This window comes from Sarcophilus harrisii, chromosome 2, assembly GCF_902635505.1.
Source record: "Sarcophilus harrisii chromosome 2, mSarHar1.11, whole genome shotgun sequence".
In the NCBI taxonomy this organism is placed as follows: Eukaryota; Metazoa; Chordata; class Mammalia; order Dasyuromorphia; family Dasyuridae; genus Sarcophilus; species Sarcophilus harrisii.
The window spans coordinates 587,411,940-587,631,540 of record NC_045427.1 but is presented as its reverse complement, the minus strand read 5'-3'; the positions used below and the strand labels follow the sequence as shown (position 1 = coordinate 587,631,540).

At 36.0% G+C, this 219,601-nt stretch overlaps 4 protein-coding genes and 1 long non-coding RNA gene across 5 annotated transcripts; 2 read left to right on the top strand and 3 right to left on the bottom strand.

Annotated features, from left to right (window-relative positions):
• Window positions 1–16,485: 16,485 nt before the first annotated feature.
• LOC100917538 (protein FRA10AC1) lies at window positions 16,486–70,671 on the top strand. Its single transcript, XM_031956086.1, has 14 exons — window positions 16,486–16,661; window positions 21,252–21,325; window positions 28,725–28,820; window positions 28,949–28,994; window positions 31,441–31,517; window positions 32,200–32,283; window positions 33,556–33,640; window positions 38,989–39,034; window positions 47,655–47,768; window positions 49,036–49,078; window positions 50,891–51,015; window positions 56,322–56,360; window positions 66,854–66,932; window positions 67,457–70,671. The coding sequence occupies exons 1-14, from the start codon at window positions 16,629–16,631 to the stop codon at window positions 67,497–67,499; spliced, it is 984 nt and encodes a 327-aa protein (XP_031811946.1). The 5' UTR covers window positions 16,486–16,628; the 3' UTR covers window positions 67,500–70,671.
• Window positions 50,236–65,785, bottom strand: LOC116421912. Its single transcript, XR_004232505.1, has 2 exons — window positions 65,697–65,785; window positions 50,236–50,363 (listed from the first exon to the last, which is right to left on the bottom strand). It is a non-coding gene; the product is annotated as an uncharacterized LOC116421912 (long non-coding RNA).
• Window positions 70,672–75,950: 5,279 nt separating the features above from the next.
• PDE6C (phosphodiesterase 6C) lies at window positions 75,951–154,126 on the bottom strand. The gene is made up of 22 exons (XM_003755263.2): window positions 153,622–154,126; window positions 145,745–145,897; window positions 144,288–144,377; window positions 142,255–142,395; window positions 140,993–141,067; window positions 140,057–140,121; window positions 139,864–139,930; window positions 136,931–136,978; window positions 134,844–134,993; window positions 133,116–133,259; window positions 130,332–130,400; window positions 124,990–125,136; window positions 124,379–124,486; window positions 122,738–122,847; window positions 115,448–115,535; window positions 100,397–100,497; window positions 98,255–98,362; window positions 98,102–98,165; window positions 93,029–93,103; window positions 92,515–92,598; window positions 91,096–91,252; window positions 75,951–76,021 (listed from the first exon to the last, which is right to left on the bottom strand). The coding sequence occupies exons 1-22, from the start codon at window positions 154,099–154,101 to the stop codon at window positions 75,951–75,953; spliced, it is 2,595 nt and encodes an 864-aa protein (XP_003755311.1). The 5' UTR covers window positions 154,102–154,126.
• An 11,664-nt stretch (window positions 154,127–165,790) lies between these two features.
• On the top strand, window positions 165,791–175,659 carry RBP4 (retinol binding protein 4). The gene is made up of 6 exons (XM_003755264.3): window positions 165,791–165,884; window positions 165,990–166,122; window positions 166,236–166,375; window positions 166,677–166,783; window positions 174,395–174,607; window positions 175,393–175,659. The coding sequence occupies exons 2-6, from the start codon at window positions 166,012–166,014 to the stop codon at window positions 175,404–175,406; spliced, it is 585 nt and encodes a 194-aa protein (XP_003755312.1). The 5' UTR covers window positions 165,791–165,884; window positions 165,990–166,011; the 3' UTR covers window positions 175,407–175,659.
• A 2,408-nt stretch (window positions 175,660–178,067) lies between these two features.
• FFAR4 (free fatty acid receptor 4) lies at window positions 178,068–203,809 on the bottom strand. Its single transcript, XM_031956085.1, has 3 exons — window positions 203,215–203,809; window positions 182,649–182,777; window positions 178,068–178,655 (listed from the first exon to the last, which is right to left on the bottom strand). Exons 1-3 carry the CDS (start codon window positions 203,806–203,808, stop codon window positions 178,263–178,265), a joined length of 1,116 nt encoding a protein of 371 aa, XP_031811945.1. The 5' UTR covers window position 203,809; the 3' UTR covers window positions 178,068–178,262.
• Between the last annotated feature and the right edge of the window lie 15,792 nt (window positions 203,810–219,601).

Genomic DNA, 219,601 nt, shown 5'->3' with positions numbered 1-219,601 from the left:
TTATTTAAAAAACTCTGAAATATTGATTATATAAGCCCCAGAACAATATCATCCTATCATCCATAAACAGGAGGATATGGAGAGATCCACTGCTTGTAGGAGATCCCTCTTCCATTTGGTCTCTCTTGAACAGTCTCCATGATGGCCACAAAAATCTTTGGCAAGCTTGCATCTTCCTGTCTTGTGCTTGCTTCATATTCATTGATTGGAAGGTTGTTGGACAAAGGCATCTCTTTTGTGACATCTCTTGAGGAATATCATAAAATTTTTGACATGCAGAGGAGGCATCTTGTTGGAGGACAGTCTATAAGATGGCATTATTCTGTTATATATATACATATATATAATATATATACAGTCTATAAGATGGCATTATTCTGTTATATATATATATATATATATATATATATATATATAGCCCCAAAAGTTATCAAACTGTGCATACCCTTTGACCCAGCAGTGCTACTCTGGGCTTATATCCCAAAGAAATACTAAAGAAGGAAAAGGGACCTGTATGTGCCAAAATGTTTGTGGCAGCCCTGTTTGTAGTGGCTAGAAACTGGAAAATGAATAGATGCCCATCAATTGGAGAATGGTTGGGTAAATTGTGGTATATGAATGTTATGGAATATTATTGTTCTGTAAGAAATGACCAGCAGGATGATTTCAGAAAAGCCTGGAGAGACTTACATGAACTGACGCTGAATGAAATGAGCAGAACCAGAGATCATTATATACTTCAACAATACTGTATGAGGACATATTCTGATGGAAGTAGATTTCTTCAATAAAGAGGTCTAATTCAGTTCCAATTGTTCAATGATGGACAGAATCAGCTACACCCAGAGAAGGAACTCCAGAAATGAGTGTAAACTGTTTGCATTTTTGTTTTTCTTCCCAGATTATTTTTACCTTCTGAATCCAATTCTTCGTCTGCAACAAGAGAACTGTTTGGTTCTGTACATCTATTTTGTATTTAGGATATACTATAACATATTTAACATGTATAAGATTGCCTGCCAGGGGGTGGAGGAAAGGAAGGGAAAAATTGGAACAGAAGTGAGTGCAAGGGATAATGTTGTAAAAAACTACCATGCATATATACTGTCAATAAAAAGTTATAATTTAAAAAATAAATAAATATAGCCTTAGTCCATATAAATATTGTTTAAATAAATTCTTTGTTCTGTTTAACACCATATAACTTTCCTTATCTCTTTACAGTCTTCATATTTGTTATTTTTAAACTAATAATATTGTATTATATTGATCCACCAAAACATAATCACTTATTTATTGGCTGTGTGTTGTTTCTAGGATTTAAAAAAATAAATACAATTATTTCTATATAGTTATGTCCACTTTTTTATTGTAATGATGTCCCTATTGTTTAATCTGATCATTGGGTTAAAGAGTATGAACAGTTTTGTGATTTTTGCCTATAGTTCTAAATTGTTCTCCAAAAAGTTGCTAATAATTTCCATTTCCGGTTAATATCCTTTACAATCTGGCTTCAACTTTTCTTTCTAGACTTATCTCTTATGTGTGAATATTGTGTGCATACTTTATTGTATCTATATACATTTATGTTTATGCATGTATATATAGATGTATGTATTTATATGTGTATATATGTGTGTGTATGTATTTCCCCTCTCTGTAGAATGCTTACGTTCTAGCCAAACTGGTTTTACTTGGTACTTCCTATATAAGCTATTCCATCTCCTTCTTCTATGTCTTTGTCCAGACTCCTTCATGCCTACAATGTACTGCCAACTGCCTCCTAGACAGTTTGAATTATATGTTCCATAGATACTTCAAATTCAACATGTCTAAAAAGAACTCATTATCCTTCCTGCTAAAATCATACTTCTCTGACTTTCCCATTTTTGTAGGGGACATCACTATCCTTCTGGTTATAAGGGATGACAACTTTGAATTCATTTGTGATTCTGTACTATCCCTCACTTCACATAAGTAATCAGGTGCCAATTCATGTCCTTTATATCTCTTATTCCACATGTGTCCCCTTCTTCATGGTTACCACTCTGAGTTTAGGCCCTCATTATCACATACCTGAACTATAGTAATAGCTTCCTAATTGATTCCCCTACCTCAAACTTTTCCCCTTTCCCATCCACTTTCCACACAGATGAAAAAGTGACTTTTTACCATACAGTTCTAGGTCTGACATTACTCTTCTGCACAATAAATGTCAATTGTTTTCTATTCTGATGGAGATCAAATATAGACCCTTCTGTCATTTAAAGTCCTTCACGACCATAATTAACCCTACTTTTCTAGCCTCATTATACATCATTGCCCTTTGTACACTCTACATTTTAGCCAAACTGGCCTTCTTGCTGGTCATCTCTAAACCTTTGCAAATAATATCCTTCATGTTTAGCATATACTCTTTATCTTATCTTTTCACTTTAACCTCACCAAATCATATCATGCATTTATATAATACTTTAATTAGAAACATCTCATTTTATTCTTTAACAATCCTGAGAGGTAGGTGCTATTATTATTTCCACTTAACAGTTGAGGAAACAGGTTAAGTAACTTGCCCAATGTTACACAGTTAGTTAGTGTCTGAGCCTGGATTTTGAACTCAGGTCTTCCTGATCTAGACTGGGAACTCTATCCAGCTGTCTCTGAATTCTTACTTTCTTTCAAAGCTCATTTCATGCTACATGAAGGTTTTCTGGATCTTTTAAGTTATAAATATCTTCCTTCCCATGTGATCCTAATATTACCTCGTATTTAGTTTGTATATATTATATATTTGAGATCATAATATACATACACACACATATACAAACATATATACTTACATGTCATACACCTCCACATACATAATGTTTTCTTACCCAATAGAATGTGAACTCTGTGAAAGTTATTTTGTTTCTGTCTTTCTATCTCCAAAGCAATTACACATTCTACAATTCTTATCCCAACTTCCTGTAGACTGGGTACATTTTCCCTTTAGTGTTTTAAAAATACTTCTAAAGAATCAGGAATGTATTTATAATGCTGTTGGGTTGGGTTACCATTCTGTTGTGCTATCTAATATCAATCACCAGTTAGAGTTAGTATCTCCTATATAACATGGGCTAACTCATTGATTAGTACCCCACTTTTAATTTAATCCATTATTAATTTTAACCTGATTTTTAACTACTATAAATTCAACTTAGAGAAGAAAATGGCAAACCACTCCAATATTTTAGCTATGAAAACTCTAAATGGGGTCATGAATTCAGATAACAGTTGATATGACTGAGAACATTAATTTAACTACTTAATTCAGTTTTTACAATGGGACATTTATTGGAGTACTAAGAGAAAAACAGAAGTATTTTTTAAAATAACTCACATTTTCCCAAAATAAAAGATGATCTCTTTCTCTCTTCCACCTCAGTCCCTGGGTGGTTGCTATATAGTATTCATTTTATCAAATTTACTTCTCAGTTCAGCCCAGAATTCTGTATGAGTTGCTCCTTGACTATAGGAAGATATTTCAGTGTAATGTTCGGACTAGCTTTTCGGAGGTCCTCCAGAAGGACCTTGTTCTCAGCAGAATAGACACCATGAGAATGGTCAAGAATAGAGTCTAGATTCTTTATTCTGGCCCAGTCTTAATCTTAGTGCAGGAGGCCTGAGAGTTACCATGAGGCTGGTCAAAGATAGAATGTCTCTCTTCCAGTCTTTCTTACTTCTTATATACCTTATTGTAATTACATCATTACAGATTATGTGTGAACTTAGAGAACCATTACATATATATTTGTATATATATATATATATATATATATCTTATATACTAAGTATATATGTGAATTAGAGAATCATTATCATCTCATCAATTCCACTGAGTTAACACCTTGTTTCAAATATACTTCTCCAGAGTTCCAGCCTTCTACATTTCAGCGTGAGAGGAAGGGGGAGGGAGGGAGAGAGAATTTAAATAGTGGATAGATGGACAAATAGACAGAAACAGCCAGAGAGACAGACAGACAGACAGATAGAGATGGATAGATACAGAGATAGATGGTAGAGACAAATAGATGATAAATAGAATAAAATACTCTGATATGTATATATTTATATGCCTAGAAGAAGCTCACCAAACACACACTTGGGAAGTTCCAGCAGGCAGTGCCCACTGTGCCCACTACTAAGGAATCTTCTCATTGGTCAGTTCCCCTTTATACTTAGATCTCCTACCTCCCTTTGGTTCTCAGCTCAAGTATCATTTCCTACAAAACGTCCCTTCCTGGTTTCCTAAATTGTTATTGTTCCATCCCTTCCTCCACTATTACTTTGCATTTATTTCACATGTTTTATTTATTTATCTATGTACATGATATTCCCCCGCAGTGGAATTTAAGTTCCTTGTGAACATGATTGTTTTGTTTTTCTCTTTGACAGTCGCTGACACATAACAGGTGCTTCATAAATATTTGTTGAGTTCAACTGAATTCCCAACGTCTTAAAATTCCAGCTTCCTCATTTCATCAACATTGAATTTTATTATATTTAGTTATTTACATATTTTTTATCCTGTGGAGAGTTTTCTCATTAATAAAATGTATTCCTTATTTTTCTCTCATAATGTAGTCCTTAAACCAATTTTTGCTCAGGGCACAGAGTCTTTGATCTGAGAAATTAAAACATATAATGTTCAAGTTGGTGACAAAGGATTTTTGAGGATTCGAGCCTCCTTATTGTCTGGGCTCTATGATTTTTCTGTTTTTTTTTTTTTTTCTCCTTTCCCCTCCTCGTCCTCTACTTTCCTTTCTTTTCCAGGACCCCCTGCGAGGAATCAGCTTTGCACCTACACAGATAGGACTTCTATCATGACTTACCTGAAGCCAGGATTGGAAAAACAGGCTGCAAACTGCAGCTGGGACTGGTGGCTGGGGATTTCTAGGCACGTTCAGGCAAACTCACAGCCACACCATTTTAGAACCATTGTCTTCACAGCATGGCAGCTATTCCCGGAAAGTGTTTTCCAGAGAAATAGCACATATTGACTGTGAGTCAAATCACTTAGCCTCCTAGGGTCCCAGGCACCTCTTAAAAATATAAATGGCAAAGATGGTAGTGGCAGAAATTGGCAAAGAGTATTTCTCCCAGGGGATGCCCTACACTCAAATTACCCAAATTCTCAGAAATATTCCTGAAATTTGGATAATGTTGCTATGTTTTTCTCTACTTTTATTTTGGATAGTATATATTATCCATGCTCACTTAATGCAGCATTTTATTACAAGTTTTAAAATGCTGTGGTTTTGCTTCAATTTTGCTTCAGTTTTCCATCTGATATCTTACATTTTTGTTGTGAGAGAATGATGAGTAATTTCACACAATTAGAATCCATAGCTGAGAAAAGACAGGGCAAATGTAAGGGGAAGGGAGGTGATGTGAAAAGGGCATCCCTCTTAAATACCAAATTACCTTGTAGGCAGTTAAGTGGTACATGGAGAAAGTGCTTAACCTGAAAATCTGAGAGTTCAAATCTGACCTTAGATACTCATTAGCTGTATACCTCAGGCAAATCATTTAGGTTCTGGTTATCTTAATTTCTTCCACTGCAAAATGGGGCTAATAACAGTATTTACTTGCAGAGTTGTTGTGAGGACCAAATAAGATATTATATGTAAAAAGCTCTTAAACAGTGCCTGACGCGTAGTAGGCACAATATAAATGCTTATTCCTGAAAATTGAAGAGATGTACATAAAATGGGGATTGACTCAACAAGTTGTGGTATGTAATTATGATGGAATATGATTGTGCTATAAGAAATGGTGAGCAGGATGCTCTCAGAAAAACCTGAAAGATATATACAAATTAATGCAAAGTGAAGGGAACAGAACTAGGAGAACATTGTACACAATAACTGTAATACCATATAATGATTCACTGTAAGTGATTTAGTTTTCTCAGCAATACAAGAATTTAACACAAAGGACTTATGATGAAAAAATGTTATCCTTTTCCAGAAAAACAAAATGACAGGGTGAATGCAGTTAGAACATATTATTTTTTCACATTTTTTTCTTTTAGTGTGTCTTTTTTTTTTTTTTACAACACAACTAATATGGAAATATGGTTAACTTTTATCAAATTTCTTATTGTCTGAGGAAATGAGAAAATTTAGAACCCAAAATTTAAGTAAAATGAATGGTAAAGGACAGCTAAGTGATACAGTGGATAGAGTACTAGCCCTGGAATCAGCAGGAACTGAGTTCAAAGCCAGTCTCAGACATTTGACACTAACTAACTATGTGATCCTGGGCAAGTCACTTAATGATACCTTGCCCCCCAAAAAGGGATAAAAGGTAAAAGGTGTAATTGGGAAATAAAATATAATGTTAAAAAATAAATGCTTGTTTCCTTCCACTTCTTGTAGAAAACTAGCAGTATGCATAATCCTGCTCTGAGTGGGTTTGATTTATTTTACATATAAAAGAGACACTAAACCCAAAGAGAAGGTAAACTAGCAAGGAAAAATTTATTAGCTGGTTTATACTGTACTTAGTAGTAAATGAAAATAAATCATCCAAGATATGTGGAGTTTGTCCTCATAAGACTAGCAGAAGTGACAGTGGAGGAAGTGTGGAATGTAGGCATAGGTTCAACAGTAGGAAGAACAATGTTCCTCTTTCCCTTCCTTTGTCTTCATTCCCATAGCCACCATCTATCCATATTTTTTAAATGATAACTTTATTATGTTCATAATGCAATAATAAGAATTACTTGATAAGAATAATACAATGATAAGAAACACTGAAAAAATCATTTAAATAGTCAACAAAGGGGAACTTCACAAGTAAGACACCATGTCAGGCTTTCACCACCTTGTACCTCCAAAGTAGGTCCTCTTCTGTCATTCTTAATTTGCTTTACTTGTCAGGAATCATTTCCTTCAAACACCATTTTCTTATCATATCACTTTCATACTTAAGCAGCTATCATGGGTCCTTATTACTTACCATATCCAGTCTAAACTCTTTAGTTGGGAATTTAAGTTACCTGCTAGTGAGGTAGCAAAGGGGAAAGGTCACTGTCCTCAGAGGAGGCATATGGTGTTTTTGCCCTTATCTTAACTATATAATCTTAGTAAAATCACTTTACATCTTTTAACTTCAGTTTCCTCATTTATAAATCCAGGAGATTGGGCTCCATGATTTTAAAAAAAATTTTATTAAAGCTTTTTAATTTTCAGAAAATATGCAAGGATAATTTTTTAACATTCATAATTTTCAAGGTCCTTTTCATTTCTAAAATTCTATGCTCTCCAGCATCTAGGTGGTGTAGTAAATAGAGCATCAGCCTTCAAATCAGGAGGACCTGAGTTCAAATGTGATCTCAGATACTTATCATTAAGTGTGACCCTGGGCAAGTCACAACCCCAATTGCCTCAGCAAAATAAATAAAATAAAATTCTATGCTCCATAAACTGATCCAGGTAGGTGATTTGTTATTTCAAACACAGATTCAGTTAGTAGCTTGTGGATCTTACTCCAGGCTGAAAGTCAAGGATATCTGAATTTAAAATCTAGCCTCAGATATTTATATACTTGTGTGACCTTGGATAAATCAGTTAACCTGTTTGCCTTGTTTTTCTCATCTATAAGATGGAGGTAATAGTACCCATCACCTAGAGCTATTGTAAGGGTAAAATGAGATAAGACTAGAAGTGCTTGGCACATAGGAGGTGCTAGACCCCATTATTGTTATTTGCCCCAGCCTAATCCCCTGTTTTCTTTTCCCCTTTAGTGGCATCCTCTATATTCCTTCCTATTTTCCTATATGCCTTTCAGGCATTTAAGTCTACTGGGTGAGCCATTCAACAGGCTCCTAGCTTCTGCCTCTATCTTGAGACCGTATCTAGTCTTCTCTGCTGTAAGGAGCTGAAGGAAGGGAAGGTCAGTCTTCTTGAAAATGTTCACTTCTTCAGGTGACTATCTCTGAATCTGTGGCCATCCTTGGATATATGTGCCTCAGGCTCCTGGCTGGAGATAGTTCTGATGATACAGCAGATGGGGCATCAGGAGGAGACCAAGTTTCCTTCTCTTCCCACCCTACTCCCAGCCCCCAGGGATCTATCTCCTACACAAAATGTTCCGGAGCCTGGATTCCTCAACTTTCAAAACTGGAACTCAAACTGGGAATTCATCCAAGCTATTTAAAGTTCCTAGAGTTGAGGCTAGTGCATTTTCTTAGCCAATCTTGCTCCTCTTTTATTTAATCAAAAGAATCACTAGAAGTAGATACATTTTATTTACATTACTGTTGCTGTTCAATCCAAGTGGATGTGACCCCATTTGGGGTTTTCTTGGCAGAGATAGTGCTTTTCCAGAGCTTTTCCAGCTCATTTTACAAATGAGGAACTGAGGCAAACAGGGTAAAGAGCCTTATTTACCTAAGGTCACACACCTAGTAAGTGTCTGAATTCAGATTTGAACTCAGGAAAATGAGTCTTTCTGACTCCAGATTCAGCACTTTATTCACCTTAATATGGTTGTCCTTGAATCAAACAACAAAAAAATTAGAAGAAATTTTACTTACAGGAGGCAAAATAGGCAGCCACTTGAACGGCATAATTTTAGAATCTCTAAGAATATTTTCCTAACTACTCAAAAATCTTTCCAACCTGTTCTCTTAGTCTGAAATTGTTTTAATGGTTGACAAAGCTTTTTGTTCCAAAATTAGAGTTTTAAAAAAAGAAAGACTGACAAATTCATTCACAATAAAGTACAAAAGCTGAAAAAGCTGGTTCTGATGACAGAAAGGGGATAAAAAATTGTGAGAGCATAAATAGCAGAAAATTTTTTTTTTTACTTTATAAACGTGCATAATGGACATTTTCACTTGAATCAATCCATCAATTTATTTATTATTATTTTTTACTGAGGCAATTGGGTTTAAGTGACTTGTCCAAGGTCACATAGCTAGGAAGTATTAAGTCTCTGAGATCAAATTTGAACTCAGGTTCTCCTGACTTCAGGGCTGGTAATCTATCCACTGTGCCACCTAGCTGCCCCTATTTATTTTATTTTTAAAATAAGTTTTATTTAAGTCTATTAAGCACTTATTATTTGCCAGACACTAGTGCAAAGCACTTGGTACATAAAGACAAAACAAAAACCACCTTTGTCCTCAAGTAGCTAAAATTCTAATGGGAGAGCTAACGTATATAAATCAATACATATAAGACAGATACAGAATATCCTTAAAGTCACTAGCAACTGAAACGTGCTAGCAAAAGTGTAAACTAGGAAAGGCCTGGAGGAGGGGTCTCAATGTCAAGTTAAATGCATGTCAGAAGGAAACTGACTTTCACATCAGTTTCTCTTCTCAATTATCCACTTTTCTTAGTGGTAGTACTATTCTTTCTGTCTCCCAGACCAGAATCTTCATGATCCTTTCCTATATAACCTAGAACTTTGAAGAATAAGTTACCAAATCATGTCAATTTCTTCACTGAAATAATTCTTGTAATTCATTCCTTTCCTCTCCGTGTCTAACACCTCACATTTGGATCACTGCCACAATCTTCTAGCTCCAGTGTTTCTCTACCCCCTTCACAACATCCTGCATTATTGATGTAAGAACAATCTTTCTAAATGATCACTTTGCAAGTCCTCCCCCTCCTCAAAACCTTTAATGGTATCCTACTATCTACAAAATAGTCTAAATCACTTCAGCTGGCATTCACCATCTGGCTCTCCTACCTAATGTATCTGCCTCTTCAACCTTATTTTTCTATTTCTCTCATTTAGCACTTAAGTGCCTACCAACTGCTAGACGAAGACACTTAATGTGCTTCCTACCATTGTATTTATCTTCTCAAACACGATTTCTTGGCTTCAGCCAAATTCAGTTACTTATTTTATTGTTGTTGTTTGATGTCCAACTCTCTATAACCCCACTTGGGGTTTTCTTGGCAAAGATACTAGACTGGCTTGCTATTTGCTTCTCAAACTCATTTTACAGATGAGGAAACTGAGGTAAACAGGGTAAGTGTCTTGATCAGTAAATGTCTGATTTTAGTAAATATCTCAGGTCAAATATGAACTCCGGAAGAGGAGTCTTGCAGGCCCAAAACTCACTACACTGTGACATCTAGTTGCATTTATTGTTTCCCAAATAAATCTTCCACAGATCTGCAACTCTTCTCACTACCTCCACTGCTTTCTCCTACCAAATGCTCTCATTTTCTCCAGAAAGCCTTCCTAGACCTTCTCAATCCTGGGTGTTCATTTTCTCCTTTGAATTCAGGAAATAATTCTTGGCTGTAACAGTTTTTTTGGCAAATGGATAACAATACAAGATAGCATAAATCATCTTTTTAAGCATATATATTGTCTATCAAATGAGATTTTAAGTCCCTAGGCAGAAATCATGTCTATTACTTCTTTGTATACTCAGGGTCCATCATAATTCTGCCTAAATGGTAGATAATAAATATTTGTGTGCATTTAAAATGACTAAATTTACAAAATATTCATTGTATAAAATATTTATATTTATTTATAAAATTTACAAAATATTTATTAATTTTAAAAGAAGGACTTAAAACTTTTAAGAATATCTTCTCACTTTCTCTTAGAAATAGTCAATACCCAATGACATCTTAGGTATTCTCCAGAGAGAACTTTAAAGGCTAAACTTTATAAGAAAAATTTCATAATCTATTTCAAAATGATATATATGTATATATGAATACACATATTTGTATATAGACATCTATCTCCACATATATGGGTATACATTTACATATTTTTCCATTTCATTGTATGTATCTAGGACATGGAGCCAGAATTTTAAAAAAATATTGCTATATCCTTTGAAAAAGACATAAGTTTTTGAAAAAGTAAAAATTTTCAAAATTTTATCTTTAGGCAAATCTCTGACCTTTAAAGTACATTCCAGAAAGCACCTAAGATTTTATTGGCATTTGGTTACTGCTTTTGTCCAAAGAGAAAAAGAGAGAATATCAGTGATTTGTCTTTCTTTTAAAGTTCATTATACAATACATGTGATAAGAATATGCATATTTAAAGAAAAAGGTATGAATTGAATTGAATATATGTACATACATACATATATATTTATAATATGTGTTTGCATACACACATATATGTAACACAAATATGTGTGATTCCTCTCTTCTAGGATATACTATAAAAGAGATAGTGTGGTGTATTATAAAAAAGTAGCAGAATCTCCATGTCAGAAGGGATTTCAGAAGTCCTTTCCAACTTCCCAACTATGTGCCCCTAACCACGTAAAACAATTCTGTTCCCATTTCTATATGAAAACCTGTTAGCTGTTAAATGCCCTCACTCTCTCTAAAACTTCTCTGGACTATATTCCCCAGCCACTTTAATCAATAAATCAATAAACAAACATATTAGATATTGCTATGTGCCAGGCACTGTGCTGAGCACTAGGGATACAACAGGAAAGACAACTGGTAAACAAATATATACAAAGCAAGCTAAATATAAGATAAGTAGGAAGTAATTATCAGAGGAAAGACAATAATATTAAGAGGGATTGGGAAGATCTTCCTTTAAAAGATGAAATTTTACTAATGTGGAGGGGAGCATTTATAAAATGCTACTGCAAGTCAGGCAGTTGACAAGTATTATCTTATTTGATCCTCATGACAACATTGGGAGGTGGGTATGATCATTATAATTATCTCCATTTTAAAGTTGAGGACCTGAGGCAAGGAGAGATTACCTGACTTGCCCAAGGTCACACAGCCTGCAAATGATTTCAGAAGCTCAGCTCTCCATCCACTGGGACACCTGGCTGCTTCAGATGAGACATTTGCTGAGCAATCTGTGCTTACATTGAGCTTCAACCCACTACTGTAACAAACGTAGTGCTCTTATTTCGGGCCTTTGAAGCCGAACAGAATAACTCAAGTCTTTGTTTAATATGATAATTCTTCAAATCTTTGAGGACAGAAATTACATTCTATCTCTACACCAAACTTCCCTCCCAGAATTTCTTCAAATGATCTTTAAAGGTCCTGGTTTTAATGTCCCTCCCAATCTTAGTTGCATAATTGAATGAAAATACATTTAAATGTTTAATTAGTACTGAGCTGCCGGCTGAGTGCTAGGATACAAATAAAAATGTCGATACTGTCCTTAGTGTCAAGGAGCTAATACTCTAGGGGGAAAATAATAAAGTTTAGCTTCAAGGCAGAAGTTCTGGGATAGAAAGGGATAGAAAGACCTTCCTCTGGCCTGTCAATGTACTTCCTATAATGTGGTACCTGGTGCACATAATTCTCATTCCAAATGGGGTTTGACCAGGGCAGAGTACAGCGGTATTCTGCCACCTGCTGTGTTCTGGACACCCATACTTAACGAACCCTGATCCTACATCACCTTTTTTTTTTTTTTCTCTTTTCCTTCTTTTTGGCTGCAATGTGGCATCCTGAGCTACTAAAATACTCAAATCTATTCCAGACAAACTGCTGTGCAGTCATGTCTCAATCATCTTCAATTTGTGAAGTTGATTTTTTGGATTGGATATATGTTTATATGTATAATACATATTTTCACAGTGCTTTAAGATTTTCAGGAAGTAAAGTTATGGCTCCACAACTAATATTAGAGACTAGATTAAACTTTCTCCAGTAATTCACCTAATGCTTTAAGGTTTGCAAAAGGCTTTCCTCACAACTTGTTTCATTATCTGAAGGATCTGTGATGTCATTGATGGGTGCAATCCTTCTGCTAGCCCTGAATTACAACTCCTTTATGAGCCATTTCCCCAAATTTAAAAAGACTGGTTGAATCAAGTGAAGAAGAATTTATTGACTACCTACTATGTGCTAGTCACTGTGCCTTACATAGGGATAAAACATACTCTTTCCTCAAGGAACTCTCAGTCTAATGGGGAAGACAACAACTATGCATAAATCATATCTATGAGTGTGTGTATATATATATATATATGTATACATTTTTATATATAGACACACAAATGTATAAATGTGTATATGTATACATATATACACATAGCATACATATACACATTTATTAAGGATTTGGTATGCAAAAGGAAGTAAAAGATAGTCCCTGCCCTCATAGAGCTTACAATCTGATGGGATCTGACATGCAAGCAAATATATATATAATATATGCAAAACAAACTATATGCAGAATAAATAGGAAATAATTATCAGAGGGAAGGCACTAGAATTACAGGGATTGGAGAAGGTTTCTTGTAAAAGATAAGATTCTACTTGGGACTTAAATGAAGCAGGGGAGGTCAGTAGGTAAAGATGAGGAGGGAAAGAGTTCAGATATGGGGAATAGCTAGAGAAAATGTTCAGAGATGGAGTATCTTGTTCATGAAACAGCCAGGGAGCCAATCACTGGATCAGAGTATGTTTTTCAGAGTAAAAAGACTAAAAAGGTTGGAGGGGATCAGTTATAAAGAACTTCAAATGCCAAACAGCTTTTTGTATTTGATCCTAGTAGTGATAGGAAGCTACTGGAATTTGAGTAGGAAGGTGACATGATCAGATCTTAATTTTAGGAAAATCATGTTGGTGGCTGAATAAAAGATGGTTTTTGAATCGGAGATACCTGAAGCAAGCAGAATCCGCAGCAGGCTATTACAATAGTCTAGATTACAAATAGTCCTATTTTACAATAGGGATGATGTCAGAGAGGAGAGAGCTTATTGAAGAGATGCTGCAAAGGTAAAATTGACAACTCTTGACAACAGCTTGGATGTGGCAGGTGAGAGAAGGTGAGGAATTGAGGCTCCATTTACTTTGTGACCCTGACAGATGGGAGGATGGTATTGCTCTCTACAGTATGTTAACATGGGTTCTGTAATGACTATACTATATATTAGAACTTCCCTTCTTCACAGGGGAGCAAGGCAATGGAGTTCCCCAGCAATCATTCAATTGTCATCCTGGTGATCTTTTGCAAGTGAACTCTAGCTGAATTTGATGATGGCTGTAGCTGCCAGAAGCAGGCTTGCTCAGGGAATTTCTAAACATGTTGTTCCCTGGCTTATGTCTATAGATGTCTTCTCCTTTAACCTTCTCCCTCCTGCACAAAAGCCTTTAGACACTGTAATATCCCCTTTTCCCACCACCCTTTGAGCAACTGAAGAATTCTTTCTCATTTGCTCCCTCATAGGATCTTCTCTAGCACAAGCCTTTTTTCAGGCAATAAATGGTTTTATGGTATATTGGACTCAGTTTAATTTCCTATTCCTTTATGGATCTGGGAGGTCATTTGTTAATAAATAATAGGGATGGTGGGAAGTGGGGTGATAGGATTAAATAACAATTTGACATCTGGAATCTTTGGTGGAAAGAATTCCAGACATTTGGGATACTCAGGGAAAATTAAAGATGGGAGACACAGTGTCTGTCCTCAGATAACAGCTATATACTCCATCCTATCAAAGCTTACATTTTACTGGCACAGCCTTTGAGAATCCAGGATTGACTCCACACCATTAAGACTTTAGTGCAATTTCTTCATAAGCATCTTATTAAATTTCATTGCCTAAGATTTGATCCATTGTTCTAACATGTCAAGATTGTTTTAGATCCTAATTCTGTCATCCACTATATTAACCAACTCTCCAAGCTTGTCATTTGTAAATTTGACATTTTCTTTTTTTAATTAACATTTTTTTTTAATTTTTAAAGTTTTTTATTTTCAAAACATATGCTCAGATATTTGGCAACATTGGCCCTTGCATAGCCTTGTGTTTCAGATTTTCTCCTCCTTTTCCCTCTCCCACTCCTAGATGGCAAGCAATCCAGTATACATTAAACATGTTAAAATATATGTTAAATCCAATATGTATAATCTATTTATACAAATCTCTTGCTGTACAAGAAAAATCAGATCAAAAAAGAAAGTAAATGAGTAAGGACTCAGATCTGTGTGTGAAGGAATTTGTGTCCAAAGAACTGGAACTCATAATTGAATACCAGATAGATAATTTTGATTATATTAAGTTAAAAAGGTTTTGTACAAACAAAACTAGTGCAGACAAGATCAGAAGGGAAGCAATAAACTGGGAAATCATTTCTAAAATATATAGAAAAGTGATACAAATTAATACGAATTCAAGCCATTCTCCAATTGATAGTCAAAGGATATGAACAATTTTCAGATGAAGAAATTAAAACCATTTCTAATCATGTGAGAAAGTGCTCTAAATCACTATTGATCAGAGAAATGCAAATTAAGAAAAATGATATACCACTGCATATTTCTCATCAGCTAAGACGACAAGAAAGGATAATGAGGAACGTTGGAGGGGATGTGGGAAAAGTTGTTGGTGGAATTGTGAACAGATTCAGCCATTCTGGAGAGCGATTTGGAACTATGCTCAAAAAGTTATCAAACTGTGCATACCCTTTGATCCAGCAGTGTTACTACTGGGATTATATCCCAAAGAGATCATAAAGAGGGGAAAGGGACCTGTATGTGCACGAATGTTTGTGGCAGCCCTTTTTGTAGTGGCTAGAAGCTGGAAACTGAGTGGATGCCCATCAGTTGGGGCATGGCTGAATAAGTTACGGGATATGAATGTGATGTTTTCAATGCAGTCTTTTTTACTAAGTGGTGGTGTCAGGAAAAGCTGCGTTCAAATCCCCTCTCAGATACAAGTTGCATGTCCCTAGGAAAGCCATTTAGTTTCCCTGTAGGTAAAATGGGCATGACAATAGCACCAACATATAACTGACATATGTACCATGTAATACAGACACTATATTTGTAATATAGCATTATATGGATGTAAATCACAAGTGAAAAATAGCCGTTAAATAGGATAGCTCACAGGCTCCCCTTGGAATGGCAATTTGACGAAACATTTGGTAACATTTGTTACAAGGTAACAAGCATTTATTAAGCATGCACTATGTGTCGGGGCTGTATTAAGGGCTTTATAAATCCCTCTCTTAGAAATGTTTTTTTATGGGTAGCACTTATGATTGTTTGCAAATAAATCGCCAAGGCAACAATTTCAGTTTGTTGCAACAAATTGCAGATGGTGGTGGTGGGAATGTCTGGCGGGGAGCGGGGAGGAGAAAGTGGGGAAAAGGAGGGGAGAAGGGAAAAAGAAAAGGGGAGGAGAGAAAGAGGGGGGAGGGGAAAGGAAGGGAAAAGAAAACGGGGGAGGGGAGAGGGAGGCCGAAGGGAGGGGGGGAGAAAAAGAAAAGAGAAAGTGGGAGAATAAGGCAATTTGTGTCTGTTTATGTAAGTCAGAGTTGTTCTATAACGGCTTCTCTAAGCCAAAGCATCCTATTAGGCTGTGGTTGCTGGGTGATGGACCACGTTTGTTTCTCCAGGTTCCGGCGTTCCCGATAGGCCCAGGCCGTCCCTTCCGGCACCCTGGTTTCCGACCGGTCCCTTTAGACGGCAGGACCCGGCGGCAGCCTTGTTTTGTTTTGTTTTGTTTTGTTGCGGGAGCCGGGCCGGCGCTTTTCCCTAGTGACACCAGTGGAGGAGAAGATAAGCGGAAGAAGCCCTCGAGATCCGGGGTCCGCAAGAGTGCGAGCGGAGGGGGCGATTCCCGTGAGGCTCTGCGGCTGCCGACCATGGAACCGGCCCAGCAGCGGCTCTCTCAGGCGGTGCGTGGTCGCTGCAGCATCGGGGGCGGGGCCGGGGGTGAATGAGCACAGAGGGCAGAGGGGAACCGGGGAACCTGGCCGCGCGCTGCGGACCGCGGCGGGGCCTGGGAGATCTTTTAACTTCCGGACAGCCGGGACAGGACGCCGGACCCGGCCGCGGGGTGGGGGCGGGGGGGAGGCACCTGAGGAGCAGGCCCGGGATTGGAGCCGCTTTCCGAAACCGGCACTCGTCGCGGTCCCGAGACCCTGGAAGTCCTGCCTGCTTTCCAGGAGCTTCCTCCGGATTGCGGAGGGGGGGGCGGGGGCGGGGAGTGTCGGTGGGGTGTAAGCAGAAGTGCGCACGCGCCAGAGGCAGTGACGTCATGGATGGAAAGCGGGCTGGATCCTGGCTGGGAGTGAGGGGCAGAGAACATCCCAAACTCTTGTTGGCAAGCCTTGTTGGCAGGAAAGTGCTGTTTTGGCCAAAAACCCTGAGGGTCTTCCATTCTGCCTCATTTTTTACCTACCCTTAATCATTGTTTGAGTTTTGCCTCAGTCAAACTGAGATCTATTAAAGACAGCTTAAAAAGGGCGAGATCTCCCGTTGCGTCCAGGACCTTCTCCAGTCGTTCTGAGTATATTTGGTCTTTGGGTCAGAGAGTTCTGGAGGAGAAAGTGAGGCAGGGGATTTATTATTATTGTTATTATTATTATAACTTTTTACTGACAGAACCCATGCCAGGGTAATTTTTTACAACATTATCCCTTGCACTCACTTCTGTTCCGACTTTTCCCCTCCCTCCCTCCCTCCACCCCCTCCCAGATGGCAAGCATCCTATACATATTAAATAGATTACAGTAGATCTTGGATACAATATACGTGTGCAGAACGGAACAGTTCTCTTGTTGCTCAGGGAGAATTGGATTCAGAAGGTAAAAATAACCCGGGAAGAAAAACCAAAATGCAAACAGTTTACATTCATTTCCTAGTGTTCTTTCTTTGGGTGTAGCTGCTTCTGTCCATCCTTGATCAATTGAAACTGAGTTAGATCTTCTCTTTTGTCAAAGAAATCCACTTCCATCAGAATACATCCTCATACAGTATCCTTGTTGAGGTATATAATGATCTCCTGGTTCTGCTCATTTCGCTCAGCATCAGTTCATGTAAGTCTCTCCAAGCCTCTCTGTATTCATCCTGCTGGTCATTTCTTACAGAACAATAATATTCCATAACATTCATATGCCACAATTTACCCAACCATTCTCCAATTGATGGGCATCCATTCATTTTCCAGTTTCTAGAGGCAGGCGACCTTGCACAGTCCTCCCTCACTTAATAACAATTCACTTGCATGTCATGGCATCCCCTCCCTGATTTCATGGGCCTCTTTGAACCCAAGGACAAACAACAACAATAGTTTCGTAAGCCTTAAGGTGCTATAGAAATATTAGCTATTATTAAGAATCTAAAAGATAATTTAAATTTTGAAAATGGAATCCTCCAGGAAAAAAGAGTTGATTTTTATACCTCAGTTATTTTTTTGTAACTTTTCCTTTTTACACTGCATTTTCCTTGAAATATAAAAACAAAAGAAAAAAAGTCCATTTCTTGAGTTCAGTTTGCCTCTTCCAACAATCACTCTTACTCATGTCTGTTACTAGGTCAAATGACTTAGGGCATGAGGGTAAGGACCAAATGTTTTAGGGTATAAATTGATCAGTAGTTATTCATTGAATTGAGATATGTGTATAATTAGAGCATTAACTATCATCACTGAAAGTTGGATTGAAAAAGAGCATGTCTTTGTTAAAACAACAATGCATTCATGTAGTGAAGTATCTAGTTGAAAGCTGCTTTGTCATTTTGACAAAATATTACACATTCATTTAATGTTAGCATCAGCAAGCATTTATTAAATGTCTACTGTGTGCCACTACCCTGGAGGTAGTTTAGTCTTATTTTTATGAGGAAAAAGAAGCAAATGACTAAAAAACAATTTCACATCTGAGGTAGTTTTTGTGAAAATAAGCAGTTCCTACATTGGTATTCATTCATCCACATATCCAATCCTATCTTCATAAAGATTCATAGTTCATAGATCTGTAGCTTGTTAGAACTGGAAAGGATCTTGTAGATAGATCATCATGATTATGAGTTTTGATTTAAAAAAATGATGTCCATTTTATTCAGGTAAGGTGGAAAGTTCCAGAAGAAGGGTTTAAATTTTTTTAAATGGTTGGTAAAAGATTAGCTAGCACTTTAATCTTGATCATATTGGATAATATAGAAATTATTACATAGGATGATAACTATTTCACTGACTACACAATTGAAAAAAAATAGACCAAATTGCAACTGTAGGAGTTTAAGGTAGATAATTTGGAAATTTTCTGATAGAGTTCAAAGTAAAGGGTTACTGAAAGAGTTTGTGAAAATCCCTTCTGGAGACGTTTAAAAGAACAGAATAGCTGGAGTAAAGCATCCTTGAATATAAGCCTTAGTTTCTAAAGTAATGCTAAGTTTTCTATTGTTTTTTGAAGTAAATGTCAATAAATCACCTTAATAACTCCTAGGGAAGATAGTAACAATAACTCTAAGTCCACCTAGCTTTGGGAGTGATGTAGTTAGAAATGATGTATTTCTTCCCTTAGGCTATTCTGCCCCAGTTTACTGTATATGACCAGGATACTAAGGCCACAAATAGTGCTGGCTGTTAGATAACAACCTGGTGGTCAGTGATAACAGGATTATTTCCGAAACAGATGAACAACAGTAATGAGGTGCTTGAAGATGACACAAGTACAGAACAAAATTGGGCTCTACCACTTAACCTATTGACATTTTTGGCCTAAAAACACACTTCCAGAAGGTTTCCCATGAGCTCTTCCCAGGAAAACAATGGATACTTCATCGGCATACAAAGTCAGAACCAGACCACTCCTCAACTCTACCTCTAAGCTGTAAAATTAGGATATTAGTAACATGAAGCACCTGATTTTCTCTAACTTTTCTTTATAAATTTTATCTTCTTGCTCCTGGTTCTTTGATAGATTGTTTTGGAATTCAGCCCGCTATAAGTAGTGTTACAATTATAATAAATTGCCCTTTAACTTGGAGATGGGGCTGAGTCTGCACATTTTTTTTTTTTTTTTTGTGATACCTAGCTATGCTGGTTTGGACCCTGAACATTTTTGGGGTTCCCCTGAACCCCAGCAGTCTGGGCTTCAATTTCCTCATCTAAAAAATAAGAGTTAGATGTCATTAACTAGTACATGAGATCTAACCTCATCCCCAGTTGCTAATGTTATTTTCAGGGAATTTGCCCCTTTTAAATTCCAAATTCCTATTATGATATCTGGTTGGTAGTAGATGCTAAATAAATGAATGAATGAAGACTAGCTGACCAGTGTGATCAGACCACTGATCCAGAGTTAGAGATTTAATTCCCAGCCCTGCCACTGAACATTTCACTTTGAGCAAGTTGATCCTAGACCTCATTTCCCTCTTCTATAATATGATATTAATGAGGTCTTCACTGTTAAATGTGATCAGCAGAGAAAAACTGAAGAATTGACAAAATTGTTACCCTGGGACAGGAGAGAAAAGGCACAGATAGAGATCTACTAAGGTCATGGTAACACCTTCTGGGGAGGTTGTTCAGTCAGAAATCCAAGTTATATCAAACCCCCAAAGTCCATTCATCTAAAGGGGTCTTGGGCAACCTCACTTTGCCATGTCCTGTCTCAGTCATGTCCCTGAGGTTAAATTTTCCCTATAAATCTACTTTTGGCCCACTGCTTTGCAGCTGCCCTCCTTTGGGTCAGTCTCCTACAGCACTGCCTCATGGTGTTTTTCTCCTTTGCCCTCCTCCAAGCCACTGGCCTCTCCTAACCCCACCATGCCTTATGGTGTCTCTCCTAACCCCACTTCTAATAGCTGAATAACTCCTTTGGGTCACTAAATGCCTCTCAGGATTTTGCCTGACAGCTTAAGGGTATGCCTCATTGTTAACATTTGTTGTCTCCATTCCCTCTTTTCTTTTCTCCTTTCTACCCTTATCTTATGGCTTCCAACTTCACCAATTAACTGAACCTATTCTTTCCACAATTACCAATGATTTCTTTCTAAATCTGATGATTTTTTTCTTAATCATTAACTTTCCTGATCTTTCTACAGCATTTGACATTGTTGACTCCTCTCTCCTGAATCCACATACTTCTTTGGGTTTTTGTGGTAGTGATCTCTCTTTGCTCTCCTAATTGATAGGATATTTCCTTTCTTCTAGTGAATGGTAAATTCCACTAGGGAACTTGCTGTTTCCATCATTAATTATTAAAACCCCTTTCTATGCTTTTCCATCCCTATTTCATATTTACCATTCCTGGTGTCTATTGCATCCCTTCATTTTATCTGTAACCTATTACCCTAAATCTACTTTTTGCCAAAGAGACTGGCTATTGTGAATTCTTCACAGTTCAAACTTATTCTGTATAAATTATCTAAAGCTAAATTTTACATAATTTCAGTTACTGTTTCAAATGTTAGTTCATGCTATTAAATAATTTGCAGTCAATTCTTTGTAGTCAATCAATTTCTCTATTTCTTTTCAGATACATGACCATGGAAGCTATGACTCTGATTTTAGTGATGATGAAAACTATGGAGAACCTAAGAAAAGAAAAAGGTACCTAATGCTTATCTTAAATTTTGTGCAGATTATTTGCATGCCCTCTGCAGATGATTGTATTTCTAATGAATAAAATTTCTTTAAAGTGAACTGTGATGCCTTTACTGAAATGCTAAGAAGTGTTTTGAAAAATTAGGAAAATAATGTTGGTGCTATAGGATGGATTTGTTGGCAGTGTATGTTTTTCAGAAAACAGAAGGAAAAAAGATCAAAGCTGTTAGGTCCATCTGTTGCATATATTATTCATTTATGAAATGTGCTTTGCTTAAAATTTTGTTAACTCTAAGAATTTGCCTGATCCATTTTCTTTCCTAATGCTTTGCTGAAAAATGAAAGCCAAGAGTATAAGGCCAAGTTCAAATAGCAACTTGGATGAACAGACTGAGACTTTAATTGTAATTAAGATGGGTAGAGACAATTTAGCTGATTAATTCAACTGGGCCTTTTGGGTGGCTGTACTTTGGCAAGATCACTATGTTCCAAGGTCCCTTAGCTTTTGTAGTTTGGGAAATTTGACTTTATAAGTTTTTCAGGGGGTGATCAAGCTTTAAAGTACTGATTCACATTAACCAAACTCAGAAGAATCTGATTTAGATCATTAATTTATTAATGCATAATGTAAAAATATGCTTGTTCTAGTAATTGGGATCTGTGTACTCTTTATCTGAGTGTGTATGTATACATATACATACGTATGTATATGTATACACACACACACACACACACACACACACACACACAGAGTACTCCTGATTTATATATTCACTAATAACATATTATAGCTAAAAATAGTTATTTATTGAGAAGGAATTAGGACAAAGGGAGTGTGATGTTCTTCAAGGAGCATTTCTGTCACTCTGTGGTAGCTTGGTGAATTGCTTTTCATCAGTCCAGGAATTTTCTATTTAATAAAATAGCATTTGTTGTCTAGAATCCTGGAGGTTTTTTTCCCTTTGGAATGTACTATGAAAACACTATAAACATTCTTTACTAGCCAACTATTGATGTTATTTCTGGTTTTACCTTAACTTATAGTTTGCCAGATTGCATCATAATGTAGTTGAAAGGGCACTAGTTTTAGATTCAGAAGACCTGGGCAGAGTTGTGGTTCTGACACATCTTTGTTATGTGACCATGAGTATGTCAAATTCTTTAAACCTCAGTTTTCTCATCTATAAAATGGGGACAGTGGTGTACACATTTATATTAGTGTTTGATATCTTTACTCTCTACCTTAAGGGGTCAATTAAAGTGCTCTGTAAATCTTAAAATACTGTTTCAAAGTGAATTACTGTTATGAATTACATTTCAGAATATTGTTTTCTTAGTAAGATTTCAGGTACATACCTTCTCAACCTTTTCTTACCTAATCAGAATTTCTTATGATATTTAATTTCTGGCAAGATTTTCACAGATAATATATCAATTTATTTAAATTATTCTTAATATAGTCAGTTTATTCCACAAAGAAATTATGTCATGCAATGTCAATTCACTCTCTCTTTAATATTCACTCTCTCTATGTCTTAGTTCCTATTCTGCTGTGTACAAACATGCCCATGTCTCCTTCATTCTCAGACAGCTCTCACTAGTCCCTTCCATCTCCCTAATCTATCGTTTTTTTAAACCTGTCTATCCTTTCATAGTCAACAGTCCAGAAAAAGCTGCTGACATTTGTTGTCTCCATTCCCTCTTTTATTTTCGTCCTTCTCCCCTTATCATATGGCTTCTACTTCTGACTTTCTCCTTAACCATTTTGAGCCCTTTTCTCATCTCCCAAAGGTCATCATTGACCTAATTATCAAATCTGATGGCCTTTTTTGGGTTCTTATCATCCTTTTTCCTATCAGCAGCTTCTGACATAGTTGATTATTCCTTCTGTTGGGAAGGATTACTTTCTAATCTTTTAACTTCATTGAACTTATAGTCTTTTCCTACTTTCTTTTTTCTAAAATTCTTTCTTTTCCTTTATTGGATCCTCATTGTCATTACAAATTATTTGTGTGAATATTAAATTCTCATATCTTGAGTAATGAAAAGAATAGTTAGATTTTAACGTTTCTTAACTTTCAGTTGAAGTACTATGCAATATATAATATTAATATATGAAAAATAGTAACTAGTAATTGAAAGTAGTACAACAAGCTCATGTCAGCAGCAAAATATGAAAATCAGAAGTGAAAAACATGCCAAAACTTTATTTTTAAAAAGCTTTTTGTTTTCAAAGTATATACATAGTTTTCAACATTCACCCTTGCAAAGCCTTGTGTTCCAATATTTTTTCCTTCCTCCCTCAGGTGGCAAGTAATCCAATAGATGTTAAACATGTGCAGTTCTTCTGTTTATATTTCCACAATTATCATGCTGCAGAAGAAAAACCAGATCAAAAAGGGAAAAAAAAAGAGAAAAAACAAAGAGCAAGAACAGCAACAAAACAGTGAAAACTTTCAAAGAATAGATGTTAGAATTACAACTAAATTGTTCACAATTTAAAAAATATTTTTGATACTGTTTAAGTACTGTTCATTCTAAATGCAGTGTATTGCATATAGTAATCAAATTTGCTGAATTGGTTTTAGTTTATATATCAATCAGTTAGTTTGTTTAAGGTGCTAATATAGAAGAAGAAAGGGACTAAATGAAGTGGAGGTATAGAATCTGATGATTGGAAGGGACTTGGTCATCTAGTCTAGCCTCAACAATATTCTCTTCTATAACATCCCTACCAATTGTCGATTCTGCCTTTGCTTGGAAATCTCTAACCCATTCTACTTATAGCATCTTTAGTTATTGGGAAGTCCTTCCTCACATCAAGCATGTCTATCTTTTTTTTACACATCCACTCACTACTTCCTAGTTCTGATTCTGGGGCCAAGCAAAATGAATGTCTTCCCTTTTTCTCTTCATAGTCTTTAGATAATCATAGAAAGCTACTTTGTTCTCTTTAAGTCTATTCTTTTCTAGATGAAAAAAAGTAGTAGTTTCTTTAACTGATTTATTTATGGCATGTTCTTTGATTCTCTTGCCATTTTTGATAAAAAACAAGGAAAACTTGTTTCTATTCTGAATCTGATTGTGACCCCCTTGTTAGGAGGAACTACTTTATTTATCTTTGAGGGCTCCTATGTCTTTTTGTGTCAACAATCAGTTCCTTATAGTTTGTCAAAATCAACTTGAGATTACCATCCTTCCTGATTTCTCTTTCCATCTTTGAACAATAAAAATATTAAGACAGGCCACAAATTTTTAGCTCCTCTGTTTTTGGTAGTGAGAAAGTTCCAGAAGATGATTGAATAGTTTAAGCCATATATCACACAATATCATGATTCTATGCTAATTTTGTGATGTTTTCCAAACTCTTCATTGGATTTTTCCTTCTATTCACATAATATACATAGTATATCTCTGCAACAGTATCACTTTTCATTTCCCCCCTTATTATTCCTAACCTAAATAGTTTCTACCATAAGTCTCTCCTCTGGCTAATTAATATACAATATTACTTTACCTCCTTTAATTTATTCTGTTCCTTTTAAATAATTCATATTCTTGTAAAGCCATTGTCCTGAGTTCCTTTCTATCAAGTGCCTATCAGGTCAGATTTTCCTCCTTGTATTAAGATTTTAAGTTGACCTTGTTTATTACCCCATACTTTGTGCATTTGTATTTAGACATCTGAGTCATGGATTTTCTTGCTCACCTTCTGTTTGAATATTGTCTTCTTGAATAGCTGATCTTTTCTTTTGGTATTCCCAGAATTACAGGTTTATAGAAGTTTTTTAGGAACCTCACTATCTTAAAAACCCATACCTGAAAAAGAAACACAGAAATAAACCTAACATGTGGTTACTTAGCCTTTCCTTGCCTTTAGCTAGTGGAGAGAACCCAGGTCCTCTAGAGGCAGCCCATTTTACTTTTGGATAGCTTAGCATGTTAGGAAGTTTTTCCTTATACCAAGTCTAAATTTACCTTGTTATAACTTCCACCCACTGGCCATCTGGGGCCAGACAGAATAAATCTAATCCCTTTTCCACATGACAATCTTTCAGGTTCTTGAAAATAGCGCTCATGTACCCCTTGAGTCTTTATTCGCCACATTAAACATCTTCAGTTCCTTCAGTGGATCCTGATGTGGAGTGGACTTTTCATCACTCTAGTCATCTTTTTCTGAATTCTCACCATCTTAAAATGTAGTAACCAGAATTAAACCAATACTACTGGACACTTTCCCTACCTTAATGCAATCCAATATTGCATTAGTTTTTTAAAAGGCTGACATATCATATTATTGAATGAATTATTAAATGAAGGAGTAAAAAAAAAAACACACATGTAACTACATGGTATGAGCCTGATCTAGGTGCTAAGGACAGATATATGAAAGTGAAATAATTCTTGCTCTCAAGGAGCTTACATCCTAATAGGGCAACAAACACATATCAGGAAGAAATGACCAAAGAAGGCAGGGAGAGGAAGCTCTTCTCTGTTGACATAGAAATTGGGATTAGGGCCAAAGGGTAGTCAATTGTCACTTCCTTTTTGGTAGCAGTGGTAACACTGATTTTTTTTTTTTTTTCTTTTTACTATTCTCAGAGGAAGAGATGGAAAGTGCATAAAATACACCTATTCTTTTTAACTCTTTAAACTCTACTTTCCCCAAATTTTTAGTGTATGTCAGATTATGGCTTCACTTCTGTTGGCATGAATTCTGTAAATGAGTGGTCAGTTCACAGCATTTCTAGTCTGCAAGTCTGTTCTTTTCTCTTGGTGAGAATCAGAACCAGAACTCTATTCTGGAATTCCCTTGTCATTTCTTTTCCTGTTTTATACCTGTTATTCTGCATGAAACTAGACTTTTCAGATCTCTGAACTATTTTCCCTTTTTCTCCCCCTTTTTAGTTTAAAGCTGGCTTTTAGAAAATTGGCTTATTTTAAGCCATGGTTTAGAAATGAAAATACTATTCTTGGACATTATTATTTTACTCTGTTCTTCACTTTTTCAGTTTTTCATGTTCCTTCTGAATCTTCTACCTTCAAGCATCAGAAGTGACTTAAAAAAACCTCTCAGAACAACAACTTCATATATACTCCCAGAGTCTTTAGTTTTATTGACTATGACTTAAAAATTCTTAGCTTTTAAAAAACGACAAAATGTGATAAGTATCATAAGGGAGATAAAACAGTGCTTCACAGGAAGAAGCAACAAATGATTAGGATATCAGGGAAGGCTTCATGAAACATGTGATATGATTTATCTTACAAGGTTAAACAGTCACATAAACAATTAAGAAATTCTGAACTTTTGAGAAATTCTTTATGACAAAAATGGAATGAATTATACCTTAGTGATCAGCTTTTTTATCATGATAGGCTTTTGCACAGTAGGCATCCTTTTGGTGGTTGATACAGCATGGCATTATTAACATTGAGCTGCCATACTGGAGATTTAAGCAATTATTATTTGTGTATATTAGGCCTACTCCTGCTTTGTACCTCTCATTCAGTTTCATCAGTATCCTCTCTCTACTAGACATAAATCACAATGAGTTCCTAGGATATAGCCAGTCTGTTGACATTGAAACAAAGTTTAGCCTAGCACATCTCCTTGCCCCATTGACTGTATACAGAAAATGTATGATATAATATCCAAGAGCAGTTGAATGGCAAATGAAATAGGGTATCCCACAAACAAGGAAGACAAAATGCTTTAAAATAATAAGACTGATATTAAAAATGTGTAGTATAATTCTACCATTTACAAATAGCATATGGACTTTCTTGGTGAACACAGCATTTGGATATGGGGAAGTTTTTTGTCTTAGTAATGATCAGTGATTTAATTGTGAATCTGTAACAAGCTTTTTAAATATAAATATAAAAATAGTCTTCATGTGTATAATATAAAGATTGCTGACAAAATTTTGTCTTCATTGTACCTGCAAATATAGTACACAGCAATCATTATCAATAAAATAATCTTTTAAAATGATGGTGGTATGTTTATAACTAACTACAAAAAATGGGCTTTTTTTCTCTGACTTCAGTAAAAATTATCTTATATTTAAAGAGGAAAAGGAAGGAAAAAGAAAAGGAAAAGAAAATGGGTTTGTCACTGAACAAAAAATTGGGGTGACACGAACAGCTAGAGTGTTGCACAGATAGCCTTGCAATGTCAGGAGAAAGTGAGGAAAACTTCCGGTGCTTAGATGGTCTACAGAACTTCTTAGAGAATTTAGGGAGGACATGCACAGGAGGCACTCTGGAGAAGTGGATAGAGACGGTTTTTAGTCTGTGCATGTAGAAGGATCAGAGGGATCACAGAGAGTACATGTAACTCACAAAGGAAGAAAAAAATGTCCTTAAAATCCTGATTATTATTACAACTGCTACTAATGAAGCCACTATCCTACTGGCTAGAAAGCCAATCCTAGGGCCAGGAAGACTTGAATTCAAGCCCTGCTTCTAAAGAGATTGAAGCTCCCCATGTCTAGGCCATTCTCTAATACTGTGATTTTCAGAAAAGGTGCTGGCCTGCGTTAGTAGGAGTTTTCTCATCTAGCAGTTCTCTTGTATATTAAGTGCTTCCAAGGTGCTAGGGACTGAGAAGATTTTTTTGAATATTTGAGGATACAAATAGAAGTGAAAAAGACAACCCTTGTTTTTAAGGTGTTTGTTTACATGCTAATGTGGAAAGACACACATAAAAGAGAGCTTAAAGTGGGAGTGTAGAAAAGGGGAATAACACAATTTGGAGAGCAAAAAAGCTGATCCAGAAGTAGAATGGTGGCACTTCTTCAAAATGGAAGTTTTCTGGGAGGAACACACCCATGGGAAAAGAAAACTGCCCAAGCAGAGGGATGCTCCAGGATAATAACAATACGTTCTGACAACTTCCAGGGTGGGAAGGCAGCTGAGATCTGGGCAGAGCTAGAAGGGAAAGCATAGCTGTACTTTTGTCTTTCCAAATACATTATTGAGAAAATTGAATCCTAGACTGAGACCAGTTAAATAATCTTGCCCTGATGTAATGCATCTCTATGAAAGAATTAAAAATGCCCAAAGGAAGCTCATTATCCTAGCACAATAGAATTTGAGAGCCAGAAGAACCTTCTAACCATCTTTATTTATCTATATGAACCCCTGTGAAGCAGGAATGTGGTAATTTTTTTTTCATTTTAGAGAGATGAAAATTCAAAATATAGAGATAGGAAATTATTATTTCAAGGTCAGTTGATTTCATTTTGGGGCCAAACATCGAACTCCTATCATATTTATTTGAAATTTAGTGCAGAATGTCCTAAAATGTTACCCAATTGAAAGGTATAAAATGCCATGAAAACTATTAACTAGAAACATTTATTCTTTTTTCTCTTTCTTTAATGAACTATCAATGAAGAACAATTAATGAAGACTCATTGCTCAAAAAGCCATTTCAGAAGGAAAAATATACAAAAGTGGCTCATAGGCATGTCGCAGCAGAAGAGCTGGATCGGTAAGATATCTTACTGCAAATTTTTGAGTTTATAAAATTTTTAAATGGTTTACATAATGTTTATGTAAATACAGGGGATGTTATGAAAATTTTAGAAATCTGAATGTTGTTAAAATTTCTTTTAACAGGGAAGAAGCAAGAAATAGGAGATTTCATCTAATAGCTATGAATGCTGTATCCTTTTCTTTAGTAAACAGTAGAACATTGAAAAATCTTTTAATTTCTTTGTGTCAATAAAATCTTCTCCAAACATTTGGAGGTTTATTTTTCATTATTGAATATATATAGAAGTCTTTTTTGAATAAAAATTTTTCCATTTAGTCTAATGGATAATCTGTTTTATCACTGTCTTAACCTAAACTTATGACAGTGACAAAAAAAAAAAAAAAAAAAAAAAAAAAAAAAAAAAGCATTTCTGATGACTTAGAAAGAGAAATTTAAGAAATTTACCAGCTTGAATAAATTTTTCTTTCCCTTTCCTACCTCATTTTGTATGATCTCTAATGAACTTCTTACTCTTGACCATTCACATTTAAGATCTCTGCAGAATCTCTGCCAGAAGGCTTTAGTTAGATCAGTTTCTGCTTTGTTCCTAGGCCTGCTGTGATTTTCAGACTCTAAATAACTTCTTAAAGTTTCCTGCTCCTTATAAACATCATACCTATAACAACTTAGCCTCAGTTCAGCTTCTACAGGGGACTGGCTTACTTATTCAATTTTTGCTGACTACTGGTCAATTCATATTACTGTTGAAAATCGTGGGAGATAAAAAGAAACTGATTGAAACATGATGTGGATCAGGCCATCTATTGTTCTAGTCAGGGATGGGAAAAGCCAATGTTATTTAGATGTTTTGTTTTCCCTCTCTTCTCTTTTATTACTTCCCCTAAGTCACTTCCCCCTTGCAGGAGGTGGAGGAATTCAGGAAGGGGGTGAACTGATACATAAACTAATGAATGAATGAATGAATGAATGACTGTCCATGCTTTGAGAAGTGATTCATCTATTAAAGATCTTTATTGATTTTTCCCACTGCATTATAGTGCTACTTAAATGTGAGTAACTATTATTTATGAATTTTATTTTAAAAGCCTCATGCAGAAGATATTTCCATTTATGAAAATGAATGGATGACCACTGTTAGGGAGGTGTGTAGGATTCATGTTTCAGGCAAATTGTATTGGATGTCTTCTGAGTTCCTCTCTACAGTAAAATTCTGTGACTCTAAGTTAAAGATTATAATCATATTTTAAAATTTTTAGTGAATGTTCCATCTTATTGATTTATAAGCTTTATGTATGATGTATCTTTTAAGTAAGCAGTTTTAATGACACTATTCTGAAAACAATTTTGCTTTTGTCTATTGTAAGTAGATTTTTTAATTTTACAAATTTAAGTGATTTTTTTTCTTTAATTCAGTTTATTTTATTGTCAGTTCCAAATCTTCTCTCCCATCCTCTTCCCCTCCCCCAATCATTGAGAAAGCAGGAAGAACAAAACTTACCACAAATTTGTTTAATTAAATTTCCATATTAGCTATATCTAAAAAAAAGTGTAAATCTGCATTCTAAGTCTATCTACCTTATATGTCTGGAGGTAGACAGCATGTTTCATCCTAAGTCCTCTGGAATTGGTTCCATTGTATTGATCAGAATTCTTAAATGTACGATTCAGTTTTTAAAACTATAGCTTATCCTCCCCAATCTTGAATTGTGCCAGGTTGGCTGAATCTTATTTTCAGTATTCTATTTCAGTAGAGTCTGAAATTCACAGTAGGCCTAGGAACATAACACAAACTGACCTAACTAAAGCCTTCTGGTACAGGTTCTACAGAAGTCTTAAATGTAAATGGTCATGAGTTGGAAGTTCATTACAAACCAGACAAAATGAGATATAAAAGGCAAGAAAAACTAAATAAGACAGCCTAACCATCTCAGACCTAAAATTGTATTATAAAGCAGGAAATTTAGTGGATGCCCTTCAGTTGGGGAATGGCCGAATAATTTAAGGGATATGAATGTAATAGAATATTATTATTGTATAAGAAATAATGAACAGATGGATTTCAGAAAGTCCTGGAGAGACATACATGAACTGATGCTCTGATGCAAATAAGCTTAACCAAGAGACCACTGTACTCAGTAGCAACAAGATTATGTGATGATTAACTCTGATGGACTTGACAATGAGGTGATTCAAGGCAATTCAAATAGACTTGGGTGGAAAGAGCCATTTACATCCAGAGAGAGAACTATGGAACCTGAGTGTAGATCAAAGCTGGTTTTTTTGGTTGTTCCTGTTTGTTTATTTGAGTTTTTGTATGCATCTTTTTCTCTTTTGACCTTATTTTCTTACACTGCTTTATAATATAGTTTTAGGTCTGCTCTAGCTAAGTCACTTTTATTGCAGAGGTGAATATTGAAAACTATCTTTGCATGTATTTGGAAAAATAAAATACCATTAAATTTTTTTTTAAAAAAGAAACACAAAATTGAAAAGAAATGAGAAACCAAATTTTATCATTTGGTTACTGGAATGAATGGCATTTATGAAGCAGTATATTCTTAATGAAGTAACAAGAACTTTTAAGGGTAAAAATTCCTTAATTTTCATATTTCAGTATGAAAGACATAAGAAACTGGTGAATGACTATATTTTATATTATGGTGGTAAAAAAGAAGATTTCAGGCGTTCAGGGTAAGTATCATAATGACACATTTATGTAAATTAGAAGTATATAACTTATGTCCGTGCTGAAGGTTATATGAATTAAAGGAATAGTGTTTCTTAGTTTCATTGCCTTGAGGATGTGTTTTTATTGGTATGTATCTTGGTTCTTCAGTTCTGATAGGTGAACTTTGCTTTATCTTACTGGAGCCCAGGCCTTTTTGTCATTTCCTTGTTTGTTCCCTTATCATGGCCCTACTCTTCTTCCATCTTCATCATACCAGAAATTTGGGTCTTTAGCACTAGATTCCTAGTTCTGATAGGTAAACTCTTTGCCTTATTTTGTTGAGATCCAAGTCTCCATGCTATTTTCAGCTGTCTTCCTATTTCCCACTTAGCACATTTATTTCTTTCTTGATCTATTAGTCATCATGAATGTAAAGTTTGGTATAGTGAAAGTTCTATATATGCATAAAGATCTATATAATACACTACAACTTCTATTCCAGGAACAACTTTTTGGACTCCTCTTTTTTTCTCTGACCAAGTAGCATTTCAGCAGAAAATATTTACAATTGACTGTACATATCTATGATTGTAATGTCTGCTGAATGGACTCCTTGGGATAAATTCAATGCTGATGAATCTGTGCATGTGCTTTTCTTTGAAATTACATTTAAATTAAATATTCATAAAACATTATCTTTTCTAGGGAAAATGACAAGACAGACTTGGATGTTATAAGAGAAAATCATAGATTCCTCTGGAATGAAGAAGATGAAATAGACATGACTTGGTAATTTTTATTGTACAGGGACACATTATGTTGAGATTATTTGATGGTTTATTTTTAGATTTATATTGTTCCCTTGTTTGGAAAAGTACTAAGGAAAATGCAAAGAAATAATTCAAACTCTTCAACAATTTGGTTTATAAAAACTTTACTAATTTGGAATATTGAGGAAGTAATGCCCAGGAGGTAAGGTATTATAGTAGAAAGAGGTAGGCTAGGAGTGAGGAGATATGTATTCAAGTCCTAGTTCTAATTAGTCCTGTAACTTTGAACAATTGTCCTCACTTGTCTTAATTATCCTCCCTGGTGAATTATTAATTATCCACCCATGAGGGGCATGGATAATAAATTAAAAGCAACAAATTACTATATAAATGGGCCAGTATTTTATTGAACCTCTTAAATGTTAAAAACACAGCCTTAAAAACTCAGTGAGAGCATTATTTGGGGCAAGAAAATGGTTAAAATAATGTAGTTACAAGAGATGATATATATGTAGCTTTTATAGGTCTGAGGATTTTTATCCCAAATCACGTTAATTTCTGATGGGGAAAGCCCAAGATCTCCAGAGCTTATAGCACTGTCTCAGAAAGTCCACAGCTTACAGCATTGTGTCTTTCATCAGAACAGCAGGCAGGTATGAAAGAACTACAGTAAGAGCTTTGCTTTGGCTTGTTAGGGCCTTTTGAACCTTCTTAACTCTACCCCAGATCTAGCTCCATAGATAATCAAAAAGATCTTTCTTTACCATCGCAGTGTGCCTGTACATGCTTTGATTTAGAAAGTTAGCTTCCTTGATGCCTTTTTGGAATCAGCATCCCATCTCTATTATATGGGGGACACTGCTTACCAATCCAAAGCTGAATGAATTGACCTGTTGAATGGAGTTAAATAGTTAAATAATTAAATAGTGATGAACATCTTTAAAATAACATTACTTTAGTTATGGTATAATTGCTATTGTGTTGCTCTAATAACTAGCCATCAGATCCAACTACTTCTTGAAACTTCTCCTAGACAAAGATTAGCATATTCCTGGGATAGGAGAGTGTTTCTTGATCATCCTGGCAATTTTATTTAAATTCTCATTTATTTGACTTGTATCTTTATGAAATAGATTTCTCAATAAGTTTCTTCTTCTGATACACTTCCATATATCTCTTTTAAATTCAATAATTGTATTTGCTGTTTATGTTGTTTTATTTGATCTTGCTTCCAAGTAATACCTGTGGTTGAATTTCTAAAATTGTAATATGTATATATTTCTGGCCCCAGGGAGAAGAGACTTGCAAAGAAGTACTATGATAAATTATTCAAAGAATACTGCATAGCGGATCTTAGTAGATACAAAGATAACAAGGTATAGCTCCAAAATTTACCATTATTATGAATCATTTTTCTAAAGTTGATTCTTATTTAAATAAAAGGTTAATTTTTATTTTATTAACTTTTAAAAATCCATTTTAAAATTAATCTTGGAAAATTCTGATTCTTCCTAAAGTGACTTTACATTTCTGAGGGTCTACATGGAACATGCAAATTACCGCAGTGAAATGTATAATGTATTTTCAAGATGGACTACTTTCTAGTGGGGTTGTATAGAAGCCTACAGCTGAATGGCTGCAGGCAGTAGTTTGTTCCTGTGATGTGATTTCTTTTTTTCTTTCCCCAGTGACATTGAGAAGTAGAAGTTATTTTACAAATTAAAGTCGTATGATTTCTTCTGTTGCACAGGAGCTTATTCAGATAGAATTAGCTCTTGATTCTTTGTGCTAAATAGCAATGATAGATTTTCTTCCTTATGTTACATTCTATAAACATTAATTTAAAAATTAGTTTATATTCTTTAAATTAACGTTTTACTGCCTAAGAAATTTGTTAAAAACCATGTCATTTTATTATTGTTTAATTTATTTCTCTCTAAATCTCCAGAAGAGTAGTATAAGATATTCTATCAAAAGCTTTCCTAATATCTAGGGAAACTATAAGAAACTAGAGAAACCTTTATTTGCCTCTATTAATTTTGGAATCTTATTTCATTTATTTATTTATTTATATTTCTTGATAAAGACTCAATTTGATACATTTTCTAGAAATTTGTGGAGAAGTTTTGGGGACGAACTTGCCTGATTTTTCTTATCATTCTATCATCTTCCCAAGCAATATTTTTGGAGCCTAGGTCTGATTGTGTTACTATCTTTTCATTCCCCCTCAATAACTCCAGGGGCTCTCTATTCCAGAAGCAAATATGAAATTTCCTGTTTTATCTAAAGCTTTTCATAACTTAACTCCTTCCTATCTTTCCAGTTTCCTTACATTATACTCCCCTTGACACATTCTGTGATCCAGCTCTACTGGCCTACCTGACTCTCCATCTCCTATCTCTGTGCCTTTTCTTGCTTATTCTCCTTGATTGGAATGCATTCTCTCCTGTCCTCTGGCTCTTAGTTTCCTTGGATTCCTTCAAGATTGAGCACAAATCTCACCTTCTGAAGAAGGTTTTCCTGGTCCCATCAGTTGTTGGTGCTTCCCTTAAGATTTTCTCTTTCTTTCTTTCTTTCTTTCTTTCTTTCTTTCTTTCTTTCTTTCTTTCTTTCTTTCTTTCTTTCTTTCTTTCTTTCTTTCTTCCCTCCCTCCTTCCTTCCTCTTCTTCCCTCCTTCCTCCTTCCTCCTTCCTCCCTCCTTCCTCCCTCCCTCCCTCCTTCCTTCCTCCCTCCCTTCCTCCCTCCCTTCCCTCTCCCTTCCCTCTCTCCCTCTCTCCCTCTTTCCTTCCTTCCTTCCTTCCTTCCTTCCTTCCTCTCTCACTTCCTTACTTCTTCCTTCCTTCCTTCTTTCCTTCCTTCCTTCCTTCTTTCCCTCTCTCTTTCCCTTCCCTCTCTTCCTCCCTCCTTCCCTTCCCTCTCTCCCTCTCTTCCCTCTCTCTCTCCCTCCCTCCCTCCCTTCCTCCTTCCCTTCCTTCCTTCCTTCCTTCCTTCCTTCCTTCCCTCCCTCCTTCCCTTCCCTCTCTCCCTCCCTCTTTCTCTCCCTTCCTCCCTTCCTTCCTTCCTTCCTTCCTTCCTTCCTTCCTTCCTTCCTTCCTTCCTTCCTTCCTTCCTTCTTTCTTTCTTTATCCTTCCTTCTTGCCTTTGATTTTTTATCTAGTTATTTACATATCGACTCCTCTATATGAATGGAAATTCGTTTTGGGCAAAGATCATTTTTTTCTTTTGATCCTCAATAAAAGCTTGTTGAAATTGGATATGGAGACCAGCCTCTATTCCCTGCTACCAAGCTAAGGCTAGTGGATCTCTGCACTTAGTTGGGTATTAATAAGGTGAGCTTGGTAGTAGTGGTGGTGAGGTGTCCTAAAAGATTGCCTAAGGAGTCATGAATTATAGTATATTGGGAATAAACTGTAGCTGTGTTGATCAGATCTTGTATAGCCTCACGCACTTCCAACTTGGGCAAGATTGGGAGACTTAGTGGGTTTTTTTAGAGAAATTCTTGTTGATTTTACTGACTGGCTAATGGAAATGGCCCAAGACCATGAATTAGTCGACAGTGGAGAATTATTTTAGGATTTAAAATTTGCTGTGGAAAATCTACATATACTTAATTTGAAATCAGTTATATTAGAAGGCAATCTGTTGACTGCCTGAGCTTTGCTTATTTTGAAACCATTTTTTATAGTGCCTAATTGGAATTTCCTTTCTGACAAGGAAAATGATCTTCAGTTTGGAAGGGACCAAATAAAAATAGTTAGGAACTTAGAAAAGTAGAGAAATGGTTTGAGAATACTTAGCTGCTTTCCCAAGTTCAAGTTACCAATCCCAAATATATTACATCACAAGTACTAAAAAAAAATTGTCCAGTGTGATCGCTAATTCACTGCTACTATCTCTAAAATATTGGGCAGAATAGTAGAGTTATAACCTCAGTGTATGACAAAAGTATTATATAATTGCCAAAAAGACTAACATAATATTACGTTTTATTAAGAGAGGTGGAATGTCAAGTCTAGTTCCATTGTGCTCTCTCTTGATCATGCCACATCTGGAATATTGTGTTTAGTTCCAGGCACTACATTTTTAAAAAGGACACTGATAATCTAGACAGTGTCTTGCAGAGAGCAAACTGGTGGTAAATATCTTTGCTCATGAATATTATTACATGAATTTCAGTTAAGAGAACCAACCAGTCTAAACTGAGCAACACTTCAGTAGCTTGCTTTATACTAAATCTCAGCATAAATGTAACACATCAGTAGCAGCTGAGCTCCTAAGTCCACTTATAATACATTCATTCTGTAAAGATGTTTGTTCTAAACATCTACAATGTGGTCTCATTCTGTCAGGCACTGCATAATATTACAAAGCTTATAATCTAGTTAAAAATATATGTTTTTGTAAGGGAGCAGACTGCCTTTCCTACAATGCCAAATATAAGGAGGCAGACAATCCTGAAAAATAAATCAATAAATAAATTTAGAAAAGTAAGCATACTCCAATTTTTTGCCAGGATGGATGCCTGTAATCCGTGGTGCAAAGTGGATTATTTTAAAGCAGATCATATTTTTTTCACAAGAAAAAGGGATAGTATTCTGAAGTAAGAATTCAATATCAATTTATGTTATAAGGTCAAAGATGATTACTTTGAAATTTTGAAGAATCTCTCATTTTTTCAACATATTAATTCTACTGATACAAATTGTAATCTTTTCTGGTTTTTTTTTTTAAATACAAATTGTAATCTTTTCATGACATCTTATCCTATGTGATTCTTGCATATGTCTTTATGATGATAGAAGTATTCTCCAAGTTGGAATAGAATTTTAAAGTTGAAGCGATTTTAGAGAATATCTTATCTAAACTAGCATTTTAATGTTGAGAGAACTGAGACACTGCACTGGGCCCTGAGGATGCAAAGATAAAAACAAAACTTTTTCCCCTCTAGGAGCTAATGCTTTCTGAAGGGAAATGATATGTATACTTAAGTAAATACAAGGTAATTTCAATGGAGGTGGGAAGAAGCACTAGCAGCTGGGAGGAATAAGTAAAGGCCTCATAGATCAGGTAGCCCTTGAGCTGAACTTTTGACAGAAGCAAGGATTCCAAAAGTTAGATGTAAGGACAGATATAGGGAATAGCTTTACAGAGAGAGAGAGAGAGAGAGAGAGAGAGAGAGAGAGAGAGAGAGAGAGAGAGAGAGAGAGAGAGAGAGAGAGAGAGAGAGAGAGAGGAAGAGGAAAAGGGAGGGAGGGAGGGAGGAAATAGAATGTTAAATTTGGGAAAGAGCTGAGCTATATGAAAAGAAGTGATAAATCATTCTGGAAAGATGGGTGAGAACTACTTTGGGGAATGCTTTAAGCAAGTCTGAAGAGTTTGCCTTTTATTCTAGTATTTGGCCTAGATTTTATTGATTTTATTTTTCTTGGGATTTAGTTTACACATTAATTTTGTTTTTTATTTTATTTTCTTCAGTAAATTTTAACACAAAAAGTAGATAGATTACTTACTATGTACTAGGCATTGTGCTAACCTATAGTAACACATATACGAGCAGAAAAATAGCCCCTATCCCCAGAAAACATATATTCAGATGGGGGAAGACCGCCATAAAACAGAGCTCAGGGAGAAAGGGGTTTAAATGAAGTTATCCATAATCGGGACAAGATACAGATAGTTCTGTGAAGAATTAGGAGTACATTCTGAAGAAGAATGATGATAGGATTAGCCTGGGCTGCCTCCTTAAAATTATGTTCTTGGAGGAATCAGCCAGAATTAGACAGTCAAAAGAAGGCTCAGGGATAGCAGGGTCCTTCTAATGTGAGAAGTAGTATAGGTTTGGTATGAGTTTCCAGGAGAAGAATTTTCTAAGGTACAAAAAGTCCTGTTGGGAAGCAGGAGTGAAGTGGAGAGAAAGCACTATTAGCATACAAATGAAACAAGATAGTCTCTGTCCTCAAGGAGCTAAGATTCTAATGCGGGAAGACAATATATAAGGGGGAGCTGGAAGAGGGAGGAGAGGTATAGTAGAAAGTTGGTGAGTGTTGTGGAGTTCCTGGCCAAGTTTATAGGATAGAAAAGTTCCAAGTAGGAAGATAGACCACTTGCTAAAGTTATAATCAAAATGCCATCTGAATGCGGTAGTTCTTGATTTGGAGAGGAAAATCTGATTAGCTTTTTTGGGGTTAGGATCTGGAATATCACTTTTTCACCAGGAGTCCAAGCATGCTTTACTTCTTAATCCTGACCATATTTAACCTAGCCTTATGTAATAGTAAGTAAGGTTGCTATTGCTTAGACCAGGAATTTAATCTGAACTTTTTAATTTTAAAAATACTCTCTTGGTAGAATGTCATTTGTTTATTTGTTTTTATTTGGTCACCTTGATATCATCAAAGTGCCAACATTTATTTCTGTATTAGAAACATTGAAAAATAAATATTCACCAAGTTAACTCCATAGATGGCATGAACTGGAACTTATAAACAGTTGTAAACCCTACTAGCTTCAATGTTGAGTTCAAATAAATAGAATAAATGAGAAATAATAAGTTGATAATTTATCCTCCTCATTTCACAAAAGAGGGAATATTGTAGCTTTTTTGATGAAAGCTGTTTTTAAAAATTAGATTGCAGTGTCTCATTCCAAATCCAGGTCTCAAGTTTGCTTTGATTTTAAAATATTAAAATGTATTTAACTTTTAATGGTATTTTTTTCTTGTTAGTTTGGATTTCGATGGCGAGTAGAAAAAGAAGTAGTTTCAGGAAAAGGTAATTTATTTTCGTTTTAACACACAGACTATTTGTTAGCCATATTAGTGAAGGTTATTTCTGGGCTTAGTATCTATATTAAAAGATCTATAAAAAGATGTGTTATTTTTAGTTCTTTCTGATTTTGGGACCTTTGTGGGGGGGAGTTTTGGCAAAGATGCTCAAGTGGTTTGCCATTTTTCTCTAGTCCATTTTTCAGATGAGGAAAATGAAGCAAACAGGGTTCAATAACTTGCTAGTTAATGAGCTCAGTCTTCCTGATTTCAGGCCTTGTGCTCTATCCACTGCGCCACCTAGCTGTCCCAGATAAAAAATATACATGCAACATGAGGAAATGAGTGTAAAATGATTTCACTTTCAGCAAAAATGTAATAAGTTTATTGGATAAGTTAGTAAAATGCTTACTTTAATAATTCCTTATCAGATAGCTTCTAAATATTTATCCAAATATAATTTCCAAATATTTAAATAACTGTTTATTCTAAATATTAAATTTAAACATTTATTAAATAGAATTTATTATAAAATTTTCTCTAAATATGACATTTTATAGCATTGGTATTATTCCTAGGTTCTTAACTAATTGATTTATCTAACTCCAAATGTCATTTTCTTGATCAAATGCATTTTGTATATTTGTTTTTTTCTAATCTTGGAAATTTTTGGAACCTGTAGTTAAGGGATTTAGACTCTACCTTAAGAAATATACTTCAGTTCTTCTATTGTATTCTTGTATATCTTCTAGGGACAAAGTTTGTTTTTTGTAGTTTAACAACTTCCATTTTCAGCAATTTTATGATTGCTCTTTCCATCTACATTGTTGTAATTGTACATTTTATTTTCCTGGCTTTTCTTATTTTACTTTGCATTAGTTCCTGGCTTTTCATTCTTCTCTATATTTATCATATTTGTCTTCTTAAAATCACAGTAATATTTAATTACATTCATGTACACAATGTATTTAGCCCGTCCCCAGTTGATTGGTATCTGCTAAAAGCCAGAATTTTCAGTTATTTTCCACAGAAAGTGTTCCTATAAGATTATTATCATTTCTTAAAGCGTTTTAACCAACCCCAGGATCTCAGTCTTGAAAGAGATCCAAGAGATCATCTTAATTCCACTTGTTCTTGAACTCAGAGCTAATATACTTAACAAATGGACATCCAGTCTTTGCTTGGAACTCTCCACTGAGACACAATCCATTTTCTCCCAACGTATCTCATTCTCCTTAAATAATCAAAATTCTTTTCTTTGAATCAGACTTCAGTAGAGGTTCCATCAATTAGTCCTAGTTCTGTGCTTCAATATTTGAAGGTAGTGATCATGTTTCCCTTTACTTTTCTCTTTTCACAAACTAAACATCCCTTATTATTTCAGTTCTCATGCACAATGAAATTGAAACCCTTTTGATTTTGCAAACTCCCATTGTTTTCCAGTGTTCTCAATATAACTGAGTAGAATACTCAAGATGTGTATCTAATCTAATCTAAACTGGACAATATTTTTCTTAATGCTATCTAAATTTGCATTAGTGTTTTTGGTTTCTTTTTCAAACAAACTACTGCATAGTTATTATCTCCCTAATCTTGTATTTATGAGTTGAGTTCTTTAATTTCAAGTAACTGTTAAACTTTACATTTATCATATTAATTTCATATTATTTGGTTTGGAACAGTGTTCTAGTCTCTCAAGATTTTTTGGATCCTATCATCCAGTGTGTTAGCTATCCCATCTAACTTTATGTCACAATGCCATTAATAACTTTCTTCAAGACTTCATTAAATATTTTATACAACAAAGTTAAGCATAAATCCCTAAGACACTGCCTTAGAGATCTTATTCCAAGTTGACATTGAATCATTTATGATCACCCTTTAGACCTGGTATGTCAACTGGTTTCTCTTATTTTAATTTAAATATTTTTATTGAGCTCTTATTTTTACATCTTAATTTTTGTGTACATTCCTTTCTCCTCTCTTCAGAGTGCCATGCCATATTAACAAAAACGTTAAAAGGAAAGCAGCTCACCTTGGCAAAAAGAGAAAATGGTATATTTTCTCATGTTTTTTGGAATGGAAGAGGGACAACCTTGCTCATTATAATTATGCTTATTATAATTCTATAGCATTCAGTTTGAGGTATTTTTAGTGTTGTTGCTCTTTATTCCATTTGCATTATTTGTATTTTCCAGTTTTGTTTATTTGATTCTGCATCAGTAAATTTGTCTCCCTAAACTTTTCTCTTTTCTTCATCTACCTTATTTCCAATTTTTTTGATCCTACAAAAATGTTGCCATAAATATTTCCTTTCTATATGGGACTTTTCTTTCTCTCTCTGATCTCTGTGGTATAATTGCCTAGCAATGATATCTCTGTGTTTGAGGATAGTATAGACAATTTTGTTACTTATATAGCATAATTAACAAAACAGTTGAACCAGGTCACAGCTTCACCAGCAATATATTAGTGTGCCTTTCTTTCCATAGTTCTTCTTAGCACTATCATTCAGTTCATATTTTCCTTCTCCCCACCCCCTCAAGAATATCAGGAAAGACTACCAAATAATTTTGCCAAAATCTAGGTAAATTTTCTCTAATAATCTACTAGTTTAATAATTCAGTTCAGTCCAATAACTCTGTCAAAAAAGGAATTAACATTATTCTGGTATGTTCTTGATAAAGCCAGAATTACTTGTTAATTAAGCATACTTTTTAATAATATGTTATAGAACTTTGTTAGGAATTGAAGTCAGATTGATTATCTAGTAGCTTGCTGAATTTGTTATTTTTCCTTTTTTTAAAGTCAGTATATTTGCTGTTTTCTAATTCTGTCATACCTCTTCCATTCTCCCCATTCTTTCAAAGATTGCTGCTAGAGATTTGACTGTCATATGAACTAGTTTTTTTTTCATTGCCCTAGATGTTGCTATTTGGGCCTAGTATCCTGAGGATGTATTGGTTCTTTCTTATTGTCTCCCTAAATATCATATATATATATATATATATATATATATATATATATATATATATATATAATTTATTTATATTTATTTGTTTTTTTCCCCCTGGTTTTTCTGTGAGCTATTTTCCCCCTGGTTTTTCTAGTTCATGGATCATTTTCCTTAGCAGAGAAAACAGAAACAAAATAATTGCACAAGCAAGATAACTGTATAAATATGTATACATATATTTTAACATATTTAACATGTATTGGACTACCTGCTATCTAGGGGAGAGGATGGGGGAAAAGAGGGGATAATTTGGAACAGAAGGCTTTGCAAGGGTCAATGTTGAAAAATTACCCATGCATATATTTTGTAAATAAAAAGCTTTAATTAATAAAAAAGAAATTAAAAATTTGAGAGCTGAGAAAAAATAATTGCATAGCTATTCTTTTGCACTACCTATCACTGCCATCCTATCCCTTCTTTGATCTACTTTTCCCTTCCCCCACCCTAATATAGCTAAAAAATAAAACACTTTGTTAGTCTAAGATATATATATTTTTTCCATTCTTAATTTTCTTTGATGGCCATAACACATTTTGAGCTTTAATTTTCCTACCACTCACTCTTTAGTGGTTACCATTTTTTAATCTGCCCTTCTATACCTTTATTTTATTGTTTTTTAAATTTAAGTTGTTTGATTAATTTACTTTGTATTCCTATTATTCTCTTTAGACAACTTCTTTTCCTTATTGGAATTGTTTCTCTTAATAAGTTCAGAATTTCCATCTTTTGTATTGCTAATCTTTAGTGCTGACTTCCCTTATAGAATTATAGTCCATAAGATCCTAGCCAAAAAAAAAAAAAAAAATCGCACCTTTATAATTTGCTCTTCTAAAGCCTAGGGTGTATATCAAACTATGCCTGGCATTCCTCTTGTTTTGTCAAATTTAAGATGGAGCAGTTACTCCTTTTATGGTTTCAATTACTTCCACTCTAGTAACCAGGGTTGTCATTGAGAATCAAATCCAGTGATTTCAGAAAGGCCTGGAGAGACTTACACGAACTGATGCTGAGTGAAATGAGCAGGACCAGGAGATCATTATATACTTCAACAACAATAGTATATGATGACCAGTCCTGATGGTCCTGGCCATCCTCAGCAACGAGATCAACCAAATCATTTCCAATGGAGCAGTAATGAACTGAACCAGCTACGCCCAGAGAAAGAACTCTGGGAGATGACTAAAAACCATTACATTGAATTCCCAATCCCTACATTTATGCCCACCTGCATTTTTGATTTCCTTCACAAGCTAATTATACAATATTTCAGAGTCTGGTTCTTTTTGTACAGCAAAATAACGGTTTGGTCATGTATACTTATTGTGTATCTAATTTATATTTTAATATATTTAATACCTACTGGTCATCCTGCCATCTGGGGGAGAGGGTGGGGGGTAAGAGGTGAAAAATTGGAACAAGAGGTTTGGCAATTGTTAATGCTGTAAAGTTACCCATGCATATAACCTGTAAATAAAAGGGTATTAAATAAAAAAAATAAAAAAAAAAAAGAGAGAATCAAATCCAGTACAGAAGTTCCCCTGGTTAATTCCTTACTTTTTGAAGGATGAAGTTATCATTAAAGCAAGTCAGGAAGATGTTAGCTGTTCCAATTTCAGCCATAAGTGCGAATGGTTGAGTAATTGGAAGTCTCCCATCATTTACTATTATCATGTCTCTGTGCTAGGCTTTTGATTTGTTCTCTAATCTTATCTATTTCATTTTTCTGCCCTGGAGGCCTATATAATTTACTGATGACAGTATTGGTTCTGTGCCTATTTCTACTGAGTTTCATTCAATATTTGCCCTCATAGTTCCCTTTTGTGGTTCTTGGATTTTTTCATATGAGTGTGTTCTCTTAGAGAATACTACTCTGCCATATCAGTACTTCCTATTAGCTATATTGTTATTTGTGAATAATATATAACCTAATAGAGCCATATTTTAGTAATTGTTTTCATTTTACCATGTTTTAATGTTACAGTTTCCTTTTATTTCATTATGAATGCTAAATAATCTTGCTTGTTAAGCGTTTGTTTATACAGTATGCATTTGTTTATATACATCCAAGACCTTGGTAAATTTTTTTTTTTTCATTTCGTTTTTTGTGAATTTCTTATCATCATCACTTCTTTTTTCTACATGGTCATTACTGCTTATGATATCCAGCTTGGTGGACCTGCCTAGACAGTTTTTGTCCTGTCTTCCTTTTTCATTTTAAATCCTTTGATATTTCAAGCTATGGTCTAGAAATCTAAATCCTGTTCTCAGATGCTTTGTTCTTCCTCTTTTTGATCTGGTGGCTTATCATATTTTATTGTTTATCTTATGTTATCTTTTTGTTTGTTTTTGCAAAACCTTTATTTTCAGATATAACCATGTTCTTACCCAATGAATCATCCATTATAAATGATTTTTAAAAGAGCAAAAATCATTTTTTTTGGCAGCATATGGAATAATCCATATCCATAGTCCCCAAGTTTAGCAAATGGGAAGGAAGTACACTCATCCACAAACTTGATCTTTATAATTATACACCATTCACTTTATTTGTTCTTTGCATTGTTTCAGTCATTGTGTATATTGTTTTCCTTAGTTCATTTAAGCCTTCTCATGCTAGTTTGAATTTTTCATATTCATTTTTTTTAAAGTTCAGTAATATTCCATTACAATTATGTGCCACAGTTTGGCTGTTACCCAAAACATCACTGGGAGAGTCCATCTCCTTAAATAACTGTTTTTTTCTCCTCTAAAACTCTCACCTTTGATCAGTGGCTGCAGTGAAAATACCATCTGTGTCCTTTGTTTTTTCTTTTTTTCCCTGAATGCTATCTTCTATTTAGAAGTGTTTTTGAGATTCTTTTTGGTGTCAAGTATAACCATGAGAATTGCTAGAGGTAAGTGAGTCGAAGTGATTTGGTTTGACAGTTCTTGGGAGAAGCTCTGTCTCATGTTGGATACATGCCCCAGGAAGATAGACAAACCTGCTTTCATTCCAGGAGACAGCTGCCTCTTAGTCTCTCTTAGCCTGGCATCATGGGCCACCACTCCTTATCTCTTCTTGTGATAAGGATGAGTTTTCTTCACCCTACACCTCAGCCAAGTCCTGCCAGCTTCTTCTTCAATCAGGGGTTTGTAGAGATCAAAGACGTTTTTCTTCTTTGTCTTCAATGCAGGATGTTCTCCTCCCAAGATAATGCAAGATTCCCTTTTGCTTCTTCATGCCTTTTCCTTTCTTAGACTCATGTGTGTTTTACTGAGCAGAGATAACACTAGCTGTGTCAGAAACACAAACATTACACCTTCTGTACAAGTCCAGTTTTGCCTCAACAGAAAGCTATGCCTTTCTCAGTAGTACTTTTACATTTCCTTAGAATCTTCTTATCCCCTTTATTTTCTCATGTCTTCTGGATGCACCTTGTTTTCCTGTCTGCTTCAGTGACCTGTTCTTGCCAGACTTTCACCCTGCTTCCCAGAGTCTTCTTCCTTCTTTCTGCTTCTCAGGTCCTTCTTTGCTTGCTCTCAAGTCTAAACCTTCCCTTTCCTTTGGCTTGAGCCCTTCTCTTTAAACTTCTCTAGGTTTCCCAACTTTGGTCTATAGTTCTCTTAAATCCAAAACTAAATCTCCTTTTCAAACTCTTCTCCCTTCCCTGTTCAATCTAGAGCCAGATCAAATGCAAACTTTACTATCTAGGATTTAAACACTCTACTTTTCTAACTTTGTTTCATATTATTGCTTTTCATGAACTCTACTTTCTAGCCATATTGGACTATTTGAAAAACCATACATTCTAGTCCATCTATATTTCATTACAGCAAAATTATTCAGAACCTGTTCTGTGCCTAGTTTCTTACTAAGTGTTGGATTATGAAGACAGAAGTTGAAACCATTCTTACCATACTTAAATTTTGTTGGGATTGGATACAATAACAGGTACGCATATTAATCACTACCTGCATTGACCCCTGCTTGGAGTGTGCTTCCTCTCCATTTTTGCCCTCAGAATACTTTTTCATTTCAGATCAGCTCAGGTGTCCCTGAGATTTCTCCACTTATGTCCCTCTCTCTTTGCATTATGTTCCCAGAGTAACTTATATTCCTAGGCAACTTGAGAGCAGCAAATCATTTCCATTTTATTTTTATATCTTTAGCTCATACAAGCTTTTGACAGAATAAGTAAAGTTTAATTGGTGTGAATAAATACTCAAACTCAGAGTGATGAATATCCTGGCACATTGGATGCTATTTTAGTTTGTAGTTTTTGCTATTTTCATAATGTGCTAATCCCCCCTCCTCTTTTTTCGAACATCCTGGTATGCACTACTATGCTACCTCTTTTCCCCTCTTAATAGTTTCTGTCAACAAAGTATGTTAATGGGTCCTGTTTACTCCACTAATAGAAGTATTGATAGCCAAGTATACATTGTGAAAACAAAAAGTAAATATTACTTTGATACTAATGGATCTTCTAGACTGACTCCCATTATTTAATTATTCTAAATATACTCCATCTATAGAGGAGCAATTAGACTCTTCATCACCAGTTGTTCACCTAAAGGTTATATCAGCATAGTGTTTCAAATAGTAAATAATTAGAAAAAATTATTTCTACTTTACAGTTATATCAAGATATTTTAACATCTCTAGTAATAACTTATATTTGCATAGTGGTTTTCATGATATCTCTATGTAAAAATATATAGAAACTTTTGTAATGTTTTGAAAGATTATTTTTGTTAGTTTAAATTTAAAATCCAGGTTAAAAATTTAAACAATTTGTTTTTATTTATCCTTTATGCCTTAGTGCCTGTTTACACTGTCCAAAGTTAAGTCTATGAAGTAAATGTATTACTTGTGTCAAATATGAAATTAACTGTGCAATTGAAAAGCAGGTAATCATTTAATATCAGTATTTGTCTTGCTAGGGGATTGAGGAATCTAACTGAATTTTTTTTGCTTTTTAGTTGGTAATTTTGATATTGTTGATGTTGCATTTTTTTTGTCTATGGGAGCAATCTGGACCTGTAATTTAATTGGGATAGAGAATTCCCAGAAAGAATCCCTTCCACTAGTGCAGTTTAGTATTTCTTCCCCAACTTTACCTTAGAAAATTGCCTAGGGAATTGAAAGGTTAAGTGACTTACTTTGCAGAGAATCCTACAGTCAGAATGTGTCAAGAGCAGAACTTAAATTCAGATTTCCTAACTTCAAGGCCAACACTTTATCCTAGACTGCCACAGCATTAAGAACTAGTTAGTAATATTTGACTTAACATAGTCGGTTTTCTATATATATATATATATATTTTTTTTTTTTTGGAAAATTGACTTTATGTTGCCTAGAATCTCTTTTCATTTCAAATTTAGATATATCTAAACTGTTTTTAGATCTGTATTTTAGATTTAGATAAGCTAATATTGCATCTTGCTAGAGGAAGGAAATGGCAAACCATTCCAGTATCTTTGCCAAGAAAAACCCAAAATGGGATCATGAAGAGTTGGACATGAACAAGTGAACAACAACAATGCTACATCATACAGATCAGAAATGAAATGTAGATTCAGTATTTTAACTAAAGACTTAAGGGTAATTTTTTTTGTGATTCTTCTTCAGGTCAGTTTTTCTGTGGAAATAAACGATGTGATGAAAAGGAAGGATTAAAGAGTTGGGAAGTGAATTTTGGCTACATTGAGCATGGTGAAAAGAGAAATGCGCTTGTGAAATTAAGTAAGTTGATTGGAAAGAATTGTTTTTAATTTAACATGATATTGATCTAGAACTACTTCTTAAAACAATTAATGTTCATTAGCAGATAAAGCAAAATTGGAAATCATATGTCAGTTGTAGAAAAATTAATTGTCTTAATTACACAAGTTAAAATTAAGCAGCTCTCTAAAAACTGCCCTTTTCCTCCTAATTCCCAATGGGACTTTTCTGTTCAAGAAGCTTTAGTGCTTTTCTTATTGCTGGCCCCCCATTGCTTTTAAGTTAAAACACAATTTTCTTGTGTTTAAAACTCTTCACAGTCTGGCTCTAACCTGTCTTTCCAGGTTTATTATCTTTTAATTCATATTTTTATGAACCCCACACTACAGCAAAATTGGTCTACTTGCTGTTCTGCATTCATAACATCTGTTGTTGAATCAAGAGCAAGCAGCCAAGATAATTAAGTACCTAAAAATGGAGCTTTAGCTATATTTGTAAGCTCATTGGTGTCTTAGTAAGATATAATATATATATATATATATATATATATATATATATATATATATATCTGCAACCTCTGTTAATTTGTTTATTGAATATACTGATCGCTCTTTTTCTTTTCTTCCCCTTCAAGTAATGATATATTTTTTAATTGACTGGATATGCTTATATGAATTTCTTCCCTGACCCCTTTTTGGTTATGCTTCTGAAAAAATTTACTACTTTCTTTTTAAAATTATAGCTTTTTATTTTCAAAATATATGCAAAGATAGTTTTCAACATTCACCCTTCCAAAATCTTGTGTTCCAAATTTTTCTCCCTTCCTTCCCTCCACTCTATACAGAAACTAATCCAATATATGTTAAACATGTGAAATTCTTCTATACATATTTCCACATTTATCATGCTGAACGGGAAAAAATCAAATCAAAAAAGAAAAATAATAAGAAAGAAAAAAATAGCAAGCGAACAACAAAAAAGGTGAAAATGCTATTTGGGATCCACATACAGTTCCCATAGTTCTCTCTGGATGGATGGCTCTTTCCATCACAAATCTATTGGATTGACCTGAATTACCTCACTGTTGAAAAGAGCCACATCCATCAGAGTTGATCACCATATAATCTTATTTCTGTGTTGTGTTCATTATTTCTACAACAGATTATTTCTATTAATACTACTTATGAAAGAACATTTGGGAAAAAAGGATAATTTGCAAAGTTGCAAATTGGATAATTTGTTTATATAAATTCACAGAAATAAATTTTACTATTTATATGTCTTTTAGGACTATGCCAAGAATGTTCCTTCCAATTAAATTTTCATCACAGGTAATGTAATCATTAAAATAAATTTCAAATCTCAAGTAACAAGTCTATTAATGGACCATTACTCTTGAAATAAATGTTTATTTGCTTACGTTAGGTGCTAAATATTGATTGGAGGGTTGTTTTATTTGACCAAATGGTTGGGATAGACATGGAGAATATCAGGACTCCTTTATATTCTCTTATGGACCAGGAGTGTGGTGCTTGCTCATCATCTATTCTTAATAGTCTTTCAGCAAACATTTATAAGTACCTATGAATACCAGGGACTGTGCTAAGAGTTTTAAGTATATATATAATCCTTTGGTTGACAATCTTTTTTCAGATACTACAATAGAGAGTTCCAATTTTTTGGTTCAGTGCATTTCAGCAAATTGTCATAAAATATCTCCTTATATAACAATCTACATTTTCCTGTAGAAACGATGTTACAGTGAGGTGTTGTGTTTTTGATCAAGGACTTAGTCTCAGATCACAGATAATAACCAATGGTATGTCCTAAAATAAAAGACAAAAACACTGTAAAACTCAATAGTCACTTAACATCTTAAAATTATGGACAGAGTCCTGTAAAATGGGTATAAATGTACTGTACACATTGATTAAATAATCTCAGCATATTATAAAGAATTCAGATTGCACATAAAAATAGTAGGATTCTTGGGGGCAGCTAGATGGCGTAGTAGATAGAGTACTGGCCCTGGAGTCAGGAGACCTGAGTTCACATTTGGCTTTAGACACTTAATACTTTCTAGTTGTGTGACTCTGGACAAATCTTTAATCCCAATTGCCTTGCCAAATATACATACATATATGTGTGTGTGTGTGTGTGTGTATTATTATGTCATAAATATATACATATATATTCTTGTATGGCATAAATATATACATATATTCTTGTATGTCATAAATTTGACTTATCTACAGTTTTCAAATGTGATAGAGGCCCATTTATAAACATCAACAGTGATTTTACTTGTTACTTTGAAGTTTATTAGTACCTTCGGTGAAATTTTAGATGGACTAGTCTCTTAAAAAGCCATCAGTGAAATTGTGAAGTAATTTTTCTTTCCCTTTTGACAAATTTGCCAGCAATAAGCTGTGACATTCAAAATAATTACATTGACATTGGAGATCAAAGCCATTGCACCATCAAAATATTTGGAGTCTTCATTAAATATTTTACTTGTCAATAGTTTGGGAAAAAAAGAATTTCTTCAATCTAGTCTTCTTATTTATTCTTCCCCACACCATCCCAATTGCTGTGTCTCCTGCTCTCAGGGACAGTCTAGAAAGAAAAAATAAAGAAGGGGGAAGAGGGTAACTCATGGTGTTTTTCACTCTCAACTCAACGGTGTTGCCCATTTCCAATAGCATAGTTTCTGTGGTAGAAATCTTTTAAATTAACATTAAAATATGACTATATTAATGATGTTCCATTATTTCATTTACATTTCTACAAAAAGCAACTATTCCTTGGTGGCATAAGGGATATATTCTGGATTTACAGTCAGAAAGACCTGAGTTCAGTTGTTGCTTCAGATACTTAACTATGAGTCTAGCACTTAGACTCTATGTTCTAGTTTTTTAGAAATGGAGGAGTGATAATATCTGTCTTATAGGATTGCTATGAATACTGAATGAAATAATATACATAAAGCATTTTGAAAACTCTAAAGCAATATATAAATGGTGTTGTTATTATTTCTATCATCATCATCAGTATTCATAATGCTTAATTGACTTTTTCATCTATTACTTTTTGTTTGAAAAATTAACATAAATTATCCTTTTTGTTTAATTTTTAACATAAAGAAGAAAAGAAGTCAAACCAAAAAAGACAAGGGATAAAACTGAAGGAGATTGTGAAGACTCATCACATAAAAAATCCAAATTATCTTCTTCAAAAATGCAGACTTCCAAGAAAAAGAAGAGAAAAGGTATGAAGATATCAACATGTAATTTATTAAAAAATTTTAAATGAATAAATATAAAATGTATAAAATTTATTTATAAATATAAAATTGAACCTGACTTCTGTTCTTCAGATATAAATGCAAAAGATGTAAGGGAAAATTCCAAATGTTTTTACTCTTTCAAAAGTTGGATTAACCTATCATTGGATAGAAAGCCAAGAGAATTGAATCCTGATATCTCACCTTTGCTACTTTCTGTATGACTGGGAAGAGTCACACATCAAATGAGAGAGTTAGACCATGTAATATCTGAGGTTATTCCCAAGTCTAAAAGTTGAAGTCTACCTTTGAAAATTTAGATGAGTTATATTTGTCTTACTCTGAAAATGACTTTTTTTTGTTCAATTGGCCCAATTGAGTTTAAGTTCACTAAATTTCCTATGATTGTAATGAACAATCAATAGAAGAAACAGACAACTTAGAAAGTAAATGTCTTATGAATTTGATCCAGTCCCATGCTAATGTAGAAATTTCTGTTTTTATTTTTATTGAAGTTTTTTTTTTTTTTTATTTTGAAAACATATGCAAGGATAATTTTTCACCACTGACCCTTGCAAAACCTTGTGTTCCAATTTCCTCCATTTTCCCCCCTCTCTCCCTTAGATGGCAAGTAATCCAATATATGTTAAACATGATAAAAATATATGTAAATCCACTATAGGCATACCTATTATATATATATATATACCCATATATATACCCATATATATACCCATATATATACCAAGATAATTATTATCTTGCTGCACAAGAAGAATCAGATCAAAAAGGGAGAAAAAATGAGAAAGAAAATAAAATTCAAGCAAACAACAACAAAAAGAGTGAGAATGCTATGGTATTTTTTTATTATTATTATAATAACTTTTTATTGACAGAACCCATGCCAGGGTAATTTTTTTTACAACATTATCCCTTGCACTCACTTCTGTTCCGATTTTTCCCTCCCACCCTCCACCCCCTCCTCTAGATGGCAAGTAGTCCTCTATATGTTGAATATATCGTAGTATATCGTAGATACAATGTATGTGTGCAGATCCAGTTTTCTTGTTGCACAGGGAGAATTGGATTCAGAAGGTAAAAATAACCCGGGAAGAAAAACAAAAATGCAAACAGTTTACATTCATTTCCCAGTGTTTTTTCTTTGGGTGTAGCTGCTTCTGTCCATCATTGATCCATTGAAACTGAATTAGGTCTCTTTGTCAAAGAAATCCACTTCCATCAGATTACATCTTCATACAGTATCATTGTTGACATATATAATGATCTCTTGGCTCATTTCACTTAGCATCAGTTCATGTAAGTCTCTCCAAGCCTCTCGAGAATGCTATGTTGTGATCCACATTCAGTTCCTACAGTCCTCTCTCTGGGTGTAGATGGCTCTCATCATCACAAGATCCTAATATGGAAATTTCAAAGCTGAAGCTAAATTATATCTTTCGACAGGAGAGGGCTGTCTTGTTCCACTTATGGAACTATGCATCCTGTATTTTTCCCCTTTTATTTCATGGTGAAGTGTAGTAGTCTGCAAGCCAGGTTTGAATTTAGGAAGTCCTGATGGTATGTTCTATCTCAGAGTCATAATAGTGAGATCACCTCACACAAATATCATTGATAACTCTCTCAGGCTCTCAGTTACAGAGATGTTACTTGTCTGCATCAGTAAAGGGAATTTCCCCATTGTGAATTCCCCACACTAGTGAAATCACAAATTTGGACCAAAAAAGCAAATAACCAAATTATTAATGCTGTTTCATATATTTGACTTAGGTTTAACTTTGACAGAGTCATTTAAATTGTAGAGAAAACATTCCTTTCACATTGGGATAAGAAATAGACCTTAGTGAGAATTAGAGAAATTTCTAGAGCAGAATTCTCACTTTGTCTCTTGTCTCAGCCTTTTCACTAATTTAAAAATAATAATAGGAATTATAAATATTTATTCATTCAATATGAATATTTACATTACAATTTTTAATAAAAATTTTAAGTGTTTTAATTTGAAGTAATCAGTTCTTTATTGTATTATTATAAAAGTTAAATTTTTATTAGTTTTGACCATTTTATTTTAGGGTTATTACTAGGCATTCATGTGCACATGTCCTCATTATTTTACATACTACATTTTTTTAGAGCCCCATCTGCCTTGTATTGTAAGATCATCTATGATACCTATAAGATGTTATTCAATATGATACAAACATTTTAGATCTTCCTAAGATCTAACATAAAGAAAGGTAGATTATTGTCCCCAGATGCCAGTCTAGTTCTGGAAATAAAAAACTAGGTGAGAATTTATCTGCGAAGTTTGTCCCAAACCTTGTCTGGGTTTGGGCAGGGGGAAAGAATGTAAGTAGAATGTATTCTAGCTTCATTTCTGGGATTCAGATTTATTTTGATCACTGAAGTAGTATGTGAAGTCAGTGATTTTTAAGACCCAAATATGTAATCAATGAGGTTGGACTTTGTGTTTTTTCCACATGAAATTACCTTGACCCAAACTTATAATATACTTATGTACTTGTTAAATGAATAAATCTCTTTAAGTTGTTGCCAAGTGTTTAGCTACTTTTTATTGTTTTCTTATTCATATAAGATGAATAGGAGAAAATGAATAGTAAAAGCATTTGTTTGGCTCTTGGCAGAGCAAGCCATACCTGCCTTACAATTTGGCATCTCTGCCTGCTAGTTCTTTCATTCAGCCTTAAAGAGGCCATGCCTGGTGAGTTTTGGCTTTTAGAGCATCCACTTGGATTAAAAGGTGATTGGGGAAAGCAGAACGTAGTATGGAGAGATCTGACTCTTTGCCTTTGATGCTAGTTTTGTTTGCTTAAGTAGCCTAGACATAGGGCTTCTTAAACTTTTTCTATTCATAACATCTTTTTGCCCAAGAAATTTTTATGTGACCCTGACTATATGGTTATATAATGCAGCCAAACATTTCAGACAAATCAAACCTTTACTGATAATAAATCATAATTTCATGGCTCCCACATTCATATATGAGACCCTTATGAGGTCAGGAACTACAATTTAAGAAGCTGGGCCTAGAGTAACATAGGATAGCTAGATAACTCATTGTATAGAGTGCTGACTCTGGAGTCAGGGAAGACTCCTCTTCCTGAGTTCAAATTTTACCTCAGACACTTAATAGCTGTGTGAACCCTAGGTAAGTTACTTTAACCTCTTTACCTCAAATTTTTATCTGTAAAATGAGCTGGGGAAGGAAATAACAAACCATTCCATTCTACTTTGAGTATTAATGGCTGTACACCTTCCTCATTCATCCATACTTCTGCTTCTGAGAATAGATACATTGATTCTTGAATAGTGTCAATTATGCTGATAATTTGGCAATTTCCTGATGTGGTTCCAGATTTTAAATATTACAATCTGATTTCACGCATATGTAGTAGATTAAACTATCTACTAATCTACTTTGGTTTAATTATTGGAGCTATAAATTCACTGCCCAATCTAATCAATAAGTGTTTGGGATATGCCTGACTAAATTCTGAGAGATGTATACAATACATTTCTCAAACAGTGGTTTATTTTTTTTTTATTATTTTTTTTTAACTTAATAGCGTTCTATTTACAGGTTATATGTATGGATAACTTTAAAGCATTGACAATTGCCAAACCTCTTGTTCCAATTTTTCCCCTCCTTCTCCCCACCCCCTCCCCCAGATGGCAGGATGACCAGTAGATGTTAAATATATTAAAATATAAATTAGATACACAATAAGTATACATGACCAAACCATTATTTTGCTGTATAGAAAGAATCGGACTCTGAAATATTGTACAATTAGCCTGTAAAGGAAATCCAAAATGTAGGTGGGCAAAAATATAGGGATTGGGAATTCAATGTAATGGTTTTTAGTCATTTCCCAGAATTCTTTTGCTGTTATAAAGAAGGGAAAGGGACCTGTATGTGCACGAATGTTTGTGGCAGCCCTTTTTGTAGTGGCTAGAAACTGGAAACTGAATGGATGTCCATCAGTTGGAGAATGGCTGAATAAATTGTGGTATATGAAAATTATGGAATATTACTGTTCTGTAAGAAATGACCAACAGGATGATTTCAGAAAGGCCTGGAGAGACTTACACGAACTGATGCTGAGTGAAATGAGCAGGACCAGGAGATCATTATATACTTCAACAACAATACTAGATGATGACCAGTTCTGATGGATCAGGCCATCCTCAACAGCGAGATCAACCAAATCATTTCTAATGGAGCAGTAATGAACTGAGCTAGCTATGCCCAGAAAAATAACTCTGGGAGATGACTAAAAACCATTACATTAAATTCCCAATCCCTATATTTATGCACACCTGCATTTTGATTTCCTTCACAAGCTAATTGTACAATAATTCAGAGTCTGATTCTTTTGTACAGCAAAATAATGTTTTGTCATGTATACTTATCTAAGTTATATTTTAATATATTTAACATCTACTGGTCATCCTGCCATCTGGGGAGGGTGGGGGGTAAGAGGTGAAAAATTGGAACAAGAGGTTTGGCAATTGTTAATGCTGTAAAGTTACCCATGTATAAATCCTGTAAATAAAAGGCTATTAAATTAAAAAAAAAAAAAAAAAAAAAAAAAGAATTCTTTTGCTGGGAATAGCTGGTTCAGTTCATTACTGCTCCATTGGAACTGATTTGGTTGATCTCGTTTGGTTGAGAATGGCCAGGTCCATCAGAATTGGTCATCATATAGTGTTGTTGTTGAAGTATATAATGATCTCCTGGCCCTGCTTGTTTCACTCAGCATCAGTTCATGTAAGTCTCTCCAGGCCTTTCTGAAATCATCCTGTTGGTCATTTCTTACAGAACAATAATATTCCATAATATTCATATACCACAATTTATTCAGCCATTCTCCAACTGATGGGCATCCATTCAGTTTCCAGTTTCTAGCGACTACAAAGAGGGTTGCCACAAACATTCATGCACATACAGATCCCTTTCCCTTTTTTAGTATCTCTTTGGGATATAAGCCCAGTAATAACACTGCTGAATCAAAGGGTATGTACAGTTTGATAACTTTTTGAGCATAGTTCCAAATTGCTCTCCAGAATGGTTAGATCAAACAGTGGTTTAAAGAGATTTATATTCTAGTAGGAAAGACACAACTGACAAATTTGAAACATTCAGAGAACAAAGAACCTAAACTTTGTGGCACTGCTTATCACTATCATAGTATGTTATTGTATAAGTGTTATATAGTAAAGCTTTAATAAATATGCAATTTTTTTTTCAGATCATTCACCCTCAGAAAAATCAGAAGGATCAGATAATGGTAAGTATTAGATTTGTACTTTTCCCATGGAATCCTGAGGATTTTAAATTTGTGAGTTAATAAGAGGCATCTTAGAATGCTAATTCAGAAGGCTCCACTTGCTGTAAGAAAGACTTCAGTTGAACTTCTTCCTTTGACATTTATTGGCTAGGTGACTAAATCTTGGTCATGTGACTAAATCTTTATATACCAGAAGTGGTATTCTTGATCTGATAGGTCATAATTGTGTCATCTCCCCCGTGTTTCTCACCTTCCATATCTCAGATATTGCCAACGCCTGTGGATTTTATCTTTTAATCTGTCTTTATAGCTCTCCATATTTGTATATTTGTTGAATATGCCTCCATTTCTCCTTTGATTCAGCCTCCATTCTGTTGCAGATCTTAAACACTTCATACCTTACTGATAGGTCTGCTTGCCTGAAATTTCTCTTCACTCCAATCCATCCTTCAATGAGCCCTCAAATTAATTTTCCTAAAATTCAGGTTTGACCATGTCACCTACCCTACTCAATAAACTCCAGTGCCTCTAGGAACAAATATAAAAAGCATTCATAACCTATCTACCTTCTACCTTTCTAGTCTTCTTATATCTTACTTCCCCAATAGGTATTCTTTGATGCACTGACACTGATCTCTTGACTATTCCAGGAACAAAATATTGCATCTCTTGGCTCTGGGCATTTTCTTTGGCTGTTTCTCATCCCTGAAATACTTTTTCTCCAAATCCTATCTTTTATAAGAAGCCTTCCTCAATTCCTCTTAATTCTAATACCCTTCCTTTTGTTTTTTATTTCCTATTTATCCTTCAGATAGCTTTCTTTGTATATGTCTTCTCCCATTAGATTGTGGGCCCCTTGCAGGTAGAGACATTTCATTTGCTTCTAGCCCTTAGCCCCTTTTTATTGATTGACTGTGTTACCCTACTAGAAAATATCTTTTTATCAACTAAGGTCATAAAAAGACTCCATAAAGGATAAAAACTAACTTTTGATATTAAGTATTAGAATAATAAAATCTAGCACTTGTGGCATATAATTTTAATACTGATAATCATCTTACTGCTGTGGAAATCTATTGCTAGTATTCTTGCTTCAATAGGTATCTCCCCACTCTTGACAAATTTTTGATCTCTCTTTTCCTAGTTGATTGTATTATTTCAGTTTGGTATTTGAATTCTCTTGAAATCTACATTGACCTCTAAATCACAAAAAATCAGATTGTTCTATATCTATATCCATTTATCTATCTATGCCATTTTCTAACAACAGAGGACATGATGATTTCTTCTAATGTGCTTAAATTTTAGCACATTATATAAAAACTTATACTTCTTCCAAACTTCTTTCAAAAAAATGTGGTCTCTAGGAATTCAGAGCTGAGTGACTTAGATCCTCCCAGGCATGTTCTCTGGAGGTCCACTATGGATGCTTGAATAGAACGACTGGCAGGGTGGGATGGAACCAATATCACTGGGTTTGATAATCATCTCTCCAATCTACACTTCATTATTTTTCACATATTATTAATGTGATTGTTGATTTGTTGATTTCCTTTATCCCTGAAAACTTCCTTATAGGTTGAACTATGTATATCTTGTCCTTTGGAACAGAATTATCAGCTTTTCTTCATACCAATAAACTTACCATGTAGTAATGAAAAAAAGTAACTATGTTATACTCAACTAAAACTGTATGGAGGTTCAGTGTTCCATTTTTCATAACTCTTTTTTGATGGGAACCAGATGGAAGTTTAGAGATCTTCTAGGCAAACCTTTTCATTTAAAAATAAAGAAAATAAGCCCTAGAGAGGCACGTCATCACCAAGATCACAGGTCATCACCATTAGAGCAGAGATTCAAACCCATTTTTTCTGATTCCAGAGCTAGTGCTATTTCTATGTCATATTTTCTTTTTGAGCCTTAAGAATTATAAGGAACCGTAGGAGATTCTCTGGTTCAGCTTCTTCCTTTCTATGTAACGTTACCCTCACTTTGCACAAAGTTATCAACTAAGATAGGACAAAAAAGAGGGGGCAGTTTTGTAAGGCCAAGCGGTTGGCAACTGGTGAGTCAGAGAGCCATCTCTCTGATGGCTCTCTGACTCACAGTAACCCTTCTTTACCATATTGAATCTCATTCAGTAGGAAAAAAAAAATATAATAAGGATGGTGATGATGATAATAATGCTGCAGTATCTTAATCCTATTGGAAACCAAAGAAATTCCTTTGAAAACTGAAATTTCACAGGCATATCGAATGAGTTTTTTAAGTAGAGAAAAATCCAATTTGAGTATTTTTTGGTGACTCCAGAATTTACAAATTGCAAAAATGTTAAGAGTAGCAATAGTATTAAAGAAAAATAGTTTAATGGTTGAAAACAATTTGGTTTTCTTGTGTAACAGACAACTACAACAACAGTTAACATTTATATAATACTGTGTGCCAAGCACTTTACAATTATTTTGTCATTTGATCTTCACAGCAACTCTGGGAAGTTGGTGCTATTATTATCCTATTTTGCATGAGAAACTAAGGCAATCAGATTAAATGACTTGCCATGGGTCATGTAGCTAGCAAGCATTTGGGGCCAGATTTGAACTCAAATCTTTTTGTATCTAGGCTTTGCTCTCTACCCAGTGTACCACCCGGTTTTATATTTATTGTATCTTTATATTCTCTCACTTGACTAAAAGTCATAGAGAATATAAAATCCTCTTTTACTTTTTTTTAACTATAAGAAAACATTTGATTTGTTCAGAGCAGGAGTTTGCCTTTAGAAACTCTTAACAAGATGTTACCTATGCATATGTCAAAATCATACACAATATTCCTTGAAAGATAATAAAGCAAAACTAATTTTGTTCACTAATCCTTTGATTTTTAAATCAAGTGAGGCACAGTATTGGGAGATGTATTTGTCATATATGTTTGCTATTAAATGCATAAAGGACATTCAGTGACTTCCCAAATGATAGTGAAGACCTCTAGATGTATGTTTGTGGAGTATAACTTTCTAGTGATTACATCAAGCCCTGCAACATTGCAGAGTCCTCTTAAATGAGGAGAGTTTTTTGGAAATTGCATTGAATTTTTAATGACCCTAAGCTTTTCTCTAAGCAAAACTCAATCTTTTTTTCTTTTTTTACATTAAAAATTTTTTTTAATGTTTATTTTATTTTGAGTTCCAAACCTTTTCCCTTCTTCTATCCCCTTCCCTACCCATTGAGAAGGCAAAACAATATGATGTCTATTTTTATGTGAAAAAATGCAAAGAATATTTCCTTTTTAAAGAGATGTATTATTTACTTAATTTTAGCATTCTTTAAAAAAAATTTTAATTTAAAAAAAATCTTTCCCTTTTGCCTCTCCCAACCCCATTGAGAAGGTGAAAAATGAATGTTATCATTTATGCATGTAAAATCATGGAATGTTTTCATATGAACCAAGTTGCCAAAAAAGCAAGAAAAATAAAGTGGAAAAATTATACTTCAAGTTACACTCCAGAATTTATCAGTTCTTTATCTGGAGGTTAGATAGCATTTTCATCATGAATTCCTTGGGGTTGTCTTGGCTTTCTTAGATTGTATTAATGAGATATCTAAATCTTTCACAGTTGATCATCATTACAATATTGCTATATTATGTACAGTGTTCTCTTGATTCTGCTCATTTCACTTGTGTCAGTTTATGTATGTCTTCCCAGGCCTTTCTGAACCTATCACCCTTTGTTATTTTGGATAGCCCTATAATATTTCATCATAATCATATACATAACTTTTTCAGCCACATCCCAAATAACCCAATTTTCAATTCTTTGCCATCACAAATAGAGTTGCTATAAATACTTTTGAACATATAGATTCTTTTACTTTTTTTGATATTTTTGAAATACAGTGTAGCAATATTTCTGGGTTAAAGATTATGCAAAATTTTATAGCCCTTTAGGTATAGTTCCAAATAGTTCTCCAGAATGGTTGAACCAGTTTGGAATTTTACCAATTGTACATCAGTGCCCCTATCTTTCTGTATCCCCTTCAGCATTTGTCATTTTCTTTTTCTGTCATATCAGCCAATCTGATGGGTATGAAGTAGTATCTCAGAGCTGATTTAATTTCAACTTCTCTAATTATAACTACTAATAGCTTTGATTTCTTTTTCTGACAACTCTCTGTTTATATCATTTGACCACTAATCAATTGGGGAATGGCTCTTATTTTTATATATATATATATATATATTAGGTCCAGTTCCCTATATATCTGAGAAGTGAAAACTTTATCAGAGAAAGTAATTATACATTTCCCCCCAGTTTCCTACTTTTTTTCTAATTTTGACTACATTGATTTTGTTTGTTCAAAACCTTTATAATCAAAATTACCCATTTAACCTCTTGTGATCCTGTCTGTCTCTTGTTTGATCAAAAATTCTTCCTTTATCCATAAACCTGACAGGTAAACTTTCCCATACTCTCTTAATTTATTTGTTTTATTAACTTTTATGCATTAAAATATATCTATTTTGGTCTTCTCTTGGTATATGATGTTTAGTTTCTGCCAATCTGCTTTCTAGTTTTCCCATCTTTTTTCCTGAATAATGAGTCCTTTCCCCAAAAGCTTATATTTTTAAATTTATCAAGCACTAGATTACTATGATTATTTACTTCTATGTATTTGTGTATCTAATATATGCCACCAATTAACTACTCTATTTCTTAGCCAGGATCAATACCAGATCAGACATCCTTGTATCATCCCTTACTTACTAGGAAGGGGGTGGTTTATTATTACTGTTTGTCCTTCATTCTTGAAGAAGACTAGTGACATCAGGAGTGACATCTTGACAGTTATGTGAATTAGATTTAAATGAGGCAGTGTTGTGAGTAGCTGTCAACCTCATTCTCTCTCCTAGAATCCTGAAAGTACAATGGCAGGACAAAAATCAAAAAGGCTGGCAGAGCTCTAAGCATTCCATAGAGCCAGCTTTAGCCACTTCTGTGGCCATTGGAGCAAACTGTGCTCATCTGCCCATCCTGCTGGGGGATATCTTCACATTTGGGATAGACGTTCCCCTCTAACTCACTGACCAGCCTATCGAGTATCTTCAACCTGGTTTACCTATCTACCAAGGTGGTTTACCAGAGAGTGGCCACTGTGTATACTACAGCTTCTTGGAGTCATAGGTGAGAATTGAGTGCCAAGTAGACACTAAAGGTGGACGAACAGCCTTCAAACCCTGTTGGCAGACCTTTTCACCAGAGGTAGTAGTCCTTGAATATCCTATACAAGCATTCAAGGTAATGCTTGCTCTTGGTTTTAGATAGATTTTGATGAATTTGTTGTTGTTTACTTGTTTCAATCATGTCCAACTCTTCCTGAGCCCATTTGGGGTTTTCTTGGCAAAGATACTGGAATAGTTTGCCATTTACTTCTCTAAAACATTTTACAAATAAAGAAACTGAGGCAAACAGGGCTAAGTAACTTGTCTAGCATCACACAACTAGTGTATGTCTTAGGTCAGATTTGAAGTCAGAAAGATGAATCTTCCTAACTTCAGACCCAGCATTCTGTGTATTATGGTACCTCCTAGCTGGCCCAATTCGATGGTACTGCTTTGCACTATAATTTGAAAACTGGTACTGCTAAGCCACTTTTCTTCACATTTAAAAAAAATTTGATTCTTTTGATAATTCCTGACCTTTTGTTCTTCTGGATCAGTTTTGTTAGGTTTTTCTAGCTCTATAAAATAATTCTTTAGTTGTTTGATTTATAAGAAGCTAAGTAAGTTAATTTAATAGAATTTTTTTTATTATGTTGGCATGGCTGACCTTCCTGGGTTTGTCTTGTCAGGTAGAGTTCCAAGTATTTCTCCAGTTGTTATTTGTGTAAAAACAGTTTTGTAATTGTGTTCACATAGTTCTTGGATTTGTCTTGGCAGGTAGAGTTCCAAGTATTTCTCCAGTTGTTTAGATCTATCTTTATTTATGTGAAAACAGTTTTGTAATCATGTTCACATGGTTCCTGGGTTTGTCTTGTCGGTTAGAATGAGGGTTAGAGTTAGGGTTGTCTGCAGTTATTTTAAATGGAATTTCTCTTTCTTCTCTTCCTGCTGAGTTTTGTTGGTAATATGTAGAAATGATGATGGTTTGTGTGAGTTTATTTTATATCTTGTAACTTTGCTAAAATTATTAATTGGTTCAATTAATTTTTGGTTAATTTCCTAGAGTTTTCTAGATATATCGCCATATTGTGGCCTATTTTTAGTCTTCACTTTCTTTTTCTTTTCTTATATTATAGTGGTGGGGATTATTATTATAATATGGTGGGGATAATAATAGTGGGGTTAAAATATATCCTTGTTTCACCTGTGATCTTATTGGAAAAGTTTTTCGTATTAGAAGGCTCTCATTACAGATAATACTTGTTCTTGGTTTTATATGAATACTGTTTATCATATTAAGGAAAGCTTTTTTATTTACTCCTTTGCTTTCTAGTATTTTGAATACAAATGGATATTGATTTTGTCAAAAGCCTTTTCTGCATCTATTGATATAATCATATGGTTTTTGTTGTTTATGCCAATTATGATTTTAGTTTTTCTGGTATCCCATCTGATTATAATGTATAATCTTTGTGAGTATACATTTTATATATATATATGCATACACACACACACACACACACACACACACACACACACACACATATATATATATATATATATATTGCTGCCCTCTCCCTGCTAGTATTTTATTTAAGATTTTTGTAACAATATTGGTGAAATTTCCCTGGATGAATTTTAGTGTGTGTAATTGAAGGAAGTACTTAAAACTGATGAAATCCTAGAAGTCATATGCTATTTATTTTGCTTGGTCTCCAAGAACAGAATTTGGAGCAATGGCTGGAAGTTACAAAAAAGTATTTTAGTTGATTTAGTTATAAAAATGAAAAACATTCTTACAGTTAAAGCCAGTCAAAAGTGTAATAGTTTGCCTTAGGAAAATTCCCCAACATTGAAAGTCTTTAGTGGAAGCCATAGGACCATTTGTTGGAAATGTTGCAGCAGGAATTTTTTTTGAGGTATGATGGCCCTTGAGGACTCTCTCTCACCAGTAAGGTTCTTTCTGCCCAAGATAGCGCAGCTAGGAAGCTGAAGAGCTCAGGCTCAAGCTTGGCTCTTCTGAACTAAGCGAGTCTTGGAGCTCTATCAGTCAGCCGAGGTGAGCCCTCCAGTTGTTTACCTCATCTAACATATTCCCTCTTTGGTCACACGTGCACGTGTTCAACTCATTTATGATTGTAGAAATGTTTGCTTAGTTGTAGTTGTTTCAGTAATTGTATAAAACCCGTCGTACCAGCATGCTGTAGCTGTCAGTCATAGAGACATCTTTTGCTCAAATTTTCATGAACAAATTTTGTTTTGTTTTGTTTTTTATCAGAGGTCACAAAGTGGTAGTAGTAGAAGGAGGAGGAGGAGAAGGTTCTCTTCAGCAAAAAAGAATTTATTAAGTCCTTACTATGTGCTAATATGTTGTAATTAGCACTGAACAAAAAAGGATACAAAACAAAACAGTCCTTGCCTTCTCGGAGCTTACAGTCTACAGGGGGTGTAATAACAAGGACAACCGGTTGGAATGGTAGTTTAAATGCCAAACTGGGAGCCAAGAAGAACTGAGTTTAAATCTTGTCTCAGACACTTAGCTATGAAACTTATACAGGTCACCTAACCTTTAGCCTCACTTAACCTTTAGTTTCCTTATTTATAAAATAGGGATAATATAATAGCAACTGCATCATAGGGCTGTACATTTACATTTGATTGTAAAAATCAAATAATATTATATCTATATAGGTGCATTGTGCATAGATGTGCATGAGCTATTCTTATTCTCCATGTCTCTCTTTTTTTCTGATATCTCATTCTGTTCAGAGAGCAGCACTATTCCATACTTTGGTCATGGAAGGAGTACTTGATCTCTCAAAGAGGATTGCCATTCTCAGATTACATCATTCTTTGTGGCAAATGACATAATTTTAATAGCTTACCCCCCAAAATCCTCACAAAATGATTTCAAATGCATCCATTTATCAGAGGTCAGACCTAGAACTCACTCATTGTTATTTGCTAATATATTTTTAACTGGATATTTTAGTAATTAGAATTAGAATTAAAACTTATAAAACTTAAAAATTAGAATAAAAACACTTAGAATTAAAACATTTTTATTTAGGCTTCATTTTAATATCTGAAACTGGCCAGGTAAGTGTCTGTATATTTATATTTACCAATAATTACTGAACAGTTTTGAAATTGGAACATGAATCCTGCTTTGAACTGAACATTCTCTGGCTTTTTTTTTTATAGTAGCATTATTCTCAACTTCAACAGGTAGCAGCAGGTATTATTGTGATTACTTAAAGCCATTATCATTTTTGAGTAAAAATATTTTTTTGCTAACTTGATTCTTTGAAGGTACTTAGCAATGTCTTGTGTTTATAACTTTTCACAAGAAAGAAATTGTCTTAAACTAAACTAACTTATGCTTAATTTCCTCTTTAACTCAGATTGTATGATTCCTCTCCTCCCCTAAGACAAACTGATACAGAGTCTGCATTTAGAGAGGTTGCCTGAAAAGGTTGTAGAGAGATGGAGCAGTTGGGTTATTATTAGCCCATTGAAAGTTGGTTCGACCACTTCATAGAATTCCCAATCCCTCTATTTTTGTCCACCTGCATTTTTGATTTCCTTCACAGGTTAATTGTACACTATTTCAAAGTCCGATTTTTTTTGTACAGCAAAATAACTGTATGGACATGCATACATATATTGTATTTAACTCATACTTTAACATATATAACATGTATTGGTCAATCTCCCATCTGGGGGAGGGGGTGGGGAGAAGGAGGGGAAAAATTGTAACAAAAGGTTTTGCTATTGTCAGTGCTGAAAAATTACCCATGCATATATCTTGTAAATAAAAAACTATAATAATAAAAAAAAAAGAAAGTTGGTTTGAGAACTTTTAGCATGGAAGCTTTCAAAAGTTTTGTAACTCTTACCCCAGTGGTCCTCAAAGTGTAGTTCAAAGAATTGTTGGGGTCTCTGAAACCCTTTCAGAGGGTCTACAAATTCAAAATTATTTTTTATTTCTAATATAGTAAATAGCTATAAATATAACCCATGTGAACAAAAACTCTTTGAACATATCCAAAATAGTTTTTTAACAACATGAAGATACTGAGAACAAAGGTTTGAGAACCACTGTCTTACCCTTCTTAGAATCAGCAGAATGCCTTTAGAGTGATTGTTTGACTAAAGAACAAATTCCTAAATAATTACCTTTTTCTTTGTTTCCTTCATTGCAGTGAGCTTTAGTAGAAGTGGAACAAGTGGCTTTTATGCTTTCTTTTCATGTAGTTCAAATTCCCATTTAAATGTTTGTTATTGCGCCTGAAGTTGATTATTTATTCTCAAACTTTTATTATACTGCTTTCTTTGCATTTATATCATCAGGATGTTCAGAGGCTCTTTTTCTTATCTTTTTTGTTGTTGTTGGCATTCTGTGCCAGAATAGACTAGGTTAGGCCAAAGTTCAGATACTCATGTTGATATAAGGATCGGAGTCCAACACATTTAGGGCCACTATGACAAATCAATACTACATTGTTTTCACAGTGTACTAAACTAAGTAACATTGTAATTAAAAATCAGAATTCTTGTTGATTCTTTTCTTTCCTTTTTTTTAAAAAAAACATAAATGGTTGTTATTGACAGGAAGTCATCTGCTAACTATTGCTTTGTGTAGACATAATTTTAATGCTAGGTGATATAGTACCTAACATTTTGTATTACTATTTAATATAGAAAAGAACATTTAAGATTAGTTGTAAAATACATTTTTCTTGGAAATATGTTTTTAATATTTAGAAAATATATTATCATAATAAACTATGGTAATTTTCTTTTAGAGCTAGAATTTTTCATTACAGCCAAGACAATTAAGTCCCTTAAATTTTAATCCTGCTCTAAACATGAAACCTAAAGAAATAATCATTTAGAACCTATATATATATATATAGAAAAAAACTAATAGAAGTAAAGACATAACTATAAAATGGAAGCATTTTTTGTGCATGGCAGATAGATTGCCATCCCCCAAAGTTCATTAGTAGGATCATTATAATAAGATGAAGTTACTTTAACTCAGTGAAACTTGAAGAACCATTTCATGAGCTATTAAATCTTTGATCTTTTTGCTGAGGATTTCAGTGAAGAACCAACTGGTATATACCTCTTGTTTTACTTAGTTTTTTTTAAAAGCTACTTAATGTTTATTGGCTAATGTAATTAAGTTTGCAAGATGCTACAATGTAGAAGTCAAGTTTCAGTTAATTCAAAGTTAATTTAATGTGTTGGTAATATGAATATTGAACTTATTAGTTGCTCAAAATGTGTGGGTTTTTTTAAAATAACTTTCAAATTTTTAATTTCCTTAGAAAACTGTGAGGAGGAAGAAGGTACTTCAGAAGCAGAATTGTGGAAAGGTCCCTTGCAGGAAACAGATGAAAAATCACAGTAAGTTTTGCTATTGATAGGCAATGCAACAAAGTTAAAAGACTGATCTGAAATTTGTCATCCTATCCTTCCTTTAGCAATCCAATGCCAAGGTGCAACATCAGAAATGATTGGTTTTTATGGTAGAGATCAAATGGGTTAAGAGAGATCAGAATCTATTCCACACTAGTTGTCAGTAGCCACAAAGAGGTAAAACAGAGAATGATGCCAGCTTCTGTTATAAAGGCATCACTTAGCTACAGAGGTTATGTATAGTAGTAGCTGTCACAAAAAATAGACAATCTGGAGTCTTAAAGCTAAAAAGACTTTAGCAGTAGCCATCCATCCACTTCTTAAATGTCTCTAGTATATGCTTAAATAGTGCATAAATAATATGTACTTTAAAACTTATAGGAGAACTTGTCCCATGTGGAAAGAAAGAGTAACGGTCACTTTCATTTTACATTCCATAGATTAAAAATCAGATTATCTTAAACCTTTCTAGGGAAATCTCTCATCTTTTTTTTTTTTTTTTTTTTTAACAGGGAAGAAGAGTTTGATGAATATTTTCAAGATTTATTTCTGTGAAACATCAAGGATAGAGCCTTTATTTCTTAATGTGAAAATCTTTCTTGAACCTTTTTTAAATTAGATTTCTATGTTTTCTCTACCAAGTCAAAATTTGAGTAGTTTCTCTTTAGAAATAACTAATCATCCAGCTACATCTGATAGTAATGTACTTTATATAGCACATGAACTCTTACAGAGTGCAGTTCTGCATAACTTGTAGAGCTAATTATTTCTGTAGAGGCTTAATTCACTTGGCCACAGAGTCAGTTTTATCACTGGTAAAATTTGGACAATTTTCAAGATGAGATGTGATTTATTTCATCTTTGCATGAAATAAATTTTTTTTGCAGAAAAATATGGGTTCACGTTACATACTGGCCTTCTGATAGGGACAAATCATTTAATCTCTCAGCACCCCTACATAAATTTCTTAAGACTCATGTTACGAGCAGATAGAAATCCGAATTAGTAGAGGGTTTCCCTATACTAATAAAATCACATATCTAGAATTTACTGTATTAGGAGACTCTGTATTATGAAACTATGGGGAAGGCCTATACTAAGTGTTTTTGCTGGTTTGGTTTATTGCCGACAAAAATATCTTATTACAAAAATACTTCCTTTTATTTCTCTTTCCATGAAATAGTCATTTTCTATAAAAGCTGATTTTATTCTGTTTATGGGGAAGAAGAAAAGAGAGGGAAGCAATTACTTTTAGTCCTTCTTTTCATTCCTACTTAAGTTCCCAAACCATTTACTTCAATAAAATGTAGCACAAAAAATTTTACAAGCTTGGAGGTGGGGTGAAGAAATTTGAATGGTTCTCTTCACTTAGTAATTTATTTTGGAGAATCAGAATCTATACCAAAACAATATTAATTCATGTTACATAATTCTGGTGTATTTACCAAGTATTTTGTCACAAAATCCCATTGATGAATGTTAGTACAACATGGTTCTACTATAACTACTAAAATATTATATATGCATATATATTTTACCAATTCAGACTGGTTTTCTCCTGTTGTAGTTACTCCAAATTATAAAAGTTTTATTGAAGCAAAATTAGGAAGTAAGTCAAGTCTGTCTTCTCCACACCCCACCTTATTTCATTTTTCATGATTCATACCCTCATAATTTTGGCATCCTCTTTTAGGCAACTACTTTTATCCAGTCAGAGGACAGGTCTAGCAATCTCCCACTTTAGGCTTACCTTTTCTTGCCTGACATTCTCACTGTGTCTTTCCAAACTAGTACTAAGTGGAATTTGTTGCAATAGAATTTAGTTTATAAAAGTCATAGGACACTGAGATCCTATGTACAAAATTATTGCAGTTATATATTTCAAACATTAGCTATAGTCTTGGCCTCCAAGTGCTTTCCAAAGTTCTTGCCTCTGAGAAGACCATTTATATATACTGAGAGAATTTAACTAAATAAGTTATATATAGACACATTTTTGGATATAGTAATACAAACAACCTGTAAAAAAAGAGTAAGTTAGTAAATAATTTATGGATAGTAATGGGGATATAGGTTAGAAGTAATCACAGAATTCAAATAGTTTTATTGAAATGTATATTGATACATTAACTTTTAAAGATAATTTTATAGAGTTGAGTAGTTATTATGATATTAAACCATGAAATATGTAATAGAATCTTTTTTTAAGGGTCACTATAGACATTTATTTAATCATCAAGATACTATGGAAGAGAATAACATGGATTATGCAATTTGTTCTATGCCATTCAGAAGAAGTAAATAATCCATTCTTGGGTTAATTACTATAGCATGTGGTCTATGTTATATTAAATGAATTCTCTATTTAAATTACTAATGAACATAATGATAAATATAATGATAAAAATGTGTTTTTTGAGAATGGAAAGGATGTGACAGATTTGTTAAATAACAGGAATAAGCTATAAATAGTTGAATATATACAATAAAAATATTTTCATAAGATTATTTTCATTCCTTGTATCTTCAGTACTGAAAAAGAGAACACAATTCCTATAGTAACTAATTGAAAAGCATAACGGAAAAGATGATTTTTAATAAATTGTGTGTCATAGATATAGTTTTTAAATGAAAAATATTTAGATTTGGAAATAAATTTAATGTTAATTGGATAAGAAGGTGGAGCCAAAGTGGCAGAGTAGGAAGAAGCAATACTGAGTTCCCATTCACAAAACTACTTAGAATAGATCTAGAAAATACACCAAATTGAATCCTGAGAAGGAAATTCCAAAAAAGGTAGCCCTTGAGTCCATCACAGGAAGAAAGACAAGTCTATGGATACAGTGGATGGATCAGTCAAAGAACTCAAAATGCAAGGAACTACAGCACTCAGAAAGAGGCTGTATACCATGGCAAGAAGAAATCCAAGACCCATTATCCATATACTCCCAGATCCAAATTAAGACATTAAAATGGAGACAGTGCCAACTGACACATTTGTCACCTACAAGCAAATCTGGGTCATAGATCCCTGCTCTGAGAGGGCATTCTTTGATGAATAGGCCCTGGGTGGTTTGTTGAGAAAGGAGAATATTTAGAAAGGAGCAGCAGCTATATAGCTCAGTCCATAGGATACAGCAGGATCTCAGGCCTGCATCTAACCCAGCCTTCAGAGATATAATTAGGGCAAGAATCCCAGGCCAATCCAGCATGCACTTCTACCACTTTGAACTAGCAGAACTTCTAATTAATGAGTCTGAGTCTTTCATTCTACTGTTATTCGGGAATTAAAACTCAGGCCAAGGAAGTAGCAGACTTTGTCCTGAATCAGAGCATCTTAGGAACATTGAAAGCTTGCAATTTCCCAGCATGTCCCTTAGGTTCTGGAATAACACAACCCTGCCAAAAACAAACAAACAAACAAACAAATATCAAAAAGAACAGACCAAACCTCTCCATAAGTGCTACAAAGCCCAGTCTTAACACCAAATCTAAAGTCAGAAAGTAGGCTGGAAGAATAGGCAAACAAACAAACAAAAGAATCCCACCATAAAAACTTATTGTGGTGGTAGGGATGCTTAAGACTCAAATGCAGAAAACTCCAAAACATCTACAATCCAAGCTTCAAAGAAAACAACTTGAGTACAAACTTAACTAAAATTAAGAAACATTTGGAAAAGGAATTTTTTTTTTAAATAATTATAACTTTTTATTGACAGAACCCATGCCAGGGTAATTTTTTACAACATTATCCCTTGCACTCACTTCTGTTCTGACTTTTCCCCTCCCTCCCTCCACCTCCTCCTCCAGATGGCAAGCAGTCCTATACATGTTAAATATGTCACAATATATCCTAGATACAATATATGTGTGCAGAACCAAACAGTTCTCTTGTTGTACAGGAAGAATTGAATTCAGAAGGTAAAAATAACCTGGGAAGAAAAACAAAAATGCAAACAGTTTACACTCATTTCCCAGTGTTTCTTCTTTGGATGTAGCTGTTTCTGTTAATCATTGATCAATTGGAACTGAATTAGATCTTCTCTTTGTTGAAGAAATCCACTTCCATCAGAATACATCCTCATACAGTATCATTGTTGAAGTATATAATGATCTCTTGGATTTCACTTAGCATCAGTTCATGTAAATCTCTCCAAACCTCTCTGTATTCCTCCTGCTGGTCATTTCTTATAGAACAATAATATTCCATAACATTCATATACCACAATTTACCCAACCATTCTCCAATTGATGGGCATCCATTCAGTTTCCAGTTTCTAGCCACTACAAAGAGGGCTGCCACAAACATTCTGGCACATACAGGTCCCTTTCCCTTCTTTAGTATCTCTTTGGGGTATAAGTCCAGTAGTAACACTGCTGGGTCAAAGGGTATGCACAGTTTGATAACTTTTAGGGCATAATTCCAGATTGCTCTCCAGAATGATTGGCTTCATTCACAACTCCACCAACAATGCATCAGTGTCCCAGTTTTCCTGCATCCCCTCCAACATTTATCATCTTAGCCAATCTGACAGGTGTGTAGTGGTATCTCAGAGTTGTCTTAATTTGCATTTCTCTGATCAGTAGTAATTTGGAACACTCTTTCAAGTGGAAATAGTTTCAATTTCATCATCTGAAAATTATACATATCCTTTGACCATTTATCAGTTGGAGAATGGCTTGATTTCTTATAAATTAGAGTCAATTCTCTATGGAAATGAGGCCTTTATCAGAATCTTTAACTGTGAAGATGTTTCCCTTCTAATATTGTTTGCATTAGTTTTTTTTTTTTTTTTTTTTTTTTTTTTTGTACAAAGGCTTTTTAATTTGATGTAATCAAAATTTTCTATTTTGTGATCAATAATGGTCTCTAGTTCATCTTTGGTCACAAATTTCTTCCTACTCCACAAGTCTGAGAGGTAAACTATCCTATGTTCTTCTAATTTATTTATAATCTCGTTCTTTATGCCTAAATCATGGACCCATTTTGATCTTATCTTGGTATACTGTGTTAAGTGTGGGTCCATGCGTAATTTCTGCCATACTACTTTTCAGTTATTCCAGCAATTTTTGTCAAATAATGAATTCTTATCCCAAAAGTTAGGATCTTTGGGTTTGTCAAACACTAGATTGCTATAGTTGACTATTTTGTCTTATGAACCTAACCTATTCCACTGATCAACTAATCTATTTCTTAGCCAATACCAAATGGTTTTGGTGACTGTTGCTTTATAATATAATTTTAGATCAGGTACAGCTAGGCCACCTTCATTTGATTTTTTTGGAAAAGGAATTTCTTTTTGAGCTACAGCCACCATCTTTTCAGGTTTATTTCACATTTCTTTCTTTTACATACTCTTTTTTTTCCCAAAAAATTTTAAAAATTTTTATTTTAAGTTTTGAGTTACAAATTCTCTCTTCTTCATTTCCTCTCCCCATTTCTGAAACAGTAAGCCATCAGATATAGGTTATACATGTGCAAATGTGTAAAACATTTCTATGTTATTCATTTTGTACAAAAAGACTGGAATAAAAGCAAAATAAAGTGAAAAATAGCATCCTTCAGTCTGTTTCAAACAATATCAGTTCTTTCTCTGGAGGTTGATAATATGTTTCATCATTAGTCCTTTGGTATTGTCTTGAATAATAATGTATTGCTGAGAATAGCTAAGTCATTCACAATTCTTCATCAAAGAATATTGCTGTTACTAGGTACAATGTTCCCCTAGCTTTGTTCACTATGCATCAGTTCATGTGAATCTTTCCAGGCTTTTCTGAAATCATTCTGCTTCATTTCTTATAGCATAATAATATTCCATTATAGTCATATACCAAAGCTTGTTTAGTCATTTCCCAATTGATGGGCAACCCTTTGAGTTCCAATTCTTAGCCACCACCAAAAAAAGCTTCTATAAGTGTTTTTGTACAAGTAGGTTCACTTTTTGGGGATGTCTTTGGGATATAGACCTATCAGTGGTATTGCGGGATCAAAGAGTATGCAGCTTTATAGCCCTTTGAGCAGAGTTCCAAATTATTTTCCAGATGATTGGTTCACTTCACAACTCATTGAGTGCATAAGTATCCCAGTTTTTTCACATCTCTTCCAACATCCAACATTTTCCTTACAGCCATTCTTACAGTCATGAAGTGGTACTTCAGAATTGTTTTAATTTACCTTTTTCTGATCTATAGTAATTTAGAGAATTTTTCAGATGACTCTAGGTGGCTTTAATTTCTTCATCTGAAAACCACCAGTTGATATCCTTTAACCATTTACCAGTTGGGGAATAACTTGTATTTTTATAAATTTACTCAGTTTGCTACATATTTGAGAAATGAGATCTGGTTGCAAATTTCCTTCCAGTTTTCTGCTTAGAAAGAGAATTAATAGCTTGGTACAAGGAGTACAAAAGTCTTGTCTAAATATCAAATTCCCTGAAAATCAGAATACCAAGAAGCCAATAACTATATTGGACAGGAAATTTAAAACAAAGACAAGAAGTCAAAAAATAAATAAAATGTAAGATCTCATAACTAAAACAACAGATTAAAGAGAAAATATTTTGAAAATATTTGGACCACCTGAAAGCTATGACCAAAAACTTGAGCCTAACCATCCTATTTCAAGAAGTTTTGAAAGTACCCAAATTTCTTAGAACCAAAGGGAAAAATGGAAACAATCCACAGGTCACTTCCTGAAAGACATCCCTAAATGAAAATTCTGAGGAATAGCATAGCCAAACTCCAGAGTTTCCAGGTCAAAGGGGAAAAAAATGCTTCAGGTAGCCAGAAAGAAAATTTAAGAACCAAGGAACTAGTTGGGATTGCATATGATTTAGCAGCCACAATTATAAAGGAGTATGGAATATCACATTCCAGGAAGCAAAGGATATAGGTCTACTGCCAAGAGAAAAAACCTAAATATAATTATATAAGGGGGAAATGGACATTTAATGAAATAGAGGATTGTACATATGTAGTTGATAGAGCAAGGAAATTTTTAAGTTACGTTTAAATAATAGAGAAAATATATTTAAAGAAGCCTCTTTAAAGTAAAGTAATAGATTTAAAGGTTAATTCTTTGTTATCACAGTTTTACTAGAGGTTAATCCAATTGCTAGAAGTCAGTTTATCAGTGACTTTATGAAGACTTTGGAATTTATTGCTATTTTTTGCTACAAAATATATAATCTGAATCCTTTGAGACAGAGAGTGAGGATAAAACCAGGAAACCTTTTATAGTACTGCTGCAAACTCAGTACTTCATTTCAAAATGGACATTTAAAAATATTTATTGAAGGCAATAGCAAAGTTATAATTTGGAATTGCCTTCAGAGAATGTCACATGATTTTCTGAATATCCCCAGTGGTAGCAAACTTTTGTACTTTGAAATTAAAGTCAGCATGGTGTTATAGAAAAAACTCTAGGCTTACACTACTTGATTTTGATTTCTGATGGTAATTTATTAGAAGTTTAATCTTAAGCCTGACACTACCATTTTCTATTCTTTATTTATAAAATGAAGTAGTTATATCAGAAGGCCTCTAAAGTGTCTTCCCGCTCAACATATAAGAGTGATTTGACTTCTGGAAACCATGAATAGGGTGGTGAATCAAGCTAGTCAACATTAATTTGGATCAAAATGAAATACAATTATAAATAGATTGAGTTTGTCATTAGCTGACTTTGAAAGCAATTCTGAAAAACCTTACAAATGAATACTTTACAGAAAACAATCCATATACATCCTGTTTGCATAAAAAAAGAAATCAGTTTTGTTACTTTATATTTATTTTATTCATTGATGTGCCATTGAGTAGAGGAAAGAAACATTTTAGATTATTAGTTTCTTATACTTCAGTAATTTAAGGGAGCCATGATATTATTAGTATGACTACACCCTATTATACCAGTACATTTTGCCACTCCTGTTCATCCTGTGCATTTTTTATATCCAAGGCTTTCAATAAATTCACTGTAGAGAATCTCCCCAGTTTGAAGAAGACTTTTAAAAAAATATTTTATGAATACAAGTTTACTGAATCTATTTCCTACTCTGTGCATGATCTTCTTTCCTATCCAGTCATACATGTATTTTAGGATTCCTATATCAAAGGATATTAGATGGAATTTGTCAATAAACTTTATTTTGTTGTTTAAAATGAAACAATTGGTGCAGAGTAGAATATATTTATATACATTTCTAAAAATAAAAGAAAGAGTCCTCCAAATGTCTTGAATTGTGATTAGTCTATCCTAATTTAGACATCTTTTGATACTTGTCTTTTTTTCTGTTTCACTCTAAAGTAGATTTTTTCTGTTTATTTTTGTTTTAACTTACTGTGGACTCAAAAATTTACCATATGTTCAAAATAATGTTTCCCCAGTTTTATTTGTCAAAATAATACTTTTTAAATGTCAAAAAATTCCAGAAATATTAAAAACTTTATATAAATGCACGTGTGTATGATGCTCAAGAAGTAATTTTTTTGGTGGTGATGTGAACTTTTTTTAGCTTAAAATATTGTCACAAAGGTTCAGGTAACAGCAAAGATATTGGCACAAGACTATGATTTATTATAAACTTCTGGGAAGTGATTAATCTAGACAAAGTATTAAGTGAGAAATATGGAGGAAAAAAAAGATGATTTTTTTTTCCAGATGGAGGAAATCTTGAGTAGCAAACTCTCTTCATCTTGTATTTCTTCTTTCTTATTCTCCAGCCTTTGTTGACTTGAAGGATTTTGACTCTGGAAGTTGGCTTCAGGTATTAAAAGGAAACTGATTTCTAACAGTTTATTAAAAGTTTTGTGGATAGTATATGGATTATACATGATTTAACTTTAAAACCGAAAAGTTGTACTCATTCTTTGTACTTTTGTTGTTTTGATGGTTCTTTTGCTTTATTGTTCTGTATCTAGTTAAAATCCATGGAAACTCTTTAGTCATTTTCAGTTTTTCTCCATCAGCAGAAAATCTTTGTGACTTGGTCCCACTGAATTGCATTACAAAATATCACACGTTTTGGACTTTTTGTCATCACCACTTTTCGCAGTATTTCCTACATCTTCTTCAGCTAGTAAAAAACAGAGCAAAAATGTTGTTAGTTTATATTTATCCTTTAAATGTCAATAACCTTTTAGTTTTTGCTTTCTAAGTATGAACTTTAATATCTTAATTAGTAATTTCATTTTGAGGAACCACAGTATCATTTGTGGTAATTAAAATTTGACCAAATTGAATTCAAGTTTACTCGTTATACATTTTTTAAAATGGATTAATTGGATAGAAGACTCCCATTAAAGGATGATGTATTAATTGAAATCTTCATTTTTCAAAAGATAAACACATACTGAACCATCCATATTGGAAGAGTAAAATAGGTAAAATGCTTAATTTGGCATTTCAAAAAAAAAAGGTGATAAGTAAATGTTTATTTTTTAAAATAATTATTCAAGAGTTTGTGTGTATTGTGTGTATATGTGTATAAATGTGGTGAAACTTGAGACGAGAATTAAATTAAAAGATACAGAGGCGTCACTCCCAAAAGACAAAAATGAACCAAGAAAACTTAAAACTAAAAAGAAAAAAGTAAATACTTGGCATAAAGTGATGTGACCTCCTTATTGACTAGAGAATTTTAAAAATTCATTTTTCTAAAAAATTATATATTGTGTTATTACTAAAAACACTATTCCCCATTTAAAAGTTTAGCAAATATACTTTTTCTAACTTAACATTTCCAGAATGATTCCACAGATTTGATTTTATTGGTCTTATTTATGTTCTTTTCAGTGGAAATTGATAATATCAGCTGCATTTATGTTAACATAGCAATATCAGAATTAAAACTTACATTTGAAAGCTGTGGATCACCATGTTAATAGGTTATTTTCGACCCTTTCCACCTGCATTAAAACATGTCACATGATCAGTCTCCTACTTTGGGAAATATTTGGCTATATGTCACAGAATGAATGAAACTTGTTAATTCTAATTTAGCTTTTCCATGTATGTTGAACTTTCCATTGAAGTGGTTCAGCCAAAAAGTAGACCAAGATAATCAAAGCTAAGTGAATGTTACCATTCATTTCCATGAGCTAATTTTTGTGTGTTTTAAACATTTAAAAAAATAAATATTCATTTAAAAATTAGGTCTCAATTATCTCAGTGGCTTTCAATCTTGGTCTTGTAACATCACAGAGTACCTTCAGTTACTGCAAGGGCCATTGTGAAATTTTCAAAAAAGAGTCTTTTATCATTTTAAAAAATGTTTTTGCTATTCTGTAGCATGTTGTGTATATGTATGTCTACATTTGTAGTGAGATTTGAAGAGTGCTAAAACAGAGAGGTATTACTATCAGGATTCTTACCACTCGTAATAGCTGCCATTATAAAACTGATTGTGTTTTCTTTTAAAATAGTTTTTTTAAACAACCTATTTATGTGCAATAAAACAGTATAGCACATGATGGAACAAGTACCATAAGAAGCCTGATTCTTATTATCCCATAATCAGTGGTGAGGGTAATAGAACAAATACTTCTTAAGCACCTGCTATGTGCCAGGAACTGTGCTAAGCCTTTAACAAATATCTCATTTGGTCTTCACAACAAGCCTGAGACATAGGTGCTATTATATTATCCTCATCTTACAGTTGAGGAAACCGAGGCAAACAGAATAAATTACTTTCCCAGGGTCACACAGCTAAAAAGTGTCTGAATTCAAATTTGGACATAGATCTTCCTTATTCCAGGACCATTGCTCTATCTGCTATACACCTAGCTACTTCAATGGATCTTGGCTAATTCAAATTCTTGCTTATTTTAATCTTTTAATTACATTAAATACTTAACCATGCAAGGCATTGTATTAAATGCTATAGGGGAGTATAAAAACCTATAAAACACAGTCTCTGTCTTCTGTATTTTGTAATTTAGTTGAAAAGATAAGATACAAAAAAACCTGTACAATATATGAAAAAGTATCATTTGAGCACTATAGAGATGTTTGAGGGAGAGAAAAATAGTTTCTGACTATGATAATCAGGAAAAGCTTCATGGAACAGAGTAGTGTATTTGGGCCTGACTCTGAAAGAGAGATAGGATGTTTATTTCAACAAAGAGTAGACGAGAGAGGGTCTGTGTATGTCTAGGATGTTTGTGTGTAGTAGCTGTAGTAGTAGTAGTAGTCGTCGTCGTAATAGTATCAGCAGCAGCAGTAGCAGCATGAACAATGGCATAGAATCATAAAAAGTAATAAATACAAATATGATTAGCTCATTCTGTCAATACAATTACCATGTAAGCATAATTTTTTAAAACTAAAATATTGGTTTATAAAGTGTCTAAAGAATGGCGAGTAGGCCAGTTTTGTATAAAGGTTCATTTAGGAAATGGGAGTAAAAATTGGTGAGTTTGGAGTCATTAAATGTTTTTTTAAATGTTTTTAATAAGAGGGGGGATGTGATCAGTGAATTTTTTGGAAAATTAATCTGGCAGCAGTGTTTAAAGTGAATTAACTAGAAGAGAGACTGGGTGTGGGGAAACCAGTTAAAAAGCTATTGGAATAATACAGGCCTAAGATATAAAAGTTTGAATTCCTGAGATGGTACTGGTCATGAAAAAGAAAAGATTGCAAGAAACATTGTTTTTTTGAAGAATCATCAGAAATTAAGAACTAATGTTTAAAAAAAAGATGTTAGACTATCATAGGAAGGAATTACACCTCCTCATTCCCCTCAAAAATAGCAATAGTAGTATTCAAATTAAGAAGAGTCCAAAAGCTGTCAAAAAATATAATAGAAGAAACATTTAGTAGAAGAAAAAAATTAGGTAAAAACACTAGAAGAGAGACATGCTGAAAATTATCATCAGAACCAAAGCAAGAGATTCCTCATGGTGCAATAAATTGGCTAGAATACACAGGGAGGGAATTAAAAGAATGAAAGACAACCAAAAGATGAGAGGGAAAAGAGAAGGACAATGTGCAGCTAAGAAATCTCAGAAATCTTCAATGAAAACTTTAGGAACTTAGAAATCAACACTAAAAATAGAAAATCCACAGCAGAAACAGTGAAAAAAATATGTTGGAAAGTAGATTGGTAAAAGATACTTTGGAAAGAGAAGTATGCCCAAAAATAACTGGCGAAAGACTGGAAAATATTACAGATGCAAGTGACTAAATGTGGAGAGAGATTAAGAAATAGGAAGTTTAGGATTGTTGAAGTTCTGTAAAATTTTGAAGAAAAATAATTTGACCACTATATTTTAGAAAATTGTAAAAGAAAACTTCCTGGAAATATTAAAAAACAAAACAATAGAATTATGATACTAAGAAAGAACTCCAGATTAATTTCAGTCAGGCATGTCATTGATAAATTTCAAAATTACACTGGCAAAGAAAAAAGAAATTTTAAAAATTACCAGTATAGTGACAACAGAATTGAGATTGTAAAATAAATGGTTGAATTTTTAAAAATAAGAGTAACTGAAATGCATCTGGAATATAACATGCACAGAATAGGAATTGTTCAGCTAAAAATCAAAAAGTTACCAAATTACCTATTAAATGAATGGAAGAAATTACTAGAGACAAAATAGATGTATTAGAATATAGTAACAGTTATTTTTGTACAACAAAACCAGTGATCTAAACTAAAAATAAAAACAAGATTTTGGAGAGAGAAATCTTTACAATAAATCTATCTGATAATAATCTGACATCCACTACACACTTAGCTATCTCAATGGATTTTGGCTAATTCAAATTCTTATTTTAATCAAAAGAAGAGGAACAAAGAAGTGTTTATTTTAAGAGTGTGTGTGTGTATGTGTGTGTATGTGCATGCATACATATATTCTTTCAATTTAGTAAATAGTTTGGAATTTATAATTTCATACATTATTTTTTAAATTTGCATATTTTGTTGACAATGTTTGGAAGTTTAAACTTTTTGTTTTGGACTGGACTTGTGATTTCATTGGTATTTAGGCAGCTAACTGACACAGTTCATAGAACTTGAATACCCTGAATTCAAATCCAGCCTCAGATGCTTATTAGCTGTGTGATTAATGTCCTCAGCTGCAAAAATGGGGATAATAATAGCACCTACCTTCCAGTGTTGTTGTGAGAATCGAATGATAAACTAATAAAGCATCTAGCATAGTATCTGGCACATGGTAAGCACTATATAAATGTAAGCTATTATGATGATTGAAAATCTTGGATGAGCAAACTCTTCCAGTGCAGATAGCTACCTGTTTTTATAACTTCTAGTCTTAACAAGTTGCCTGAGAGTTTAACCAACTTGTATGTGTCAACTTGGTTCTTTAGCTACACTGTTGCCCCTCAAAATTTATGCATGTGAATTGTAATCATAAAAATGGACACAGCTCAAGCAAATAGTCTCTAGTCTAGAATCAAAGGCCAAAATTTCATTTGTTAGCACCAGCCTTCTTGGGACACTGTCCTACTAGGACCCAGAGGGCAGGATAAAAACACCAGAAAGAAGTTGCAAAGGGACAAATTTAGCCTTAATCAGAGGATCACAGATTGAGAAAACTGGAAAGGACCTTAAAGGCCAAATCCAACCCTATTATTTAAGGAAACTGAGGTCCAAAGAGTTTAAGCAGATTTCCCAGGGATACAAATATCTGATACAGAATTTGAGCCCAGGGCTTTCTAATGCCCAGTCCACACTGCCTCTCAATATAAGGAAGAAGTTCTTATTTGGAGACTGGATTCCTCCTCATTGTAAAATCCTAATGATCACTTGTTAAGTATATTGTTGACAGAAGTGTATCAGTCATGGGCCAGGCATATTGGCACACCGTGGAGCTAGCGCTACCTTAAAAGAAGCCGAAGGAATATTTGAGAGAAATCAGAAAATCTTGAAATAGTAAAGCATCCCAGAACCATAGGGTAGCTAGGTGACAGGGTAGATAGAGCATTGGACTTGGAATGAGGAAGATTGATCTTCATGAGTTTGAATCTGATCTCTGACACTTATTACCTGTGTGACCCTGGACAAGTCCCTTAACCCTGTTTGCCTCAGTTTCCACATCTGTAAAATAAGCTGGAGAAGGAAATGGCAAACCACTACAATATCTCTGCCAAGAAAACCCCAAAACATGTTGGTCATGACAGAAAATGACTGAACAACAATAAAAATTGTGGGCTGGCCCATTTGACCTCTGCTAAATTACAGTTTAGGATTATAGAGGGGGACTCTTCTTCAGTTATGATTGGAACTAAATAGCCTCTGAGATTCCTTCCAAGGCTCAGATCCAATACTTGTTTTTCTATGACTTAATTTACTTTCCCAGATCCTGAACTCTGCTTTCCTTTTAGGATCCAGTCTATCTTTTCATTATTTCTTCCCTTGATATCCTAGGCTTTCTTTCCTGCTTACACCTATGGCATACCTTCAATGCATACATGAAAATCATTCCTCTGCTGTTAACTCTTCATATGCAGTCATATATGAAATGCTGAAGTTTGGCTTATCCTCCATATTGTAATGTCAGATGTTCTGCTTTGTTCTTTGCTATTCATCAAATGAATATTTTGGTACTCATTCATTCATTCACACTGGTGGAACCTTCCCCAACAACTTATGCCATTAGGTAGCTAGGTGATACAGTGGATCTAACTCTTAGGTTTCCTCAACTATAAAAAATGGAGATAATATAATAATTACCTCCTAGGATTGCCAAGAGGATCAAGTGAGCTAATATTTGTAAAGTGCTTAGTATAGTGTGGGACATGGTAGGTGCTATATAAATATTAGCTGTTATTAATCTTTTTGCCTCTTTTAGATGGCTTTCTAAGAGTTTAGTTAGAGGCATATAGGATGATAGTCAGTGAGGACTGATGAATAAAGTTAGTGTTTTTTAAATTTGTAGGCAGTAGGGAAGCAGCCAGTATATGGGGAAGGATTTAAAATTAGTAAGAGAATAGGAGTGATAGAACAAGCAATTTATTGGAAGAAAAGATGGGATGTCCATGTAGAAGGGGTTACTTTGGCAAAGAGAAGGGCCACTCCTCATGAGAACGAAGTAAGGAAGGTGATAATAGGAGAAGGCATCTATGTGATGTGAGATGAAGATGGGAGAAAAGCAAACTCTTGGTGAATGGCCTCCATTTTTTCAGCAAAATGAAAGACAAGGTTCTCAGGTGAGAAGGTAAGAAGGTATAGAGGAAAGATGAAAAGTTTGAGGAGAAATGAAAAGAGTAGGAAAAAGTATATGATCAGTGGGATAGAAATTTTCATATATATATATATATATATATATATATATATATATATATACATACATACATAGAGATTTCATTAATGCCTTGCTGCAGAAAGATCCCACTTAAGATTTTGATGGTCTGGACTTTTAGGAAATGAGAAAAGGTGATGTTGATTTAATTAAGCTGAAATTCCCTATAAGTAAGCAAATTAACATCTCAGAAATTTATCAGAAACTTCTAAGTGCCTTGACTTACAGATTTATGTACAATACCCAATTCAGCTAAATTCTGAACAAGTATCTCTTTTACTGCCAGGACACTGAAGCTCATATAAGTTGAAGAGACATTCAAAATTCTTTGCTAAAAAACCAAAATTAATCTTACAACACTGGACTAATATGTTTGTTTTGTCAGCAGTTAAACTTAGTACAGTCATCAACATCATCCTACTTCCTCATTGCCCTCATCACGTCAGCTCTTGACATAATGATCACGTGGGGAACATGATGACCTACTTGCTCTAAGGTCGGGTCACATCAAAATCCTATTTAGACTACTGGGCTAATGTCTAGCAGAAAAAAATAAAGAATATATTTACTACTTAATAGTCTATTTACCTTTCTGTTTTCAGCTCTAATCATTAGCTCAGCATAAGCTCTCTAGCCTTCACCTGGATTATTATTGCAAGGCAGTAAATCATAACCTTCAAATTCTACTAATAAGCATTCTACCCACTTTGTATTTCCTGTAGGTTCCTTCAATATTTTAAATGAGTGATACTTCTAAAGGAAGCATTAGATCTCTTCTAAAGGGAATAAATCTTTATCCATCAATGAATTATACACATAACTCCAATTCATGAATGAAATGAATGTGTCAGTTTTTACTTGTTAGACATTAGCCATATTTGTTTTTTTAATAATATTGTATAGGCTTCTGTATTCTGAATAATGCCTGCCATATAAATGATAATCTTAAAATTTCATTGTTTTGAATTGATATTGAAACATGGAATATGACTTAATTTTTTTTCAACGAATAAACATTTATTTTCTCTTTAGTCAATAATCAGTCAGTTTATATACATACCTACTATATGCCAAGCATGTGCTAACTATTGAAGATCTAAAAAGAACAAAAGACATTCTTTGCCCTCAGGTAACTCATAATCCAGTGATGGAGACAAGAAACAAATAAATCTGTACCAATAAGCTATGTGCAGGAAAAGTAGGAAATGATTAAAAGAGAGAAGGTACTAGAATTAAGAGAGATTGAGAAAAGCTTCCTGTAGAAGATGGGATTTTAATTGAGACTTAAAGAAGCCAGGGGAGTCAGAAGATGAAGATGAACAGGGAGAGCATTCTAGGAATGGGGAACAGCCAAAGGAAATAGCTGAAGCTGAGTTGGAGTATTTTGTTTGTAGAACAGAAAAATGGCAAGTATTATTGGATCAAAGAGAACAGAGTGGTATGTAGGGTATAAAGAGACTAGGAAGGGGAGTAGGTTATGACAAGCTTTGAACATTCAATCAAGAATTTCATATTTGATCCTAGAGGCAAAAGGGAACCATTGGAATATATTGGGAGAGGGGAGAAAAGGAGATGACATGGTCAAACCTGAATCTTAGGAAAATCACTTGGCAGAAATGAGGATAGATAGGGCAGGATCTGCCCTAAAATGAAGGAAAGGCTTGATTGCAGTAATCCTGAGGGCCTGCACTAGAATGATGGCAATCTCAGAGGAGAGATATTACACAAGTGAATTTGACAGTTCTTAGAAACAGATTTGTGGGGAGAGAGAGAGTGAGGGGTTGAAGATCATGCCTAAGTTTTGAGTGACAATAAGAGGGAAGTTAAGGGGTGGAGGGGATGGTTTTGGGGGAAAGATAATTTCAATTTTGGACATGTTGAGTTTAATGTGTCTATTGGACTTCCAGTTTAAGGTGTCTGAAAGGTACTTGGGAGATCAGAAACCAGAGGTCAGAAGAGAAGTTAGGGCAGGAAACTGTCAAGATACAAATTTATGTACAATAATACATTTATTGTACAGATACAAATAGAACATAAAAATAGTAAATTCATGGAAGCTGATGAAATCAAGTGACATAGTATAGAGGGAAAAGAGAAGAGGGACACTTCCGGCATGATTTGGAAGCAGATTCAGCAAAAGAGACAGAGGAATGGTCAGATTGGAAAGAGGAAAACTGGGAGAGAGTGGTATCCCAAAAGTTTAAAGAGAAGAGTATCAAGGAGTAAGAGGGTGATCAAGGATGTCAAAGGCTTCAAAGAGGTTAAGAAAAATGAGGATTGAGAAAAAGCCATCAGCTTTTACAATAAAGTGATCCTTGGCAACTTTGGAGAGAACAATATTAGTGGAATGAAGTCTGAAGACAGAATGTAAAGGGTTAAGAAAAGAGTGAGAGGAAAGAAAATGGAGTTAACTATTGTTAGAAGGCTTTTTGAGGGGCTTAGATACAGGTCAGAAGAGATATAGGAAAGTAATGGGGATCAAGGATCAAGTGAGGGTTTTCTTCTCAGGATAAGAGAGATGAGCATATTTGTAGGCAATAGGAAATGAACCACTAGAGGAGAGATTGAAAATAAATGAAATAGTGGAGATGATAGAGCAATTTGGAGGAGAAAGGGTGAAATTGGATCACTTGAAAAAGTAGAGGGGTTATTAGCCTCAGCAGCTAGGTAATTAGACTTGGAATTGGGAAGACTCATCTTCCTGAGTTCAAATATGTGACCCTGAACAAGTGATTTAAAAATGTTTGTCTCATATTTAAAATGAAATGGGAAAGGAAATGGAAAATCACTTCAGTATCTTTGCCAAGAGAAACTTAAATGGGGTCATGAAGAGTTGGGCACAACTGAAAAAAATGACTTAAACAACAAAAAAGGAATGAGACAAGAATGAAGAAGGGGAGAGTGGCAAAAGATATCTTAGTGATAGGAGATAAAAGATGAGAAAAGGGAGTTCACAGTGAATATCCTCAAATATTTTTCTGTAAAATATGAGTCAACTGAAAAAATAAGGGAAGAGGAAATCATGGAAGATTTGAAGAGTGATAAAAAGGTTGGAAGAATGACTGAGGAGAATAGGATAGAGAGTTGATAAGGGAATTATGGTAGGATTGCCTAGCCCAACTCCTCCAAGTTGGTCATTGACTGAGGAGAATGAGTGAAGGTACAGCTAATATTGGACTGGATAGTCAGAGCAGTGTCAGGTATCAGTAAGAACTAGTAGATTAAAGAAGTGAGAAAGGAATAGGTTTAAGATAAAGGGAAATTTATTGCCTATGGAACGGGCATTCCAGAAGGTACAGTGGAAGACCTGGGTAATGTTTGAGGGTGGGACAATTGAGGGGGATGGGAATGAGGAATTGGGTGGTGGTGAGGAATGTGCTTTGGATGAGGATCTATAGAAATTCAGAATTATTGTGATATGACATGACTAGGTGTGAAAATGTTCATTGTTGAGTAAAGGGAATTACTCCTTCAGAGGATAAATGCAGCAGAAGATAGGAAGCCAGTTGAAAGGAGGGCTGCTCTTTTTGTACAAAGAAGGTTATCTACATTCCAACTGGGAGACTGGGCTGATAGCAGAACGGGGCAGATGCCTTGTGCTGGCACAGCATTCTTTGGGGCATATGGAAAGTAGTTAGCCTGGCCCTAAGCAGCCTTTCTTAGCCTCTCAGAAAATGGAAGGCTCAGAGCACATGTACATGTGTGGTTTGAGATCTTCTCACCTGAGAAATCAGGGTGAATGAAATCGTTTGTGCAGATAAAAGCATTAGCCTAGGGGAGGTACCTCAGGAGTCAAGGGATTAGAGGCTATGGTATAAATAAAAACTAGGACTTGATAAGGGAAGTCAGAGAAATAGGTGGGAAACCAATAGACATGGTTTATGAATATGGAAGTGGTACATCTGTGGTGTGGAATTGAGGGTAGGTCATGGTAAATAAGCAGGTTGAAGAACTGAGTGGTTAAGGCATTTGAGGAAAAGTCAATGTGTATGTTGAAGTTCTCAAGTAGGAAGGCAACTGTTGGAAAAAAGAGACAAACTGGGAGCCAAACTTATTGAGGAAAGAAGGGGAGTGATCTGGATGTCTATAGTCAATAACTACAAGAATTTTGATTGATCGATAGATATAAAATACATGAACCTCAAAAGAGGAAAGTGATAGAGATAATGGGAAAACCTGAAAGTGGCAATTAGGAGCACACATTTTTCTAATCCTCCCTCCCTCCCTCTGCTCCCTATCTTTCACCAGTGAGCAATGGTGTAGCCAGTAGTGGAAATGGGGGCCAAGTAGGTGGAATCATCATAGAAGACAGATTGGGAAAGGAAATTAAAACAGAAGTTTGCTATCTATGGAATGGGTGTTCTACAAGGCACAGTGGGAGAGGTAAGTGACATTAAATTGCAACACTGGGATGAGAGGATTGAGAGGAATAAGGGATTGGGTGGAGGAAGATGGGGAATGGGATTTGGGTGGTGATGTTCAGGGGTTCAGAACTACACACAGTCAGATGTCACATTGGAGATACCATTTACTACTTCTTTTTCCTCCAAAGACTGGAAAGGAACCAGAAAATGGTCTAGTTGGAAGTCCTTGCTCCCCATTAGCTTCCCTTTTCCTCTACTCTCAAGGGTCTGCTACAGATAGAAATCACTCTGCTGGATTCTAGATCCTTCAAGGGATGTGCACACAAAAAATGGAAACCTTGGGGTCAAAGGAAGGTCTTGTTCCTCTTCTTACCCATGGCCGAATATGAGGCAGGTACAGCAGGAAGTAAAATTCTTCTGGTGCAGGGAAAGTCATTTGGGACAGATAGAAGTCACTTAGCTGGGCCCACTGCTGCCTTTCCTCAGTGGACATGCAGAGCAGCATCCTTCCCATCTTGGACAGTTTAATTGTGCTGGGAGTTTTTCCTATCATTTGGCACCACTTCATATTTCTTAGTCTATAGTTATTTTAAATGGAGTTTTTCTCTCTTGTTGATGGACTTTGTCAGTAATATATATATATATATATATATATATATATATATATATATATATATATAAATGCTGATAATTTGTGTGAGTTTATTTTGTATCCTGCAATTTTGCTAAAGCTGTGAATTGTTTCAAGTAGGTTTTAAATGATTTTCTAGGATTCTCTAAGTATATCATCATATCATCTGTAAAGAGAAGTAGTTTTATTTCCTCGTTGCCTATTCTAATTCATTTCTTTTGCTTTTTTTGTTGCTAAAGCCAACATTTCTAATTTGATGTTGAATAATAGTAGCCCTAATAATGGGCATCCTTGTTTTACCCCTGATCTCATTGGGAATGAGTACAGCTTCTCTCCATTACAAATAATACTTTCTGTTGGCTTTAGATAGATACTTCTTATTATTTTAAGGAAAGCTCCCTTTATTCCTATGCTCTCTAGTGTTTTAAATAGGAATGGGTGCTGTATTTTGTCAAAAGTTTTTTCTGCATCTTTGAGATTATTAAATGATTTCTGTTAGTTTTGTTATTGATTTGGTCAATTTTAGTAATAAATTTCCGAACCAGTTCTGCATTCCTGGTATAAATCCCACTTGATCATAGTTTATTATCCTTCTAAAAAGTTGCTATAATCTCTTTGCTAATATTTTATTTAAAATTTTTGCATCAATATTCATTAAGGAGATTGGTCCGTAATTTTCTTTCTCTATTTTGATGTTTCTGGTTTAGGTGTCAGTACCATATTTGTGTCTTAGAAGAAATTTGGCAGGACTCCTTTACCTGTTTTTTCAAATAGTTTGCATAGTTTTGGAATTACTCTCCATATTTTTAAAGTAATTTTTGTGTTTATTTATTTTTGCACCACATATACTTCCTGAAGAGGGGATATATCCCTTCTTGTACAGATTTTTTAATGGAAAGAAGAAAAAAACTTCTGCAAAACTAATCAACATATCAAACTAGTCTGATGTTATATGCATTATCCCACTCTTATGGTCTCCTACTCCTGCAAAGAAGAGATACCTTCTCATATTTGTAAGCCTGGGCTATTCAATCTTGTTAATTTTATTTCATATTACTTTCTTACACAGAGGACTAAACTGCTCTTTGCCTGAATATCCTCTCTTCCCCTTCTTCCCTGTTAACTTCCTAACAATCTGTTAAAGCCCACTTCATATGCATTTTCCATGAAAATTTCCCCTGATGATTCCCTTTGTTCATAATAACCTTTTTCCTCAGATCTCAGCCAGCAATGTAGTTTTTCAAGTCTTTAATAGTTAATTATTTGTGTTTTGTGTCTTATTCTCCCTTTATTTTACCACCACACCCCTTTTCTCACTGCCTTAGATTATAAACTAGATTATGTGTCTTATTGAAACTTTTTATTTTTCAGGCATCTGCAAACTTCTGTTAAGAAGCATTTAAAGATCAACAGACCAGTGTGCCACAATGTCCTTTTAAGCCATCTATCTAAAAAACCCAATAATTTTAGCTCTGATTGTTTAAGAGTTCAGTTAAAAATACTTCCATGTTGGATAGTAAATAATTGACCTTTTCTGGTATTGTTCCAGAATAGATACCAGTTGCATTTTTTCATGAAACTGTTGGCATGACTCCAGAAACATGGAGCAGAATACAAGGTAATATAGAAGGAATTGAATTAAATTAAATGTTACTCTTTCTGAAAGGCTTCCCAGATACAGGTTCATTGGGCAAGGGGAGCTGTAAATTCAGGAATCAAACAAAGTTGAAATTTTCTATGGTGCTTTTAAACTCTGTCCCCTTCAGATTCTATAATTCTTAATGAGTCTCTCTCCATTTCTGTCTCTTTCTTTGTTTCTCTGTCTCACTCTGTTTGTGTTTCTGTCTCTTCTCTCTCTGTCCTCTCTCTCCCTCTCTCCCCTCTTACTTTCCTTTTCCATATATATGAATGTATGTGTGTGTGTGTGTGTGTATACAAAGAGAGAAAGAGCAAAGTGCATCTTAATATAACTAATTTCCTTTATAAACCTATGTATTTTAATTTATTCCTTTGAAAGCATTATTTAGAAAGTGGTTCCATAGTTTTCATCAGATTGTCAACGTGATCTGTGACATTAAAATATTCAAGAAACTCCCCCACTCCCATAGTATTACAGAATTTTGACAAATGATTCTTAAGAAAAAAATTTCATTCTCTTTAGGTATTTGATTAAAAGACACACAAAGCCAGCCTTTAATAAAGGTGATTTATATCTAACCAGATTAGATGCTCTATGACATCCAGGGACAAATGTAAGGATTTTTCTAAAAAATTTTTTTTACGGTTTACAGATTTGCAATCTGGGCTTTGCCCAATTTGCAGACCTCTGCTCAATAGATAATTTGGGTCATTGCTTTACCCAAAAAAAAAAAAAAAAAAAGCTTTAGCACAGAATCAGTTCAATAGCCACTTTTTACATGATTTCAGTGCAGCCACCAATGGTTTGAGGAACAATGTTTTTTACTACCTTTCCATGTTATTTCCAGGAAATGTTTTTATGAAATAGAAACCTAACTTTTTAAATACTCAGCCCTTGTTGATCTATGGAATATTTATAACCCATTGTAAACAGTCTTTTTCTTCTCTCCACTCTGTATTATCCCTTTTAAAAATCATTAATATCAAAGGATTCATCTTCACAGTAGTCATGAATTGGGACAACAGCTTTTAGGGATCTACATCTGTCAAAAAACTTCTAGGATTTAAGAGAAGGGATTTTCTAAGAAGTAATTGAAGGAAAAACTCTAAACCAGAGAGTGCTTTTAATTCTTTCATTAAAGTAAAGTTTGGGGGCAAGTATGGATAGAAAAGACCTTTGCTTCACCCCTTGGTCATTACAGATTACTTCTGAAAAGGAACAAGAAATCTCTACTTTTCTTCTGATAGATGGTTCAATTCTATTTTTGCTAGTCTTTGCTAAATCTCTAACAGCACTTAGCCAGGGACTTCTAAGGAAATTTCTGTTTTTTCCCTTAAAACTTTTAAAATGCTATCATGAAGAATAATTTTAAATAACGTTATAGAAAGTTATTTTGATTACTATTCAATATGGGCCATATCTTCTTTCTGAAACTGAGAAATCTTCATCAGCCTTGAGTGCTGAATTTGTAAGCCCAAATATAAAGCAGCAAGGGTTGTCACACTTTCCATGGTGTCATTTGGCATGGATGATAAAACGAAACTCATTTTCCTCATAGCTACTTTTGACTTGTAATCTGACATATTGATTCTTCTGTTAAGAATTTATGGTCAGGTAAGCAGAAGATGGCACCATGATAAGCTAATGTAGGAGAAATATCTTAGTACTAATAGAACATGGCAAAAACCTTTCAATCACGCAGAATCACAAAATATTTTCCTTCCTTCCTTCCTTTCACCCATTCTTCCTTCCTTTCTTTTTTCTTTCTCTCTCTCTCTTCCTCCTTTCCTCCTCCTCATTCTCCTTTCCTCTTCTTCCTCTTTCTTCTCCTCTCTTCTTCTTCTTCTTTCTCACTCTTCTCTTTTTCACTCTTCCTCTTCCTTCTCATTCTCTTTTCCTTCTCTTCCTTCTCCTCCTTTTCTTCTTCTTTCTTCTTCTTCTTTTTTCTTTTTCTTTGTTCTTATTTCTTCTGCTTTCTTCTTTCTTCTTTCTTTTTTCTTCTCTTTTTCTCTCTTTCTCTCTAGCTCTCCCTTTTTTCTTTTTAACTTTCTATCTTGTCCAGAATAAGCACACTAGAAACCAAGTCCTGTTTGTTAATACAGGCTATCCCCCCAAATCTGATGCAATATTAAACTTTATTTACTTAAAGTTTTTTTAAAGCTTAAATCTGGATCTAAGCTTTGGGTACAGTTTATTCTAGTGATTAGAAAAGAGAAGTTTCATATGAATTTTTTTTGAAAGTCTCACCTTTTGGAGCTGTGTTGGCTTCTTCCTGTTTTTTCTTTTCTTCTTCTATCACCTTCATTTTTTCTTCATATTCATCAGCTCGGGATTTCCACTCTACTCTGTTGTTTTGAAGACCATTTAACATTGGTGTAATTTCTTTGTGAAACCGGGAGAATTCCTAAAGAAATAATTGTTAGTGGAAAATGTATGATTCAAATCTGAAGCTTTAGTTTTGCTTTAGAATGACAGGTATCCCTTGGGAGTTAATAAGCCAGAGTTCAGGGCTGACAGAAGTATGGCAAATTTTGCTTTTCTCTACAAAGGAAGGGTAATATATGGAATGAACAAGAACTAGGTTCAGATTCCTAACTTCTTTAGATCTTGGTGACTCTGAATAGTCTTTTAAGCTCTTGAGTATCAATTTTCTTATTTGTAAGGAGAGGATATTAATACTTGCATGTAAAACACAGTATTCCAAAAGTATTAGTGCAGTCTAAATCTTATTGTTGCTTAAAAGTGCACTAAGATGTTTGAGATAGTCTATAAAAAGGAAAGCTGTTCTTTTTTCTTTAAACATGGTAATAGAAGGCTAATCAAATTGTCAACTGGGCATCTAGGTGACTCAGTGGATAGAGTGCTGGGCCAGGAGGCAATTCAAATCTGGCCTCAGACATTTATTAGCTGTGTAGTCCTGGGCAAATTATTTCATTCTATTGTTTCCTCAAATGTAAAATATACTGGAGAAGAAAGTGGTAAACTACTTCAGTGTCTTTTCCAAGAAAACCCCAAATGGTGTCACAGAGGGCTAGACATAATTGAAACAAGTTAACAACAGCAACAAAATGTCAACAGGTTAAATATTGTATCTGTTCACCCTCCCTCTAGATAATAAGTTTTTTGGTTTTTTTTGGTTTGGCTTTTTGGTATTTTTTTTGGGGTTCTCTTTTAAAATGAAGGACAACAACAAGATAATGTATTAAGATGGAATAGCTAGTATTAATTATTGTCATCTATATAGTACCTTAAGGTTTATGCTATGACCTACAAATATTATATCAATTTATCCTCTCAACAATCCTGGGTATTTAGGTGCTATTATTATCTCCATTTTATACATGATGAAATTGAGGCAAACACAAGTTAAATCCTCCCCCAGGTTCATACAGAAAGTAAACATCTGAGACTGGATTTGAACTCAAGTCTTCCTGAATCCAGATCTAGTGCTTTATCCACTGTGCCACCAGCTGCTTCTGAATAATTTTAGAAGCTCTCTTAAAAGTAAGACAGTTGCCAAAATAGTCTAGGGCATTCGGTGCTCAAGTAATGTCTTCCTGGGTGTACCTTTGAAAGATCTCTTCATTTTAGCTGAAGCTTTGCATGAAGAAATTACCTTTCCAACAGTGATAATCTGAACAAAAGAATCAAATCAGGCTTTCTTACCTTGTATACAAAAGTACACACAAAATCGATGAAACCAACTTGGAGCTTGGGTAGTTCATCTCCTTTTTCTCTGTCCATCATAGGCTAGAAAGGAAGAAATTCCCATATTTGCTATTTCTAATTTTTTCATTCACAAAGAGACTGTTATTACAATCGTATTTTGAAGAATCTGATGCTGTAATACTTTATCTGTGATTCATTGTGGAGTTCCCTTTTCCACCTACTTCCTCTGTTCCTTAGCAGGAAGGTCCCTGGGAGTGATGTGGCTAAAAAGCCCATCTCTCTCTGATGCTGTGGACAGAGCGAGGCAGACATACTGTCCATCACTAAAGTGGTTCTCGCTCTCCAGCTAGCTAGGATCCAGCAGAGATAATGCTTTGCTGGCATTTTTGGAATGCCCAAGCTCTCCACCATACTGAGATAAGGCATCAGAGTAGGCTATTAGTGAAGACTTTCATACTGATTTTAGATTTTAATAGAATATCAATGCTGGTTAATATATCAAACCTCTTACAATTGGTTTTTGTTGCAATACTCTTCTCTCCAGATCTCCTTGTTCCCAAAATTCATTTGCAACCATAAGGGCTACCTGCAAATAAGAAAGAGTTTATTTACCAAAAATTGATTATTAACAAAAAAATATCAATAGTAAAGGCAGGGCTTGAACACAGATTTTTGAGACTCCAAGAAACTTCTATATTTTGTTCCTAGTTCTAAGTTCCAAGACTACTTAGGACAAATGTAATTTCTTTTCCACTCATGAGGAAAATAAGCTTCTTGAGGGCAGGAAAGACACTTGATTTATAGTTGCATCCTATCAGTAATTTGTAATGATTTGATATAACAATTTGTTAAATAATTATTAAATGCCTCATTTAAAGTGTTCACTTTAACATGTATATCAATGTGTCTATCTAGATATCTGGTGTTTATCTTGCTATTTATATGCTTTCCCCCTTCCTCATTAGAATGTAAGTTCCTTGAAGGCAGAAACTTGTTTTTGGCTCTTTTTGTACCCCTAGTGCTTTGCACAGTGCCTAGCACATAATTAGCACTTAAAATTTGTTGACTCCTTGAATCAGTTTGACTAGACTGCTCAGAAAATCTGCGTGGGGGTGGGGGTGGGAAACAAGCCGTCAAATTAAAATTTTGGTTCTTTTATAATTTTATTATTAAAATTTTTCCATTAGTTTTTATAATTCTCTTTATATAGGATTATATGGCCATATTTATTTAGAATTAAATACATATATTTTATTATGTTACATATAAATTAAATATCCCTCCTTTAACCCAATAACAACCATAATATTACTTAATAGTCATGTCTATCATAGATGAGTTCCCACGAATCCTACCCAGCTCTGGAACTCCTTGCCACCAGGGTTCTATGTGATTGTTTAGATAAACATATCTGTGCAAATATAGTTTTTTTAATGTTCATCTTCAGCTGTTCCTGACTCTTTGTGACCCCATTTGAAGTTTTCTTAGCAGAAATACTGGAGTGGTCTGCCATCTCCTTTCCCAGCTCATTTTAGAGTAAACTTGAGGTAAAAAGGAGTAAATGACATGCTGAGGATCACACAGCTAATAAGTATCTGAGTCCAGATTTGAACTTAGGAAGATGAGTGAGTCTGTCTGACTTCAAACCTGGCACTCTGTGCACTATGCACCACCCAGCTGCCCAAATTAGCAACTAAAATATAGGTACAGGTTCTGAATGCATATATGCATTGAAAAAAACATGTCCCTGTAAAGAAGATTTTAATTAAAAAAAATAATGTTTGAATTAGAACACACAATATTTTTTGTTTATTCACATTATTCATTTTATAAGAAACCTCACTATCTGGGTCTCTCATCCTAGCAGAGTTAAAATAATAGTGATCTAGAAGGTGAATAAATATGACTCATAATTGCCAACATTTATATGATGTTATAAGGTTTGCAAAGCACTTTACACATTTTACTTCATTTCATTCTGACAATTCCCTTTAGTGTAGGTGTGATTATTGACTCCACTTTAGAGATGAGGAAATTGAGCCAGAGGTTGTTTCTGAGATGGGATTGAAACTTCTGACTCCAAGTCCAGTGCTATTTCCACACCATCAAGCTACGTAGTAACAAGCCTTTGATATCATCTTGACTGGAAAGGTGGGTCTACTTCCCTTTTTTAGCCCCTTCAACCATCATATTCCTGAGACACCCCCACACAAAAACACTCCGAGGCATATTTTTTTTAAAAAGGCAAGAAGAAAACATCTTGTGCCCTAAAACACAGGAAAGTCCAAAGCAGAGATGATGGATGTTCTGAGAGAACCACATCCCCCTCCAAAAAAAAAAATAGACCTTTTTTATCCTTGATGAATTCAAGTGAAATGGCTGAGATGAACTGTTACCTAGGGCACTGAAGGAAGTAGCCTTTTGATTTTAATATCTGAAAGATTATAGAAAACAAGAGTAGGGACACAGAACTGTGGAAGAACAAATGTCTCATTTTCCAAAAAAAAAAAAAAAAAAAAAAAAAAGAGAGTGAGAAAATGGAGTTGGCCAATTATAAAGCAGTGAATTTGACCCTACTGACTGAGAACATTTTAGAAAGATCATTTAAAAAATAATGAACAGCTAGAAAAGGAAGTAGTGATTACAAGAAATGACCAGACTAACCTCATTTCCTTTTTTTTTTTTTTTGACTAGGTTGCTAAACACTCAGATTGAAAGAATGCTTTAAATATAGTTTATCAGGATTTTAGCAAAGCATTTGCCAGAGTATCTTACATTATCTTTGTAGGAAAGTTCAAATCTGATGTCAGTTATGTAGTAGCTGTGTGAACCCACATAAGCTACTTACTCCTGTTTCCCTCAGTTTCCTCATCTGTAAAGAGAACTAGAGAAGGAAATAGCAAACCACCTCAGTATTTTTGCCAAGAAAACCCCAAAATGGTATCACAGAGAGTTGGACACAACTGGAACAGCTGAATAACAACAACCACAAAGAAATAGGGGTAGTTTTCAGCACAATATATAGAACTATGGGCCTGGAATCTGTAAAACTTAGATGCTTACTAGTTGAGTGACCCTGGAAAAATCATTTAACTTCTATTTACCTCAGTTTCCGGATCCATAAAATGGGATACCTCTCAGTGTTGTGAAGATTAAACAAGATAATAACTAAAAAGTATCTGGTGCATAGTAAGCACTATATAGATCATCATTAGAAAATATAGAGCAATATGAGGAAATGTAATACATTGGGTGGACCTGTTATTGGCTAAATGGCAAAACTCAAAGATTAGTCATTAATGGTTCAATGCCAGTTGGGTATAAGCTCTCCAGTAGAGTACCTCAGGGATGCAAAGTGCCCCACATTGTTTAACTTCTTTATCAATGCCTTGGATAAAGGGACATAGATGGCTGCCATAGGTTTGATGATTCATTAGATTTGCAAATAGCACAAAGTTGGTAGGGTTGGTTAATGCATTGGAGGACAGAAAAGATCTGAAGTGTTCCAAAGCACTGAAGTGGATAAAATGAAATTCAATTGGGATAAAAGTAGTCATATGCTTTGGTTTTAAAAAATACCAATACCCAAAGTGAAAGCTGATGATTTAGGGATATCAGTAGATTGCAAGCTCAATATGAGGATGACATGAATGTGACATGGTGGTCAAAAATACGAACGTGATCTTTAACCACACTAATAGAGGCCCAACTTCCAGGAATAAGAAAGTGCTAGTTCCCCTATCCTCTGCCCTGGTGACCCCAGAGAGGTCACACTTGTCATCATGTCGAGTACTGCCTTCTATTCTGAGCTCCATGATTTAAGGAGCATATTGATAAATTCAAGAATGTTCAGAGTAGAACAAGTAGGATGGAGAAGGGTCTCAAGTCCAGTATCAGCTGAAGGAACTGGAGAGCTTTTTGTTTGTTTATTTTTTAAGAGAAAATTCAGAGAAAAGACATGATAGCTAGAATATGTTCAAAGTGAAGACCTACTCCCATACCAAGAACAGACTTCTGTCCTTCCCTTTCTTCTCTAACCTTGAAGCCCAGCTGGGCTGTCTGAGCGTTCACAAGGCTTGGATGAGATGGGAGTCACCAGTTCTATTCCTTCACATGAGACAGAAAGCCTCTAGGCTTTACTGAATACCCTGCTAAGGAACTTTCTTTTATATGTTGTCTTTCCCAATTAAAGCGTGAACTCCTTAATAGAAAAAAATTGTCTCAAATTTTCTATTTGTACCCCAAGTGATAATACTGTTCTTGGGATATAATAAGTGCTTAATCAATCAATCAATATACATTTATTATTAAGCACATATTATGTGCCAGGCACTGTACTAAATCTCTAGGATATAAAAAGAGGCAAAAGACAGTCTGCATTGCCCTCAAGGAGTGCACAATTTAATGGAGAAGATAAACAATATATATATGCAAGCAAGCTATATGCAAGATAAATAGGAAATAATTAATAGAGAGAAGCCACTAGAACTAAAAGGGGTTGGGAAAACCTTTCTGTAAAAAATGGAATTTTAGTTGGGACAGGTGGAATTGAGAAAGAGAGTGTTCCAAGGATAGGGGACAGCTAAAGAGAATGCTCAGAGTTGAGAGATGGAGTGTCTCATTGATGGAATAGCCAAGGAGGCCAGTGTCACTGGATTGAAAATATTATGTTGGGCAGTAAAATGTAAGAAGAATGAAAATGTAGGAGCAGGCTGTATATGAAGGGCTTTGAATGCCAAACTGAATGTTCAATAAATGTCTTTTCATTCATCATCATCATCATCATCATTCATCAGCATTATCAGCATTTATCAGGAGCAATAGCAGCATTCATCATCATCATCATTATCATTAGAGATGCAATGGAAAAAGGTTTCCTGGGAATCAGGAGACCAAAGTTCTTGACTTAACTCAGTTACTAAAACAGTAAGTGATCTTGGACTTTAGTTTTCTTGTTTTGTAGAATCAAGACTTGGACCTGGACGATCTCAGAGGTCCGTTTTGGCTCTGATTCTGAGAAGCAGCATGGAGGAAGGTACTGCTTTCCATCTCTGCCTATTCTTGGCCCAATGTAACTGCTCCTCCCAAACAACTCTGAAATTCCCTGAATGAAATTCAAATACATGTTTACAATCTGTTCCATCATTGGTAATGCTTTCAGATAAGCTTTTATGATTGTTATCTAGGTTACCCAGGGAACTAACTTCCCCTCCTATTTGTCTTGGCGAGGATCTGACCTGATGACCAATTGTCTCCTTGGTGCTTGAAACCATTTCAGTGTTCTTTCACATTTTGCACTCCCTGAGGCACGATAGGAAAAAAAATATGTATGTATGTATATGTGTGTGTGTATATATATATATATATCTTCTTTCAAACTATAACTTATTTATTTGTTTCCCTCTTCTTCCTCCTGGCTGAAGAGATAAATAGCCAGGTAAAGGGAAATTATCTCTATAGTATAGTGACATATAAGACAAATGTGATTAAAATGGTTTGGAATGGTCAGATCCCTTTAGATGAGGCTTGAGTGTAGCTGAATGTCCAGAAAAGATGATGTGACAAGAGGGAGAAATAGACTCACCTGGCTTTGGATCTCCCAAGGCTTGGTTATAGCAGAGAGGTCACACCCTGTCATCATCATTGCCCTTGTGAACAAAGCAAAGGAGGGCTAAGCAAAACCATAGAAAATATAGATTTGTATATAACAGTTTGGAATTAAAGGACAACCACCTACATGATAACCTCTTTTTTGGTTGGGTCAATGGATATATACTTAATGACCTCCTCTTCAGTTTCCATTTTTTCACAAGTGTCAATAATCTTTTGAAACATGGTTCTTTTCCTACAAAAGACACAAACATTTAGATATGATAACTAAGACAAACAAGAAGAATTATCTTGCATTCTTGAGCATCATTCTTCACAGTAATACACACACATAAAATAGTAATAACAAATAATAACTACCATTTATATAGTGTTTCATATGTGTTAAGCCTTCTGCTAAGCACTTTACAATTATCTTGTTTTTGTTACCACAATCCTGGAAGGAAGGTGCAATTATTATCCTCATTTCAGAGCTGAGGAAACTGAGACAAATAATGTTAAATGACTTGCCCAGAGTCACACAGCTAGTGAGTGCCAGTTTGGATTTGAACTTAAGTCTTCCTGATTCTAGAACTTTATCCACCTAGCTGCCTTACATGTAACTTTAGCACTGGCATATCCAAGGCTGGGAAGAGTTTCAAATCCTTAGGGGCTCCCAAAAGGAAAAGGGGATCTATGATGGAGATAAAATAGGAAAGTTGAAAGATGAGGAGTGGTTGGAGATTTGTGACATGAGCAGGGTAGCATTATAGGTATAGAAAAGTAGGAAAACGTACCATATCAATTTAGAGCAAAGTGTCAGGATTCAAAATATTATTGCAACTAACATTCCCATCAGATTCCACACTGCTTTGTTGTAACTCTCCTATTGTTATGTTATATATTGTAATGAATGTTTATATTTATGTCTTATTTTCCTATTAGGTTGAAAAACTTCACAAGGGCAAGATTAGTATCTTATGAAACTTTTAATCTTCCCTAGAACCTAGCATGATGCTCTGTTCACAGTAGACACTAAATAAGTGCTTGTTGAATGAATGGTCTTACTATTAGTTCATTGTATGTGTATCCAATCAGTACCAAAGTGTAAGGTGATTTTGCCATGTAACCTATTGGTCTACCAAACTGCTCCTAAAAAAGCCTACTTAAACTGGAAGGGAATTAAAGATTTCCACTGGCTAGTCCCCCTGAAGGGTGCTCCTAGCCAATTCCCTTCATTTAGCCAAGTGTTAAATGGAACAGGCACTAAGGGAAGAGCCAAGAAAATCTTTTTTTTTTAATCTGGTTTGGCTTAGGAAGGGATCAGTAAGTAACCTAATCAAAGAGTCAAGAGTTATTTGGTACCACCCTGGCCTATGTTGGGATTTTGAAATATTTACCATATTAAGTCATTCTTTTAGTGGATTGAAAGAGAAAATTAAGCTAATTCCTACTTAATGGAAAGTTTCATTCATTATTCTCAAAATGCAATCTTGTGTTATAGTTTAATGGTCTCAATCTGTTCTAGTATAGCTTTATTTTCATTGCCCCACTTACACAATTATTTTGCCTCTTCTGGTGAGGGTTTAGATGCAGCGTTCTTATTCTTTTGTGGATCATGGACAACTTTGGGAATCTGCTGAAAGCCTAGGAATTCCTTACAACAATATTTTTAAAAGCATAAAATAGAATAAACAGAATTAACAAGAAAACTAACTATATTGATATATGGTTATCAACATTTTCAAAGAACAAGTTCATGAACACTGGGTTAAATGTCCATTATTTTAGCTAATTTCAAATGGTACAAAAAAGAAAAAGGATCTTTTTTTGGTGGGGGTGTTAATATTGAGAAGTTGGACCTGTTCTTCTTTTTCAGGATAGAATATTCAGAAAATAGGAAACCCTATTTTTGGTACTCAGGGCCAAGCTGGATTTTTATACCTTTGTTTATTAGTTAAAATTTCTTTTAAAGGACATTATACTTTAGCAGGATTAAATGCAAATGAAAATTGTCTTTAATTATGTAAAGATTTGTCCAGTAGAAGAGAGATTAGGTCTGACAGCTCCAAAGGGCAGATTTTGGCAATAATTTAAGGCTATCAAAAGCAGAAAGAAATACTTTATAGAGAAGTCAAGAGGAAAATAAACAGGTCTCTTTGCTTCAGAATAATGACTTTGTAAACAGCAGCTCTACAAACCTCTCAGGGAAGAAAAAAAACTTTAAACTAAAAAACATGTCAGTCTCAGAGAGATGTGCAGGTAAACTTGGAGAGACCTAGAGACTTACTTGAAATATAAAGCCAGGTCAGTTGCTATTATTGCCACTTCAAATAGATGAATAACGGTTTCAAACTGGCGCTTATTGAGGTTCTGGAAGATGTTTAAACTCTGTAAGATGAAAGGTCACAACACAATGTGGTCAGTCATGTGTCTTCAGTTCTTCAAACCAAACCAATTAATGATAGTAGCTGATATTACCACAATGCTCTCAGGCTGGCAGAGTACTTTGCATATGTGATTTACATACATTCGTGTATGGAAGAGCCCTAACAGGTAGGCAGGATTGAGTGGATTTGGTTAACCCACTCAATAGTATCAGTATCTCTATTTTATGAGAAGTTGAATGACCTGTTACAAGCCAAATGGATGACAAGGGGCAATGATGGGATTCTGATTCAGGCCCACTTGGCATCCAAATCACTCTATGTTGTCAATTGATGATTAATCTGATCATCAATTTTTGTGGTTGTCGAGTCATTTTAGTCAAGTTCGATTCTTTGTGACCCCCTCTGGGGTTTTCTTGGCAGAGATACTAGAGTGGTTTTCTGTTTCCTTCTCCAGCTTATTTTACAGATGAGGAAACTGAGGCAGAGTTAAGTGACCTAGCCAGAGTCACACAGCTAGGAAGTGTCTAAAGTTAGATTTGAACTTAGACCTTCCTGACTCTAGGCCTGGCACTCTACTGCACCTCCTAGCTGCTCATAAATTATTCTATAAATTCTTAATAAAAGTTTATTAATTGGTCAATAATGGCAGTGAGGTGGCAATGCATAGAACACTGAGCCTGGAGTCACCCTCAAACACTAACCACCTATGTGACCCCAGGCAAGTCACTGTTGGCTTCAGTGGAGAAGGAAACACTCCAGTATCTCTGCCAAGAAAACCCCAAAGGGGGGGGGGGTCACAAAGAGTTGAACTTGACTGAAATGACTTGACAACCACAAAAATTGATTGACAAAATAGTTCTTGTTACAGTCTAGAGAAGAAAAATCTCACCTCTTTGGTGAAAATTGGAATTTCCTCTGAGGAATGAATTAGAATATCCCTATACTTCATCAGTGCCTTAATTTACACTTTCAAAGAATGAGGTTATGAAAGTCAAGTGAGCCAATAATCTGTGGATCCTAACTAAAAATAGGTTATTTCCTAGAATGAAGGTGTCTGTGCACGCAGTTAAATAACATTACCATTAATGGGGTGTAGAGCACAGCAAATCTGAAGCCAGAAAGGCCTGGATTCAAGTTCCACTGCTGACCCAGATTGACTGTGTGATGCTGGGCAAGTCTTTTGACCTCTAAGCGTCCCAGACAACTCTAAAACTTGTAAGTTGCTGAGCAGGTGTTGATCTGCTTGTGCAGGAGGCTAGTCTTCACCTGGAAATCATTTGTACCAGGGAAACCACAGATGCATTCTCTTACCCTATGCTAAAGTATCACCAGCCCTGGGACTATATTCACTGCCTTGGATGAGCAAATACTAATTGTTTACATATAGTACTTTAAGGTTTACAAGGTATTTCCCAGAAGTCTAATTTGAAGATGAGATAAGATGGTCTCCTAAGGGCCTCCCTGCCTCCTCTTTCCCCAGCCTCCAGAGTCCTGCCAGTGTAGATCAGGCACTCTCCTTCCCATTCAACAACTTTAGAATTTCTCAATTGCTTTAATGATAAAATATAAACTTTGGTTAAACCTCTTCACAGCCTGGTTCCAACCCATGTTTTCAATCTCACTGATCCTGCTCCCTCGACCTTTGATTTAGCAAAACCATCCTCCCTGATCATCATAACACAATGCTCTATCTCCCATCTCCCACCTCCGTGCCTTTGTACTGATCATCCATTTGGCATGTAATCTCCTCATCTCTGCCTCACAAAACCCTTCTCTTTCCTTCAAGACACAGCTCAAACACCACTTTCTATGTGAAATCTTTCCTGTTTCCCCCAACTGCTGGTGCTCTTACTCCTTGAGAACTTTGTAGTTAAACAATGTATAGTTTTTCTCTCTTCTCTTTATACTCTGTGTACACTTATATGTCCTTGTTGTCTTCCTTGTTAGAATGTGAGATTTTTTTTGGGGGGGAGAGGGATTATTATTTCTTAAAAATACCTTCATTAATTTTCAACATTTACCTTTATAATATTTTGATTTTCATTTTTTCCCTCTCTCCCCGCCTCCTCCCATTACTTTTTCTTCTCCAAGACAGCAATCAATCTGGTACAGGATAAATGTGTACAACATATTAAACATATTTCCATATTCATCAGGTAAAAGGTGAAATCTTTGAGAATGGTAATTTCTAGTCTTTGGAGAAAAGATTATGAAAAGCAGATGGGCAGCTAGGTGGAAATGGCAAACTACTGCAGTATCTCTGCCAAGAAAACTCCAAATGGGGTCATGAAGAATCAGACTGGATTGAAAAATGATTGAACCATGGAAGCCAGTAGGTTTCCCTGGGCCTTAAATCCTGGTTTTATTGAGTCTGAGATGAGCTATCTACTGTCCTAAATTGCCTTTCATATATATTTTGTGTAAGCAAAATATAAATACAGTAATTAGAAGAGGGAGGACACTTTCAGAGGAGGTAGTAATCCCAAGAGGTACATGAGAGGAAGAGATAGGAAGGGTGGTGGAGAGCCTGTGCAAAGGCCCCAGAAAGACTGGAGAAGGCTGACATATACAGAAAACAGCAAATAGATCAGTCTCTTAAAGCAGGCAGTTTGTGAGGGGGAATCGTGGGAAAAGACACAGGCAGCTTGGTCTAGTGAACAGGGGGCTTGCCTGGCAGTCCAAGGCCTGGGGTTTGAGTCCTGCTTTTGCCAAACACCAGACTGATGGTGGGAGGGTAAATAGACTCACCCTTGTGGGTTCCAAATTGCCCTGACAGATGAGAACATTGGACAAGATGATCTCTCACCCTGGATCAGAAATCATGACATGGTCGGCCACAGACCAGCTCCCCGGCTGGGCCCAGACACTCAGCTTACCTGCATGGGGGAGATCAGGTGAGACTGCTCCCTGACTGTGTCAGACCCTACTCAGATCTGTAAGTATGTAAGTCAATCCTTTCACAGCTTTCCATGCTGGATCACCTTTGTCAAATGACACAAGGCTCTCTCCATATGGATGTTTGTAAGTATGTGTGCATACCTGTATATATCTACTGGTATATGTAAATACAAAGGAGTGTGTATTTATATATTTATATATGTTAATACAAACACATTTCATGTTTGCATATTCCTATATGTGGATGCAAGTACGTGTACTTGTTTGCACTGCAATATATGTGTGTATGTGTGCAAGTAATTGTATGTGTGTATATAAATGTGTGTGTGTGTGTGTGTGTGTGTGTGTGCAGAGCCCAATTTCCCATCTTTGGGAAGATTGCCTAGAAGTAGAAAACTTGATGGGGAAGATGCAACAGAGCTGGTGTGGAGGTGGGTTTGCCTGGGCTTGGTACTTAATATGAAGAGAGATGCAAAGGGAGGAGTCCAGCATCATTCCAAACAGGGCACAATGAATCACCACTCTGTCCCTGACAGAAAGAAGGCATCTATTATAGTTAAAGAACACCCAAAGGCAAACCTAGGTTCACTGCTTTTAATTAAGAACTCTCTGGATCCACCAATTAGCTGTTTGTTTACTCAGTTAATGGAAGAATCACAAAGATCAAAGTCTTAAATTATAATCTTCCACTTCATGTGAGAACCCTGATTATACATTTATTTTTCTAATATAAGTACTTGCCACTTCAAGAAATCAGATTATAGTTATAAAACTTGGAAAACAAAATCCAGCTTTATAAAAATCTATCAAGTGGATTTATCTTCCTTATAAAAGTTTTATCCCTTTCTTTATATAAAAATTTGTCACTGGTTTCTTTTTTTAAAATGTTTTCAAAGCAAAAAAGAAAGCAGTTTCTCAGATGGGACAGATTTAGAAGTAGAAGACAATAGCAGTATAGAAAAATGAGATTACAGATCTTTTTGACTGTTTCATTTGAAAGTTTATTTTTATGTTTTATGTTGCTGTGTAATTTTTGTACTCTTGGTGGCTAGTTTTTTTTTTGTCTAAAAATCATTTTGGAATATTGCTTAATGTTTTGATTTTATAATAGTGAAGCTTATATTTAGTGAAAGTTTACATTTTTATGTTTTATGTTGTGTAATTTTTGTACTCTTGGTGGCTAGTTTTTTTTGTCTAAAAATCATTTTGGAATATTGCTTAATGTTTTGATTTTATAATAGTGAAGCTTATATTTAGTGTTTTATCAATTAATATTATAGCTTGTAATGAAAGCAAAAGAAAAAGCTCAAAAAAAGTTCCCAGAATCACAGAATATGAAAGTTGGAAAAGATCTCATCTTTACATCCAATCCATATATGAAAAAGAAACTTTTCCTTAACATTGGATCATAGAATCATTGATTTTAAAGATGGCCAAACAGTTAGGTGTGCAGCTTCTGCTTAAAGATCTCCATAGAAACTAATATGGCAGAAACTAGGCATTGATCCATACTTAACACCGTACACCAAGATAAGGTCAAAATGGGTTCATGACCTAGGCATAAAGAATGAAATTATTAATAAATTAGAGGAACACAGGATAGTTTACCTCTCAGACCTGTGGAAGGGGAAGGTCTTTATGACCAAAGCAGAACTAGAGATCATTACTGGTCACAAAATAGAAAATTTCGATTATACCAAACTGAAAACTTTTTGTACAAACAAAACTAATGCAGACAAGATTAGAAGGGAAGCAATAAACTGGGAAAATATTTTTACAGTCAAAGGTTCTGATAAAGGCCTCATTTCCAAAATATATAGAGAATTAACTCTAATTTATAAAAAATCAAGCCATTCTCCAATTGAAAAAATGGTCAAAGGATATGAACAGACAATTCTCAGATGAAGAAATTGAAACTATTTCTAGTCATATGAAAAGATGCTCCAAGTCATTATTAATCAGAGAAATGCAAATTAAGACAACTCTAAGATACCACTACACACCTGTCAGATTGGCTAAGATGACAGGAAAAAATAATGATGATTGTTGGAGGGGATGTGGGAAAACTGGGACATTGATTCATTGTTGGTGGAGTTGTGAACGAATCCAACCATTTTGGAGAGTAGTTTGGAACTATGCTCAAAAAGTTATCAAACTGTGCATACCCTTTGATCCAGCAGTGTTACTACTGGGATTATATCCCAAAGAGATTATAAAGAAGGGAAAGGGACCTGTATGTGCACGAATGTTTGTGGCAGCCCTTTTTGTAGTGGCTAGAAACTGGAAACTGAATGGATGTCCATCAGTTGGAGAATGGCTGAATAAATTGTGGTATATGAAAATTATGGAATATTACTGTTCTGTAAGAAATGACCAACAGGATGATTTCAGAAAGGCCTGGAGAGACTTACACGAACTGATGCTGAGTGAAATGAGCAGGACCAGGAGATCATTATATACTTCAGCAACAATACTATATGATGACCAGTTCTGATGGACCAGGCCATCCTCAGCAACGAGATCAACCAAATCATTTCTAATGGAGCAGTAATGAACTGAACTAGCTATGCCCAGAAAAAGAACTCTGGGAGATGACTAAAAACCATTACATTGAATTCCCAATCCCTATATTTATGCACACCTGCATTTTTGATTTCCTTCACAAGCCAATTGTACAATATTTCAGAGTCTGATTCTTTTTGTACAGCAAAATAACGTTTTGGTCATGTATACTTATTGTGTATCTAATTTATATTTTAATATATTTAACATCTACTGGTCATCCTGCCATCTAGGGGAGGGGGTGGGGGGGTAAGAGGTGAAAAATTGGAACAAGAGGTTTGGCAATTGTTAATGCTGTAAAGTTACCCATGTATATATCCTGTAAATAAAAGGCTATTAAATAAAGGAAAAAAAAAAAAAAAAAAAAAAAAGATCTCCATAGGAGAACCCAACATTTCTCAAAGTAACTGTTCCATTTTTTAAAAGTTTCACTTGTTAATAATAATGATATTAATAATAATAGTTATAATTCACATTTATATAGCACTTATTCTGGGCCAGATCCTGTGCTAAGCCCTTTACAATTACTATTTCATTTTATTCTTACAGCAACTCTAGGATATATTTTCCACATTTTGCGGATGAGGAAATAGAATCAGAAGTTGAGGTAGGTGTTCTCATTATCTCCATTTTACATGTTAGGAAACTGAAGCAAACAGGGGTTAAGTGACTTGCCCGGATTACACAATTGTTAAGTCTCTGAGGCTTGATTTGAGCTGTTCTAGCCTCTGGATTACCAGCTGCCCTCCAGTTTTCCATCACATCCAGGTTAAGCTGGTCTCTTTGTAACTTCCACCCATTGCTCCTGATTTTTCCCTCTGACTCCAAATAAAATGTCCTATCCTTTCAATACATTAGAACCCTTAACCAAACAATATAGCTTTCATGTCCCCTCTTCTTTGGGCTACAGAGGCCCAGTTTCATCAACTGATTCTCATAAGACACAGAATCAAGAGCCTGCTCTGGACATCCTCCAACTTATCAATGTCTTTCTTAATCTGTGGGCTCCAGAAAGGAACACAACTAGGGTCACACAACTGATAAGTGTCTGAGGCTGCATTTGAACTCATGACAATGAGTCTTCCTGATTCTAGGCCCAGCATTCTCTATTCTCCATCTAGCTGCCCCATTTTATCTTATTAGATTCAGCCTAATAAATCCTGATTAGGATTTTGGATCCTGACCCTGTTATCTAAGGATGTATTCTTCTTTGTTTCTGATATATAACACAATAGACATACCTTCCAAGCTTGAGTCCCCTGAAAATGTGATTCCCTTGCCATCTGTGCTTTTATCCAAGTCACTGGTAAGACTGTTAAATACTTTTGGCTTTCTGGACCAAGAACAAATCCCTGATGGACTCTGATGGACATCTCCTTCCATAATAACATAGAACCATTAACATTTTTCTCTTGAGTCTGGCTATCCAATCATTCTGAATCATATGATTTTATTATTCTCTGACCATTTCTCTCCATCTTCTCTATAACCACAGTATAAAATATTTTAGTAAAAACTTTGTTAAAATTTAGGTATGTCATATCCATAGGACATATCATATCATATCCATAGGATTCCCTTATCTACTGGCTTAGCTCTCTTGGAGGTTCAATCCACCAAAAAACAAAAAGTTATTATTTTTGGAGATTGCTTTATATATGACCAGAAGAGTTTCTGATTTCTTTTTTCTGCCAAAGTTCTTTTTCTGCCTATCTATAGCAAACAGACCCAAGTGTCTTTTTTTGTTTAATACTGGTTCCTCTTAGAGAAGATGAGACTGTCCTCTTAGCCTAAAAAATTTGAAACAATTTGGAGAGAAGGTAGCATTTTCCACATATACCCAGCGATGTTTGCATATACTCATATATACCACATGATGAATTTTTTCTGTTCCACTCAGTGATTTTCTCAATAATTTGGATGAAGGTACAGATCCATATATAGATGACATGACACCAGGAAGAAATGGTCTGTATAACAGGGGACCAAATTAGAATTCAAAACCCAAAATTCAGACTGGGATTTTGTGCTAGGTCAAAACCAACAAGTTGAAATTTCCTGGGGAGAAATACAAAGTTTTGCACTTGTATGTAACCCCCTGCTTTTCCAGCCTTCTTACACCATCTACACTTCAGTCCGGGGGCACTGGCCTCCTGGCTGTTCCCTGAATCAGATTCTCCATCTCTCAGTTCTGGGTATTTTTTTTTGGCAGGAATCTCATCCCTGGAATTCTCATCTTCCTCAAGACTTCCCTGGCATCCTTTAAGTTCCAACTAAAAATCACATCTTCTATAGGAAGCTTTTCCCAAACCCTTTTAATTCTAGTGCATTTCTCTGTTAACTATTTCCTGTCACCTGCATGTAACTTGTTTGCATATATTTGTATGTTGTTTCTCCCATTATTATAAGCTCTTTGAGGGCAGGAAATGTTGTCTTTTGCTTCTTTTTGTTTCCCTGTCACTTACCACACTGAATGGTAGACAGTAAGTGCTTAATAAACATTTATTGATTAATTGATTTGCTTAGGCTTAAAAGCTAATTATGCAAATACAAAACAGGAAGAGATCTATTTTGATAATAGTGTTATGTGAAAAAATACCTTGGGGTTTTAAGTTGACCAAAAGCTCAATATAATAACTCAGATAATACAGATACTTTAAAATCAAAATAATTTTGAGCTTCATTAATAAAACATCCATGTCAAGGAAGATTACAACTCTATTGGCCTTCAAAAGACCGGTCTTTTAGAAATGAGATTTGGTTTATAGTCAAACCACAGTTATAGAATAATCTTCAGTTCTAGGCATCATATATTTTGCACAGCAATCACAAACTGGAGGAAGTCCAGAAAAGGGTGGTGAAGAGTCATGTAAGTAGGTCACATAAAGAATAGTTGAAGGAATTGTAGATATTTTAACTGGAGAAAAAAATACTCTAATTGTTAACCCTAATTGCCCCAAAAGAAATGATAAATATTAGATCATCTCTTTAGCCCATTGGTTATGCAGTAGATAGAATAGCAAGCCTGGAATCCAGAATATCCAAGTTCAAATCTAGCTTCAGACACATACTATCTGTGTCACTTAATCCTGTATGCCTCAGTTTCCTTATCTGTAAAAGCTGGAGAAGGAAATAGTAAACTACTCCAGTATCTTTATCAAGAAAACTCCCAAAAGGCGTCATAGAGAGTTGGACATTGGGACAGCTAGGTGACTCAGTAGATAGAGCACCAGCTCTGAAGTCAGGAGGACCCGAGTTCAAATTTGATCTCAGACACTTAACATTTCCTAGCTGTGTGACCCAGGGTAAGTCACTTAACTCCAATTGCCTTAGAAGAAAAAAAAAAAAGTTGGACGTGACTGAAAAAAAAAGTCTGAACAACAATATAACCAATTTCTTCAAATACTTAAAAAAAATTATGACCAGAGACAAAAATTCATCAGCTATTGGTTAGTCTATAGCTGGTGATCTCCAAATTGGCACTTAGCTGGTTGGGCTGTATTTCAGAGAGGCTCTGCCAAAGTTATTATGGATTATTGATGGGAAATATTCCTTTTTAGGGAAGACAATTAAGTCATTATATGTCCATTGGAGCCAGTTCAGACGTCTTCAGCAGCAAACAGTCTGTCATTGTCCTTGGTAGGACCTCCTGCCAGACCTCCTGCCCTGGCCTTCATAACCACAAGGTGACCATGGTGGTGACCATGGTCATGCTACAGTGAGGCACTTGAGAAAACTCTGGTCAGGCTGTGGCCCATTATGTGACACAAAAGACCTATTTCCCTAACATTTCAGTGATCTAAGGGATACCAATGCAAAGAACTTGGAGACTTCTGATTGCAAATGTTAAGTATAAAAGCAAACAAACAAACAAAAATTACCCATGTAATTAAAGTACATTTCATCCATGACTGCATCCATCCTAAGAATTTACCTTTATTTTTGTTTGCTTTTTGAGAGGCAGTTTGGGTTAACTGACTTGCCTAGGGTGATACAGCTAGTAAGTGTTAAGTTTCTGACACCTGGCCATGCTCTATCCAACTGCACTATCTAGCTGCCTCAGTTTTCCTTTATTTTTAAAAAACAAAGCTTGATAAGCATAAACCAGATGCATTGGCTTTGTAATGTTAAAAAAAAAAAAAGTTGTTTACCAAACAATGTAGCAGGACTATTCAATAACTAAAAACTTCAAAGCAGTTCAGTATTCAAACCCACTCTATCCACGTCAATAAGCTTTGAATGAGCCCAGTGCCTGGCAACATTGTTGACAATGATCTCCAAATTGGCACTTAGCTGGTTGGGCTGTATTTCAGAGAGGCTCTGCCAAAGGTGTTATGGATTATTGATGGGCAATGTTCCTTTTTAGGGAACAATTAAGCCATTATGTGTCCATTGGGAGCCAGTTCAGATTCCTGAGTAAATAATCTGAACAAATGAAACACTTTTAAAACCTCCTTAATCCCATTATAAACTCTTAGACCCCAGAATGGGTACATGAAAGATGCTTGTTCTGCTGATTCCATCCTGCTATGTCAACCACTCAGTACTTGACTATTAAGCTGACTGTAGTTTTAATACAAAGCCAAACCCGTGTGGACTAAAAGAGAAATGATATCGATAATTTTTGTGATTCAAAATCAAAGGATTTTACAGGGGTCCTCAAACTACTACGGCCTGCGGACCAGATGCAGCAGCTGAGGACGTTTATTCCCTTCACCCAGGGCTATGAAGTTTCTTTATTTAAAGGCCTACAAAACAAAGTTTTTGTTTTTACTACAGTCCAGCCCTCCAACAGTCTGAGAGACAGTGAACTGGCCCCCTATTTAAAAAGTTTGAGGACCCCTTAAATCATCAAGGAATTGATTCTCCACAAAACATTAGGCAAGGCTTTATGTGACTAAGGGCAATATGCATGAGTGCCGTATTTTATACTTAAAAAGAACTTCCGTATGTATTCCCATCTTTAATGTTCCACAACCTGGCAAGGTAGGTAGAACAGGATTGATTATTATCATTTTACAGAAAAAAAAAACCCAAATGCTAGAAGAACCCAGATATCCTATGAATATTAAGTGATAAGAATGACTACACTAGGGCAAATTTTTGGTCCATTGACCATTATCCCATCTCCTTCCTTACCTTGACTCTATTTATCCATTAGTAACTAATTCTAGAGCTGCTATCTATGATTCAGTGGACAAAGAACTGTTCCCAAATCCAGATATTCTAGATTCAAAGGCTGTCTCTAATACAGACCGGCTATTTGACCCAAGGCAAGCCTCAGGTCCTTGGAGCATAAGGAAAGGAGGTTGGATAGGATGGGGTCTAGTACCTTCTGCTTTAAATGCATAATCCATGCTCCTATCACCTTTTTGAAAGTATAACATTTTCAAACAGCACCATTTCCGTAAAGCAATAATTTCCATGAGTTTTACTACCCATTATGTAAAATCATGCTTCCTTAAATTTGTCCCACATTTCCCTATTTCAAATTGCAGGAGGTAAATTTCCTCATTCTAGTGTTTCAAGGTCTGATAAACAAGTCCATATTCACCTTAACCACTCCCTTTGCAATTTTCTAGACTTGATCATACTTCCCCTGTGCCTTGATCTTTCCAGATGGAAGAATTCTCATCCCTTTTTCATCTGGCCTCCCATGTCCCTTTTCAGCATCCTTCCTATCATTTCAACTGCCGAATTTGGACCTTCACTAGCATTAAAAATAATAGCTAGAATTCATATAATATATTAAGGTTTATAAAGCATTTTACAAATACTTTATCAACACAACAACCCTGTGAGATAGGTGTTATTAATAGATCCATTTTATATTATGGGGAAACTGAGGCTTACAGAGGTTAAGTGATTTGCCAAAAATTTCACAGCTAATAAATGCATGAAGCAAGATTTGAACACAGAGGTTCCTGTCTTCAGGTCTAGTACTATATCTACTTTCTCAAGATCTGTGCATAGAATTCTAGGTTAATATGCAATGAAACATTGAAGGATAGATAGCAAGATATTATTTTCAGTTTTGTTCTCGCATCTTCTAATGATGTTTTGAGTGTTGCTGGCCTTTTGAAGCCACTCAGAAAAACAGTATGGTATCATGGAGAGTGTTTTGACTTGACTCCACCCATGTGATCCATAGGTAAGGCTCTCTCTGAGCCGCAGACAGTTCTCTAAAATTTACCTGCTAAGATTATAACTGGGCTCTGATTTTTCTTTAATAGAGAGAATTCACACTGGTGATTGCTTGGTATATGCTGATGGGAAGAAATACATTAAAAAATTGGGATAGAGATAAATACATAGTTAACAATCATAATCATGAATTTGAATGGGATGAACTCGCCCATAAAATGGAAGCAGATGGCAGAATGGATTAGAAACCAGAATCAAACAATATGTTGTTTACAAGAGACACACTTGAAACAGAAAGACACATACAGAGTTAAAATAAAGGACTGGAGCAGAATTTAATATAGTTCAATTGAAGTTAAAAAAAAAAAAGGCAGGAATAGTGATTTTGATCATAGACAAAGCAACCCCCCCAAAAAAAAGGATCAATAAAAGAGGTACTCAGAGAAATTACATTTGGCTTAAAAGTACCATAGACAATGAAACAAAATAAAAAATATATATATATAGCAAGTTTTTCTGAGTATAGAATTGAGTCAGTTTTATAAAAATAAGGGCCAATCCCCAATTGATGAATAGTTAAAGGATATAAATAGGAAGTTTGCCAAAGAAGAAATCAAAGCTATCTATAATCATAGGAAAAGAATGCCCTAAACTGTTACAGCAGTATTAGACTAGTGAAAGGCAAGTTAAAATAACTCTGAGGACTACCTCACACCTATCAGAATTGATAAAAACTGGAAGGGATGAGAGAAGATAGGCATGTTAATGAGTTGTTGGTAGAATAGTGAATTGGAAAACTATGGAAAACAATTTGCAACTAGACCCAAAGGATTGTAAAAGCCATAGATGCATTGACCCAGCAATACTACTTCTATTTCTGTATCCCAAAGAGATCAAAGAAAAAGGAAAAGGACTTATAAAAATATTTATAGTAACACTTTTTGAAATGGAAAAGAATTGGAAATTGAGTGGATGCTCCACCAATTGAGGAATGATTGAACAAGTTGTGGTATATGATCATGATGGAGTACTATTATACTATATGAAATGATGAGGGGAGGATTTCAGGAAAAAACATGGCAAGATCTATATGAACTGATGCAAAGTGAGGGGAGGAGAACTAGGAAATCATTGTGCACAGTAATAGCAATGTTGCAATGAGAATCAACTGTGAAAGACATGATTGCTCTGATCAATACAATGATCCAAGACAATTCCAAAGGAATATTGAAAAATATTGAAAAAATGCTATCACCTCCAGAGAGTTCTCTCTGATGAATTCTGAATGCAAATTGAAATATAATTTTCTTACTTTGTTTTTCTTGCTTTTTTTGCAAAATGGCTACTATGGAAATGTGATTTGTATCACATTTCATATGATATAATTGATAATATATTGCTTGCCTTTCCAATGGATGGGGGAGAGGTAGGAGGGAAAGAATCTGGAACTCAAAAGTTTTTAATGTTAAAAATAAATTATATGTTAAAATGTTAATTTTTTAATGTTCAGGAGACATTAGATGGATAGAAGGAGTACCAAGAGAAGGTTATATCAGAAAAACCCAGAACAGAAAGAGGATCCAAGAGAAGTTGCTGGTCAACAATGTATAGTGAAGAGAGTTTTAGATCAGGAACTGGAGGTTGTGAGTATGAACACCATATCCGTGACTTGGAGATAAGATGCACCCTCCCTCTGGTCTTCAGGATCCTCTTCTGTAAAAATTTGACTAGGTGACCCATTCATAAGAATGACTTATATTCTTATAAATTTGATTCAATTCTCTATTTTAGAAATGAGGCCTAAATTTGTCAAAAATACTAGTTATAGAAATTGTTTTCCAGCTTTCTGCTTTCCTTCTGATACTGGTTGCATTGGCTTTGTTTGTGCAAAGGTATGACTTATTCTTATAGAAACTATTGCATTTCCCATAGGAAATATGTCTCTATAATTATTCCTTAATTATTTCTCAATGATTTCTCTACTTTCATCCCAAATCCTCAAAACTAAGTGAAGATCTGAATCCAATTCTCCCTGTGCAACAAGAGAACTGTTTGGTTCTGCACACATATATTGTATCTAGGATATACTGTGACATATTTAATATGTATAGGACTGCTTGCCATCTGGGGGAGGGGGTGGAGGGAGGGAGGGGAAAAATCGGAACAAAAGTGAGTGCAAGGGATAATATTGTAAAAAATTACCCTGGCATGGGTTCTGTCAATAAAAAGTTATTAAAAAAAAAAAAAAAAAAAAAAACCTAAGTATAAGAGATACTTGTCTCTCTTGTATTTCATGAAGGAAGGCACTTTTCTTAAGTTTATATACAAAGTGATTCTAAGACAGAGAGATAGAATTGTTGCCTTTAAATTGTGGAACAACACAACTAATACAGAAATGTGTATTTACATGATTGAATATTCATATATATACATGCATAAATGATGAGGTATAGATCGTGTCAGGAATATGGGTTGGTATCCTAGTTCTCCAGAACACCAAGTTAGGGTGGGTTGGAAGCCAGAAATTCGCTACACAAAAGGCTGTGATAAGAAAAGACTTTTTATTAAAGACACCAAGATATTTTCTCAGTGGGCAACAGCAAAAGATTGCCCAGAGACATTTTCTAAGGGCTTACTTTATACCGGAACAAAACAATAGAAAGCCATTTAAGTTTTTTGCATCCAAAGAGGAGCATACTTTAGATAAACTTTCTTCCTGCTTCCAGAGGGTGTGGGAAAAGAGTCTTTCTCAGAGTTTTTTCCCAGAGAATGTAAATGCACTTAAGTTGTTCTGGGCGAGGCTGTCGGTATTGTCCTCATCATCTATCTATAAAACATATGAAATTGCTTACCAGCTTACGGAGGAATGGGAAGAAGGGAAAAAGAAAATTTGGAACTCAAAATATTACTTTTAAAATATTTTTAAATTGTCTTTATGTGTAATTGGAAAAAATAAAATATTACATAAAAGAAAAAAATTATTTAAAAATTTAAATTATGGAAGTGCAGAAAAGAGTGACTGCTGAATCTGAGTCCTACTAGAACTTTCTCCTAGACTGTGGGGTTTAATAAAAAATATGGTAGATTTGAAGTTAAAAGACTTAGTATTGAATCTCAGCTCCCTACTAACCACTTCCTTCTCTAAAGTCGCTTCCAGCTCAGATCTTACAACATTACTGGACATTAAAATTTCAGGCAAATAATTCATTAATTGATATGTTCACATTTTGATATTTACTTTATGGATTTGTTTTAAGTATATTCATTAACCTAAAGCCATCTCAGGAGAAAGATAAAAGATTTGCTCCAGAATCTCAGATTTTTCCACTAGAGCAGAATTTCCATACCTCATCATGTAGCAGAGTCTTACTGAACTCCAGGTGGTGTCTCTCCAAAATGGAAGATCCATGAAGTTTGGCTAAGGGCGATGCAGATCTAGGAAGAAAACAATGTGCCACAAATTACACTTGTGCAAAAATGTGCACAAAGGCAAATTTTACAGGAATATCAGATGCCCAAGACATTTCTCTAAGCATGTCTGAAACATTCTTAGTTACACTAGATAAAGTGGTAGAACCATAGAATAATTTTGGAGTTGGAAAGATACCTCAATGGCCATCTAGTCTAATACTACCTACCCCTCCCCTCAAAAATGATTTCCTCTGCAACATATCTAATAATAGTCAATCATTTGAAGATTGCTGGCTATCTTGAAGACTCTAAAATGAGGAGGAACTTAACAAAGCAGACCTTTTCACTTATGGATAGCTCTACTTAGTTTTCTAACTAGTTGACATTGATTTTAAATTCACATTTTTGCAAGGAGATAAAGAAGTTATTTGAAAACAACATAACCTAATAAGAACGCTGTATCGAGAGTCAGAAAACCTGCCTTCATATTCTGGTACTGTTACAAATTGCATGTGTAATCTTGAACAAATAAGTTCATTTACTCCTGTGCTCCAGAGTTTTAAGTGGAGCGTTGGATCAAGTGATGTCTAAGTTTCCTTCCAGTTCATTATCCTATGATCTTAATTCTTTTTGCTTCTTGTGGTTCCAAAAGAGACCAATCCCCGAAACAATGCTTTGCAGGTAATAGATGCACAATAAATATTTGTTAAATCATCAACAACAAATTAAGATGTCTGGTCCATTACTTTTTGCATTAGAAGTGTAGAGAATTTAAAACTGAAAGAGATCTCTCAGGTAATCTAGTCAAACCCCCTATTTTACAAATGAGAAAAGCAGGGCCAGAGAGATTAAAATCATTTGCCTGAAGTCAACCAGGAAATAGAGATAAAAGGTTTGAGATTGAAGTAAAAAAAAAATCAAATGAATGGCTGTGAAAAGCTGGACAAAATTTGTCACATTATAAATAGAGAGGACTGGTATAGGGATCTCCCAAGTAAAGAAACTTCCTCCATAGATGCAGAACACCTTCTCTGCAATTTATAGATTTGAGAGTAACCTAGAGTCACCTTCCTGGGAGCTCACAGCCAGTATGTGTTGGGGGGAGGGGAGGACAGGACTTGAAGCCAGGTCTTCCTGGCTTTCATCCTACTTCTCTATCCACTACCCTAGTTTGCCTCTCACTCTAGCCAGCATAGTCTACATGTCTCCCTTTGATGTCTCCTCATGACTTCACAGTAATATCTGGTCTTTCAAAGGCAGATAGATGCCAGTGAACTTGGAGTTAGGAAGACCTGAATTTGAATCCTCCCATGGATATTTAATCTGTACAACAAGGCAGAGCCAAGATGGCGGAGTAAAGGCAGGAACTATCTATGTAACACTGGACAAGTCACTTGGAGCTCAGCCTCAGTCTGCATCTATGAAATAAGAAGATTTGATTTGATCTAAGATCCCTTTTTGCTCTAACTTTATGATTCTTTTACCCTTAGGGCATATTCTATATCTATGCTCTAAGGATCAGTCTAGCTAAGCTCGAAAAGACTTAAGTATCTACAAAATAATATATATTTTTTAGTGGCTCCCAGAGGTCATCTACTACAAGCAGCTAAATGGCACAGAGGGAAAAGCTCTGGATATGGAATTAGGAAGAACTGAGTTCAAATCTAGCCTCAGATATTTACTAGCTATGTGAGTTTAAACTAATCACTTAATCGCTGTCTGCTTCAGTATCCTCAACTGCAAAATGAGGATAATAATAACATATAGATTTTCGTTCATTTTTTCTCTCAAGGGAATGGAATTTCTGGAAGTTTGAGAATTTCTTCTGGTGGGTAGATGTAGATTATTTCGATACTTATACTTTCCAATGTTATGATAATCAAGTGAAATCACATTTGTAAATTGTTCATGAAAGCGCCTGGGTAGGTAATGTGTAAATGTTTTCCCCCCTTTCTCCCTACTAAGATGTAAAGTGGCTACATTGTGTAGTGAGTAGCATCACACATTCTTGGAATATTGAAAATAACATCTAGTTTTGAAAAGAAATCAGGATTAAATTCCATTAAAGTAAATAACTTTACCATGAAAATATCTGAATGACAAAATGATTTTTCCGGACAGCAGCCTATTTATTGTAAGCAACATTCAATATAACTAAATTTCAGGTACAGCTCAATAATTAGGTGTTCCTTAAGTCCTCCAAATTTGTGTATAGGAGTAATAGGAAAGAAAAGCAGTGGGTGGGAGGAGTCCTGTCAGGTCCAATCTAGCTCCTCTCTTCTTCCCTATTTTCCTTTATGTCTAGTGAAAATAAAGATGAATGTTACAAGATCCCTATTCTCCAGGAGCTAATATTCAAATTCTGAGGAAGCCTTAGTTAGAGAAAGGAATCTTTGCTAAAGGGCAGCAACCTTGAATATCTTAAAGAACACTTGATTTGAAATAATGTTGAAGGGAAAAAAAGGAATTGGTATTTCAAAATGAAGGGGCTCTTGACTAAGCTAGGTTTTAACAATATGTTCCCAGAATTAGGAAGAAATCTCCAGATTGGTCTGCTAAGGACTGGTCAACTTGGGGGTGGAGGGCTGCTTTGTAACTAAGGGAATGACTAAATGTCTCTACTCATTTGTAAATGGTTTATATTTCCTGAAACCTCATTCCTTCTTTCATTCATTCAATTAACAAATATAAATTGAATACTTATTAGCATCACATCCTTGTGCTAGCTATTGTGGGAAATACAGAAAATGAAACAGGATTTCTGGACCTTATCATGGAATCAGGAGTGACAAAGTATATGCATCAAATACTGTGATGCTAGTATAATAAGAGAGGTAGACAATTCATTAGTATTAGATCTTTAAAGTAAACTATTGTGTTGGTTCTTTGTTTTCTTTGAAGTCTATTCTAAATGAAGGAAAAGGTGCCCAGGAATACAGAAGCCTGACAAAAAATGTTAGAAAGAAAAGAAAGATGAGAAAAGACTTCCTACTATAGATTTGGGTGTAGATCCTAGCTCTGACATGTTATATGGGAATTATCATTTAACTTCTCTGAGCCTCAGTTTCCCCATCTGTAAAATGGGAATAATAATAGCTGTCATATATATAAGTTTACATAGAACTCTGCATACATTATCCCATTTGATCCTCTTAATAGCTCTGAGAAGCAGGTGCTATTATTACCACCATTTTATAGATGAAGAAACTCCAATTTCAGCAGTCTCCTATAAGTCATCTTGCCTCTTATAAGATAATAATCCTATCACTACCTATACTGCTGTATTATTGTCAGGAAAGAGTTATATAAGTCTTAAACAACTCTAAAATTATAAGTCATAAGAAATTGTTGAACTGCATTGGTAGAGAGAGTTCCCTCATTGATTCTCTATACCAGTGGTGGGGTCACAAATCATAGGTCTGGTCTTTATTCATATACATTTGTGTTCGTATAGGGACAGTCTGGTTTAGTGGATAAACAGCTGAGCTTACACTCAGATCTGGATTCAGATTCCACCTACAGTGTGATCTTAGACAAGTCTCAACTTCTATGTTTCTCAGGAATTCCCTAGGACCTATTTCCTAAGTCATTTGAATCACAGATTTAGAATTGGAAGAGACCTCTGACTCCATTTTACAGGTGAGGAAAGTGAGAACCAGAGAAGTTAAATAATTTGCCCAAAGTTATCCAAGAGGTAGGTTTAGAAAGACTGAGGTTCAAGAAAGCAAAAGGTACGGATAGAGAATAGTAGATGACAAGACAAAATCAGGACCATGGAGAGCTAAGGGGTAGGTTCCTCTAGCTTTACCAGAAACTAGAATCATCCCTTCTTGTTTGGAATTCTAGCATGTGAGGAACCAACAGAGGCAGGTAGGTGCTTTGATGGGTAAAGCACAAGCCCTGGAGTCAGGACAATCTGAATTCAAATCCAACCTCAGATTCTTGACACTTTGGGCAAGTCACTTAACTCTAATTGCCTCTAATAATAAATAATAAGAAACCCTCATTTTAGTAGAAGACTTTTGTCAGGGCCAGTTCTGTATAGGTTTATCTGGTGATTCTGATTCAAAATATTTAGAATAAAAGTGAAAGCATCTCTGTACAAAGAACAATGAATCTAGAGCCCATAAAAACTGGTTTTGATTCCTAGCTCTGTAAGCCCTTATCTGTGTGACTTCGGAAGGATTATTTCTCTGAGCTTCATTTTCTTTTCTCTATCATCACCTTTACAATCCTACATTTTTGTAAAAACACGTCCCTCTTAAAAATTTTGCCAGGTAGATAGTTACAAGTAGTATTGTCCCCATTTTACAAATGAGGAAACTGAGAATCAAAGATCATGTGACTTATCCATCATCACATGACTAGTGTCAGAGCTGAGTTTCAACCCAGATTCCTTTTTATACCAGTACAAATGTTCTTTCCATTATACTACATTCTGCCTCTCAAAAAAAGATGCTGGTTCCAAAACCTTTTGATCCCATGTCTTAGATTACAAACCTTGAAGTATTTGTTGAGATCTTGCAGGACTTCTTCAAGGGCCACTGTTGGTACCTCCAGATCATCCTTTGGTTCTAGAGTCTCCCAACTGAGGTCCAGGACAATAATTTATTTTATCACTTAATCATGTGTCATCATGCATGATTACGTTAAAAGTATGGACAAAGAGTAACTATAAAATCATGATGCTGATTTTTAAAAAAATGAATAGACCAAAATTTAGATATCTTAATGAATACAATACCTTTCAAAGGAATCACCAATGGCTGCCATGTGTTTATTGCAGTAATGTTCCTATTTCTGTAACTCTTCTTTGTTTACCATTGACAGACAAAAGACAATCATCCTCATTTTGTAATAAGCATGCCTGGTTTTTTAAACCGCAAATGGTATTTTCCAAGCTCCTTTTCACCAGAATTGACTTTGAAATATTTTTAACTCCTCTGAAAATTCAAATCTTTATCTTTTGCTATGTTTTTAAAGGAGAGTTCTACACATGCTTTGAGAAGCAACAGAATTACAGGAATAAGCTTCACTAAAATACTATATTGAAAGAGACACTTTATGCTTTGAATTTCACCTATTAGATGATTCCTAAAACACCTATGCTTCATTTCTTCCCCATTTATCTCTTTGTTTATTCCATTTTTTGTCAGAAAGGATTAACTTCAGTTTGAAATCTAAATAAATTGTAAACAGATTAAATGATCTGATTTTTACTTACTGACTTTCTGCTCACTTTCTATAAATACACTGTTTGAAAATATGAAGAATGTTTGTGGAAAATCTAGTGTTTTTACTTGAATAGTCATGTCCCACAAATGAGAAATCGACATTGAGAATGTACATTCACTGAGAACATCTAGTGGTTCTGAGTGCATATTAAGATAGATGAATACATGAAAGATCTATGATTTCTCCTTCCACCTGTAGATCATAGCTCACGGGGGTAGAATGGAACAGAATATTAGATTTGGAATCAGAAGTTGTTGTTCAGTCATGCCCTACTCCTTGTGTCCCCATTTGGAATTTTCTTGGCAAAAATACTTTAATTTTTGCTCTTTTCTTCTCAAGAACATTTTACAAATGAGGAAACTGAGGTAAACAAGGTTGAGTGACTTGTCCAGGGTTACACAGCTACTAAGTGTCTTGAGATCAGATTTGAACTTAGGTCCTCCTGACTTCAGGGCTAGTGATCTATCCACAGCACCAACTAGTTGGCCCAAAATTGTTCTTTCTTAAGCACAGGTTTATGTCACGCCCAATGAACAAATTCCAGTGCTCCAAATCAAAAATAAACCCCTCTGTTTGGATTTTAGAATTCTTTATAACCTGATTCCTTTTATTTTCCAGTGTTCTTACACCTTACTCTACTCTATATACTCTGTAGTCTGGTGATACTTTGCTGCTCCTCACATAAGATACTCCATCTCCCTACCTTAGGCATTTTCACTGATTGGCCCTTCCTACCTGGAACTCTCCCTCTCCCTCTCTGCCTCCTGGCTTCCCCAGCTTTCTTTAGCTAAAGAGCAACTCTGCAAGAAGACTTTCCCAATACTCTTTAATCTTGGTGCTTTCCTTCTAAGATCATCTCCATTTTATCTTCTATATATCTATATATCTTTATCATATATATTTGTCTCTAATTGTTTATACGTATATATTTTTGTAACATAATTTTTGTCTTTTGTCACTGCCATTAGACTGTGAGTTCCTTGAGACCAGAAACTTTTTTTTTTGCCTTTCTTTGTATTTATGCTTAGCAAGTACCTGACACACAGTAGTCACTTAATAAATGCTTATTGGCCAACTAGTGCTGATACACAGCTCAGTGAGGGAGGGAGTATTTGACGGATAAGCAAAAGTCCCTGATTTGGTCCTGGATTCTAGCAGGATGTGTCAGCCTTATCCTGGTATGTTAACCTGTCATTGCAAAAGAATGGTTCTCAGAAAAGTCATAGCTCTGCTATCTGTGTGATTATGAATAAGCCAAAAAAAAACTATCTTTAAAAAATAAAAAATATCTATAAAATAAAATATAAAAAGTAATAATCTTTGCCTTTATGAGGATCAAATTACCCAATCTATAAATATATATAATGTCACTATGTTATTGAAGCAATTCCTTTTCATTCTAATGCCTTTCCTTTGTTAATTATTTCCTATTTATCTTGCATAGACTATATTTGTTTGTTTGTTAGATTGTGAGCTCCTTGAGGACAGGGACTGACTTTTGCCTCTTTTTGTATCCCACCACTTAGCACAGTGCCCTGGCGCATAGTAGGTGCTTAATACATATTGATCAATTAATTAAAGCAATGTGGTACAGTAGGAAGATTACTGGTTTAGGACTTAGTCCCAATGCTGCTAACTAACTAAATCCCGATAATAGGGTTACATTGAGAGGCAGCATGATGTTGAATTTAGTGTCTGGCTTCAAATCCTAGCCATGCAATTTACTACCTGTATAATCTCAGTCCAATCACTTAACCTCTGTGGTCCTCAGTTTTCTCCATCCATAGGGGGATTGTCTTAGATGACCTCTGAGATTCCTTCCAGCTCTCGTATTCATTAATTTTAAGACTCTACTAATAACAGTAATAATTATCAATAAGAGAAATAGATTGAAATCTTTTTGAAAAGAAAGGATTTCTTTTTTTCTTAGCACTGGTATATCTTGGTTTCAAGAGTACATCAACATAGGTCAACATATTATTTGCACTTACTTCATCTGAAACAAATTGTTGGTGCCTCTGTGATCAATATCATGGCAGAAAGCAGCTGCAATCATAGCAAAGGCTTCCAGATCGGTATAATATTTCTTCAGTTTTCCTGTCTGTTTAAGGAAACAGAGATGGATTAATGGAAATAGCCTGGTGTAGTAGAAAGAACACTGACCTAAAGAGTAAGGAGATTGAGATCTCCAGATCAGCTGTGATACCTGCTAGCTACACAATCTTAGACAAGTCACTTTATTGCTCTGAGACTTAGTTTTCCTATCTGTAAAAAGGGAATAAAAATGCTTTCATTACAGTACTTCTTCCACTTGCATAGTGGTTGTGAGTTTGTATGATTGTTGCTTTCACTACAGTACTTCTTCCACTTGCATGGTGGTTGTGAGTTTGTATGATTGTTGCTTTGTAAACCTTAAAAGACTATATAAATGTAAGTTATTATTATTATGCTCTACTTCTAGAGCCATAACTAGGATAGGACAATTGGAGTATTGTCCCATTGGGGATGCCAAAATTTAGAAGGTGCTGACAATATTACATTTGTTCAGTAGCACAGAAACAATTGATTCAACTTTATTTAGCAAGAATATTCAGCTAAAAGAGGAAACTACCAAATGGCAATGTCCAAATGAATCTCTTGCTTCCTCCCTCTCCATTAACTCATGGCAATAGTTTTCCAGATAACCTTTTTGAGTATGAGATCTTTTTTCTAGTATCAATAAAATTGTCATATCCTCTTACGTTAATATGTACAATTATTAGTTAGTACTGTTAGAATCTAATGATTCTGACTAATATGGAAATGTTTTGTACATATATAATCTATATCAAATTGCTTACCTTCTCAAGGATGGGAAAGAAAGAAGGGAATTTGGAACTCAAAATTTTTAAAAAGAATGTTAAAAATTTTTATGTCATGTAATTGAGAAAAATAATTAATAAAAATTAATGATTAAAATTGAATTTTCAATTATTTTGTGCTATTATTCATAATAGTGTTTATATCCATTTAAAAATAATAATTCATAAGATTATAGACTTAAAGTAGGAAAGAACCTAAGTTCAACTTAGTTATTTTAGAAATGAAAAAATTGAGGCCCAAAGAAGTTTTATCTTACCCAGGATCACACAGAATTTGAGACAGAATATAAACCTAAGTTTTCCTGACGTCAGTTCTAGTGCTGTATCCTCTACATCATACTGCTATGTGAATTATACTTATGAAGAGGCAGCCTAGCATGGTGAGTAGCATGTTACACTTGGAGACAAGAACTGGATTCAAATTCCTCCTTTGATATTTATTAGCTTTCTAAACTTGGGTAATGCATTACTCTTCTCTGGTCCTCAGTTCCTCTTTCAGTAAAAATAAAAGAACTGGACTAGAGAATCTTTAAGATTCCTCCCAGCTTGAAGTCTATAATCACTGTGGCTCCACTGATGATTTCTTCCATCAAGTTTTCCTTCATGCTGAAGTTCTGGCAGAGTCAGAAAGAAATTGGAAAGCCTTAAAATGCTGTAGAAATGTAGTGTTATAATTATTATTAATATATCATCATCATCAATGCCATCACCATCCCCACCATCATCATCTTCCTCATCTTTCACAATTATCTGTAAAGTTCCTGAACCCACCATTAGTAGGGTAAACATTGTCTGTCCCACATTGAATCCATGCCTCCAGTTGTGATAGGTGACAGATCGGTAACCTTTTCTCACTGTGTACATCCATCTTGTAAGGACCTGTAACCAAAAAAAAAGGGGGGGGGAGGAAAGGAAGAAAGAAGAAGGAAGAGAAAGAAAAGAAAGAAAGAGAGAGAAAAAAAGAAAGGGAGAGAGAAAGAGAGAAAGGGAGAGAAAGAGGGAGGGAGGAAGGAAGGAAGGAAGGAAGGAAGGAAGGAAGGAAGGAAGGAAGGAAGGAAGGAAGGAAGGAAGAAAAGAAAGAAGGAAGGAAGGAAGGAAGGAAAAAAAAAGAATTAGGAAGGGAGTAAAAGATTTTTCAGACTTTGGAACCTAATTCCCAAAGGCTAAGAAGGTCTGGGATGGTGTAATTGACAATCTATCTTATCTAAAGAAGGCCACTTGGTCTTGTTTAAGTAGTTTTCCACAGAAATATTTGCAAGTTAGTAATTTTTCTTCTTGGTCAAAACCCAAACAGAAAATTCACTATTTCTAAACACAGAAGACATTTAGTTTGAGAACTCTAAGAACTGCTATTCCTAATAATCAAGTAAATATCATCTGACCTCCACAGGCACTTTGAACTTTTCCACAGCTTTTATTTCAAAAAATAATTGGATCCCACATTTTATCAATCCATGCTCTGTAATGGGAAAGTCACTGAAGTGGAACTCATAAAGTTCTACATCCATTGGGTTCGGCAGCTCCTCTTTCTGTTTAAAAAAAAAAAAAAAAAAAAAAAAGAATAATATGGTCCAGATGAAATTGACCTTTCAGTACATTTTATATTCACAGATCTCAAACATTCACAGGGTGATGGAGGGCTGGTCAATGGGAGTCTCATCCAGGTATGGAGTGAAGAAGGGGCCCTCCGTTACAAATGTCTAGAACCTGGCTAAGTCTCCACATGGTACATGGCAGCAGGCCTAATACTGCATGGTCAGAGGATGGGGCTCCCTTGGCTAATCCTCTGTTAAAAACAGCAAATCAAGTTGCTTGGACAAAATATCTAAAGTTGTTAACAGCTAGTAAGTGCCAATTTTTCTTTCTCCAGTCCCCCACCTTTTCCTATAGTTCCATTGTTAATTAGAGAATAAACACTACTGAATTCAACTCAATTATTTATAATGTGCTTAGGATGGGTAAAGCACGGACCTGCTATAAAGAGTTAATATAAAGGACACAGATGAATAGTCCAAACCATCTAAGACAGTTCTTAATCTGGTGTGTGAAACTTATTTTTATCCATACATATACACACACATATACATATATGTGTATGTTATGTATTGTGTACATATACATAACACAAATTTATGTATTATATATACACATATGTAGTATTATATTTATTTTAATTTGATTTTTTGGTAATACTCTGGTTTATTTTATGCATTTAAAAGCCTTATTCTGAAAGGTTGCTCATAGATGATTGATGCCTGTTCCAATGATTTTGTGATGAAGAGAGCCATCTATACCCAGAGAGGATTATGGGAACTGAAGGTGGTTCACAACATAGCATTTTCGCTCTTTCTGTTATTGTTTGCTTGCATTCTTACTCATTTACTTTCTTTTTTTGGTCTGATTTTTCTTGTGCAGCAAAAGAATTGTATAAATATGTTTATACATATTGGATTTAATATATATGTTTAACATGTTTAACATATATTGGATTGCTTGCTATCTAGGGGAGAAGGTAGAGGGAAGGAGGAGAAAATCCGGAATACAAGGCTATGTAAGGGTCAATGTTGTCAAATTATCCATGCATATGTTTTGAAAATAAAAAAGCTTTATTTAAAAAAATTTTTAAAAAAAGAAAAGTTGCTCATAGACTTCATCAGATTGTCACAAAGGTCCATGATACACAAGAGGTGAGAAACCCCAGTTCTAGGAACTCACATTCTATTGGGTGAAAATAACTGATATCACAACATATTTATAAAGTAAGTAGGAAGCAATTTGAAGGCAAAAGAGCAAAAAGATTTTAGGTAGGTCATGCTTGATCTGAACTTTGAAAAGAGTTAGGGACAACAAAAAAGTGCTTACTATGTGAGTACAGTATTAGGCATTTCTATGATCCAACCCTCAGTCATATTTTTCTACTTGACAGCACATATCTCTTGTCTCCCCGTTAATTCTCCATAAGAAGTCTTCTCATCAATCTAGTGCCCCTTTTCTAGTTGTCTTGACATCATATGGACACCCCTGAAGGAGAAACACTTGGGGTTTTCATGGAGTATTCCTCATTCTTGCTAAGTGACTAGTTTATTTTTTTCAGTCATACACTTCCCTGATGACACCTTTTAAGTGATTTCTCTTGTGCAAATTCTTCATTTCTATTGTTTTGCTGCTGATTAATGCTGATGTACCTTTAAAAGACATTTTCCAATGAATGCTTGAAAGACATGTAAGCAAAACCAGATTTGAAATCTGTTAGATAAGTGGAGAAATAAGCTGGAGATTTTCAAGCAGAAATTACATGTGAAAAAAGCCAGAACAGAATGAGGAGGCGCTGGAATAAGAAAAGGGACATTGAGGCTGAGGTCACTATAAAGCTTAACCCTTTTCCCAAATAGATTTACATTTATTTATGTAATTTATGCTTAATTAGAATAACCATAGAGGGGTAGCATGGTCTAAAATGATAAAGAACTACCAGCCTGGGTGTCAAGAAGATCCAAATTCAAGTCCTGTCTATGACCCATACTAGTTATGTGAGCATGGGGAAAAGTCACTTAACCACTCAGGGTACCCAGACAACCAATCCAAGCTATTCAGTTATGGATGAGCTTCTGAGATGCATTAGAAAAGGGAATTCCTAAACCTGGAAGTTTCTTACATGAGAAAAAAATCAGTTTTGAATTAAAAAAAAAATCCTAACTAAATTGGGAATAAGGTTGTGGGACTTGAGATGAGGACCAGCACTGGCAAGATAGAGGAAGAAAAAACAGAGGAGGAAAATCCCTCAAGATAGGATAGAAATCCTCAGCCTATATTATTACATTGCCTCAAATATATCATTAGTGTCAAAGGACTAAGCCATTGGCAAATTGCAAAGTACCATGTTACTATGTATGTGACTTTGGAGCAAGTCATTTAACCTTCTCTCTACCCTTAAATTTTTTGTGTTAAAATAAGAAGAATGGATTAGATGGATTAGGAGATAACCTTCCATATCTAAATTTACTACTAAGTTTGAATTCCATGTCAGAAGAATATGGTCTGGATCCCATTTCCTGTAAAAACTGGAGTTAATTGCCACTGACAAATCTGTGCTTCTTTTCAGTGGGTCAGAAATGGCCAAAGACCTGGGAAAGGAAGGGTGTCTGCTTTCAGGTGCCATTAATCCTATTAGACAAATGGATCTCATGTTCTTTGACTCATCTGAAAAGCCATCTGGTTGAGATGTTACTTTTCTGAAGTCACAAAATCACCAAAGAAATTGAGATATTTCAGAGCTTTCAGGATTTTGTTGAGTTGATTCGATTTCCAAGTCCAGCCTAATAACATGGATTAGGAGTTATGTGTCAAAAGACAAAAAGTGTACTTGTTACGTAAGTATAATGGGAAATTCCTTAAACCACTGGGTATGGCAGTGTGTTGTTCATTCCTGAAAGGAAAACCTTAGAGTCATTATTTGCTAGTTTTCCTCGTTGCACGACAAAGCTAAAGAAATCAGCTGGGCTAAACTAGTTCCCTAAATGTGCTGGCTGGAGGAGTTAATCAGTAAGGAGTCATAATGTGGAAGCTTTTATCAGCATGTAGAAGATTTACTAGATTGTAGAGGGCAAAGCTTGGTAGCTCCATTCTTAATTCTCAGGGACAGAGTAAACATCTATAAGGAGAATCTTCACTGGAATGATTCCTTAAGAACATAGCTTGAGACACAATGGGGGTGGGGAGTAGGGGAGGACTGAGTTTGAGGATCCAGGAATCATTCTCCAATTCCCCCATGGAGTGAACTGAGTGGTAAAAATTTTCATAATGAGCAGTTGAACCACGCAAATCGTCAAACACTATAAATAAGAACCTAGTTTATTGTTTTGTTTATTGTACAGACATAAGAGAGAGAAAAAGAAAATATTTATAATACAAATTAAACTTCAAAGTGTGTATTGAATACATTTCCTGCTCCTTCTCTGATGAAGCCCATTGGTACCTTTGACTATTAGTGCACTTTGGAATAAGGTGGGACGTGCTAGAGAATTAAGGAAAGGTAGGTGGGCGATTTTTCTTTTCAGGAGGTTGTGATGTAAACCTACATGCAAAGACATATATTTATTATGTAGGAAAATTGGTGTGCTTCTAGCAGGTCTATTTGCCATGTGACATGAGATGGGCTAAGTGTTAGTAGAACTATAGATATTTTTGAGTACATATTCAGAGCATATGCATTTAACTTCCATTTGTTTTCACTTGGACCTCTTTTTTCTTCTAAAAAAAGAATGATTTGGAGTAGGCATATACAAAATATTAGTTGGTTGTTTGATGTTTTATAAACAGTATTTAGGTTCTTGATCATTCCTACAAAATTTGTCTTACTTATAATATATAATATAAAATAAATATAAAAATATTTAAATAATCTATAACATTATTTAGTGCCATAGAACCAAACTAGGAAAAATTATGGCAATTCTTAAATTATCAGCCACGAAGGACAAATCAAATACAAAAATAATGTATGTTTGCCAGTTTGTGAGAAGTAGTTGAACGTCATCGTTGTTGTTGTATAAAAAGTCATTGAAGTTTATTGACTTCAATACACATATTTTGGACAGATAGAGAATATGAACAATGTTCTGGAGCTAGAACTGAGTAGGAGCAAAGTAAGAATGCATTTGGGAAATTTTGCCGTGGGTGTTTTCCATGATCGCAAACTAGACCTTGCCACAAAAGCTAATCTCATAACACCAGTATTGCCTTAGGCATCTCAGTGCTCCTTTGTGGTATGCAGGTAAATACATTTTCTCAAAGGCTCTTCCAGCAAGCCACAAATTCAGGATAGTTCTATTTTGCTAAATAAATATATAATATGATATAATATAATATAAAAAATATTAAAAAGCTTTAAGTATGGTTCTGCTAAAATAGGGATAGATATGAACAGCCCCCATGGGAGCTGGTATTTCTACACATGAAGGTTTCTAGGAGAAATTCACTCTGGAGCAGGCAGACTTGTATTTATAATCCTGGCACTTAGCAAACTGTCTGACTCATAGTAAATCCTTAATAAATGCTTTATCTAATGCAATCTACTTGCTATTCTATTATATTCTATCTTTTGCCTCTTGTGCCAGGAATGTGCTTTTTTACCTATATTCTAGAGTCCATAACTTCTTTCAAGAAAGGTGAAAGTACCATCCATTTCTTATAGGATGGCTATTATTTGTTGGCCTTTCCTCCAAAGACATTATTTGATATATTTTGTGTTTACTTGTCTCTGTACATGTTTGCTCCATCTGTAAATTATAAGCTCTCTGAAGGCAGAGGCTGTTTTATTTTTGTCTTGTTCATGGGTTTTTTTGTTCATAGATTCATAGTATTTGTCTAATTCATAGTAGAGAATAAAATAGGTATTGAACTGAAGGAGTTAGTAACTGAGTGAGTCCTGGGCACAAACAATTAGTGTAAACTATATCAACATATTCCTAAACTGCAAATAGAGTTAGTTGGCTCAGTGGATAGAGGGTCTGGCTTGAAATCAGGATGACCTGTGGTCAAATCTAGCCCTAGACACTTACCAGCAGGTTCAGTTTTTGATTAATAAAGGTATTCTCACATTTTGGGTGATAGGTCATCTGAGGAACTAGCAAATGATAAGGGGAACTATTTCTTTTAACATACGACATATAAGAGTAGCCTTTTTGCCTCATGAAGCCACTAAACATAATTTGAGAGTACTTACCAAAATCTGGATGAGTTGCTTTTCTTCACAATCGTCAATAATATTTGTATTCAACTTTTCTTTGTATTTCTAAAATGTAAAAGCAATTGAGATAGTAAATTTCTCTGAAGCAGAAATTAACCCCAACTGAATTCTTCTAATATTAGAATATTATTATATTAATAATATTATTCATTTTAAAATATTAGTGGGTTTTTAAGTGGGAGCCTAGCTTTGCAAGTTTCTGGAAGATGGGCTTTAAAAAGAAAAAAAAAAACTATTATCTTTTCACCCTGGAAGAAATTTGAGGAATCAGTCCACTGGAAAATGTTTCTTTTTGTGATCCTACAATATCATAGGTTGATGGGGCAAGCCTATATTGGATGGAACTGAAGCCAAATGTAAAAGGGTATAATTTTAAGTATTTTGTCATCTTCCTGAGGTTGCCATTTTTATCCACTTCGTCTCAGAACATTCATCTTCCCTTTCTTCTCTTGACCTTCATTCACATTCTTCCACTATTTTCAGAGAGAAATTATTTGGCAATCTTCTTGCTGACATCTAAAGCAATAATTCTCAATATATGTTCTATGGACAACTAGTGTTCCCCAAGAGTCTTCCAGTTATCATCTGAGCTGGTTCCTTGCAAGAAGAATATTTCTTTTCTGAATCTTCATCATAAAGTTATCCTTGTAGACCATGATTAAAAAATGTCATATGTTTATTCTATGTTATATTTTAGATTTCCTTTAAGTAAAAGGGAGAAGTGAGGAATTTTAAATAAGGAAGTAAGAAATAAGAGAGAAAAGATTTGGGCTCTTGCCCCTAAAATTAATTTGTTTAAATTATTGGTATTGATGCAGAAGATATGATGACTTGCTAGTTACGGAGTCAGAAATCTGGGTTTGAATATTATAACCTAGACATGTTATTCCCTACCCCAGCATGAGTTCTAGACAATTTGGCAACCCTCTAGTTCTAGGAAATTTGGGGGAATTCCAGGGAAAACAAGTAGTAGTAAGTTATCTAAGATAACCTTAGAGATAATCTAATCTAATCTTTTCATTTTACTTCTGAGAAAGTGGAAAAGACTTGCCAAGATCACATAGCAAATTCAATGCTCTATCATCATTTGGTTACTGGCTATGTGATCTTGAATAGGTTTTCCCCTTTAAATTAGAGAATTAGGAACAACACAGTGGATAGTGAACTTGTCCTAGAGTCAGGAAGTCGTCTCAGACACTTAATAGCTATGTGACTCTAGGCAAGTCACTTAACCCCATTTGCCTCAGTATCCTCATCTGTAAAATGAACTGAAGAAGGAAATGGCAAACCACTTCAGAATCTTTGCTATTTAAATCCTAAATAGGGTCACAAAGACATGATTTAAATGACTAAACAACAACAATAATATATATATACATATGTATATATATAAAAGCATTTTGAAAAGTATAAATTACTATGCATAAATATATTTTTTTCATCCTATTCTTTTTTTTTTTCTGAAGCAATTAGGGTTAAGTGATTATTGCATAGGACTTGTGTATTTCTCTATTTTATCCTTATTCTTATTCTTGTCAAAGCTCTATTCACCAAAAAAGTAAGCTCAATTTATATAGGTTTTGATTGCATCACATAGATCAATAGGAGATGATCTTCCATGTGTCAATACACTAAAGACCTGTGATTTTGTCTATGGACCTCAACACAGAGCACCTTCTATCTGTGACAACCCTTTTAGAGAACATAAGCTCATTGAGAATAGTGGGTGATTTCCCAGCGCCTAAGACTGTGCCTAGCACAGAATCTTAATAGAGGCTTGTTGATTGATTGATGTGACTTACTAGATCAGTCACATAGCTGTGTGAAGTTTAGAGAGATTAAATGATTTGATTATGATCACAGAAGTTAGAAACTGAACCCAGATCTTTTACAAGTCTGACATTCTATCATTACTCCATACTAGTTCTCATTTATATCATAGTATCATAGATTTAGATCTGCTTTACAGATGTCATCCTGAGATGTCAAATCACAAACTGAAGGTCAAATATTAAAATTATTACTTTTTAGCCCAACCATTATATATGCCAATTTTTCCTAGTCAATTAAAAAAATCCACACTATTTTTTCATGAATTGGGCGACCACTCTAAGCAGCCACATTATTTGTACTCTCAGGTGTTTAAATTATTGGTATTGATGCAGAAGAAGGCATGATGACTTGCTAGTTACAGCATCAGAAATCTGGGTTTGAATATTACATTTTTGTGTACTGCAGCTTATCACTTCCTTCTTTGATTTCTGCTTCCTCTGTGTATAATGAGAAGGTAGAACTATTCATAAGTTCCCATCTAGCTTCCACATTCTCTTTATTCCTCGGATTCAGGGACTAGGAAGAAAGGAGGAGAGTTAAAGGTGGTCTGTCCATTGAAGTCCCTTTTTTACTCTATGAGACGCCATTCTTTTTATTCTCCAATGAACTTCAATGGATCTTGGCATTGCTTTGTTTGATCTCCAGTTCCTGATGCCTAAGACTATAACATTTCACTGTGTTTAATGAAATTCCATTATAAAAATTCTGGGTGGTCTGATGAATTTATAATATAAGGATTTTTATCTGTAATAAATCTCATCTTGATCAGTTTAGCTCATCTCATCTTCATCTTGGAGAGAAATTACAACCTAGACATATTATTCCCCATCCCAGCATGAATTTACCACCCTCTAGTTCTAGGCAATTTGGGGGAATTCCAGGGAAAACAAGTAGGTAGTAAGCTGGAAAATTAAACTATACACTTACCAAAATAGACTCAATTTCACCAGCAGTAGCTTTGGTCTGATACATGAGCATTTCATAAGCAATGTCCCTTCTGTTTTCAAGTTTATTCATTTTATCATAAGTATCAGTATTTAAAAGAGACCAACCAAGAAACTGTGTGAGAATCTGAAATAAAAGAAAACAGTGTGCTCCTTGAAGGTAAATAAGAAATAATGGTTCTATATCAAAAACACTGTGGTCCCCAATCAGTCAATGTCCTTATTCTCAACCATCTGGTTTCTCATTTTAATCAAGCAAGAACAATCTTAATAATTATAACAGTAATTATGGTCAATCTTGATTGTAGATTGGAGGCAATTGGATTGCTCAGTGTATAGAACTCCAGAGCTGGAGACAAGAAAATCTGAATTCAAATCCAGCTTTAGACATACTAGCTATACGAGTCCTGGACAAGCCACTTAATCTCTGTCTCGTTTTTTCATCTCCAAAGGAGGGATAATAATAGAACCTGTTTCTCAGGGTTGTTGTAAGAATAGAACGAGATATAATTTGTAAATAAAGCAGGTTGCATATTTTAAATGCTGTATAAATCCTAGCTATTGTTATTCAGTGAGTCTATGACTGTAAATTCAGGAGTTTTATACTTCCAACTCCAAATTCTTTTCCACCTGCTGTTTGTTGCCAGAAGTTCCACCACTAACACTGAGCAACATTCACCTTTATTTTAAGACTTTGATCTTTCTTAGACTAAAAATACTCCTAGAAAGAGAGATGTAAGTCATATAAGCCTGAATGAATTAAGAATATGAGATCAAGTTTTGTTAGAGAAGATTCTGGATATATAGGAAGACTTGGAAAGTTGGGAAGGGTACCCTGAAATTGAGGGAAAGAGGAGGGAAAAGTGGAGGAAGAGTCATTGACCACCACCTTGACCTATTTTATAAACAAACAATCATTTATACTAAGACTGCCTCCAACAGTAATATCATAATATATTGAAAGTGAACGCTACAAAGGAATTTTCATCCATTCTTCTGAAAGGCAATTTACTTTATGTCTGCTCTTAGTAATAAAATTTGGAATATGTGATAAATAATCAATTCAATTGAAAGAATATTTATTAATCCTATATGCAAGGCATTGTGCTAAGTGCATACAAATAAAATAAACCTCAAGAAGGTTACAATTAATTGTTATAATCTATGTACTAAGGAAATTATACTAGAGGAATTGATGTCTGTCTCTAGTGAGGTGAAACAGCTGGAGATGTCAGCAAGAAAAGGAGGAAGAAAGGAGGAGGGAAAAACCAAAGGATTATGTATATCTATGTGGTAAGAATCTTCAGGGTCTTCCAATCCAACTCCCTCATAAAGTAGATGAGGAAACACAGTTTTCTTAAAAATGAGAAAGCAAGGAAGTAGTATAATAATGGAATTATAGGAAAGAGAGTGAAATAATAAGAAAGAACAGAATGACTATTGTGTGGAGACCAATATTTAAGTTTCCTGCGTCACAAGAAAAGGTAGAGCTCTCTTTTCTCTAATACCTAATTTGGGGAAACATCCTGGCAGGCCCACACTTTAAATTCTGACGACAAAATGTACCGTAGGCTGGACACAGAAGTAACAATCTGGAGAGGTGGCTATTTTGAGCCTCTGTGAATCACTACATAATGAAGCTTTCAAAGGAAATTTGAGCACACCAAAGCAGTAATTGGGCATTTATCCCACATTATTACATGAAACTCACCTCAGTGATTTGCTCATCGTATTCATCAAAGGGCTTTGCGTCTTTTCGATTGTAGAATGTCACGACTCCCACAATGTCTTCTTTCTTGTTGACAATGGGTAGGGAGAGGACATTTTGAATGACCCAGCCTGTTTCATCAACGGGTCCTTTCTATAAAGAATAAAAACTGTTGTCATTTATATTCACACAGGAGAGAAAAGGATTCAGGTGTGGCTGGGGGAGAGCTGCTGCCCTGTCCTGAAGGGCCTTAAAGTGGTGGGGATTTTTTGGGAGGCAAGGTCATTTGTTTGAATAAGAACCACCTATATCAGACACTAAGAATGGTGTGTCCAATGCTTCAAGGTAAGCAGAAATCCACTCCTTTCCAATTCTGTTGAAGTCTATTATACTATAGGCTTAAAAAGAAAAACAAACTATTTATAAAGATTTATGGTTTCATATATAATTCTCTTTTCCTGTTTTTCTATATAAACATATATGGAAATCCTTATTTACTGTTGTTTGCTAAATTTGGAATAAAAAATAATATATATGTATGTGATATATAAAATGTAATAATAGATATGATATTAATATATAATTATGTTTATATAAATCATATATAAACATAATTATATATGTATTAGATATTATTTTATTCCAAATGAAACAAACAAGAAGCAAAATAAGGATTTCCATATATATATATAAATGCTATATTCCAGACTGAGAAGATTATATTTTATCCTAAAGATAAATAAGATATCTGAGCACAAGAGTGACATAGTCAAGCTTTTGCCATAGGAAGATTATTTTATCTATGTGCATTGTGTTCTTGTCAAGTACACACATGAGCTAAGTGTGTGTATTTCTGTATATGTGTCTGTGAGTTCACATGCATATGTAAATTAGGCTTCCTAGATGTCCTAATCTAGTGACAGTCCCAAGTTTTACCTTTCTGCTTTGGGAGCTGTTAGTCCCTGATTCTATCTGAGAATGGATCTTCTAACTCTAGCCAGAAGCTTGTGAAGCATAAAAGAATAAATCCCAGATAGAACAAGAAATCTTCCCACATCAATGTCAATCATGCCTCTGACAGATCCAGCAGATCCGTGAGGTCAGCCACGATGGCAAATGGAGAAGAAAGGAGACTTGTAAGCTGAGATATTTCACCAGCTCCATGACTGAGATTTTGGGTCTTTTGAGCAGGGAGAGGTTGAAGTGGGTTCCTAAGGCCATGTCCATTCATGGAAATAATGGTAGGAGAAATATGGGGAAGATCATGGAAGGAGGTAGGGTAAGAATAAGCATTCCAAGACTACCCTGGATGAAGTGAGACCCTAAATGGGGGAGCTATCCTAAAGCAGGCAAAATGATGAATAGCATGAAATGGCACAGCATCAGGCAATGGAAGCCATATTTTGGGATATGGAGTGAAAAATCTGACAACAGCAGAAGCTCAATTAGCACGACAAAAACTAAGCAAACTAAGCACAATCAGTGCAACTGAAGTGAACTGATTTCATGATCAAGGAGGCATATTTCTGTCACTGGGAGTAGGAAAGAATGTCACTGTGGTAAGAACACAATGCCTTTTTAGGTTGCAAGGTCCTGGATGCCAGAATGAAGCAGCTATCTCCTTCCTTTCTCTCTCTCTTCTTCCTTCTTTTTACCTTCTTCCTCCTCTTAAGTACCTATATTTATAGCAACTGAGGAAAGAAACTAATTTTTACTTTTGTATCCTCATCATTGTACTTTCCTATTAGTAAGTGCTTAATAATTGTTGATCAGTTGTTAAGAATGAAACTAATTTCTATTTATATTGCTAAACCTGTCACTCACTCTATGACCAACTAATAAAATTATATGATGATCAATTCTGATGGTTCCTTCCAACAATGAGATGATTCAGACCAGGGCTCATGTGATGTCCTCTTTCTGGACCTCATTTTCCTTCTCTCTAAAAGGAAAAGGGTTGAACTAGAAGATCTCTGCTCTAAATCTTATGATCTCTTGAGAAGAATATGTGTCCTATTATGCTCTGGGACAGAAGTGGAAGAAGAAAAAGTAGGGGAGGAAGGGGATGATGGAACTGGAGTGTTCCTTACCTGAAATGTGAAATATTCATCTGCTGGTGCATTCATCATATTACAAATCTGCAGAGAAAATACAATATACTCAGAAATAGTGGAACTGATAATAATAAGAGGTAATAAAATTCAGGTCAAATACAGCAAATAGCATTAGTACCATCACTTTCAAAATTAAAACACCCTATATTAACAATTGGTCAATTAACAACACAGAAAGTGATGTACATTAATAATCAGAACCAATAGTAAGGGTTTGCTTAGGATATTTTGTTGGTTTTGTTTGGGTGTTAATCTGATGTTTCAATACAAAATTATTAATTAAAATTTAAAATTAATTTAAAATAATTGAAATAAAATTATTAATTAAAACAAAATGTGATTTAAAAGTCATTGACCATTCAGATTTTCCCAGCTTGATGAAAATTGAAGCCCATTCATTTTCTTCCAGAGGACATGAGGGGTCTTATAGACTCCTTTATGGGGTTACTTCTTAAGGAATCAGACAAATATTTCAAATAGTAGCTTATCAATGGCAAATGCCCATTGACTTCTTATTGACATTAACATTTATGCTTTTTAATTGTCATTTGTTGAAATTTAATATTATCTCTTTTGACTCATACCTCTGGATGCAAATTGATTTGTAAGTAGTTTGAAACCAAAGCACTTTATTTCTCCTGTCTAAAGAAGACAGGGATACTGGAAGTGAAGTGTGCGTGTGTGTGTGTGTGTGTGTGTGTGTGTGTGTGCTGGGGTTGGGGAATGGGATATAGTGGCTTAGTGTGGGGTAGGATAGGGGAAAGATGGTGAAAAAAATCTTGCTTAAATTGGTGATTTGTATGAGGAGATGGTGGAGATTGTATTTCCAATACCGAGTGGAATTAGGGGAAGAGAAAGCTAGGGAAAGGCTAAGAAACCAGACAGTTTCTCAGCTCCTTCTGAATTAGGTTTTCACAGAGTGACTTCATTATTTTAAATGTTGTGAATTCTCAGAACATTAGACATATTTATATTTAAATGTATGCACAAGATGATATTCCATTGCATGCTATTTTTGGTTCCTAAATAGCAGATAATGGAGCTGTTACTCATCTTTGAGTCCGTAATTACTTGCAAATTTCCTTTCCTCCTCTCCTCTCTCTGATCCTATTCATTCTTCTGTTCTGTGCTACCCTCCCACTTCCTTTCGCTGGTTCTCTCCAATCTTCTCCTCCCATCTTTTTTCACCTCTTTTTCTTTCTTTCTTTTGCTCCCTGTTCTCTCCTCCTTTCTCTTTCCCTCTCCCAGCCCTTTCTTCATTTCTCTTTATTCTGCCCCTTTCCCCCTTCTCTTCCCTTCCTCTTTCTGTCCCTCCTTCTCTTTCTTCCCCTTTTACTTCCCTTTCTCTACTAGCCCCTCCATTCTCTTCCTTTTCTTATCTCCTCCTCTCCCTTCTCCCCTTTTCTCCTCTTCCCCATTTCTCCCTCCCTTTCTTCTCTCTTCCTTTATATAACTTATTAAAGCCACACTCCAAACATAGAAAACTTACCCACAGAAGAAAAATATCACAAGGTCTAGATTCTAAATAAGTTCACACTGACTGCTTTGTAAATCTTCATGAGTCATTATGAGTCACTGAGACTCTCAGCCCAGGTGGTCAAAATTTAATGGACGCTGCTAAAGGTGTAGAGAAAATGTTAGAGAAAAAAGGAGAAATCATTCAAGTAAGCACAGCAAAAACACACTTCAGGTGTTGGGCTGTGAAGGGAAGAAGAGAATCCATGGTAACCAAAGGAAAAATCTGACTCTGGTGAACATGTTTTGAAAATGTACAGGCTCTGAGGTAGGTGAATGAGGAGTCAGAAGCCAGGAAAGTAGGAATGAACAGGAATGAACAGGGAGACCTATGACAAAGACAGAATGATTTAGGGAGGCTGAGACAAGACATTCAATGATGAGAAGAAACAAAGGGTCCTTAAAGGACTGGGCAGTGTGACATATCCGGCACAACTGTGAACCAGAATGTCAGGAGATCTGGATTCTCCTGACTTTGCGTTTAACTTGTGGAGTTTCCTTGGACAAACTCATTTCATTTCTCTGAGATATTTTTTGCATGCTACAGCACAATAGCGTTTGATCATATGGTTTCCGACTTCTGTGATTCTATATACAATGTTGTCATGACAGAGCCCTGATACTATTTGGCACTAGTCAGCACACATGGGAGAAATTGGTGCAGATTTCAGGTTTCCAAAGTACTCAGGGAATCAAGGAGCTAGAACAAAGTGCAGAAGGAAATTGAGGCTTCATCTTTCATTACCTATTAAGTGCATGGAAGAGATAATGCATTTGATAATTCATAAATATCCAGTATGGGGTGGGGGGAGAAGAAGAAAAGAGAAGAGCAAGGAACTTATAGAAGGAGACTTATGAAAGAAGAAAAACCTGAAACTGAATTCTACATAATTATGATGATAAGTTTGGTCCCAAAGAAGCAATGACAAGGTGTCTCTTTGCAGAGAAAGGGGACTATGAGTATGAAATAGTATTTATATTATCAGACATGACTAATAAGATTTTATTGTAAAGAAGGGAAGTAAGATTGGAAAAGAGATGTCAGAAAATCAAGATTTAAACACTTTTTAAAAGAACAATATAATAAGGAGGCCATTTTTAGAACATTACAGTGTCATAGAAAGGATCTTTTTGGAACCTAGAGTCCAAAGACCTAAGTTCTAAGCTTGGTTATATGGCTGGGCATCTCTTTGGCATTCTTCCAATAACATAGAGTTTAGAGTTAGACGTTTTTAAGTACCTTTATGGCATATGCCACCTTGTCTCACAGTTGAAAGAAGGATCTGTTCCAAGGCTAATTAATATGGTTCTTCCCTGATGTATTATTTTCAATCCTTTAGCTAATATCAATTGGAATCAACATTTTGATAAATAATAATAGCAGAGAAACTTACAAATCCATGTTCAGCAACATATGCTGGCAACCCACTAACAAGAGACCAGTGGTCTGCAGGAGGCGTCCTTTAGGTTTAAAAAAAAAAGGAAATTATGAGGCAGATAAATATAAAATATATGAAGTCAGTCAGTATACAAGGAATAAAACTCATTTGTCATTCATACAGCAACGTCATTCATAAAAATACTCACTGGATGACTTTGATCTCTTCTTTTCCATGCAGAATATAATCAATAATCTTATAAAAGATAATTTCCTAAATGAAAGGGACAGAATAAGAATGAGTCAGAATGAACAAAGAAGTCTCCTTAGAAGAAACCCATAGTTTGAGAAATATTTTTTTCATAAGAACATGTTAAAGCAGCTAGTCCATCATCTTTTCTACCACTTTTTCTATGGATTAAGGTTATAGTAAAACAAACAGTGTATCACTATCTAATTAGCTACACAATAAATCTTTTTTGACCAGATTTATATCTCCAGTACTTAGCACAGTGCTTAACACATAATAAGTATTCAATAAATGCTTTTTCAGATAAATATGACTTCTTGAGACCCAAGTTATTACAATGGCAGAGATAAATGAATCATGGTACCCTTAGTGGGGAACTCAACTTTCTCCAGTGCTCTGAGAACCGTAGAATATTTTAGTTAGAAGAAAGTGAGGGAGCAACTTAAAGATGAACCTCGAATGACTGTTGAACTGAGCTGGGAGTGAGAGAAGTTTACAAAGGCCTACTTGAAGTTATAAGTTGATTATTAAAGTTGAAAAGAAAGATAGCTTAAGAAGAGTGAAATCAAGTATGGCTGGTATATTTCAGATAATAAATCAAAAGCTACAGTTCCAATCAGGACAATGGGCCCCAGAGTGTTTTTCCCCCAGAATCTAGCATAGGGCTTTACCCACAATTTGTTCTGTGGGATAGATGAATAGATGAATGGATGAATGGATGGATGCATGGATGATTGAATGGATGGATGAAGGATTGGATTAATGGATAGATGGTTGTGTCTTCCAGTCTATATTTGTGTAGAGCTTCCTCCCTCACCCAAATGAAACTAAAACCTAGGATTTTCTTCCATCCAGCACAAGGAGTGAGCCAAGGAAAGACTTTCTTTAAACTTACTCTGCCATCTGGTGTCTTTGGACCTTTGTAGGGCTCTACTTCTCCAAGCTTGATTGGCCATTCATCATAGAACTCCTACAGACAATTAGGTTTGAATGTTATTCAATAAAATATTTCACAAATCCATCTACTCTAGGTACAACTTGTATAGTTGTTAGTTCAGTGTATTTCATAGTATTTCTTGTTTATAGACACTGAATTATCTAGATTATTTTAGAAGTACTGCAACAACTTAGATAAAGAAACAAGAAAAGCGATTGAATGACTAGCTAATTAGCAGAAATGGGATCAAAAGTAAGTAGTATTCTTTCTGTACCATCATACTTAATCTCTTATGTCACTTCAAATCTCAGACATTAAGAAAAAAAGATTTGTTATTAGTATTATAATGAATGAAACTCCTTGAGAAATAGTTTTCAGGTAAATTTCTTATTTAGGCTAGCCAATAATCAATACATTGATGGTCAGTGGTTTCTCTCAGTAACCAAAGACCCAAAAGGAGACTCAATTACTTTAAATCTCTTCTGAAAGAGAACTCCCAGGACTAGTTGTTAGATATTAAATAATCTGCAAGTCTTCAGCTCCTCCTGCTGAGAAAGTGGTTTGATCATGAGATTCAGCAGCCTTAAGGCATCAGGGCAAGGAAAGCCTCCATCCGTCCCTCTAGCTAGTTTTCTCCTTCATGAATAGACCTAAAGGCCAATGCAGAGGATCAAGAACTGGGGGCTCTTTCCTCAGGCAAAGGCTTGCCCAGACTGGATTCTGTTTATACTCTGAACAGAAATTAAGTTTTCAGTTGGGTGGGGTCAGACCCAATCTAGATAATAAGCATGTACTTTGGAGGCTAGGAGCAATCTCATCCCTTAGCCAAGTATTTCAGAAACCGAGTGACCTTTTCAGATGTTGGGCTTTAATAGAAAAAGCAAGATAAAAGGGTGGCTTACAAATTAATAATTAGTTACTTAAATAATATTATAATATTAATTTCTCTCAGTAGACACGGGATTTAATTATTATGGATCACAAATAGGTGCACAACAAGTTCTTTATACTTTACCAAAAGCCCTCACAGATCCTATTTTAAGTTTCTTTAATCAAATGCTAAGAGCTGCAATTTCATTTGAGACAATTAGTTGTACTCTATTTTTAGTTGGTTATTTAAATAGTTCAGGTGAATCATGAAGCTAATGGCATTTTCTATGATGAATGTGTGATTCACTGGAGACTGTAGGTGGGAAAAAAGTCAATGGAATGATGAAGACCTTTTCTTTGGTCATGTCCAGTAGGCCGATGGAGTATCTTTCACAGTTCAGATAGACTCTAATGGTATATAGGGCTTTATGAAATTGCCGTTCAATATCTGTAAGTTCTTCAAATACTTTGTTGGCTGACCATAAAAGGACCTGTGAATAGTTGTAAGAAAAAGAGAGTAAAATATACAGTCCTTAGATAAAACATTACAAGATTAGAGTAATATTATTTTTGATATTTTATGAATGTATATCCAACAGCCTCCTAATGTGCCTAATTTTCCCTTAAATAGGAGTGAGAGTGAATAATTAAAAATATATTGAAGGGACATCCTTCATGAATTGACCAAGAAAGGAACACAGTATTCTAACAAGCAGAACTGTACCTACTGAAAATTTGAATCTATAAATCTCCGAATGTACATCATAAAGTAAGGGCAAGGTGTATTAGTAAGTGTCTAAGGCCAGATTTGAACTTAGCTTTCCTGACCCTATACTTGGTACTTTATACATGTGCCACACCTATTCTACCTCCCTGCTCTAAAGTAAGTAGTGGGTAAAATAGCCATCTAGATTTCAAAAAGAATAGATCATAGCATACTAACTTTTTTGCATTTATATAGAGCAGGTAAATCAGAAGAATGTTGCGAATATGAATTTACCTCTACTTTAGCAAAGCCTTTGATAAAATCTCTCATGCTATTTTATGGAAAATGTGGAGAATGGTAGACAAGATGATAGGACAATTAGGAAGATTCCAAAACAGTTGAATAGATAAACTCAAAGAATTGTTATTAATGATTTATTATCAGCTTGGAAAGAGGTCTCTTGTAGATGATCTCAGAAATCTGTACTTGGCCATATATAATTTACAATTTTTATTCATGATTTAGTTAAAGACATAAATGGCATATTTATCAAATTTGCATCAGATACATAGCTGAGAAAACTAGCTACACTGGACAACTAGGTTGTCCAAAAAAAAGATTTTGACAAAATTGAGCATTGGTACAGGTAAGGTACCAATATATAGTTATATCATTATAAATGTAAAATTTTACTCTTGGGTTCAAAAGATCTTCAAAGACAAAAACAAAAAAGTTCCTACCCTCAGACAACTCACATCCTATTGGGAGAGAAGATATATATATATATATACACACAAAAATATGTATACAAAAGATGTACAAAATAAATCCAAGGTTATTTTGAGGGATGGAAGAGGTTGTAATTACCAGGGGATCAGAAAAGGTCTCATGTAAGAAACTGCATTTGAGCTGAGCTTTGAAAAAAACTAGACATTCTAAGAGATAAACATGAGAATAGGTGTTCCAAGGAAAGGGAAACAGTCTGGGAGCAAGCTTTGGTGACTTCCTACTTTAATGAGCCTTTGACAATGATCACATAAACATACATACTCACATGTATGGACTCTGGATTCCCTCATTCCCTTCTTCCCTTTCTGTTTTTTCAGTTGAATACAACTTTAGTCTCAGAACTGTGATTATCAAGTCTGTCTGTATTTTGTCACCATAATCCTTAAAACTAAAATCATAATAAGGAAAAAGCACCAGAACCAAGCCCAAACTCAATCTTAAGGTTTGAAGCACAAGCAAAGGAAGTCAGCCATAGTATCCATTATCTATATGTTCCCATTTCTGTATGTAATAGATATACCAGTGCTTGATACAGCACCTAGCACACAGTGGACACTTGAAAATGTTAATTGACTATTTATATTCAAAAGATTCTCATTTATTCAAAAAGCCCAAGAGACTAGACTTCAGACCCGGAGTCAGACTATAATCAACAAAACCAAGTCTGGGAAGGGGAGTAGACAGACTGCTTATTGCACTTACTGCACAGCTAAATCTTATCTACAAGGATATAAACTTGCCTCAGAGATCTTAGTCTTAATACCCATGTTTATCCCCAAATCAAGTCTTGTCTCTGGGATTTTGGAGGAATTGAGGCTCATTGTCCTTTGTTTATGTTCTTCAGAATTGTTAGCAAAATATTGGTGACTGGTTTCATGATTCCTTTACCTGAGTTTTTCGAGTTTCAATACTGTGAAGGTATGATAGGTGGTTCTGCCTTAGAACAAAAGAAACAAAACTGAGGTATTTGGAAAAAACCTACAAAGAAAAAAATAAAGAAAAAAAAATGTGAGTAGCCATTAGATTTATCTTTTTTCTTGGAAGGGTAGGAAAGATGGTCCGCATAGAGGGAATGTACGTACAATAAAGGAATTCCTTAAGTGGAAACTTTCTCCATTGATACAGATAGAACATCTGTTCAATTGTGTCCAACTCTTCATGACACCATTTGGGACTTTCTTAACAAAGATACTGAAATGATTTGCCATTTTCTTCTCCAGATCATTTTATGAATGAGGAAATTGTAGCAAATAGGGTTAAGTGACTTGCTCACAGTCACATAACTACTGTCTGAAACTAGATTTTTATTTATGAAAGTGAGTCCACTTCACCACCCAGCTGCCCTACATAAACCATTATTTATCTTTTTTTCCCTTTTTTGAAATAATTTTTTGAATTACAAGTAAAAACAATTTTAAACATTCATTTAAAATTTTTTTTTGAGTTTCAAATTCTTTCCCACCCTCCCTTTCATTACCTCTTCCTGAGATGGTAAATAATTTGATATAGGTTATTCATATGCAGTCATACAAATGTATTTCCATATTAGTCATGTTATGAAAGAAAATACAGACCAAATTTTTAAAAACACATACAAAATTTTAAAAGTGAAAAATAGTATGCTTCAAGTTGCATTCATACTCCATCAATTCTTTCTCTGGAGATGGATAGCATTTTTCATCATGAGTCTTAAAATTGTCTTGGATTATTATATTACTAAGAAGAAATAAGTCATTCATAGATGATCATTGTACAAATACTGCTATTACTGTGTACAATATTCTCTTGGTTCTGCTTACTTTACTTTGTATCAGTGCATGTAAACCTTTCCAGGTTTTTCTGAAATCAGCCTGCTTATCATTTCGCATAGGATTATTGTGTATTCCATTATATAGCACAACTTGTTTAACCATTCCTCAACTAATGGGCATTCCCTCAATTTCTAATTCTATGCTAACACAAAAAATTGCTGCTGTGAATATTTTTTTACATGTGGGTCATTTCCTCTTTTAAAAAATCTCTTTGGGATACAGACCTAGAAGTGGTATTACTGGACCAAAGGGTATGGAGAGCTTGATAGTCCTTTGGATACAGTAGACCGCCACTCATCTCTAACTTCTAGGCTTAGAACTGCCTGGGATTCTGAGAAATGAAATGTTTTGCCCATGAACATGTGGCAAAATCAGAATTCAAACTCAGGCCTTCCTGATTCCCAGCCTGGCTCTTGCCATGCTGCCTTCCATCTTGAAACAAGAAGAATCAACTGAGAATAAAATCCTATTTTTAATTCCTTTCGATTAAAAGTGGAACCTATACCTGTTTCTTGCCCCCATGCCCATCATTACCTCTTCATCCTGCTTAGTAAACTCAGGCTCATTGATTTTGTTGATAGCCATCATAACAGCAAGAACCTCCTTGCCCATCACGATAGGCATTGCCAGCATGTTTTTAGTGGTATAACCAGTTTGCTTATCCAGAAGGTCTGAAAAATGGCTGTTCTGAAATTTAAAAAAAAAAATCATTCATTATTAAAGTTGTTCACTCAGACCCATCCCTTACCTAAGGGCATTAATTAGTTCTGTGAAAACTTCAAATTAGGTGTCTAATAATAGAAGAAATAATAGTGAACTAATTTGTCACTCATCTCCTTCCACAACCCTTGATGAGTGGAAGTTACTCTCCCTTTGGGTGAAATTGTTTTTTGTTTTTGTTTTTTTTTTTACCACTCAGTTCCTCAACCTCTCTTCATTTGGAAGAATAGTTTTCTTTTTAAATTAGAGTCTGAGAAACAATGGGAAGAAATATAGGAAGGCCTCACTTTCAACCCCATCCCAAGCCAGTCAGAGCCCACCTTCTTTTTCCCTTTCCCCCAAGCCACTGATGACACAATTATTCATTGTCTAGAGATATCCTGGTACAAGTTTTGCTTTCTAACCTGGGGAGTGAAAAAAAGTTCCTTTTTCAATTCTGATTCCCCACTCATTAGGTAACTGGTTTTTTAAAATTCTGCAAAAAATTGCATTTTTAAATTTATTGCTCCTCCTAAATGCCCCCTAATTTCTCCTCTCCTATTCAATTCAGCAACAGCACACATAGATTGGCAGGTTCTCACCTGCTCCTTTCCCCAAGAAAGCATGAGAGGAGCCAAAGAAATGCAAAAGGAAAAAAAGAGAAGGAAGAATAACTACCTTGGAGTCTGTAGTGAGGATTGGGGATAGGGCTGGTTAGCAATCCAGCCTCTTCCAACATGCCACAGAAAATATCCATCTGCTCAGTCTAGTCCTGGAGTTTGGTACTGCTGGTCTCCTAGATCTGCCCCCCACTTTCATATGGGGTAACTCCTTCTTCTCTTCCCCTGCCCCATGTTTACCAGCTTCTCTGATATCCTTCCCCATAATCACTCAGAGTGGAAGGAGCTATTAGCCAAAGTTTGGTTCTATTAATCACAAGGTCACAGACAAATTCTCCAGAAGACCAAAAAGAGTGCTTTTTGCCTGAGTTCACCATCATCTTGTTCTCCTTGGCAACAAGACAGTGCCACAAGTGAAATCATATTATAAAAGGGGTGAGGGGACTAATTTTCTAAATGGGTAATTGGCTAAATGAAGTTAGAGTTGGATTTTGCAGATGGGTTTGAGGGCTAACTGATACAGAGCATATGTGCTCCATGGATATACTCTTATTGTTTCAAGGGAAAGCAAAGAAGGGTTCCAGTATGTTTTGTGGCTCTCTGTGGGTGAAATTATGGAAGGACATGAGCAAAAGTCTCATGGGATAAATACATTTTACAGGCTGTGATCTGCATGGTGGATTTTGGTTATAAAGGATTGTGGGGAAGCTCAAATGAGAAAAATATAAAGTCCTTTGCAAGCCTCAAAACTTTGTATAAAGGCCAGTTATTATTATTATGATATTTGATATCAAATCTAATTGTCTTGTCAATGCATCAAGCTGCCTATATGTAACATTTCTTGTACAGCTCTGTGAGCACTAATCACATTCTAAGTAGCTATTTTTCACTGACCTAAAATTTTCTTTAGTATTATAATTATCAATTTCAGAAAGGGTTAAATGGAAGCCATTCAAGATAATTCTCTAGTAAAAGAAGGCGAAAAACTTATAGGAGGCCATGTTACTTGTCCATGTTACCAGGATTTTCTTTTTCCCTGCCCTATTCTTCCTGTGCTCTCTTTTTATGCTCATTAGAGGTAGAATATATGTAGCTCTGCATTAGAAATTCTATGTTATAATTCACATTAAGATCTCTGGCCTCTCTGGGCCTCAGAGAATAATAATAAAGTAATAAAATTGTGAGACATCATTAGCAAATAGTTTTGAAGTCTGAGCTATTGATACAATAAGGGTTAGAGACTAGATCTGTGATTTCATTAGTCTAGGGAACTCATGGTTGAAGAGACTTTCTCTATAGCTATACCTTATTTTATTGTATTTTGTAGATACTATTTATTTATTTATTCATTTTTACAAATTGAAGGTTTGTGTCACTCCTGCAATGAGTATGATTACTAGCACCATTTTTCCAACATATGCTCACATCATATTTCTGTGTCACCTTTTGGTAATTTTCACAATATCTCAAATTTTTTCATCATTCTATTTATTATGGTGATCTGTGATCAATGATCTTTGATACTACTGTAATTGTCTGGAGCACCATGGAATACACCCGTATAACATGGTGAGTTTAATTGTAGTGTTCTGACTGTTCCATTGACTACCTGTTCATCTCTCTCTCTTTCCTGGAGCCTCCCTATTCCCTGAGACACCACAAAACTGAAATTAGGCTAAATAAAAGCTCTACAATGCCCTCTAAACAAGTGAAAGGAAGAATCAATGAATGTAGCAAATTTCATTGTTGTCTTATTTTAAGAAATTTCCACACACCAATCCCAACCTTCTACAACCACCACCCTGATGTGTCAGCAGCCAACCACTCAAGGCAAGACCCTCCACTGACAAAAGGATTACAACTTGTTGAAAGCTCAGGTGATGGTTAGTATTTTTTTTTTTTAGCAATAAAGTATTTTTAATTATGTTTCCTTTCTGTTGTGTACTATATTTTATTTGTCCACACACCATGTAATCCTCAGACGTTGAAATGACACGTTTTTAACAGTGGAAATTTAAAAAGAATAAAATATAGGAGCCCTTTAACAGGAATTGTATTGAGGGATGAGGGAGGGGAATAGGAATAATGTCTACTATTAAGCTAACCAAGATTATAAATTTGATTACACATATTTTTTTTCACATATTATTATTTTTGAGAGGCAGAATAGCATAGTGGGCAGTGACAGATCTGGCCTCTGATCCAGAAATACCTGATTTCAAGTCCTATTCTAAGTATCTACTGGGTGGTGTTTCTCTAGTTAAGTCACTTAACAGCTTAGTGTCCCTGGGCACCTTGGTAAATTTGCATAAAATGCAGAACAGTGGCTAATCTGAATTAGTAGAGGGAGTTTCCTCTTTAGAAGCTTCTTATGCCAGTGAAGAGACAGGTCTGGTCCAAACTATTTTCTTTGGAGACTCATGGTTTGATATATCACATAGGCATTCTCCATTAGAATGGCTTTCAGAAATCTATATATGGAGCTCTTCAGCATCTGGCTCTAGAACAGGCAGTTTATGGAGTCTGTATAAAATTAACTATGTAATAATTTGTAGGTTTCATAGTAGTTTTTATAGTAGTGTAGTGAATAGAGGGCCAATCTGGGAATTCAGGTCTTACCTTTGACAGAGACTAGTTAAATTCCTAGTTCCCCATGCAATTCTCTAATATAGTTGCTAATCTTCCTTGGTGTTGGTTAACCTACACAAGGCATTCCCTACACTGAAGGGCTTGGACCCTTGCCCGCTCTCCCAAATAACCATCTACCTTGTTAACATTTGACAAATCAGTGAGACATCAGCTTCCTAATCTGTTGAATGAAAGGACTTGGACTAAGTCATCTATGGATCTTTTCTACTCTAAGATTTTATTTTTTATTTTGAGCCCAAACCATAGTATACTCCTCAATAAAAGGCTTTTAGAATCATGGAGTAATATAAGGAAGGAGGGGGACATTTCTGAGCCTCAGTGTCCTTGTCTGTCAGAGAAGAAGTTAAAACAATTACTTTTAAAGGCCATCCCAGCGAGAATAGTCTGTAGTTATACATCATTCTCTGTAACACCTGCTGTTCTGGTGGGCTGACAAGTGACCCAGGACAGAGGAATCCTAAACTGCAAGATGTGCTGACCATCCCCACTGCACTTGTTCCCTGAACTTGAGAAACCACAGCCATTCATTATATAAAGGCAGCAGAAAGAAATAAACAAATGTTCAACAATAGTTCCTTTTTTTTTCTTATTGAAAATTAAAGGAACCAAAAATCTTTTGACTTAGTGTTTACTTAATGGTCCAATGTCCTATTAATTGTGAGCAGTAATTCAGCTAGAGATGTTATAATGCATGTGAAAATGTTCAGGATTTTCTTTTCTACGTAATGACACTGGGCAATAAATAAATAAATAAAAAGGCGCTTTCTTGGGTCAGCTTCACCAGAGAGAAGGATATGAAAGGAATCACCCATGTGGCACCTTTCTTGATCTCTGCAGTCTTTCCCCAGGTAATCAGCTTCATGAATTTAGAAGGATTATCCTTGCAGCCTGCCCAAGGCATTTCAGAGGCAGCCCAACAGAGAAAGCATTTTTAATAGAAGTCCCGCACAAAGTAGTCAAGAAACAGCAATCCTTTTTACAAGATATTTTCTTCCTATATCATCTTAATGTAAAATGCTAACGACAGTTTGTATTTATATTGATTATTTTCTTTAAGAAGTTTTAATTGTATTATATATGTTATATGTTACTATTCCCTATAACACTGAGAAGAAAGGTAGCTAACTGGAATTAGGAAAACCTATCAAAATTGGAGTCTGTATTAAAATTAACTATGTAGTATTTTATAGGTTTCACAGTAGTTTTTATGGTAGTATAGTGGATAGAGGGCCAGTCTGGGGATTGGGAAAGTTTATATTAAATGTGTGACAATAGGCAAAGTCTTTTAACCTTTCAGTGGCTCCGTAATGTCTATTCCACATTGAGAAAAGATTTTTCTATGACTGGAAATTCCCCCACCCCAACAAAATAATATAACCAGATCCTTTCCTCTTCTTTCCCTAATAAAAATTCCTGTGATACAGAGAAGTTTCAAACAAAATCACTTTTTTTTTAGTTTTGTTCTAAATTCCATATGAAAATGATGAGAACATGAAAAAACCCTGTACTTTTACTTAACATCTCACTATGAAACTTATTTTGAAATTCTATGTGCTCTAACTAGTCTGTAGACAGAACAATGTTCATGAGTGAATATATTCAATTAGACTGAAGGGAAGACTTCAGTGTTGGAGAAATTGTTTTTTTCAGAAGCATTAATAAAGAGCAAATAAATAAATGTGTTAAAAAAAAAAAAGAAAGAAAGAAAGAAAAGGAGAATAAGAGTCATTTTGGTTATTCGGTTACATCTGATTCATCATGACTCCATTTGGGGTTTTCTTAGCAATGATACTAGGGTGCTTTGCCATTTCCTTCTCCAGCTTATTTTTCAGATGAGGAAATTGAAATAAACATGATTAAATGATTACCCAAGGTCACCCAGCTAGTATCAGTAGCCAGATTTCAACGCAGAAAGATGAGTTTTCCTGACTCCAGACTCAATACACTATTCATTGCATCACCTCAATACCCTTACTAGGAGTCATAGACCCCATGGAATCCCCAGTGTACTAGGTGACTTTGGAAAAAACTGTTCAAATTTCTTTGGGCTTCCACATCTGCAAAATGGGGCATTAGACTAAATGATCTCAAAGTCCTTTCAACTTCTTCATTCTATGGTTTTGTTAAAATTCACACCTCTAAAAATAAATAATTTCTTAGTATTTCTTAATATTTAATTCTTAGTTGTTGTTGTTTGTCCTTAGTTCTCAAAGAAGACAATGATGTCTGGGGAGGTGATTCCATGACATGCAAGTGAATTGGATTTAAGTGATGGAAGGGTGTGCAAGGTCACCTGCCTCATGTTCCCCTTCAGAGCCATCTGGGTCCAGTTGCTAGATATAGATCAGGGTGACTGGAGCTGACCCTGGATGAAATGGGAGACCTTGGCCTTTTTAACCCAAGGTCTTGCACAGGTCTCAGTATGACTGAGGCTTCACCCATTCAGTTATTAAGGCTGGGTAGCAATTGAGACAAAAAAATCTTTTTCACTTAGTCCAAAAAACAAACAAACAAACAAAAAGCCCTAAACTAAATAAATAAATGAATCTGGGAGGGGAAGACTCTCTGGCCAAAACAGAAATGTCTGAGTCGATCAGGACCCAAACAATGACCACATGGTCTATTGGTAGCCAATTAGAATCGGGTTGGTTTTGGTTTAAAGCTGGTTTTTAAAACAGAAATCTAGCCAGTAAACCCCAGTATTTTTTAGTACTCAACCTAGGATTCTTGAACTATAAAAAAAAAAAAGAAGGTAATACCTAGATCAGGACTTCTTAAGCTTTTTCCACTTGTGACCCTTTTTTGTCCAAGAAATTTTTTTTTTTGTTTTTTGTTTTGGCTGTGGCAATTGAGGTTAAATGACTTGTCCAGGGTCACACAGCCAAGAAGTGTTAAGTGTCTGAGGTCAAATTTGAACTCAGGTCCTCTTGACTTCAGGGCTGGTGCTCTATTCACTGCGCCTAGCTGCCCCATCCAAGAAATTTTTAAGCAGCCCTTTCTCAAAACTGAGTTGAGCAACAGCATTCTGGTGGCATTTGTTGGCATTGCCTGGCATTCATGCATGCACAGTACAAAGTGCACATGTTGCATGTGAATGCAAGTAGCTGAAGACCAAAGTAGATCAAGCCTGTAGGTCTAAGTTTCGGTTTCTTAAAAATCATGTGATGGGGGGAAGGGGAGAAAGAAAGATTTATAGCCTCAGTTCCTAATCAGGGAACACAACCTATATAACCAATCAGAATGTATATGAGGGGTATTGGGGATGGGTCTGGGCTTTTTCTTGGGGTACTCTGTATAAAAGTTGCAAGTGCCCACTGGGTGAGTCTCTCCTGCCTTTGAACACATCCCTTTTGCTTGGAGTTTGGATGACCGCTCTGCTCTTGTGAGGTCCTAATAAAGCTTTTGTTCTATACCTTGAAATGCCCCTGAGAGATTAATTTTGGATAAAATTGTCTCACACATGTTTAGAACCAAGGTTGCAGGGAAGTAGGAGGATACAATATGCGCAAGCACTGCCAGAAACACCTTGTACTCATTAGGTGTTTGATTTTGAATTAATTATTGGTCATTGCACATTCAAAAAACTTTTACTATTGCCAAATTTTTCTCAACCCCCACATTCATGGTTTAAGAACCTTTGATCTAGACCATCCTCTTGGTAGCCATCACAAGCCAACTTAAGTCCTTCATTCACTTTGGGAACACACTCTAATTTAAAGATTCCCTATCACAAAGGCAAACTTCTCTGACATTGGGGAAAGATTTCTACTTGCCTACCTCAACACTCTCCTTTGCAGAACTCTGCCTCCATCTCACAAAAGACTGTCCCACTTCAAGAATTTTTTCTACCAGAATCATGTTTACAGATCAGAACCAATGTTAGCTACATTTTCCACAAGCACCAGAGACAATCTTCTCTCTTAGAAGAGTGTTCTTTTTCTTAGGGAAAAAAAAAAAAAACCCAAACAACTCAGATTTGTTTTTTGAGACATCTTTCGTCTTCATTGGATGACATTTCCTTAGCTTGCCCCATGGAATCCCCAGTCTGGCATCATGGAGGATTTCATAAAGCAAACAACCAATGACTTTATTCTCGACCCTGAGGAAAAATAAGTGAATAAATCTCACTAGGAAGAACTGATAATACATTTGGAGGAAACAATCTGCCAACCACAGAAGCGATGGGATGTGGGCTGAATAAACCCTCAACAGGCTCCAAGTTACTACCTATCAGATAATAGCAAAAGGATGTAGCAAATACAAGAAGAGGTATCAGTTACCGGCCCCTTCCCTACTCATGTCCAGCTAATTAGGGTTCGTCCTGCAAGAACTACGTTATGACTAGTAGGGATGAGTCCCTAATCTGTAAGTTTTGCTTTTCTGCAAGACTTTTTTCCTGAAAACAAGTACTTCCCCTACTCACTCTATGTTCAAGTCACCTACCTTGGTTACATCCGGAATATTAAAGGATTTTTTAGTATGAGCAACCCAACCCACAATCCCGTTGTCTAGAGGAAAAACAACTTCTTTGTCAGGAGACACAAGGTTGTCCTCCAGCTTAGAGGTCGGGGTGACATCGAGCAGCCGCGACGCCACCTCTGGAATGCCATTGCGCGATCGGCAAATGAACATGCTACAGCGGTCGGCGGAAAGCAATTGGGAAATCCTCTGTAGATTCTTGTGCACCACTGCCTCCATGCTGGCTGCCTCATCTTGGACGTTCTGCAGCAATTCAAAGAGCAAAGCTGATTCCTCCACTTGGGTCATCTCACTGAAGGATGTATCTTCCTTGAGGGGGACTGGGCTGCCTTTGAAGACTTCTCCCAGCACCTCCGCCCTCAGCTTCTTGTCAAAATACTCCTTTGCAAACTGAGGGTTGTTTCCTAAGTATTTCTCCACTTCTTCCTTGGTGATCTCACCCATTTTGTCTTTGCTTTTTTTCTTCTTGCCTCCGAATTGAATATGAAACAGTAACAGCAAGGGGGTGACAAATGGTAACAACTACTGAGGAATGGATGAAAGATATGTACCACTTCCCAGGGGAGACATCCTGCAGCAGCTCCCCAACCTTCTGAAAGCCCAGAGCAGTGACAGAAGGTCCTGGCTTAGCATACCCTTAGCAGGGTAGTTGGAAGCTGTGACTTTGTTGTTCGGGACACTAAGCCCTATAAGCACAATTAGCTCCTAAATCCTGAGAATCGTTTGAGCATCTTATACCAATCCGTTTTTAGACATCAAATAACAAGTGAATATGTAACAAGCAATGGTCTAGCACTGGTTAATGTCTTCAGCAAAGACAAAAACAGAATTTCACAAATTGTATTTATTCAGCATTCTCTTTGCAAAGTGTCTGCCTTTTCATTAAAGCAAAAACGACTTTTAGTTTTAAACTGCTAATAAGGGAAACGACGTGGATTTCAGAAATGTTTTTTAAGTTATTAAGTCATACTTCTTCAGGGTTTGGCAGGTTATTTCAAGTGCCCTTAATTCTAAACAAGGAAGAAGACTATTTTTTGGACAGAGTCTATTAGTAATTTGACTGTGAAATTAAGTTATGATAGAATAATAATATAGGATGTGAGTGGTACCCAGTAGAATCAACAGTATATGTGTTTAAATAAACATTTATGATATATCGATATTATGGTTAGTTATATAATACAAAATAATGCCCACAGTAGGGAAGAAATATGAACAAATCCATTGTGATTTTGTTTGCAATCATATTGTAAACATGATTTTCTTTACTTTCCATGTTTTAAGAAGATATCTATTGCTCTGGTCATAAATGGCAGGCATAATCCATGTTAATTCCTTAATCAAAGTTAAGCTCAGTGCATGGCATATAATAGATCCTTAATAAATGCATGGTAATTGAAAGATTGAATTTGTATATGTTTTGCATTAATTAATTGGTGGACATAATATATTCTCTTAGGTGGCTGCAAGCCTTGTGAAATAAGGTATTGCTTGGCTTTTGTATACCCAGTTTTGGGATAATATAAAAGCTTCACAAATTGCAGGTCGTTAATAAACATCTGTTAAATGAATAAAGTAGTCTACTTAGACTTTGTGCAGGATATCAATCCATGACATTGCTCTGAACATTATTTGATACTTTGACTTTGAATTTTAGAATATTATTGAACAAAATTATTGCTGTGGGCTATGTGGAATATTAGCACACACATATAGTGTGAAGAGAATCTTTAAGGGTACATTCTGCTCTCCTTAGCCAAATGCTTTTGGGGGTAATTAATAAAGAATAAACATGATGGGTTTTTGTATTTTGATTATATCATAATACAAAACAAAGGGTGGGCTGATCACAAAATCTTTTGATATTGAGTTAGTTTCTTGTCTTTCCAAACTAGAAAGAATCACAAATCTCATAAAGTCTTATGGCCAGGTGATTACAATTATATTCTCTATAACAATGTTTTCTATAACTGTCAATTGCCTAAATATGAAGTTTGGTTTATTATAAACATACATGCTCACACACAAAATAAAAACCAAACAAAAAAAACCAATCTGTCTATAAAAGTCTTCTTGTTCTCTTCTAGTATTTTTTTTTTTTACTAAAAATGCCTTTATTACATTAACAGACCATTCTCATAAACTTTATAAAGAAAATAAAACAGCTATTTAGGTTATTAAGGCATCGTCATGACTCAGTTCTTGGAAGCCATATAATAAATCAACAAAAGCTTTAGCCGATCTTACCAAGCTGGAAAGATTTCAAGTATAATTCCAAAAGTGTCTCCTATTTGAGGATCAGCTTCCTTAAACAGAAAGAGCCTCTTACCACAATATGAACACATGATGATGAATTTTTAGCCATAATGACCTGAAAAACTGTTTAGAGCAAAGGTAAAAATTAGAAGAAAGGATAAAAACTTGTGTACAAGTACAAACGCATTATCTAGAACTATTTAAACAAGCCATTGAATCTTCAAAGTGGGAAATGGATAAAAGTAAAGACATAGACTCTTATTATTACTAATTCTTAAAGAAATTTATAGAGTAGTTGCTACAATGAAAATGGTAAAAGAAATTAGAAACTCTTAATCTTGTCATAACTAGTGGGATGAAGTACTCACAATTTTCCTTGAATACTTTGCCTTAATTTTTCCTTGTCTTATACTTATCTAAGTGTTATACATCTCAAAATACCCCCAGAAAGAAATCAATTCCTAAGTAAAAACCTTGTCACATTTTATTTTTGTATTCCCAACACACTGCTTAATACATAGCATACATCTTTACCAAATACTTGATGAATCAAAATGAATCAAAACCTTTTTTTAGAATACAGGCTCATTTGCTAAATATTGCATAGGATGGTGATTAAGCATATGAAGTGTGTCACTTTACAAAACAGCAAAAATCAGTGAAGGGCAAAATGATTTGGAAGACTCACTTGGCAGAATGGAAAATGCCATCCACAACCAGAGAGAGAACTATGGAGTCTAAATGCAGATAGAAGCAGACCATTTTCATTGGGGGGGGGAGGGGGGGCGGTTCATCATGTTTTTTCCCTTTTGTTCTGTTTCTTCTTTCACAACATGATTAATGTGGAAATACATTTAGCATAATTGCACATGTATAACCTAGATCAGATTGCTTGCCATATTGGGGAAAGGAAAGGAAAGGAAGGAAAAAAGAAAAATCTTATAAAAAACGAATGTTGAAAACTATCTTAACATATAATTGGAAAGAAATAAAATACTATTTTTGAAAAGAAAAAAAAGAAAGAATTTGGCATGAGACTAAGTCAGACCATTCCAAGAGCATTTATAGTTGAAACTGGGAATAACACCCGAAATTAATATCAAATGGAATAGATTGGGCAGCAGCCAAATAGCATCATCAATGGTAGAAGAACCAACATATCTGGACCATAATATCTGATACCCTGGTGTATAGTATAAGGAGGTTGAAGAAAAAAGAAATTAAATTGAGTAAGAGCAGTAAGTCTTGACTATATACATACAGATGAAAACCATTCTTGAAGCTATGCTATTTGGGAGGCACTCAGATCCATTTTCAAGATATTTTAAAAAGAGAGAAAGGTCCCAAGGGAATGGAAAAGTTGTAGCTTATGGTAATACCAAAAAGTGACCACAAAATCATCAGTTTCTATAGACTCCCATGTCTACTTTCTCTATAAAATCTTTATGAAAATGATCTACATTTGCATGTAACCGCAATATTTCATATTTATTTGGCACCTTAAGGCTTGTGAAGTGCTATTCTATGAGATAGCTAACATAAATGTAGTTATCTCCATTCTGTAGACAAAGAAACAGATTCAGAGATGGTGTAATTTGCCTGGGATTATTTGTCCAAGCTGGGATTTGAACCCTGTTTTCCTGACTCTGAGTGTAACATACTTTTAGTATGAACAAACTGAACACAATAGAACATCCTGCTTTGTAATGATAGATGTTTTTGTTTTTATTTTTTTCTCTGATAGTAGAGGTGTTTAGATAAAATTATCTATTTTTTGTTTACTTGTTTGTTTACTCTGCCTCCCTTGTGACCACGTATTTTTACAAATTGTATGCTTAAAGTTAGGTCAAATAGTATGACCAGGTCAGTTTCTTCATGTTGAAAACCACCCAGTTCATCAGAGAGTAAACTGATGATCCTGTGATCTCATTACCACCACACCCTTAGCCTGGGACAGAAATATATTGCGGACATTTGTACTCTCACATCCATTGCCTGAGAAGTGCCAATGAGGGGCAGTGGATGGAGCTTCTCAACCACATGGCCCCAGGACAACTTCTAACCCAAGTTCCTAGACCTTATATTCCTAGAACCAGCTGTATAGAGGCAATGGTGTAATCTTGTAGCCAAAGAGATGGTAAACAAGAAGAAAAGAACCCTTTAACTAAGTGGTAGGAGCTCCTAAAACCCCAGCCTTTGAGTGGAGGTCAAGAATTCCGGTACTAGCATGTGGTCCTGGGAGTGAACCACAAAAGAAAGAATACCAGAACTCAAAAGAGCCTACAGCAAGCAAGCAAGGCTAAAAACAACAAAAAAGGTTGCTCTTGTTTTGATGTGGTTGTTAGAGCTGTGTTGAGGCAAAAACAGAGAGGATCAAAGAGAATATAGACCTGCTGTTTGGGACAATAATCACTGACCACAGAGAGAAGAAAGCTGCCCAATTCTCATTTTGCTTCGTTTCCTTTGCCAAAGAGAAACTCTTTTTCCTGGAAGAGACAAATAAAGATGGCTAATAGGGTATTGATGCCCATGATTTGAGCACCTGGTTTCCCTTGATCAATTCATGTCATCAGGTCCAGAAGAATTGCATCCTCAGGTACTGAAAGAGCTGGAAGGTGTGATTGTGATTCTGAAGATACAGTCAATGATCTCTGAAGATGTGGAGAGCAGCAAATGTATTCTGGGAAGGGCAACGGTTGATCTAATTTTCAAAAAAGGGAAGAGAAGTAAGTCTAGTAACCTTGGCTTTGATTTCTGGGGAAATTTTAGAACACATAATTAAAGAGCTAGTGCCTGGCATGCAGTAATCATTTAACAAATGTTTGTTGATTGATTTACATTGAACATCTTGGAAAGGAAGCAATTATTACAAGAGCCAACATGGCTCCATCAAGAGTTGACCAAACTAGGCTAAACACTTACTTCCTTTTTTTGATAGAGTTACCAAACTGATAGCACAGGGAAAGACTATAGATAGAGTTTACTTAAGAAGTCATAAGCATAGTGGATAAAGAACTGGTTTCCACGTAAAAAAGACCTGGGTTTAAATCCTAACTCTAATAGCTATTCACTTATCTTCTCAATGCTCCAGGCATTGATAATCTAAAATAGTATAAGTTTTTTTTTTTTTTTAAACAATATATCCTTATAGTTTGCCTAGATTTTAGCAATATTTTTGATAAAGTATCTTAGAATCTTCTTGGGGAAAAAAGATGAAGATATTGAGCTAGAAGATAATAAAATTAGATGACTTTGGAAGTGGTTGACTGTCAGGATTCAAAGATTAGTCTTTAGTTGTTCAATATCAAGTGTCCTAGAAACCTGGGTTTGTCTTTGCAATGTGTAATTTTTTGTTTACCAGTAATTTGGATAAAGGCATAGATAGCACACTTATCAACTTTGCAGATGTTCTTGATGCTACTGTTGATGTTATTTTTATTAGTCCTTCATTTTATTTTATTTTTTCTTTTCTTTTCTATCCATTTCTATCCATTATTGTAATTGCATTGGATCATTGAACCACAATGCACAATCTTTCTGTTACTGTGTACAATGTACTCCTGGTTCTACTTGTTTCACTTACTTTAATTCATGTAAATCTTCCCAAGGCTTTCTAAAATCAGCTTGTTCATCATTTTTATAGAACAATAATTACCATTTCTTTCATATACCATAACTTATTTAGCCATTACCCAATTGATGGGCATCTACTCATTTTACAATTCTTTGGTAGGTCCTTCGTTTTCAAAATCAACCAATAACATAAAAATTGGGAGGAATAACTCACATACTAATGAAAGACTTGAAATCTAAAAAGCTCTTGATATGCTCATATGTTGGGTTGAATTTAATAAGATGGATTTTATTTGAGATAAATGTAAAGCCTTTGACTTTAGTTCAAAAATAAGTTTTGGAAAAAAAGAAAGGAGAGAGTGTGCCTAAATTATAGTTTGTATGAAAAAGATCTAAGGGTTTTGATGCGAGTTTAGTATGAATCAGCAGTGTGATGTGGACACTTTATCTTATTTTATCTTACTGCTGAGCAGTATTAAGAGCTTCCAAGAATAAGGTGACAAGTCTGCCTTGGTCAAACTCTATCCAAAATATTATGTTCACTTCTGGACAAAGAAGAGTGACTAGAATTATAAAAGGTCTAAAATCCAAGTCATATGACAATCAATTAAAGGAACAAGTGATGTTTTAGCCCAGAGAAGAGAAGACTTGGAGGGTCATGACAACTATGTGCAAGAATTTGAAAAGCCATCATGTGAAAGAAGGATAAAATTCCTTCTGTTTAGCTCCAAAAGGCAGAAACACAAGTGCATGGAAATTGCAAAGTTGGGTTTTATATAAGGGGGAAAAAACTATTAAAGTTGTCTTAAAAATGGAAAGTAGCCTGTTCCATTTTTTTAGACAACTTTAATTATAAAACAGCTTCTAATCTCCATGGCCAAGAGGGAGTTTCTTCATTAGAAGTTCTGCATGCCAATTAAATCAGATCTACTCAAAAAGAAAAAAAAAAGGAAATGGAAGGATAATTTAAATGTTGTACTGGTACTCATGAATTGACCTAGATGAAATCTACAACATGTTGAGTAGATTCTCAATGGAAGATTTTGAGGGGAAAATATGGAAGTCAAGAAGTACTTATGAAGTGCTTACTCTGTACCAGACAGTATGCTAAATGTTGAAGATACAAATAAAGGCAAAAGTAGTCTTTGCCTTTGAGGAATTGAAACAACATGTAAACTGCTACATTTAAATAAAATATATACATGTTAATTTGGAGATAATCTTAGAGGGGAAGTATTATCATTCAAGGGGACTAGGAAAGTTTCCTAGTAGAAAATGAGATTTTAGCTGAGATGACCAAGAGGTGAAGACAAAAATCAAGAGCATTCTAGGAGAGACAGCCGGTGAAAATGTATGGTGTTGGAAGATGGAGCAGATTTTGTAATGAAGAGTAAGTATTCCAGGGACACTGTAACTCAGAATTTGTGAAGGAAAGAAAAGTGGGGTAAGGCATTTTATGAAGGGTTTTAGAAGCCAAATAAAAATTTTTGTACTTAATCTTGGAGGCAATAATGATCTGTTGGAATTTATTGAATAGTGGAGGGTAGGGATAGGGTTTGGATGGTATGTGAACAGACTCATTCTTTAAGAAGAATACTTTGAAAGCTGACTGGAGACCATTCTGAAGAGCAATTTTGGAACTATGTCCAAAGAGCTATCTAAATGTGCATACCCTTCTATCTGGGCTTATATCCCAAAGAGATCCTAAAGGAAGAAAAGGGACCCAAATGTACAAAAAAAAAATTTTTTTTATAATGGCAAGAAATTGGAAACTGAGTGGACACCCATCAGTTAGAGAATGGATGAATAAGTTATGATATATGAATATTATGGAATATTATTGTTCTATAAGAAATGATCAGCAGGAAGATTTCAGAAAGGCCTAGAGAGACTGACATGAATGAATGCTAAGTGAAATGAGCAGAACTAGGAGATCATTGTGCATGGCAACAAGATTGTACCATAATCAATTCTAATGGACATGGCTAATGGACAATGAGATGATTCAGGCCAATTCCAATGATCTTGTGATGAAAAGAGCCATCTACACCCAGAGAGAGGACTGTGGGAACTAATTATGGATCACAAAATTGCATTTTTCTCTCTTTTTGTTGTGGTTTGCTTGCATTTTATTTTCTTTCTCATTTTTTCCTTTTTGATTTGATTTTTCTTGTGCAGCAAGATAATTGTATAAAATGTATGTATATATTGGTTTTAACATATATTTTTTACTATATTTAACATATATTGGATTGTTTGCCTAAGGAAGGGAGGGAGAAGGGAGGAAATTGGAGAATTAATGTTGAAAAATTATCCATGCATATGTTTTGAAAATAAAAAGCTTTAATTAAAAAAAAAAACTGATTGGAGGATGGACTGGAATAGGGGAAAAGCTGAAACATTATCTAATCAGAAATCCATTGCAATATTCCAAGAATGAGATGATGAGAACCTGTATTAGAGTGGTGGAATTATCAAATGAGAACAAGGGGAGTATATGAAATATTAAGAAAGTAGATATAACAGAATTTGTAACAGATTGGATATGGGAAGTAAGAAAAAGTGAGGAACTACACATGACATTTAGGTTGTGAACCTGAATGACTGGGAATATACTTCTTCAGTCATTAGCAATTTAGGAAGAGGCCTCTGGGTGAAAATGATGTCTAAGAGGTGAGTCTGAAGATCAGGAGAGAAGGGAAGGTGAAAAGATAACCCATTATGATTAGATAAAGGAATTTCAGAGTTTATAAACATGGAAGTGGAACAAGGTCAAGGTTATGATCATCTTGTGTATAGCTGAAGTAGGATGGAAATGGGAAATGGAAAATGTATCAGTTGAGGAACTGGGAAGTTAATGTTTGAAGGATTATCAGTATGTATGTTGAAATTTTTAAAATGAGAGCAGGAGTTAGAAAGGAGAGAGAGAATGGTGAGACATTGTCATTAAGGAAGGAAGAAGAGTATCAGTCAGAGATAGTTACTAGAATCTTGATATGGTCAGAAATGGATTGAATGAACCTCAAAGGAGAAAAAGGTCACACAGTGATTATAGTAGAAGAGTCTAGAAGTGACAGTGAGGAGCAAGGAATATTCCTACTCACTCACTATGACAAGTGAGTCAGAAATTTGAGTGAAAATGCAACCAAAATGGAAGCAGTATCATCAGGAAGGAGCCAGGTCTCAGTGAGTACAAGATAGAAGGAGTGAAAAAGAAAACGGTTTAAGATGAATCAAGGATCACATAAGATAAGAAGAGTCGAAAGAGTGCAAGCTGTATCAATGAAAGAAATGAAACACATTGATGAGATCATGGATCTCTTGAGATATACAAAAGCCAGTTTCAGAAAGGGAAGAATCAAATCAAAATATTTATTAAAAACTCAATACATTCTCAGAGAGGTATCAGAACATAGTCAGAGAAAAGGTTGGTCTTGAAATACAATGTAGGATTGTTGGTGGAATTGTGAATACATCCAGCCATTCTGGAGAGCAATTTGGAACTATGCTCAAAAAGCTATCAAACTGTGCATACCCTTTGATCCAGCAGTGTTTTTACTGGGCTTATACCCCAAAGAGATACCAAAGAAGGGAAAGGGACCTGTATGTTCACGAATGTTTGTGGCAGCCCTCTTTGTAGTGGCCAGAACAGGAAACTAAGTACATGCCCATCAATTGGAGAATGGTTGGGTAAATTGTGGTATATGAATGTTACAGAATATTATTGTTCTGTAAGAAATGACCAGCAGGATGATTTCAGAAAGGCCTGGAGAGACTTACATGACCTGATGCTGAGTGAAACGAGCAGGACCAGAAGATCATCATATATGGCAACAAGAAGACTATATGATGGATCTGGCCATCCTCAGCAATGAGAGGAACCAAATCAGTTCCAATGGAGCAGTAATGAACTGAACCAACTACATCTAGGGAAAGAACTCTGGGAGATAATTATGAACTACTGCATACAATTCCCAATCCCTCTATTTTTGTCCACCTGCATTTTTGATTTCCTTCACAGGCTAATTGCACACTATTTCAAAGTTCGACTCTTTTTATACAGTAGAATAACTGTTTGGGCATGTATACATATATTGTATTTAACTTATACTTTAACATATTTAACCTGCATTGGTCAACCTGCCATCTGGGGGAAGGGGTGAGGGAGGGAGGGAAAAAGTTGGAACAAAGGGATTTGCAACTATCAATGCTGAAAAATTACCTATGTATATATCTTGTAAATAAAAAAACTATAATAATTAAAATAAAAGAAAGAAAGAAAAAGAAATTAAAGGAATTAGACTAAGAAAAAAAAAAGAAAGAAAGAAAGATAAATACAATGTAGGTTCAAAGCTTTCCTCTGACACAAACATTTAACTTCTTAATGTCCTATGCAATTCTCTAAAATGAAGTTACAATTTGTGGCAGATGGAGAGAGTTTTTATACCAGAAGTTTCCTAAACTGAAAAATGAAATGCTCAGGAGATACAAAATGATATGTGAGAGACTACTTGTCCATTGCAAAGTATGGTAAAAAAAAAAAAAAAAAAAAAAAAAAAAAAAGCTCACTTTTTAATGTGTCACACTGATGTGTCACATGAGAAAGGGACAGGGACCTTTTAATTTTATTGATATGGAGGAAACATCTACTAATTCCCTAAACTAATAACCAATTTCTTTTCCTGGCCTTGGAGAGTTATCTAGAACAACAGAAGTTAGAGACAGGAGGACTGAAAATTTACTTAAATTGTCTTTCATTTATATAAGAATGAGAATCAACCTAAGACTATTTTATGGGGCTAAATCTCGTGTGGTTCAACCTTATTTTACCCACCAAAGCTAAACTAGAGTTGACCTATATACAAGTATTTGTAATCATGAAGAAATCTGAGTAAGTGTGCCAAAATCAACTCTTAATTTCATCAGGATCAACTAAAAAACACACGAATAAAGAAGATTAAATACCTCTTTCCTAGGTAACTAAGAATTACAAACATTTTGTTGTAAAAAAAAAAAAAAAAAAACAACCACATCAAAATGATTAGATTTGAAACCTAGACCACTTTTTCAAACTTCGTGTCAAGAACTTGATTTGTTCAAATGAGTCCTTTTATTATTACGGAGGTAGTCCATGTCAATAATGTTGGCAGCATAGGGGGAAGAGGGGAGCTTATGGAACACTCAAAGACCTCATTTCTTGGTCGTTTGGCCAATTCTCTTCCTTTCAGTCAAAGGCTGTGATTTCCTGGGACATTCTAAATAAGCTAGCTGATCCTTGGCTGTCCCTAGATAAAGCCAAAGCAAATCATTCTAGATTCAAAATATCCAGTCAATCTGAATGTATACTATTGTGTAGACATTGTGTAGACCCACTGGCTCAGGACATGGGTCCTTATTTATCCCAGTTAACTCCAGATGCTTCCCAGGATCAGTAGTTTTGAAAAAACCAAAACAAATTCTTGTTGAACTTTAAAATGGTTAACTCCCCTTGCTGATAGTGTTATGGAGTCGGAGGTCATCCCTGTAATTATTGAAAGCTTTCCTCTGCTGTCCAGGGTTGCACTGCTAGAGAATATTTAACAGGGGTTTTAGTGTTTCTACAGATGTTGAAAGGCCCTGACAAATATTGACCTAGGGGCACCACCACTTGCCTGAAGGAGAGAAAAATAAATCCTTTATGTAATAAAGAGCTCTTTTGCTGAAATTCTTCTAATATCCTTCATAATTTACCCTCCAGTGGGAGAAGGAAAACCTTTCACAATGTTAGCTCCATGGTTACTAATATAATGAGGACCACACTGATTTCCACAGGGTCTCTAAAGACGTAATGTTCTGAGGAATCGTTTTTCTTCTGCAAGGGTTGCAAAGGGTCTTCTGCCACTAAAGTCACGACCCTACAGATACAGACCAGGTTATGATTGAGTACAACTGTTGAAAAACTGACTCGGGGTCTTTAGGCTATTGCTAGGCTGCTTCCTATCCCTCCCCTCCTCTCCCCCCCTTCCCCCTCCTATTCAGTTCTAGCAGCAGCCTCGAGGTTCCAGCCTCTGGGTTGAGGAGGTTTGACGTCCTTCACGAACACCCCTGTGTGTGTGGCCTGGTCCCAGAGATCCGAGGGACTGTGCCCCCCAGAAGGCGGCGGCAGACAGAGGACTGTTACGCAGGCTCAATCTCCGCGAGCCCCCTACCACCTGTTGGGCAGGACTGTGCGCGCCCCCTCCCCCAACTCCCGGGTCGCTCAGTCGGTCGGTCTTTCACCCTGCAAAGTTACGAAAGAGCGGCCCACCCCGGTGCTATAAAAGGGGCGGCGAGCCGCGCGCCTCCGCTTTGGCTCTGCAGTCGGCCACAGCAACCCCGAGGACCAGCCGGACGCTCCCACTGAGCCGCGCAGCATCTGAGTGAGTGTCTCCGAGCCAGCCCCTGCGCTCGCCTCCCGAGAATCAGGCAGGCAGGAGGAGGGCACAGCCGTTTTGCTGACGCCCCCTTTCCCCTGTGCCCCCCAGGACGGACCTCAGGAGCAGGAGGATGCAGCGGGCCTCGGCTCTCCTGCTGCTGCTGGCGCTGGGCGCCTGCAGAGCGGAGCGCGATTGCCGCGTGGACAGCTTCCGAGTGATGGAAAACTTCGACAAGGCCCGAGTAGGTATCAGCACGGCCCCTGAGCCCAGCCCGCCCGGGACCCCGTGCAGGGCTGGGCCGGGCTCAGCGAGTGCTCTTTCTCCCTCTCTGCCCCCTCCCCTTCTCCTTTCCAGTTCTCCGGAACTTGGTACGCAATGGCCAAGAAGGACCCTGAGGGGCTCTTCCTTCAGGACAACATCGTCACCACTTTCTCTGTGGAACCGGAGACTGGCAAGATGAAAGCCACGGCCAGAGGCAGAGTCCGCCTTCTCAAGTTAGTCTCCCAGGAATAGCTTTGCACTCTCACTCGGCGGGCCCGAGCTCTGGGCTCTGCGCGCCAGCGAGTCCTGCGCGGGTTCTGGACCCTGAACCCCGCGCTCCGCGCCCTGCGCCCTGCGCTCTGGCCGGCGTGCGGACAGGGCAGCTTGTCCCAGGCATCTGCCCCGCCATCCCTCCGCCCTGGTGCTGGACGGTGGGTGGTGGTGAGGAGGTGCCGGGGTGGGCGGAGAAGGGACCCAGAAAGGAGAGTGCGCCGATCAATCTTGATTCACTCTCCCTTTCTGTCTCCTTTGCAGTGACTGGGACGTGTGCGCAGATATGGTGGGCACCTTCACGGATACAGAAGACTCTGCCAAGTTCAAAATGAAGTACTGGGGAATGGCGTCTTTTCTCCAGAGAGGAAGTGAGTATTGAAGTGATTTGACAGCCAGAGATCCAGGATTTGTGGGGCAAAGATTCAGCGCTCTGAATATTAATATTGCTCCTTGGGGAAAGAGTTAATGATGAGCCTGAGATTGGAAGTGGATGGGAAACTTGAGAAGAGGAATTGGCATGATTTCTTGGGAGTGTTGTTAGGTTTTTGGATTATTCAGACTAGTTCCAGAACCCTTAATCCCATACCAAGATATAGTTGCAGATGGGAGACTGCTGGGCAGTCGTCTTCCTCATCCACTATATCTTTAAATATGGAGAAAGCACAAGTTTACTGGCTTTTCTTGGAATTCCATCCTAGTTGAAAGAGTCACCCAACAGTGTCTCAGAATGATGCCTTCAACTGTATTTATTTTGACTATTCACATTTACTAAATGACTTCTACATATCATCGTATTTGATGATTCCACGAGGTACTTCAAACAGGCATCATTCCCATTTTATAAATTTATAAAGTGAGGCTTCTAAGGGTTAAAAGAGCATTCCTAAATCACACAGCTGGGAAGTAGCAAAGCTAGGATCCTAGCTCCTACCTTTTGATTCCAAGCTGAATGATCTTTATGTGGGAGCATCTCTACCAGCCACTTACTAATATTCTCATTTGATGTTTCCCCCACTCCTTGCCTAGGCTGGCCACTGAGTTAGTGATACAGGGAAAGGACACTGGAAAATATCATCTCTGTTTTTTCTATAAGTGATCACTCTTTAAAAATAGGCTTCATGTTATCACAGCTGCATTCTCTTTAATGTATTTTTCCATATATACTGTTATCAGTGGATCTTGAATTTAGGGAGCCTTGAATTAGTGTGCCTTGCTCAATACTGAAAGGAAAATCACAAAATCATAGTCTTTTTGAATAGGAAATGATCATAATGATTATCTAAAGCAAATAATATGTTCATTCATCCAGGGATATGGGGGATAGACCCCTGAGTCTGGAGTCAGGAAGGTGTTTTTCAGAAATATCCAACTCTTCAATGACCCCATTTTGAGGGGTTTTCTTGGCAAAAATACTGGAATGGCTTAACCATTTCCTTCTCCAGCTCATCTGGCAGATGAGGAAACTGAAGCAGAGTTAGGGAACTTGCCCAGCATCACACAAATGTCTTAGGTCAGATTTGAAGTAAGGTCTTCTTAACCTGATTTTAGCTGTTTAATGGGTACCCCAGGCTGTAATGCACTCTCGTGATCTTTAACCCTGTTTTCTTGACAATTCTTGGACATTATCTTCTGGATAGATCTGCCTCCTACATTTTCATGTCTTGTCCTTTCCTATAAAATGGAGATTCAGCTAGCTGGCATAGTGAATAGAGTGCTGGGTCCCCAGCAGGACTTGAGTTCAAATTCAGTCTCAGACACTTACTAGCTTCAGTTAAACTCAATTGTAAAATGTTGTTAATATATAACACTTACCTTGGGGAATTGTTGTGAGAATCAATTAAGATAATTCTTGTAAAGCCTTTAGTACAGTGCTTGGCACATGGTAGGTGCTATATTTCCTTTCCTATTTAGTATCATCCCAGTATTCTGAAGCTACTTTCCAGAATAAATGCATTTGGAATCTGTTTTATAATTTACTATATAGTAAGGTGAAAAAAGTGCTAGCTTTAGAACCCAAGAACCTGAATTTGAATCCCAGCTTTGTCACTTACTACCTGTTTCTCTCTGTGCCTCAGTTTCTCTTCTATAAATAAAGGGGATTGGCCTAGATAGCCCCTGGAGTCCCTTTCAGTTTTAAATCTGTGCTCCTTAGGTGTCTATCAATCCATCCATTAGACAAGTTCCTAAAAAGTTATGTGTTTGATGAAAAAAAAAAAAAATATATATATATATATAAATTCATTTTAGCAGTATTTTACATTTTTAAAAAGGAAATGCATTCCCACAAGGGAAAAGAAATTTCATCTTAAGAAATAATGGAAGCACATTAAATAAAGTAGGAAAACTTTAAAAATAATTCATCTAGGAAATATATTTAAAATGACTATACATATCTAGCCTATATCAGATTGTTTGATAGGGAAGTGGGAGGTAAAAAGGGAAGGGGAAAATTTGATACTCAAAATCTTACAAAAATGAATGTTGAAGATTATCTTTACATGGAAATAGAGAACATAAAATACTATTAAATGAAAAAATATATACATTTAAGAAAAAATTAAATTTTCTAATCAAATAATATTACTAAAAATGAATTATGACTAAAATTCAGCTGAGATAGTCTGAAATGAGAAACAATACTATTGCAAAAGTTATGCAGTTCGAATGACTTAATCATTAATTCCTCCTGATGTTAGTAAGGTACCTCTAAGCACAGGAAATATTAAAAATGTAGAATCACAGTAGAACTGACAGGGACTTTAAAGATCATCTTTTGTGTTCAATTTTATCATTTTTACAAAGGATGAAACCAAGGCCCACAGAATTTTTTAAAATTATTTCAAGACCACACAACTTATTAATAGCATATGTTAGTATGTTCTTAAACCTGAGGTTGGTGAACTTTTTTTTTTTTTTTTTTTTTTTTGATAGCCATTATCAATATAATATATAATATTATAATATAATAAATTTCCTTTGTAATTCTATGTGTTTATGTATTTAGCAACATTATCCTGATAAAAACTCCAGAAGGTTCACCAGATTGTCAGAAACAAAAAAGTTAAGAAACCCCATAGTGGCACTTGAGTCCTAGAATTTGAATTCATTCTTTATATAGATGATTCCCCTATTTTCAAGCTGCCTGAAACCCTCTATGAATTTTTGTGTGCTTTTGCTTTCACCCCTATGGGTTTTGTTAGGTTTGTATTCTCCCAAACACTTCTTTTTTCCTTAGTGAAGAGAGACTTGGTGTCAGAAAGACCTGGACTTGAGGCACCAGCTTAGCAATCTTGGGGAGATGACTTAATGGGGCTTAGTTTTTTCATCAGTAAAATAGGCATTAAGAATGTTTGTCCACTTTGCCTCATAGGATTTCTATGAGGAGCAAATGAAATAAAATCTATAGAATGCTTTGTAAATCGTAAAGCTCTATAAAAATGTGAGGGACTTTTTAATATAGTTTATTTCTTTTACTTATTTATTTTTCCCTAGGTAGGATGTTATGGTGTGGAAAGAGCACTGGATCTGAAGCTAGATAACCTAGATTTAAATCCTGGCTCTCATACTTGCAGTTTGACCTTTGGTAAATCAAGGCCTTTAACTTTTAGCTTATCATGCATGGCCTCTGACCTTTTGTTTCACAGAACCTTAATTTATCTATCATCAAATTGGGGGAAGGGTATTGATCTAGATGATCTCTAAAAACTCTTTTCATATTTAAATTCTTCAATTCCCAAGATATTTAAAGAAGGAATATCTACATCACTGAAAAAATTCAAATGCTACTATTTAATCCTAAAAATATTTTTAAAGGTAAGATGCAAAATGCCCTCCCCCAAAAAATAATCTGGTTTGCAGTTAAATGTTTCCTTTAAATGAATAACTATCCTGGCATTTTCCCCTCTGAGTTAAATGTCCTTCTCTACATAGAGGACAAAGAACCTTCCTCTGTTCCTGGCCCAAAGACATCATGCTCCTATTGAGTTGCGGCTAGAGTTTTGAATGATGGGGGAAGGAGGTATAAGGAGTATGAACTTCAACCCTTCAAACACTCCAGCCCAATTGATCTGGATAACTGGGTTCAAAGTATTTTCTTTGCATTTTTTAGTCAATGCTTTTTAATTTTCTACCAGCTTTGTCTATGTATACTCTGGAGTAAACCTGTTTGAGAAGTCAGAAAAAATCTCAATCACACTGTTTGCTGGATTGACTTGACTAGTTTTTCTGGGGGAGCAAGAAAATGACAGTCAGAATAGCTACACCAAATTGTGTATGTACCAGTCAATACTTTCCCTTTCTGGATCTAAGGAAACCAAGAAGCAGATTTTCCACCATCCAGGCCTTATGTCATACCACCATTTGGGAATCAGCTCTCTGCATAGGAAAATATCATGTAGACTACCGGGACTTATACAGATGAGCATGGGAAGATGAAGTTTCAGTGGGTTATGCAGGTCTATTCTTCCTTGAATATCAGTAAGATTGTGGATTTGGTCTTTGTCAGTGGGCCATGAGCAATTGTTCCATTGAGAACATTTTTATAAAGATGAGACTTTGACCAAAATTTGTTACTCTGGCATTATTACTTAACACCATCACTGAGACATTAAACTAAAAAGAAATGGTCAGGGGAAGAGATGGGAAAGAATTCTCCCTCTTTTCTGTGGAATGATAGGGAATAGATGCAGAATGTAATATCAGACATAGGAGTGATGTACTTGCTTTTTTCTTAACCTTTTCTTGGTCATGTAGAAGCATTGTGTTGTAGTAGATGGAGAGAAAGCTTTGGAAAGCCTGGATTAGAGTACTATTTCTGATACATACTGTCTATATGACCCCAATCGAATTAATTAACTTTTTAGTACTTCTGGAAACTCAGTTTGGAAGACTCCAAACTGCAGCGAAGACATTGATCTCTGTTGATAGGGGAAGTTCCCCATATCATTGAAATCACATGTCTTGTACCTATCTTTTTTCCTTGTTTCAAGAGGAGGTTTCTTGGCTGGATAGCTGGATGGGGTAACATCTAGAAATGACTATAGTGTAAAAACAAAAAAGCATCAATAATATTTAGTTAAAAAAAGAAAGAAAGGCTCATGAGGAATGTGGTGGAGGTAAACCAAATACCCTCTCTCCTTTTAAAGTCAAGGACAGTCATAAATTTGACATAACCAAATGTGAAAAATAAAGTATATTTTGGTCCCAGAATTTTGTATTCTCCAAGTTATTTGGGAAAGTTCACAAAGCACAGATCTGCTGAGCTATTCAAGCTTGGAAAGCTTATCTAAATCAAATGTCAAAGAAAAATCTTTACCTCCATAGGAAAAATCATTTTCTTTTATGAATCATTCTAAGAAAGTCTTCAGGAGATAATAAAGCAGAATTCTCTGGGGCATGGAAGGAAGTAGGACTCATGCTCATGCTTTTTATTTTTGGCTCTGTGGCTTAATAACTAACTGTGTGATCATTGGTCATTTCACAGATATCTACCATTTCCTCCATTAATAAAATGAAAGTAACTTTATTGAACAGAAAAGTTTGGGATTTTAGTTTAGAAAAAGTAGTCAAAAAATTTACTAAATGCCTAATATATATGTCATGAATTCATTCATTATTATAAAATAGGGCCTTTTAGTTCCAATAGACTTGTAATGGAAAGTGTCATCCACTTCCAGAGAGAGAACTATGGAGATTGAATATGGATCAAAGCAAAGCATTCACTTTTTTGTTATTATTGTTGTTTGTTTGCCTCTTTTTTTTTCTTTATTGTGTTTTTTCTCTTTTGATCTGATTTTTTTTTGCATAGCATGACAAATACAGAAATATGTTTAGAAGAATTGCACATGTTTTACTTAAATCGGATGTTTGCCATCTTTGGGGAGGGGGAGGAAGGAAGAGAGGGGGAAAAAATGGAATACAAGATTTTGCAAAGGTGAATATTAAAAACTATCTTTGTGTGTATTTGAAAAAATAAAATACTACTAAAGATAAACTCAGGAAAGAAATTTTAAAAAAATAAAGTAGGGTCTTTAATGAAATTCTTTTTCCTTCCTTGTCTGGAGTAGGAAGTACAAAAAGGTGGGCCTTGGAATTAATTCCTGGCTCAGCCATGGGTTATTTCATGACAATGGATTAGGATAAGACCACATTTTATGTCTAGAGGATTGCTATTTGCAGCTAAGATATATTCATGTAGGCCTAGATGGTCCCTAATGTGTACAAGTGTCCTGGGACAAAAATTAGGGACCATCTATATCGATAACTCCCAAATCTATATATCTATCCCTAGTGGCTGCCCTGAGCTACAGTCCCATGTAACTCCCAATTCCCTATTGAACATTGTAAACTGCCTGTGTCAGAGACATCTAAAACTCAACATATCCAAAACCTAATTTATTGTCTTTGCCTCCATATGCTCCCTTCTTCCAGATTTCCCTTTTTCTGCTCTATGCCTTAGCATTCTTTCAGTCTCCCATATTTGTAATGTTGGTATTATGCTTGACTCTTATTTTCTCTCCCCCCCCCCCCCATGTCCAATCCTTTGCTAAATGTTTACTTTTTTCCCTCCACAATATCTCTTGCATATAACCCATTTTTTCACTCCCACACCCACTATTTTAATTTATTCTCTCATCCGTATTATTGCATTACATGAGAACCAACAAGAGCAACAACATAATGGAGTCAATACTCAATGATCCACAAATAGGCCAGACATATTGTTCATTTTCTATGGCAGATCCTGTTTGTAAGTTTTTATTGATAACCCCCATTCTACTTAGGTGTGAGGCAACACTGTGATCGTATTAGTTTGTTTATTGCATCTAGTATATAGTCCAGCAAAAGCCTTTTAAAGTTATATACTTCAAGGCATTTGAAGTAAAATTCAATAATTTTTTAATTGTGCTTCTTAGCCAAAAAACAAAAAGTGTGGGGCAAGGATAGCAAGTCTAGAGAAAGACAAATTCTACGGATATTAGTAATTCACACCTAAAACAGGATGCTGATAGAGATCATACATTTAGAGCCAGAAGGACCCGTAGGGGGTCAATTAGTCCCAGTTGAGGTCCAGTACAAAGTCACACAAATAAGTGTCAGAGGTGGGATTCAAATCCAGTTCCTTTAATATAGGAAAGGTAGGGGCCTTCAGGAACAAAATGGCATTCTTTCCATTCCCATCCATTGTCAGTATAATGTGGATGAGTCCAAAATGACACCACAGAAGTAGGAAGAGGTATTAAATCAGGCTACTTAGTGTGGTTTTCTCTATATGAAATTGTGAATTCCTGGAAGATTGTATCAATATTAAAATGTAATTACCAGACCACCCTAAACTACCTTCTTTCCATCTCATGTCCTCCTACTATACCTGCTATTATTGGTTTTGTTTCTTGGATGATTGAGCTGAATGAGCACTCTTATGTCTTACCAGATCAATTGACAATTCTTGCAATTATACAGTAATTTTTTATACTTCTCTTTTTGTCTAAGATATTGACATTATCCAAAAGCAAATAGCAACAATTTACACACACACACACACACACACACATCAACATTTGCTATTTATTTATAACATGAACATCTAGAGATCTTACTCATCTGTGTTATAGGGCAACTTTATATAATAAATTGAAAATGGAAGAAGTATCATTATTAGAAGCTATTATTAAGTTCATAGATGGACATTGAAGAAAATTCTTTGTTGTTTTAAGAGTAAAATAAAATTGTTTCCAGATTTTTTTCTATTCCATAAAATTATTCTGAACTTTTTGTCGTCATAAAATTTTCTGAATTTATCTTGCTGACTTCTGAGCTAAATGAACCAAATCCCATTTAGATTCTCCTAAGTCATGTTTGTATGCATCTGGAGAAGACTGCTGTTGAGCACCACTCATTGTCAGGGTATCTTCTTCTTAACCTCACTGTTAAACTTTGTCCCTCACAAAAATATGACATCATCATTTCTTTGATCTTAGATGATGATCACTGGATCGTGGATACTGACTATGATACCTATGCACTGCAGTACTCCTGCCGCCTCCAAAACCCTGATGGTACCTGTGCTGACAGCTACTCTTTTGTGTTTTCTCGGAATCCTCATGGTTTACCCTTACGTGCTCAGAGAATAATTAGGCAAAGGCAAGAAGAGCTTTGCTTAGGGAAGCAGTACCGAATGATCGTTCATGATGGTAAGTGTTTTTTCCAGCTCCCTCTAGATATATCCAGCCAGTAAGCAACATGAGCTTCAGAAATGTGGTACAGCATTATCTTGGTGAATTATGATGAAACTCTTGACTATTTTTAATAGACAGTGAGTTGGTAGTGAATCCTGTACAAATAAATGCAAGAAGAAAAGTGGGGTTTTCTAAGCTCCCCAAAAATCTTAAATCTAAATTTAAGAATAGAGTTTATCGTGTTATTTTATATTCTCTACTGCCCTATCCCTCGAGGAGCTCAAGGACTAGAAGGACACCAATACAATCAAGTGAAATTTTTTTTAAAAAATCAGGTTAGGATCTGAGATCACCATGGAGAGATTGCTTCAAATAGAAATGGCTTTCCTTGGCCAGTGTGTAGATTTTGTATACCAGAGTCCAAAAACAAGGCTATGTTAATTTTCCTTAGAATACATTCCATGAGGACAAATATCCAAATAAAATGCAAAATAACTTTTTTTTGCATTATGTGAACAAGTGGTTCTCAGACTTTTTTTCTTTTTCTTTTTTTTTTTTTTTTGTTTATGGCACAATATTTTTTTTAGGAATTATAGTGTACTGGGAGAATTGGGAGGCTCTCAGTCCAGGCAATTTTCAGCTTAAGCCAAAATTCCTCACAAAGTAGGGTGCCCCAACATGCCCTGTGAGAGGCACTAATGGAAAAAGATCAAAATAAACATTAAAGAACATCGTTTTGTAGGCAATTAACTCAGAATGTCATATACCTTTTAGTAATAACTTTTTTTTTTCTATTTCAGGCTACTGTGGTTAACACCAAGCAGTGGGAACTCATTTTATCACTACACCATAAATTTAGAGTTTGATTTAAAACATCAGAAAAACTCTCATTCAACCTTCAGATATATTTATCAGAATTACCTAGTTTTGTTTCTGAAGAATAGAGAAACCTTTACCAAACATAAATTTATAAAGGAATGCATGCTAGTTGTAACAAAATGTATGTGTTTACTATCAGTTTCTTTTAAAACATTATTGAAGATAAAAATTTCAAAATGTTCCACTTATTCCTGTTTTGTTTTTTATTAATACCAAACTAGAAGTGCTCATATCTCTTCTTTATAAGCACAGCATGGAAAGTATATTTTGATTCATGTAAAGAAATTCTTAAGTCCTGAAATTTCTCAGCTAGAGAACGCCTATGTGTGTCCCTTAGAACTGCTGAAGTTCCATACAAAATCCCACATGAAGCAGGGTTAATGGTTAATTTAAACTCTAAACCTGGTATAGTCGAGTATTGCATTTATCTTTGGAAAACCTGGTTTTCTCCACTACTTATTACCCTCTATGCAAGTTAATCAACGTCCATGGGCCTATTTGTTTACCACTAAAATGAAGGATTTGGAATACTCTTCCAACTAACTCTTATGATTTTGGTCTGCTCCCATTTCCTAAAACAAGGTTTTCCTATAATTAAGCAACTGACCCTTAGTACTCCATAGGTGGTTCTGTGCTTCTGCCCAACTAGGAAGGCTGACTCTTTAGTCTACATTAAGACCTTGGATAGAATTCACTTACTCCCTTTTAATAGGTTTGGAGATTTAGAGTTGGAAGAAGCAATCTAGTTTACCTTACTCATTTTAAAGCTATGGAGATTGAATCCCAGAAAACTTAGGAGTTTAAGGTTTCTAATGGTATCAAAATTGGACATCCAGCTCTTAACCCTAGAACCATTTCTTTCTCCATCATAAAAAATAAATGAAAAACTTCCTCGTTTCTCTCTCCTATTCAAGTAACCCCCCCCCATGTCCCCAGAGAACACACCTGTTGTGCCCTGATATGGAATGGGGTACCAGACCAGACCAGAGGGTGGGGGGAAGGAATTGGTATTTGTATTAGATGTTTCTATAAGGATCAAAGTGCACTCCCCTCTTTCCTCTCTCCCTGGCATTATGATAAATAAAGGATGACAGAAAGGGCTAGGGTTGGATTTCGGTGCTTTGGGGAAGAATAAGGTGCTTAGGTTAGTGCTCTGCTCAGGCAGATAGTTTAGAGCATTTGCCCTCCATGAGAGAGGGTGAAAGTCCTGCCTAAATAAAAAATTCTGAGAGAATCTGCTAGGTAGAGAAGCATGCCATGAGTTGATGTGCCAAAATTTGTAGAGGGCAGAACTCTGGAGAAGTATACTTGAAAGAAGGTGTTAACTCAATGGAATTGATGAGATTATTTAGTTTACATATATTTAGTTCTTAGCATGGTGATGTAATAGTTCTACAGTTGATGTAATTGTAATAAGGTATTTAAACTGAGGACAAAGTCAGCCACAGATATTCTATCTTTGACCAGTGGTGACTCTCATGCCTCCTGCACTAAGATCAAGACTGGGCCAGAATAAAGAATCTATACTCTATTCTTGACTACTCTCATAGTGATTATTCTGCTAAGACCAAGGCCTGTCCCAAGGCCCTCCAGAAAGCTAGCCTGGACATTGCAAAAATTATCAAAGAGTACTGAGGGGCCCACAAATGAGAAATACACCCAGTGATGATTTATGGTCATTTAACCTGCTTTCTGAAAGGAAGAAATGCCTAGGACAATCTGGAAGGGTCTCCATTTTAATTTCTATACCATACCATTCTAAAAAACACTAATTAGTTGTCTTCATGTAGATACCTCCAGATCACAAAAGAAAATGCATCAAACTTTTCACAAAACAGTTTTAATTTATATTCAACTACATTTTCCCAAAAATATTCCAATTTTTTTTGTCATAAAGTTTCATAGCCACAATGACTGCAGGTCTTATTTCATTAGAAGTCTTTTATAAAGGAAAATCAATTAGAAAAATTCCTGGGGGACAGAGGAAGGGTGGGACCAAGGTGACATCATGGTGACTGGGTCTGGCTTCTCAACTGTCAGCAAATTACAAATACCTATGGATGCCTAAGCTCCAGTTGTACCTCATGTCTAGAACTTGGCTTTCTGGAGGCAACCACTAGCAAACAAAATCTAGTCATTTCACAGGCTGTCAATCCATATCCTCTGCCCTCGCTTTCCCTGAGTGCTGAATTTTGCATTAAAGTTAATTATGCTTGAGAAAGTTCATAGAAAGTTTTGAGAAAACCAGAGACACCCTGAGGTAATCGCTGGATTGGGGGGAAAGTGGAAGAATGGTTGTCATGGAGAACTATGATATCCAGGGAAAGAATGGTTTGAGTTGGGTCTGAATTCAAGACCACTGATGTGCATTACAAACTTGGTACAGCCAGGAAGATATGTCTTATTAAGTTTAGAGTTGATAAAAATTGGAGAAATTATGCATTAAATTAGATAGTTATATATAAATCACATTTTGGAAAACAATCTTATTTTTAGTGCTCCAGGCAAATCACAAGTTAAGGGGAAAATGTGATGGACCGGAGCAAAGAACATTTGTTATGGTGAATAAGCACCTACCCTCATTTAAACATTTCTGTTAAAAAAAAAAAAAATCAACTTTCGTATAGCAAAATGTCTTAAAGGAGGGCATATCTGTACTGAGGGGCGCGACCACCACATGGAAAACCTTACCTAATGCACTCTCAGCCCCCAAACTAAACCATGCTGGTATAAACTGTGTACAGTCCCTCAATATGCACATGGGTGAAAAAACCCACAACCAGTGAAGTCATCAGCCTGTAACCACAGACAAGTCATTTCTTCTCACTGAAGTGTCCGTAGCCATGTTGTTCTTCTCAGGCAGCACGGAGCAGGAGAAAAGGACCCTCCACCATTCCTTCTGAAAGTGGGAGGCGCTGTACAGAATGGGGTTGACCGCCGAGTTGGCAAATGTAAACACTACGATCCAGAAGAACAGGGATGGCCATATCACCAGGTCCTGCTGGAAGTTCTGGATCAAGATCAAGAAAACAGTGATGATGATGGGGCTCCACATGATGAAAAATGAGACCATGAGCACAAGGAGAGTCCGGAACAGTTTGTAATCTTGTTGGGAGACCCGGATGTGGCGGTCTTCCGAATAGGCCAGGTTGACGTTCAACCTTTTTCTGGAAGCTTTTGTAATCTGCAACATCAAAACAAGGTGTCAGGGGATGCTGAGTAACATTTGAGTCCTTTTTATATTAAGGAATAACCCCAAAGAACTGGCCTCTGAAAATCCTCTTGTCTATAACTGAGAAACATGACCTTCTTGAAGAGATCTAAGAGACTTACAACAGCCTGAAAAACTTAAAATGTCACTGAGGAATGTTTAACAAAATAAATAAACATACACTACTACACACATAATGTTAATTTATAGTTTTCTAAGTCAGGGCTTTTTAAACTCTTTCCTTTTCACCCAAAAAAGAAATAAGAAAGTTTCTTTCTGAGCCTGGCACACTTGTTTTACATCATAAATGAGTGATGCTGTTTATAGTGAAAGGGAAAGGGAAAAAAGGAAAAAGAGAAGAGAAAAAAAGGAAAAGAAAAGGAGTTCAAATTAGAAATAGGACATAGGGTTGAGTTAGTGAAAAAGAAAAAAGAAAGGTTAGTTGGATCACTCAAGAAGATAATCATCAGGTTATTTCAACTAAATAATATTTTAAATTGTATCAGAAGATTTCAGAGCAGCATAGAACAAAGGCAAGAATTCCACAATGGGAACTGAACTTGGGTTCAAATCCTGACTCCTCTACTAATTACTTATATAACACTTAGCAAGTCAATTAACCTGCCTAGGCCTTCTTATCTGTAAAATAGTGGGTATTTGAGGCTAGAGTCCTTCAAAAGTACCTTCTACCTCTGCTCCTGCAATGATCTGCAAAGTACATTACATCAGATCATTTCATGAGGTTTTCTCTCACCAAATGCAAGGGCAATAAGGGGGAAGAGGAAGGAATTCAGAGAATTCTGAATATGAACAGGTGAAAGTGGAATAAGCAGAATCAAAAGAATGATACACAAGATTATAGCAATCTAAAGGAAATTGCTACTAAAGGAAATTGAATTAGGAGTCTCTAAAGAACTGATAATTATTCAGAAGATAAGATCACAAAACAAAGCACTCTTCACTTTTAGTCCAGAGGCCAAAAAGAGAGATAGGAGCAGAGATGGGAGAGAAATAGCCACAGATAAAGAGAGATAAAGACAAAAACAAAGACATAGATGTAGAGACAAAGCGGAAGAGAGAAAGACATAAAGAGGAGCAAAAGACAGAAAGTTAGAGAGAGACAGAGACAGAGAAAGTGGAAAAAGAGACACACAGAGAAAGAGAGAAGGAGGGAAAGAGAGAGGGAGGGAAAAAGAGAGGGAGGGAGAGAAATATCAAGAACACCAGTTTGCTATTTATTCTCATATTCCTTGAGGTCTTTATTCATTTAGAGCTCTATGGTTACAAAATACTTTAAAATATCCTTCCAACCACCCCATAATACATGACTAATGCAAGAAAGAACTCACTATTTGACAAAAATTGCTGGGAAAATTGGACTTTCACAATTTACAGATAAGGGATGTGAGGCTATTAGAAACTTTGCTTATTTCATAAACCTATTAATCAGCATGCTCTAAGTCCTTTCTCTCCTATATATCATGGTACCTCCTAGTAGAATTAACTAGGCCATGCATGGTTGCTGCTTTTTTTTTTTTTTTTTTTTTTTTTTTTTTTTAAATAAAGCTTTTTATCTTCAAAACACATGCATGGATAGTTTTCACATTCACTCTTGCAAAACTTTGTGTTTCAATTTTTTTTTCTCCCTCCTTTCTCCCCACTCTCTCCCCTAGATGGTAAGTAATCCAATATATGTTAAACATGTGCAATTTTTGTATACATATTTCCACAAATATCATGCTGCACAACAAAAATCAGATCAAAAAGGAAAAAAATGAGAAAAAAATAAAATGCAAACACACAACAACAAAATGAAAATACTATGTTGTGACCACATTCAGTTTCCATAGTCCTCTTTCTGGATGCAGATGGCTTCTTCATCACAAGTTTATTGGAATTCACCTAAATCACCTCATTGTTGAAAGGAGCCATGTCCATCAAGTTGATCATCATATAATCTTGTTGTTGTTGTGTATAATGTTCTCTTGGTTCTATTCAGCATCAGTTCACGTAAGTATCTTCAGGCCTCTCTGTATTCATCCTGCTGATCGTTTCTTACAGAACAATAATATTCTATAGCATTCACATATCATAACTTATTCAGCCATTCCCCAACTGATGGGCATCCATTCAGTTTCCAGTTTCTTGCCACTACAAAAAGAGCTGCCACAAACATTTTTGCACACGTGGGTCCCTTTCCCTTCTTTAAGATATTTTTGGGATATAAGCCTAATTATTCCATAAATTTGAGTCAATTCTCTATATATTTTAGAAATGAAGTCTTTATCAGAGACCTTGGATGTACAAATTTTTCCCAGTTTAGTGCTTCCCTTCTAATATTGTCTGCATTAGTTTTGTTTATACAGAAACTTTTTAACTTAATATAATATAATTATATAATAATATAATATAAAATTATCTATTTTGCATTCCATAATGTACTCTAATTCTTTTTGGCCACAAATTCCTTCCACAGATCTGAGAGGTAAATTTGTTCTCCTAATTTGCTTATAGTATCACTCTTTATATCTAAATCATGAACCCATTTTAACTTGATCTATAGGATGTTAGTTGTGAGTCAGTGCCTAGTTTTTGACATACTAATTTCCAATTTTCCCAGAAATTTTTGTCAAATAGTGAGTTCTTGGATTTATCAAATGCTAGAATGCTATAATCATTGACTATTTGTCTTGTGAACCTAACCTATTCCACTGAGCAACTGTTCTATTTCTTAGCCAATACCAAATGGTTTTGATGACCGCTGCTTTATAATATAGTTTAAAGTCTGTAGACCAGGGCTTCTTAAACTTTTTCTCACTCATGATTCTTTTTTGTCTGAGAAATTTTTACTCAGCTCTGGATATATAGGCATATAAAATAGTTATAAAAACCAAACATTTGCAAAAAAATTATAATTTCATGACTCTCACATTCAGTTATGCAATCCACAGTTTAAGAAATTTTAAACTAGACTACAAGGGCTACTAAGTTGCCTAATGCTACCAGCAATCAGGTATAATAAATATCACAATGACTGGATCTGAATATGGATTGATTAAAATGGTACAGCCTATCATAATATCCCACTTGGAATACCCTGAATTGAAATGGTTTTCACACATTTGATGGGTTTAAATGTGGAAAAGGGAACACTTGTCCTGCTTAGAATTAGGGCCAACAGGTAGAAGTTCCAGGGAGATAGATTTTGGCATTAGGTGGGAAAATCTGCCACCAATGAAATCCATCCAAAAGTATACATAAGGGCTGCCTTAAATGTGATAGGAGCAACACCTCTTTAGGAAAGCTGGGCTAGTTCTTTAAAGTGGCAAGGAGGCAAGTTTGCTTCCTGGGGTATAAAAAGCCCAAGTTGGAGGAAGCTGGAATAAAAAACTTTTTCTTATTATCCTTGTGGGATATCCTTGTGGAAATGTTTTCCCAGTTTTTTGTTCAGTTGATAGTACAAGTAAAGCTAAATATTTTAACTTTGTATTTTTAAAAAGTGTGTTTTTCAACTTTATTTGGTAAAGAATTGGTTTTTCTAGTCCACAAGTGCTTATTAAAGCACATTTTAAAATTCTGAACTTGAGTTTTGGGGCTAAATCTAATTTTAGCTTGGCTCTGAAGACCAAGTTGCAAACTCTCCATTTACAAAGGTCTTCAGGTAGAGGTCGATGACCATTTGTAAGGGATGATGCATGTGGAGGGAATTCTTATGCAGGGAGACTCAGAGCCAGCATGCTCAGTGGGAAGAGCCCAGGCCCTGGAGTCAAGGATTTAAACCCCCCCACCCATGTTTTTTAACCTGTGTGGTCTATGCTAGCCATTCATCTTCCCTTCCAAAATTTTGGTTTTCTCATGTACAAAATGAAAAATCAGAGGCAGCCTCTCAACTCCTTTCTGATTCTCTGGTCCTGTGATCCTTATCTGTTCCAAGAAATTGGTAATATATGAGAACAACAAACATACCTGTAAGATTTTGGAGTAACTTATCACAATAACCAATCCCGGCACAAAGAAGTTCAAAATCGCAAACAACACATCCCAACAGATTTCTCCTTGGATGCTGGGCCAGACCAATGTACAAATCTGAACTTCCTATTGAGAAAGAACATGGAGAAATTTCTGGATTAACTTATTGCTCTTAACCCACTAAAAGGTGGTAATTTGCAATTTTTTTTTTTTTGTTCTTTGTAATATACAGTAAATCACATTGTGACAGGTCAAGAAAGGGTCTCAGAGATCACAATGTCCTTTCCCCTCATTTCAAAGAAGGGAAAACAGAGCTTTAGGGAGAATCTATTCTTCCTATAGAACCTGGTAGAATATGCACACTGATAATGTCCGTGAGATTTATTTAAAACCTTTGGACAAAAGATTTAACTACATTCCTAGTAGTCCGAAAAAGCAGATATACCTGCTAGGGAAATAAAGTCCAGACAGGAAATAGCTTTGTGGAGGAATATGACTCTAAGAAGCAGAGAAGAAAGCTGGCTATGGATTTAAGACAGAATAGATCCTGTCAGTTAGGAGTTGAGCTGAAGAGATCAGATGATCAATCTGCTCAGCAGAGACAGGATACCTTGTAGGAATCATAAGAGGACATCACAAGAGGAGAAAGCTCATTGATTGCTGCAGTCCCTAAGCCATGAGTTGCTTTGGCAATATGTATTTCCCAAGTGTGTTCCTTACACATTTATGTGTATAGGGATAAATGTGCTACAAGTATATGCTGGTATTCACTCTCCCCACAGGTGAACCACGAATTTATGGGAGAATGTGCCCCAGATTTATAGGTGGCAAGAGGGAACATTTTATAGCTGTTATTAATGCCTTTGCTTTAAGCTAATTGTGTCTATGAGCTGACTGTTAAAGGGAAGAAAACTGGTAGGGGCTCATAAGCTATAATAGGAGGCTAGATCAAAAAATCCATGTAGGAGTAGTCATCCCTTTTGACTCAATCTGAAACATGCAAGTACCTAGTTGGGGAGGAATCCCTAAAAGACTGCTATATGAAACACTTCCAATTCTAGGCTACCACAAAAAGTAGTCAGTCCTGCCTCAACAGAAGTTATCATATAAAGGGTAAATGATCACTTCTTGGGAATATTGTTGAGAAGATTATGACCTCTGAGTTCCTTTAATTCTGAAGTTGGGTTTTCTGAATGAGAAAAGCAGGAGTTTTCTGGGTAAAAAAAATATCATTGGGCTGGAACAACAGACTGAATATAACAAGGTAAAGCTAATAAGAATAAATGAAAGATCTAGAAGTCAAGTTCAACAAATCAATTGAACAAATACAGTGTGGCATGTGGGAAGAACCTGTTTCAACAGGAACTGGAGATAGAGGCAAGAACTGGGAGTATTATGTGATCTGCATGCCCCGTGAGTCAACAGGATGATGGCTTCCTGAAAAAAAAAATCAATATAACTTTAGACTCCAATGATAGAGAAGGTAGTATGTCTGGGAAAAGAAAGGTACCATCCCACTGTGAGAAATGCCAAAAAGTTGTTTTTCCACAGTGTTGCAAGCTTTGAGGTAGTGTGGGATAGTGGGTACCACTGACTAAGAGGTTTTCAGAATCTGAGAGGTTAAGGAAGATTAGGATTCACAGAACAATTAAATGATCAATAGAAGTCTTGAGCAAACAAGAAATTGAGGGGCTGGGAAAGCACAGGGGGATTCAGCCAATCAGAAAGAGTCTTGTGGTTTTGAGAAAACCACAAACAAGATAATAGCCCATTCAGCCCAAGCTAGTTGGGGTCAATAATGGGACTTGACCAAATCACAACTGGGCCTGCTTAATAGGCTAGTTGTATATTAAACAACACACTCCAGAGGAGGAATTTTCTGCCATTTCTGAACATGGGATATATGGGGGGGGAGGGGGGACATGTTTTATACATATTAAGGGGAAACATATAGTGGGCGTATCAGAAAGACTGTAACACGGAAGAAAGAGACCATCCATTCTCTGGAGGGAAGGACTGCTTCACACTAGCAAATATAAAGGGTCCCCCACTTCTGTACTCAGTGCTCCCTTTTCCCAAAGAGAAAGGGGCCCGCTTCTGACCATAAACGTTAAGATGATTCCTTAAGATTATTCTTTAATAAATTTTCCTTGATATCTGACTTTCAGTGTCAAGAATGTTATTTTTTTCTTTTTTCCCCTTGAGGCAATTGGGGATAAGTGACTTACCTAGGGTCACAGCTAGGAAGTGTTGAGTATCTGAGGACAGATTTGAACTCAGGTCCTCCTGACTTCAAAACTGGTGCTCTAACCACTGTACCACCTAGCTGCTCCAAGAGTGTTATTGCTAATGATTTTGGCGCCCAATGTGGGGCTTCATTCGCAGACCTCAGGCAGAGTACGGTAAGACTCTTTGGGAAGAACACTCCCGTTGATTTCAACAGTCTGGAGGTTGAACCCTGTTCCTTTCAAACTCGGGACTTCAAACTATAAGCTTGAGGTGGCCTGAGAAATCTTAATGATAGGGAGCCAGCCAGCAGACCACTCAAGTCAAACAAAGGTAAGAAACAGCCTTTGTTAGTCGGGAAGGCTGAAGTGGGCAGCTTTGGACTGTGCTGGCCTTGCAGAAACCATCTAGCAGAAATCCACGCAGAAGTCTCCAGCCAGCTCCAAAATTTGCTGAATTTGCAGATGGGAGAAATGGGTCCTAGGCCTAGGGAAAGGGGACTAATCCCTGGGAAGGGATTGGGAGGACATTTCCAGGAGTAGGGGCAAGAAGAGACTCTGTGTGCTAAACTGAAGGAAAAGAAATTTAAAAGGAGTGTTGTGTATTGTGTGTGTGTGTGTGTGCGCGTGTGTATGTGTGTGTGACAGCCTCTATTTTGTCTTCTCTGTGTGTGAATTATAAAGGAAAAAGATCTGGCCATTGAGATTTAAAAGCACTTGTTTTGTACAAAATTGGATTTATGCAAATAGTTTTTAGCTAGAGAGAGGAAGGATTAGTTCTGAGAAAGGGAAAGTTTTTAACTACTGCATCAAAAAGAAAAGAAAAAAAAACTTGATACATTTCTGTGGACAGAAGACTGGCCAATTTGTATCTGCTAAAATAGTTAAGGTTATAGAACTATTAAAACATTTCAGCAGATTCTGGAGTTTTTGCAACTAATTATTAAGTTGCTTGGCACTGTCTCTCAGTGGGCTCACTGGAGTTACTCTACTATATTTTTAAGTAGGCCTAATTTACATGCTTAAAAGCCTCCAGAGGGTCAGAACTAGTGACTTACCAGAAAAAAAAAAAAAAATTCCCTGGTGAAATCTATCCTAGCTAGGCTGGCGTCCCTCCCTGTGTGTATTTTTTTGAATTTTTGTACTGGTGCCCCAACATCTTCTACATGGCCCCCCTCTTTGGCATTTCTAGCCTGGAGGGTAGGCCAGTCACTGTGCCACAGACCTGCAGCTGGACACCTGGGTCCAAATTTCTCCTGTCCTCTCCGCCAGGGTCTTAAAGTCCTCCAATTTCTTAAAGCCTTGTTAGCAAACTTGAAAGAACTGTTTTCTACTGTCTTAAATTTGGTGCTGTGTGTTTGTGAATGTTTATTCTGGTATAAGATTTTAGAAATAGGTGTGCATTTATATTGAAGTATTGCTAGAAATTTAAATCTGTATTTGATTTGAAGTTAAAAAAAATGGGTATTGAAACAAAATTCTCTGGTTATTAATCTAAAAAGGCCACATGTTTGTGTTTCCTAATTAGATGAAATATATTTAAGCTACCATGTCACTCTCTAAATTGTATATTGGGTAATTTGTAAAAGTTGTATGGGCTATGCTGTAATATTTTGTCAGCCCTGCTGGATATGTGGTATAAATTTTGTGAAATTTGGTCCAAAGTTATTTAGGATATTAATCTTAAGGTTTGTCTTACCTTCTCCCTTTAACAAAGAAATAAAAGCAAGAAAATTTGGTATAGTCAACAACGATACTGTATGAAGATGTAATCTGATGGAAGTGGATTTCTTTGACAAAGAGACCTAATTCAGTTTCAATTGATCAATGATGGACAGAAGCAGCTATACCCAAAGAAAAAAACACTGGGAAATGAATGTAAACTGTTTGCATTTTTGTTTTTCTTCCCGGGTTATTTCTACCTTCTGAATCCAATTCTCCCTGTGCAACAAGAAAACTGTTTGGATCTGCACACATACATTGTATCTAGGATATACTAGGACATATTCAACATATATAGGATTGCTTGCCATCTAGGGGAGGGGGTGGAGGGTGAGAGGAAAAAATCGGAACAGAAGTGAGTGCAAGGGATAATGTTGTAAAAAAATTACCCTGGCATGGATTCTGTCAATAAAAAGTTTCTATAATAATAATAATTAAAAAAAAGTCAAAAAAAGTCAAAAAAAAAAAAAAAAAAAGAAAATTTGGTATATAGGGATATGCATAATTGCAGAACAAAATGTACCTAAGTATGGATTGATAGAGACTAATAATTCTGATAATGAAACACTATTTGGTGTGGAAATAAAGTACTATCACATTTTATTTGTCCCAGAAGCAGAAGTAAACCTATTGGGAAGAAATTTAATTCTTAAATTAGATCTAGAGATAAAAGTGGTATAGGAATGATTGGCTATTAGACTACATTTGGTAAGTACTGAAACCTATAAAAATATTAGACCAGAAGGTTGGGTAGGAGAAGGGAATCATGTGGGGATGAAGGTTGATCCAATGGAAATTAAACTAAAGAATTCTCAGGCTGTTAGCCTGTGTTAGTATCCTATCCTGATGGAGGGAAGGAAATGGCTACAAATGGTTATCAATCAACTATCACAGGAAGAGCCAGAGCAGTTAACATGGTTAAAAGAGAAGGAAAATGTTTCAACAGGTAAAAGCAAGTTCTAGTTACAGCTCCAGTATTGGCCCTGCCTACCCTTAACAAACCTTTCCATCTGTTTGTTACTGTAGATAAAGGAACTTCTTTGGGAGTTCTAACTTCATTGTGGGCTAGAGAAAGGTAACCTGTTGCCTTCTTATCTGAAGTACTTGAACTGCTCTCCAGGGGATAGCCTGAGTGTATACAAGTAGTAGCCGCAACTACCTTGTGGGTAGCAGAAAGTTGAAAATTGACTTTTGGGGAACCATTGATAGTAAGCATCCCACATCAAGTTAGGTCATTCTAAACTAAAGGGCAGGTCGTTGGCTGACTAATTCAAGAATCTTAAAATATGAATCACTATTGCTGGAAAAAGATGATTTGGTTTTAAGCACTGAGAACTATATCAATGCAGCCACCTTCCTACAGAAAAATGAATCAAGTCAGGCAGAACCTGAACAGGGTTGTCTGAATGCAATAGACTTCCAAAACAAAGTTAGATCAGATGTGAGCGATATTCCTTTTGAAAGAGGAGAATGATCGTTTATAGATGGGTGTCCACGAGTGTCTGGAGGAAAGAGAAGGAATGGTTATGCAATCATAAATGGGAAAGATTGGTCAGTCCAAAGGTCTGGATCCTTGCCAAAGAACTGGTCAGCACAGACATGTGAACTCCATGCTCTAAGTCAGGCCCTTAAGAAACTGAGTGGGAAAGAAGGAACTCTCTATGTCTGTGGGGTAGTCCATACTTTTGGAAACATTTGGGAGGAATGGGGCCTCATAAATAGTAAAGGAAAGGATTTGGTCCATGGTGAACTGATCAAACAAGTGTTAGAAAATTTGCTATTGCCATCAAAAATTGAGGTGGTACACAAATAGTGGTGGTCACCAGAAGGAAAGCTCACTGGAAGTGAGGGGAAATAGACTTGCAGATGAGGAAGCAAGGCAAACTGGGCTAAGTGACAGAGAAAACCCTGTGTTAGTCTTAATGCTTCAAGGGATCATCCCAAAGTGATCCCCGTCTTTAATCAAAGGGAAACAGAAGAGTTGTCTGAATTAGGGGCTACTTAGAATAGTGGGTACTCCCAAAATGTTAAGCAAAGGGATAACAAGAGAACTGATAGGGGAAGTTATTGGGGAACCAAGGCACTGTGGGATATGATTCTTGAACACTTTGAGTGTATGGGATTTATACGGTAGCAAAACAAATCCCAGAAAGATGTGCAATACGGCGGAAGGTTAACAAAAAGATCCCAAGGAAACAAAATGGGGAAGGGAAATCTTGTTAAGACATTTCCAAAGAATTCAGGTGGATTTCACTGAAATGCCACTAATCAGGAAACATTTACTAGTAATTGTAGATCACTTAACTGGGTGGGTGGAAGCCTAACTCTGAGCTTAGCCCCAGCAGTTGGAGTCAACAAAGTCCTCCTAGAACAGATCATTCCTCCATTTCAGTTAGTGGAAAGGATTGACTTGGACAATTGGAACCCATTTTACTGCTAGGGTATTACAGGATGTCATGATGTGTTTAGGAATTAAATGGGAATTTCATACCCCTTGGCATCCACCTTCCTCAGGAAGAGTAGAGCCAATAAATCAAACTTTGAAATAACAGATCATTAAACCGGGCATTGAAACAAGATTACCTTGGATGAGATATCTGCCACTAGTATTTCTCAGTCAGAATGGCCCCTGATGGGATATTGGATTATCACCCTTTGAAATGCAGTATGGAATGCCTTACCCAGGTGGGGAAAGAGAGGTCTCATCAAAAGGGGTCCACTTAAGAACTTTCTAGGATGAATTTTTCTTGCTGTTATTAATGTAGGATTATAAATACTTATTTAGGATATATGATCCTTGAGAACTAAATTCACCTAAAGCTTTGATTGATGAGAGCTGCTATTTGAGATAAATCTCTTGGGACTCTAGCTGATATTGTTTAGAGTTTTGAATTCAGATATGATTGTCTAACAAAGTTATCAAGTCAGTAATCTACCATATGAGAGAAATGTGCCACAATCTACTCAGAGGAATGTGATCTTGAACTGTTACAGGTGGAGGTTAATATCTGGGCAAAAGTTAATATCTGGGAAGACAACCTTGAGCTCTGCTTAAGATAGGATCCTTTTGACTCAGTTTCCCAGTTTTCAATAAAAACCCATTGGATTATTCCTGAGTGGCTATAAGGTGGAATTGTTACTGTATAATTGGCTGTCAACTGTAAAACAGAGCTAATGATGCTTTATCCTATCATGTATGTGCTCTCAACCTGAGGTCTAAAGGACCAGCTTTTGATTGTTAATTATGTCACAGCTTTTTCCTCTTATGACAAGATTCTTTAATCAGAGTAAGTGATCAATAGAAATCATGAGTACAATACAACTATGTCGAATCTTACAATTTTCAATCTCAAAAAAAATATGGTCATTATATCATAAATAAGTAGGTAAGTGAATATTTGGCCTTGTCAATCTATATGTTGATAGATGCATAAATCTGTATGAAATAAGGTCCTTAAAGATTTACCCTGTAAAATGATTCAGCTCTATGCACCTTTCCAGGTTGAAGTAGTCAGGATTCCCTTAGGAGACTGAGATCTCTATCTCTTGTCCCTAGAATTCCATCATCCGAAAAGACAGAAGGGGAATGATGGGCTCAAGCTGAGTATCTACTCAGAACTATGTACCTAATTAAGGATTGTGGAACATATTATTGTTTTATCTTCTTGTTTGGGCCAAGTTTATTGTATTCCTTTGTTAGTTTTATTCCTTTCAGGTGTTAGGATTCTTACAAGGTACTAAGATAGTGGAATTGATAGAGACAATAATTATCTAATTTAGCATGGTTCAGTATGATTGATTTTATCTTACAAGGAGTTGTTATGTGTAAAGGGCTGAAACTCTTGAGTTGATGCACTGAGGTCTGACAACTGAGCACTTAAGGCTAACTACTGATTGGACAATACTCTATTAGCATATGCTTGGAAAATGGCCCTTCCTACTATCCTGTGCTGATTCAATCTTTTGGTGTATACAGAGAATTGTGGGAAGGATTAGGGGGTGGAGTAAGACAAGCCAGAGTCACTTGGGCGGTGGAGGTGGAAAAGGAAGGTATCCGAGATCCTGTGTCCATTCCCTTCACTTTTACTCCTAAAGACCAAGAATAAAAACCAAGGACTTTTGCTTATCCTGACTCTGGCTGATTCTAAGATATCCAGGGTGCTAACTCGGCCTTCACATTTGGTGCCCAACGTGTGGACCAAAGACCCTAATTTTATTGAAGTCCCTGGTGACCAGAAAATAGAGTGAGTATTTTAATAGACAAACAGGGAACTTACTTTGTTAAGGGCTAAACTAGTAACCTTTTCTAGCTGAAATGGGGCAGATATTAGGAAAAGATTCTCCTCCAGCCCCAGCCCCAACCCCACCTCTGCCCCGACAGGGTGCTATAGAAAACATACTTAAGTTGATCCAGGGACAAGGCTTAATTGTAACCTGGGTGCAGATAGCTAGACTCTTGGGTACATTAGAACGCACGTCCCCTTGGTTCTTAAAGGAAAAAGAAATAGGGCCAGATAATTGGAAACTAGTAGGAGATTAACTATGTGAATACTACAATGATAAAGGTCCTCATTCAATTTCCAAGGAAACATTCTATATATGCAACATGATACAATGGCCTTGACCCTGCAAGTTACAGAAAAAAAAAAGTTTTAAGAACAGCCAGATGAGAAAGTGTGAGGAAAAAGAGAAAGACAAAGAACAGATTAATAGCAATATCACCAGAGGGCATGAGGAGTTAAGTGAGGATGAAGGGCATGGTGAAAGGCTTGATGATTCTCACGTTCATAAGACAGCTTCAACCCCACCTACAGAGCAGATTATTGACATGCCCCCATCAACTTCACTTTCTGGGATGGAGGGAGGAGGAAGAGTGGGAGGGGCAATGATATCACCTGCACCTCCCCCGCCCCCCCCCCCCCCCCCCCCCCCCCCCCCCCAGCAATCACCCCCTCCTATGACTAGATTGCAAAAGGCACTACTTAAAGCCACGGAAGAAGGGCAGGATTTAGCTTATTTGAAACTAGGAATGTATCCTGTGATTCAACAGTTTAACTCTTCAGGTCAAGAAAGTAGAAGATACACTCCTTTAGATACAGAAATCCTCAAAGACCTGAAAAAGGTTTGCACTCTTTATGGGGCTATATCAGCTTATGTTAAGATGTTATTACAGAATTTGGCTTATAAAGTCTTAATCCCCACAGACTGGAAATCTATAGCAAGGACATGCTTAGAACCTGAACAAAACTTGTGGCTTTCTGAATATAGTGAGCTCTGTGGGATACAAGCCCAACAAAATAGTCATAGTGGAGTTAATCCTCCAATCACCCTATAACCAACTAACAGGTATAGGTTCTTATGCAGAAATTTCAGCACAGATTAATTACCCCATAGCAGCATATGAGCAAATTGCTGCTGCTGCTATCAAAGCATAGGCTTTTCTCCTCAGTAAAAACGACAAGGGTGAGGCCTTCACAAAAATTGCACAGGGCCAAATGAACCTTTTGCTGATTTTGTGGGACGTTTGCAGACTGCTGTCATACAAACTAATGGTGAAAATGCAGTAACAGACATTATGATAAGGCAACTTGCTAAAGAAAATGCTAATGAGGTTTGTAGAAGAATTATACTAGGACTATTCAAGAATGCTCCTTTAGAGGAGATCATAAGATGCTGTGCCACAGTGGGCCCAAATGCCTTTTATAGCCAGGCTATGATGCAGACTTCCCAAGATCCGAACACGGGAAGACAGGGTCTCTTTTGGCAAGAGACTTCCAGAGAGACTTGTCATTGCTTTCAATGTGGTAAAGTAGGGCATCTGAAAGCTCAATGTTGGCATAGAGGCAGAGTGAGAAAACAGGGTGGGAGGACAAGACCCAAAACCCCATGTCCAAAATGCAACAGAGGCTTCCATTGGGCAGCGGAATCTAGACTGATTCAGGGATAAGGGATGAGGGGCCCAGCTCCAGGGTCCAAGACAAAAAATACTTGGAGCATGATGGCAGCTAATGCTACACCCAGAGAGTGCCTATAATTCCAGTACCCAGACATGACCAATTAGCCAGGAAGCCATCTGATGGGAGAAAGGAATTATACAATCAATCAGCCAGGAAGTAACCTGATGGGAGAAAGGGATTACAATTGGGGAGAATAGAGTTGTATGCAGCTGGGACATCTGAGATATTCCCTGGAGAGGTGAAATCTGTTCCTCTCCAGCCTATGGATCCCTCGCCTCCAGGCACAGTAGGCTTGACCATTTCACCTCATGAGAGTACTTACAAAACAGTGTCCATCCTTACACTGATGTGGAAAACTGGGGAATGTGTAGTTAATATCCCAGTCACTAATACAGGTAGACAATGTGTGACTTATTAACCAAGAGAAGTAGTAGCATCAGGTTTACTGATACAGACTCCTAATAAGCAATCTGGTGATAGTTGCCCAGATTCTGACTCCAAGCAACAAAATCCAGGAATATTCTGGACTGTAGCAGTTATAGCTGAGGGACCTATGCTCACTATTTATATAAATGGCATACCATTAGAAGGATTGGTAGACATTGGTGCAGATTGTACAGTCATTAGAAGTGCCAACTGGCCCAGCCACTGGCTAAAGATTAAGGCAGCCACCTATATGTCTGACATAGCAGCTGAAGTTAGTGCTACCCCTTTGAGATGGATATTTGAAGGTGAAACAGGAGTTTTTACTCCTTTTATAGTTGAAAAAATCCCCAACAATCTGTGGGGAAGAGACATTTTACAACAATTAGGGTTAAAAATGAGTACTTTGGTTTTTTAGGCAGGGCTGCTATTGAAGGCCTGCCAATGCTCTCACCTGTTCCTATCCAATGGAAAACTGATACACCAGTGTGGATAGAACAGTAGCCCTTAGCTAGCGATAAAATTCAGGCCTTATTAGATATAGTACAGGAGCAACTTGACCAAGGACACTTACAACCTTCTCTAAGTCCTTGGAATTCCCCAGTATTTGTTGTAAGAAAGAAATCTGGAAAATGGAGGATGTTGACTGATTTAAGAAAAGTAAATGAACAGACAGAAATTATGGGAACGGTTCAGCCTGGACTTTCATCAGTTGCCCATTCAGTGGCCTCTTTGGGTTATAGACATTAAGGATTGTTTCTATTCTATCCCTCTAGATAAGGAGGATATGAAAAGATTTGCCTTTTCAGTGCTCAGTGTTAATTTAGCTGAGCGCTATAAAAGATATGAATGAACAGTTTTGCCACAGGGAATGAAAAACAGCCCTACTATGTGTCAAATGTATGTTGCTGCTGCTCTTACTCCAGTAAGAAAAGCATTTCCAAAAGTAATATTACATTACATGGATGACATATTGGGATGGGCACCTGAGGAACAAATGTTAGAAGCATGTCTACAAAAGACCATGGAAACACTAAGGTACTATAAATTGTACATAGCTTCAGAAAAAATTCAAAGACATGCTCCTTTTCAATATTTAGGATATGAAGTATACCCTAAGGTGCTTACAGTACAAAAACTTTCCTTAAGAACAGAAAAGCTAAAAATCTTAAATGACTTACAGAAATTGATAGGAGATATCCAATGGATGCATCCAGTGTTAGGCTTGACTACCTATCAACTGCAACCATTATATGACATTTTAAGGGGAGACAGTGCTTTAAACTCACCATGCCAGATTACAAAAGAAGTTCAAAAGGCTTTGAGAGAAGCTGAACTGGCTTTATCCAATGTGGTTGAAAAAATCACTCAAAAACCCTTGGAAATATCAGTTTTTGCTACACAAGAGGCACCCACAGCAGTCCTTCAAGAAGGAGACAGTGTGATAGAGTAGGTGAACCTCCCGGCACAACCAGAACAAAGCCTTACTCCTTACCCAGTGCCTGTGGCTAGAATTTTATTAAAGGCCATTAAGTGAGCAGTACAATTATCTGGGACAAGACCTGACAAGATATACACCTTTTATACTAATGCACAAATTAATGTATGCTGTGAAACCATCCCAGAGTGGCAAATTTTATTAGCCATGACTCCAAATTTTACACATGGGTCTCCATTAAAGATAACCAGACTATTACATAATTGGCGATGCATTCTTGAAGAAAAAGTTTCTAAAGTTCCTCTTAAAGGACCAACTATCTTTACTGATGCATCCAAACATAATATTTGTGCTGTATACTCTTGTGACTTAACTATAAAGAGAGTAGTCAGAACTCCTTTCAGAATGAATTGTATGCAATCATTCTAGCTCTTACTTATTATCCAGGAGATATAAATAAAATATCTAATTCAGCTTATTCAGTAGGTGTGGTACAAAGAATTGCCACAGCTCAAATGCCTCTAATATATATCAGCTCTTTAAGGACCTTCAAGAGCAAGTGAGAAAGCATCCAGGTAAGATTTATATCTTGTATGTCCACTCTCATAGTGGACTTCCAGGTCCTATTTTTGATGGCAATTCAAAGGCAGATAGCCTTCTAACTATATTGGCCAATACTCTTTTATTTCAAGAAGTCCAAGAATCTCATTTTAAATATCATCAGGCTGGTCGAGCTTTATGTTTACAATTTGGAATAACAAGAGAGGAAGCTAGGAGCATAGTAAAAGCCTGTACGGCTTGCATTCCTTTCCATGCTCCTACACTATCTCCAGGGAAGAACCCTCATGGTTTGAGACTCAATGAAATCTGGCAAATGGATGTGACCCATTATAAATCTTCTGGTCATCTGTCTTTTGTCCATGTTGTGGTAGACACCTTTTCAGGATTCACTTTTATAATACCAGCAGCAAAAGAGACAGCCTGAGTGGTCACTGAATTCCTTGTACCAGCATTTGTAATCATGGGTGTGCCACAAGCCATAAAAACAGACAATGGACCAGCATATACTTCTAAACATTTTGCACACTTTTGTGCACAGTATAAGATTTTACACACCACTGGCATACCCTTTAATCCTCAAAGACAGGCAATAGTTTAGAGGAGAAACAGAGATATTAAGACGCTCCTCCAAAAACAAAAGAAAGGGGGAGCCACAGGAAACCCTAGAGAACTGCTAAAGCTAGCTCTTTATACTATTAACTTCTTAATTTTTGACAAAGATGCACTGGCTCCAGCAGACAGGTTTTATAACCCACCCAGAAGGGCAGTGTCCAGTGCGAGAAGCTCCACTATCTTTAGATAATCGCCAGGTCATGTGGAGAGACCCAGAAAGTAGTGAATGGAAGGGACCAGATAGGTTAACTGCTTGGGGAAAAGGGTTTGCTTGTATCTCCACAGGTGGAGAAGGAATCAGACGGGTGCCAAGGAGCTATATTCGCCTTGTCCAGTGAAGAGAGACGGAGCAGACCCTTGAAAGGAAGGAGAAGACCCAAGAAACATCAGGTGGTTCTGTTGCTGACTGTGCCCACCACTGAAAGAATCTGGCAGTTATGGCATTTGACTCATGGACATCAAAAATTGTTGGACTTTAAAACTCTCAGGAATCATTGGAATCCTTGAGACATGAAAAGACGGTTGTAGGACTTGAAAATCCTGAGAAATCATTGGATTCTCTGAGACATGATAAGACTGTTGTAGGACTTGAAAACCCTCAGGAAATCATGATGAGATTGTTGTAGGACTTGAAAACCCTCAGGAAATCATTGAATTCTCTGAAACATGATAAGATTGTTGTAGGATTTGAAAACCCTCAGGAATCATTAGATTCTCTGAGACATGATAAGACTGTTGTAGGACTTGAAAACCCTCAGGAATTATTGGATTCTCTGAGACATGATAAGACTGTTGTAGGACTTGAAAACCCTCAGGAATTATTGGATTCTTTGAGAAATGATAAGACTGTTGCAGGACTTCAAAAACTTGTGGGGATCATTGGATTCCCTGACACGTGAAGCAATGGACAATAGATTGGTTTGGGGCTGTCTCTTGGCTGCTGAAGAAGGCGTATGTGTGACTGTTGTTTACATACCCTCCTTCTAGGACTTCTGGAAATCTTTCACAACACCATGTTGATTTATATGGTTTGTTATATCACCTCTTGCATGTACAGTTCATGTCTGTTGCACCACATTGAGTCTGCACTGGCTGTGAGGAGAGTCACCACTAATAGCCTGTGCGTTATTGCTATGTGCTTGTGTACTACCTCCCATGCTGATGAGGTTTGTGCATACCTGTTTCTAATAAGACCCTTCAGCCCAGAAACCTGCTATCAACCCCCACTTCCTTTAGGTGCTTTTCACCTCCCTTCCTGAGATGACAGGGAGGGCATGATCACTTTCTTTTTGGGACTCTTACCTCCCTGAGAAGTCAGGGATGGTGTGACCACCTGTGTTCTAAAACAAAAGAAAGCGGGAGATATAAAGGGCTGAAACTCTTGAGTTGATGCACTGAGGTCGGACAACCGAACACTTAAGGTTAACGACTGCTAGGACAATAATACTATTATATGCTTGGAAAATGGCCCTTCCCACTATTCTGTGCTGGTTCAATCTTTTGGTGTATGCAGAGAATTGTGGGAAGGATTAGGGGGTGGAGTAAGACAAGCCAGAGTCACTTGGGTGGTGGAGGTGGAAAAGGAAGGTCTCGGAGATCCTGTGTCCATTCCCTTCACTTTTACCCCTAAAGACTAAGAATAAAGACCAAGGGCTTTTATTTATCCTGATTCTGGCTGATTCTAAGGTATCCAGGGTGCTAACTCGGTCTTCACAGACCTGGGCCAGAACTTGAAACAAGGTACTAAGTGGAATTGAGGAGACAGTGGTTAAATCTAGTTTAGCATTGATTTAATCTTACAACAAATAATGGTTTCCTAGTGATATAATGATTGGTTTATACTCAGTGTGGGGCATATAAGGAGGAGCTGTCAGGGCCAGAAAGGACAAGCCCACTAGAAGCTCTCGGAGGGGAAGTCAGATTCATTCCATCTTCCACTTTTTTGCTGGCTGGAGGCAGAAGCTGGCAGAGGCAAAGGACTAGTGGCAGAAGCTCTTGGAACCAAGGAGAGAGATAGGCCCCTAAGAAAGCTAATCGGGCCCAAGGAAGGAGACAAGACTTGGAAAGAGACAATAAAGGATTTGGATTTTAACTACTGGATACATTTGGGGTGATTACACTGAACTGAAATGAAGGCTGCCTCCAGAAGCCCCCTAAGAAACCTGCTCCCTGCTCCCAGAGAACATTACATTTTAGAGGAGAGTATTATATTCAGGTTATAAGTTTGTAGTTTAAAGAGAAATGTTAAATTAGGGGTTACTTTTGAGGAAGATTAAAATATAGATGAGGAATGTAAGATGATGTTAAAAGGATTGAAGAAGGGGCAACAGAAAAGATATGGAAACCAAGTCCTTTTTTTTTTTCCTGAGGTAATTGGAGTTAAGTGACTTGCCCAAGGTCATACAACCAGAAAGTGATAAGTGTCTGGGACCAGATTTGAACTCAGGTCCTCCTGACTTCAGGGATGGTGCTCTACCCACTACACCAACTAGCTGCCCCAACCAAATCTTTATTAAAAAGGAAATGGGGAGATTGTGAGAAATGCTGAAAAGTTGGGTTTCCACAGTGTTCCACAGGTAATATGGGATTGGGATAGTGAGTACCACTGACCAAAAGGTTGTTTGAATATAAGAGGTTAAGGAAGGTTAAGATTCATAGAACAATTAAATGATCAATAGAAGCCTTGAGCAAACAAGGAACTGGTGGGGACAGGGCTAGGAAGGTACAGGGGGATTCAGCCAATCAGAAAGCGTATTGTCATTCTGAGAAAATCACAAACAAGATAATAGCCCATTCTGCCCAAACTAGTTGAGGTCCATGATGGGACTTGACCAAATCACTACTGTGCCTGCTTAATAGGCTAATTGAATGTTAAACAACACACTCCAGAGGAGGAGTTTTCTGCCATTTTTGAACATGGGATGTATTGGGGGGGGGGGGGACATGTTTTATACATATTGAGTGGAAACATGTATTGGGCGTATCAGAAAGATTGTAACATGGATGAAACATTCATTCTCTGGAGGGAGGGGCTGTGTCACTCTAGCAAGTATAAAGGTTCTCCCACTTCTGTGATGGGGGCTTCCTCTTCCCGAAGAGGAGGGGGACCCGCTTCTGGCCAGAAACCTTAAGATGATTCTTTAAGATTCTTCTTTAAAAAGTTTTCCTCAACATCTGATTTTCAGTATCAAGAGTGTTATTTCTAACACCACCAATCCCTGCCTTAGTCAGAGCACATCTGGAAGATCTGTTTTCGGTTCTAGGCAAGACATGCTAAGATAGCCACATGGAATATAGGGAGGAAGGCATAGATATAATAGACAGGATACTGTTCTTGGAGTCAGGAAGACTTGTCTTGGATACTTATGAGCTATACGGCCCCCGGTAAGTGACCCAACCCCTGTTAGGCTGTTTTTCCACCTATAAAACAGCATGATATTAAAGGCTACATGTGCCATATAAACTTTCATTGAAGGCTTGTTATGTATATCAAATGAGATAATATAGGTAAAATACTTTGCAAACTTTAATCTATCAATGTTTAGTTCTTCTCCACATGAAGGAATAGATTTTATTCTGTGTAGTTCTAAAGGTCAGAAATAGGACAACTGGGTGGACATATTTTACCTCCATCACCGTTAAGAACTTCTTAATAATTTTAGGGTTATGAAAAAAATGAAATGGGTTCCCTATGTTTGGAGGTGCCAGAGCTGAGAATCCACTACCTATCAGGGATGCTTTTGAAAGGATTCCTGCACCTGACAGGAGGTAGATCAGACTAAATGGCCTATAAGGTCCAAAGCCATTCTAAAACTCTTTTGTGAGTGTATGGCTTAACTCCCTCATTACTGGAAGTACAATTCATATATTTAAAGTATAATTTTTAGTATTTATTTAGTATATATTTAGTACTTATTTACTGTTTCTCTAATTTTTATTAAAGAAAATAATAATATATATACACTAAATTTAGTATGTGTTTAGAGTATATTTAGTATACTAACACAGATTTAGAGCAAAGATATGTGTTAGGCTTTTTTTTCCCCTTAAGTTTATTGTGGCACATGTAAATGATTGACCCAGTAACATACAGGTCAATTTAAGGGGAAAGAAAAACACAACAAGCTGGACATGTAGAGAGAACAAAGGATTAATAGTCAGGAAACTTGGGTCTTAGGTTTGGCCTATAACTAACTTCTCTCTGACTTTGTTTCCTCATCTGGAAAATGGGAAGTTAGACTAAAACTTCAGGAGTTCTCTACTTGACTCTGCAAACTCTGCAAACTCTATTTTTACAAGTTTAATAACTGTATTTCAATATAACCGGTTTCTCTTGCAATCTCATGTATTTAATTTATATCTTTAAAAATTTAATTCTGAGAAAGGGTTCACCAGACTGCCAATAGGGATCATGACCCAGAAAATAATTAAGAAACCTCTGGTATAGGTGATCTGTTAGGTTTGCTTTATTTCAGGGTTAATAAAATTTCTCTATTTTTATTAAGGGGAATAATAACAATTCCTATTGATATGGCCCTTTAAAGTTGATAAAGCCCTTTTTTCACAAATATCATGAGACCTATTGAAGGCCTGACTTTTGACCTACCACTGGACTTTCATGACTCAGAAAGAGTGAGGCTGACAACTTTGGGCAACTTTGCCTCACTTTAATCCAATTCACCCACAAGTCAAGATGTCACCTGTTATGTCATCGGTCTCTTCAAAAATGAAAGAGAAACACATGACCCTTTTAGGCAGACGAGAAAGATGGCCATGATCTGCCCAGAGTCACACAGCTAACAGTGTCTGAGAAAGATATTTGAATTCATGTCTTCCTGACTCCACGCTCAGCACTCTACTTACAGAAGCACCTAGTTGCCTTAATAAAGTTCATTGGCAGAACTTGAACCCAGTTCTCTCAAAGTTGAGTACCTTATCTACCTTATGAATAAAGCGAATCTGAGAAAGATCACATGATTGAGAAGCAAAGTATGCTATAAGAAAGATAAGACTAGTTATTTCACCTTGATACAGAGGAGGAAACTGAAGTCCAGAAGGTGATATGTTTTACCCAGAGTTCACTCACACAATACAAAATCCATGGCAGAGCTATCTTCAATTCAGATCAGGTAATGAACAGTTAGGAAGAAACTGATGTAGGATTCCCATTTGCATCTTCCAAACACTACCTTTCCTCACCACCTCACTGCTCCTTTTTTCTTCTTGTTTGATCATGAAAACAAAGGCAGGGATCCCTCTCTTTCCCTTCCCTACTTCCTTTTGATTATTCTCCTTTTCCCCAAATCCTCCTTCCTCTCCTTTGAAAGACAAAGAAAGGAGAAGTATAGAGTGAGATGAATGTGTCCCAAAAGGAGGGAGATGTCTTGAGTCTGAGATACCAACTGGATACTCAGGAGCTGATGCTCAGCAGACAGCCAATCTTAGAAGAATTAAAAGACAAAGATTTAAGATTCACTATGACACAGACTAGAGGAATCCTGGCATTCAAATGCCCTTCTGATATATTTCTTAGCTATGGGACAAACTGCTCTGGGCTTCAGGTTTTTCATCAGCAAAAATAACATCCAATAACTGCTTGTCTTACCTCATCTTTAAGAGACAAGGGCTGTTTTAGGGTTTTACTTTTTATCTTTTCATTTCTAAAGCCTAATCACTGGGTAGAGTGGCTAGCCCATAGTAGTCTTTTAATAAATGCTTGCTGAATAGAATTGCAAACTTTAAAGTGCTATTTAAATGTCAGGTGTTAAAATTATCTTCACAGGGAAGGGGCAGGTGAGATCACCATGGCAGCAGCAGCAGATGAGCTCACCCAAGGAGTGTGAAGAGGGAGAAAAAAAGAAGGAGGCTTGGGACATTTGATCTTTATATCTATCCAAGCACAATAGTCTGTACACAATAGAGACATAATAAATATTTGCTGAATGAATGAAAATCTGCAGTTACCCAGGAGATAAGGTTTACAAACATTTGTCTAAAGTTAAAAGTCCAAAAAAAAAATGCTCCAAATCCCTTATCATTTTAAGAACTATTCTTAAAAAGCATACCCCAAAAAAGTAATTGTAATCCTAAACATCACTTTTATTTCCTTAATACATTGGGGTGGGTGTAGAGAGCACAGAAGAAGGAAGCTCAAAAAACCACAGAAAAAAGGCACGAAATTAAGCATTTTATGAATCCATTCAAATGGGTACCAAAAATAATAGCTAGAATCTGCAAAATTGCTTTGACGCTAAGAAAGTGCTTTTTACCTGTTAACTCCTCTGATTTAGAGATCAGCCATGTAAATACCAATATGTAATTACAAGTGTTGGGCTCCAGACATTTCAGCGATATGTGGGAGAGGCCAAGATAAAACATACCAGAAGTAGTGGGAGGTTTTAATTGTGAATTCAGGGACTTTTGGGGGAGAAGAGGGAAAGGGATCATCATATCCTGAGTGACAACTACCAAGAAAAAAATTGAAAATATTTCTTAGTTCCGTTTCATATTTTCAGAAATTCAGACTCACTCTTAACTTTATCTGTTGTTAGAAATGGAATCCGCAAATAAGTGCATTGAGTTCTAAACTGGTTTAGATTGAGGTTCTCAAAACTTTAAAGAAATGTTTTAATAATTGTATTTCAATATAATTGATTCCCTTTCACTCCTGTATTTTTTGTTTTGTGCATGATTGTGAGAAGGGATTCATACGTTTTGCTGGATTGCCAAAGAGAGTAGGTAACAAAGAAAGTTTAGGGCTCTTGGTTTGGCTGAACATTCCCATCAACCCCCCTAAATCACTGGGGCACCCTTTCCTCTTCTCTCTGGAAGGCCAGCAGGTGTGTCCCTCAGTTCCTGATTCTCTCATCTATTTGCACAGGGCTCTGAACCTTCGCTGGCCCCGGGCAGGCAAGAATAGGTGACCAGACCGTTCCCTCCACAAATGTTGACCTAGTAATAAGGACCTGGAAGATTGCATCAGGAGCCTGGGCGCGGGATGGAAAGTGTGAACGTACAGGGGTCCTGCTCTGCCCCCAAAAGTGGAGGTGCTACTGTGTCCCCTCATGAATCGGGAAGAAAAGGGGGGGTACGGGAGAGAAGCGGAGCATAGAGCAGGGGACGAGACAGCGGGTCTGGGCGCTCTGAAACCCCAGCCCGAGCGGACCGACTCGCGCGCTGCCTTGGTTACGCGAGAGAACCCCGCGCGCGGAGAGGTGACCCGGCGAGTCCCCCTCACGCAGGTGCCAGACTCCGGAGCCAGGCTCCGCACGCACGGGATGCAGCACTCCAGGCAGCCCTTCTCTCGGTCCGGGCGGCCCCCGGGCCGCCGCCCTGCCCTCGCCCCCCGGACCCCGCCGCCCTGCCCTCGCCCCCCGGACCCCGCCGCCCTGCCCTCGCCCCCCGGGCCCCGCCGCCCTGCCCTCGCCCCCCGGGCCCCGCCGCCCTGCCCTCGCCCCCCGGGCCCCGCCGCCCTGCCCTCGCCCCCCGGGCCCCGCCGCCCTGCCCTCGCCCCCCGGGCCCCGCCGCCCTGCCCTCGCCCCCCGGGCCCCGCCGCCCTGCCCTCGCCCCCCGGGCCCCGCCGCCCTGCCCTCGCCCCCCGGACCCCTCGGGGCGGCCCCGCTCACCTGGCTGCGGCCGCCGAGCGGCTGGCGGCGCACGCTGAAGAAGATGCCGAGCGGCAGCGAGGACAGGGCCGCGTAGAGCCAGATGAAGGCCAGCAGCGCGGCGCGGACGCGGGGCCCCGGGCCCTGCGCGCTGTGCTGCATGCGCACGATGCGCACCAGGCGCTCCAGGCTCACGGCGGCCAGAGACAGGATGGTGACGCTGCCGCTCAGGCTCATCACGTAGACGAGCAGGTGGCAGGCGAGGTCGCCCAGCAGCCACTCCTGGGTCCAGCGCACGGCCAGCACCGGCGGGATGGCCGTGATGAAGAGCAGGTCGGCGCCGAAGAGGTTGAGCACCAGGCAGGCGGTGGTGCCCCGGCGCCGCTGGCGCGCCAGCAGCTGGATAGCGCACACATTGCCCACCAGGGACGCCGTGAAGATCAGGGCCAGCGCGGCCGTCTCCACGACGCTCAGGGCCAGTCGCTGGTCCCCCTTGAACTCCGAGAAGAAAGGGAAGAAGGTGCGGTTAACCCCGTGCGGGCCCCGCGGCAGGGCAGCGGGCGGTGCCCCCCTGGCCGTCCCGGACCCCGCGGGGCTCTCCAGGAGCGGCAGCATTGCCCCCGGGCCGCCTGCCGGCCCCGAGACGTCTGCCTGCGCGGGCTGCAATCATCTGGCAGGCTGAAGCTGGCAGGAAAGAGGAAGGAGGCGGTTCTGACATCTCCCCTCCTGCCCCCTCCCAGGATCCAGGCACTTTACTGCTCCCCGTGGGCCCGGGAACGAGGAAGTGACTGAGGGGGGAGGGCTGGGTACTCTGGCCTGGGCGGGGAGCCGGCGCCGGCTGCCCAGCTGTGGGGGTGTTGGTGCCCGCGCGCAGGGCGGGGGATGCCCCTCCGAGCCCCACGGGCTTCCACGCCCCTGACCAGCCTCCCTTTTGGCAAGGCCTGGCTGGGCTGAGCCCTTCTGAGGTCCCTCCCTTCCCGAAGAGAGCCCTCCTGCTGTAGCCCAATTTCTGCCCCTATGGGATAAAGTACGCTAGTGGCTTCTGGCTTTGCACCGCTCCTGGGGCAGTTTGGGGGACCGAGGTTCAAATTCCACTTCGGATATGTACAGGCTGCGTGACCGGTGGGTGGAGGGAGCAAGTCTCTCAACCTCTTTTCCTTTTTGTAAAATGGGGGTTATCTGTATTATTCACAGAATTGTTGAAATTCAAATGTAATGTTTGCAAACTTGAATGGATTTTTTTTTTGTCTGTCAGCTGTTTTCACTGATTATCGACCAACTCCTACTTAAAAATAGAATTCTTTTAATTCATTTTTTATTTTAAATTTTAATTCATAAATTTTTCATTTTAATTCATATTTATTCTGAATTTAACAAAAAAGTATTCCCATATATTTGTAGAACCTGTGACAGAACCTGAAACCATTACCTACAGCTTGCTAGTATCTAATAAATGTAGCTGCTTCTTTGTGATTGTTTCTGACTTTCCTTCCATTCTCTTCTCTCCTGGGGGGAGGGTGGATGGAGAAGGAGGACGGAGAGCTGCTTTGGCTTTATAGCAAAAACCTTTCTTTTCACTGAGCTTTCCATTCCTCCAAATCTTCATTTTTTCCATCTACTTCACTCCTCCAGGTCTGATTTTATCATTTACCTAGACTTATTCTTTCCTGTTTGCCCATCCTTTCCCTTCTATTTTTGAGTCTCCAAGTATGTGCGCATCTGTATAACAAGTGGGTGGATACGTTTGTCTGCGAACTACTTCTCTGAGATTGTAACTGCGTTGTGGGCATGTTTATGACAGTGTTTAGTTTGACTCAGATTAGCATTTGGAAAATCCAGAACTGATTCCAGATGGAGATTGTCAACAGTGGGTGGGAATTGGGGTGTCTGGGTCCAAAAGAGAGCCACTATGCTTCCTGACTCAGTTTAAACGTAGAGACCTTGGAGCAGCTCTTCCTCTGAGTCTCTCATCTGTATATATGAGTGGTTATGTACATATTCTTGAGTGAAAGATGTGTGAGGGGATAGAATAATCATTGGGAACAGAGTGGATCCATTCAATATAAATATGTGGAAATCAAATCTGTCATATATTATGAATATATTAATGTAGGCACTTGTATTATACATGTATTTACATGTATGTGTTCATGTAGATGATAGCCAAAAGGAGTGGGTGTGTGTGTGTGTTTGTGTGTGTGTGTGTGTGTTCAGAATCACAAAAGGATGGTGGGAAAGTATTTCCATGAAGACTGAAAATATGTTTTCTAAAAGGTTGCCAAAACCAGTGTTCCACTAGGTTTGTTATGTTGGCTAATTGAAATTGTCTCACATGGATAGTTGAAGTCTGGTCAATTCTGTCTCCATAAATCTCCCATCCTCATCTGGACAATTTGAATATCCTCTTAATTGGCCTCTTTGCTTCCCTCCTTTCATCCCCAAAGCATTCCCTGTGTATCTTCTACTAGAAGGTGAGCATCTTGAGGGAAGCTACTGTTCTATCCATCCCTAGTGCCCAGTTCAATGCTATTCACATAGCAAGCCCTGATGACAAAAAAACCCCAAATATTTTAGTTTTGTCTGCATATTTTCCCTCATGCTGTAACCCGTTTGTAATTTCAATGTCGATATCACTGGCTCCAATTGAAGGCAGGGATACAGAGTAATCTCTCATTTTGTTCAACTTTGATTAAATTCAGAAACAAGAAAAGGGATCTGCAACAGCTCATTCAGCTCTCTCTTTTCACAAATGAGGAAAGTAAAGCTCATATATGTGAAGTGATGGCAGCTAGAGATAACCAGGACTGAAAACAATGTCTCTGGGCTCACAGGAGCATTTGTCTCACTTCCCAATATTCTCCACCTTGGATTTAGCAGTTGGGAAATTTCTTTTTCATCTAGACCCTGTCCATAGTATGCAGAAGAGATATAAGTATTTGTGCCTGGGAGGAAAATGGTTATGATAGTAATTGACCTTTATATAAAATTTTAAGGTTTGCAAAGCGTTCCACATACGTGATCACATTTGATCCTCATAACAAGCTTGTGAGATGGTTTCTACAACTGTTCATGTTTCCATCTTATAGAAGAAACAGGCTTAATGAAAGGTTAAGTGGCTTCTCCAGGTCATGAGGTTAATATATGTTTGAGGTAAGATTTGAACTCAGATCTTTGTGGCTCCAAGGCCAGCAACCATCTATGAGTTAAATTATTTAAAAGCTTGTGCTTATCCTTTGTTATTCTCAGCTTTCCTCTTTGACTCATTCCTCTGTTAGAGAAATCACTGGGAAAAGAGAATGGATCTATTCAGTATAAATGTGTGATCCAAGTCTGTCTGTCACTCTAAGGCACAGGGGGTGGTTTTATAGATAGAAAAAAAAAAAAACCACACTGACTTTGAAGGGAAAAGATCTGTTTTGATCCCTCCTTTGCCACTTAACACAAATGATCCATTTAAGTTATTGTTCAGATCAATATCTAACCTATATCTGGCCAGCAGACTCAATTCTGAAGGAGAAAGTGAGGCAGGTAAGTTTGCACTACCCTTCCTCACTTAAATCTAATTCACTTGAATGTCATGACGTCACCTCCCTGATATCATGATCCTCTTTGAGAATGAAGGACAAACAACAATAACAATGGTGATCCTGTGAGATGAATAATGTCATTAGGTGATTTTTTTTAAAGGCGTTTCCTTTTCACTGTTTCTGACCAAATGGGAATAAAATACAATATCAGTTGATGAGAGCTTCTTGTTTCTCATTTGGAAAAAAAATTAAGATTCCAAAAATTTTTATTGAAAGAGAAGTCAAATTTTTTAATGTTTTATTTTTCCTCCCCAATTACATGTAAATTTTTTTAAAAATTGCTTTTAAAAAATTTTGAGATCCAAATTCTATTTCTTCCTCTTCACCCCATCCAAACAATCTGATATAGTTATATATGTGTGTGATTGTGTAAAACATTTCTATGTTAATCATTTTGTGCAAGAAGATGAAGGAAGGAAAGAAAGAAAAAGAGAGAGAGAAAAGAGAGAAAGAAAGAAAGAAAAAGGAAAGAAGGAAGGAAAGGAGGGAAGAAGGAAAAAGAGAAAAGAAAAGGAAAAGAAATAAAAGGAGAAGGAAAGGAAGAAAAAATGAAGAAGGAAAAGAAGAGAAATATAGTGTGCTTCAGTCTGCATTCAGATATCAGCTCTTTCTCCGGAAAGAGCTAGATACAAGCCCTAGAACTTTTTTTTATCATAAGTCCTCTTGGAATGTCCGATCATTGTATTGCTGAGAATATTTAAATCATTCACAATTTAAGAAGTAAAATGTTAACATAATCAAATTGTACTGATGGAGAAGAGTCTTGGAAACAATTGTGGTTCAAAGACAAAATTTAAAAATGAAACTAGATTAGCTCAAAATGAGAAACAGTTCAATTTTAAATTAATCATGGTCTGACCAAATGTATTTCCTGAACCACAAGTGTTTGTGTGCAACTCACTTCTATATATAGCAGACACTCAAGTATTATCATCCCATAGTCTTTCAATATATATTAGTTCATTTCCAATCAGTTATTTTTCAAAAAATAAATAAGCCTACATACCACATCAGCAAAAATTACAAGCATAGAGTCAATAGACATTTATTACTTATTATATATGCCAGACAGTGTGCTAAGTGCTGGAGATTCAATGGACCTTACAATCTAATGGAAGAAGAAAAAAGGAATTGGAAAGGGGGTGGGGTGGGGGAAAGACCCCCACCAGAGGGCATCCAGCTAAAGCATGAGATAAGAGTTGAAACTAAGTTGTATAACTACTATGAAATGAATCAAGCTGGAAAATTCTGAGGTCCTCGTTAGACTGTGTGCTCCTTCAGGGCAAGGCCTCATTTCTTTATAGAGTTTAGTACCGTGCCTGGTTCATAGTGGGCACATAAAAAGTGCTTGTTTCCTTCCCTTGGTGAGCTTAAATGGGGCACTGAAAAGTAGCTCCATCTTCCCCCTGGTGGTAGCTGCTGACAGTGCACTCTTGCATTTTTCCTGTCTACAGGGCTCCCTTTCTTTTTCCCCCCTTTCCCTGATGACAGCGATCTTAGCTAAAAAGGACATCAATGAGGCTTCATGACCATAAGGCCTAAAAGAAAACTGATCCCTTTAGTTCTTGTTTTAAAAGCTGAAATTGATATATATATAAAATATATAGTGATATATATATAATATACACAGTCTTTGACCTTAATCTTTAATTGATCCAACAGGAACCCTTGGTCTAGATGAGAGGGAAAGAAGGAGCAGTGGTGACTGCCTATGCAGGGCTTGTAACTGGCTAGTTGGGATAGAAGAGAAGGGATTTAGCATCACTGTACTGGGGAAGGGGCTGGTCCTAGATGCTTCTCTTTCTGGCCAGTTCTCTGCAAAAAAAGGAGTTTTCGCTTTCTCTTTGTCTCTCTATCTCTCTGTCTCTGTCTCTCTCATCTTGTTCATTAAAGGAAACTGGTGAACACATCTTTTCTAGCTCTCTGTGGCCTTTGGACTCTCAACCTCCCTAATGTGAGTTTCTATCTGTGGGAGGCACCTACTGACCGGCCAGATCAATAGTTCAGCTCTGAATATTTTTTTGTCATCTGTCTGTGTTGACTGGGTTTTATACACTAGTTGTGTGAGGATTGTCAACTGAATTTGTTTCTTGGGTCAAAGGGAGTTGTTTCTCAGTTTTTAAGAGTGCAGTTTGAGGAATAATACTATTTGCATTCATAGAAGTCTTTGCATTGACTGTCCTTGGATCCTTAAAACAGACCCTAGGGTAGGATTCTACTTTCAAGGTCTGTGGTATTTGGTCATGGTGGGTGTTCCTTCCATCAGTGAAGAGCACTACCTTTCTATTACTCAATAGATGACCTTTGAGAGCTTGGTGTGGTTGAAAGAATCATTTCCATCAGTCTACAATAAGGGCAGGTTGTAGCTACTTGTAAGATCACTAAATTCAACATCACCATATGCTAGGTTCATGTTTTAAAATCACTGACAACGTCTTTCATAGATAAAAGCTGACTTTATAAAATATTAACTGTTGATTTCGTGACTGTGAGTCATGGAATACTATGTTGTCTAAAAAATTGAAAATGAGCCAGGGATGATAGCACATAGCTGTCATTCTTGCTAGGGAAGGTCTAGGCTGGTGACTGCGTTGAGTCTGGGAGTTCTGAGCTGAATCAGAGGGGCAAATGGGTTAGAAATAAAGCAAGTCAAAGTTTCCGTGATGGTCAGAAGTGGGGTTAGGCCCATGAGTGCCCACTACACTTCTGTCCCAGTTGAGATAGGGAAATCCAATATTAAGAAAAACAGCAATGACAAAAAACTTTCACTCAGAGGGAATTGGAGAGGTGCATAGAGAATATGAGCAGCTGCAACATATCATAATGGACATTATCCATCATCATTCTGTAAGACTTTCTAGTTTACAGCCTACAGGGCTTATATTCTCCTGGCACAGCCTTTAACCAGGGTCGCCTCCCTGAAAGGATGAGCCATCAGGATAGGAATTTATTGGACGGAGGGAGTCAGTGTCAGCAGTTGTATCCTCATTTTATAGGCGAAGAGATTGCCATTGAAGAGGCTTCTCTCTCAGTTGACACAGCAAAGCCTGGATCAGTGAATGTTCTATTCCTTCCCAGCCCAGCAGACCCGCCAAACCTTGTGCCCTGCTGCACCCTCCATGACAGGAGAGGTTAAGTGGCTTGTGCAAATTCCTGCAGCAAGTTAGTGACAAAGCCATGACTTGAACCTGAGTCTTGACTCCTTGCTCATTTTATATGCTGAGAAGACCATCATGGCCTTAGTTCTCTCTCTCACTAGAAAATTGTCCCATTCACTCTAAGTCTATTTGATGATTAGGAAGAAGGTGGGGACATTGGTGTATACATTCAGACTGGTTAATACTGGGCAGGACCAGATGGCCAAAAGCAATGCTCAGAGCTTCACTTGGCTGCAATCACTTGCTTCCTTGGCTTGTTCCAGGACACACTTTTTTTCCTTTTCTTCTTTCTAGATTCCAGAGGAAGCCTGTAGTATGTTTTGTAATGTGCTCACAAATGATCTGAGCCCAGGTCATACTAGGAAGAAACTCTTTGGGGAGCAAAATTAGGGGCGATCTTCAAAAGTGACTCCCAACTTCCTAGGGATTTTTCTCTTCTTCATGTAATCTGCTGGAGATGTTCTAGATATCCCAGGAAAGTCCTGGCTCTCTACTGGATTTTGATCCTTAGCAACATTTAGAAGCCTCTAGCTTTCTTCTCTTTGTTAACGATCTCTACTAAAAAATTCCCTTTACTTTATCATTTATATTTACTTTATATTATATATATATTTATATTTACTGTACTTCACCCATGGAATATTAATTTTAGTCTTCTGATGTTTTAGACCAAGAACATAAATCCTCATGCTTCTGGAATGGACAGTACCTTTCCAGTACTATATTTGTGCAAGAAGGGATAATCTGTGCTCATTCAGCTACCAGAAAGAGCAAGGGTGAAACTAAAAAGTGCCCTAAGTGCAAGAGGACTTTACAATAGTTCTAGTCAGAGATGATTTCCAAAAGCAAGAATTGTTTTTTTTTCCTTTTGAGAAGTATTTTATGCAGGTGATGTAATTAGCCAAATATTTACTTTCTTTATAGCCTACATACTTGAAGCCTGCTTTGTACAATATTTGATATATATACATGCCTATTTGACTATTGAGTCATATTCCTCAGTTACAGAAATTCTAAATATATACTTTGCTTATAAACAGACAAATATAGAAATTCAATGGTTATTGTAGCTTGTAGTTTCTGATCTTTTCCTACCAGTCCTTTTGTCAAGCAAGTCTACTGAACACACCCAAACATGAGTTCTGGTAAAAGAAGGAGGGATGAAATGTTATTTAACATTTACAGAGGATGGGCTTGAATGGAAGAATAACAGAACTTTCCACTCAAAAGAGTGGTAACTGATAGTGAATATTTGAGAGCACTGAGCACCAATGTATTTCACTGTGTAAAAAAATTAATGAAGCATTTACTTCCATGCAACAAACGTAATGTAATAATCACTCAAAGCTGACAAAGTACATTTCCTGAAAATAGTAAAGCAAAACCACCTTGATATCACTATATTACATTTTTGGTGGATATAACTTTTCAGTTTTGTAGCTTATATGATTATTAACAAATCAACAAAAAGGAAATGCCCTTCTGTCATTTGCTACCAACACTGTCTGTAATTTTTGACTTGAGTTATCTTCCCTTTAAGTGCCTCTATTTACAATTATGGTTATTGAGTGCTTTCTTTTTGTCTCTGCTTTCTTCTTTCTGTACCTCTTTATACAAGTCTTACCATGATTCTCAGAAAACTTCACATTTGTTCATCTTTTTTGGTACTTAATATTCCATTATGTTTACATATTATATAAGCAATTTGTTCAATCCTAAATGCTTTAATTCCCAGGAATATATTTGGCTTCCATATTTTTGTCATTACAAAAGATACTATCACTAATATTATTTTTGCTTAAGAATCTTCCTTTCAGCTCTTTTTTTCAGTATATCAAAGCCACATGCCTTTAATTCTACAAGTTTTCTATTATTTTCCTAGATGTTTTTTAGCTTTTGCTCTTCCCTGTTGATTTTATTATTATTTTATCTAATTCATTAAAGTATTATCTGAGTAATTTGGTTGATATAAAGTTAAAATCTATAGATTAATTTGAATAGTTATGATGGCAAGTCACAAAGAATGTTTACACTTTGTTATAGTCTTTTTGCCATTATTTTGGTAATTATTTTGCATCAATATTCATCTTTGATACTGATTTATAGTTCCCTTTCTTTGTTTTCTCCTTCCTTGGGTTATTTTAGAACCAAATTTGTCAAATAAAAGTGGCTTAGTAGGATGGCTTTTTCCTCTTTTTCTGAGAAGAGGTTAGCAAAGGACTTTTTTCTTTAAATGATTGGTCAAATTCACTTGTAAGTCCATCTGGACTTTTTTTTTCCTTTGGGAGGACAATTACGACTTACTTGATTTCTTTGTCTAAGATTAGGTTGTTTAAGTTTCCTGTTTGGTTCATTTGATTTTCTTTCCCATTCATTATGAATTCTCCCTTCTTGTTTTTTATTTTATTTAGTTTTTATATTAAAGTATAATATAATACTTTATTATAAAGTATTTTATTTGTTTTCTTTTTAGTTTTAAGAGCCAAATTAATTAATGGCTTATTAATATTATCACATTAATATAGAATGAACTATCTGTTGAGTGGATTCTATGACATGGAGGATTTTCTTACCTATTATGGGAAATCTTTCAAACAATACAGATCACAATTCATTTATGACATAATACTTATGTCCTAGGAAGTTGTTTGAGACATATAGAGGTTAATTAAACAGGGTCACAGAGGTAGGTAGGTGTCAGAAGTATTATCTGAGTCCAGAACTTCTTGACTGTGAGCCTAAAAATCTATGTGTACCTCTATGTCAGGGTTAACCTGAGATCTGTGAACTTATTTTTTAAAACATTTTGATGACTTTATTTTAATATAATAATTTCCTATTAACACTACATGTTTTATTCTACACATTTAAAAATTGGAGAAGGGGATCCATGAAACAAAGAAATAGACAAAAAGGTAAAGAGGCCCCAGCTTTATAGTCAATCAATCAATAATCAATAAATATTTAAGTACCTACTACTTTGTGCTGTGGATGCAAAAATAGGCAAAAAAAAGAACATTGATCCTTTGAAGGAGCTCACAGTCTAATGGGCACACACACACCCCTACTAATTTTATTGATTTTTCATAGACATATCAATTCAATAGTCTTTTTGTTTTCCATTTACACATTTGATTTTTATTAAGTCTTCTTTTCACAAAGTTAATGAAAAGATCACTAAAAATAAATTGAACTCTAAGAAATAGAAAAACCAATTAAGGTCCTAAAGATGAGATAATGAAATATGCCTCCTCCTTCACCACAGGAGAAGGTAGTACTAGGACAGAATATTGTATATATTTTTCAGTCACTGCACTGGATATTTTTGCTTAATTTTTTTTTTCTTTGTCACAAGGAAGGGTTCAATTTGAAGGTACAATTGGGGATGGGAATTTACTATGATATAATAAGAAGAGGTATCAACAAAATGTATTAAAATTTCTTTAATATGTTTTGTGATTCTTAATTTGTTGGCTTTTGTTAAATTACATAATCGATTCAGTAATTTCTTTTTTATCTTTCATTAATGCTTTCAGAGATAAAAGGACTATTCCTGTTATATTCAATAATTGTTGCTTCACTGCTACCATTCTTTTTACTATAATTATTCATTGGTTTTGTAGTTTGTTCTTTGACCCATTCATGGAATAAGAAAATTTCAAAGCTAGATGGGACCTCTGTGATGAAATTAACTAAACTTTTTACAACATAACCTCTGCTTGAAGAGTTCCAAATGAGAAGAATTGCTTCACCTCCCAAAGGAGCCCATTCCAGTTTTGAATTTTTGTAATTATTAGGAAGTTTGACCTACATGAAGCCTAACATTACCTCTTCCACTACTTTTGCCCTAAAGGAACAAGCAAAATGAAATGTATCTTTTATAGAACAGCCCTTCAAATACATGAAAACAGCTATCTTATCCTATATCTCTTGCAGTTGAAATATCTTCATTTCTATTAATCCTCATATGATATGATCTTGAGACCCTTCACTATACTGATTGCTCTCCTTTGGACAATGCATTTATTATTTATTATTAGGATTCCAAATGACTGGTAACTGTACTTCTAGTCTGCCAGAGTAAGGAGAATCAGTATTAAAAAAAAAAAAAGTGGTGATGCAGCTAGGTGGTACAGTGAATAGACCACCAGCCCTGAAGACCTGAGTTCAAATCTGACCTCAGACACTTAACACTTCCTGACTGTGTGACCTTGGGCAAGTCACTTAATCCCAATTGTCCCAGCCTCCCCCCCCCAAAAAAAAAGTGAATATAGAATTCCAAACAGTATGTGTGTATGTGGTAAGTGTAGACTATAATAGGCTTATCATTATTCCTTGATGCTATGTTCTATGGTCACTTTTCTGGCTTCTGGCAAACTTGTGTTCTTCTGATTATTTTTTAAAGCTCCTATATTTCTTATACTTCTGCATATTTTGTATTGTCTTTGCTATTCATTTTCTTTTTCTTTGCTATTTATTTTCAGGCTATCCTACTGCTTTAACTTTTTTCGTTGTCTGGTCTATATTACTGTTCTCTAGGGATTTTTTTAAATTTCATATTTGTATTTAAGAATTCTAACTTATCCCAGAGGTTCTTGAGGTTATATCTACCTTCATGGTTCTAGTTATTACTCTATTACTCTTTTCTTTCAGATTGTGTTTCTTTTTCCCATTCACTATATTAAAGCTTATTTTCTCATTTCTTCATTCTCCTCTAACTTTTCTTTTTCATTGTTCTGTTATTTGGTATGTTTCTTGAAGTTGGAGGTGATGAAGGGGAGAGGAGCTTAGATATGAGAAAATGAAAGAGAATTGTAATGCCGGAGAAACTGAGGCAGGAGAGAGATTAGAGAGCTTTTTAATATTTTATTAATTGGAGAGTATAATTGACTGGACAGGACTCTAGTCTCAAATTATCCAGTCAGACAGAGATAAAGATATACTGGGATCAAAGAAACCATGTTGGTCCCAGGGCTGGAATCCAGCAATCAATAGGAGCTGCCTAATTCTTTAAATAACCCCTAAAAACAAAGAAGCAAGAAGCTCAGGAAAACTTCTGTCAGGTTGGGGGAGACCATAAATCCTAGAAGCCCAGAGACAGGCTGTCTGAATACCCAGAGATAAAGATGTCAGTGAGGTATCTTGGAATATTTTAGAGGGATATTGTAAATTCTTGAGAACAGGGAAGGGTCAGGCAGTCTGCTCTTTTTGTTTGTCTTGCTAGCAATTTATAACCTTAGAGTAAATGGTTCCCAATCTTAATGGACCAGAAGGGGAGGTTAACAGCTCAGGGGATTGAGAGAACAGTTAAGGAAACTGAGACAAAGGAAACTAGTTCAGGGAAACCGAGTCAGAACAGTTAAAGAGAATTGTGGCATAACAGAATAAGCATTTGTATAGTACATACTATGTGCTAGACAGGTTGTTTTTTTTTTTTTTTTGAAAAGCAATTGGGGCTAAGTGACTTGCCTAGGATCGCACAGATAGTACTGTTAAGTGTCTGAGACTAGATTTGAACTCAGTTCCTACTGACTTTAGAGTTGGTGCTCTATCCACTGCCCCCCCCCCTTTTTTTTTTTTACAAATACTATGTCATTTGATAAATATAATCACTAGTGAACCTTGATGGAAGTCCATGAAGAAAAACATTTTTGCTCATATTTTTCCAATTTCTTTGCCCCTCTTGTTAGGATGGTTGGTTTCCCCATACAAGTGTATGCTGCTAAGCCCTGAGGCCCCTCTCTAAAGTAAATCAAAACTATGCTTTAGAATTCCAAGGAAACACAATAAATACTCCCATTTCCCTTGCCATTTCCTTTTGGAATGGGAATTTTCATAACAATGAAAACTATGGGAAGTTAAAGACTGTGGCTCAGTGAAAAAAAAAAAAATAGCAAAATTTGAGTCTTTGGAAAACCCCCTGAATGGAGGGAGGGGAATAGTAAGACAAGAGAGAAGAAGACATATAGGATCACGAAGAAGCAAAGATTCTTAGAATCCCTACTGAAAATCTTTGTGTGATATAATTCATTTTTCTGCCTAACAGCATAAAGATTTGTTTCTTTGAAGGATACTTTCTGTGTTTGGGGTATTATTTTTCAATACAGAGCATTTCTTCTAAAGTGCTGAGATTAAGAACATCCATCCCAGAAGAACTAGAGAACATTATGAAATACAAAATGGATGATTTTGGTTATATTAAATTAAAAAGGTTTTATACAAATAAAACCAATAATACAACCAAGATTAGGAGGAAGCAGAAAACTGGGGAAAACATTTTACATCCAAGGGCTCTGATAAAGACCTCATTTCTAAGATATATGGAGAACTGATGTAAATTTATAAGAATACAAGCCACTGTCCAGTTGATAAATGGTCAAAAGATATGAAAAGGCAATTTTCAAATGAAAAAATTAAAGCCATTTCTAGTCATATGAAAAAAAATGCTCCAAAAAACTATTGATATGCAAAATAGGACAACTCTGAGGTACTATACACCCTTTAAATTGGCTAAAATGACAGGAAAAAAATGAAAAGATGAGGAATGTTGGAGTGGATGTGGGAAAACTGGAACACTGATGATGAGGACAATACAGCCTCACCCTAGAGAGCATCTGCATTAAAATGTTCCTTTCAGATGCTCACCTTTTTGGACGCAAACCCATCCCAAGTATGTCCCTTTCAGATGTAAAACCTATGCACCTTTTGGATGCAAACCCATCCCAAGTACGTTCCTTTCGAATGCAAAAACCCAAATTGTTTTGTTTCTGTATATAAGTAAGCTCGAGAAAATGTCTCCTTGCAATTCTCTGATATTGCCCACTAAGAGAACCTCTTAGTGTCTTTCTCTCTTTAATAAAGTGCCTTTTCTTATCATAGCCTTTTGTGTAGCATTTCTCGCTGCGAACCCGCCCTAACTTGGTGTTTTGGAGAACTAGATCATCAACCCATATTCCTGCCACGATCCATATCTCATCACTGATACATTGTTGGTGGAGTTATGAACTAATCCAATCATTTTGGAGAGCAATTTGGAACTATGCCCAAAGGGCTATCAATTTGTCCATATCTTTTGCTCCAGCAATGTCTCTACTGGGTCTATATCTCAAAGAGATATAAAAAAGGGAAAACAACCCACATTTGCAAAAAATGTAATAGAATACTATTGTTTTATAAAAAAATGATGAGGTGGATTTCAGGAAAATGTGGACTTACATGAACTGATGCAGAGTGAAGTGAACAGAATCAGAAGATTGTACTAATAGGAACAGCAACATTGTGCAATGATCAGCTATAATTGACTTAGCTGTTCTCAGCAATACAATGAAATAATCCAAGCCAATTTCAAAAGATTCATAATAGCAAATGCTATCCACATCCAGAAAAAGAACAATGGAGTCTGAATGTAGATGAAGCACTTTTTTCATTGTTTTTTTATTTCTCATGGTTTTTTCCTTTAGTTCTGATTCTTCTCTTACAACATGACTAATGTGGAAATATTTTAACATGATTGTACATGTATATCCTATATCAGATTGCTTGCTATCGTGGGAAGGCGGAAGGAAGGAGAAAAAATTGGAACTCAAAAAATATTTTTAAAAAAAGTGTTGAAAACTATCTTTACATGTAATTGGGAAAAATACTATTTGAGAGAGGTAATAGAAATAATAGAATTCTAAAAAGGGGGGAGAGATAGGGGAGTGCTGGATGAGAGATATTTTGGTCTGATTAGTCACAGGGATGGGGAGTACAAGAATGAGGGAGTCTGACATATTTTCCCAGAAGCAATAGTATTGTTGATTTGATTAGTTTCCAGAATACAAGTTAAGGTGGAGGTCAAAAAGCAGAGTAGAAAGTACCTATATTACATCTGGGTGGAGAAGGTGCCTCAATATAGGGGCTTCTCAACAATCAGGACAACATTATCCAATAGATAGAGGAAACAGAGTTGAATTTGTAACCAACTATTTTTTATTTTTTTTTTTTATTATAACTTTTTATTGACAGAACATATGCCTGGGTAATTTTTTACATTATCCCTTGCACTCACTTCTGTTCCGACTTTTCCCTTCCCTCCCTCCATCCCTACCCCTAGATGGCAGGCAGTCTTATACATGTGTAACCAACTATTAACAGTAGATTAACTTTGAAAGAAATAGATCTCCAATTGTCAGGTGTTTTTTTTTTTATTTGCCATTTACCCTATCTCATAAAAGTTGAGTAAATATGTGTAGGAGGTTCTGTGCAGCCTAACATGGCTACCTTTGTGCAAAATTATTAACTATCAGAGAATGAAGTTTCACTTTATTAAAAATCATCTTTTATTATTGAATTTGACTTTCCACCATTCAAAATGTTCTATTTCATGATACTATAAGCAGTTTCAGGCACCTTATCAGTTTCAACCTGGTTTTTTTAACTTCATTTTTAAAGCTTCTTGGTTGAGAAGGAACATTTTTCATCCTTTCAAGATTTTATGTTCATAGAACATGCTTGCAAATTCTTCATTGAAATGAATGTTTGACAAACATAACACTGGCCACAATTTTCTTCAAATTCTCCGTAAAATTTTACATTTAACCTAATTCTAGGCATAGTAATTTAATTACTAATTAAAAATTAAAAATTAAAAAAAGAGAACTCCTTTCTCTTACAGCAGGAGTTAACATTCTGTAAACCTATTCATATGAGACAGCATAATGTCCTGCTGTACTGAATTTGAAACCAAATGGCATGGGTTAAGTGGCTGTGTCACTACCTACCTGTTTAACTGAAGGAAAACAATGATAATATGAGAAACTTCATTGGACCCCAGGGAGATTTCTTAATTGACAAAATGATAATGCTACCCACATCATGAGGTTACTATGAAGAAAGAGCACTTTGTAAACTGTAAAGTCTTATGTAATTTTGGTTTTCTGTTTATATCTTTAATAATTCACTGGTCCATAGTTTGAACCACTAAAGGCAGGGGGATGGTGAGAATATCACCAGATACTAATTCTGAACCCCCATTAACCTAGTGAAACCTTTACCAAATTCACCCTCCTTGAACAGCTTTTTTCCCTTGGCTTTGGTGACCCTCCAGTCTCTTGGGTCTTCTACTTCTTGGAACACTCCTCTTTTCTTGCTTTTTTTTTTCCTCATCCTCTTTTTATTCTTAGTAATGGCACTCCTTATGGTTGTCTTCAGTTTTATGGTTGTCTTCAGTTTTTCTGTTCTCTTAAAATTCTTTCTTGAAGAGAATCTATCCTTAAGAACTATCACATAATACAACCACCAGCATCTATGTAGAGTGTTATGGTTTCGCAGAGTTTTTACAAATATCACATTTAATGTTTGCAATCCTGGTGAGTAGATATTATCCCCATTCCGAGACAATTGGTGGCACAGTGGAAAAAGTACTGTACCTCAAGTCAGGAAAACGAGTCTAAATTCAGCCTAATAATACTTCTTAGCTCTGTGATCCAGAACAAATCATTTAACCTGTTTGCTTCAGTTTCTTCAGTTGTAAAAAAGGGACAATAGCACCTACTTCTCAGGGATGTTATGAGGATCAAATGAAGTAAAATTGGTAAATAGCACTTAAAGTGTTTGGCACATAGCAGGGGCTTTAAATGCTTATTTCTTCCTGTTTTACAGATGAGGAAAACCAGGCAGACA

Coding starts and splice junctions, on each gene's coding strand:
- FFAR4 (XM_031956085.1), bottom strand. CDS start 203,808: ATGCTGCCGCTCCTGGAGAGCCCCGCGGGGTCCGGGACGGCCAGGGGG. Junction 182,778..203,214: donor CGCTCGGCGGCCGCAGCCAG/GTGAGCGGGGCC, acceptor CTTTCTCAATAG/GAAGTTCAGATTTGTACATT. Junction 178,656..182,648: donor GTTACTCCAAAATCTTACAG/GTATGTTTGTTG, acceptor TTGATGTTGCAG/ATTACAAAAGCTTCCAGAAA.
- RBP4 (XM_003755264.3), top strand. CDS start 166,012: ATGCAGCGGGCCTCGGCTCTCCTGCTGCTGCTGGCGCTGGGCGCCTGC. Junction 166,123..166,235: donor AAAACTTCGACAAGGCCCGA/GTAGGTATCAGC, acceptor TCTCCTTTCCAG/TTCTCCGGAACTTGGTACGC. Junction 166,784..174,394: donor GTCTTTTCTCCAGAGAGGAA/GTGAGTATTGAA, acceptor CTTTGATCTTAG/ATGATGATCACTGGATCGTG.
- LOC100917538 (XM_031956086.1), top strand. CDS start 16,629: ATGGAACCGGCCCAGCAGCGGCTCTCTCAGGCG. Junction 33,641..38,988: donor GTAGATACAAAGATAACAAG/GTATAGCTCCAA, acceptor TTTTCTTGTTAG/TTTGGATTTCGATGGCGAGT. Junction 47,769..49,035: donor AAATGCGCTTGTGAAATTAA/GTAAGTTGATTG, acceptor TATGTCTTTTAG/GACTATGCCAAGAATGTTCC.
- PDE6C (XM_003755263.2), bottom strand. CDS start 154,101: ATGGGTGAGATCACCAAGGAAGAAGTGGAGAAATACTTAGGAAACAAC. Junction 98,363..100,396: donor GACCTGGCTTTATATTTCAA/GTAAGTCTCTAG, acceptor TGTCTTTTGTAG/GAAAAGAACCATGTTTCAAA. Junction 93,104..98,101: donor CTTGGGAGATCCAAAGCCAG/GTGAGTCTATTT, acceptor TCTTATTTGCAG/GTAGCCCTTATGGTTGCAAA.